The sequence below is a fragment of the Molothrus ater genome, chromosome 1 (genome assembly GCF_012460135.2).
Source record: "Molothrus ater isolate BHLD 08-10-18 breed brown headed cowbird chromosome 1, BPBGC_Mater_1.1, whole genome shotgun sequence".
Classification (NCBI taxonomy): Eukaryota; Metazoa; Chordata; class Aves; order Passeriformes; family Icteridae; genus Molothrus; species Molothrus ater.
In genome coordinates, this window is record NC_050478.2 from 23,692,600 (window position 1) to 23,938,254 (window position 245,655).

The 245,655-nt window shown below is 37.4% G+C and overlaps 4 protein-coding genes across 9 annotated transcripts; 2 read left to right on the plus strand and 2 right to left on the minus strand.

The window, feature by feature from the left end:
- Positions 1-9,849: 9,849 nt before the first annotated feature.
- AKAP9 (A-kinase anchoring protein 9) lies at positions 9,850-115,601 on the plus strand. Of its 3 annotated transcripts, XM_036406398.2 has the most exons (50): positions 9,850-10,093; positions 34,789-35,043; positions 42,679-42,723; positions 49,315-49,485; positions 51,901-52,056; positions 52,977-53,174; positions 53,857-56,301; positions 57,871-58,084; positions 58,842-58,921; positions 60,553-60,688; positions 61,122-61,243; positions 61,763-61,856; positions 63,173-63,371; positions 63,904-64,000; positions 64,854-64,946; positions 66,316-66,687; positions 67,133-67,363; positions 68,893-69,033; positions 69,564-69,667; positions 70,376-70,581; positions 77,217-77,425; positions 81,507-81,669; positions 84,437-84,649; positions 85,864-85,902; positions 87,096-87,328; positions 87,968-88,087; positions 91,084-91,260; positions 91,367-91,471; positions 91,875-92,027; positions 92,286-92,465; positions 95,429-96,517; positions 97,480-97,620; positions 97,985-98,470; positions 98,879-98,942; positions 99,645-99,763; positions 100,529-100,720; positions 101,516-101,704; positions 102,340-102,484; positions 103,242-103,461; positions 104,437-104,587; positions 105,465-106,133; positions 107,855-108,054; positions 108,945-109,053; positions 109,959-110,144; positions 110,703-110,903; positions 111,304-111,536; positions 112,524-112,609; positions 113,313-113,388; positions 114,237-114,376; positions 115,014-115,601. In XM_036406398.2, exons 1-50 carry the CDS (start codon positions 10,046-10,048, stop codon positions 115,055-115,057), a joined length of 11,739 nt encoding a protein of 3,912 aa, XP_036262291.1. In that variant the 5' UTR covers positions 9,850-10,045; the 3' UTR covers positions 115,058-115,601. The 3 variants fall into 3 exon arrangements, with proteins under 3 accessions (XP_036262291.1, XP_036262292.1, XP_036262293.1); XM_036406399.2 differs by lacking the exon at positions 85,864-85,902; XM_036406400.2 differs by lacking the exon at positions 49,315-49,485.
- A 395-nt stretch (positions 115,602-115,996) lies between these two features.
- Positions 115,997-127,542, minus strand: LOC118701657 (lanosterol 14-alpha demethylase). The gene is made up of 10 exons (XM_036406401.2): positions 127,298-127,542; positions 126,243-126,341; positions 125,099-125,275; positions 121,531-121,657; positions 120,414-120,588; positions 120,115-120,234; positions 119,447-119,642; positions 118,775-118,870; positions 117,720-117,888; positions 115,997-117,058 (listed from the first exon to the last, which is right to left on the minus strand). The coding sequence occupies exons 1-10, from the start codon at positions 127,469-127,471 to the stop codon at positions 116,880-116,882; spliced, it is 1,512 nt and encodes a 503-aa protein (XP_036262294.1). The 5' UTR covers positions 127,472-127,542; the 3' UTR covers positions 115,997-116,879.
- Positions 127,543-129,909: 2,367 nt separating this feature from the next.
- Positions 129,910-150,019, minus strand: KRIT1 (KRIT1 ankyrin repeat containing). Of its 2 annotated transcripts, none has more exons than XM_036406972.2 (17): positions 149,741-150,019; positions 148,704-148,825; positions 148,256-148,415; positions 147,072-147,164; positions 146,165-146,294; positions 143,822-144,065; positions 143,426-143,541; positions 142,857-143,000; positions 141,573-141,729; positions 141,199-141,306; positions 139,401-139,557; positions 137,120-137,271; positions 136,325-136,491; positions 134,386-134,473; positions 132,496-132,702; positions 132,076-132,192; positions 129,910-131,635 (listed from the first exon to the last, which is right to left on the minus strand). In XM_036406972.2, exons 2-17 carry the CDS (start codon positions 148,803-148,805, stop codon positions 131,567-131,569), a joined length of 2,211 nt encoding a protein of 736 aa, XP_036262865.1. In that variant the 5' UTR covers positions 148,806-148,825; positions 149,741-150,019; the 3' UTR covers positions 129,910-131,566. The 2 variants fall into 2 exon arrangements, with proteins under 2 accessions (XP_036262865.1, XP_036262864.1); XM_036406971.2 differs by having other exon boundaries at positions 149,496-150,019.
- A 1,100-nt stretch (positions 150,020-151,119) lies between these two features.
- On the plus strand, positions 151,120-241,321 carry ANKIB1 (ankyrin repeat and IBR domain containing 1). Of its 3 annotated transcripts, none has more exons than XM_036406967.2 (20): positions 151,120-151,526; positions 183,750-184,015; positions 196,599-196,899; positions 203,072-203,254; positions 209,687-209,804; positions 213,235-213,443; positions 215,660-215,748; positions 217,430-217,574; positions 218,868-219,034; positions 224,563-224,651; positions 225,667-225,797; positions 230,205-230,339; positions 230,894-230,980; positions 231,074-231,140; positions 231,508-231,653; positions 232,243-232,421; positions 232,978-233,029; positions 235,973-236,084; positions 237,666-237,799; positions 238,148-241,321. In XM_036406967.2, exons 2-20 carry the CDS (start codon positions 183,828-183,830, stop codon positions 238,898-238,900), a joined length of 3,285 nt encoding a protein of 1,094 aa, XP_036262860.1. In that variant the 5' UTR covers positions 151,120-151,526; positions 183,750-183,827; the 3' UTR covers positions 238,901-241,321. The 3 variants fall into 3 exon arrangements, with proteins under 3 accessions (XP_036262860.1, XP_036262863.1, XP_036262862.1); XM_036406970.2 differs by having other exon boundaries at positions 237,666-237,709; XM_036406969.2 differs by having other exon boundaries at positions 235,991-236,084.
- Positions 241,322-245,655: the final 4,334 nt, after the last annotated feature.

Here is a 245,655-nt window from a genome sequence, read left to right on the forward strand (position 1 = left end):
CCACTGCAGTAACACCAAAAAGAACACCAAGAAGCCACTTCTTTCCCCAGGTGTTATATCAACAATTAAGGAAACGCTTTAGCCGAAGATCAACACACCCCAGCACAATAATCTGAATGTATATATTATTAACCTATATATTAATATAGTTAACAGAGATCAAAATTATGGTCCAATCCAGGTGACTATCCAGTATATGTTACTTTAGGGTAAGCTGATTCACTTTCCAGTCTCTGTTCACTGTTTTGCAACTCAGGCATGACACGAGGAGAGGCCTTAAGCTACAATCTCACCAAAACAGTACCTGATACCATCTGTTTCTTCTTTCATTTCTTCCACAAGTCTTTTTCTTTTTTTCTTTTTTTTTTTTCCTTTTTTTGTTTCCCCAAATGGCATAAAGCCAAGTAATAAATAATACTCATGACACTGAATTCTCCCACTGTTAAGCAGGCCAGTGAATTTAGACTAAAAAGCATAAAAAGCCCAGTGGTAATACCTCAAGAGCATAGAATCAGCCTGTTAATTTTCTTGAAGTAGCAGATATATACATCTATCAATCTTTGTCTTTCCCCTACAAGGGCATTAAAAACTTAATTCACAACACCTCAAGCACATCAAATAGGATACTGATGAAAATCACCCCAATTTTTTAGTCAACAGTGAGTGCTATGAGGTCTCCTCATGTTTGTAAATGTTCAGTGTGTTTCAGCAATACAATGTCAGTCTTTACAAGAGCTAAACTTGTGGCATTACAGGAATCTGAAGTACCATGCATCACTTCCAGCTCCACAGCAGTTGAAGATCTTGTGGAGAACCACTTCAGAGCTTAGATACTGCCATTTCTTGGAACATACAGTAAACATGAGGTCATGCAATATTCTGGAACAATATGATTGAGACTACTCCTTTAGCAAATATAAATCAAGTTCTGGCACTGCTTTGTTCTCTTCCTTCAGCTCTAATGTCCTGCAGAGAAGTTTACTAGTTAAGCAGTATTGCTTATTTCTCTACACCAGGAACTCTTCTTTTTTCTGTCTTGGCATCAGAACCTGTTCATGACAACCCAGCTACACATCAGCCACACTTCTACAGAACTGTTGCAACTTACACCTCCAAAGGAAGAGTAAAGTGAGTGGAAAATTACCCAAGATCCCTTCACTGGGGCCAGTGAAAGAAGCAGTTTCTCTAATGACTAGCTGGTTTTTTCCTCCCCTAAAGCAAACTTCCCAGGCTTTAAATTCACCTGTGCAAATGGTCCAGTAAGTGCTTTATTTTGTTTACACTTTATTATAACCCTAACAAAGAGATAAACAATACAGATTGGTCCTGGATAAGCATGGATCTGTCATTTCCAGTGCTGATCAGACACGTGGGGGTCACAGCAGCTGTGTCACAATTCTATTCACCTCTATCATAAAAATACACAACTGGCTCATGTCAATGGAGGAGAGAAGTTAGGAACTGTATAGAATTGCAAGGGTAAATATTGATTAATGCACATGAGGTGTACCAGCCAACATGGGGCATCATGAATGTGGCTTTACACCGTTTCTTTTAGCCATCATACATACAGGTACAACACAATTTGACTAATCACTGACACCCACGCTGCTGATTAGCAATCATAGTAAAACTTTGCAAAGCAGCTATATTTTCCCAGGATTCTTGCTGCTTGTCTGCTGACCCAGATGTCCCTGGAGCCAGTCTTGCCAGTTATCTATGATACAAGATGACACTGAGAGGGTTTCACAGATGTGTCAGAGAGGCTGGGATGCTGGTGGTTATCTCAGTTGTCCAGGCATATCTTTTATCCTTCACAGACAGCTCTAAGCTTCCCAGAAGCAAAGGCATTTACTTCTAGGGCCAGGTAGTGCTTTAGTTGGTTTTACTGAAGCATGAACAATACTACAGTGTCCAGTAAAACAACATTATTCCATTGCATTACAGTATATCATGTATACATTAACTAACATATATATTAACTAAATTCCACACTAGAAAGACTGATGTACAATTATTAGGGAAAGGAATTTTTCTAACAGTTCCCCGATGTGTTGCAGCTGCAGACAGGCAGTGGAAAAGCACTTGGGCTCCTCGCTGTCCCTCTTGCAGAGAGATTGTCTGGTTTGTCCTCTTCCCTTGTGCCAGCACAGAAGAGAGGCCCCGTGTGTCACCCTTTTGCCCGGTTAGACTGTCCTGCTGAAGCAGCACACACCTTTACACGAGCCCATCAAACCCCATGGAGGATCTGCTTTCACCTCACGAACTACGAGCAATGACCATAAATCTCTTCAGAGCCTCTGAATCTAAAATCAGTCCGACATTCGCGGCAGGAGCAGGCCCGGCCCTTGCCCTCGGGCCGCCTCAGGCGGGACTCGCCGAGAGGCGCGCCCGCATTTCCAGAGCCGTTTTACCCAGCAGTTGTTTTGTAGCGCAGCCAGTAGCCAGAAGATGGCAGCAGACGATAAAATATTTATGAATTTTGGTTCCCAGCTATTGCCCGCAAAGATTTGTTCCCCCGAAAGCCTTTTTCAGAAAGGCTTCGATTCGCTGCAGCAAGCGATGGGCTTCAAACCGCTTGTGCTCAACTCGCGTAGTTTTTAAACCGTCGGGTTAATAGCAGCAGGTAGAAAACAAGTTGTGCTTTAAAGAATGTTCAAGTTTGGTGACAACAAAAGCTGGAGTCATGCAAGGGAGCAGGAGCCAGGAACACAGGCTGGCCCGCTCCAGGGCGTGGGGAATTGAAATTCCCGAATTGTTTGGGCTGGAAGGGACCTTTTAAATGTCATCCAGCTCCAACCCGTCCACCATGGCCAGGGGCACCTTCCACTAGAACAGGCTGCTCAAAGCCCCATCCACCCCAGACTTGAGCATCTGCTGGCATAGGACCTGGCAGCACTCAGCTCTGTCTTCACAGAAGGGCTAACAAGAAAAACAATAAATCTCTCTCAACAGGTAAACGACTGGATCTGCTGTAAAGTCCTCACAGTTACATCTGCAGTGCCCAGCCAGATGCTGATGCACAATATTTTGTGGGTAAAGCAGGAGCAGCATGTGGCTCCATGGGAAAACGACCATACCACATTCCTACCTCCTGATGCATGCCCCAGTGGGTTAAGTCTGGCTGGATTTGCAGTGCACACAGCATATTTTCACAGTAGTTCAGTCATAATAGAATCACAGAATCATACAATGGCCTGAGTTGGAAGGGACCTCAGAGATCACCTATTTGCAACCCCACAACCATGGGCAGGTTGCTCAGAGCCCCATCCAACCTGGCCTTGAATACTTCCATGGATGGGGCATCCACAACTTTCTGTAGGCAGCCTGTTCCAGTGCCTCACTACTCTCCAAGTAAAGATTTTTTCCTAGTGTCTAATCTAACTCTGCTGTCTTTCAGTTTGAGGGCATGCCTCCTTGTCCTGTCACTACATGCTCTTGTGAAAAGTCCCTTTCCATCTCTCTTGTAGGCTTCCTTCAGGTACTGTAAAGCTGCAATAAGATCATCCCAAAGCCTTTTCTTCTCCAGGCTGAAATAAATCCTTTTTCCAGGGTGTTAGTGAGGTCTTTGGACATCCTAAGTACTTCTCCCAGCTCTGCTGTGTCTGTGTAAGTCTTTATTTGCGGTGGCAGAAGATTTTCCTATGACTACTAAAGTCTAGGAAATTCTTTGTTCTTACTAGTACTTATGGGATTACTTGACCTGAAATACCAGCTCTTTTTTCCCCATAAATAATACTCAAAAAGACATGAGTTCCAGGGTGGTACAATGATTTAGAAGTAATCCTTATTGAGTAATGATGCTTTTAATGTATTTTGAGACTTGCTGAAATATGAAAAAAAGTATTTTCCATTTTAGCACCAAAATACATTAAAATAGTTAAAGTTTGAGGAAGCTATAGCTTCTTCAGATTTTGTAATTGTTGCCTGGAGCACTTCATCTCAGATACTGTCAGAAATTCTGGAATTTCTAAAAGTACACTGGGGATGCTGATCTGTCAGGTGAACATTCTGGACAAATTTGAAGAGAAACTGGTATACTCATTGGTGAGTGGTACTGTGCTGAAATGTGGACATTCTATTAAATGATTAATTTATCCCATTCTCTAAATGGAGTTTCATTAATTACACTTGACCATGTAAAATAGCAGAATAGGAGGAAAATAACTTGCTTTTATACCTTCCTATGCAATAGACTGAAGAGATTCTTATTCTGAACCTTCATGTAAATTTGGACAGTTGTGACCAATCATAAAGAAATATGTACTATAATAGTTCTACAGACATAACATACATATAGCTGATTTTTGCTAGAAATTAATCTTTGTTGGTACCTGAAATATCAAGTGCCTATTTGAAGCTTCAGGGTCACTTAACTAATTAGCTGTATTAGTTGCAATCTTACTTAAATTACCTTCCTTGATATATTATACCTGCAGAATAAATTATTCATCTCACAAAACTTCTTAGCTAGTCTTGCCTCTTCCTAGTTACAGTCTCTTCATCAAAGCAACAAACAAATACCAGAGTATTTACCTTAATTAATTAAATTATAAGGGCTAGACTCAAATATGCATCCAAAAAGATATGTGGAGATTACAATTAGTCAAACTAGAAGCTCTACAATTCCAGCATTCAGAAAAGAAAGACACATCTCTGGAAGGTCTGTGTTACTGTAATTGTGCAAGAGGTCTGTGTTTCAACACTTTTATCTGAGTTATTTTACTGTATTTTCAGCAAGATGAAAAATGTTTGGTGTTGGAAACAAACATTTTGCTGTGCTCAACTTGATTTTGTCTGATTGAAGCATACTAGCAAGCCCACAATTATTCAAGTATTAAGTGAATGCCTGGATCATATACATGGAAAGCTTTAGTGTCTGATTTCTTCTGTTACTTCTTATAACAAAATTTACTTTCATTTTGAAAAAAAAAGCTTGCTGTACAGACATTTGGGGGGACACTGGTTGCAATGGTTAATATAGATTTGTCTAACTTCACAGCTGCAGAGAGGGGTTAAAATTACAATTTTTTCTAATTGTTTTTTCTTGTGTGGGAACATTTTATTTTCATCCTCAGAGACTGTTTTTTCATAGGATTTGGTACTTTCATTTAGAAATACATATAAGAGAACAGAAATTTTTGCTGTTACAGAGGAACTTGATTCAAAAATATTCATCAGTTACCTCATTTAATGATTTTTCATAATGCTATGCCTCACCAGTGATTTCCAAAAGAAAACAGATGCAAAGAAACAGAAAAAAACCCAACAAAAACACCCATGCTTTTAAAAGCATGTCTTCCTTACACCTCCAGCTCACCTACTTTTTAGCCACCAAGCCTCACTGTTTGTTCTGTAATGGTATCTGTTCTGCTCTGCTTTGAAGGAGAGAACTTTCATCTCTTTCTGAAACACAAGCTGGTCCTAACATAAATAACACACCTAAATGTCCCTGTGGCAAAAGTTTTTATAACATGCAGTCAGACTAGCTGAATACAATAAATCAAGTTCTACCTGAAATTTGAGTTGACTTCCACTTGCTAACAGCTAATTAAAATAAATAGGTAATCACTAATCAGCAGTACCTACAATGGGTCTGTGAAATTGGAACTTTACATATTTCACCTGAACCACCTGCCTGGTTCAAGCAATCCAAGCAAGCAGTACTTAGGGAGACTCCAGTGCCAAGGCTCAGTGCAACCGAAGAGCAGATGGTAGGGGACAGACTGTGACAAAGGCACAGGTAAGATAGTCATTAAGTCAACTTCATATTCTTCATGCAAGCTCACACTGAGGTGGAGCTAAATCTGTTTGGTTACCATGCACTATCACAGGTATGCACTAAGGCATTTCTGTACTGGCAGTACCATCTGCTATAGAACTCCCACTAGGTTCAGTGGAAGCAGGTGCATGTCCTGGTCAAATAAAACCTTCACCATGGTCATCTCTCAGAGGTGTCTCTTATTTTCACACTTCATCCCTTTAATATTCACTATAATAGAAAGTGTTATCCCACCAGGTGGGTTTTGAACAGTTGGTCAAGAGCCACAGAAGAACTGTTGGACATACTGTGATGGTGATGAAAGACATCCCCCTCTCCCTTGCTGTTGTCTCTGATGGGCAATATGATCTGTCTTAAGGTGAGAACACCAGGTGGGAATTGCAGGAGGAATGATTTGCATGCTCACATAATCAATCCATTCGAGAGATGGGGGAGTTGTGGTGATTACTATTGACTTTGGTATGCATCAGCCTGCAAAATCTATAAAATGCTCCTGCAGGCTGGGCCAGCTGCGTAAACTGGTATCTTGAGGTTGCAGGCAGCTATCTGGTGAATTCCCAGCCCCAGAGGGACACCTGCAGGGTATGTCCAGCCCTAAGACAGGGAACACTCACTTTTGGGTGGGTGAGTAAAGCTGCTAAGATCTGGTAAAACACAAAGATAAAATCCTCAAGTAGCTACATAGGTGCTTTGTAATTCTGAATTCTGCAAGGCCAAAGACTGTAAACCTGTTCATTTGTAGCCAAACCTGCTTATACTATAACCTTTTATATCTGCTTATATTATATACTGCATTGATAACATTTAAATGCTGTATTAGCAACAAATCTAATTATAATAATCTACATAATCACAGTCATATTTCTTGTGCCTGACCAAAAGTCTTCTATCACTCTGCTACACATACATATAAGAAGGTCATATACATTAACAGGAGGATTACTCCTTTGTGAATTATATTGACCAAATACAGACATTCAAAACTGAAAAAAAAACCCAAACCCAAACAAACAAAAACAACAGCAAAAAAAAAAAAAAAAAAAAACCACAAAAAATCCCCACAACAACAAAAAAAATCCACAAAAAAACCCAAAGCTAAAAAAATGTTTTCATTTAAGAATTTAAGTTAAAATTAAAATCTAGAAATTGGCATCATCATTGTATTGCTGCTAGGAAAACATCTGAGTGCTGTCAGGTATTTTTTTCTTACAAGATGGATCAGGGAATCTTATGTGATCCATATAGAAATCTTTCATTCTGATATGTATTTTTGTCGAAGAAAATAGATTAAACAGTATTGTTATTAAGAGTATTGCTGAAGTTATAACACCTGAGAATACACACGCTGTGCTCCTTACATGTTGGAAGAGGTTGTATATGCCTATGGTGTTTTTTTTAATTTTTTCACATTATTTGTGAATTACCAGCAGCATGTTGTGATCTGACAGCCCTCTGATTCTGGCTTCAGTCGACTGTGACAGAATTTGAATCTCCTAATCAGAACTTTGTGATGATCACACACGGTCTTTAGGCTTCATCTTTTGGCTTCATAGTCCACTAAAGTGCCACAATGAAAGTCACCAGGAATACATTCTCTAAACAGTGAATAAAGGAAACAGAAGATGTAGGAAGAATGTGGAGTTTCATTGTTAGAGAAAATGCTGTAGATGAAGAAGCCTTTGTCCTTTTCCACAGACAGACACAACTAAAAGTTAGGTTTGATAATCTGTTTCACTTTGCATATGCTGTCAAAAGCAGTTTAAATGTTTAACTTAAGTGAATTTAATGAGTGTTAGAGTTATTCGGCACTTTCTTACATTCTTGGGCAAGTGAACATTATTAGTCAATTCTGAGAATTAAGCAAACAAGATGAATGTCCTTCTGTAACTGAAAGTTTAATTGGCTAACCAAGTTGTGAATTCCAGACAGCTTGCCCTGCATGAAGTAAGAAATCATATTGTATGGATTTGGGTTTTTTTCCCTAGGAGAGAAAGTCCTGTTCTTCCAATGCTGAGAGGATATGGAAATATAATTCCTTGAGCTATTCTATCTAGTAGTAGTTTCCACAGTATTCTATTATAGTTTGTCAGAATGGTTATCATGACTTTCATAGTCATGAATTAGGTGTTAAGCTAAAATCCATTAGAATTACATGGATATAAGTCTGTAAGTAAAAGGAAAATTAGGCCCATCAATTCTTAGCATTAACTCAAGAACCCATTTAATTATAGGATTTGGAAAGTTTGTAATTATGTTCTAAATAGGATATTTACTGATAAATTATTATGTAAATGTCATGTGTGTGTGAAATTTTACTGACATCTGATTGCTAGTTCTACTACAGGGGCCTCTAACAGTCAAGAGGAATGTCACTGACACAAAAATGGTGATTTATTTTTCCCTCAGGGGTCTCTGGGCCTTTGTAGTTGCTGGGGAAAAAAAATCTATTTGTACAGGCTTTGAGGAGGTACTTCAATTTATTGACTTAAGAACGTATTTTTAAGAAATGAACTCAAATTTATGTTCCTATAAAAATCTTTCCTCTTTAATTAATTCTTCTCATTTTCATTTGCTGCTTTCCTCTATAACATGATTTTCCAGTAGTGAAATGGCAAAGTCTGAGAACTTTAACTGAAACAAATGTCTTGCTTCAAATATGAAACAACATATAATGCAGACATTTTTCATTCCCTATGATGGATGGTGTTTTCTTTTTACATAAATGGTACACATTCATTTTTGACTAAAGGTTGAGAACATTGTTTTGTAAACACGGGAATGCACATGACCTGTACCTATTAACTAATTATTTCAGACTTTTCCATGAAATGTAATGGAGGAGGAAAGGAAAATCCTTTGAAATGTCAGATTGCAGGTTTAGTTTACTTTGGTAGTAATATGGGTGTTTTGTTGCTAGGACACCTAATTGACTTTTAAAAAAACCTTGTTCCTGGTCAGTAATACTGTGCAAATACTGTTTTCTTTTGTATTTTTGTTGGTTTTTTGGGCGTATCCTGTCTTTGCTGGAAAATTCAGGCAAGGAAAGAATGTATACTAAAGGAACCACACTCAAATGACCAGCAAAGCTGAGATCTAAGTTAATTCCGAAAGATTTTGAGTTTTGCATTTAGTAAAGCAGCATGGTTCCAAATGCAGAATAAGGAATCCGTTCCCACTGCAGCTGGTACACGTTCCAGGGAAGCCTTTTTCCTTCCTTTGTATGTAAGCCTGTGCCATCCATCGCACCATCACAATCGGAACCCACCTCAGGGGGAACTGAAAGAAAAAGCACAATAGGAGCACGTGATACAAAAGTGCTATTAGCCTTTCAAGGCGCACATTAAGTAGACTATTAAATTATCTCAGAATATTGCTCTGTATTTGCTGAAGTATAGAAATTGCACGAGCATTTAATTGCCACGTGCCATATTCCCCATTGTGCTTTTAACACACTTCTTCCACCCCGTCTGGCACGACGAGTGCATGGTAAGTAATTTGAACGGCGGGGGCGGGGGGGCTACCCATCCTTTGTTGTCATCCTTACACAGTCTGCGGCACACGCTCGGGAAGCTCGTTGTATTGCCATGCCTTTGATCGAGCTGTAGGATCCCTGCAATTGTGTGAGCCGCGCGCCGGAGCAGGACAGCACCTGGAAAACCAGAACTCTCAGAATTAGCCTTCAATCCCCTAACACGGGATTTGGGGGGGGCAGCACAACTCGGGTGCTGCCCGTTCAGAGCCCGTGTCGCAGTCCAGCGAGCGCCGGGCCCCTCAGCAGCGCTGTTCTTTTGTGGGCAGCAGGAGGCCCCGCCTCTGCCCGCAGGGCGCGGGGGTGTGGAGGGGGGTGTGGAGGGGGGGTGTGCCCACCGGTGCCGTCCGCGCCCGCTGCCCCGGGCGCCGCCACCGCCCTGCAGGCAGGGGTCAAACGCGCTCCTCCCGGGGTGGCTCCGGCGGGACTCGGCGGCTGCCGGGCGGGCGGGGGTCGCTGGCGGGCAGAGGCGTCGGGAGCGGCCAGGACTCGGGAAGGAGGGGCCGGCGGCGGCGGGAGGAGGAGCGGGCGGCCACACGTCACTTTCCCCGGCCGCGTGTTTACGTGGAGCTGAAGATGGCGGCGCCGGTGGCCCCGCCACGGCAGCTGTTGTCTCTGTGAGGCGGGACCGGACCGGACCGGACAGCGAGCGTGTGCGCCCCGGCTGAGGGGAGGCCGCGGGGCGAGCCCCTCCTCCTGCTGCTGGTAACACCCTGCTCTCCCGCACAGACACCATGGAGGACGAGGAGCGGCTGAAGAAGCTGGAGGCTGGGAAAGCCAAGGTAGGAGGAGGAGGCGGTGGCGTGGCGGGGAGACAGCGGGGTCAGGGCGGGGGAGGTTGTCAGCGGGGCCGGGCCGAGCCGCGCCGTGCGGCGGCGGAGCGGGGCTGCGGCAGGGGCTTGGCGCGAGGCCCCGCCGCGAACAAAGCCGCGGGCGGAGGAGGCGCTTTGTGCCGCCCGCCCCGCGCTCCCCCGCCCGCCGCGGGGCCGGGCTGCGCTCCTGGCCGGGCGGTGGGTGCTGGTGCCCGGCGACACCGGCCCCTGACACCTGGCATGCCACAGGTGCCAGTCACGGGGCCGGACGGTGACAGCCCGGACAGCCTCCGCTGCGGCGCCGGGCGGAGGAAGAGGAGAAGGAGCCTCATAAACCTCATTGCCCTTCGCAGCCAGGGCGCGAATCCCGTTTACCTCATAAGCCTGGGAAACCCTGTGAACCTTTAAGGAAGTTTATGAAACCGACAGCTGTTCTCAGTGTAGAACTAATGCCGTGAGAGAGCCTTAGGAGGCCGGGGATTAGCGGTGCCTCCAGCGGTGCGGCGCGGTGCCCGTGCCGGGGGCTGGGAACGCCGTGACTCAGCCGCGGGACCCCGCCGTGTGCGCCCGCAGCCCCGGTGCCCGCAGAGCTGCGCGCAGCCGTCACCGCCTCGGGGCTCCCAGGCGGCTCAGACGCTGCTCTGCGGGCTCGCCCAAGGGTTAGTCGGGGAGCTTAGCATTTTATTCTAAGCATGGCTCAGTATACACCGGCTGCCAGCATTTCGCCTTCTGGGCAGCAGACTAGACTACACTTCAGGAGGACCTCTTTTTAACTTCAAAGAAAGCTTTGGTGTGGTTAACGAGATAAGCTAATTAATGGCATTCTAGATGAAATTAGTGTTTTGACGTTAGGTATCATCTATTTCCTTCCTGTAGTCATAGCTAAATGATAAGAGTTCAGAAGTTGGTCAGTCATTTATGCTAAAGATATGCGTGTAATTTGGCGGGAAGTAATAGTAGAGGCAAAATGAAGACAAGCTAAAGATGAAGCTATGAAACATCATTTTCACATTTTATTTATGCGGGCTATAGAAAAAATATCGTTCATCTGCGAAGTATTGAATAGGTATTTTGCTATACTAGTAAAAAAACGTAGTGTGTTTCTGTTTGGGTTCAAAATGTCTGTTGGGAAAATCTCCGAGATGGAGTTGTATGCTTATATAGAAAAACTTGTTCCTTAAATGCTTAGTGCAAGAGTGGTGTTTGCACAATATTATATGGTACTCATAAAAGGCACTGGGACAAATTAGATCCTGGTGGCAGTACATTCTGTCACAGACTGGTTAATTCTTTTGCAGAAAATTAGAAAGTAGTTCATAAAGAAAATGGTTGAAGTAGATTTGCCAGTATTATAAAGCACAATGAAGAATTTAGTTTTTTCTGCCCATTTTGGCCTGGGGTTAACACAGAAAATTAATGACAGGTTACTGAAAATTGAACCAAAAGACAGGACTCTAGCAGGAACTCAGTGGCTTCCTTAAAACTTTGAGAAAAGACATGTACAGTTTACTAATTTATTCTGTACTTTAAGAGTACTGTCATAACTTTCACTATTGTTCTAGTCTTTTCTGTCTAAAACCTAATGCTGTTCTTGTAAGTTTTTGCCTGAAGACTTTAGTATTCTATGCTTTTAAATGTCCCCTGTGATTTAAGTCATTATCACTCTTTAAAGTTATACATGGTTTATGTGAAAAGGGACTGTAAAAGCAGTGTGAGTTTTTTCAGATTTTTTGTTTGTGTTCTGTGTTACATTTACCGCCTTTTTAAATGTGAATGTAAAAATGTGTTGTATAGCAGAGATTAGGTCACAATCTTTCAGTGACAAATGCCAGTGATAAAAGCAGAAAAGAAGGAATTCTGTTAGTAGAGAATGAAAGCAGGAGTTGCTCCTGTAGTTGCTTTTCTCGTTTTCAAGCAGATTCACAGTAGTGTAATAAGTGCATCTCCTAAAATTGCTTGGCTCCAGTGGATATCTTCTGCAAACCACAGCAACCAAAAAAACATCCAGAAAACCTTTGAGCTTTATCACTTGAGAGTTATTTAAATAAAGTAACTGAGAAAATGTGTTTAAGTATATGTTGTTATTATGCCAAAAAGTGCAGGTATTGCTATACTGCAGACACCTTAAACCATGCACCTGAAATGACAAACTTTAAATAAGATGTTCCATAAACTGCAGGATGAATGCAGGTAATTGGCAATCTGGTAAAAGAGCCTAGTGGATGCCATGAAGGTGGCTGGTGCATTGCTAACAGCAGAGTTACTATTCACAATTGAGACCTGGACTGTGGTTTTGTTTGGTTTTTTTCCTTGTAAAGTTGGCACTGCTAAATCTCAGTGTCTGCATGCATATTAAACCATATGAACTCTCTTGTAAAGCAACCATGTGGTTGTTTTTTAATATCAAGTGGTAAATGTGGTATTTGGTTTTGTGTGAATTTATCTGCAATGGAACTTCTTCTTGATGACTTCTATGACGCTGTCCCCCCACACAGATCTTTTACAGAGAAGTGTATTAAAAGTGGATTTTCTGCAAATTAATTTTCTTCTGAGTCCTCTTTTATTGTTACTGGAAATTGTGAATCTTACCTTGCTTGAATGGTGCTAAGTGTACTCAAGCCTGCAGAAAAGGTCTCAGTGTGAACACACGGCCTTTGCCAGTACATAATTTGAAAATTGGAATAAAAAGTCTTGATGGAGGCTCACCAATATTCATGTGTACGTGCTATCTTTGGAGGCTACACCCAAGTCTGCATTATGAAGCAGTTTGCACAATATGTTGTTGTTCTGTCTGTTACAAGTCTGCAAAAGCAGGGGAGGCACACAGTTAAATCCAGTAAATTACATGCTCCTTTTCCCAGACCTGTAGTCATTCATTTTCTTTTGCCGTGAGTAAATCTACTGATATTAACCTAGCCTCTATAAATGTCTGTCTCCCTTCCATTGAAAATGATCTTTCATTTCCTCTAAAGAACTCCCTTCTCCCTCAAACAGGTTGTTTTTTTTATCTTATCTTGTGATGTCAATATGGAAGCAAGAACAGTGTGTGTTAGAAAGGCCAGTTAAGGCACACCATGTTGGCTGTGATGGAAAGTGAAAGGGAGAAGATGTGTGCCAGCAACAGAAATATAGATGCATGCTGTGAGGTTGATCATTGCCCTAAAACACAGTGACATTAGAAATGCATCAGATGTGTTTTGTGCCTTGCTGAGGATATTTGGAATATTGTTGGTGGCCTGAGATAGTGAATGTGTATCTGGTCTTAAAAAAAGACTATGGAGCGTGGTGGTTGAAGATCTTGACATGGCATACTACGTGTGGATTCCTGTGTGCATCAGTTTGCTTGGAAAGCTCATCTCACATTAAAGAGGGTACTATTTGTGGTAGTTGGGTTGGGTATTTCAATTTCATGTATGTATTTAGCAGCTTAGTAACTGGCTTTTCTTACTAGGGTGTGGGACTGTCTTGATCACCTTTCAGAACTACAAAGAGTAATTTGCTAGCTTCAGAATAAAACCACATTGATTGGATTCCCTTGTCAGAAAGTGGGTGAGGGTATTTTGGTGTAAAGCTTTTGAAATTTATAAAAATATTTTAATTTCTATGCACATGGACACACGTGAAAGGCACAGCTATTATAACTGGCAAAATTGAGATGAAGCTATCAATAGCAAGTTTTATGGAATGATCCATTTTACAGTACTGAAGTTTAGTTAGCAAAGTATTTAAAAAGTGTTTAAATTTCTAGTGAGCAAAGGGCATTCCTTAGCTGTATGCTTGTTTTTCCTATGGGAGGGGCGAACAAGGGAACTACACTAATACACTTTGTAAGTTCTCTCGGGTTGGCCTAGGATTTCAGGTCTAATGTTAGAAATACATAATTTAGTGTTTTGTTTTTCAAAGCTTTTATGAATGTTTGAAATACATTGTGCAGTGTTCTAAGAAACTGTGTAATTATTGGATAACCTGAAGAAATTAGTGAGTTGAGAACACTTGAGAACAGAGGCTGTTACTGCTTTTCATCTGTCCCAGAAAATCACTGAGCAGATGGAGCAATGATGTCGGCTGGGGAAGCTCTAATGGCTCTCAGTGGACAAGTATTACAGGTTGTATAACTAATTTGGCAAGTTGTCTTCACAAATTGAATAGTCAAAAGAAATAATTGCATATTTTGTCATCTGGTCATGTATGTAAATATTTCAGATGACTGAAGATGAAAATGATATGTATTATTAAAATAGCATTGTCCAAGAGTCTGGGAATGTTTGCTGTTTGCATTGCTATGTCTTTCTTTTTTGAGTGGAGAAAAATCCTCACTCATCTCTAACCTCTTTGGACTGAGTAGTTTCAGAAGTCTGAAGGAAAGGTGTTGATATGTTGAGTTTTTTTAAATAAAACACTCAAGCAAACATTGAATAATTATGTGACTCAGTGATTAAAGCTCTAATTTAAATCCCCCAGAAGAACTCAAAGTAGAGATTGAGTCTAAAACACAGTGTAAAACACAGTCTTTTTGAACTCCCTGTAATTTACCTGAAGAGGAAAAAAGGCAGTATCTCAGTAGTTATTAAAGAGTTTTTCATCACTGAAGTCACAGATCACAGAATATAGAATATTCTGGGTTGAAAGGGACCTACAAGGATCATCACGTTCAACTCTTAAGTGATTTAAGACAGTTACATACGGGAATTGAACGCACAGCCTTGGTGCTGTCAGTACCATGCTCTAACCAATGGAGCTAATTTAAGGGTCAGTCAAATTAAATAGATTTAAAACTTACATGTCATTAAATAGTTGGTCTATTAACACATCATCTTTTCCTTTAAAGTGTAGACTGTTCATTTTGTTTATCCTGTCAGCCTCAAATAACTTGAGCAAAAATAAACGGAATTGTGGAAGGAAGAATTTACTTTTCAGTCTGCATTTTCCTACTCTGCTTTTCTCTTAAAAGAAGTTGTATTTGCCATATCATGAAGTGCTGATATCATCATAAAACCCTAGACATTGTGGTCATTCTTCATAAATTACGGACAGAAGAAGCTTTTTGAGTTAAAAGTTCACAGCATGGCAGTGGTGCTTTGCCTATATCTGAAGATGCTGGTATGTATTAATGGACAAGGCAGGAGGCAAGTAGATCTTTCAACAGTTGCCTGGAAAGGTGTGGGAAGGCTTTGGCTTGAGAGTGCAGTGAAACTGAAAAATACTTTAATGAACAGTTTATTTTAAGGAACTCTTTTTTCTTGCACATGGAGATCCTCAGAAATCTGTATCAAATCTGTATCTAGTTCCTAGGCACTCTTTTGTTGTGCTGCAAAGCTTTTTTTCCCTAGGTCCTTCTGAAATTGTGGGGATTGACTTCTTTTAATTTACAGGCTTCAATTTGCTCGCTCCAATCTGCATCTCTGTCAATTTTAAATGCAAATAATAGAAGGTATGTGGAATTGCATGTGTATATTTTGATTGTAAACATGATATTATATCTGTGATTTTCTCTGCAACACAGAGAAAATCACAAATATAAAGACTGAATATTGCCCTGGAGAGAGCACATGTGGTTTTAAAACTTTTTTGAGTAAAAGAAGATACGACAGAAATTGAGTAGAGGTGAGAAAAGAGCAAAATGTGAGGTGTTCAGCTTGTTGTGCATGCATTTATTTTTGTTCAAAACAGTGGATATCTATGTTGTATTGTAGAGAAAAAGATTTCATATACATTTGAGATATAAATATATTCAGTCTAGATAATTGATTGCTACTGGGGTGGTACATAAGCTTGGGTGAGAGATCAGTGGAAATCTGTGGTAGCATTTTCAAGACACATTATATGCCTAATAGCTGAAAAATTGGTATGACTAGTTTAATTTTTCTTTTGAGGATAATAAGACTATAAGCTCATTACAGTTTACTCAGTGTTCTTTTTTTGCTTTGAAAAAATAAAAAGAAATTGTAATTTTTTTCTCACATGTTCAAATTTTTTATCGACTCTATTGGGTATTTGTTAAAAAATATATATTTCAACTGAAATCTGAGATTTCAACTCTCTTTCAAATTGAAACTACTAGAAGTATTCCTGTTTCTGAGTGTGGGTTTTTTTCATATTGTTGTTTTCATGTCTCTTTCCTTCATTCCAGAAATCTGTTCTTGCTTTTGATACAGGGCTTGATTATTGGTTTTAGATGTTGTTTATCAATGTACTTTTATTCAAGTCTTTAAAGTAGCTCTCTAGTTTCCAATGGTGGTGCAAGGTAGAACGAGCTGTAATTTATACTAGTTTTCTTCTGTGAATGCAGAGAAATAACACTTCAAAATAATCTTTGTTCTTTTGCCAGTGTAGAGAGAATTGTTCTTTAATCCAAAGTGCTAGTGAATTTCACAAAAATAGAGAAAATCAACACAGTATTGTTAGTAGCCCAGTGAAGGCAAGAAATGGTATTGTAAACCTGCAGTTTAAAATGTTTAAAATGTTTTCCTGTTCCATGTGCAAGGAGAAGGAATTATAGAAAAGAAAGCACAAAGTTGCTCTTTGCCTACTTTCAAGACTTTCTTTGTTTTAGTGCGAGTCTCTCCCTCATTTCTGTGGTCTTCTTTCTCACTGCTTATTTTCTTAGTATGTGTGTTGCAATAGGAAAACAGAGATGACTGCAACATTTCTTTCCCTGTTATAGCTAGGATCTAGAAAAGTTTGTTTGTTGGTACTTACTTGGAAATAAGCTTGGTCACCACCACAAATTCATTCTAAAGGACTTTCAGTAAAGTGTATCTGATACTCCAAGAAAATTGGACTTTTTGGCATATGTAGGTGTTGCCAGAAAATCTTGTGTTTTTTTCCTGACAGGGAATAACCAAACAACTAGGTGCTTTTAAATACTGATATAGAAAGATATTAACTGTAGAATAATACATGGTTACTCTAGCATCTTAGAGTTTGGAATAGTGAAAAATCTGATGAAAATGAGGACAAAAGAAAATAAGGTTGCTGAAGTAGGTCCAACTTTGTTGAACTACTGTATATTGCAGCATAAGATTATATACTAGTAGCACAATCCTAATTTAGGGTCTGAAAGCTCCGTCCTAAATATCTGCCCCACAGAGAGAGATTTCAAGGTATTTCTATGTATTTGTTTCAAAATAATTTTGTTGCAGATACATGCTAGCGTGTGACTTTGAATTTGGAATGATATATGTACCACAGTTCAACATAACATAATTGATAATTGCAGTCTTTTAACTGCTATGCTGAAACATAAATCGTTCTTGAAATTTATGTTGATGAGATGCTTGTCTGTTGACTGCAGAGTTGGCACACCCTATTGTGTTGATGGTTCTGATGTTCCTATTTATTGAAGGAAATATTTGAGAATCTTTATTTTCCTGTGATTTCTTGAGAAGCCAACAGTTTATTACTACCTTTCCTACAACCAGTGGAGAAAAGATTGAACAATTAATAAAAATGTTCCAATTTCTTAGAATTCTTAGTTTCTTGGAAGTATGGATGAGTTCTCCTGCTTCTCTCCTCTTCTAAAAAGGAGCCCCAGCAAGCTTCCAGATGGAAGCAAAGGAATGTGAGACTCTAGATACCATACACTACGTTGAAGGTAGTGAGGGAGTGATCAAATCCCAGTTATAACAACACTGAGTTGTAACATCATGGCAAAACGAAGAAGAGGTGGTCTATTGGACTATGCTTCTAAATCTCAAAACATGAAGAAATTTTAAAATTCTTGACAATGTGACATAATAATGGTAAAGAGAATATATACCATTTTTGTGATATTTTTAGAGGAAAGCCTAGGTTTGATGAAAACTGTGCTGCCGTGGCAAAATTACAGGATATCACTAAAACTACAATAGCAAGCAAGACCCAAGAAGATTGGTGGAGTTAAAGAGATGGAGTAGATGGGATTGTTCTGGCACTGGACATGTTTCTGTGCAAATATTGATAAAACAGGTTGTCCAGAGAATAAGCAGAGTAAGTTACATAACATTTTATTCAAATCTGTGTTCAGTGGTAGGCTGTGATTTGATAGAAGAGGTTATCCCTTAATCCTGGCTTTGTTTGCTGACCTTTTTACTTGCCATTAAACTCTTCTCTCTGAAGAAACCTCCAGTATCCAACCACAAAACAAGGGGAAAAATATTTAATTATTTCTAAATCCATTTTGATGCTCTAAGGGAGGTAACCGGTTTAACATAAAACCTATATATTTACATTCAGAATATGTATTTTCAATTAAAAGGTATATAGGAGAAATATCTTACTATAACAGGTAATGCTCAATAACAGTGATAAGAAAACCCTGTCTGGGTCTGTTCAGTTGTATGCTGTGTTAGCTAGCCTAATTTGCTGTGTTAAAAGAAGTAAAGGATGTCCTGATGCAAGACTCCTTGAAAATGGTTGTGTGTTAGATTTTCTTCATTATTTGGAATATATTTTAGGAATTCAATTTAGCTTTCTTAAAAAGAAAAACAACCAACAAAAAAAACAAACAAAAAACAAAACCAAGACTCCACAGACAAGTGCAGTTTTGTGAGCAGTATCAATATCTTTGTGAGCTTGCTTTTCTCATAATTCAGCAGAGTGTAAAAAGTGATAAAAGCCTGTCAAAATAGTACATGCTTGTCAAGCCTTGCACACTGAGCATGAAATTCATGTAGTTGGTTCTTCCCTTATGTCTGCCCAGCTCCTCGCAGAGCTGTCTCTCTCTCACAAGCTGCAGTTTGTGGGCTTTATTCTCACTCTGTCCATTCAGTACCAGACGTGCCACATGGCGGGAATTAATGTAAAAGTGATATAAACTAGGTGGGAAAATGGTGAAGCACAACTGAGTTTCACTTGCTCTAAAATATTTGCAATTTACTAAAAAAATAAAAGAATTGAAACCATAAACATTTCTTAATATGAAAATTTAAGTTTTGTTCAGTTTCTACACAGAGTTGAAGCACAGAGGTGGCCAAAAATCCCTGTGAATAATTGCTTAAAAATGTATTGAAATTCTCCAGAATTTCTGCTTTTGACAACTGAACACAATGTTCCTGAAAAGATTGCATTGACAACTGGATGAAAGTCATCACATCACTTGTTTTTATTAACAAGGAATGGCTGTCAGTTCCTGCTTAGCATGAACTGAATTTAAACAATTGATCTGTACCTGAAAAGTTGACTGTCTTGTTGACAAAGCTGTAACCTCTCAGATTCTGTGCCAGTTGGCGTTTGTCAAGTTGAAAAAATTTATAATCTTGTGCTGGTTATTAATAAAGCCTTATTTAGACATAGTCTGTTCATTCTAAATGTGCCTCCTTCTTTCAGACTTCTTGGTTAATAAGAAATTAGATGCAAACACAACTCTTGAGATCTTGCTGTGGCTTTACATCTTTTCTCTACCTGTTGGGTTTTATTTCTCTCAGTTTTTGATCTTTAAATATCTCTGTCGCAGCTACATTTTTACTAAAGAGGACACTGTGGAGAGGAAAAATGTAGATGTATTCTACATAAATGCAACTAAATTGTTTCCTCTTAGGATGAAAAAGTTAAATTTACATGAATCAGGATAATGTAAACAGTGCATAGAGACTTAAAGTAAATCAATAGTTTATGCTTTTTCTAACATCCAAAAATACTGTCATCGGCCCTTCTCGGCCAATATCTAATAAACTCTTCTTCCTAATTTAGTATAATGACTAAATGTTGCCATGCAGGAGGAAGGCAAAATATGCATTGTTGGGCAGTGCAGGACTTCTGCTGATCAGAAAAAACATGCAGTGGGCTGCAACCCCTTTCTTGAAGCATCAGCCCAAATGACAAACGCTTTTGTCATTCAAGTTTTCTTGCAGTAGCTACCTAAAGAAGTCTGGGCAAAGCTCTTCAGATACTGATTCTCTCCATGCAGTTCTTTACATGTTGCAGTATTTTTGCATCTTTAAAACCCTGTGCTCTAGAAATGGTAGTTTTTTAAAGTTAAGTGATTAGAATTTGCAGCTGAATAATTGTAGTGTGTTGAGGAAGGAGGAACTATGGGAGCTGGAATGGAGTATTGATTAGTGTCCCACAGGATGTAGTAGTTGCCTGACTACAATTTTCTGTAGATATTTCAAGATTTTTGTGGGATTCTAATCGGTATTCATGATTTTTGAGAAACAGTTGATTATCCCCAACCTTGCACCCTGGAAGCCACATTGCTGCTTGATAATACACTGTAACCATGGCTGCAATCTCAAAAGATTGGCAAAGACTGCTCTTTAAATGAAACAGACTTCTCTGAATGAGTTATCAACATTCAGGTCCTTGGATCTGCACAACTGTTAATAGGAGACCCCTTTTACGTAACTAGGGCTGATCTGACTGAACTTGCTGAAAACGTTAAAGATTTTTGACACTGTGTGACATCATCTTATAAGCAAACTAAAGACTTGGTTAGGGTGCAATCATCATTTCATGTTACAAATGAATAGAAAATTTGACTTAGCGTTGTTTGTTTTAATGGCTTACTCTCAAAGTAGGTGGTCGTTCAGTCTTCCACAAAGCCTGTGTCACTCAGTATTTACATTATTAGCTGTGGAAAGAATGTGTGTTTGTATGTACACAGTACTAAACTGAAGTGGGTGGCAAACATGGTGAAGAGGCTTAGACTTCAAAATAATCTGGTGCAAAAGGATGTGGAAGCAACACTCAAGGCTTTTTTTGCTTCTTCGTGGTAAGGACTGTCCTTGGGCTTTCCAAGTCCCTGAGTTTAATGGCAGAAATGGAAGCCTAATGTATTATCCTCTGTACAAACTGGGGACCGCTTAAGCAATTTTGATGTAAAAACATTTATGGGACTGAGTACAGTGTGTCCCAGCATCCTGCATAAGCTGGGTGCTATTGTTACAAGGCTGTTTCTTTGCTCATCTTTGAAAGGTCATTGCCTTCAGAGATTTCAAATGAAGCAGGAGGAAAAAAGCAAACATCAGCTCCATATTCAAGGACAGTGAGAAAGAGTATCAGGATCTGTAGGAAGGTCAGCCTGGCTATGGTATCTGGGAAGATGATGGACCAGATCTTCCTGGAACCCATGTTCAGGCACAGAAAGGCCAAGAGCATGATTGGAATTTATCAAGGGCAAGTTAATTGTCCTCTGTGATAAACTGAATGTCTCTGTAGATGGAGAGAGAATGGTGGATGTTGCTTACCTTGACTTTAGGAAGTCATTTGATGTGATCTCTTAGAGGCTGTGTGTACAAACTGGAGATAGGTGGCTTGGATACATGCTCTGCAAGGTGGGCAGAAAATTACCTGGACTGCTCTGCTCAGATTGCTGCAGCAAAGTCCAGCTGGTGGTAAGTAGTGTCCTTCAGGTGTACAGTTGGGTATTCTGTAAATGACCTGCACTGGAGGGAGTGTGCCTGCTGTGTGCTCGTGCATGATACTGCCTTAGGGAGGTTAATGAATTGAGGTATAGGGCTTCTTATCAAAGACACTTTGACAGTCTGAAAGAACAGACTGGCAGAAAACTCAGGAAGTCTTAGCAGCATGAAAGATGGTAGAGGAAAGTTCACACACTATCCTATTGGCAGAAAGGAGGAATTTTTGATTCCATTTCATTACAGGACTGTAAAAGTAGCCTACAGAATGTTCCAGTGACTAAAAAAAAGAGGTGATGCTGTGTGATCCACTTTGAAGTCAGGAAGGGATCCTGCATTTCTCAGTAGTGGCCAGCAATGTTGTTTTCATATCCTGAAACAGGAGGAGGACCCCCAAAATTGATTTCTGCTTACAATCCCAATTTTGGAATATTTTTGTTTTCTCGAGTTCTTTAGGCCAAGTTGTACTTTTCTAATGTGGTCAGCTTGGGTATGTAATATTCTTCGGTTTTACCTGAAAGAGGTAAGAATTGAGGAACAGAATTATGTTATTTAATAGCATCATAGCTGTTATCTGGATGATAATGGGCTGGTGTGATCAAATACTGACTGAGAAATTATGGGGTTCTGTTTTATCTCTCTCCTGCTCCTCCCCATGTAATTTCATTGCAGCATATGTTGGGGTGCTGGGAGAATGGAGGAATAGATAGATACAAATTTATTCTTCCCAAGCAACTGCAATAAGATAATCCTTTGTGTTGGGAGAATCACATTCAAATACTTGATTTCACAGTGCCAGATTAGACACAATATAAAGCTAATTTAAGAAAATACAAATAAATAGGCATATACTCAGTAGTTCAGTACTATACTGTATCCTGGGAGCTGGATTAATCTGTGCAACAAAAGGATTATATAAAAACTGCATTTTTGTGATGTAATGTAGTAAGATGACTAGCAATTATGATAATTTATTATACTATTTCACTATTTCCATACTCCCTAAAATAAGTCTGTATTTTTAGGTGTAATCTTCATCGATTTAGGTTGAGGAAGAACACCTCTTTAACTTAGACCACAATGTCCATGTAACTAGTTGTGTCAGGAAAAAATGCATTTCAAGTGTTTTACTAGAAACCCACTTGAAGTAATGTACAGAATGCTATAAAACAAGTGAAAGTGAATTTATTCTGGGGATTTTTCTTCAGTTGAAAACATATAGATTTTGCTTATAGTTATTTCTTACATAAATGCATGTAAGCAAAAACATAAATGAGTCTGATAATGCTCAAAATCAGCTATAGTATAAGTAGTTTGTATTTAAGATACCATTATTATAAATATGAGAATCATTACTTGTCAAAGCTTTTTATTTTCTTGTTTGGTAGTTTTAGTGTTAATAGTTCAATCTTTATAAAAATGAAAAATGTCAACCTTAACTTTTAAACATGTAAGAATTAATAAGTAGAATAAAGTGTCTGTGTCACATACAAAGTTGCAGGTTGCCAGTAATTTGATTGACAAGCACTGTGTGGAGTTACTGGCAACTGATGCTTCTGCATACTTTTTGTATTTTTAGAGTTGCCTTCTAACTGGCATGCACAGATGGCCATAGGTAATGATTTTTGTGTATTTCTGAATTAAATATAACATTTATATGGTACTTTAAATTTCATTGTCTCAATATCCTGTGTTAATTACTCTATATGGGTTTTGATATTAATTGGGAAGTTAGAGTGTGGGATTTTTAGAACTAATAAGAAGAACACTTGTTCTCATTAAGCAGTCAGTGTTATTTTGTGGTAGTAGAAGTTGTTTAAAGTTTTCTTGAAAAAAATACTCTGATTTGACACCTTTATCGTGCTGATAATAAAGAATGTTCTGCCACAAAGTGAGTAAGTTGTTTCAGGGGTATTAAAGTCAAAAGACCATAAAGTATTTAGGACTGCTCTTACCTAGAGTTTAAAATGATTTTAGAGAAACCCTGTGAACTTCTGTTTGAAATACCAGGCTTGTTCTGCTTGTCTGTGAAGTTCAGTGTGGTATATAACTTCTTTCCCCTCTCAGATTCCTGTTAAAAATGAGGGCTAAAGTCTGTATTCTAGGACGTGATAAATTGCAGGTATGTGTTTTTAATACAAAGAAAATTATAATTTAGAAGAAAAATTAGCACATAGGATATATGAAAGTAACTTCTCTTTTACCAGCCAGAATCAGAGTCGCCTCTTTCCTCCATTATTACCAAAATTTAGATTGAATTTTAGCCTTGCTTTGGACTCAAGGAAAAGGTAGACTCACTTTTCCACTGCCTTACAGTCCCAGGAATGTTTTCCTTAAGGTTATTTTTTGGGGAAGAAGAGCAGCATAGGAAGAAAGTGACAGAACAAGGCAGAAATTTGCTAACCACCTGGCTGCTTCTGGTATTTAATTACATAGTTTCTTTGCTTTTTAGGCTGTACCTATTCTGTAAGACATTTCTTCTGAATTGAGTATTTTTTAAGACCTAAATATAGTGGAATTAATATGCTTATATGCTTAACTGTGTTACTGTATTGCAGTTGTTTTCTTAAAATAGTTACCCTGTAAGAACTCCAAGGGATTAATTAAAGGCGTCTCCAGCTGTTGATTTAACTATATTTAGTCACACAGCTGATACAACTATATAGTTATTAAAGAACAGGTGTTAGACCAGTAGCTTTAAGAAGAAATAAATTGAAGCTACTACATAAGCAATGCTCAGATTGTTGGTAAATTTATTTTGGTGATACATATCGATATATGTCTGATGACTCTGCTGCTTTCCAGAAATTGAAATTCTGAAGAGATTAATGTTTTAATGCTTACATTTAGTCTCTAAGTTGCTACTATGCTGTAAAATAAGTGTTTGGGGTTTATTTTTTTCATAAGCCTAACTGAAACTTGCTATCAGTGAAAATCCATTACTTCTTTTTATATTTCTTATGGTCTGTGGTATATTCATCTCTATGGTTTATTTAAATATTTAATTGTGAGCAGTTCATGAAGTATGATACTGCAGCTAAGAATGAGAGAAGTTGATCCTATTTGTAACTCACTGGACATTTCTGGATCTGTAGAAATCAACTGCCATAAATGTAAAGCCTAACCATACAATTTTATTGAATCAAACACAATATTGAAAGAAATAGCAGATATAAAATTGCAGCCTAGTACATAGTTTTAATGCTTAAGTGCTCTTTGCCTTCTGCTCAGGAAGAGAGTATCTGCCTTTTAATTACAGAAGATAACTGTTTTCACAAGGCTGAATTCATCAAGAATGGAGTGGGAGAAAAGTACTTAAAATCTTAAACATATTTGTAATTGTACAACCTTAAGAAAAATGTCAATGCAGAAACTTGCTGAAGAGTTCACCTTTATGAAATATTGTACTAATTATGGCTTCTGTCAAATGATTTTTCTATCAAGTGTGTTTTGTAGGCAATTATTAATCTGTTCCACAGGCTTTAAGATGTGATACCTTTTGCATGTTCCAGGCTTTTTTTGATTGTTTGTTAGTTGTTTGCTTTTGTTTTACCTGTGTCTTCATCTGATCAGATTTATTGAGCACAAGCTTTGTCTTGATTGCTGTGTATGCCTTAAGGCAGTAGAAACACACAGCAATCTAACTTCTATTTGGTTGGTGTCGTGTATCATGTGTACTCTACCTAATTTAGTCTAATACATGCCACCAGTGGCTTAGTTTTATTAGTTTTTCTTAAGTTTTAACACAATATCTGACAACTTTGAATTTTGACAACTTTTCATTAAGATGAAGGGATATCATGTTGTTACACATCAAGACCATAATGGGTAGGGTTGTGTCTCCTTTTGGAACTCAAAAATTTTATGTATTATTCTGCCTGTCACAGCCTCTACCACTTACTGTTCAGCTGTTAAGTGTTACTAAGATATGATCATTTGATAGCTTGACTTAAAACACCAGAGATCAAATTTTCTGTGCACTTCCTAAAGTCTGTCTTTTGTTTGTGTCAGCAAAACATATTGCATCCTGTGCTTTCATTCATAGGAAACTGATACTAAAATCATAGTGTAGACTTACATACACCTTTATAATAGCAGCTGTTTCAGTTAATAGAATCTCATCTACATTTACATCTTGTTTAGGGTCCTGCACTTCTTTGAGATTACTGTTCTTAAATGGATGCCACAGCTGAAGTCACCCATAGCATTATGTGGATACCAAAACACCCCAGAAAAGTGCCTGAAGATAAATATTGATACTTTTGTTTCAAAAGGATGGTAGGATAACCTGTTCATACATTCCAATGAAGAGTGTTGTAACTGTATGGAAAACAACTAATGCTTTCAGAGTATCTTAATCTCATATTAGGATGAGTTTTTAAGAATGAATTAATATATAAAGCCGTCTTCTGGGTATAAATTTTGAAAAGCTCTTGTGAGGTGTGAAGGATGACATGGCAAAGCAGAGAAGTTTTCTAGTTCAAAAATTAGTGGAAAACATCACATAACTTATTATAAACTTGCAATTTAGCAAAGTAGTAAAACCTTTCTTCCCTAATTCTTTTATAAAAGTTACAATTAATTGTAACATTTGTATCACCATTATTAAAATTTATTTCGGCAAAACTTTAGCCGTCACCTGGAATTTACTTACTATGGCAAGTTGGATTATTTTAGAAAAGCTTAGGGAGCACAGGAAGAAACATTTTTCTTTAACATGTTTGTAAATCCATTTGTTAACATTGTGATAAGTCCTCCTACTTCCCCACCTCCCCTCCAAAAGTTGTTTCAAAAGGTTTTAGGACATTGAAGACTTGACTTTGTGCCATTTGGGGTTTTTTCAGCCTAGCTGGAGAATATTTCAGGATCCAGTTTTTAAAAACAGAAACCTGGTGGAGCAAGAGTGTGTTTCTGTTGGTGCAAAACTCTTTTGCCTTCTTATTGTTACTGAGCCTCTGAAACCTGGCAAAAGTGTCTGATAGACAGTGCCTTTTGAGACAGCACCCAACTGGTGACCCTCATCCCTAATGTCGGTGCCTTTAGCCTGGATGACCAAAGATCCTAATGTTTCAGGCTTCATGTATGGATGACCTGTGGTTTTTCTAGAAAGCAGCACAAAACAAGCTTCTGTTGGCCTCTCATTTTTGTCACTAACAGCTTGTTCAATCAGTTATTCCCTCTTGGCTTTGGGGCCTTCAGTACCAATGTGGGTCAGATGATTTTTTGACCCTCAATATCACCAGAGGGAGGCAGCATTTAATATGAGAAGAGTAAAATTACAAAGTAGTTAGGATCAGTCTATAAATCATTTAAGTAGAAGCAGTTTAGTTAAGACCAGTTGAGCAACTTTTTTAGAAGTTAGTTTGAGGCATTGCTTTTGTTGAAGCAGTCCAGCATTGAAATGTGCTTGGTATACTTGTGTCAGTCATTGTAAACTGATTTAGAGTGAATTTTCATACACTTAACTTCCATTCTGTGTCCAGAAAATAACCCAGCTGTAATGAACTTAGCTGGTCCTAGATCTGTTCCTATTTAAACTCTTGGGATGGGGAAGAGCAGACCAGATCAGAACCCCACTAATTCTGAGGCTTTCCAGCTCACAGTGCCATCTGGCGGGGTTCATTCCAGTTCAGCGCCCTGGGTAATTAGCACTGCCAGCAGTACTCTTAACTTGATAAAGACTGGCTGAAAAGAATTGCCCGAGGTGCTGTTCCTCTCATTATCCTGTGTTGTCCTTCAAGATACCATAGCTATCTATAATTGTAAATTCTGGTGATCCCATTGGTTTTCTTCAGAGGACTCCAAATGAATGGCTGTCTCTGAAGCAGAAAGACTCTCAGGCTTTTATTTAGAATTTCTTCTTTAGAAATTTTCTTATTCCTATTATCACCAACTAATACTCATGAGACACTTAAGTTTCCATAAGGGAGACATTCTAAGGTCTTGTTCAAGCTATTTGGGAAAACCTGGTTGTGAGTGCAACATAAAAATCAGTAGATTGAAAATTCTTAATTTATGGGTGATTATTTCATGTTCATTCAGCCTAATGTTTCCCGTTTACTAAATTCAGCATCTGTTGAATAGAACAAATAACCTAAAGCTCTGTTTGGTTCAACAGATAAGCAGATTGAAACTTGCAAAGAACATTAATTCTTTACTTACAGGTTGGCTTTTCAGCTATGTGACATAATATGTTTAAAGTATTTACAGGTTGGTTGCTCATTTATCTTCTTTTAGTGGGTTTTTATCTCAGGATTTGAAAAGAGTTGTGATAACTCTCTTATTTGTTGATTAGCAGAATACAATCAGTAGACTTCACTAGGAAGACATCTCTTTATTCTCTGTGTTGGCAATTTTTCATCCACCTTACTTTCAGTTATCCTTTGCCTAGTATAGACATAGGAACGCAGAAGAAGCAGGCACTATGACCTTGCCTATACTTCAGGCTGTTAGTGCTTTGCCAAGACAACCCTTAGTGCTTAGACCTTCTGAGAATGTGACAAAAGTGACAAAGTGACACTTTCTTCTCTAATACCAGTTAACTGTTCAACATCTCTTTGGGGGACAGACTAGCTTTTACAAAACTTGATAGCCTAACAGCAGATGAGTTTTAAACAGCTCAAGTGAGATTTACTGCCTAAATCTCAGTGTTGCTGTCTCCATGACTCTCTCGTGGGTGAGAGAGGGATTATGGCAGATATTTTTTCAGTTGTCCAGGGTAAGGTGGGATGGATAAGCTTAAACCACAGCAAATGTGCAACTTCTAAACGATGCCAAAATTTCAGATTCAGGTTGGCTTTTTTATTTGGTCACTATTGACTCGCCGGACACCCCAGTCAAGAATTCTTGGGACGTATATGTACTTAATAAATGATCAAAACAAATCCCACTTCAGGGCTCTGCTTTTTGTTCTTTTTGTGTTACTGAAATCTTCTGTAGGAATAATTACTTACCCGTGGTCAAAGGGAGTAGGCACTTGCTGTATCATTACTAGGGCAGATGATTCTTAAATTAGTCCCTCACCTTTTAAGACAGGTGGCAGTCTGTCTCAGTCTACATATTTTGGTTTCACTTTCACTCTCAGTAATCTTTCAGAGTTTATGTGTTATTATCATTCAGTGATGGGGGATTAGGAGCAATATCATTGGAAAAGCCTGAGCCTTTCTATCACAGGACTGGTTATGGTCTGTCATGATGAGTTTCATGATATATCCAAGTGTTACTAGGTACTTGCAGCCAGAGTCTGTCTGGGTCTGGGATATATTGTAGTTACCACTTACAATACAGTTTGCCACAATGCATGTTATACATTCAGGTGCAGCTCAAAGTGGATTTTGTAGCATTTGTTCTATGCAGAATAACTATACCTTTCTGAGGCAAATTTGTGGCTTTTATGTTGGTGGAAAGTTTCAGGCAGCACCTGACAAAAAATTCTATTTCACTTTTTCTTACCCTCATTATGCTCAGTTGCAGATACTGTTCCTGTGGAGACTTTAGTCTGCTAAATAGAAAATTTAAAATATGCTTTCTACACTTAAATAAAGTGTTTGCATTGAAGCACTGAAGCCAGGATTTGTATGTTAGGCTTATTGGGCTTTTTCTGCTGTATTGTGAGGCAGTCATAACAAATGGTATTATTGTTGTCAAATTCTGTTCTACAAAACGGGATTGCCTGGGGGGTTTTCAGCCATACCATAAGTATTTAATCACCAAACTGATGTTTTAGTCATTTACTGTGGTAGGCATTGAGAGTAATTTCAAAGTTTAATGGTTTCTCTTCATTGCTGCTAGGGCATGCTGCTTGCTCTGGGGTAGCTTGCTAGGTTAGCTCTCTGGTCCTCTTCAGCAGAGCTACACACCACCTCTCTCAGTCCCCAGCTGCTCTGTGATGTGGGATAATTCCATCCCTGGTGCAGGACATGAGGTTTATTTTTAGTATCTCGCATGCAGTTCTTGTTGGCTTCCAGCAAGTTGAGGTCTCACTATATGGTAGTTCTTCCTTCTGCTGTACCTGGCTTTCCACCATTTGTTGTGATCCATGAGCTTGCTTAAGATGTATTCAATTTTATCATCCAGATTATCTATAAAGAATATTACAGGGCTGTCAGTTTGTCTTTCAGGCATTAACTACTGTTTTTAGATAGAGATCAGAAGATTCAGAAGTCTTTGCCTTCTTACATTGGATGAGTGATCTAAATATGACCTGGGCCAGCACAGAACATTTCTCATTGGACACCAGACTGTTTGAGAACTTCTGACAAAGAATAAGTCTGTGAGGACATGTTAATCTGAAGTTTAAGCAGTGTCTGGAACATCTTTTGAAGTTATAGTAGTTGAGAAATGCAAAATCATGATGTGGATCTCCATTCATGCTCTTTTTGTACTGTGTAAAAGTAAAAAAGTGTAATTACTTGCTTGTAGCAGCTTGTCTGAGGTTCCTTTTTGTTGTCAGTTTGTAAGTTGGTGACTCATCCTTTTAAACTTTTTCCTTAAATGAATATAAAAAAAGAAATAGGGGTTTGTACTCGAGAAGCTGTGAGAGATGAACAGACCCTTCTCTTTCTGTAGCTGTGAGTTGGAGATGAGTTTGATTTTAGGAGGTTGAAGTTTGAATATAATAATGTTTGTGTACAGGTACATGAAGTGTGGACTGTACAGCTGTACTTGTACAGGATGCGCTATGTCTATGAATTTCTTCACAATTAGAAGGGTTTTTTTTGACAGTAACAACAGCAAACATGTTTTATAGTATTTCCTAACATCCTTCCTTGGAAGCACTGAGCACTTTCAATTTCTGTTAACTGTAATACCTCTGAAAATGAGGCTGTCCAGATCTGTTACATTTTCTGAGAATGTTAAGGAATAACAAGCATTCATAAAGCAACATCCATTTTTAAATGGTGTAGAATGTATTTCTGTTCTAAAAAGTATTTTATGCATGTGAACTAAAAATATAGCTATTGATGCTTTACAAATGTAGCTTCATTGATTTTCAAGGATGTTTTTCAGTATTGTCCTCTACTGGTGTATAGGCAGTGATTAAATGTTGCAGCTTTTGATCAGACTTTTTTTAAAGTGCTTAAGAGATTAATTTTCACATTATGTTGGAGCCAAATTTTATTTTACCATGGAGTTTTACTCTAGAAATAGTTCAATCAGACCATATTTGAAACTAATCAATGGACAGTGTTACCCAGCAGTCCACATTACTGGCACAAGTGCCAAAGGTCAGAATCTGCTGAAGGTAGCTGAATAAATAAATAATGCTGCTGTTGTAATTATAGCAGTACATTAACTGTCATAACTTACATGATTTACACAAGTAATCCCCTCCACTCTGCAAGTTAGTTCTCTTCTGTCTCAAGAGTAAGTATTTAGTTCCTAACAGCGATTGATTCTTCTCTGCATTTCTGACTTTCTGCCAGTTGGAGCATACTGGCATTTAAAAGTGAAGATAATGTTGTACCAGGGTGTTGGTAATTTTGGTGCAGTCTGTGATGTGGGAATTGGTGCTAGTATATTGGTTTGGGATTAAGGAAGTTATAATTAGAACTAGGTAAATGCGTATATCATCTATTCAATTGTTCTGTTGCTGTGGGAAATTATTTTGAAAAGTATACCTATTGTCAGTCTGCATGCTGCTCTCTTGTGACTACAAGAGAGTAAAAAAAACACTGGTGACTCTCAGTGTTTTTCTGTTTATAAGAAACAACATCTTGTGGCAGAATTTAGTCTTAATATCCATTTCCCATTTTTCAAACTGGTGGAAAGCTGAGTAGCTGCTGTAAATGACACTTCTGAAAATCTGGAAATAAACAAGTAATTTTTCCTGCACCATTTTATTGTCCCTTTTAATGCATTAAAAAGAAACATATTTTCATTATTGTTTCATTGTAGACTGGAGATTTGATAGGATATTTCAGACAATAATTTTTTTTTCTAAATGCTATGAAGTGAAGATGCCTGTTTCCAAGAGTATTGGGCTTTTGCCCAGAAGCAGGACTTGAAAAACCTGTGAGCTGCGAATTGCAAGTTGTTAGTTTATTTAGCTACTAAAGCTGAGAGTCAAGGAGCGAAATCGATTGTTCTTCACTACTGAAGAATACAGATGAAATTTTTAACAGAATTCAGTACTGCTTGCAGGATCCAAGCAAGGTCTTATCAGCATGATGGGAGAAGCTGAAGGCAATGTCCTGACAGATAGGTGAATAGTGTTAAAAAAATGCTCTGGGTTGGCTTTCATATGTGCTAAAAACGTGTCAAGTGGATCATGGTTGACTGTGTTCCCGATGCTTTCCCAGGGTAAGATGCTCATTCTCTGTTGATTCTCAGAGGTGTATCAATGTAGAGAGCCTGTTCTAAATGTCCTTCAGCTTCTGTTTCCTTGTATCCTTCCTCCTCCATGAGTAGCTCCTGCATTTACGTACTTGGCTCGTGCTTGCAATTTCTGTAACTCAGCAGAGACTTGACATTGAATTGTTTCAAAACTGCAGATTCAGAACTGATGGAAGCAGCATTAAGTTCTCCACAGGCTTAGTTGTGGCATAATTAAGCTGGTGTGTCTGAAGACAGGATAAGACATTGTATCAGTGTGTATTTGTTTCACATTTTGTTCACACCAGCAAAATCTATTTTTCTAGAAATACAAAATCTGGAAGTATTTTTAATCGAAAATTTTAGTTCTAAAGAATTTGTTTTCCTTGGCTCCCATAACTGCTGGTGGACTTTTCCCTACTTGTCACTGGAACGATAATAGATCCTCGACTGTAGTTCATGAGAAATAATTTGGTATCTGAGGCTCCCTTGTGATATGAGCATCACAGAATGTGTTTTGGTCAGCAGTAGCTTTTTGCTGTGCTGCTTCTCTAATTTATAGCTTTTAAAATTTGATTAAAAATATGAATTTAAAGTTATGTTGCAATAGTAGCTGGACAGTTCTTTGTGTACCTGAATGTGTGGGGTTAAAAGTGCTATGATTTGTGCATGCATCCGTCACTACTAGTGAGGTTATTTCCAAAGTCTAGATCCTCATATGGAATTTGTCAGTTAAGAACTTGTGTAATACAAGAATGTAACATTTTCATTTTCACATGTATTTAGCTTTCATATGTGCTCATATTCATCAGTGTTTAAACAGAAAAAAAAATAGGATCTGCTTATAACTGCCATGGTAGGTTTTAATCTGTTAATTCTGAAGAAGTGAAAGTCGACAACTTTGAAAGGAGGGAAATCTGGCATGCCCAGATGCTTCTGTTAAAATATGCGAAATACTCGAGGAGAGACAAGGAGTAATTAATTTGTCCTTGAGCTACACATCTAATTTTGTAGACAAATAAAGACTGTAAAGCTGCTTTTAAAAAGCCAACTTAACTTTCCATTACAGAAGATTTCAATCAAGTTGGAGAAGAGAGTTCTTGACCAGTGGCACCACATGTCGTTTATTACTTAGAAAAAAAACATTAAAAAAGCAAAATCTCTCTGTAGTTACTCTTGAAGTCAGGTTGTTTGCTTTATGTCATTGGAACATTTGAACAAATTCTGCTTTTCTTTTGGAAAAACTGAAAGTATTTTATTGAGATAAACTTACAGTTTTAGTAGAATGTAGTAATATCCTAAGGGAACAACTGAAAACTTTATCCTTCCCATTTTTGAGAAACTAAATCATTTTGAGAAACTAAATGTCTCTTTAGTTGGGTTTAGGGATGGTTGACTGGCTGTTTTGGGTTTTTTTTTTCTCTTAAACTTTGAAGTAGAAGGAGACCTTTCTTTTCTTGTTTAGAATTTTTAAATTTACTGGATTTTTTGGGAAATAACAAAAGATACATATTTTTAAAATAGAAAAAAATCACAAAGTTGAACTAATTAGAAAAGTAGTAGGGAGGAGGTAAGTATTAAGTACTTAGGTGAGCATATTTGGCTCAGCACATGTTCAGGTCCTTCTCCTCTAAACAGAGCAGGAGCCATATGCCAAGCTGTCATCCTAAGAAAGGAGAGGAGGCTGAAGAAACCCACAAAGAAATACAAATAAAAGGACAAAAGCATAAACCAGCCACAAATCAGAGCTGATCTCTCAGTGATGCATTTAGACTGGGGCTTCTCAGCTCTCTTGGGGCCAGATGAGAACTAGAAAGCTCTTCAGGTGACATCTTGCGCTGTAACCAAACGGTGACGGGGAGAGGGGATCTGTGTGTCCTGTTCAGTTTGGATGTTCCTGAAGAAGTTGGATGGAAGCCTGGCTTTCTCGACTGGTGAATATCACAAGCAAATATGCTGTCTTTTCTATATTTGTTTTCTTACAATTGCAGCGTATTTATTAAAAAAACTCATGGTATTTGAGTAGTTATTAGTCAATGTTGAAAGTTTAAAGTTTTAGGGTCTTTATTTGTGTGCTGGAGCTACATTTATGAAATGTATTGTAGTACATAATGCTGGATGCTTCAATTGGAAAGTAATGATTCTTGTTTTCAGATTTTATTGATAAGATCTTTTACATTTTGAATTTTAATTGGTAAACCCCAATGTGCTTGTTTTACTTATTTGAACAAAACTTCTGTTCTTGTTAAGAAAAAAAAAATTAAATGGATTTTCTTGTGTAAACCACTGTAAAGTGATTAAAAGTGATAAGCTCTTCAAAAGGCAGTGTCTTACTGTATTTGAATAGCTTACATACTAATTGGTTTTTAAACTGTGTGCCTGGCTCACCTGTGACTTTTTGTTCATCAGCATGTTTTGCTACAAGGTAGTGTGTCTTGTAATCTGCTCACCTTCTGGTCTTAGAGTATTCTCTTAATAAGTATTTTGCTACTTTGATATTTCTTTGTGTTTTCAGTAACTTGATCAGCTTTTTGTGTTATAGCAAACTTTTTTAAAAGCTTCATATGATACTTGCTTGAAGAGAAGTTTGCTTTTATCTGTCTCTGAAATAAAAATTAAAAGGAATTTCTGTAAATTATTTTAAAATTCCTATGAAATTGAAAAATGAGATCAGGTTATTTCATTGCATTTGTCCTTTATAATGACATTTGTACCTTTACCTTTGAATGTCTTGATTTTTAGGTATCAGTCTATGGAACAGTAACTTGGGGGTATGAAACTGAAAAGGAATTAATTAACTGGGTGTTGGTTTACATTTAAGATTTTGGTTAAGCAAAGTATGTAAATGGAAAAATAATCTGGGTCTGTCTCACATATGCAATATTAACTTCCACCTTGTTTTCACTAGTGATTAATTGGAAGCTTTCTGTAGAATAGTGGGTAAGGCTTTGTAGAGGATGTCATTAGTTAAAGAGGAAAACTTTCACCTTTAACAAGATTTTGTCTTCTCTACAGCTTGCCCAATTTAGGCAGCGGAAGGCACAAACTGATGGTCAAAATGGATCAAAGAAGCAGAAAAAGAAGAAGAAAACAGCAAACATCAAAGATGAAGAATCAATACAAGATGGGATTGAAAGTGATCGATCTCGAAGTGATGAAATATCCACATGCAGCAGTCGAAGGGGAGGAGCTGCTACTGCTGACTTTGCTATTATCAGGACTTTGCATAGTGGAGAAATTATCAAACACACCCCAGCTTACACCATTGAGGTAAGTTTGTCTCAGGCTACAGTCACTTTTGGGGGTGAGTGGGCATAAAATAATCCATTCATTTTGAGAGTGGAAATAAAGGAATTGGATGAGATTTTGCACACTATTTCCTTTCTTCTTCTGTCTGACTTAGTATGTCCAGAGAAGACACTTTCTACTTGCCTGCTGGCATAATTTTTTTATTGTAGTCAGTTCCCTGTGGGGTATGGAAAGTGTGTTTGTATTGCTTTACTCCTTAAATGTGCATAAATTAATTTTGTTTTATTAGAAGTTGTGGATTGAAGTGTATTTTTGATTTCTGCACTTATGGCTACACCAAAATGTGAAACTAAACATCTTTCTTGTATTCATGATTTAATTTGAGTTGCTCTGGTTAATGAGGACAAGGAGTGAATTTAGAAATCACTACTGAGACTTGAGTGGCTTAAGAGATTGGTGAACAGTTACTCTACTTTTACTACTTAAAGAAATATAATTCTAATTGCCATTTGCTGAAAGGACTTGCTCTGGGAAGTTTGGAAGATGCTGTGTGATATACACTGGCAGTCCAGTTTAGTTCTGAGTGGACGTGAATTCATGTAATGTCATTACAGATAGAAGGGACAAGAAAGGCTAATACAATTTACAAAATAACTTATTCCATTTTTGAAACCAGTGATTCTGCAATGACATGAGTGGCATTCTGAGGAAGCATCTCAATGCAAATTCCCAGCTCTGTGCAGGTGAATATAGTAATTTTTGAGAGATGTGATACAGATGAATGCTCTGCATTTTGACTTGCCAGTCCTGTGCTGGGATAGTCCATTTGTAACAATTTTGGCTCCATTATTGAATTTCCAGCAACTGAGGACTAACTGAGAAATTACACTTTTTGAAATGTTTTTGCATTTTTGTTAACAAAACCCCCAAACTTACCATGGTGGAGAGGCAGATGGACTAAATGATACATGCAAATGAAAACATGTAAAGTAATTGATCCATTTATTTTACAGTTTTAAGCCTATAATACACTGGATTATATATATAAGTAATAGATATATCTATATATTAATACACTAGGCATTTTGAACCTTGTACCTTGTAGGTATGTGCCTTTAAAACGTAGCTTTTAATTCTTAGAAAGCTCATGTTAAGACTTCAAAACTGTAGTAACTCAATAAAACTGTCTGTTCAACTCAGATTTTCTTGGAGGAGGTAAGAAATTTGATAACAAAATAACTGTTTTCTTAGATGAAGATATGACTTCTTTGACTTCTAGGAAAAGAGAAAGATGTATTTTATTAAATGAATCAGATTATCTGCAGCTAATGAGAGAGGACTGCTAGGGAAGAGAGGTGTTTAGAGAGAATAATTTAAATTGTTGTTTTAATAATGCAACAGTCTGCATAAATATGACAACTGTATGAAGTAATTTCCTTGATCAAATATATTTTGAAGTTGCAGATGGACTCTGCTAATGTATTTCCTTTGTTAGGATGAATATTTCTAGTACAGTGGGAGGAACAGGGTAAAGTACAGAGTCACAGAATAACTTGGGTTAAAAGGGACCTTTGAGGTCGTCTGGTCCGATCCTGTGCTCAGAGTGGGTCTAATTAGATCAGGTTGGTCCTAGTGGCCTGTGTTGGCCTCTAAATGCACACAGTACAAGACAGAGATGATTTTAGAATTGGAAAAAATATCTGCATTTCAGTTGCTAAAGACTGTATGTATGATACATCTTTAGATGGGGTATGATTTTTCTGAGGTCTGTCTTACTTCCAAAGCAACTTGTCTTTTGTTTAAATAAATAAATATGGAGATGCACTGGGGTTTCTGGTTTGCTGGTGGAGGTGGTTTGTTTCTTTTTTAAAATGTAGCTTTAAAAGAGTAAGCACTAGAATCATGTGAATTTGTAATTTGACTCTGTTGAGTAACTTAGTGACTTTTATACCAGTATTCATTTCCACAAAAAAGTAAAAACACCCTGCTCCCAATTAGGAGAGCATTTTTCTTTGTTAAATGTGGTCTGTAGCTTCCTTACTCATATTACTTAAGTAAATAATTGGTAATTTGTAGTTGGAAGGTGATGGCTAAAGTCTTTGCAATATTAATAGAAGAGGAAAAACTCTGAAAGTGTTTCAGTGAATCTCATAATTTACTGGTTTTAGTTTTGCAAGTGCAATGATTTGGACCCAGAGCCTGTATTACAGTAATTGGATTGGAGCTTGCTGAGTTGAAGTGGCAGCCACTGTAATAGGCAGTTTCAGGCTAATCTCTGCCATGGAGAATTACAGCTTTGAGCTGTTTGCTTTTTCACCCAACATTAAGTTGTTGTAGGTTGCTGTGTCAGAAGAGTGAGACAGGATTACTGGAAGGATTATGCAGGATCATTTTCTAGCTAAACTTTGATTCTACTTATTTATTTCATCTTTTACTGGAACTGATATTTAGAATTGTTCTTTCTGTACCACAAAATACAGACTCAGAACATCTGACTATACTGCCTGTCTATCTAAAAATCTTGGCTGGGCTTCTCTGTGGTAGTTTTGTGGGTAGAAGTTTATTCTCCCTGCAGTTCTTCTGGTATGATTTTAAGTCCCCAGGGGAATTAGCATCTCCAAATACAAGTAAAAAAGGGTTCTCTTACTCAATATCAGAAAGTGAAAGAGAGATACTCCTCTGAGAGCTTATTTCCCTTGTGAAGGCAGAAGAGTTTCTTTTCAGAAAGGACAAAAGTGTTTAGAGTACAAAGTGGGTTTTTTTTCAGTCATCCAATTCCTTTTTTTTTCTTTTGTATTCCTAAGGGTGGGTTCCTCTATCCCCCTGTGTTCTCTTCAGTTGCAGAAACTAATTGGAAGAACTATCATTGTTTAGCCATTACATTTTACATTCCATCTGAACTCATTTGTAATCTCTAAGGTTTCCATCCACTGTTGAGGAACAATTTACAAGATTTCTTAGAGAAGTGCTAGTTGGTATTTATTGGGTGTCTTGTTTCATGAATGCTTTTTGTCTTTTTTTCACAAAGAGAATATTTTTGTCTTTATTCTGTTGCACCCCGATATCTTTAGATGTTGATATCCATAGTGTCCTTTAGGTATTGACATTCATAGTGTCCTTTTCCATATAGAAGTAAAAATAACCTAGACCACATAATAAAATGAACTGGAATCAATTAAACTCTTGGGTTTAGGATTGCTTCTTTTTGTGACTTCTGCAGCTAAAAATGGAAGAAAACAGAAGTCACTTCTAAGGTAGATAATTGCTGAGATCATCTTTTCTGGGAGTCTGGAAACGATGGATTGGAGCACGCTGCTTTGCAAGAATGTCTTAATGCCAGAAAAGCAAAAGAAATTAACCTGTGTCACAGTAAAATTGTCCTTGAGTCACCTGAGTAGTAAAAGCTATTATACAAAGCTTCTTAGAAAAGAAAAGTTCAAAGTTCTGTGATGAAGAATACCTGCTAATTGACTAAGGTTGGATTAGTAACTCGTCTTTTGGTTTTTAAAAGTCCTTTTGGTAATAGTTTTAGAATAGCTTAACTGCTAGCAGTTAACAGTTAACAGTTGTAAAGTGGTAAAGTTAACAGTTTTAAAGTGGTAAAGCTCCATGTTCTTGTTTCATTTCTCTAAGGTATTCCAGTTGTTAGTGTCTGAGATTTTGACAGACAAGGATCAGCAAGTGATTAAGAAGAAGACTCTGGGTAGGATTCTTGAGAACTGATGAAGAAAAGTGAGAGAAATCAGAAAGTATGTAAGCAGTATGGAGAAACAGTGAGGATGCCTCAGTGAGAAAAGGCATAAGTGGTGAATGTGGTAAGACATTCCTCTGATGGAAGTATGAAAGCAAAGAGCAACTAAGGACTTTGACTAGAGAAGAGTTATTCTGGGATGTACAGCAAGGTGGAGGAATTGAAAAAAAAAATGGATAAATAAAATGTAGCAAAATTAGCCCAGTCTCTTCAGATAATACAGCATCCATTGAAACATGTTTTGAAATTGAAGAATGAAGAAAAGCAAATGTTTGGAAATATTCTGTTCAGTAGTAAAGGCAGTGCCACAAGAGAAGGTAGGAAATTCTCAGCAGCATATGGTTCTGTTTGAAGCCAGTCATTCTTTCTATTCACCATCTGGCCAGAAAATTGCCAGGATAACTTGTCAATTTTATTTGATTCATAAGACAACCTCTGGTATTACACCTTCCTTTATCTCTGTAAATACTCATATATAATAGATTTACTGGCACAGAAATTACCTGTATTGGAGGATGGTCTCTGCAATTACAGGGTATCTCACTTTAGATTAAACATTTATAAAGCCATGGTACCAGAGAATAGAAACCTAATTGAATGCATAGGTTACCACTGTTGATGGTGTTTTCTGATACCATCAGAGGTTTACACACTGCAGAGCTCAGTACCTCGCTGCAGGTTATATTCAGCTTTGGCAGAGGTTTATCTCCACTAAAATGCACTCAGTTTCAATTTGATCATAGTAAATTGGTTTGGATCATAAATTACTAGAGAATTTGAGTTGAATGTTTTTTGATATTAGGAGCTAAGAAGGACATGATTAGGCAATATAAAAGAATAGCCCTTCATATTCAGAATGTTCTACAAGTATTAAAGGCCCATAAGGTACAGGATTACTAAAGAGAGAGTTTTATGTCTGGGATATTCTATTTACATTCTCTTTGCCTCACTTCTAGTCTGTTTACATTCTCTTTGCCTCACTTCTAGTCCTTAGTTAGACATACTTGTGATCCTCTATGAATTGCTAGAAACCCATCTGAAAATGGCCGAGTCAAAATAACTTGGTCTATAATTAATCCAGCCTTTTGTAGTTACATTTTAGTGACAGTTTTCACTGAGGTCGTAAAAAACTCAGTAGTTTCCTTCAGATAGAATTCTGTTCGATGAATATTCAGGCTATGCCTTCATCCATTGCAATTCAAGTAGTTGAGAACCAACTGTATGTTGGTTCTTGCAAAACGTTTTATTGTCACCTATGGGAGTTTTCCAAAGAAATATGAAAATCACTTTGCAGTTGTTGTGGCAAATTTTGTATATGAGTTCTTTTGTGAATCCTGGGATATAGTTGGGTGCCCAGTGTCCAAGAACATGACTTCTGAGCAGTGTTTAACTGCATACAGAAACAAGTTACTCTAAAATGAGCCTGCTGTATTCCACAGGCTGATACTTTTTTTTTTGTATCATCTTGCAGTATTTCCTCTGAAGTATATAGACAGAACTTCTAAAAATTTTCTGAATACTGTTATCATTAAAGGTACCATCTGCAAAATTGATGGAAATAGTTGCCTGTAAAGTCTTCGAGACGTCTCTTCAATGTATTTTAGCAATCAATTACATTGTCAGTGAAGAAAATACTAAATAAGGTGTAAAGTATTTTGCCAGAAGAGAGTAACTGTTTGCAGCAAGAAAATACTGTGGGACACAGTTAATAGAATATGTGCAAAACAGCTGTGAGGGTGTAACAAATACCTGCTTCAAATTCCATGAAGCATTGAGTGACCTGATAAATAGCCTTCTTGGCATTATCCTGTCAAAGATTTTGTGTTGCTAAGAGTGTGTAGTAAGAATTTTTTGAAATTATTTCCATTGAGACTGGACCCCTGGGGCTCAAATGAGCTATGTAAAACCTAATTACTTTTGTTCACCAAAGAAGATTTGAAGCATACAGAACAGGTAGCTTGATACTGGAAGGAACTATATTTGAAATAAACTTGGTCAGGTCTTAGGAGGTAACATAGATGCTTGGAGGTCAAGATGAATGCCTGTAAAATGTTGACTATTTGTTATAGATTCTGATAGCAAAAGAATATAATGAAGTCTTACAGTCTGGGGTGTAATGTGTGAGCTCATAGGATTTAATTCTCTTTAACTGGTTTTTAGCAGGGTTTGCATGATCCCCTTAGCACAGGAGACAGTGCATTTAACTGGAGTTCATTTGGCCATCTTTCTGTCCTAAAAATCATAGAATCCCTTGGCAAAATGAATTTGTTTTAACATGCAAATAACTATCTAGATCCAGGACTGAAGTTGGCAGTTTGAAAAGGTTACTTATGCTGCTAACAGATATTGTACACCTAAACTGATGGAGCACTATGTGGTTTTGATGATTTTGTAAAAAAATATTTTAGGCTTTTTTTTATATTATAGATTGGTATTCAGAAAGGACCAGCAATATATTAACTTTTTAAAAAATATAACTTCTGGCCAAATTGCCATAACAAAACAAGAGAATTATTTTCAATAATCAACTTGCTATGAGAATTAATATCTTCTCACTCCAGCCTAAGCTTCAACCTACAAATTATTTTCCTTTTTCTATAATTATCTACTGGGTTTATCTATCTATAGTTTATCTGAGGATGTACAAATTCATTTTTCATCTCTATTATAAACAAGAGACTGTGTTTATAATTGAAAAAGGAATTTTTACAAGGAAAAACTATTGAAGAAGTGGGACTACTTGTTCCTGTTTTTTGTATGTTGGAGAAGTGCCTATATTTCATGCTGTATATAAAGATTTCTTGAAGAGTTCTTAGATCTAGCTATATATATACACATTTATAGTAACTCTTCTGATCTTCTATAGGAATGCTTCTAATTATTCTTTGTGAAGACTCCTGAATTGGAACAAACCATGAAAAATTGTAAGAAGATAACAACCATATTTGTTATCTCTGTTATGAAAAAAAATAACATGGCTTTCTCTGATTTCATATCTTCCAGAGGATTTTGTCCTAGACCAAGGACATAGACTAAAAACAAGATGTAATTTTTTTGAATGAATGTATATATACACAAATATTGATATAAATATAAATAATATTAATAAAATATATTTGTGTGAAAATGAAATATTTTAAAATACTAATTTTGTATTTTGTAGCAGAAACACTTTTGTCACCCTAGAGTTTTCTTTCAAGTGCACTTATTCCATGATCATGCACCTTATATACATAATTTGCATCTTTTCCCATGAACATTTTGATTCTCAAACTTCATACAGTTTATGTAGTTCATCAGGATACACTGTGTTTCATTCAGGCATCTGCCATGGCACATCTGTGCACAGTTTGTTAAGGCTTTGTTCCCTTCATTCCTCTACTACATTAGATCACAAGATTTGAGTCTTTGTCTTATTTTCCCTTGGTTTCCATGGAAGCTGAAGGATGAGTGTTTGTTTTAGAATTGTAGTTAGCATCAAAAGTCTTGCATATATGAAAATTATGTTCTAAACAAGATTGTGTTCTTAAGCCAGCAAAGTTTCTAATTAGGTAAAATTGATATAGCAGAAACAATTTATTTACATTATACTTCTGAGTTCTTTTTAAAAAAACGAAAATAAATCCCAGGAAAGTAAGTTTAATTTTCAAAATATTATTTTGTACCTGTAGTTGTGTGAAGATTTTATCAGGTAATTATAGTGTTTCTGTGATCATAGTTCAACAGCAAAATGTCTTTGTTAAAGCTGGTATTTCAAGGAAGTAAGTGAAGGTGACCCTTGCTGTACATATACTCTTATTAAATTCACATACACCTTTGTGTTTTCAAATACTGTTAAATGGAAAATGTCTTGTTTAGTATTTTTAGAGTGCCATCATTGTAAATATTTTAATATTTTATTTTAGCCGGAAAGTGAAATTTCCACCACAGTAGAAGATTACAGTTCTGAGGTAAGACTGAAGTAATGCTTTCCCAGCTTTTCTTTCAACCTTTTCTGTTACATGTTTACTGCAATGCTGTGGATAGTTTTTCAAAAGGAGAAGGAAAGAAAGAGCAGATGTGATATTATGGACAAATCTGTTGCATGTTATTACTGGTATGATCAATGTACCATTAAAGCAAGCATTATGTCAACTCCATAGTGGGATGGCTACTATAATAAATAATGCAGTAAATACATAAACTGTTGTAGCAGTGTCATCCTTAAGGTCATATTAATGCTTTGTATAGCCATGGGACTATTGGCTGTGCATAATCTCTACTAATTTTCTGTGAGAGACTATTTAACAAGTCGATTACATTTTAATGAGTTTCAAAGCAGCCTCAGTGACTGGCTGAGTGTCAGTCTGCTGGTGGGAGATGATGATGAGATGATGAGATGATGAGCCTGTGCATCATTTGTTGTTTGGTTGGTTTGTTTTCTTTCACAGAGATACAGCTGACTGTATCTCAGCCCATGAATTTCAGTTGCTTTTGCCCTTCAGTTCTTCTCTCTTCCACCCTGCTGGCACAGGGGCTTAGCTGCTAGCCAGAGTCAGCCCACACATTGACATCTATAAGTCATCTCTGTCACATGGAAGGGTAGTTGTGTATGTGGAACTTGGGTCCTGTCAGATAAAACAGTTATGTTTGTAAGGAGTAAACTGCCTCATGCATAAATGCTGGTCAAGAACATGCCAGCAAGAAACAGCCATGGAACATCTGAATACAGTGGGAATTGGTTTTAGTTTGAAAATCTAATTTTTCATGTCTCAAACAATCACTTTGTGTAGGGACAGTCTGGGTATTATTTTGCAGTTCTCTGTGCTAAACAGTTTAGAGCAAACGCACCCAGAATCTTAAGCTTGGCAACAAGGAAGAGGGGATGAAGTAAATCAAATTAATCTCATTGCTGTTTGCCATCAAGAGTGTAGCAGACATACTTTTGAAGAACTGCCATGACTGTAGTGTAGCTTTTTAGAGTATGCATCACCATGGTATATGATTACTTTTAAATGGAATTTGCTGTATGTGAAGAATGAACCCTTGAAAGCAGTTGACAATGTCATTGATATTCATGTATTTTGACAAGTGAGACATATTACATATATAATGAAGTATGGATGAAATTCTGATCACTTCTAAGGTGGTAGGAAGCAGTGCTGGAGACTGATTGCAAAAGCTGAAGAAAACATGTCATTGCACAGGGCAACAAGATACAGAAAACATGTGGTATAATGCCTCATGGTAATTGTGGATGTGTTCTGATTTTAGTGTTTGGGGCTTCAGTTTCAGTTGAATTTAAAGCTCTCATTTTAACATGAAGTTTCACATCTACACGCTTCATTCTTCAAAGATTTCCATAGATAACCTGCAGAGGATATTAGGGAGCAAATTTTCAGATACTGAAGACATAGAAGAGTAGAACTGCTGAATAGGAAGAATAGGAATAGGAAGAACAAAGATATCTGAATATTCCTTACAAAAATTACCAATTTCCTAAAAAATGTAGTGGCAGATGCATTACTAGGCAGTTCTTACTCCTGCAAAAAGACTTTTTACCTTGCTGGGAGTTATTTTCTAAGACATAAACAGGCAACACAAAACTTATGAATAGTAGCATGATACTGGCTCTCATAAAGAGCATGCTCAAGCTGTCAGATTTTCCATCTTTTCTAATAAACTCTTTTTAATTCCAGTTCATTACAGTTAGTTGGTATCTGAAATGGGGAGACATCGCATTTAGGAATGCAAATATTTTAGGAGCTGATTTTTCAATACGTTTCACATCAGCTGTTATGTTATTTTTATAATTAAAAGCTCTGCTTCCATTCATGGACACACTGTAAATAAAATTATCTGAAGCCTTTTCAGTTGAAGATGAGAATAAATTAATTTTTTTCTGTAGCAGCATAATTATGCAGATATATAAATTATTGAGCTTATGGTTTTTTTCAAGTACATTATTTCCTTTTCATAATGCTAAGAAAACCCATATTTGAGGAGACATTGGCCTGTTGACCCTTCTTTTTCCTTATAGATTAGGACATCTGTATTATTTTTAGTGGTTTTGCCAGAAATTAAGCTGAATTGAGGTTGTCATGCTTCGAATTCAAATAGGTTGTAAATAGTTTGTTTTGTTGTTGTTGTTGATAAATCAGATGGTGCTAATTCTTCAGCCCCTTATCCTAAGGAATTGATAAAACTAAGTGATAAGGTATTTCCCTCTTTAGGAGACTTACCAGACACAAAATTAAAAGGCAATACAGTTACCTAAGCAAAACTGAAGGTATGTTTATATAAGAATTCTTGTATTAAAGGAAATTTATTTTAAATACAGTGTTTTCTTCAATTTTGCTCAGCCACCTTTCTAATACCTACACTATCAAGGTGGTAGCTGACTGAAGACTGGTAAATCCTTCCTATGTCCAGCTTGTCTTTGGGACAAGTTCCTCCATGTGAGCAGCAATGACACCTACCTGCATAGTCTTAAATGATAATGGTGGTTAGCTATTTAAGGTTATGGTTTAAACTCAGAACTAAGGGAAGTTAGGCTTTTCCTAACAGTTGAAATTTTGAGGGATTTTATAACTGTGTAAGGTAAAGTTGCCCCCATACATTTTCTATATGCCTCAGTTTTATGGTATAACTGAAAAGCTGTTCCATCTGATTTTTTTCTCTTCTTGATTCTCTTTCCAAAATGCAAAGTATATCTCTGAAAAGATGGCTAATACAAAGTGTAGAAAGTTGTTTGTTTTTATAAATTTTAATGAAATTCTATACCTCAACCTTAACTACTGCATAAATAGAAATCAGTTGCTATTCTGTTACTGTATAGAAAAATGTATTAAGCCATGATATTTTAAAAAGACATCAGTGGTTCTCCTTTAGAAGTTACTAACCTTAGTTACAGGATTGTAACTAATTTCGCTACAATCTAAAAATGACCTTTGTTTATGGAGTATAAACCCTCCCCACCAAAACCTCCAAAATATGCTGAAATTCATTTTCCCAAGGTAACCTAATTGCTAATTTTAGCTAAGTTTCATATAGTCAGTTGTGACATAACTAGAAAATTCAGGAGAGGCTAAGAACATTGACAAGCAGTGATCAAGGTCTAAATATTAATTTTTAGGAAGGAATCAGGAGTCCAAAATGTACAATAATGGGTGAAGGGGGAAAGAAAACATGAGGTAAAATTGTTAATATGTTCCAGATACTTCTGTATGTTTCTACTACCAAATCAAATAAGTCTTTTAAGCAGAACAGTATATATTGATTTATGCTGAGCATGAATTTATTATTTATAGAGGGAAATCTCTGTAGCAATGGTATTAATGTTGTAAGTAGTTACACATTATATATTATTACTGCTATTTTTGAGATACAATTTCAAGTCTTCCAAGGTCTAAGGAACATTAGATAGCATAGAGTGATTTCATAAATGTAATCCTGACCTCTGGTGGCATTTGTCATGAATCACTACCTTAATCCGGTGGCGGAGGTTGGTTTTCCTTGTGTTTCTCAGAAAGATTATTTTCTTTTGCCTTAAGCATATGTATTAACTGATGCAGTAGAAATGAAACCTTTATTTTTAGCCATTAGACTACAGATTATATTTTACTTTATAATACTAAATAACATCTCTGTGAATTATTTTGAAAATGCAAGGAAGGAAGAACAATCGGATATAATGTCCTTTGAAACTTCCATAACCTTCACTTGTTTCATATTGTTTGTTCACCAAAACTGTGACTGCTGAGTAATGTATTGTAAAATTTAATCTATTCTTATTTTGTGATTATTTGCTCATGCAATTTTATCCAGTAGCTCTTGTTACTTCTTGGTTCCATTATGTTAAAATGGTATGTGGTTTGATTCTTTCAATGTTTAATTGTTTCCTGGGGTATGTAACTAAGCACATCATAAGCAATTAAGGTATAAGAATGTTTCAGGTTTAAAGGTGAACTGCAAAGCTTTTAAAGAAGAAATTATAAGAATCTACATGAAGAGCATTTATAGACTTGCAGAAGATCTTTAAATGGGTAAATCACTGGGACCATAAGTCAAAACACAAGAGTCCTGCAGGCCTTGTTTAGCCATCTACTGACACTCAAGTTGGCATCTGAACTACTGAATTTGTGTATTTCAGATGAGTGGAAAATTATTTTTTATTTAAGATATTTTGAAGCTAGTAACTCACTACCAACTGTTTATCTGCTCTTACACAGCAGAATTTGTCATACTAGAGGTTGCCAGGCTACTCCCAAGGTTTCCCTCAACACAGCACCCTGCTGTGGTTGTGGGGCTGGGGTATTTTTCACAGATTGCAGTGCAATTTGTTGCCTTGTCATGTTTCCACTTACGCTTTGCCGGGAGACATTTGAAAGAAGGTATCAGATGAGAAGAGCATGGACTATCATGTTACTGTGTGGATCACTTGTGTGATGTTGAAGAGTTACACTCCCATGAAATGGAGCAGGATTTCTGACGTTCCACACGGTTGATTTGAATATGTGTAGCAAAATCTCTTCTCAAGGTTAAAGGTCTTTTGTAGAATTTTCAGCTGCTGAGCAGTCTGGAACAGCTAATGAAATAAGACTTTTGTGCCTTTCCTGTTAGCTGTTGTTATAAAGTGTCTTTGATAGTCTCACATAGCCATGATTCATAGGAAGAGAAGTGTATCCACTGTGGTAGATTACAGTGATTGTACACTGCATCTTTATCAATTAAGCCTAAGTAAAATGGGAGTTGCAAAGGGGAAAGGAAGGATTTCATAGTAGTTTATATTAAACTACTAGTGTTGTTAATCTGGGACATGTGCCAAAGTCTGAATAAAGAAAGATGTTGGTGCCAGGCGCTGCGAAGACATTTGCGTGTCTGAAAGTAGATCAAACATCTGGCAATATACAAATGATACACAGTGCCTCTATGAGTTGCCTGGACTGCTGTTTGATGCAATTTTCTTTATTCCTTCTAAAGTAAAGTAGTAATCTCTGTGGTGTCTTTTTTTTACTGGGAAAATGAGAAATTGAAAGGGCGCTGTATCAGCTCTGCAGATTCTCTAATGCAGATTTGTCCATTTGCCTAATAGAAATTCAATGACTGTATTGATCCCATTTATAACAGTGCACTTATTGATTTGCTCAGGCATGGTAGTTATTTGTAAGTAAGTCCTGATCCAGGCTATGCAGACATCTGAGCAGTACAGCTTCTTTTTTGATTTAAACATAGTATTTGGATCTGAAATACTACGCCGCCTTTCCATTTCTAGTACCATTATTTTTGTTTCAGACTCTGATGCAATAATGAGCTCTGAGGAGAAATGCAGCTTTTCTTGCTCTCTCATTTTTGAACATTGGTCTGCTGCTTTAAGAGCCTGCCTGTCTGTTTGACCGCTACTCGTGTGTACCCAGCATGCTCTTTTCATTTGGATTTTTTTTTACCTATAACTGCTACTTTGGCTTGTGCTTGCCTTTTGGAGGTTTGCTGGTTTTGGTTTGTACAGTCAGTAGAACCAAAATTCTCATAGAAGCTGAAAGGCCTTGCAGTGTTAGGTGAGTGAAAGAGGATTTATTTTATGTCAAATGTATAATTTCTTTTTTTTTCAATTTCATGAAATTCCTTCAAATTGAGAATGAAAATCTATGATACTGCCTTTCATCCCCTATCAAGAGATAGGTGACTTTCAGAAAGACTAATCTTGTGGTGTATAGAAATCTTTCAGAAAGCATAACTATGTTTAATAATATGTAAAAATATTAAACATGTAATTTAAAATGCAATAGTGCTGTATTTTAATCATTTAAAAGATAAAGCTTTGCATTGACCTTTAAATCTGAATTCCTTTGTTTTCTCTAGATGTTGATTGGTAATAACGTTTTTGTTCTTAGACAGTAGTATTTATTTTTGAACTTGTGGGTGTTTTACTTGTTATCTATGCTTACTTTGATGCAATTTGCTATATGGAAAGCTATTTTGTATTTCAAATGAAATAAATTTTTGTAGCATAACAATTCCCGTGGGTCTGCAGAAATTGCCACATAAGACTCAAGTAAGGGGAAATAAAAATCAAGCATTATTTCAAATAATGTATTTAGAAATTGTCTTTATACAGGTAAATGGTTGCAGTTTTGTGACAAGAACAGCTATACCTGCAGACTTAATCAGGGTACAGTATTGCAAATTGAATTGGAATACTAATGGAGAATACTAAACACCTCAATTTTGAACAAAAACTGTGTTGTTGACTAATACTTTGCATGCTGTGCTCTATATCTGCATTGTTTGCTATATTAATATAGTGTATCCTTAAACTTGAGATGCAAACCAGTTTAGTCCATCTATTAAGGCTAAAGTTACAGAGCACAACTCACAGAAACGTTTTGTGTCAGTGCTTTTGAGATGTGAATTATACTAACAAAGGAGGTTACCATGGCAATAAGATCTTTGATGCTCTATTGTATGTTAATGTTCTAAGGTGGTACAGAATTTGATGCTTGACTTTATTTACTGTGATAAAACATAAAAATTGGCATGTAAAGGAACTTGGATTGATTTAGGAAGAAGAATTTGGAGTTGGAGACATTCATTCAGAGCATGGAATGCAGCACTCACACACACAGCTAGAGGTGATGGAGAATCAATTGGCTGGAAAACAACAAGAGATTGAAGAACTAAGCAGAGAGATAGAAGAAATGAGGGCAGCCTATGGTACAGAAGGATTGCAACAGGTATAATTACCTTATGTTGCTTTCTACTTGCTATTTGGTTACATGCAAAAATGCAGAGCCTCGCTGGAAAGAGTTCACACTAATGGTAGCTGTTCAGAATGCACTCAGTGTGTGATATAGAATTAATTACATGTAATTTCTTTCAGTCATATGCCATGTGTTCTGTTGCTTTGAATGGCATTTCCATTGTGTGTCCTTTTTTCTCTGTATTTTGTGACTAAAATTCGAATTGTGTTTACAGTGAGATTCTTCAAATTAGGAATGGAAACACAGTTTTCTTCAAGAAAAGCACTAATTCTTCTCTACTTATGCAAAGACTTTAATGTCTTCCTGCTCCTCCAAGACCAAAATAACCTCAGGTTTTACTCCCTAAGGAATAATATAGCTGAACCAAAATGTATTTGTATGTCAGACTTCACAGTGTGAAATGCAAAAACAACAGTGTCAGAATGTTTTAATCTAAAACACCTCATAACTTGAGTTTACAGGAAAGCATTTCTTACTTTAAAAATACCATTGGAATATAAACTTAAGTTCTAAAGTAAAGAATATTCTTCCAGTTTAAGTCAGTGGTGCAGTGCACTCAAGTCAGTGCTTTGTTGTGCTTTATGTCTTACTTGTCTGTCTCCTATTTGGAGAAATCCTGAATTTGGATTCAGGTCATGTCATTGTATTTTGCTATTTTTTTGCAAAGTGCTATAAATTTAAAAAATCTAATGTTCAGTTATTTTTGCTGTTGCATTATTATTATTATTATTATTATTATTATTATTATTATTATTATTATTATTATTATTATTATTATTATTATATCTGTGATAATAGATGTCATTTTATCCACCATAGCACCAGTTAAGTGGTTGCCCCAGAAGAGGTGGTTTATTATTTCTTTGTCTGGTGTTGAATTTTAATTACTGTGTCTTGTATCTGTTTTGCTAAACATAATAGTCATAATCATAGCATAATAAAGAAAATAAGTATTTCTAATGATTGTAACTACTTGTTAATCTTTCCTGAAAGAGTAGAAAGTGAAAATGTTTTTTAAAACTGCATTTTTAAAATGGCTATAATTACAATTTTAAAAATACAATAAAAATGTACTGAAACAAAATTGAGTGTTTTCGGGTTTGGGGCTGTGGTACAATAATATTTTAATTGTTGAAGTGTATTTTTGTTTATAATGGTACAGTGAGTAATATCTCAGTTGAGAAACGCATATGGTTTATTTTTCAGAAGAAACAAAAGAATTGTAAAAGGGGAGTGGAGAAGATAACTGTGTGCTTTAGTTCTGCCTTTGTCAAGAACAGAGATTGAATTTAAAAAGTTGAAAATTATATAACATCATGTGCTTTGGAACTAACATATTTACATTTTCAATTTCATTGAACAGATGCTAAAGCAAAGGTGTAGCACTCTTAAGTTCCTGATCTCTTCCTGGTTTTCTCTACTATAACAAACATTTAGTATTTTCATTAGGCCTGTGCACTTTTTTTTGGAGTTAATTCCAGTGTTCTAAAAAGAATTTTATCTGGAATCATTACCATGTTAAAAACCAAGATTCAGCATATAACTTGGAGAAGGTTTTTTGGGGGAATATTGTAAACAAAGCACTTGGAGAATATTACTAATGGTTTAAGAAATTTGCAACGTGTAGAGAGGAGGCTTCCACTAGCCTTAAGTGAGTTCAAATTGAGAAAGAAACTTTATACTGATACTTGATTATGTAAATGCACACAAAAATACTGCAAATCCATATTGTAGAATTTCTGACTGCTTGAATGTAATAATCCTACAAAAGATTAAAACAGTTGGCAAAGAATTTTTTTGTGCTCTTACAATTTTTTCATCATTACAAATTACAAAAGATTAATCTGTTAAATATTCTGCATCCATTTTGCAGCTTGAACTGATTTTCTTGTGTAGTTATGAATTATTTCCCTGGGTTCACAGTGTAGGATACCCTTCTTTAGTAAAATGAATGCTGTTTGTTGCACTTCAAGTGAGAGATGATGTAACTTGCATTTATTGTGGGAAAAGTGTGTGAACATGAGTAGTTGTACAAACACCATTAGTAGATATTCTGACTTCCTTTATGATGGTTTGTTTATGTGGCCACACTTTTTATTTTAAAAGCAAGTTATATATTTAACTAATTAACCTTCTTAGAAGTTCAGATTTTGTTATTTGTTAACTATATTTTATGGAGAAATCATGTATTGTTCAATGAGGGTGAAATTTCCTTCTGAAATTCTGAAATTTTACAAATAAAGCTTGTTAAAATATAAAAACTATACTAGTGAGACACCTTTTAAACAGAGAGGTTAGGGATGACTTATTCCTACCTAACTAAAATTTGCTAGTATTTTTGACTGTAGTTTTCATGTGCATTAATAGTTTAAATTTTATCTTTTACAGCTGCAAGAATTTGAAGCTGCTATCAAAAAAAGAGATGACATTATCACTCAGCTCACTACTAACCTGCAGCAGGCACGGAAAGAGAAGGATGAAACCATGAGGGAGTTCTTGGAGCTTACTGAGCAAAGTCAAAAACTGCAAATTCAGTTTCAGCATGTAAGTTATACAGCTGCCAACATTTATTTGGGTTTGACAATAGTTGTCACTTTGGAGGTTCCATAAATAGCTACTTCCTGCAGAAGATTTTTTTGTGCATTTTTCAAGGATCAGCCTCTTAGCATAGATCAGCAGTCATTTTCCTGGTCCAGTAAAATGTTTACAGTTGTTGTCACAGTATAGAATAATTAACTGTAAAATTATACATATTAGTCTGTTTTCTTTCCCATTATGTGGTAACAGCTTCTGATAAATACTTAATTGTGGCAGTTATCCTGGGGAAAAATACTTGGGTAGTTAGTTCTCAGAGCTTTGGGCAGAAATGTTCCCCTTTGAAATCAAAATACCCAGCCATCAGCTTCCATGGGCCACAGCTTCACACTCCAGTCCTTATATTTTTGAATAAAAGCTTCCTTTGTGGTGTTATTAAAAGATAGTTTAAGTAACAAAGTGAAGCTTCAGAAAGACATTTCTTCTAAGAAGCATGGTGATTGAGGTGCCACATGCACACAGACTACACTTTACAGTGTTGCAGTTCAATATTGTAGTATTTCATGCTGTTTAAGCATATTATATTGCTTATTTTGAGCTTCAACTGGATTATATTCTGAAGCCTGGGATTTTATTATTAAAAATCTGATTATGGGCTCCATAGCTTCAAGTAGTTGGTGTTACAACACAATGATGTATCTGAGACACTGGTGTCCTATGTTAGCTCACCATGAATATTTAATTAATATTAAATAATTATTGGCTGGCCATCCCAAATGAATAAGGATGTTTGACTTCCTCTAAAAGAACTTAGAAATCTTTGACTTATGATGTTGAAGAAGAAAGTAAAGATCTACTATTTCTGTATGTAGCATAAGCATTTTCTGAAAAACCTGATGTATTTTAGGTTTTATGTCTTTAAATTCAAGTTGCAGGCAAGTGAAGCCCTAAGGAACAGCAGCCATAGTTGCACAGCTGCTGATTTACTGCAAGCCAAGCAACAGATACTTTCACATCAGCAACAACTAGAAGAACAAGGAAGTCTGCTTAAGAATTACCAAAAGAAGAATGAAGAATTTGAAGAGCAGATTACACATCTTCAAGAGAAAATAGTGACATATGAAGTGGTATGTTCCTTACTCTTAAGATCTCTTTTCCTAAACACTTTTTAGGATTTTGTAATTCCTTTGAAATAAAAAAGCCAAAGCACAGGTAATGAGTTTGCTGCATAGAATGCATACAACAATTTTAAATTTTTGACACTGTTTCTGTTAACTAACACATAATATGTATATAATTTTAAAGTGAAAATTTTATGTCAGTATTATGTATTATTTTGATTAAAGTTGTTGAAATATTTAGAGCAAATTATGAAACTATATTTCATGTGTTAAAACACCTTCAATAAATAACATTACTTTAGAAAAAAATTACTTTATCTGCTTGAACATTCTTCTCTGCATTAAGCAAAGAATGAATTTTTTCCTTTGTGTACTTTTTTATTATCCTTCATGGAAAACATTTTGAAGCCACCTAAAAAAATCAAATATTACTAAAAGCGATAGAGACAGTGGGGGTTGGAAAGAACAGGGGAGAGACATGATGACATGGATAGGGTAGGGATTCTCAGTATTCCAAGGATACAGGAAACCTCCAAATGAGGTCAACAGATTATTTATATTTATGTTTTATAACTAACTTAGCCTCTCTAGCCTTCTAAGAAAGACTAAATAGCTAATCTGTAAATGTTCTTACATGTTCAGATAGTTAGCTAAAAATAAGTACATGGTTTTTGTCTTCTTTTTTAAGGAAAAACAGAGAAAAGAGGGGGAAGATTTGAGTAAATTAAAAGAAAAAGAAGCATTAATTGAAGAGCTGGAAGCAAAACTTGGAGAAGAGGAAAAAAATTCATTTCAGCTAAAGGAAAAATTATCAGATGTCAGCAAATTACTTGAAGAATTGAAAGAAGAGGTTTCCCTAAGGAACCAGCAGATAAGTAATATGAAAGTTGAACTTAACACCTACAAACAGAAAGAAAGACAATGTTCTGATGAAATAAAACAATTAATGGGAACTGTGGAAGATCTGCAGAAACGATGTTATAAAGACAGCCAGTCTGAAGCTGACATTGTGCAAAGAATTGAATTAGAAACACAAAGGAGACTGGCACAACTTCAGGCTGAACTAGATGAAATGCACGGCCAGCAGATTGTACAGATGAAGCAAGAATTAATTAAACAGCATGCAGCAGAAATAGAGCAGCGTCTTTTGCAACAAAAAGTAGAATTGGAGCAAACTTCAAGTCTGTGTTTTAATGAGAATATTAATAAAGATCAAATGCATTTAATGAATATCAAAATTAATGAATTGAATGCAAAATTGCAGGATGCTGATAAGGAAAGGGAAAAGATAAAGCAAGAATTGTCACAACAGATGGAAGTTATTGCAACAGAGAAATCTCTTCAACAAACTAGAATTGAAGATCTTCTACAAGAACTGAATTTTTCAAGAGAGCAGGTTCAAAGAGCCAAGCAAACTATAGTGGATATGGAATGTAGATTAAATGAAGCTGAAAAATTCCGGTTTGTGATTGAAGATTTAAAAACTCAGCTGGCTTCTGCCTCTGAATTTAGGAAAGACTTGGAAGTAAAACATGAGGCAGAAATCACAAATTACAAAATAAAACTTGAAATGCTGGAAAGGGAGAAGGATGCAGTTTTGGACAGGATGGCAGAATCTCAAGAAGCAGAATTAGAGAGACTGAGGACAAATCTTCTGTTTAGTCATGAAGAGGAACTTTCCAGGCTTAAAGAAGACTTAGAAAAGGAGCACATGGTGAACATGGAAAGCCTTAAACACAACTTGAATATATACCATAAGCAGCAATTAGATGAAATGCAAAATGAAATGAGTCAAAAGATACAAGCCATGCAATATGAAAAGGACAACTTAATCACAAAGCAAAATCAGTTGATTTTGGAGATTACAAACCTGAAAGATATGCAGCAGTCTATTGTAAATTCTAAATCTGAAGAAATGACACTTCAGATCCATGAACTAGAGAAGGAGATTGAAGTGCTTAGGCAAGAGGAAAAAGAGAAGGGTACCCTTGAGCAAGAAATACAAGAGCTGCAGCTTAAAACTGAGTTGATGCAGGAACAAATGAGGGAGAGAGAAGCTACCCTTCAAAAAAAATGTTCAGAACTAGAAACACAAAATAATGTCCTTAAGGGGGAAAATGAAGCTCTGGAAGAGAAATTAAAAAATATGTCGCTATGCTCTGAAGAAAACTTACTTTGTAACAGTAGTGTTACCTCTAAGACAGAAATTTTGGACTTGCAAAAAAGAATAGAAAAGCTGATTACTGAAAATGAGCAACTTAAAAACCAAAACGGTATCCTCCAAGAGGATACTGAAAGGCAGAAGAGTGCCTTTTCATTGACTGAGAAAAAACTTGAAGCTAGTTATAAGGAACTACAGAAAGAATGTGCAAGTCTTCTGAAGGCAAAAACTGAGTTAGAAGAGAACAAGAAAAAGCAGGAAGCCGAATATAAAAGCAAACTTAAAGCTTTGAATGAAAAGGTATGCCACTTACAAAGCAATAGACCAGTTTTATTTAAAACTAAACCCTCTGGTTTTGAAGGGAGTAAAGAAATAAAGGTGTCCAGGGAAGACATATTTGAGGCTGGAGAAGTTGTTGAGAAAGATGCAACAGAACTTATGGAAAAGCTCCAGGTTACTCAGCGTGAGAAAGTGGAATTATCTCTGAGACTTGCTGATCTCTCTGAACAGTTAAAGTCAAAGGATAGTGAAATCTGTCATTTAAATGAAAAAGTCAAATCCTTAAAAGATGAGAAAGAGCAAATTCTAGTAAAATGCAAAGAACTAGAAGTCACAGTTAGTCATGTTCAGAGAAGAAATAGTAGTAGTAATGACTCTAAGAAAAAATGCTCCAAAGGAAAATCTCTAAAGACTGCTACTCCTGCATGTGAAAGTAGGAATAAACCCCCTGGTTCAAGGAGTAAAGCTGATAAAGGAATACATTCAAGAGGTAATCTAAGTTCTGGTAAAGACTGCAGCCATGAGGTAACAAAAAGGAAGGAGGTCCAGCAAATGCTGAAACCAGAACAGCAGTCTGTTGTGGAACATTTGCGTGGGATGCCAGACAGGCTGACAGAGGAAACATCATTACCAGCCATTACACAGAGTGAAAATAACCTTCAGCAGCAAGTGGATGCCTTAAAATCAGAACAGGTATGTGACATTAAACAGTATAAAAAATACTTTAACTAAGAAAATTGGTAGGAGCTTACACTTGAAAATTTGCATCATATTTTTTCCAGTTGGATGCTTTGAAGTATAGGTGTGTGTGTCACTGGGGGAAAGGGTGTGGCCAGTGGTTGAAAGGGGTTACATGAATGACCAGAATTACAAGCACAGGCAGTGTGTATGAGGATGGATTTTGAATGAAAACAAAGAAAACCTCTTCCCTTGTGTTTAATTAAGTCAACAGCAACAACAAAACCGTAAGAAGACTACCAGAGCACTTCATATTTTGATGCAGCTTTTCACTTTCTTAAGGGAAAAACTTAGTTTGGACATAAGTTTTTATTCTGTGATTAGTTTTTCAGTTCTCTCTCTATTCAAACAGGATAAAGAATAATGAAGCTTCATCAGTCATCATTGACCAAACTTTTGAAATATCAAACTTGTGAAATACCAAAATTATATTATCAAATATTTTGTTTTAAGAAATGTATCTGGATGTGATAATGAGAATGTGTATCGTGTGATTCTAACTATTGTCTTCAGTTTTGTTGGCACAATTTTGCTTTTATTTCTCAGAATTGTAAATTAATTGTAGGTAACATGGAAAGGATTCTTATGTGTCAATATAAATTGCTAAGTACTGAGTTACCAGTATTTAATTAGGTGGTGGAATCATAAATCTACATATAAATATAAATTTATATATAGAAGTTCAATACCATGCTGCAAGGTGTATGCAACTAAGTGCTCTGTGGAAATTGATGTTAAGCAGACTTCTACTATTTTTAAGCTTTTTTTTTTTTTGTTTTATGGAAGTCAACCTAACAGTGAACTAATACCACCAACTGCCTAACATTGCATTCATTCATTTCCTAAGAAATAAAATCACAAGCAAAGCCACATTGGAAACAGTTGTGAGATTACAAAAAAGAGCTTTAGCTTTGTGATGGTTCGGTTTAGGCTTTTTTGTGTGCTTGATTGATTGGTTGATTTGTTTTTTATAAGGCTGTGATAAGGGTCTTACAATTTCCTGCCATACAACTAAAACTCGTTGTGGTCCAGAGGTGTCTAAAAACCTTTCAAACTCCAGCTCTAAGTAGGTCCCTGCTGGCATATCCCAAACAGCTTTTTTCTTCGGCAGTAACATCCCCAAAGTGCAGTCTGTAACTACAAGCCTTGAAAATCAATGTTTTTAACGCCTGCTAGTAATGCAATCTTTTCTCTGTGTTTAGAGTACACTTTCTTAACTACTCTGTTAATAATGATATTGCTCTTGCTTCACTGGGTTAAAATTCATTGGGATTTTATTGCTGCAAAACAGGAATTGAAGCGTATTGAGTTTTGTTGATTTTAATTTGATTTTTATTCTAAGTTGAAGAAGTGTCTTACTATTTTGTTAAAACTCAATTTTCCAAACTATTTATGTTTAAATTTACTTTATGCATACCATATGTGCAGCATTGCATTCAGCACATTATTAATGTCAGAAATTTCCAAAGATGTGTCCTCCTATTTTCTTGTTTCTCACTCTTTTAATTGTCTTTATATTCAAAGACTGATTTACAGCTGCAAATGGAAGCACAGCGGATTTGTCTGTCCCTGGTTTATTCAGCTCATGTAGACCAGGTTTGTGAGTCCTTGAAGGCAGAAAAAGAGAGTGCACTTTGCAGTCTTAAAGAGGAACTTGTTCATAATCATATACAAGAGATGACTGATCTTAAAAGAATGCATCAGCTGGAGCTCCAGACCCTGAAATTTCAGCAAGCAGGTAACTTGACCAGAATTATGAGAGTGAAGCTCTTTATGAAAAGCTGTCTTAAAAAACCCCAACTAAAGAAGCACAAGAGTTTGTGCATCTAGCTGTCCAATAAATTGTTTATATAGCATATTTTAAAGGGGTTTTTTTCAACAAATTGTTTGCTCAGTACATGCAGTCTATTGCTGAGGTAACTTGAAAAAAAAGTATATAAAAATAAGGAATCAAAAGTATTACAGCTCATTGTTTGCTGTTTATATTAGCTCAATTAATTGTAAAGAACAATATAGTAGATTCACCTATAAGGTAAAATAATAAGCAGATTCACCAGCAAAGTATTTTTGGACGTGTTCTTTTCTCTTTTCTTTGCATTGCTGCACACTTTAAGTAAACTTTGGTACTAATTTTTGCCTCAGTGAGCTTTTATGTTATCATGATGGTTTTCTATCTCACGTTTTCTGTTATACCATGTTTTGCCCTTGTTTAATTTTTTTGCACAAGTTCTTCTCCCTCCACTAGGTATCTGTATGCTTTTATCTTTCTGGAGGTCAGTAATACACAAAGCTATTTCTTATCTCTTTCTCCCCTGGAACATGCAGCTCAACTGTGATAATTGAAACTGTCCATGTGTTGTAACAATAAAGGGGGGGACAAAAAAGTGTCCTTCCTCAAGCTGAAGAGGCAGCCTCACTGAGGCAGGAAATTAGACCTTTGAAAAGTTGTCATGCATCTAGTTTTTAAAAATAATGTGAATGATTTGTATTCATAGATGATGAAGAGAAATCTACACAAAGACTCATAGAAAAGCTGAATGAAGCTGTCACTGAGGAATGTTCCAGGCTGGCTCAGGTAAGGCTTAACAAAAAGCCTTTTTCAAAATGAAAATTTGGAAAACAAAAAATGATGGTTAGTGAGTCATCATATTTTTCTACATTATTTTTGCAGGTTGTCTTTGCAGCTTTTCTCTTTGCATTATTCTCAAAACAGAGACTGCTAAACCTGAGCTTCCAAAATATACTGCAAATGGTTTTGTTTTTTTTTCTCCCCCCCCTAAACTTATGTCCTTGTCCAGACAAGTCTTTTGTATTACACATAGTCCTAATCTTCTAGCTAATGTTGATCTCATCTCTCCTAGTTTGGAAGTACATTTTTTCTTTCTCTTTGTTTCTGGATGTACGGTTTGGATTCAAGAGTCTGATATCACAAGCATCTTGATAAACAGGACATCACCTCTCATAAGATAGTAATTTCTTTCTCAGCTGCAGCTTATCTTTCAAAGACTTAAAAGTGTCAAACAATCTAAAAAATTTACTGTCTGTATTTTTTTTCTAGTAAATAAATATCATAGTCAAAAATTGAACCTTATATTTAGTCTTCATTCTAATATCAGCCACCTATAATAATATTTTGCCATATCTTTTTTCCTAGAGTAACAGTAATTGATGGCCCTTACGGGTACTTTTTGACCATCAATCGAGTTATTTGTTAGACTTATTTCTAGATAAATTAAGCTGCTTTTGTCACTCATTGTAAGTTTTCAAGTCTAAAATACTTTGAATGGATGGGGTTTGTGGTTTGGGGTTTTTTTTCCTTCTTTGCTGGACTTTTTTCAATACCTTTTTGGGAAAGTGAGTAGCAGAATTTTAACTTGAGATCTACCATAGGAGAGATTAGGCAGGACTCCGTGATTGCTCACAGAAAGTGGCAGCTAAATGAGAGTGCTTGGCATAAGTTATTTCACAGTGTGAAAAATGCTGCCTGTTTGTATGATCCTTCTGTAGAGCTGTTGGAGAAATTATGTACTTTGTACAACCTATGTAAGTTGAATTTGGTTTTTGTTGAGTACAAATACTTTAAATAAAGAATCCCACTGTGATTTGAGCAAGCGGTTTCTTTTCCAGTATCAGAAATCATATGGATAAATCTTCTGTTTGCCTGCCCCTTGTGAATATTGCAGTGTTCTGCTGACCACATAGCACCAACAAACAATAGGGTATTCTGTTCATTGCTTGCTTTTTTATGCCATACTCTTTTGTCTGATTTGTTCAGCACTTCAAGAACAAGATGAGCTGTAATCCCTAAAAAGATACAAATTTCTGCTTTAAGGAATTCCTCTTTTAAGTAAAATTGCAGCTTTTGAGAATGAGACATGTAAAATGTAAAGTTGCTTTCCACATTACTAAAGAAGGCTTTTCTCTACAAGATTTTACTACTTGGCAGTTCCAAATTAAATACTGATTTGGAAACATATGCATTTATGCTTTAGCTGAAAAGTCTTCACATAACTTTTTCTTTTATCAGGAGTTTTAAAGATTGTCTACATTCTTAGGATTCAACAGAACATTTATGCCATCATTTTCACAGAAGTTAATGTTCACAAAATACTACTTTTCCCTGTTTTTCTTGTTTTCTTTGTGAATTGTGACTGATAAAATAATAATAAATTGTTTACTTTTCACTTTATTTGATTTGTTGTGCAGGTTTTGTGTGGCAGTCAGAATGAGCATTCTTCAGCTACTGTAGAAGCTGTTAATAGGGAACAGGAAATTTTCTGTAAACCTGCTGGGAAAGAAAAACTGAGCGTAGAATTACCAGTTCACAGAGATCAAGCTCAAGGTAATGACTTCGTACTATCATGCTGGTTAAAAGTACCTATTTAAAGTATTTGAGACTGGCAGTTATGCCATTACTTTTTTCAAGTACTAATGCATGTGCTTAAATAGCTGTTTTAGACATTTCCTCATGATTCTGAAGCACTTTATTTTTGTTATGGATATTTTCTTATGCTATTTTCATTTTCATGGATATTGGTGGGAAAAAATTGGGGGGTTTTCTCTTCCTCTTCCTCCTTTTGTAGAAGAAGGTAGCAGTCCTACCAAAAAAAAATGCATGTGTTATCAATACATATAAAAATGCATTCAAAATCTGGAAGAACTTCACTTGTTTCAGTATTTTGTAATGTTTATCAGACAATTCTTCAGGGCAGAACTTGTGAACAAATCACTTGTGTTAAAATTTATGGTAAAATGTTCATTCTCTTTTTTAAAAGTCCCTGGTTCTTTGTGTAATTTAACTGTGCAAGAAGGTATGGATGCACTTCTCCAGAAGATAATGGAAGAGTACAGCAGGCTGAAAGCACTTCAAACACAGCTGATGGCAGAGTGTAAACAGGTAAACTTTTATAGCATAGAGTATATGAGCATTTGAATTTTCTCTCTTGCATGAATTCCTTCTGAGGAAGGAAGTGTTTGAAAAGTGTTTGAAAATGTGTGTATCCTGGTTGAGTGGCAGAGCAAGGCAGTGATTTGAGAAAATGGAGAAAGCTGCTGTCCACGTCACAGAATTGTGGGCTGATTGAGTTCAGAGGCACCTGTGGAGTTCATGTAACCCAGCCCCTCACCCAAAGCAGTGTCAGCTAGGAAGGATTGCCAAGGACTGTGTCCAGCTGAATTTTGATACTTTAGGAGCCCAGTGGGCAGCTTTGCCTTCTTCAGGTTATACATGCCCAGCTCTTCACCTCTCCTAGTACAACAAATGCTCCAAGCCTCCCAACTCCTTTGTTACTCTCTGCTGGACTCCTGCCAGTATGTCCATTTCCCTTTCATACTGGGAGCACAGCACTGGATATAATACTTTTGTGCTACTACTAGACAAATTGTTGTTAATTGCGTTTACTTGGTTATTATTTAGGTCAAGGAACCAAAGGTGTCTTCTTCAGAAAGGAGGAAAGAAGAGGAACCTATAGGAAAGGAAAGTCTGCAGACTCCTTCACAGAATCTAATGGGTAAAAAGATGTATATGCTGTTTTTAATGTATGTATGTATGTATATTCAGAGAGAAAGAAAAGACAATGACTTCTAATTTTAACTGATTTATATCTTACTACAGCTAGAACATAAGAGATTTTTTCTGATTTTGCAGTACAATACTCTGATTTTCTTAATTCTGTAAATTCTTTCAGAAGTATATTCTGTGATACATTTTTAATTTAGTATTTTTTTAGTTTTCCACAGTAATAATTTGTTACCCATATCAAATATTATTTTGTAGAATAGAAGATTAGGTTATCATTCTTCATTACAGAAAAGTAGTTGACAGGATGTCAGAAATTTTTTTAACTACATTAATTGTTCAGTCCATCATTGCTAAATATTTGTGAAGAAGTTAATATAGTTTCTTTCTTTCATTCTTTTATTCTTTCGTACTTTTGTTTGTTCTTTCTTCCATTCTTTCTTTGTCTTCCTTCCTTCCTTCCTTCCTTCCTTCCTTCCTTCCTTCCTTCCTTCCTTCCTTCCTTCCTTCCTTCCTTCCTTCCTTCCTTCCTTCCTTCCTTCCTTCCTTCCTTCCTTCCTTCCTTCCTTCCTTCCTTCCTTCCTTCCGCCCCTTCCGCCCCTTCCGCCCCTTCCGCCCCTTCCGCCCCTTCCGCCCCTTCCGCCCCTTCCTTCCTTCCTTCCTTCCTTCCTTCCTTCCTTCCTTCCTTCCTTCCTTCCTTCCTTCCTTCCTTCCTTCCTTCCTTCCTTCCTTCCTTCCTTCCTTCCTTCCTTCCTTCCTTCCTTCCTTCCTTCCTTCCTTCCTTCCTTCCTTCCTTCCTTCCTTCCTTCCTTCCTTCCTTCCTTCCTTCCTTCCTTCCTTCCTTCCTTCCTTCCTTCCTTCCTTCCTTCCTTCCTTCCTTCCTTCCTTCCTTCCTTCCTTCCTTCCTTCCTTCCTTCCTTCCTTCCTTCCTTCCTTCCTTCCTTCCTTCCTTCCTTCCTTCCTTCCTTCCTTCCTTCCTTCCTTCCTTCCTTCCTTCCTTCCTTCCCTCCCTCCCTCCCTCCCTCCCTCCCTCCCTCCCTCCCTCCCTCCCTCCCTCCCTTCCTTCCGCCCCTTCCTTCCTTCCGCCCCTTCCTTCCTTCCGCCCCTTCCTTCCTTCCGCCCCTTCCTTCCTTCCGCCATTTCCTTCCGCCACTTCCTTCCTTCCTTCCTTCCTTCCTTCCGCCACTTCCGCCACTTCCATCCTTCCACCATTTCCCCCTTCCCTTCCCTTCCCTCTCCTTTCCTTTCCTTTCTTTCTTTTTCTTTTCTTTCTGTCCTCACCCCCTGCTTCACACAACCTATGTACAGATCCTACAATTCAAGAATACTGTTCAAAGGAGATAGGGAATCTTAAAAAACAACTTGAGGAGCAGCATGCTCAAGAACTGGAACACCTCCGGTCCTATTTCCAGCAGCAGCTGAGAGAAAGTCAAGAGAGGTACACTACAGAGCTTGTCCATCTGCGGGAGAAGCTTCAGATGGCTGAGGTGTCCTCTGACCACACAAGGTATTCATCAGTTTTTCAATGCTTAAAACTTCGTGCTCGTTCAAGAAGTGTTTCAAATAACCATTTGTGTAAAGCTCTGTGTTCTGCTTCAGAACTGGAGCAATTCTTTATAAACATACTGCTCTGCTGTAGTTTTGTTCCTTCAAGAGCTGTTAAGAGTCTTATAAAGAAATGACATAAACATTGCAAATTAAGTAGCGCAGCATTTATAGTTACTAGAGGAAGATTTGATAAATGGAATAATGTATCAAGTAATTTCATATATATGAGAATTATAGCAGCAATTTCAAAACTTCAACTCAGTAGACCACGTTTAGTCTTCAAAACTCCAGGCACTATCCTTTACATCTAAAGACATCTTGCATGGATGTAGTTGCCTCAAATTAATTATTTTCTAGAATGATAGATAATACTAAAGTTTGTGGTGAAGTTTAGGTCCAGTTAACACATTCTGGTTTTCACCAAGTCATGGGTAAAATACTGACTTTTTAAATATTGTTATTTCCCCTCTCTGCTTTTTGTACTTTTTTAGTGTATCCACAGATTCAGAAAAAAAGTTAAAAGAAGTCTTCAGGAAAGTAAAGTGCACAGAAAATCTTCATCAGAAAAAAACAGATAAAGCATTAGAGGTATGATGTAACTCAGTTGATAGCTAATATATATATGAGTGACATAATTTATATCCTTTGGCTTCTTAGATTAAAGTGAAATATGGACTAATATTTAGTAGATTAAGGTAGTTATCGTCCTAGTACTGTACTATACTATTAGACAGTCCATGTTAGGGGCCAAATATTTAAATTTTTCTGAAAAACATATCTGGGAATTATGATCAAGAAAACTTTCTTTATTGATGCTAGGTTTAAATTTATTTTCTTTATTTTATCTCTGAAACAAGATGTTTCAGTTTGCTGCTTCTTACTAAAGTGGGAGAGAATTAATGTTCAAATTCTGAGATTTCTTCAGGAATCTTTAAAATATTGTGACTTCTCTTTAAACACGAGTTATGAAAGGAACAATTTAAGTCAAATACCAGGACTTCTGTCATACATGCTGCACAGTTTAGGAAAAAATTTGGAAAATGACCCCAAAGATTTTAAGAGACCAAGTGCAAACGGGAAAGACCCCATGGATTCCTCCCCTAGGAGTGCTGGCAACCTGGCTCAAAAATTCTGCATTTTTCAAAATAGTAACATTGTTTTGTACTGTGGATTCTGTTCTTATTGACCTGGTTTCACTGCATTTAACATCTCAAATAGTGCTGGAAGGAGAGTTGTTGCAAACTCAGCTTTTAAAATTCATTTTGAAGCAGAAACAAGGCAAAGTTTTCTACCTAGTTCTGTGTTGTGGTACAAAATTATGTGATTTGTGTGAGATGAAGAAAAGCTAATTGAGGGAAAAAATCTCTTGCTGGATTTAAACTTGAAACTAATGAAGTAAAATCACAAATACATGATCTGAGATTTCATGTTTTTCTTACAGCTTGGTAGGGAGATGGAAATGCAGAATGATCTGGATGTTGTTCAGTTGCTCCAAAAGCAGTACCAAGAAAGATTAGAAGAAGAAGTAGCAAAGGTATTACTTTTATTTCATTACTTTAAAATATGTTTAAAAACTGTGCTGTTTTTATTTGCCATTTTCAACTGTTTAGGCAATTTCTGTAGCATATGCTAACTTTTATATGATTTATTTACCAGAAATAGTTTCATTTGACTTCTGAATGGAAAAGTCTTAAGAAATTCTGGAACATTTTGGGGTTTCTTAGCTATCTGTCCTATTCCTAACTCATAATTTCTCTTTATATGGGTTCATATGGGTAGTGGTAATGTTTAAAACTTTTAAGGAAATAGACAACATTCTACCATATTCTGCACTAGAATTTATTTTCAAAATCCAGAGACTTAGAGTGTATTTCTTGCTACCATAGACTTATCAGCGGGTCAGTTCAAAAGACTTTTGCACTTAATAGTTTAATATTATTTTCTCATCATATTTTATTGTACATTTTAATATATTGTGTAAAATGCATTCTTTTTCTTTGGATCTGGTGACTAAAACATGAAGACTAAAAGTAAGATTTTATAGATTATATATGTTTCTGGATTTACTTACTTCCTCATTTTCAAAAAAGTTTCCACTTTTTTGCAGAGTAAAAAAAAAATTCTCTTATCTGCTACCAAGAAAACCCTTCTTTATGAGGAAACAAATGTTGCGTTGGTTAAGATCAGTTTAAGTTCAAAAGACAAACTCACTTTTTCTGGAAAGGGAAAGTTTGGTGTTTTCAAGTGTAACAATTCTGTATTCATTATACTATTTTTTCACACTTTTTGTAGCTTATGCTCTAAATCATTGTATTCTAAATCTAGAATAGAATTACTCAAACGAGTTGAAAAGAGATTTATTTGTATTAGAGGTACTTAGCAACAGAGAAGTTACCAGCCTGTTGTAACTGCAACTGCAGCTAGTTAGTGCCAGTAATTTCTTTCTGGTTAAGTAAAAAAACTGTTCTAAGTATCAAGCACATGGCACTGCTTTCTTTATACAGCCCAAAATTCCATGTCAGTCAAACTTTTGCATAGGATGCTTGGCTAGATAGAGAAAGCTTAGCATGGCTGCTCTTAAGCTTGTTTGCCAGAACTTTTTGAAATAATCTAATAGGATCTTAAAAAAAACCACAACTTGATATTTCCATGCTAAATAATCTATTGTAATGGAAAACAGCATTGTAGTTCATTAAACCTACCTTAAGTACAGCATATCTGCATTTTAGGATGTGACCATTTTCAAGATTAACAAGATATCTTTGTCCTTTTATCTTTTTTTGCTTCCCTCTGGGAACTTCTGGTACTTACATTTTTATTGTTGATGGTCATGTGTGAGATTTCTTCAGTAACAGGAGATGCTGTGAAGCATAAACTAATGCAGACTTTTCTTATTTTTTCAGGTTATTGTGTCAATGAGTGTAGCATTTGCCAAACAGACTGAATTGTCAGGAATTGCTAGGCAGAAGGAAGAAGAAGCACCAAGGCAGATTGTACATCCAGAGAGAATGCATTTTGGAATTAAGAAGCAGCCCAGTGAGGAAGAGATTGACAGCCTTCTTAGGAAAGCAACTGGAAAAGGCAGTAAGAATGAAGAAGGATTGAAATCACTTTGTAAGGAACTCAGTGAGGAGTCTGGAGAGATCAACTCACTTGGAGAACAACTTCATTCTAATAGCAGCCCTGATTGCATATTAGGACAGACAACACATGAGTCAGTGATTTCTGAAGAACTTTTTTCCCATAACAAAGGTCTTACAGCGGAAGAAACACCAGTAAGTGTTAAAAAAACCAGCAAAGAAAAAATTAAGATGAAAATTCCATTTAAATATTTCCTTTTCCCTTTCAAAGAGTTGACAACTTCAGACCAGAATTATCTACCCTTCTTTCCTGTGTGCTATGCCTGAGGAAGGGATAACGCATATAGTAAAGCTTATAGTTAGCATTTCACAAACATGGGGTGGGGCCAAGCCAAAATAAATACAAGTAAAAAGGAGTCGTAAAAAGCACGAAAGTTAATACTGTTGAAAGTTATTGGAAAAAAAATGATCTTTTTAAATGGAGAATAATTCTAAGCCTGGACTGTTCGAGAAGCAGGCAACACAATAATGCTTTCATTCCAGCTACTTTCATGTATGAAAGCATTTTCTGAAATGTATTTAAATATATCCTAGGAGCAGTTGTTGAGAATAAGGTGCTAAAGTAGTTGCACTGTTTCAGCACTCCGGGGAGGTGGTGGTCATGGACAGAGACACAGCCACATCCAGCCAGCTGCTGCTGTACGAGGAGCGCTTGGAGGACATGCGGCAGGAGCTCGTGCGGCAGTACCAGGAGCACCAGCAGGCAACCGAGTTACTGAGGCAGGGCCACATGCAGCAAATGGAGCGCCAGAGGGAGAATCAAGATCAACTCCTCGCTGAGCTGGAGAGTCTTAAGGTGCAATTGGCTGAGGTAATACAGAATTCAACCAGTGAGTTAACAAAGAAACACGACCAGAGAGATTCATATTGCTGCATTTATATCTATTTAGAGGGAGAGAGAGGCATGCATGTATTTATCATGTGCATGCATACATACACACCTTTGTGTGTGTGTGTGTACATACAAATGCATATATGCATATATTTATAGAAGACATATTTCTTTAATCAAAGCTCAGGCTGTGATAGATTGATTTAAAAATCTGTAAACATGGAGCAAATCTGCAGTGCTGCACAGCAGCCAGAAGAGAGTGATTGTGGATGCACTTCCATTCGTGCCACCTTCCAGATGCATGGCCCTGTGTAGGATGCAGGCTAGCAGCCATTTACATCAATGAAGCCACCAGCCATGACTAGAAATACTATAAAAGTCTTCATTTTTCATCATTCTTATTTTAACAGTATCAGTGGCTTCCTGCAACAATCTGTTTTGGCATTTTGGGATTTTTTTCCCCAGGTCTGGGAGATAGATCCTTGCCAACTTTTAGAATGAAACAATATCTGTAGGGTTTGGTGGGAAACATCAATGTTTCTTTGCCTTTTCAAACTTAACTTGCTGTCACTCCGTATCTATTCAAAGCCTACAATAGGTGTGTTAATGAATCTCATTAGTTTATCTTAGTTAATAATTATTCAAAAATAATGTCATTTATAGACATGTCTTTCTAGGATTCCTTCCACTGAAAGAGAAAGTAAAAAGAATCCAAAACAATATATCTTACTCTGATTTAATTTCAACAGTGTAGCATTACCAATAATCTGTGAATTCTAGAATTCTTTGCTGTCACTGTGGAGTGGAGCTTCAGACCTTTTCCAAACCTAGTTGTGCTCTGTTTAAGTTTGTGCTCAAGGAGTTCTGGAATCTAGAAAGCCAGTCACTTGTACCTTAGGAATCCTTTCCAGCAGCATCAGCTGTCTCTCCTAGCTGCTTTGAAGGTGTCCTAGAATAATTTATCCTGATAATCTTTCCTTTTGATACATGCATACTTTCTCCTTTTATTTTTTTTTTCAGTTTGTAGCTGCATCTTTGTCAGGGTTGCAAATTTCCTGTAACTAATAAAAATCACTAAGTAAAACTTAGGCTGCTGGGTTTTTAGTATGTAGATTCATAAGAACTAGATACTAATGTATGCACGGTGTTTAAGCCATGAACGCTTCTAGCTCTTCTAAAAGAGAATGTGTGTAGGATTTTTATAAAAATAAGTTATTATCTTTTTGTGCAAAACATGTTATAGCATGTAAAATTCAGAAATTCCCTCCAGTTTGCATTGTGACCATTTTATTTCCTAAAGAGCATAAAAATGGTATGAAGATCTTAAGGAGAGTTTAAATATTTTTAGTTGTATTCCATTCTAGAGAGCTTTCAGTGTTTTTGTAATGATTTAACAAGATGGACTGAAATTTCATTGTTCAGCGTCTGTAAAGAATTAGAAGTGACAGGACTCACTTGACTCAGAAGCTTAAAAAACTGTGTGAGCCTCTACAACACTTCTTTCTTAGCGTGTCTCAATGGAGAATGAGAGCCTGGTTGCAGAGAGAGAGAGAATGCTTTTAGAAGAACTGGAATCATTAAAACAACATTCCGGACCCGGAAAAGAGAGGCTGTTTTGTGAGTTACAGAACAACAGCACACAGACAGAGGTAAATATGGACTTTGACTTTCTGGGCAACTGTGGCATGTAAAAGCAGTAAAAGATTCCTGTTCGCTGTTACTCATTCTGTGTAATATATTTTCCTAAAAGATGTTGGGTGTTGCTGGAACAAAGCAGCTGTAAGATTCAAGAGGTGCTAGTGGTAAACATAGCTTTTTGACTTCAGGTAAGCAGAAGCTGGTTGAATAGCTCGAAGGTGGGGATTATTACTACAGCTATTTCCTTAAGTAAACTCACTTTTTCATATTGCTATAGCAACACAAACAGAAAGTACAACAGCTGCTTAATCAGTGTAACAAAGTTCCTTCTAATTGGTCCTGCCTTGGATTTCCGGGTTTGTTTTTGTTAATGTTTTTTTCCACATAGTAAGAGTATTACTTTATTTGTAATTTGGTGCAGAAGTATTAAAAAGGAAATGACAATTTCATATCCTGCCATATATAAGAAGAGTATGTTGATTCTGACATGACAGGATTCCTGTCCTTTTTGTTTTCTCTCCCTCTGCCAAAACTTAATCAGAATGAAAATGAAAACCCAAACGATGCGAGAGAGCAGATCTTTGAGCATGAAGATGGGGGAAGAAAGCCTGATGAAAAACCTTCAGCTCTTCTTTCTAAAGAAAGGTGCTTAGGACTGTTAAGAAAATATTTTTCTTAAATTTTGATAATCTTGTTCTTGCTGTTAGATTATTCTTATTCTGACTGATGATAATGTTTTGTTCTAGAAAACCATATTTGTAAGTTTATGTACTTTAGGTTAAATAGTATCATATTTTTCTAAAGCCTAACAATGTAGTGTTATAGAGGATGAGACAAATTGCAGCCTATTTTACTATATATTTTGCATTACACACGTTGAATCATAAGCATTATTTATATACATATATTTATATACATATTGTATGTACATATGGGAATTAAGTTTATTTTAGTACAGTTGTTTTATTTTATTATACCAGTTGACTGTTCTGTAAAGTTTTTGATCTGTGTAGAGGAGCAATTTTCTTAACTGTCATTTGAGAAAGGATTAATTTTTTAATGAATACCAGGTGAAAGCAGACCTCTGCTTTAAAAGAATAACTAGATAAAATGCCAAGATAAAAGTAGAAATAGTGATAAATACTTTGACTTTTTACATATTTTGTAAAAATAACTGACGTTTAACAGAAATGTGTATTTAGTATTTATATGATGTAGGGTTTAGCCTTAAAAAAGAAATCTTAATTTTGTTATTTCAGTTGCAAACTTCTTTGGTTGCAAAAGTGTATAAAAGGTAAAACCCACTTGGAAACAAGGGAAAGATCAGAGGATTGATTAGTTTCTGTCCTGCAGGCATGTTTTTCAGAAGGCTAATGAAAAACTCATGAAGATTCTTTTAGAAGTTGTAAAGACAACTGTAGCAATGGAGGAGACAATTGGTCAGCATGTTCTTGGGTTACTGGATCGGTCTGGGAAAGTCCAGGCTTCCAAACAAGCTGCTTGGGACACTGAGACAGAGGAGTCAATAAAACCCTGCATCCGTGTGGGGTATGAAAAAGGTACTGACTGTATGGTTTTATATTTCATAAGTATCATTTGCATCCTTTAATGATATATTTAGGTACTCTTAGTTTTGATATTTTAAATTGAACTTTTTTAAGAAATAAAACCCCACAACCTGTTTTTCATTTGAATACATATGACATCTCTGTTTAAGAGACAACATTTCAGGAGTTGTTTGGGTCATGCCCCACACCAGTTACAACTCACATCTAGGATCCTGTTGCAAAGCCTGCAACAGAATGGGAAAGTGATTGAGAAGTCAAGAAGAATATGTTTCTGTTGATGGAGGCAAAAAGAGTGAAACATAGCTCCATAGCATATTGCACCACTTACACCATCCTCTGTATGTGTGGGGAATGGGAATTTGTGTCAAGGCCTGTATCTCCACCTCTGCACTAAAAGATCAGAGGTATGCTGCTGGTCACTGAGGCCAAGCTGGCAGGGGACAGCCTGTATATGTGTGCTTATGGACTTCATTAGCTTCCTAAAGAATTGTTTGCATGCAAATCCAGTTCTGGACACAATTCCAAGAAATTCTCAGCTTCCAAAACTTGCCCATCAGCTGTTTCCAGGAGTGCTAGCTGGCACAAGACTGAAGGAGCATTTTGACGTTAGAGTTAGTTGCATACCAGTGTCAAAGAACTCTACTGGGCTCTGTTTATTTTCTTGTGACTGCACTAGGATAGTGTCTGTCCATTTCTCTTTTGGGCAGCAGTAGGTGCTTGATTGTACTGCCATTTCAGTACATTAAGGTTGTGCACATGCATCCTGGATCTTGTGGGGAGCTAATGAGCAGCAGATCAGTTCAACCTCAGGCGCATTATACATCTGGATTTGGCTGGAATTTTAACTACTAGGAATGAGAAAAAGAACTGGAAATCAAATGCTACATTTCAGTATTAAGAAAGTGTCTATTATAGGATAATAATACAACTGGTAAATGCAAGTGAACTTTACCTCTTTCTAAATGTAGATTATTGCATGTTATTGATTCCATCTGGCTTTAAATATAGGTCACATTAAGCCTTGGGGCAAGTTAAGAAAGGTTGCATGAATTTGTAGCACAGACACATCTTCAGTTGATCACTCAAAAGGTTATCTGCAATGACATGTATAAAGTTGTAGTCTAACAATTTCTGAAGTTTTCAAGTTAACAGCATTTTTTTCTTGTACTTCTGTTTCATTTTTAAAGAAAGTAACTTTTATTTTCTATACATATTTCTGTATTTAGTTGTGGGAAAAATTATCCTTTCAAACTTCAGGCTTTTGAGGCTTTGCCTTTTCCCTAAATAGCAGATTGGATAACTAAGCTTCTGATCTTATTTTTTGGTACATTCACTTTTTGCCTGCTCCTGCTTATCAGTGTGTATACTTGTACGTGTCACTAATTATTGTCATTAACAATTTTTAATGCATTACATATATGTAGCAAAACACAGTTTAAAAATATCTTTTTTTGTCATTTTTACTTATTTGGCTTTCATAATGCTACTGTCTAAACACACAACATGCCCTGTGATTGGAATGATTTGCTAATTTCTTGTGAAGTCTTCTGATGAAAGAGGAGTCTCTTCAGGTAGAAAAAAAAGCTCAATTCCATTCTGTTAGTGGCAGAATGTGTTTGCTATTAGTGTATTTTGAAGAGTTATGTAAGGTTTCACTCTCCTATAAGAAAGCAGGTGTCTGTTCTTGCAATGCTCCTCCTTGGTACAGAGAAGCATTCGAGCTGCCCTGCCTACCAGTTTGTTTATTCCTTTATTCTTTTTGCATGTTTCCTTACATTCAGAAATAACAATGAAGGAAGGAGTAACCAAAGTAAAAAGTGAAAATTAAAGAAGAGCTAAGCTTACAGTAGCTATAATGGCTGAATGTATGTTTGTAATGTATCTCTGGGGCTGTATTCCAAGTTCTCCTTTTTTGCTCTGACAATGATACTGGAGTGTCCTTTCTGCCACTGGGGTCATGCAGCCATAATAATAGTTGTACTGTTTCATCAGCTAAAGTATTTAGTCTTTCTTCAAATGGAATTAGATGACCAATTCTGTTAGTGTTTTCAGCCATAACGAGGGATTCTCGTTACTCATATTCTATACTAACAGTTAAATGGCTTGAGAGGACAAATTTTAAATTTTTTTCCCCATTATTTTATGGAAGAAATATTTTATTTAGAAATATGTAGACACTGTTGGGTTATTTTTAAACTATGCATGTTATTGTTTTTTCTAGTACCCAGCCAAATAGATCTCCCTTTTTAATTAGTTAGGAAATCTGTAGGAATAAATTTATACCAATAAAAATCTAATCTAATAATAAAGTAGTAAAGTAATGTGTTTCTTGAAGGGAATTCTGTCTGACCTTCTGAACATAATCCATATGTTTTGACAAGCAAAACTCAGCTTACTGTTTTTGCTGAGTTCCAGCATTTTTAAAAGCTGAATCGTTAAGATCATATGCTTATAACCACACCTGATTTATAGAGTGCATTTATGGAGGGACATTGACTAGGTTATCTGCAAGCACAGGATTTTATTTCTAGAAGAGTGAGTAAAGTTCAAATTTCAGTCATAAAACATATCATTGGAGTGGCATTTGTGCTCAGTAATCTGGTGAGTTTGCTTGGGTAAAGGGACTGCAGTAATGCAGGTTGCTCTGGAGAAGCCAGCAAGGTTACGGCATTCCTTGACTATTGAACCCTCTTTCTTTCTGAGCTTCTGACCTCCTTGTTTCTGAGCAGTGTACCAGGGAAAAAGGTAGTAAATAGCTAAACAGTGTGCTGCCACAAGACTGATTTATTGTTTTCAGCTTGTAACCCCTAAGCTCAATTCCTAAGTGGAATCCCAGGAGTAAACTGAGATACTGGCTCTACATGATGCAAAATATGTATTGCTTCAGTTGGCAGCCCATAAACAGCTTCTGTATCTGAAACTTCTGAGCAAGCACTCTATAATTGAGCACTTTTCTTAAGATTTAGTGGGCCATGACATCTGCTGTGCTGAACTGCATGCTCCATGGCAAAGGAAACAATATAAACCTTTGTTTCTTTGGTTGATTTTTTTTTCATTACTAGGAGAGAGTTTACACAGAGAGTTGATAGTTTTACTTAAGTCAGTTATATTATATTTGTTATTTTGTATTGACTGAAAAACAAAATTGCAGGACAGAGGAATTTGATTTAATTCTGTTAGGGTGGGAGACTGAACAGCCATATAAGGATTAACAAAATGGGGATTAGACATTGAGCTGCCAGGGGTGATTAATGAGACTGGACAATGTTTCTGTTTCTTATTTCCACTACTGAAAATTGTGTGGAAAGATGCTGTACGGAGCTGCTGTGTACGAAGACCATTTTGAGGGGAAGAAGATAGAGAGAATTTTACTATGCACTTACGGAGACATTTAATGTGAACTTGTGGTCTTAAGTTCCACTTTGTAGAAGTCATAATATGGTTGTCTACTGTTATCAATTAGGTTGCCAATGCCATTTTATAAACAGAATTATTACAAGTTTTTTGTGCATTTGGTACTTATTGGGGTTTTTTGATATCTTTGAGACTACTAAAGTTTCCATGTGCCAAATTATACTTTTGGTAACAGCTCACTCTTTCTTTCCTCATTTTTTATAGTTATGTTTCAGGCCAATTATGATGTTTTGTTTTGAGATATTTCATACAACAAAATGAAGTTTTTAATGTGTTTTAATAATGATTTTTTTGGTATTTATCAAGAAGAAATGGAAGCGAATTACAAAATAATTGTCATAAACAAAACAGGAGTCTTAAGCCTTGTTACGAGTTTGTGGAGGCCCATTGGTACTGTTCTGGTCACTGGCAAGAAGAAATAATAATATTAGTGACATTATTAATGTAAAAGACATATTCTGAACCTGGCTTTACATTTACATTCTGAGCTGCCATCAGTGTTTTTAACTTTTTCTTCAGAAGTTTCCAGACAGACAGTTCAGATGATTTTGCAACCAATTGCACATTTCTGCAGTCATTTTGTATAACCTTTATTTTTGTATTTTACACACAGTCATCATTGCACAATTCAGATGTACCTCTCAAGCAAATCATTTTCTGAAATGGAAGGGTGACAGGACATGAATTATGGGTTACACCTGAGAAGGAAAACAGGAACATTGCCGAGATTATTTGTACTCCATCAGGAAAGAATTAGATTGTGCAATAACTAATATGTCATTGTTTTATCTTGTTTATAGCTGTGCTACTGTACTGTGGGCTTTTATTTTGTGAGATCTCTGAAGCTAAGCAGGGTCTTACCTGGTCAGTTCTTAAGATGGGTGGCCTCCAAAGAGCATCAGGTGCTGCAGTAAGTGTGTTGGTGGCTCAGTAGGGAGTATATTTTCCTTCAACTCAGTCTTTAACCAATACTTTGGCACAGCATTTGGAAATATTTATGCTGCTCGATATCCATCTCAAATGAAGGTCCTTTCTGCTCTGAGGATATTAAAGCGTCTGCATCTCTATTGATATATTTTGAAACACCCAAATGCAGCCCAAATTTGGGTGGTAAGATCTCAAAATGCTATCAAATATAAAAAGTGAAATTGTTAATTTTGCGGCGTTCCTTATACTGCAGGGGGTTGGAATATTAGGGTGTTGTGGGAAAGCTTTTATGGTCTATAAACCCACTGCAAATATTTAGTGTGCTGGCAGAAAATGACTGCCAGCCACTGCTAGGGTGATTCCACTGCAGGGGTTTGACTGCCATTCCTAAGTGCAGTACTCAAAAGTGCTTTGAAATCCTGTGTAGATGAAAGGTGCCATGTGAATGTAGCTTCTGTTCATCTGGTTATTTGTTCTGTTCATGCATATAGTGTGCTTCTGTTTTTTCCCTTTGGAGTGTGAAAACAGTTTGTAACATTATATCCCTCATATCTAAAAGGAGATATGAAACAGTAATAATACAACTAGAAGAAAAAAAATACTAAATGCATCTGCATTTGAAAAATCTTAGCAATTTTAAGAGAAAAGTAAACCAAATGAAACCTTCCTCAATTAAAATCACTACAGATTAGTTTGTTGTGTATGGGTCATATATATGGCTGCAGATATTATTGTCAGAATACCTGAAGGTAGGAATGTATATTAAGTACACCAGGTGGTTAATCATGTTGCAGCTTGTTACAAAAAAGTTTAAAACAAACCTCAAGCTAGAATCTGACTCATTTGATAGGTTCAAACAACATCAACAAGAGTGCTCATATTATTATATGCCTGCCAATATTATTTGCCTGCCTGGTTAAGAGGTAAAAACAACAAGACCTAACTACATTTTTAAAGGCAATTTGTGAGATTGACCTGTTGTAATTTTAATTCAATTTCTGTAGCTTAACAAACTGTTCTAGTTCAGCAGTCACAATTCGTGGAGTAACCAGGAACTTGAATTCAAAGATAACCCAGTATTGAAACTTCATTGCTAAACAGGCACTGAGTATTCTTATTTCATTTAGTTATAATGCTTTTCCTGAAAAATAAGATATTTTTGAGAAAATCCTAAGCAAAAACATCTAATTGTTAAAAATGCACTATACCAAAATATTTACTTTAAATATATTCCAGAAATACACTTCATTTAAATAAATTGTCATTTAAAAAACTCTCCACAGTATCATTTATTTCTGACATTTCAGATCTGTCAGTCTAAGGGCATAACACTTCTTTATTTTTAAAAAGCTATCAACAATAGTTTCAACTGTCATGATATACCTACTGTATTGTTCTTTCATACCAAAAGTGTGATTTTAAAACATCTCAAGACTTTGCTTTCACTTGCATTGCCTAAATACAGCCTTGAATTCTAAATATGAAAATTTGCTGTTTTCTAGAGGGCTTGCTGTCAGCCTAATACCATAGGCAAACCTTGTGTGTCTGGCTTTTCAGTAAGAAGGGCATCAGACCTCAAATGGCATCAGACCTCAGGAATATTGAGAATCAGGCAGGTGCCAGGTGGCCCAGCAGCAGGAACAGTTGCAGTCCTGCTGCACTGTACTTGATTTGTTCAGCTACCCATTTTAGTAAATTTTCAGTTCACTAATAGCCATGCTGAATATTGTTGTTCTGTATTCCAGTCTGTTTGTCCTAAGAAGGTGTCTGATTGCATGCATGCCTTTCCTTTTACTCACTTGAGTTTGATTCACTGACTTGAACAGTTTTGTGTTAATGCATAGTAACATAATTGGATGTTGGTGAAACAGGGACTGACAGTCTGGTGTTGGTTTTGTTTGGAGTTTTTTATCTGATTTGTATTTTAAAGACAAGCTTGCCAATATTATTGCAAGTTATTCTAAGTAGTAAGGGTTACTGATTTTAACAAAGGTTCAAAGATGAGCATCAGAGCCCCTCAAGCATACTGAAAGTATGTCTAAAATATTTTCTGTTAATATCTCCTTTTCTCTTGCACTTCTGCTTCTTTTTAATTAACACATTGTTTATCTTGTTTGTGTGAATTTTAGTATGCAGTATTTCCCTTTCTGTTTTTGTGACTACGATGAATATTTTAATAATTTTTGGACTTGTCTTTCTTATTGTAACTGAGTTGCACAGCTTTTCATGTTTGCAATTGCTAAGAGTCTGTGTGAAAAGGTAACTTTTTTTTTTTTTTTCCTCAGAGTCCTGCTCCTTATGTCATGGTAGTAGGATGGGAGATGATATTAACATGTGGTCAGGAGCAGCAGGTGAAGGACTACTGAGCCAACATTTTGCAGAAAGTGGGATGGAAATAGATCCTGAAAATGAAGAGCTCATTCTGAATATTAGTTCTCGACTGCAGGCGGCTGTTGAAAAGCTTCTGGAAGCTATCAATGAAACTTCAGATCAGGTGGGTTGATTTAATAGAGATGCACTTGAAATTCTGTGTCTCGGTTGGGCTTTTTTCTTTATTTTTCTTGTGATTGTGTTTTCATAAGCCTAAAACCCCTAAGTTCATTTTGACAGCTGTAACAATGCTTCAGGTACCTCCACCCAAAAAAAGGCTGCTCCAGTAGGTCTTTACTGGTGAGTTTACTTTCCTGCTAGAAATCTGCTTTGGTCTGCAGAGGAAGCCTGAATTTGGAGCATTCTTACCAATGTAGGGCAATCTTTCATTGCTCATATGGATCATCTGCATTCTGCTACAGCTGAGAGATGAGACAGGAGATGTCAGAGCACATAGAGCTTGTGAAGAGGAGGATTAAGGGGAACTGTGTCTGGTTCTCTTGACAAACATTTTAGTCAGTTGACTAAAAAGGTGGAACTCTCCTGCTGTCTCTTCCAACTGTGATTTAAATATGGCCAGTTAAGCACATATCCACCTTGCTATCAGAAAAGGAGTCTACACTCCAGCATTTATGTGAAGTCTGTGATTCAGGAATAGTATCCAGAAAAGAGACAGTTTGCTATCGGAGTACTTTCTATGGTGGGATGCTAGTTGCTGTCTGGAGTACTTCCTTGTTAACTGAAATAGGAACTATATACCTTGGTCAGTTCAAATCACACTGCTTTTATCATGTGCTTTACTTTTAGATTGTGTACACTGCAATTTGAAGGTGTCAAAGTATTTTCCTTCATAGCTTTGTAGCTGAGACTTTGCCAATGCCAGCAAGAGTTATGGCTCAAACACATACAGACACATTTTCTTCATTAATACCTATTATACAAGGATGGATTTATCCCTGATGATCACATCTGTTTGGCTTTTTTTTTATTTTTCTTAAGTTAATAAAAAATCCTTCTGTTTACACATTTTCTCACAATATAAATATTGACACCTCTCTGGCTGTTCTGTAGAGGGTCTTCTCAAGTTTGTCTGCTTTGCAATGTCTGCTTATTGGATTATATACAGTTCTTGTATATGCCATGGATATAAAGGTGACTTGAAAATTATTTTTAAATATTCAGAAACGGAATCCTTTATTTTTTTTCCATTCTGCAATATTTTATAATCTAAAACTGGTTACGGGCAGAAAAGATTTTAACCTTTCCTCTAATCAGTTGTGTTTTGCATACAGACATGTGCCCATTTCTTCAAATTAACTTTAAAGAGTCAGAGAAAACCTGGCAAAATCTTCAAAGTAACTGTATGAGACCTGTCTGAACACACACTTTCAGACCTGAAGTGGAGTTTGAAACTTGAGGCAAGGCATATAGTGGGTGTATTAATTCAAATTCCACCTGCTGGTGTTATGTATAGGTAAATAAACTGGGCCACTCCCCTGAACTCTTTCAGTTGGGAGATCCTAGCAGGAAGCCTTTAAACTAGCAGAGCTTGAGAAAGTTCTTCCTGTTGAATTAGCTCCAGCAGCAAGGATGCCTGCAAATAATGACATAGCTGTATTTTTCTTTCATTTGCTGTAGTGGAGTTGGAAAATTTTTAGTTTCAGTTTTGTTAGCTTGCTTGTCTGCTGCAGCGTTCCTGTGCAGGTAGAAGAGAATTCTGCTTCCTTGCCTTGGGAATTACTTGCCAGTTGCTATTGGAAGATTTCTGTTGCTTTTTGATGTGAAACTTCTCTAAGAAGGACTTTTTTAGGAGTGACCATATGAAGTTTTCCTGTACCTCTTTGTTTGGGATTAATCCACCCCTGACTTACTCAGCTTGAAAAGTGATCTGAGGCTTCCTACCGATTCTGAGCAGGTTTGTCACCGACTGTGCTGGGATGTGTCTTCAGACTGTTAAACCTATGTGTTCTGTTACAAATTCCTGTCAGAAATTCCTAAAGCCAGCCTAGCTAGTGCAAGATACCCAGAAGAAAGCAAAAGCAATATTTTTTGGAATGGATTCTTACCGCACCTACTGGGCATCTAATCTGTTTAATGGTTTGTGGACTGAAGGCCAGGAAGAAGATACATATGAGGTTGAATCTCGTGTGCCTTTGCCATTTCCTTTTCCTTTCACCGAACACTTGGATGAGAATAATTCTGTAGTTGTAAATACTTCAATTTTTCACTTCAGCCACAAAAAAAATGGGCACATTTTGAAAGTTGTCTCTAAAATATCATTGCCTACACCTCCCTATTCAGTAAGTATACAAGTTTTTAAAAGAAATTAAGCTTAAATAGAAGAGAATGCAGTGAAAAATTATATAAACTTGTCTCTATTGTTAAAATTGTACTGCTGAGAGGCCCTTTTCCTAAGCAGTTTTCACTGGGCACTGAAGTGGGCACTTAATTATACAATTCTCTGGTCATTTCTAACACATGAAATTTATTAGACACAGAAATATGTTAAATTCCAGATATTTGAGATCTCATTTTAAAGCACTTCGGTGTTACATTTATTACATTTCATTTTTCTCACTGAGTAATTCAAAGTGGGGGAGAGGCTGCAGTCAAAGCTGTTCGTGTTAACTTCAGTGCACTGACTAGTAACAGTAACTAGCACAAGCTGGCAGCTTGCTTTCAGTGATCCCATGGAGAAATTGTTGATCTTAAAAAATCATGTTTGTGTTTGTACTTCTTTTTGGTTTTGCCCTGTGATATTTTTAACAATACTTTGTGTTGTTATTACTGAAAAAAGCTGGAGAATAGTTTTTGTGGTGAGTTTTAACTGAAAAATTTCATGCGTTTCAGGAAGCCACTTTTAGAGTTGTCTATCTACAGTAAATCTTAAAAAATCCTTTTATCAAAGGTGGGTCTTTCATTAAGCACTTGAAAATACAAGGATAAAGGAAGGGTGTGCTGTGATTTTTAAAAATATCTCAAACGAGTGCAGATTGTTGCGGTATTTAGATCTTTCTTAAACTCTTGTCAGAATAAATAATTAACATGAACATGTTAATGATGCCCGTCTGAAAATGAATGCTTTAGAAAAGAAATTGAGTATTTAAATTCAGTGCATTATAAAAGGGAATGTATTGATTATTCAGATTTTCTTTTCAAAGTGTAAGTGGATAATTTTGTGTGCACGGTTCTGTTTAATGTTCCTTAACCCATTTTTCTGAGCTTTTAAAGCAAACTCCTTATATTCATGATCTTAGCGGGACTTAGTGAGAAAGCTTTTATATTTTAAGAAATCAAGAGACAGAATAATTTATAGAAACTGTAGATATTACTATCTTTGAAATATCTGCCAATAACCAGAATATTAAAAAGTAAAGAAAAAAACCAAAACACTAAAAAACCAAAGGAACGGAAAATACATTTTGTGTAATCAAAACTTCTAACAATGTGTAATCTTTATGCATTATTTTTCTTTTGTAATTCTAATTTTAGTTAGTTTTGAAATTATCATTTTGGATATGTCTAAACTTTAAATATGCAATTTCACATGACATGGTTTTCCAGTACTTCAGGATAGTGGTACAGTGAAACTGTGCTGTGTCCGTGTCAGTACATGTTAAATATTAACCCACCAGACAAGTGGAGACGAATTAAAAAAGATCATTAAAAATTCTGCTAGGTTGACACCGTTGGAAGAAGCATTGCTTTACTCCCTTGTTGGTTGAAATGTGCAATACTGTGAAAATTCACATTTTCCTGGTGTTCTCATCGATCTTCATGTTAAAGAGAAAAAAAAGGAGAAGCACCATTTCAGTCAATTTATAATAAGGTTTCTGCCAGTTTTATACAATGTTTTTTGGCCATTCTAAGTGTATGGTGAGTGGTAGCTTCCTCGTATTTAGTGCAAAACGCGTGTAAACAAAGGTGAATCTAGTGTAAACTCATAAATCAGGAATTACCGGAACAAAGACACGGATTTAGCCAGGTGGCTCATGGAGTTCACTGTACTGACAAAACCTGTTTGCTTAGACTTTTATAAGTCAGTCTTCATTTTGTACTCTGCAAATGAGTGTTCAATAAAGATTTTCTCTAATGTTTACTGAAGTTATGCGAGGCTTCCCATCACACTGTAAAGAAACTGTGAATTAAATAGGAGTCATAGAGTAGGTGTTTATCTAATTTCTGCAATTTTTTTCCTGTGATAGCTTGAACATGCTAAAATTACTCAGACAGAACTCATGCGAGAGTCCTTCAAGAAGCAACAAGAGGCCACAGAATTTATCAGGTATCAGGAAGAGCTACAAGAACGTCTCAATGAGGAAACCAAAGCCAGAGAGCAGTTGGCTTTGGAGCTTAGTAAAGCTGAAGGTGAGTAGCTCTTTTTATGAGTTGTTGGACTTGCATCTACTTACTTATGAATTGGGTAAAGAAATTGCAAATTTGATCAATTTCTTTGTAAATTTTAGAATGTTTTCAGCCTTCTGGATAGTTATGGACGTGATGACCTCTGGAGGTCCCTACCAACATCAACCAACACTGTGATTCTGTTTTCCGATTTTGACTCACTTACTGTCTGAAAACATACATGACAATATTAAAATAATATGTTGTGTATGTGTTTGGATCCTCAAAATTAATTTATTTCATCATAACATGTTTGTGCTGACAAGCTTAAATGTTAACAGCTTAAAATCATAAATAGTTGTGGCTGGAAGGCACCTCTGGAGATCAACTCTTCCCACCCCTTGCTCAAAGCAAGATGAGGTAGAGCAGCTTGCCTAGGACCTTGTTCAGTTAGATTTTGAATATCCACAGCCTCCCTGAGTGGCTGTTCCAGTGTCCAGCTAACATCAGTGAGGGGAAAGGAAAAAATTCCAAACTTATTTTCATATGTTGAAGTGCACTTTCCCGTATTTCAGTTTGTGTCTGCTGCCTTTTGACATTGGCACAGAATCTTTATTCTGGACGTGATTATATGATGGTAATATGTTTCAATTTGCACTGTTTGAAGTGATCTTTTAAAAAGTATATTTGCAACTGCATTAAGGAAGCAATTAAAAATTATAGCGTCTTACAGCAGCGGAAATCTAATAATCTCTTCTGGCATCAGGAAAATATGTTGAAATCTGATGGACACCTAATCTCTTGTTTTGATAGCTCAATGTTTTGTAGCCACTCAACATTGCTGTCATTATATCTGATTAGCATCTGGAAAATATGCAAAAAACACTTGTTCTATAGATAGGATCTCCATAGTAGTAAGCAGAAAGATATTTTTGATAATTTTAAAGCTCAGCAGACTTCTCTGTTTCAAAGTGGGAGCATAGAGTGAAGTTTGGTAGTCAAATGTTACTCCTGGAGAATGCTAACCCTGCCAGGCTTCCTCTTCTTTTTACACAGACAGATAATCCATCATGATTTCAAATGCTATTAATAGCTGGGACACACATAAGCGGAAAAGCAGTGCAGGTTTCTAAGCCATGTGTCTAAAATGTGGTGTGAGGGATAGTTGATGGCCTGTCAGTTCATACACCATAAATGTTGTGTATCAGCAACAGCAGTACTGGCTGCAACAATTCAGTAGCTTTAGCAAAACCAGAAAGGATGAAAATTGATTTCTGAGGGAATGGATTAAAATATGAAATAGGCATTACTATTTTTTTTTCCAAGATTAAATTAAGAGTAAGAAAAAATTGTTTAGAACGCGTCTTAACATGCAAAAATATGAAGAACTCTTCCACAAGATATAAATAATCCAAGAATTTATATTCTGACACAGATGGAGTTACAAAATGTTTAATATTGAAGAATTTCAGAATGTAGGCAGCTATATGCTGCTGCTTTCTTTGGAGGATAATATTTTGTCTTGATAGAAATTTTATTCACAAATCTTCAGTAAAATAAAGTAAAAATGCCTAATATCTTAGGACAGAATGGCTTTGTTGATTTGGTTCATGAACAGTTCTAGAATATAAGAGAGCATTAGATGTTAGTGTTAGCCTTTGATAAATATATTGCACAGTTGTAAGTTAGGTGCATTTGAAATTAATGCACTTCTAAATGACTGGCAACTTTTTTTGTTGATATAACAAAACAAAGATGTCATAGAACTCTTTTTATTTGATTTGTGCCCATTGAACTGAGTTGTGAGCATACTCTGACAAACCACATTCTTTTATTGAGTTCCTTAGGTAGGTATGGAGAGCAATGTCTTAGTTCATTATACATCTGATGGTACTCTGTCTTCTCTTGAGATTAAATGTGTCATTTGTGATTATTTCTTTCTTATCACAAAAACTGCTGCAGCTGAGACATTTTCTAACCTCTTGTGTTTTAGTGGTGTCAGATATGACTTATCTGATGTGATGAAAAAGCTAATGCAAATTTGTTCACTGAACTCTGACAATTTTCATTACATCTCAAAAAAAGAAAAAAAAACCCTGGCAGAAGTAAATACCACAGCATGTGATTTTAGCAGACTTCATAATTTTTTGTGGGAGTGTGGCTTCCATTTAACCGGGAAATAGCCTCTCAACTTAAATCTGTTAGGTATTCATTGTGAACAGCATCTGATATGGTGGGAATAACCACTGGAGTTTGTATTTTCTCAAAGTTTTGAAATGTTGTAAGTGATGTTACTCATTCAGTATTTTCTGTTTCAATATCCAGTCCTATACATCCAGTCCTGTGTGTTTTCTGTGAATTCAAATATGGAAAGAAAAGATGGGTCTACATGGTTAACAAATGTAAATACTTTTAGTTTTTCTACGTTCTCAAGACAGGGTAAAATCCATTTTAATACTGATTCAAGACTGGATTTATAGTGATTTATACTGAATTTATTTCAATTTCTTATTTCTCCTGTGTTTATTACATACATATTTTTCCCTGGCTTTGGAGTTCCTTTGCTCCAGAGGTTTTGTGCTGAGTAAAAATTAAGAGCTCTGTTTGGTGTTCTGGTATCTTTCCTGTAATTTGTTCATGATGAAAGGATAGCAAGGATAGGAGTAGAAATTGTCAGGTGTTTGAGTATCTAACAGACATGTGCATGCATGTCAGAATACAATAGTGACTTCAACAAGAAAAAATTGGTTTTGATTGTCTATTACATCTGCCTCCAAACTGATGTTTACAGGCCTCATTGATGGTTATGCAGATGAGAAAGCATTTCTGGAAAAACAACTCCAGGAAAAGATAGATGTAATTGACCATCTAGAGCAAGAGCTGCTGTGTACAGGTAACAAATTGCAGGAGTTAGAGGCTGAACAGCAGCAGGTCCAGGAAGAAAAGGAATTACTCTCCAGACAGAAGGATGCCATGAGAGCAGAGGCGGGGCCAGTAGAGCAGCGTATGTATTCATCACAATCTTTCTATGACATTTGCTTATACTTCCTAAAAAACAACAAGTGGTCTTGGCAAAGGCTTCTCCCCATTGCCTTTGAGATCATTAGTAAAAATGTGAAAATGTGATAGGGCCAACTGTGATATTTTCACACCTGTTGCCTAATGTTAGCATGATAACTTGTCTTGATTTTTAAACCCAAAATGTCTGAGTTTTTAGGAGTGTTGAGAAATTACACTTGTTCTTTAAGCCAGAAAAAGCTTTATCTCCAAAAATCTGCTTTCATTTAGATTACCACTGGAGATGGAATATCAACAGTGGATAAAAATACTGTCTAAATACTTTCCAAACAGACTTAAAGGCAGACTAGGAAGCATACCTACTTGAACATGATTGCACTACATGTGACAGCTGTATTTATTTAGTCATGGAAGATACATTTTTCTAACAAATTCCTCTTTCAGGGAAGAATAGCACAACAGTTCCATGATAAGGAAAGCCTTTTATCTACCAGTAATGAAAGCTTTCAGCCCTGATGGTGAAAATTTCAAATATATACCATGTCAGTATAATCTAACTAACTGCTTACTCAAAAAAGCATTTACCCTCATGAAGTAAAAGTGTCTTTTAATTCTTCCTTTAACTAATAACTGAAATTAATATTTCATGTTTGAGAGGGGAAGAAAATTAGAACTCTAGTGTTTTAAGAAGTACTGATTTTTCAAGGATTGCAGTGCTTATATTGTAAATAGCAGGATGAAGTAAGAATTTTATCTAATTTCTAGAAGTTTATTCCAATTTATAATGTTGCCATTTTTGTAGATCGCACATCTTGTGTATTTGCAATTTCCTGCAATTTTCTGTAACAATGAAATTTTAAGAACAACCTGCTGCTTCCTACTCTGTAATAAGGAAGATCCTTGTCTATGATGCCACTTTAGTTATTTTTTGTATAGTTTAGGCTTCTAAATATATTAAAGTTATTTTCATGTTTAAGAGCTGTAAGGACAAACAATTCTATAAATATGTGTAGGTACTTATATCATGCATACCAGAATAACTTGTCACATTCCTTAAGTTATCTCAACAACTTTGTCATTAAATGCCACATCTATCTTTGGCTTCATTTTCTCTTACATTGTTGCACCACAAGAAAACTATAGCTGGCATGTGAATTACTTTGCTTCTTTTTTTTGTTTTCTCTCTCTCTATTCTCCTAGGCCTAGTAGATGCTGCAATCGATGCAGCTTCCCAAGCAGGTGTGTTTGTATGTTGCATGGCCAATCTGTAACTGGGTGGAAGACTGACACGTACTGACACTGTTAATCAGGATTATTGGGCTTTTGGCTTACTGACGTTACTTGTCATTCTTACTGGCCTGCAGCTTTGATGTTGTATTTCATACTCAGTTCTACATTTTGCTAACAACATTTCTTATAATTTCTAAACATAATAAGCAAATTCATCAATAACCATCATCTTATTCACCTATGAATTACAGTTACTTAGATGGTATTTGAGAGATATTTTTGTAGTCTTTTATTTTTTTTATTTCCAAATACAGCTGAGTCATTCACTGTGATAATTAAACATCTTATTATATTGATATATAATGGTTACCTAGAAGTGAGAATTGGTTAAATACGATGTAAGATGATGGTGCCTGAAGGATCTTTCTTCTGTAGTGAAAGTAAAATTTATTGTTTCTGTCTAAATATCAATCCTGTTTTTAAGATTCTCCAAAAGTAAGTGCACTTTGTTTGGGTTTTACCTCAAGGGGTTCATGTGGTTATTTAATAGGCACTTCAGTGGGCTGTGGCTTAAGAATCTTAGAGTGGTTTGGGGCTTTCCTGTATATGTGCTTGCTGGCTTTTTCATGATGACTCAAAATTGGGCATTCATGCAGTCACTGATTTTGCAAGCTCCAGTTGCAGGTCAGTAATTTTCCTCTCTGTCTGCCCAGCAACCTCGCTAAGTCTTTCAGTATTTCCCTCAAATTATTTATATGTATCACATTAAATAATGAAATCTGGGAGTGGATTGATTGTACTGGCAATGGGGATGAGAAGAGGGTTGGGTTTTCTGTACATCACTGTTAACTCCTGTGCTGACTCTAGCTGTGGTTTGACCCCATACATTTTCTTTTCTTTCTAATTGTACTAAGGCCTTTTAATTGATATGAAATTTAAACAGAGGAGTGCTCTGGTACAACTTCAATAACAGTCCTTTGAACACTACCTAAAGGATAGTAATTTTAATATGAATTTTCTTCAGTCCGTATCAGGATTATTTCTCAGAAGAAAATATATTTTCAAAAAAGAAAAATAGTAAAAACCCAAGCCAGTTCACATCCTTCTGCAGATTACAGCATGGATACCTTGGGGAGTGGTTTTGCTTCATAATATTGCTTACTATTTGTATCTAAAATTAGTGATGCTTTTATTATACTCAGAATTACTGGAGGAAACAGAAAAGCTAATGAAGGAAAAAATTGAAGTACAGCGTCAAGCTGAGAAAGAGTATGATGACCTTCAGAAGCAAGTGAAAGTCTTGGAAATAGACTTGGAAGAACAAGTCAGTCGTTTCATAGAGCTAGAACAAGAGAAAAATGCAGAACTAATGGACTTAAGGCAGCAAAACCAGGCCTTGGAGAAGCAGCTGGAGAAAACAAGAAAATTTCTAGATGTAAGTATGGTAAAAGGCAGATATCATGAAGATGTGGGGGGTGGGTAGCACTGCTACTGAAGTTTGGTTCAGGGAGAAATGCTAATTTTTTTCAGATTTTGAGCAAACATAGGTAGATGATAGCAAACATCAGCCATGTTGTAGGTTCCAGCCCAATAATTTAATAACATTTTAAAAGTTGAAAATTAATTGGAAGTGCTTGCTTAGGACAGCTCTGTATTTCAAGCAATTTATAGTTCTTTTTTTCTGATGGCTTTTCATATATTAACCCATAGGTAATTTCTGGTTTTAATTTCTATTTATTATTTATTTATTTATTAAAGACAAATCATAGGGAAGAAATCATAAAATATTTGCTTGCTGTCATTTGTGTGGTGTACCTGGAACAGAAGAAACAAAACCTTCCATTTTTGTGAAATGTTACTTGATGTGTCTGTGCTGTGCTAATTTTTTGATTAAAAATATGAAATTTACTGCCCCAAGTGATTATGTTAATGGTATCTGCAATAGGTTCTGCTACCTTATAAATTCTGATATTACGGTTACCAGCCTCACATGAATGCAAGTTAGAAGTGATGACACTTAACTTGGATAGTTTTTAAATCAAATGGTGTATCCACATAATATCTTAAATTTCAGGAGCAAGCAATTGACCGAGAGCACGAGAGAGACGTATTCCAGCAAGAGATACAGAAGCTGGAACAGCAGCTTAAGATTCCACAAAGGACTCAGCCTGTCAATGAACATCAAACCAGAGAGGTAACACATTTTGTTACTTGTACTCAATGAATATAAATGACAAGTTGACAGCTTTTAAGATACTATAATGAAGCTATTTTATGGTGTACCGACTCTGCATCCATTTGCAAGGCAGGAATGTAAATGCCCTGAGATTGAAGGTGTTGCTGGAAAGTGGTGGAATGGTGTTTTGGGGTTTTTTTAGGCTGTTTGGTTTTAGTAGCAGACATACAGAAACTTCTTGACTTTCAATAAGGCTTTCTCCTGTAACTTAACTTAGAAAAACCACTGTTCTCAAGAGTTCGTGGAAACATTCAAGCCTATTTTAGCAATTTTGCGTGTTCTTACAGGTTTTTTTTGACATCCTGTTTTTATAGCACATGTATACCACTGAGGGAATCGAGTTACTGAGGTTTAACACCTGTTGGCACTGAAACAAATGTAGCGACTGTAGAACAGCAGCTCAAGGGAATTACAGAAAGCTCTTAGACTCAGCAAAATTAAGAAGTGTCAGCAGTGTAAATGCTATCTATTATAATGTTTTTGCAGATATTTTTGATGAACTGTTAGTCAATTAAATTACATTTTATTTTTTGTGAGTTTTCTTGTGTGCTGCTTTTTGATCAAGGCTGGTACTTCTGCATGATTTTCTTGCTTGATTTTCAGCATTAAAATGCCCTCTTTTAATTAGATTATCATTTTTAAATCAAAGGTCTTACTGGAGTAGTTCAGTTGCTGTCATTCAATTCTTAAATATTAGCAGTATTTACTATTCTGTATTATATGAAATAGTGGAAGGTGTCCCTGCCTGTGGCAGGTGTGTTGGAACTAGGTGACCTTTAAGGTCCCTTCCAACCAAAACCATTTTATGATTCTAGGGCTATGGTTTAGGACCTCAGACAGTAATAGTACATACATTTCTATATGTGAGATGAGTGTGTCAAAATACTTACTTATTTGGAATTTGCAGGTTTAGAACTGTGTTTCATTGGGTTTCTAAACATTTTTTAGTACAAAGGTTTGTATGAAATATGACAGTGTTAATTTAGTACTATGGGATATGATTGTCATCAACCTCTGTGAACAATGAATCATCTGGAATTAGCTGAGTATGTGTTAAACAGAATATACAGAGCAATTCTACATCTGTTTCCTTCTGCTGCCAAGAGTGTGCACATTCCTCTCCTGCTGACATTTTACACAGATGGAGGTGGCTCTAGCATAATTAATTTTCCTGAATCCAGGATGTTCATTTTCAGTTCATTTTGTTATATGTCTGTTTATTATTTTTGGCATGGGTAGCATAGCCATGGAATTCCTGGTTAAAATTCTCACATTAAAAAATTCTCCCAAGAAGAGTTCAAATTTGATAGCATAATAAAAATTGTCCTATTTGTTCAGAATCTAGATATAAAAATCATCCTGATTTATATGTACATGTACACATACGTGTGCACTGTTAAGGTGGCAGATATGCTACAATGGAAACTGAAAACATGCTGTAAAGACAGGCTTTAACTGAGATTAAAATTTTGAGATTTTTACTTGATTTTTAAATTAGAATTTTTTAGTAGGTAGAAAGACAGTAAGGTAATGTCTGCAAACACCACAGACGTAGGAGCTGGTTTAGATATAGGTGATGTTAAATGTGACATGCTAGAAATTAGAGATGGGATTTTCAATACTGTATTAGATTTACATTTATCTTATCAAATGCAGTACATATTCTTACTATGTCGTGTATTTTGATGTCACAAGGTTCCTTGAAATATTTTGTAAATATACATATTTTCATTATTTATCATGCTTTTGAGAGAGCTGTTTTATTTTTCGTATTTGCATTTTTTTTTTAATCCTCTTCTGCTTTGAGGGAATGCCATGACCATTTTTGGTTGATAACTAAATTTGTTTCTTACTGTTGTTTCAGCTTTATCAACTTATTCCACGAAGGGTTGTCATAGAGTCTGCTCCAGACTTGATTTTTATTTTTCCATTTCTCTCTCAGGACTTTTCTGAGGTCACTTCAGACTGTGATGTTACTCATGGATGGATAACGTCAATAATACCATCCTGTCAGCTTTATGTTCTGGTCCTCTTCTCTCCTATCTCTTGAAATGCTTTGAGTCTTCTACCTTTTGGCTACATCGTAACTTCCTAATTGTAAATACTGAAATCAGTTTCTTGACTGGGACAAAGATTACTTTCCCTGTCTCTTGCTCAATTACTCAGGTCTTATCTCTATACATCATACTATGGATTTGTTATGCGTCTTTCTTATCTGTAATTTCAATTAATAATTTCTGAAATGCAGCTAGAAGTGGATAGATATTACTGTCTCTGCTACTTTAGTTAATCTTTTAATATGTTGCTTCTGAGATACGTACATCTGACCTACTGAGATTCAGAATGTTCAATTCCCCATAGAAAGTGAATTTATTACATCCATGACATCTCTTTGGTCCCGTTTAAGGAACACAGCAAAAAAACAAAACTTCCTGTCTTTTGTGATTTAAGAATAGCTGTTCTCTTCAGTGTTAAAGATCCTTTGAGTTTTAGGATATTCCTGTATGTCACTAATCAGCTCCTTCTTTTGAATAATTTTGTCACAGATTTTTAGAACTATGATTTTCCTCTGAGGCAAATAGCTTCTTGACCATAGGGTCAAGACATTCCATCCATAGATGTTAAAGGCATCATTTTAGTGGGCTGCATAGGGATGTTGTGCTGCTTGCTTTTAACTGACTGCAGAGTCTGAAGGCTTCAGAAGACCAAGAGCAGATCTAGAGAGTAGGCGGTGTGGCACAGAACATACCACTTCTTAAATAATGCTGTTTGTATTTGTTGGATGTAGTACCACAGTATTCTCACTGTATGTTCTGTTTCACCTAAGGAGTAGGAGTTTTGTTATGGTAGAAAAAGAGGAATATTTTCTTCCTGTCAGAAATGCATGGTGTTGCTATTGCTAGCTAACCCTTCCAGTGCAGTACAATATAATAATCTTGCCATCTTGTCATCAGGTTGAACAGTTAACAAATCACCTCAAAGAAAAAACAGACAAATGCAGTGAGCTTTTGCTCTCTAAGGAGCAGCTTCAGAGAGATGTACAAGAACGAAATGAAGAAATTGAGAAGTTAGAATGCAGGATAAGAGAACTGGAACAAGCCTTAATCATCAGTGCAGACCACTTGCAAAAGGTATTTCTTGTTTGAAATTTATCAAGGATTTGCTGCTTTCTTATTTTCTTGAGACCAAAATAGTATGTTTTTTTAATCTGATAACTATTAGTATTTCTATTTATAGGTGGAGGAAAGGAAACAGTTTGGCACCATCATAGTAAAGGGAGAGTTACCTCTTGAAGTACAACTGCAAGCTGAACGAGAAGCTGTGGACAGAAAGGAAAAGGAGGTAAAATGCCTGTGAAAATGTCTATCTTTCCACTAAGATCTTTGTTTGTCAGTTTTTGCCTTTTGTTGAGCTTAGTGAACTATACAGATGAGATTTTTTACAGTTAGAGAGACAGCACTCCAAATCCCTTTGAAATTCTCTCATGATCCATGATAGTTGTTGTTCTGTGTTAATATTTATGACTTGCATGAGTGTTTCTGAAATAGAAATTCAGCCCAAGTAAGGAAAGCTGATTTTTTTAGTGGTGTTTAAAATTCCATTCAGTTTAAGGACTCAGAATATCACCAAGTACCCATTCTTTTGTTTGTACATAGCGAACCAGTTTACTGTAGAGAAATTTATAGCATTTAATTTTTGGTATGGCTTCCTACTCCTTTTCCTGCTCCTTTTGTTGGAAACATAGGTCACAAACCTTGAGGAACAATTGGAGCAGTTTCGAGAGGAGCTGGAAAATAAGAATGAAGAAGTTCAGCAATTGCACATGCAGCTGGAAATTCAGCGGAAGGAGTCCACTACACACCTGCAGGAACTTGAACAAGAGAACAAATTATTTAAGGTAACTGTGCAACAGAGAAGCCTAAAGATTTAGTCCCCTTCCTTCACAGAAATAAGTTCTTTGAAAATGCCAAGACATCAAATTCTTTCTCAAGTATTCCACCATTCAACTTGCCAAAATACTAAAAGGCTCATATGGTTACTTGTCATTCCATGAAATTTGTGTATTTTAATTCCTACACTTGAAATACTCATACAAAAATATGCTGAAAATGCTATATACAACTGTAACATGTTTTTTGGGGGGGCTTTTGGGCAGGATGAAATGGAAATACTAGGACTAGCTATCCAGAAATCTGAAGATGCTGCCATAAAGGACCATCACTTAGTGGCTGGGAGGCTCGCTCACATCATGCAAGAAAAGGATCAGGAAATATATCATCTTCATGAACAAATAGCAAAACTGCAACAGCAACTTGAAGTCACAACTGACAACAAGGTACATACTTCTGAAATCTATTTCAGAGTCCTATTTTCACAATGCTGCTAGTTTGAAGGAAAAAAAAAACCTCTGTCCCCCACCAGTTGCATTATCTTCTATTGCCACCTTAATTTAAAAATGCAAATGCTTCTATTCCAAGCAATGCTTTAAATCTAATCTCTTTATCCTTTTTAGTCTCATTTATGACAACTGCTCTTTTGCTTGCTTTTCTTTTTATTTATTCTCTTTTATTTCTGCTTGAGTTCTTGTCTTAAATTATTCTTCATTCCATGTTCCAATACTTCTGAATATTTAATAGTATTTAGGTAGCTGAATTCAATCTCCACATTCATTTTAGCATCCTCCCTCACATGACTTACATTCAGTGTTGCACTCCAGTGACATCTGCTGGATCATGTGAGATTTTAATGCATTTTTAGCAGTTACTTTTGAGCACCATGAGCTTGTGTGAATGCTTTGTTCTCATAGTGGTGTTGGCAACATTTTTTATCCAATTTCAAGCATGGAGGTGCAAACAAAATGCTATGTTTTATTAGAAGTAGAGAGAAAGAAAAAAAGAAGCAGATTTATCTTTTATTTACTGAGCTTTAACACCTGTAGCTTTCTGTTATTTTTCAACTATGTGGTTTTTTGATTATCAGCTTCGTCTTTTTATGGCTTGCTTTAATTTTATACAGATAAAACACACTGACTTTTTCAGTGGCTAAATTTTACATTCTGACTATTTTGAATCTTATTCATAACTCATAAGCTTTCACTCAAAAGCAAGTAAAGAACAGGATTTCTGTTATCCCTTCGTAGCTGACTGAATATTTAGGCCAACATTCTACTACAACATATTGAATCCACTAAAATAGAGCTCTGAGTGAGCTGGATAATTTCACTGAGTCTTTAGTTCAAAATTCAGTTATAGTGAAACTCAGTGAATAATGATGAAACTTTGAATTGGATTTAGGAAATATCCAGAATCCAAGAATCCAGAACAGTTCTGCTCTATACAATGACCCCAGTAATAGACTTACAGTTCTCGCCTTGAGAAAAATACCTTGATTCAGTTATAATTCATTTTGATGAATTGGTTCTTCTCCTCTTACATGAAGCTTAATTTTCTTAATTTCATCCCCTGACTTGCTTTTATTTTCCAGGACATGAAATAATTACTCTGCTTGGTTATGAGAGCATTATTAAATATTAATAGATTATTCTTAGGGTAATCCCTTTTCTAAGTCCCTTAGACATCTTCATTCCACTAAGTGCTTTTCTTTTAATTACTGTATCTGCATTCTATGGGCCTTTATTCCATTATGTTATCAAGAGCAGAAACCGTTATGCTGAGTTGATAACAATCACCAGGATCACTGTGGGGGCAGTGGGGTTGAAGCTATATGATGTTTAAGGTCCCTTCCAACCCAAGCCATTTTATGATTTTATGACTCATTCTGATTTTATTTAGTCTTTCTGAGCTTTTTCTAGTCTGAGGATTTTTAAAATTAAGTTCTTGGTTGGCAAACCAGCCTTTCTAATTTGTATGGTCACATTTATTTTTGTACATATTATACTTATTAAAGAGTCATCTTATTATTGTATTTAATTACTAAGCATAGTGACGTATTAAGTCATAAAGGAAAAAACATGGCTATTTGAGTAATGAATTTAGTCATCTTTCATTTTTTCTGCATGTTTTTTCATATTTGAAAAGACTCTATAATAGAGTTCCTACCTATTTCAGATACCATAACTGATTTGATTTTATTTTATTATATGTTATATGTTTTCCGGCATATTTTCGACATATCTTCTTCTGCCTATTGCATTTCCACTGTAGAAGCACTGTTCACTTCAGATCTCCAAACATTCACTTTAAAAAAAATAATTTTTGTTTCTTAGCCTTACTACTTACAATCTTGTCTGCCTTTATTTTGTCTTCATAAACAAAAATTTTTTATCATTCTTCTACAATAAAATGAAATTTTCTTCCACTGCAATTTAAAAAGAAGGTTTTTTAACAAATTTTTATTCCTTTTGCTGACACTTTTTTGTTTATTGAATTTAGACTTCATCAACACCAGTCATTCCATTTTTTGTTTCTACTCATTTATTAGGCACCAATATAAGATGTCTTCTCTTTTCTTTTTTCTTTTCTTTCTCTTCTTCTTCTCTTTTTTCTGCAACATAAAGTCATCACCTTCGTATTTGATCAGTTACATAATTTTATTAATTTCTTAGAATTTTGATCCCCTTACACAGTGTCTAATTTCAAGTGTCTGTAGAAGTAACCTAGGAAAGTATTATTCTTACTTTCTTCATGTTTTCATGAGTCTGTGATTTTTGTTTGGGTAGTCATATGCATTATCAAATAAATACTTCTGTAACTTTGTCTCTTTTTACTTTGATTTAAACTATGGCACAAAGGAATTATTTTGCTCTGGGTCTGTGTGTACTATCTGCCCTGCATGTTTGTGTGCACATTTGCATACATGTGTGCATGCACACATAAACACACAAACACATATTTGGGATTGTGACAGAAAACGTCACAGTCAACTGATAGGTGTTTTCAATGGTCTAAGATTAAAAAGCATGTTACATTGGTATTTTTCAACACAATTAGTAAAAGGTCTATTTGTATTTAAAGTACATATTCATCTAAATTGGGTGTGTCTTATATAAGGAAGTGTTTGCTTAAAATTCAGTGTTCCCTAGCTCTATGAATGTTACAAATGCTTTCAATTCATCTGATGCTTTAATACCTATTTTTCAGTTCTTTAAGGTCTTGGGCTACTTTCTCAGTCCTATTTGAAGATGTCTCAATTCTCATTAAAGCTTTAGAAGAGACATCATGTTAAGAAATTCATTGAGAACTTTCTTTTACAAGAACTTTCAAAGTTTGATTAAACTGTTTCTGGGAAGTCCCGGACAAACATGATCTCGGTGGTTTTGTTTGGCTTTTTTCCCCACAGGTTATTGAAGAGCAAAATGAGCATATACGGGAGCTTGAAGCCCAGGTTGAATGTCTGAAAAGTGATCAAGAACGTGTGAAGAAGAAAAACGATGAGGAAGTAGAGCAGTTGCATGATGTAATTGATAAGCTTCAGCAGGAGCTGGCAATTATTGAACAAAAGACACCAACAGATATTGCTGGTTTTCAAGAAGATGCTGACAGTCCAAAACACATACTTGAAGCAGTTCTGGCAGAAAAGGAAGCTTTGGAAAAGCAAGTAGAAAACATAAATGCAGAGGCATCTCAAACAAAGAATGAGCTTGAGGAAACAAAGTTAAAAATGAGCCAGTTAAAGCAAGAAATAAGTATATTAAAAAAAGAGCATGCAAGTATAACAGAGAAATATAAGTCTGCGCTGGTCCAAGGTGATAAGTCAAAACCAGAAGACAGGGGCAATGGAAAAACAGAACAAATGGAAGGAGACTTATGTCAGGAGATAGACTTGCCAGATCAGTCCCAGCTTAGGACTTCAGATGAGAATACAAAAGTCACCATTAGCAAGATGGAGATAAAACTGCAGCAACTTCAGGCATGCATTAAGCAAAAAGATTCAGAACTGTGCCAGTGCTACAATGAAATAAAAGACATGAAAGAGCAAAGCAAGGCTGAAAAAGAAACACTTAAAAAGAGGATATTAGAATTGGAAAAGACACTAATGGAGAAAGTTGCTGCTGCTCTTGTGAGTCAGGTTCAGCTAAATGCCGTTCAAGAGCAGAGAAGATTCATGCAGGACATTCAGGAAGCTTCAGAGTGTGTGGATGAAGCAAGCAAGAATACCCAAACAGAGGGTTCGAGTGATAGAACTGAAAATGAGACAGAATCAAAATTATCACTCTTAACACAGAGGCTTAATGAGATGGAAGACCAACTGGCAATGGTAAATCGTAGCTTGGAGCTAGAAAAAGAAAATGTAAAAGTTGCACAAAGGGAAGCTACAGTGAAAGAAGAGAGGTTCTTAGAGCTTCAGCAATTGCTAGAAGAGGTTAAAGAAAAACATAAAGGAGAGATTCAGAAATATATTACGCAAGAAGAAATGCAGACCTATCTGGTAAATAGATGCCATTTTCTTTTCTCTCGTTTTCACTAAAACCTGTTCTTCTATGTAAGTATAATAAATGAAATGGTTCTTAAGGAGAATAACTACAGGCATATTCTGCTCTGTGTAGCACTTTCATTTCTATATAACTCCTACAGTTACAAAGAAGAGAAGGATGTTATTTTAGGGGAACCCCACTATCAGTTTCCATTGTTTAATAAAAATACCTTACTTTTTCATAATAGTGAAGTGGTTTTGAATTTTGGACATAAAATTTCTTATTCTTAATTTGACTTGACATAGAATGGAATGTAGTACACTTTTACATGGTGTGCAGGTAGAGACATAAAAATTAAAATTATGAAGTGTCTGAGACACACACAGGACTCAGAATGATAAGAGAAATTATACCGATTTTCTATACAGGTGTTTTTGGGATGGGAGTTGTTTATTTATATATGTTTTGATCTTGATTTGTTTTCTTGTTTTCCCACCGCAATTCCAAAGATATTTCCCTTCAGTGGCTTTTCCAATATTCATTTGTCCAGATTTCCATGCACTGGTGGTTTATTGCCTCTCAATTTAGAACCATCAGTCAAAATTGACTATGTTTGATAGTCCAAAAATGGGCTTGATGTCTCTGAATGTGAGAGATTCTAAGATCTTTCATCCAAATACAAATTTAATGAATGTCATAAATGTCTTATAAGTTAAATAATATTATAATTTCCTACTCTCTGTTGACCTTCCTCCCTGTGCGGTGTGGTGTATCCAATTTATGCTTGAGTTCAGTGAACTGTAAGATAGTCTTTCCTCCCATGGTCTTAGTCTTATTTTTTTGAAGCTATGTTAACCCAAGTTACATATATTTGTTTTCCCCTTTGGTCTTTTCACTTTGTAAGTTGGTGTGAATGTGATCAGTGCTATTAAAACTTGAATTTTTACCATTTTCCATGTTTTGTGTTGCCATATAGGTAGAAGCGCAGCTCATGGAAAGTCAAAAAGAAAAAGTGCTTATTACTGAACTTGAACAAGTGAAAGAAGAGGCAGCTGCTGCTAAGGAAGAACTAAACAGTTACAGAGAAAAGGCAGAAAAACTTCAGCAAGAACTAGCAGTAAGAACCAGAGTGTTCCATATTGTATTTAAATCAAATAGTTGTACAGGACTTACTGTTTGAATATGCATGCTATAGTTTGGGATTTTTTTATCTTTTACTGAGAATGCCAGCAAGAAAAGCAGCCCCTCAGTGCCTACTGCAAGTGGAACAGAGCTGAGGCTGTAGATCAAATCTTCACTCATTGCCAAAGTACTTGGTTTTACTGCAGTGCAACAGTGGATCTAGAGCTGTATTTCTTAGGAGATAATATGTGCTACCATGTGTCATAACTGCTTTAAAATAGAACTAAACTGAGCTGTAATTAGATTTTAGCTGTTTAAGTATTTGGAAGGATTGCAGTTGAGATTCTCCATATTTACAGGTAAAAGAGGAAAGTCTGATACATCTTCAGGAAGACCTGTGCAAAGTCAAAGAGAACCTGGTTCAAGCAGAGGAGAAGCTTGCAAGTTACCTGAGAAAGAACAAAGAAATGGTGACAACTGAAGGCAAGAAGGATGCAGAAATGTCGTGTGATTTGTCAGCCAATGAGTCTACTCTAACTGGAAACAGCTCCTCATCAAAAACAGACAAGACTGTGGAAGTCTCACCAGTCCTTGTTAAAAATGCAGAAATCCAAATTGATTTGCAAAATGGATGCTCTTCAGAAGAGATTGCAGAGATTGTAAGAGAATTTACTGAAAAAATTGACCAAATGCAGGAACTCCATGCTGCTGAAATCATGGACATGGAGACAAGGCATATCTCTGAATCTGAAGCATTAAAGAGAGAGAAGTTTGTTGCAGTACAAGTATTGACTGAAGAATGTAATACTTTAAAGGAAGTCATAGAAACTCTACAAGCCAAAGAAGTATGTATTTTTTTTTGTAATTGCTGAAATATTTCAGTTCAAGCTTTTGCTCTTGCTACAGAAATTCCCATTTAAAATCTGCAAAGTGTGAACCACCACATGCTCAGTAAAAAGCTTTAAAGTGTTCTAATGTTTCCATGGCCCTGGGAGAGATTGTGAACCCCTTTCTCAGCACTGAAGTTTGCAAGTGTGCTCAGCTACCAGGTGTTTCCTTGTGCTTCTGCCTTAAACCTGCCCTGCTGTGGGCAATGTAGGTCACCCTGTGAAATGCCGTCTCTCTCATATTTAGTTTTATTACTCTGATTGCAGGGGAATTGGTTCACATTATTTCCTGCTCCTTAAAAGTTTCTCCCTTACTGAGAGTGGGTGAGGGGTTAAAGACTTGATTGTTTTCTTTTCTAAATACAGAGAATCCCAGTTTCTGGATTAGCACGTTCTCCACCACATCAAGCTAGAGATGGAGGTTCTAGTGGTAAGAAATTTGTTTGTACAGATTTCAAACAGTATTATAAATTAAATCTGCTTTTTTGATATTCAGTTTACCGTTAAAGAATTTGTGTTCTAAGGAATCAAAACAGCTACTGCCCAGATTGAAGCAGAAGCCTGCTGCACCAGCAAAAGGCTCTGGGCATGCCATGTCTGTTAATTTGGTGCCAAAGGGAAATGTCCAGAGCAGAGATGGGTTTTAGTTGAGGCATCAGATACTAATTATTTTCCTTTCCATAGGAGTTTCTGTATCCTTCTTAGCTCTTACATGATCTCTTCAGCATAGCTTCATCATCTCCTGATAGTATTTAAAGCTACAGCTCCCTAGCAGTGGGAGATGATGACAGGGATTGACTTCTCCAAGTGTAATAAAATTATTCAAGTGATCCTGGACATAGGCAAGGCAAAGCATATTAAGAGGGGTCATTTGGCACAAGTGTTAATGCAAGTAGTTGTTTGTCTTGTAAAACTAAATAAGGATTTTTCAGTTTGGTTGTGGTTTTATTTTTTAGTTTTGTTTTGCTGTTACTTCTGTGAAACTGAAAAAACTATAAAACAGGTAGTCTCCAGGCTTAGAATGAACCCTTAGTGACATGCAGCTACCTGTTAAAACAACAGGTTTTTGATGCCTGTTCTTCAAAGCTTCACAGTAATCCAGCTTTCATGTTTTTCTCTCCTTTTATTTTAGACTCCAGTTCAGACTGGAGTCAAGGAATGTATCTTGCTCAGACCCAGGGATCTGACACGATATCTGAAGGAATAGATGAAGGTGAAACTTCAACAGATTTACTCCCCAAAAAAATTAAGGTAAAATAGACTCAATCTTTTTTTTAAGGAAAAAGAGTGATACTACTGAAAGTTGAGATTACCTTCTGCTTGATCATTGATAACAGAGCCATTTAGATAAGTTTTAGTGTTTACTATTTTAATACATTTTCTCACAGTGATGTGCATTTTTGCATTTTAAATTAGGCTAAATATGAGTTTTATATCTGTAGGCTTGTTCTCAGCTTTGATTATGAGAAATAAAAATAGTCATAATTTATTGCAATTTCATTGTATTAACAATAATATCATGATCACATATTACGCAATTGTATGGATTCTATTTTTATGACTGTTATGAAAGCAAATTGTTTATTATAAACAGTAAGGGTATCATGTTTTAATTACCTTTTTTAAAAGTATTTTGTGACAAAGCCCTAACTTCATAGTAATTTCAAAAAGTGAATTGCAAAGCTCCCCTGGAATCCTCCCCAGGACTGTTTTGATGATGTCAGCTTCCATTAGTAGCTATTTTAAAAATAAAAAATTGATTTGACAGATGTACACTGGAAAATTTTATTTGAAACTGAGGAAAACTACAACGGTTTAGTAAATTTCTGTGCGACACATATAAAGGACTGGGTGACTCTTCTGTCCTTGATATGAGGAAGCATAGTTTCTTTATGCTGATCAAATTAGAAGTACCAGTTTTCCAATACATATTAAATAAGATTGCAGTTACTATTGCTGTTACTGTTATATGTTGGTATTACTGGCATTACTGATTTCTTTTTGCTTTTATTGTAGGGTTTGCTGCGAGCAGTCCATCATGAAGGTATACAGGTGCTGTCTCTCACTGAATTTCCATATAGTGAAAAAGATCTGTCACCTCATAAGCAAGAGCCGGAATCTTGGCTAGAAGAAAGAAAAGCTTTCCTAAGCACCATCTCATCTTTGAAAGACCTAATTGCAAAAATGGAAGTTCATAGAGAAGCTGAGGTATAAAAAATATCATAAGATTCTATCTGAATAAAAAATAATTTATTATAGCCTTCTAAGGCACATCCACTGTTCAGGTTTAAATGCTTAAATATCTTATTACAAGGTCAATTTTTTTTAATGTGCCATAAAACTCCATATTGCACTTCATGGTATTACAGCTTATATTTGTTCTTCTGGGCATTGATAACTTTTGACTGTATAGGTCCACCTTCTAAGAAGAATTTTATTTTGAAACATGTTCCAGTAGCAGTTTAAATAGAATTTTTAATGCTGTTATTTATTGGCTCATTAATCAGTAATCTGTTAAAACTTTGCCTTGTTAAATTACCCCAGTTAGACTCTTGGATATATGCATGTACTTTCTATTACTTCAGCATTTTCTTTAGCATGCAAAGTGGGCAGATGAACTTTGTGTCATTTAAAATTAAATCTTTTTCACGCACAGTGTCTGCACAATACCACATAGCTTTGTGAGAGCCTAGGGAGAGACACGTAATATAAGAAAAATTAAAGAGTAGTGTGATATAGTAACCTCAGTAGTAACTACACAGGGCTAAGTTTTCAGTTACAAAAAGCTACGCTGCCTCCATTGAAAGCAAAGCTAAAAGTTTATGATTTGTGAATGCAGAAAAATTTGTAATGTGTACAGTAAACACATCCATTTGGATGGATGAAATTTACCCAATTATTAAGAAAAGCTAAACATTCCACTGAAAACACACACTATACATAGAAATTATAATGATGTAATCTTTCCATTTGGCTCTTTAAATTGTTTTTATACCACTGCAGATCTATGCAAGTACTGAATCTCCTGAAGGTGTGTCAGACTGGCGAGGAGAACTTCTGCATGCCATTCAACAGCTTTTTGTGAGAGAACAAAATGTTCTCCTTGCTGCATTTCAAACTGAACTTGCAGAAATGGGCACAAGAGATGCAGTGATGTTGATGAATCAGTTAGAGCACAGACTACAAGAGCAGGTAATATAAACTGTACTGTAGTCAAACTGTTTGTCTACATTATTTTAATTTTAAATTTATAAATCCATTATAAATATATGTATTAATGGTAGTTTTGACAGTCTAAGGATGAAAACAAAGTCAGACTTGCAGGAAGAACTGGTGTCTTTTAAAAGAAAAATAATGTGGCGTGGGAAAGAAACTTTTGGGTGCACAAGTTACATAATATATACAGCCTGCAGAGATCAATTTGCATTGAAAACAGTTGTCCTGAGCTTGATGTCATTAAGTTGATTAGAATTATGTTACACTGTCTAAGAGAAAAGGTAGCTTGTTTATACAAAATAATTTGCAAGAAGAGAAAGTGTTAAGGCTGCTATGGGACAGAGGGAAGTCAGTTATCTCCTCTGGAACATGGAGGGATTAATGAGAAAATTGCAGTTTTCCAGAAAAGTAATAGCAATTTCCAGTCTGTAATTTTGATGCCTAGAAGAGAGCTAAAAAATAACAAGTAGTTTTCCCAAATACTGTAATACTGACTTCACTGAAGATGTTTTGAATATATGTGGACTATAAATAATGAATAAATGTGATGTCAGCATAGTTATTCTCATAAAATCTGGGGGTTTACTTTGAAATGTTTCTAATGCTAATAGGCTACTATCCAGAGAGCAGCAATGGACAGTCTTCAGAATGCAGACAGAAGAAGTTTGCTGATGGAGATTCAAGTATTACATGCTCAGATGAACAGTAAGAAAAGTAACCCCAAGAGAGAACAAGAAATTGATTCAAAAAGCCAAGGTGACTTCTGTGGTAATATATGTCTTTTTCCAAATGCTTTCAGGGCAGTGATCATAATGTTGGAAGTGACAAAAATGGTGACTTTCTTCGATCTCTGATTTTGATGTGCGTGTTCTGAACATGCATACTTTTCATCTTCTTCAATCTTATTTAACTACTTTTGCAAAAATTAAGATAGTCTGTGTTCCTATGACTTGTATTAAACTGAAAGTGATACAAAGTTATGTTCAATTGCTATAAAAATGGAGCTTGAATTTTAAGGCCATTTTCCATGTATATGCTTCACTGTTTAGGTTCAGCAGCTTTGAAATAATCTAAGTTGGATAGTCAGTCATAATGCAGAAACTAAGAAGGAATTAGAATGAAGAACAAAAGGTTCAGAGAACAGGTATAGTTTAAAACTAAGTAAAGCTCACTGTCAGTGTTTAGTTACAAATATTAGGTCACAAGTATACATATGTAATATAACTAACTTAAATTGTGTTAATCATTATCCAAATGATGCATATTGAGATAGTTGCACACATCTTAGAGCCTTTAAGAAATAAAGAAGTTGAAGTGATTTCTTCAAAGTATGAAAGATATTCAAGTATAAAAGTCATGGGTTTGCTTTTATTGCGCTACTGAAAGAAAATACTATTTTAAAATATCACTCTTAATAATAGCCTAATAGTGGTCATGCTCTGGCTAGGAGAAGCTTTACCCAAACACAGTGTTTTTCATGAAGTAATTTCTATGTGAATGGTGCTCTCATTAGAAATGCTGGAGTATAATATGCAGCAGAAGCAGTTGCAGCTTCTGGAGATGCAAGTGGAGCTCCGGAGTATGAAGGACCGAGCAGCAGAGCTTCAGGAGCAGCTGAATTCAGAGAGGATGATGGGCGCAGAGATGAAGAATGAACTTGCACAGGCCAAACTAGAGCTTGAAGCAACCCTTAAAGCACAGCACAAGCACTTCAAGGACCTAGAAACTATCAGGTGTGGCTTTCAGTGCCAAGCTATCTGTGTTGGCTGTGAAGATTATCTTTCCTAATCTGAAACCATAATTCTGATTTTCTTAAGGGGCTGGATCTCATGTAGTACAATTGCTTCTCAGTATTTCTGTAAAACCTACCTGACAAAAATAGGCTTTTTACATTTGACAAAGAATATATTTCAATTATTAAGTAACTCTATTAGTTATCAAGTTCCTTTTTAAAATTTGTTGCATTAGGCTACTCTATACAAGCTAATAAATAGACCATATTTATTAAAGGTTTTTAATCTCTGAACATGGAGAAAAAAATTGCAAAGTTAAGATGACTTTGCAAGTACTTCCATGTGAAATAGTCTTAAATGTTGTTTGGACATGGTTGATAGCAAAAACCACAGATTTGGCACTTAAGAAAGCCATTATTATTTATGCCTGAACCAGAGGGATGCACCCATGAACAGAATTTTAATGTTCAGCTCAGAGATAACAAATTAGGCTGGAACTTAAATTTGGGTAACTTTAAAGATTACTTTATACCTTTTACAGACCATCAGGAGAAGTTTCTTTTTCAAAACAGATACAAAATTGATTTGCAAAAAAATGCAAATTTAGGTCATAGATGTTTCCTTTTCCCCCAGTATATTTTTTCCCTTGAGAAACATGGCAGCAAGATGCACTTCCATGGCATTCTTTAAGATTTTGGCCTGTGACTGGATAAGGTTGAACACCCACTGCCTCTGAGCCCCCACAAGAGGCAGCTACAAAGGTAGCAGGGTGGACACACTTGTTGTAGTTCTTGAACTGTGCAACTCTTTTGGGTTTGAGTTAGCCTTGTCTTTCTAAATAGGCTTTTCACTGTTACTCTACTAGACTAACAGTGTTTTCAGTGCACAGGATGGAATAAATACCAAGTAACTGACTGCATCATGATAGGATTAGAGTCACTGCCTGATGTAAAGTTTGCTCCATTTTTCTTTTAGGACTGAAGTTAAAGAAAAAGCAGCTGAGCTAGATATTCTCAAGGATACAATGGCCAATGAACAGAAGAGATCAAGAGAGCTACAGTGGGCTTTGGAAAAAGAAAAAGCTAAAATGGAACGCAGTGAGGAAAGAGGAAGAGAAGAGCTTGAGGTATTCCATAATCCCAAGTGGCCTGGGACATCAAGGAGCATGAAAATATTCTTTTGGTTAACATTTCATCTCAGTCCACATTTTTTGTCCAATGCATGCTTCATTGTTCTGTCTTCAACTGTAGTATTATATCATCTAGACCTGAAGAAAAATTTATAGAAGCTATGTGGCAAAGTATGAAAAAGGCCTGATGCACATTCCATTTAAATCAATAGGAATTTTACTGTGCTTTTCAGGCTTGAGATTAAAAAATTCTATAATGGCTCTCAGTTATTCAAGGGGACAGGACACTGCTGATGGCTACCCTCAGCCCCCACCACAGCCTGACTCATAAAATACAGTATTTAAGAATATGATTTAAGGAGACACATTGTTTTTCACAGTTTAAAAACTCTACAGTTTCACCTCATGAAATCAAACTAGGGAGTTTATTGTAGGAGAAAATGCTTCATTGGTACCTCTGCAGATATAGTGGAGAGTAGGTATCCTGGTACAAGACAAAAGACAAAAAAGCAATAACTTCAACAGCATCAATTTATTTACATCTTGAAATCCAAAGCTGAAAAATCATTTTCACAATTTTAGAAAGTAAAAGCAGCTGGCTGTCTTCAACTTCAGAACTACAGTTGTTTGTATCCCACTATAAAGCATGTGTTAAAAATATTCTTTTATGAAATAATCTGATTTTAGAATAAAGACATCTGTAATGTATTTTAGTATCAGATGTAACTGCAGCATTCAGAGTATTGTCACATTACTTGGGAATAGTAAAACCTGTCAAAAGCAGCATGTGTAGAGGCAGCATATTTGCAATTTGCAGAATTTAATGGAAAGTATGCACAAATGGCTTTGATCAATTCTTGTTTTCTTTTGAAAGGACTTAAAGTTTTCTCTTGAAGATCAAAAACAAAAGAACTTGGAGTTAAGTAAACTTCTGGAGCAAGAGAAACAGCTGTCAAGTGATCTGCAGCAGAGGATTGAATCCCAAGAAGCACTGAGTGCTGCCCAGCTGTCACGTGAGCGAGGCCGTAACTCTGAGTTGCAGGTGCTTCTTGAATCAGAGAAGGTTCGAGCTCTCGAAATAAGCAGTGCCCTAGAAAGGGAAAAAGAGCTGTGTGCTCAGCTTCAAAGTGCTGAAGATAAGGGGCAAGCTGGAGCACCTAATCCATCTGAGGAATTGCTTAAAGAGCTACAGAAGCAAATGGATGAAAAGCATGACCGTATAGTGGAGTTAGTAAGTGAGATGGAGAAGTACAAACTGGAATCTGTGCAAGTGAGACAGCAAATGGAGAAAGAAAGGCAGATTCAGAGACAAGCACTACAAGCAGAACAAGATGCTAACATAATAGTACAAAAGAAACTCCATGAACTAGAGTCCAAAGTAGAAGACCTTCAGTGGCAACTTGGAGAAAAGAAGCAAGAAGTTCATAAATTAGGGAATGAAACAAAGAGGTTGCAGGAAATAATCCAAGATCTACAGAAAAAAGAGCAGGAGGATGAAGGAAGAAAGGAAGCCAAAAGGACACCAAGCCACAACCCAAATGAGGTACAGTAGGATTGAAAGTAATGTGTAATATTGAAATATACAATTTAGCTTTAATTATTTTGCTCAATTATGTGTCACTGTGCCTTGACACAATCTATGAAATAGCCTGCAGATTACAGAACATGGGCACCAGAGAATGGAAAAGGGAAAGCATTCCAGTTTGCTTCCTGAAACTATTCACATGCTTCCTCCTGAGAGTGAAGTTATAGGAGTACATAAGGAGGAGCACAGAAGTGTATAAGAAGGAGCACGAGCAGGAGAAATGCATCTGGGTCTATACACACACTTTGTGTCTCAGTACAGGAGAATGTTCCTTGCAACCAGTTGCAGGAATGAGCTATTCCTACTCAGGAATGCCCCAGGTCACTGCCCTTAATCTTTAGTTCATAAACTGCAAGGGATCTTTGAAACATCATAAGGGATCTTCCAACAGCTTCAGTAAAGAAATGAGTAAGCAATCAAACAAACATATGTATGAATATGTGTATGTTAGCAAACAAAATAGAAGGAAGAAATCAAGGTAAAAAATCAATTTAGGAATTATCCTAATTTTTAGATGAGTGAAAGTGCTGTCTCTATTGTCTCTAAGTTTTTCACTGTCATAAAAAGTTAGGTGAGTTTTAAAATTATTTTTAAATTACTTTTAGAAACTTGCTTGTAAGAGATAAGTGTTGCTGGGTGAGTGATTTGTGGGTAATCGCAGAGAGGACTGACAGGAGACTTGCTTGCCTCTTTGCTCACCATGGTTTTGCCCATCCTGTCATCATTTGTTTTACCAGTTGCTTGTATGTGGAGCCAAGAAGGAAATTTTTCTTTTCTACTTTGGCTACTGGTTTTTATCTTCTGAAGCATTGGAAACTACCCACATCTAGAGGCAGGCTGTTGAGTGTATTGGTAACTGTGACAGCAGCAGCCTTCCTGCCATGCTCTTTTGTGCACCTTGTTCTTCTGCACACAGGGAACTGCCAGCACTGTGATCAGCAGAGTCTTCTCTTGGATCAGGTTAGCAGCAGCCGTTGGGGTTTTTTCCCTCCTCATCAGCAGTTAGTCTGATCTGCTTGGCAGGACTTTCCTGGAATTTCAAATAATTAATCTCCTGCTGTTTCCTGTGACATTTGAAACACTCTTGATTATCTTCTTTGGTACTATCCTGTAGAGGAAACAGCCAGAGGCAGAGCCACAGGCTCAGGTTTCTTTCTGAGGGATAGCAGTTCTTCCATGGCAGTGTTGGGAGGCTGTTACCTGGGAACATCTCTTCAGTGCTTGTGGTAGCATCAGTGGTGTGGTTGCCTGGGACTGGACTGACCTCCATGACCATGGCGGTCTCTTTCAGCCCCTGTTATTATGACTATAAATTTGTTACCAAAACACATAGGCCAAGTTGCCCAGATTCCTTGCACAACTGGTAAAGGAGCTGCTGATGGAAGAAACAGAAAGGCTTAGTGACATCCTGCTGAGTTTTTTGACTGGATTCACACTGTAGCTCCGTGATTGCTAGTTCTTAGTCAAGAAAGACACTAGACCTAGACTAGAATGATACTTTAGTGCTTCATTACAGCGGTGTTGTAGTCACACTAAATTTCTTTCTCTGCTAGAATTATCTGTTCTTCAGTTTCTGAGTGTGTTTCAGAGTCATCTGTTTTCATTTTACAGCACTGGATCACATACATTTTTATATATATATATATATATATATATTGAAAATACGTATTTCTTTCCAGACTACCTGGGATACACCCAATGACAGAACAAGAAATTGGGTTCTCCAGCAAAAAATGGAAGGAGCTGAGACAAATGAGTTGACTTATCGCACACTGACAGGAGATCTCTCTGCTGCTACTGAAATTCTGGAAAAAGTCAGACAAAAGCTGCAAAATGCATCTCCAAAGCTGAAGCAGTTGGCTCGGAAAGCTGCTAGCAGGTTAGACCAGTCTTCAGCAATTTGGTTTAGTAAATAGCAGCCAGCAAGCTAATATATTGGGTTTGAATCCTGATTCACAGACTGCAGGATTTAACTGAGTTTGGGGTTGTTAGTTTTATTGTGTACAATACATACACAATTTTATTGTATATGCTGTTACTTGAGATATACTGGTGGAAGAACAGTCACAGAGTATCAAGTGCTGCTGTAAATCCTATATTTTTTAATAGGGTCCTTTCTAAGGCACAGCAAAATAGTCTTTTTTCCTCTGAAAAGTGATAAGGTTTATCTGGGTATGGTATAGGTAGATGAATTTTAAATAGTAATTAAATAATTCATCATGCATAAGGGAATGAATATAGGGATTATTGTTCTGCATCGTCTTCCTTGGGGAAAAATTATTATGGTCTAGTGAAACTGATCTTGATTCTTATTTTTGGAAGGTTACTATCTCCATAAGATTTAAAAATAACATGGTACTAGGTCCATGGGAGGTTTGAATCTGTTTTTATTTTGCTGTGATGGTCGTTTAATATTAAACATTCCTTCTGAAACATTTGGGCAAAGCAGAATGCAGTATATCTGGGAAGTACCCTAGGATTTTGATCACACAGATTCAACAGATTTGTGGGAAGCAGAACCACTATTTTAAATATGCTTCATGTAGAATATCCCTGTCTGCAAGTGAGTGAAAACTGTTCTATATACTTACTTTTCAAATCAAGACAATTTTGTTCAGGGTCACTTAGCAGTCTGGAAAATGTTGCCCTGTCTCCGGTACTGCTGAAGTGACTTGCTATAGATCCAGTGCATAGGAATCCATGGAAAGTCCTTTTAGTCTGGCTTGTGATATCAGAGTTGATCTGCTGTTGAAACCCCTTTTGTTTCAGATTGCAGTTTGAAACAGCAGATGATCAGGACTTCATTTTACTACAAAATGCTATTGAAGAAGTTATTTCAGAACTGAAAATACTGCCTGGATTGCCCGGTCTGGAAGAGGTGAGAGTCAATGCTGTAACTTTGATGGGAGAGTTAGGATGAAGAGCTGTGAGCAGAAACTGCAAGGAGTTTGTCAGCCTGTACTTATTCAGGTCTTTATAGGAGAAAATTCCAGTGAGTGTTCTGAATGGAATTTGTAAAGTGTAAAAACCCCTTTCCATTTTTTTTTTTTTTAATTTTTAATACTTTAAAAGTAATTTTTCAACTTTCAAATCAAAACTTTTTCAGTTTCATTTTAAATTTCTGCATCTCATGGCTTTTTCTTTAGAATATTTTCTTTTCAGCAGTAATCCTATAACTGAGGAAACTTTTCTCAGTGCTTCCTGATGTTAAAATCAACATTCAGTATTTACTGTATTATGCTGACACAACACATTTACTTAAACTGCCCTATATTTACCAAATGAAAGGCCACTGAAGATTGAGTGGCATGCACTTATGTAAAAAAATGAAGTGAGGTAATCTGTTGCAAAGAATTCAGCAATATTTGATTTTTAAGTGAGCTTGATTTGGTCCCTAGATTTGGTCCTATATTTTAAGCAAGGATTTTCAATGTAACTTGAAAAAAGCTTTGAGGCTTTTCTTTTCCTCTGGGTTAGATAAACATTAACATGGTAGAAAACTTTGCAAATTGTTATAGCTGGTACAATTGAGGTTGTACGAAAATACTCTGTTGTAATGTATAGGGTAAGTATAGACACCATGATTTGTAGTTTACATGTACACTGAAACTTTTTATATGAAGTTGATACAAAGCTATTATCATTATCTCTAAACGATTTTCACTGTAAGCTAGTTATTTTCAAGCTGGCAATTTGGATCTAAGAGAAGTTGAGTTTGGTTTTCTTTCTATTGGCAATTTGGATCTAAGAGAAGTTGAGTTTGGTTTTCTTTCTTCCTCGTAGCTGAAGATGGTGCTGCCGCCAGGGACTCCATCCAGCTCTCTGACTGAGAGGCTGCTCCGGCAAAATGCTGAGCTGACAGGCTTTGTCAGCAGACTGAGTGAAGAGAAGAATAATTTGAGGAATGCTGTTATGAAACTGGAGGAAGAACTGAGAAGATACCAGCACAGACAGCCTTCTGCAGACTATGTATGTCCTTGGTGGTGCTGATCTAATGAGTTATGTATACAGACATAAAAGCCTAATTTTTTGTCTTGGTCACCCAGTTGAGAGTGATCAAGCTATCTGTCTTTCTTGGCTTCCCTCTACAGAGGGAATTGATGTGATTTATTCTTGTTCAGTGGCCAGTATGCCTCAACTCTGTTGAGTGTAAAACTTTGTGATTTTACCTGCTTCTTTTTGTTAACTACTCCTTTATTTTAAATGCTTTGTGCCTTTCTTTTTTATCTCTATCTCATTGCCATGATAAGCAGATCCAGATAGACCCAGACAGCCTTCAAGATCAAGAAGCTAGTATGATCAGTTGAGGGGACTTTTTTTTAGAGAAGCTGTATTTTTCTGGGACATTGATTGGGCTCCTTAAGTCACTGTTTTTGAGGTGTCAGAGTGCAAGGGTGGCCTCAGATCCAAGCACTGAATAGTTTTTCTCATTAATTTTATGAGCTCTCCATCAAACCAATGAATAGAACGACATAGCTTAAGCTTCTCCAAATTATGTCATTCAAATTCGGTTTCCTTTGTCTTCAGTCTTCTAGGCACTCATCAGATGTTGGAGTTAATATTGATACTCTTGTTGCTTCTGAGAAGGAGATTTGGAACAGAGAAAGGCTGTCACTGCAGAAATCTTTGAAACAAGCTGATGCAGAACTCTCCAAGCTGAGAGCAGAGCTCAGGAGTGAGGCTTTCCTCAGAGAACTGGGATCAGATACTGAAAATGCTGTTCTAAGGGTAAGAAGATTTTTTTCCCCCACATACTAACTAGAGCTGCTTTAAAAATTTTGATTAGGGCTTATTTTTCATTGTGTTCACTCTGCTTTATTCTGAGGAAAAAGACGCTAATTCAGTTTTAAAATTTTCATATTCAGGTACCTGACTATTCTTTTTTCTCTCCAAGAATGACATGTAAGCACCTAAGTTGTCCTTTTGTGTGTGCTCTATTTCTTGCTGTTTCGGTGATCCTCAATATATGAAGTTGCATTTAACAAGTGTGAGCAGTAGCACAGTCTTCTCCATGGAACTGAAAAATGCATAATCACAGAAATGTTGTAGAAGTAACAATGTTAAAGGTCTTGGGACTGTTGTGATTCTTGGAGCTTATGGAGCTTTTTGTCTTTTTCTCTTGTTGCAGAGGATTTATGGCAAATACCTACGGGCAGAGAGCTTCCGGAAAGCTCTGATATATCAGAAAAAATATTTGCTGCTGTTACTTGGAGGATTCCAGGAGTGTGAAGAAGCCACACTGGCCCTCATAGCACGGATGGGGGGACAGCCTTCCTACACAGACCTTGAAATCATCACACAGCATTCAAAGGGTTTCACACGATTTCGCTCTGCAGTCAGAGTGTCCATTGCAATTTCAAGGTAACCTGCAGGAAGTTACATTTCAAACAGATATGGCTGTGCTGTTTCATATATACTTTTCTAGCTCTCCAGTGAAATCTAGAAATTTTCATATTCCATCCTGTTTAAATGGCATATTTTTGGTAGCCATGAATATAGTAGATACTTCCTGGCTGACAAGGTGAGCAGAATGTTGGTGATTTTGTAATAGGAATAAGCAGTCTGATTGTAGCTGAAAAGGGCTCAGTATCTGATAATCTCAGATGGAGTGTACTGGGTAAAGTCATATTATTAAAAAACATTATTACAATTCTAAGGATTGCACTTACTTACAAGGGTTTTTTCTGCAACTAAATTTCCTTTAAAGATTCAAGTCTTACATGTAAGTATAATATAGATTTAGGAATTAATTTTCTTAATCTAGGTAGTCCTTTGAATTTCACAAGACTAAGGGTGAGCAGGAATTGGTGAGGAAGAAAAAGTAAAGTTTATTACTGCATAGTACTGCCATGTTGCTAACAAACCTTCTTCACAAAGGTGTGAATCCCCAGGCACTTCTGCTTGCTATTGTTCTGAGCCTTGTGTGTTGTATAAATTGAAGGAAGTGTTCACATACCTGTTGTGAGGATTTTACTCATAATGCTCTGCAGTTGCAGTTTTGGGGCTGCAACAGAGCAAAAAAGTATATTTAGTATGATTTTTAAATACTGGTGTGCTGTATCTTTGGTGTTTGAGCCATTTACTGTCCACTTGGACCTATACAGCACCTCTGGAATTGTACAGGGGGAACTGAAAACAGGTTTGGACAAAAGATAGTCTTACTTAGGGATATGCAAAAGGATGTTTTGTACTTGATACTCAGGTTTTAGTTGCCCATCTGTTAAATTTGCTTGCTGGTCAAGAAATTCTTCTACTTTTTAGAATACAAGAAGCAGCTTACTTTAATCAGAATATTTCTTTTATCCTGAAGCTGTTTGTTTTTTTGTTTTTTGAAAATTTGAAATGCAGAATGAAATTCCTGGTTCGTCGATGGCATAGAGTTACAGGTTCTGGAATTCCAACTATCAATAGGGATGTCTTTAGCCAGAACGCAGGTAAGTCACAGTCCAGTAATGACTGAAAAAGTGGTATTCACAAGTCACACCACTGCTTAATGGAGATGAGTTTTGATTTGTGTTGTCCTCATGTGGAATGAATGGGGGCTGTTCCCTCTTTCTTTTGCTATAATTGTTTGGATTAACCTATTTCTCAGTTTTCATGCTCAGCACAGACACTAACCTATTTGCTTTCTCTTCAGTTTTGTTTTGCTCCATCGTGGGTGGGATTAAAAAAAATATGGAAGGTTTCCCTATGGAGCATGTTCATGAAAGCAGTTTTAGCTGAGTCATTGGAGTTTTTGTAGGAGATCTGCTCCACGGGGTCCTTAGAACAAAAGCTTATCATTCTTTTGTTACAGGTTTAAGTCTGGGAAATAACAGTTTTCTGTTTGCTTTTTGGAAGAGTCTAAGGAGAATCAGAAGCTTCTTTATTTTATTTACTGTCTGTTTAGGTCTGCACTAAAATCTTTACTCAGTCTGTGAGAGTTTTCTCATTGACGTTAGTGAGGCCAGGATTTCACCTCTGCTTTTGCTTGAGGGAGTCTGAAAGTGGCCTCCACTTGTTAAATGCCATTTCTGTGATATGCAAACAGAAAACTCATATCTGAGATTCCCAGTAAAGTGCAAAAGGTCTTACTTTTTTATTTTTCAAGACACTGTTTTTTGTATTTCTAATATTCTGTATATTTTGTATTTCTAGGTAATGAATTACGGCCTGATTCATTTTCTGGTGGCATGGATCTTTATGGAGAACAGAGGCATTCTTCTAGATCCAGGTCAGGCATGGAATCTCCTAGATCTCCTACAAACGTTCAACATATTTGGGGTTTTTTTATTATTATTCTCTATCAGGCACTGTTTAAATAACTGAAAGCCTCAATGTTTACTGCTAAGGTTTGTAACCTTTGATGCTGCAAGATCTAACTTTTTTGTAAGAATATGTCAAAAATGTCTCAGGCATTCAGTGTGTGATTACTCATCACATGATTTGAGGCTAAAGCTTGCACATCCCTACCAGTGAAACTGGGTATTTTTCATCAAGGGCAACATTTTTATGAGTTCCATCATACTTTGATGAGCTTATATGAAGTTGTGAGTTCAGGTCTTCACTGAATATCAAATTCTAGCCATTTTTGGGTTTCATTTTAATGTAAACCACCTCAGTATTTGTATTGTCTTAGTTTGTCATAACCATAACAGTTTACATGGTAAAAACCTTTAATCTGTGTTAGCCACTATTGACTTTTACTTACAGAGGGTAATGACAAGAGGCAGAATCCTGTAAAGATGGCCTTGTCCTTGTTGACACAAGCTTCTTAGTAGAAAACTAAACTTCAATCTACCATGGATTCTGCTGCAGTCTCATTAGGAATTTGCTGGTCAGTCTTTGTCTCAAAAAAATGCAGCAACAAATCCTGTGCAGCAGAAAGAAAATGCCAGAAACAAAGGAATGGTTTCTCTGGCTTGGGCAGTAAGTGTCGGGGAGGTTAAATGGGTTTGATGTGCTGGCTGCTACATGGATATGCAGCCATAAGAGATCCCTGCCTACAGTATTTTGCTGTGTTGCTGCTATCTTGACTCAAAATGTCCCTTTTTGAAACGGTGTGTGTTGTTGTGCCCCTAGGCTGCAGGGGATGCATGCTGATTTAAACCCAGTGTCCTTCGCCTGTCCCCAGCTGCAGAACTACGACCCCGAAAGGGCTCTGACAGATTACATCCATCGCCTGGAGGCGCTGCAGAAGCGGCTCGGCAGCGTGCAGTCAGGTGGGGCTCGGGCACCCTGCCAGCACCTCTGGGCAGCACAGGGCCCACTGCCACCTGGGTGCTGGTTCTCTGAGATACATAACAACTTCCATTTCAATTTCCAGCCTTAAACAAGAGGCATTTCTGAGCTGTGGCAAAAAGCTCACTGAAAAGATTGTAAAATTCTTTGAAAAGTGATACAAACACACTTTCATTATAGATTTTGAGATTATTGGTAACACTTGACTTCCCTGGTCTCTAATAAATGCACAGCAAGGATTCAGTTGGCATCTTGCTAAGAGTTTCGGTTATATAGAGAAAAAGATTAAGACATGGAAGAGGAATTTTTTTCTCCTACCAGTTTGATTACAGAAGTTACAGTCAATTTGCCCCATAGATGATGACAATTTTTGTACTGAAAGAGGAATACATCAAGAAAATTGTCAGAACAATGGGATGAAATTTATCAAACTTGAGTTTTGAAGTTCTTGTGTTTGTCTTCCCCATCATTTGGGAAAGTTTTGTTCTTAAAAGACTTGATCTTTAAAAGTCCCAATTCTATGATTTCCTGTGTAAAATCTTTCATGATTATTCAGCTGAATGAATGTATGTACTTGTTCCAAGTAATCCTGATGACATTTTTTTCTCCATCTTACAGGTTCGACTTCATACACTCAGTTGCACATGGGTATAAGAAGATAATAATACCCTTCAACATCTCCATCACTGGCAGTGATGCTAACAGATTGCCTTCTGTAAATCTGTGCTCTTTCTGTGCTTTTGTATAATGTGTATATTGTGGGACCAATATGAACACAGCTATACGATTGTATACAGTTCCATCCTGGCACACCCACAGAGACTGGGATTTATGGATGTTGGCACTTTGTGTTCATGGGAAAAAAAAAATCTGAACAAAAAAAAATCCCCAAACAAACCCCCCAGCCATTAAATTACATGTATATTTGTGGAATGCTAATTTAAATGATTAACTTATGAAGTGTGTATTTATCAAAAGGGTGCGAAGATGAAACTTGTGTATTAATTAAATTGAGCTACATTCAGCAAAGTTTACTTGCACTTTTTCTGGCAAGGCTACTGAAGTTACATTGACTCTCGTAATATTTGCTACTGGCAGTGCAGACAGAATATCACTTGTAGAGACCTATTTTTGTAATGGTAGAAGTTTTGAATTTTATGGGTATTTTGTCAAAGTACTGAAATAAACATGACTTCATGCTTCTAAGTGTGTTGAAGAACCGCTCCCTTATTCACATGGAACAGGTTGCTCCTGCCTGAGTTCCTCCTGCTTGTAGTGACTGCAGCTAGACTTTCTACAGAGTCCAAAGTGCTGCTGTCAGAGAGAGGGACAGGGACAAGCCTGGCTTCTGCAGACCCTGGTCACATCTGACAGGGCTGGGAAGGAAGAGCCTGTGCTCCCTCACCTGCCATGACTGATACAAACACAAGATTTTACAACAGTTACACTGACTTTAGACCAGGAATGACAAGACAAAACCCTGGTTACATGGAGCACTGCTGAAGGGGGCACTGCCCACTCCAAGAGAGAGTTACAAATTTACTGATGAAACCTTTTCAAAAAGAAGTAAAGAATTGAGCATGGAAAACTTCCCCAAGAGGTTTGTTTACAAATTTAATTCAAAATTCCCATGAGCCAGAGCTCATTACCATTTATCATAAGCATTCTTGAACCAAACACCATTTAGCAATCCTGCATGAGTCATTACAAACCCAGACAACATTCAGCTATTTCACCTTTTTACACACAAACATATTATTTACAAAATTCATGTTGTTCATATCTTCATATTGTTACTCTTACACTTGACATCAAGCTTCCAGAGATCACCACTTTCAATTTTTTTTTGAGAATTACGTTTCTTTCTGAACATAAGCATTTTACAACTACTTCAAGTTAGACAGTTAAATGGCTCATTCTTGAAATGACTTACCTGTGAACACTTTGAACTCTGCCTACCACTTAGCTGCACAGTAATGTTTTCTTAAATCAGCCAAGACCATAATTCACTTGGAACAGGATCATAAATGTCAAAGGAAGGGCACCAGCAAGTACAGTCCCCTGTGGTGCCTGTTCCCAGATGGGTTTGCTGAAATTGGGTACAGAGGCAAGCCTTGCCCCTTGGTTGTCTGGGGAAAGTAATCTTCAATTATTTTTCAATAGGAAGGAGTTCCAGTTGTAGAAATTACTTTATCCTTCATTAGGAGGATCTGGCATGCACCTTAAAAGTGTTACATCAATAGAAAAGACGCTTTTGCTTTAAAAATGCAATGAGAAAATTGTAGAACAAGCAGTTATACACAGCAGCAGTAAACAGTGTGGGCAAACAAAACAAATGCAAAACTTCAATTGCAGAAGTTTTGCTACTGTTGCTTTCCTAACAGTAGATTCATCAGCTTTCATCTGCCACTTATCCTGTCACAATTTTATTCAGAAGTCTGTTAGTTCACACAACTTTAAAAAGTAAGGTTTTAGCGCCAGAGTTTACAGTGACCGCCTCTTGTATCTGATAACAGGGTTGTTAGGTGTGTGTATCATTGTTGTATAATTTATAGTTGGAAAATAGTCATTGATGAGATCAAATTCATACAAACGAAGCAAAGTAGACCAAATAGTCTTAATTTGAACATAAGCGAAGTTTTCTCCAATGCAGCGATGACGGCCTAAAAAGAGAGCCATAAAATGCAGTTAGAATATTTTACTGGATCACCTCTGACAATCAGAAAACTTCAGAAGTTTTATGCAGACAGTAGTTGCCCCTTTCTCAATAATCTGAGGCTCTGATGTTTCGCATACCGCATTATATAATTCCACCCAGGTCTTATTTTTCCAAGTTGTCACTGCATTAAGCAGAGGAGTAAGTGGAATGAGGGTGTGCTGTTCTGTCCCCACTAGACAGCATTAATTTATGTATCAGGAAAGAAGCATTTGCAACACAGAAATGAGATCAGCTCTAACTCCATCACAGCAGTATTTGCAAACTGTTCTGAAAGTTGGGACTCTGCAGACTTTTTCTCTGCCTTCAACTGAACTTGTGTTACCAGGTTTGTCCTTGACTTGAAAAGATGTGAGTCAAGCATCACTCATGCTAACCTGAAGGTGTTTTGATAACTGCTGTGAGAGATACATACACCTATGACAAATGCAGAACTATTAACTTTTTTCTTTTAATAGCACCTTCAGAGTAAGAAAACTTTCAGGCAAAAACAGGGAAAAAACCAAATCTATCCTCAGATGCTGCAGTGTGGAGAGGTGCTGTAGGAGGTAGTTGGTGTGAGCCACCTCAGCACAACCTCACACAAGGCGCTGCATTCTCTTACTCACCAGCACCAAATGGAATGTATGTAAACTTCTCTCCAGCTGCTGGGTTATCTTGGAGGTATCTGTCAGGCTTGAAGTCCAGAGCATCATTCCAGGAGTCTCTGAGTCTGTGATTAACGGTGGGAGATACACACACTTGATGGCCGGGGGGAATATTGTATCCAGCAATAGTCTACAAGAGAAGAGACAAGACCCCACATGACAAAATGTCTCCATTTTTCTTTTTAAAATGTCACCTGAAGTGTTATATCATGACGCTTTTAATTTCAAGAGTTTTTGGCCAAGTGCATTTAAAATTAGCGCAACCCAATACTTCCTCTCATACTTGAACAGGACACAGTGCTCAAGTAGTTGCAGGACCTTCCTGCTATTTTAGTAAGGCTGACAGTTTTACAGAAGGAGGTTTTTAAAAAAAAAAGAATGAAATTAAAATTTATTGAAAGCCTTTGACATTGAAGGCACATGGTTAAAAAAATACTTGAATTTTTGACATGGTATCGTACTTGTACAAAGAAACAGCAAGTTTTCTTTCAGATTTACCTAGCTTGTATTAAAAGCAAGCCAAATTTTTCTATTACAGCAATTAAAAGTACCTGGCAAACAAAAAAATGGTGGCACCAAACTAAGCTCAAGTAAGACTGGTAACTACAAAACTACTGGCTTTGCTGAAAGAAAACAGCACATGGCTGTTGCTAGATCCCAGAGCTGCTCTTCTCCAGGTGGAACAATCCCTGTTCCCTCAGCCTCTCACCACCAGTGCTGCAGCCCCCTCCCAGCCAGGTGGCCCTCTGCTTGTTTCACTTCATCAGTCTTTTGCTTGCTGGGGGCTGCAGGGGTCTGAAACTGGACACAATTCAACATGAAGGTAAAAAAAATACCAAGTTCAAGCTATTAATTGCTTTCCTAACTCGACATTGGCTTTGCTACCGTGGACAGAACCACAGAATGCCATCAGCTTTCCTCCCTGCCAACAAACACAGCTCACTTCTGTTTCCTTCTGCCAGCTGAGACCTAGTCTGTGCTGCTGCAGTGAAATAAGCTCCAAGAAGTGTCCTCACCTGAGGAGTTCTGGCCATTCTCATCATGGTCATTATAGGAGGTCTAAGCCTTAAAGTTTCTTTTAGACAGCGATCCAACAAACTGAGATCCTTGAGCTGAAAATAGAGAGAAAATGATGTACCAAAATTTAGCCAAGTTTATTCAACTCAAACAAAATGCTATTTTATACCATTCAAAAAACATAAAATAGTGAAGAGTTAGCAGTTTATATTTACATGTGCTTCATTAGCTACACTGATTATTTCTTTTCCATTTGATTCAATTAAGAAGGAAAAAAATCACTGACCAGTGCAAATACAACTACTGTCTTAGTGATTTGTCTCTTTAGTATTTTCTGTTGCCTAATTAAAGAACAAAGTCACACTGCATTGCTTTCCTCAGTGAAAGTATGAGGATCTTCTACAGAACTGTCATTTATTAAATAAACATAGGAATGACAATTTCCCTAATGAACACTGATTAAAACAACAGTATCAAGCTGAAAATTTACTTGGACAGGAAGAGAAGAGGAAATGAACTAGCAAACAGCATTATCAGAGAATGACTGTGCCAATTATTATTTTAACACAAAAGCATATGACTGTATTTCAGGTCCAATGAGCTTTTAATTTTTTTTAAATAAGCATCTAAAAGTATGAAAATACCCCTCAGGACTTACGTAACATACAGACCTGATCATAAGTTAAGGGTGGCAAGTCCTCTCCACACACTGCTTTCTGTTCTGCATAGCACTGCTCCTGCAGGGCTCTGTCCCTGGCGAGGAAGAAGCCGAGCCAGGCGCTGGTGGTGGAGGAGGTGTGCTGCCCTGCCAGCAGCAGCCCAATCAGCATCCCCGCGATTTCATCGTCCGTCAGCGCGCGCCCGTCCCTGCAGAGAACGGAACCACGCCGGAGCTTCATCTGGTCACATTCCACTATTTAGCATTGCTATTTATACAGTAGCAGTTACAATGTCTTCTAACTGACTCCTTACTCCTACTCTTTTATTGCCTACCCTAAACAAAGAGGCAAAAGATCTAAGAGTAAGGAGAAGGGAGAACAAAGGGAGAGAGACTCTTTAGGAGCCTTGAAGAAAATCATTCACCTCAACAGCCAGCAAAGAGAAAGGAAGCAACCTCAGTCATCACCTCATGACCATCGATGTAAATCTCAGAAATCTGAATAACCATTGACAACTGAAGTTTTAAACCTGTTTTTAAGAATACAACTAGGACACACTGCATGCAACGAAACCAATTCAGAACACGTGGGAGTGTTTCTTGGGTTGTGGTAGATAGTTCTAACTAAAGAGCTCAAAGTTAAAGTAAGTCTTCAAACAAGTCTTTAAACTCTTGGCTTACTTGTATGAAGCATCAAGTAGAGTTTGGAGCATGTCATCCTCCTTTTTCTCAGACTTTCGACGTTTCTGGATAACCTTGTAGAAAATATTCTTTATTTCTCTGTGTGCTCGATCTCGTCGTCTGCGATTCAAAACACTTCCATTAGCAACTTTACACAACGTAACACAAAATGCTTATGAGCATTTATTGGGATGTCTAGAATAGCTTACAAAGAAGAAGTGGTGGGGATGGGGGGCAATCCAAACAACAATGATGTTTAGATAAAATGCTTAAGTTGTTTCCTCTGTCAGCGCTGGTACCTGAAGCTCGGCAGAGGCAGCCAGCCTGGCAGGAGCCAGGCAGCGTGAGTGAAACCCCCGTCCAGGTCGGCGTACAGCTGAGCCACCTTCTCGTCCAGCAAGCCTCGGATCTCCTTCCCGTGTAAGCAATGACTTGCTGTCAGAATGATCAGTTCTGAAAGGGCTTCAAACAGGTCTGAGGAAAGGTTTGAAAAACATTACTGAAATGTGGCTGATCAGATGTCTCTTTGAACAACTCTTTAATTAGATCATGGATACCTTTTTTCTAAGGTATGTCTTTCTAGAATTTTTTCTAGCAGAGTTAGTAATCTTCCAAAGCAAGCCATGCATCACAAGCTCAATCCTTAATAAATACAAGTGAAGTCATACAAAGATTTAACCTTGAACTCCAAATCCATAGGAAACCAGTTAATTTTGCTGCCCACTGAATTATTTTTATATAGTAGTCCTTAGACACTTAAATATCAATTTATATATTACCATATTATGAACTACGGTTACATATAAATCATATACATTCAAAATAATTCAATATATTAAAATGTGAAATTATTATATATTATTTATGCATTTAAATATAAGTATGTATGTTTAAAGAATATTTGACACTCTTATGCAACCGTGAGCTTGCAATGATGATGACGGGCAAGTTGGGAATGAGGGAAAATAACAATTTCACTTCAGTCACTTAATGTAACCACATCAGCTTCTAAGATGCAGTTTTTCACTGCACAAACTCCCAGAGCCAAGACCTTCAGCACAGACTCTCTAGGAAGTCAGAGCTGCAGCTTTTCCCAGGGACTAGGAAGTGGTTACACTGAGCTGATTGATACCATCCAAAACGAGCAAAACGGGTGCACTGTGAGCTGACTAGGAAAGCAAAAGTAACATAGTCCTTTCATCCCTTTCAGTGATTTTCTGAGCAGCTTTATTCTCCAACAGTCTTACATTTGATTTTTAAAAATCTGTATTTTCTTTCTTCTGATATTCACTATCCTTTTACCTTTGTAATATTTAATTTCTTTTATATTGCAGTACATCTTTTACAAAAATATACCGCATTGGCCTTAAGTACTTCCCAGAAAACTGGAGGAAAAATGCATTTGATCCTGCTTACTTTTCTCTCCACATTCTCCCCATGCTTTGAAGTACTCCTTTGTTTCTTCTTCAATCACAGATACATGCTGTCTAAACTGGGCAATGTTTAGCCCAGTTTTGAGCATCTTCTTCTGTTCCAAAAATATCTAAAAGAACCAAGACGGAAAAAGCAATCAGTACAAGGATCATCATATTAATGTGATTAAAACTTATTAGAATTTCTACTTAAGAACATCCAAAAGTAAATAGGGATTATGATTAGGATTGCAGGGTACAGCAGATACTCAGTTTTTACTAATAGGTAATACTCTGTTTTTCACTTCTTTTTCTTTGAAGCAATAGTTCAGAAACATTCAAGTAAAGTAATAGTTCAAAGAAGCTATTCTTTTCTTCCTGCAAAAGAAGTTCTCTCTTTGCAGTAGCCAAACAAAAAAATTATTTTAGTATCTTAATTAAGCTTTATCCCTGAAGATACTAAATGCATGCAAAGTTGAACTATGAAATGCCCTTTAGATATATAATCACAAATATAACCAGCCCCATCTTTGCAAAGTCTGGATTTAGCCTGTGTCCCCTGATATTTGGCCTCCTCACCTTCTCTCCCTCTCCTGTGTTCTCTCAGGCAGAAGGTCCCTGAACTAGAGATGACCCTTTCTTTTACAGAGCCCTCTCATCTCACTGCCCAGGAAGTCAGACAGGCAGGAGGCAAACTGCTTCCTAGGAAAATAGTGAGCTTCACACCATTCTCACCTCTTCCTCTTTTTCTATGTATAGGTTCACAGCTAACAAACCTACCAGTGAAAAACCCTTTGTTACATGAGAACCATTCAATGTCATGGAGATGACATTGACTCAAAAAATTATTTATTTGATTTTTATGCCCTAATTATGAATGAGGCATCTGCCCTATAGCTCTTCACTGTACCATGAGTAATACACCAAAAACTGTCTTCCCACCAAGGGCTCTGCATGTATGATACAGAACAAAAGGCATTAAGAGAAAAGCTACTTCCCAGAAGCTTCTGTTTTGAGAATGCAGTGAGGACCCCAGCAGTGTGTCAGAGGGCACACATGCCATAGAGCAAAGAGACAAGCACATTTTCCCTTGCAGCATGGTAGCCACTCTCCAGCTTGATGGAGACAGGAATAGCACATAGGAGTGAACACATCCTGTGCAATTTCAGCGCCTCCCAACAAAAAACTATCTGCAAGAGGCTTGGAGGGAGGAGACAGTGAATATGAGTTGATGTATTGACTATGGATATTAACAATTACCAGAATGACTGGTAAGTAAGCAAGTTGCTCATTCTGAAAAATAAGGGATGGTTCTTCCAAACACATGACTGAAAGTCCCAGGATTAATAGATAGCAGCTTAAGCAGAGAAAAAGGGGTCTCAAAAGAAACTTCAGGATGACCCATCAATTGTAGAATGTCAACAAAATTTTCTATGGCTCTCTAAATGCCTTCCTATTAGATGCCTGAAATGAAATTGTGGTGGTAACACTGTGCAAAAAAAAAAACAAAACAGCTTACCTCTAGCAGAATGCATTCTGGCCACAACTGGCTGTGCTACCTCCAGCTTCATAGAGGGAAACTAGAGATAATCAGTGCCAGAGATAATTTAAAGGTCAATAGCAAACTCCCTGCATCTCTTCACTGTGGAAAAGGAGTAATTTTTGTGGGGAAAAATGATTTTTTTGAGGAACCTGAATCTGCAGAGATAATAGGAAAGAAGTCCTTCTGGTATAAAAGTATGAATTAAGGAGACCATATCCACAGATACCCAAGGCTTACTGAGTAATATGGTTCATCTCTTGACTAAAGCAGAAATCAAGTGCACTCTAGCGAAAAAGAAAGCCTAGGGTGACGTAGAAAAATACCTAATTTCAGAAAAAAGCAACAAAAAGCTGTGTATGGTGGGCCAATGAGGTAGGCCTTAATTGTCCCTAGGTGCCTGAAGTACATGATGGTAGAGAAATGCCCATTTCCAAGAAGCTTACAGAAAATTCTATAAAACTGATGGATGAGATTAGATCACATCAAAGAACTAGCTCTTGCATGAAGACAGACATTCAAATCCATCCACAAATGAAGAGCATGAAAGCAGAAGTCAAACCATCAACCACCAGAATTAAGGACAAACCATGACCTTTAAGTTTCAAGCAGACATCCCATGACAGTCAGAATCCACAAAACAAGAACAACACAGTGAAAATCTGGCTAGCTTAGCAGCCTGATTCACAGATACTCTTCTGAAACAAGTATATACCAGAGAAGAACATGAGAATTGTGCATCCTCCACACTCCAGCAGCTGCAAAAGTGATTCACAACTCCATCCCTGACTTTTTGAGGAAGACCTCTGACTATGTAAACTGGTAGAAACAAGTCTGTTAGAATGGCCCCACTCAAGGAAGAGATCTCCTAGGACACAAGAAATGATCTCCTTGTTATCCAGGCTGCAGTCCTGCTGGCTCTCATAGGGACGAGGAGCTATGCAAATCCATCAAGTGGCAAAGAACCTACCACCTAACCAACCAATTCCTTTCAAACTGCTATCCACAATTTAGTACTTCTGACAAAGGAGGAGACAACCAATTTCTCCTTTACCTACTTAGAAAGTAGCAAGTTGCAGGTAGTTAGCTGTGTATGAGATTTCCAAAAGAACAGGGCATGGACAACGTGCTTATTCTGTGGATCGTGGCAAAATGCCAGTGCAGAGGCACACAGAGTAGTGATTACTGCCCCTAAGCCACATCATTAATAGGGCAACAATCACAGCACGTAGGCAGGGATGAAAGAAGAGATATGCTAAGGAGGAAAATAAATTGATGGTCACAGAAACTAGTCAAATGACTGGCATTCATACTAACAAAATGAGGCCAGAATTGAAGATCCAAAAATAAAGTAGTATATCACAGTGCTATTTCTTCCACCCAACTACTCTGCTATACAACATGCACTGAACAGAGTGGAGCAAGTGTGGCCACAGAAAAGTTGGCTTCTGCAGTCTGAGAGTCTGACATGACAGGCCCCCCTCACAAACAAGAGAGCAGCCAATGCTTAGCTCAGATACAATGCCACGTGGTACAGCCCCTGTGCTCCCATGCAGACTGCATTCTGCAAACATACACAGAATGAGTTCTGTCTGAGCAAAACAAAGCTTGTGCTTCAAACTGTTAAATTATTATTCCCATGTCTAGATGATTTGGCATGGCATAAATATAAAGTTATCACTCTTAGGGCTTTCTCAGAAGAAAGACCTGAAGTTGCTTGGAAGGAAAATGAGCTGCAGGCAGTGGCATGCTGCAAGGGAAGAAATAAGTGACTGACTGGTTTTTCCTCTGTGGTGAGATTAGATGGTGTCAAAAACAAAAGATAACATCCAGAGTGACAAACAGCCAGGTGGTAAACAAAGCAATCTGAACATACCAGATTATCCACACCAGATTATCCTGCTTACCTACTGCAATATGTACAGATCATACAAACAAACACAACCCCAGCACACAGAACCAAGAGCTCAGGGCTGCCTACTCAGCACTGAAGCTGCCCTGCTTTTCTCCTGATGGAACTGAAAATACAAACCGCGTTGGGGACGTCGTAGGCGACGCCCCTGCCGAAGACGGGTGTGGTGAGCCGCGAGTACACATCCTCCGCGTTCAGATCCTCGTTCTTGCTGTTGAAGAGCAGCGCAGCAGCATCACTGCCCAGCAGGTATGTGAATGTCTTGCCAACCATAGTGAAACTGAACACGGGTCCATACTAAGAGAGAGAATAAACAAAAAAACCAATTTATTTGAAATAAGAACAAAAATCATTAAATCCCTATCCGTATAATCTTTCATAAATTAATTTTTCTCCTAAGAAGTATCCAGACATTTAATAAAGATAAATATATTTTGAACCACATTTAAATTCGTTCTCTATGTACACGCTAGTGATATCTAATGTTATGATGAACACACGCGAGCATGCACATTTTAAAACCATTTATTTTAGAAAACATTAATAAAAGATCAGTCACACAAAAAAAAAACCTAGCAGAGATATTGCAGCATATATTGACCCTAGTAATCTACAAACACTGTCTCAAAAAATTATGGATTTATGGATAGATAATTAGGGGCAAATATGATTTTGAAGTTTAAAAGTCATCTCTAGCAGACCTTCATGCACCATATTCAGTTTTCTCTAAACTAACCAAGCTAAGGTTTAAGCTTATAACTCTAGTTTTAGACAATGTGAAACAGCTTGATAAATTTAATTTAATTGAAATTAAGGCTCTACTGATTTAGTTAATTCCTTCTGGGCTGTTACAGTATAAAAACTACTGAGGTTTTATGCACCAGCTCTTTTAACATCAGAGAGGCCCACAGAGGTAGTCAGCTACATTCCAACTCGGTCACAGATTGTTAAAGAATATGAGTAAAGGTTACCAATTATAGTAAGAAATAATTTCATGCAAATGACTTTTTAATTAACTTGTGATTCAGCTATGAGTATTACCCAAATGTACAAGCATATTTGTGATGTGAATCACGAGAGGTCAGAAAACACTACTGCTACATAAAGAGATCTGAAGATCACAGAGCCTACTGTGCACACTCCATTCTATATTTGAGATGGTAAATGAGAATAAATTGATTTTAAACAGGCTCCAGACAGAGAACTTAATAGATACACAAAACTATGTTTGTATATGCTCAGCCAATCCTGTGGGAAAACGTACCTTGTCATAAGCGTTTTCCAAAAATTCAATGGGACTCTTTCCGAATGCAATTGCATGACCAAGGAAAGGGATGCCTGATGAAATATAAGGTGGGTAGTTCTGTAGAAGAAAGAGAAAAATAAGCACTGAATTTTCTTCAGAGATCCTCACAGACTCATGAACTAACAGAATATCCTGAGCTGGAAGGGACTCACAAAGATCGAACTCCAAATCCTGGCACTGCACGGACCATCCACAAGGGTGACAGAATGTCCGTGACAGTTGTCCAAACGCTTCTCGAACTCTGCCAGGCTTGGTGCTCTGACCACTCTTCTGGCATGCGCCAGTGCCCAAGACTAATCAAATCATGTCCATTTACATAAAAACTAACCACAGAGGAAGTTTTACATATATTTGTTTAAAGTCTTTTGTGAAAAGGGCAACTTTAAAAAAATATTCAGTTGTTTACATAGAGCTATATTTTAAAGCAGCAAAGGTTAAAATAAAGTTAATATGATTACGATTCTTCCTACACTGCCTCTGAATGTGAAGCACAAAGATACTGCAACAAAAAAGAAGGCAGCCAGAAACGAAACAGTGCTGGAGGATTTGCTAAACAGCCCCTCAAAAGCACCTTCATACATTAGCGCTGTGTTTCACGCCTCAGCGGGCACTTTCTCTTAAGCTCCACCGATGAAACAGCACCGGGAACGCCCCAGGGTTCCGCCAGCCGCGAGTGTCTCTGCCCCACGCGGTACCGAGCAGCCCGGTGAGAGCGAAGCGGGCCGGCTGCCCACGGCGCGGCTGCTGGGAACGCCGCCCGCCCGCCCGCCGGACCCAGCCCTCAGGCCGGGCTTTCAGCGCCGCTTGTCCCGCGCTCCCGAGGGCTGTCCCGGGGCTGCTCCCGAGGGCTGTCCCGAGGCTGCTCCCGAGGGCTGTCCCGAGGCTGCTCCCGAGGGCTGTCCCGAGGCTGCTCCCGAGGGCTGTCCCGAGGCTGCTCCCGAGGCTGCAGCGGCCGCCCGGCTCCCCCAGCCCGCGGGCACCGTCCCTGCTGCGCCGCCGCCCGCCGCACTCACCTTCTGGTCGGAGCTGAGGTGTCGCCGGTAGCCGAGCTGGAACAGGTAGCCGAGGCTGAGCGCGAAGGCGGAGGCGGCCAGCACCAGGGAGAGGGGGTTGCCGACGGCCACCCGCTCCAGCAGGGACCCGCCGACCTCCATGAGGTTCAGCATCTTCTCGGCGCCCGCCGCCATCGGCCGTGGCTCCGCGGGGCAGGGCAGGGCGGCGCGGTGGGCCGGGCTGGTGCGAGCCCGTGCGGCGGCTCCCGGCGCTGGGCTGATCTCTGCCCATGTGACGATTGCCGGCGCCGCAGCCAATCCGCGGCCGCGCCGCGCGGCGTGACGGCATCGCCCGGGCTGCGGCGCGCGCCATTGGCGGGCGGCGAGCGGGGACCGGACCGGGCCGGGCCGGGCGCCTCAGGGCTCGGCCCCCTCAGGGCTTCGGCCCCGCGGCGCTTGGCGTCTGGGTGTTCGAAACGCTGGGTGTCTTCGAACACCCGGACAACGCGGTTCTCCTGTGGGAAATTATGCCTATGACGGTGAGCCGTGCCTCGGGCATCACTGCCGGCGCCCCCGCTGACAGCCCAGGACGCTGGTTTGTAAAACTGCACAGCGCCCGGAGAACGAGGACCGCTTATTTGTGTTTAATTCCGGATGCGCCAAATGTTTGATGTCAGAAAACCCGCGTGTTGTTTTTGAAATGAGTTTCCACTGAGATGTGAGGGATTAAGATCAAATAGTGCACAAAGCTGCGTTTGGAAACGGAGACCTCATCACAGCTGAGGTCAGCTTGTTGTCCACGTACAGTTTTTGTATTAAACGGGAATGTATCTTAATGCATTTCCGGAAAATTCTGGTTTGGGTAGGTCTTTTCGAGGCAGTATTTTTTCATACACTGAGTCCAGTCAGTTTCTAAAGTTTAAATGTGTACATCTGGGAAATCTAGCAGGAATTACATACAATGAGACATTTCAACAGGGTACAGTTGCAAAGATTATCTATAATGCTTTTAAATAAATTTTTGCAAAGTTCAGATACATAAATTCCCTACTAAATCTGAAAGAAACTATTTGTTGTCATCAGTTCTGAGTACTTTTATCAACTGGAAAAGGTGCACAGGCAGAAGCATAAGCTTGTTACTGAATGAATATTCTTGTAGGTTTTTAAAACGTGTAATATCCTGTGGTAAACCCTGTATCAACGTCTCACATGTGCTGAGTATTACTACGTGAGTGGAGGTAGCAGTGAATGTTTGTGAATGCTGAGAAGTGCATGGAATCAATGTTGAGTATCTTCAAACTCTTCATATCACCTATGGGATCTAGTAAAGTTTTCAGTTTGTCGCCTGCAGTCTCTGAAGTTTCAACACTTTTCAGGGCCAAAGGAAATTCTTCAGTGCTGTAGTGATTGAGAAAGAGTTCCTTCATATTTACAAGCCTTGACAATTCTTCCAGGGAACATAAGAGCTATCACTCGTTGTTACTGACATTCTGCTCTGTCAATTTATGAAGTAAGGACATTTTTGGTGGAATAGTGTCAGTCTATTTCTTCCAAGGAGGAGGATTTCCAGAATAATTACCTATATATGAATATAGGTTTTACTTAATTTTTATGTAATTACTAATTATATTTAAATTTATATAGAATAGTTATTTTGTACATTATTTTTATATCTTTACCCTATAGTAGTAACAATTAAGGTAAAGCAGAGCTTTGCAAACATTTTTGCAAACAAAAATGTACGTTGTTGCTGTTGAACCTGTATTTCTTTTTTCAGTCAACAGCCCAGCTTCAAACTGCATCCAGCTGTAAGCTGACAATGGTTGGGAAACTCCCACCTCCCTGGAGCAATTGTTCCCTGCCCCAAGCAGCAGCAGGACATCACCCCAGGACCAAAGGCTTCCCTCTTGAACAAGTTGCTCACTGGGGTCAGTTATTCCACTTGATAAAATCCTGCCTATTTTTCATAGTTTTCTCAGTTACTCTCTTGCCTTACAGGGCCTGGCTGAGTGTTCTACTCAAATCTTTGCTTTTGGCAAAGCTGTACAGGTTCTTGCTTTTTAAGAATGTGCTTGTTAGATGGACTGTAGGTGGTGAGCTGGGCATCTCATGTTTAGAAGAGGCACAAGTGTCAGCTTTGCCCATCTTGCAGCTCATTTTCATTGGTTTTTTTTTGGTAGTGATATGAGGGCTCTTACTAATGGTCTGTCTCAGTGGTGTTGAATTTCTCTCTGTTCCCATTTTTTGTTTCCCTGCTTCCAGATGAAAGGAGAGCACACACCTGCCTTGCCCCAGCAGGGCAGTGCACGCTCCTGTGTAACCAGGTGCCAGAAGCCTCTGGACTGCAGAGTTGGGCTCTTGCTGCTCAGTGGCTCCACTGATGTGCAACATCTGCAAACCTCTGTCCTGCCAAAATGAAGAGTTTCCAGTTTACCTGGTAAATTCCTGAGCAGTTTCCAAAGTGTTCTACCTTAATTTAGAGTCATGGGACTCTTCTCTGGTCCTCTCTGATGCTCTTACATACCTTACAAAGATGAGCCTGTTACAAACTACTGCCCTTTGGTAATAACACCTGCTTGGTGTAACATTTGATGGCACCTTCATGCTGGCTATAAAAATAGAAACACCAAGTATGACTTGTTGCAAACAATTTATTAGGTAGTAATAAATAAGAATTTAGCAGAAAGGACTATACAGCAGTAAGGCATATTGACAATATAGTTATATAGGCAACTGACACACCTTCCTAACATCTTCCTCTAGTTTTCTTAGAAAAGTGCTATGTAGAGAAATGTATTTCTGATACCAGTGCCAAGTGATAGCAGGGATGCACGATGAAGGACCTGACTGTTGCATTATTTACCTTAAATACAGCATAACAATCCATGAAAATTTAGGCCTGTGAAGTTTAAGTAGAAAAGTACAGCTTGCTAAGAAGAATACAAAATACAAGTCTCCTGTTCATGTTTTTAACAGCTTACTACTTTAATTTCTTAAACCGCAGTTACTAGTAAGGTATGAGTAAAGTTTCTATACAACAGCACAGTTCTTCACATTCATTTTAGCTTTTATTTGAAAACTTAGAGGCAAGTGCTAATTTTTATTTTTTATAAAAGCTTTTCTTTACAAAATATTGCACACTGTTTTTAGCATGCAGTTTACACGGAAGAAATAGTCAAGTGCACTTATAACCCTGAAATACAACCAGAAACTTCAAAGATTTGTGTTACAGATTCTATTTTAATGTACAAGGATATGTTTCAGACTGCATAGAATCCCACCTTACACTTGGGACCCAACTTGTGGGGGCCCAACCCTGACTCTACAAAGAGCAGGCAGAATGCTTACAAACAGTTTCTTCCTTGTCATCTTCATTCCTGCATCCTGCACTGCTTTTAGCCTGAAGAAACTGAATTAATTAGTGAGAAAATTAATTTAAGAGAAATAACTTAGTACCTCCTGTATGAGCTTTTGTTACTGCATATGTGTTGCAATCCAGGGTACGATTTATAAAACTTTCTGAAGTCCTCTGAGTAAGGTTCATCTGTAAATCCCTGTCTCCCTCTCCTCCATACATACATTTTATATTGCACAGCAAAAGTAAAAATCCATTTTACAAAACATGCATGCTAAACATTCAATATGGCTTCTGAATGATTTAAAGTATTTCCCTTTTGGCATCCTCATGCAGTATTTTAGAATAAATATGAATACAAAGTATGAGAAAGTTAAGAGTAAAAATAACGTGAGCTAAAATGTTTGTCAGAAACCAAATAAAAACAAGAGTTTATCAAAAGTAGTTGCTCAAAGGTCTAACTGGTCTTTTAAGCATATTTATCAATAGTATCTTAAAAATAGAGGGTGTCTACAAAATACTGCAACATATACCACCTCCTTGACGTTCCACGCAATGACACGAAAGGTAAATAGGTTAACTGAGACTTGCTTAATGGCACTGGTAGTCCCATATTTCTCTGGGAACAACAGCTTTACTGGATTCATGCTTGTCAAACTTGGTAAACCATTTAGATTTCATCAGCTTTATTGGTTAAGCTCAAGCCCTACAATAGTTAATATATGAAACACAAAAATACTTATAAAAATAATAGATATGTTGTATAGTTTTTTTAAAAAAATAAACCATGCAGCTTCTGTACAAAGTTAAAAAACTGTACAAATTGACTTTTCTATTGTGTAAAATTCATATACATGGAAGTCCTGTTACGAGGAGGAACAAGTTGTTTTTTGCTCAGCCATTGGATGCCATCTCGTAACTCTTGTTCACTTCCATCACTCATTTCTTTCAGTTGGCATTAGCTGGCCATTTAATTTCATCAGGAGTTTTACAACGAGTCCTGCCTATGTAAAGGGATGCAATTCAATTCTATCAATATTTCAGAACTATGACAATCAAGCACATGACAAAAGCAATTCTCAGCTTTGTCCAATCTCAAACTCCATTACTTCTGATCACAAAGTTAGTGGCTCCAGCTCTCTGAATCTCATTGTATTTGGAATCAATCTAAGACAATGAGGGATTGGGCATATGCAAGAAACAGTTTCAATTAAACAAAAGGTTTACCCTAATGATTATAGATGCATTTTATGTATTTTGAATTCTGAAGGTGTCACATGCTAAGAAAACAAGCAAACATTTTTTAAAATCATTTTTGTGGGGGCTGGGCTTAGAGTTCTTTTATACTGTGCAAGGGTGGTTAATCTCAAGAGAAAAGAGGCTTGTGTATCTAATTTAGGAAAAAAAGAATTGAACATAAAGGATGTAAAGTGATAGTGCTTACCTGTTTGGTATGTACAATAAAGCTCATTTTGTTTTCCAGACTGTGGATTTGAAAACACGTATCTCCATCTCCCAACTGCCACATAAAGCAACCGTACTTTAGGCTGAGGAGTAAAGCCTATGACCAAATGTAGGAAACTGTCACTCAGAAAATATCCTCCATACTTGCACACTGAACTTCCCTTCATTCACAAAGACAGAATTCAGACTTAAACCACTATGTTCCACAACACAGTTGTAGCTCAAAGTAATAAAATGAAAAAATACAAGACTTTGTTGGTGACTTATAAAGACCTTAAAATCTTGGAAATTTTCAGTCAAGTTTAATTAAACAGTTGTATGGGAAATCGCTTCTAGTACAAAGATTTAAGAGAAGAGAGCGAAGTTTTATAGTTATCACTGGCAGTTCACTTAAGCTAACCTTTGTTTCCATGTTGAGGAGGTGCAGCCCTTTTACGTTTACTCCTACGTACACTTTGATGACTTTATGGCTACTTGAACTTGCTTTGGTGAATATCTGTCCTGTGAAAAAAGCTGCTCCATAAGTAGGAATTTCCCAGCAATTCTGCAAGAACATGCGCTGAAGGTGATGCATCTCCTTACTGACACCTTCACTGGTGCTGAGATTCTAAAAATAAAGAAACAATGGCAATCAACAAGTCCTTCCAAACAGTTGTGATTGATTGAAGAAAATCCACTGTTCAGTGCAATCCTTACTAAATGCTTATTTCCAAAGTGCCTTCCCATCAACTATCTTCCTACAGCTAAATTAAATCTTAGAGCCATGGAAAGGCTCTAGTGCTAGAAGAGACTGAGGCAAAACCCAGATACCTATAAGAGCCTTGGAAATCTGAGCACAGACACAACCTCTGAAGGGCCCCACAGCTTTGCCTCTCCCAGAAGCAACTGGGACTTGGGATCAGCAGCTATGCACCCATCTGACACCAAATGCATCACAATCCTTAAAAGTAAGTATTCTTCCTTCTTTTAAGGAGTCCAGTCCAGTGAGACATGGTAAGATGAGCAAATACGTCCTTCCAAAAACATGGATTGTTTTTTCTTTTCTAAGCAAAAGAGAGGTGCAGATCTCTTTTCATTAGTGGAGCCTTCATTCAGAACGAGACAGGCTTCTGTTCCTTCCTCTTCAGTAGAGTGCAGCAGTCAGAACAAACTATTGCTGGAGTGCTCCTCAAACCAGAATGATAACAACCGCTCTAACAAATAAAAAATTGGTTGGGCCATGGACAAGATCAGAAGGCATGGACACGAGGGAGAACACAAACCTTCAACAGTTAGGGGGCCATGACTGTGGGTGTGGTAGACAGGATCAGCCTCTCTGGATCCATACCCTGCCTTACAGCTTGTTTGAATTCTACACAGCCATTTCTAACATGTAAAATCTTCAGAACAGAAGACTGCAACTTCTTTCCCCTTCCCCCCATGCCCCACACCCCAAAATATCTCAAAAGCAGAAGGCAAGAAAGCTATGCTCATCCTTACATATGATTTGATGACAGAGTAGATGACTTTGCTACAGCATAGTCTTAGAGCACCATCACCCCCTCCTTCATCTCTATTAGAAAGAATAGGAATGATCTGCTAATTTGTGACAAAAAAGGTGTGAGCACCAAAAGAAGATGTATGACTGAGTAATCTCATCTCAAAAAGAGGAGCAAGGTTTGAAAACATTCACTAGGTGCCTCTGCAATGTTTCCTGGCAGCTACGTTTAGTGATGCACATCAGCTGGTACAGTTCCCTTCTGACACACCTCACTTTCTCCACAATTACTTGTGAAGACCACAAATTTAATCTGACCTCATTTGGAACCCACAGCCCTCGGTTAGATGCATTTTTACACAAGCAGCCCAAGTAAAAAATTAAATTTTTGCTCAATTAACTGCTCTAAACAAAGGAGCTTGCGCGTGTGTGTGTGTGCGCGCACATGCACATCAGCAGCACTACCAGGTCCCTAAGATACAAGTTACACTGACAAAAAGAACTTTGGGGATCTATTGCTACGAGCAGACATGGAATTTAAATCAGAGTAGATTTTTTCACACCTATGACCAAATTGTAATTGTGCCCAATACAGGGCTAACATTGAAGGTAAGTGAACAGATAACAAACACATTTACTTCTAACAAAGAGATCTGTATCTGTACAGGAAATAGATTCTGACAACCCATCCCAAAAATTCAGAACATACACATTTTTAGCTTTTTTTACCAGTATTTCTGTTCATTAATTGACAACCAAACAGTCAAAAATGGTAAAGAACAGGATTTTCTACTACCTGCTTATTTATCTTACCTTGTATTCATGAAGTATCCTGTTTGTCCAGTGAGGAGCTTTGCTTTTCAGTTTAGTTATTGGTACAATAGATTTAAGATTTTCTTCGCTAAGAGAAAAACAAAGAGGAACAAAGTTTTTCTTCACTAAACAAAGTAAGAAAAAAGAACAATGTCTGCCACAGTGTACCTTCAAGTCACATACTGAGCTAGACAGTCAGCCCCTACTCCATCTTGCCTCTCAATGAGATGGTTTCCTAAGATACACTGCAACTCTCAGTTAATGAAGATCCAGTTTTACATTATATACTCTGTGTCAAGCATCATGGACATGGCATGGAGAGGAAATGCCAGCAGAACACACAACACACACTTGGCTAAAGAGCAGTTTGGTGAATTCCAGGTTGGAAGCCAAAATTATATACAAAATGCCATTTACATCAGCATATCACATACTCAGAAAATATGACAGACTATAGATACTCTTCCTTCCACTCCTGCAGTCAGCACTACCAAGGACTCAGCCCAATTAATTTCCACGTTGAAGCTATATATTACATGGCATGAAAGAGAAGCTACTTACATCAACTGCCTTTTTTAAAAACCCAAAGTGCAGGGAAAAAAAGAAAAACTAAAAGGAAGAATGCAAGCCTTTACCAGTTTGCTTTTATGTACAATTAAGACAGTCTCAAGACCTAGTGATGTAACCTATTTAAACTGTATTTGGCAGTATATATGCTCTGCCAAGCAAAAACCCTGCACAGGACAGTGCATCAGATCTTTAAGTCAAGGATACTCTCATACAAACAACAAATAGGGATATATTTCTGGAATTACCAGTCTTTTAATGAACATTTATGTCAACTACAAAAAGAAAAACAGATTATGAAACTCCTCGTCTATATGAAGAAGAACTATGTAAATGTGGATGGAAAGCATGTCCAAATGGCTTTTTATCTAGCCCAACCTATCTTTGCAGGTAGTCCTGTCTGTAGAGCCAAACACTTCCACTGAGCAGAATGAACTTGGAACCACAGGACTGATAGGCCTCAGTGTGGAGAAGAACACCACCCTGCAGCTGCTGGGAGCCAGCAGGGAGTAGTTTATACAAAATTCAGCCATACTATAGGCATATAGGAGGGCAGTCCCACTTAAATCCTGTTCCCCTCATGCTCCCTTGACTGGCTGTGCAACTGCAGGAAAATACATGCAAAAACCCATCAGGCCAAGGCAGCTCAGCTGATCCTGAAAAAAAGAGAAGATGAGAAGCACAGCAGCACTCCAGAACAGCACAGCTGCTGTTCCATGAATGAAGTGAGGTGGAGACAGCAGGGGTGAAGGTGCACACAGCAGAGAACTGGGATCCTCATGGCTCAGATACTGCTGCAGAAATGTATGTGGGAAGAACAAGCCATCCCAAAATAGCTCAGCTACTGTTCTGCTGGCATGCAGGGAGAAGGGGAGAGAAAAATACCATCTGGCTGAGCCCTACTGGTGCTATGGGTTTGACTAATTTAGTCCAGCATTTCTCCTACAGATGACAGAAGAGACACAATATCACTACATGGTCTGTCCAAAGAGGGAAAATCAATCCCAGACATTAGTCCAATGCCAGAGGAAGATGTTTCTTCAACATTGCTCAAGGCCTCATTCCTGTCAGAACCCTTCAATAAATACTGTTGCTTATTTGGTATTACTGTATCTCAGGACAGATTTCACACGCTACAGAACATCCACCCCTCTGTCTAGGACTGCAATAATTAAGATTAATACATCTTCACACACACACAATGCCCAACTTCTATTAATGTAACAAGGGTTACATGATTACTCTGCACCATAGCTCAGTGATGAAGAAAGCCAACAAATATATCAGACCTAAAGTTTGAGGGTTCCATAGGAAGTGCTATCTAAAAATACTTAATCTAACCCATAATTTTAAATTTTAAACACATACTTACTTTAGAAAGCCCTGTTTATGTTTCTTGCTCTCATAATTTCCATAGACTATTTGGAGAAGCAGACTTGCCAGTGTAATCAGCTTTGCATCAGGTGATGTATAAAAACCTTTCAGTAAATTATATCTGGCCTCATCAAAAAGTATAAGAATAGCCAAGGGGTCCTCAATCTGTTAAAAATATTTAAATATTATTTCTTTGTAAAAAGAAAAGTAAGCTTAGAAACTATGAATAGCATTTCTCACTGATTCAGAGACAGAAGACAAAGGTGTGATCCTGACTGAAGTGTACATTTTAGTGGTGCTTTGTAATAGAAGCATTGTTTTTCATTGACTTACTTCAACACTTCACTAATCTAACACACAAATGAAAGCCAACTAGCACACCATGCCAAATCAAAAATTCAATACAGAAATATTGGTATCTGCGGATTTCTTCTGCCATAAATTCATTTCTGGTAATATGTTTGAATAATCCCATTGAAATCAACCAATAAATAACTGAAAAACAACAGCAGAAGGAATAAAATCAGGCAGGTTGTTTTTAGCTGTATGACAGACAGAGACTGACACATGGAGACATTGGATAAACCCAACTGAGAGGGTGAGAGAGAGAACAAAGAGATGGCAGGAAGGCAAGAGAGAGGAAGGGAAGAATGTGAAGACTCAAACCATTACAGAAAAGGAGATGCCAGGTTTAAATAAGTTTGGAAATTACTACAGTCACTATACACACTGAGTGTTGATGGTTCAAGTGTTCTGAGTCTGACCATAATTTCATTCACTTCCAAGTCCTGACCTTTTTTTCTATTTCCAGTGGAAGTCTCACATCCCTTCTCAGGAAAAGCTGTGAAGTTTCCCTTTGAGGATCCAAGTTTGTCAGTTCAGTGAATATTTCAGGCCAGTCTCGAATATGCTGTAAAGGTTTGTGATATGGCTTCAGCTGGAGACCTGAAAAATAACAGGTTTGTTTCCAAATAAACAAACAGAATAACCCAACACATACACACACACACACATAAATAATTAAATGCTGCACCAAACTCAGAGTACCTGAAATTGAGGACTCATTAACAAGCATTTTCCTATGTTTTCTAAACTGCTATATAGAAAATGTTTTGAAAATACGGATTTATTGACAAAACTCTTAGCATCAATTCACTAAATGCAATAGTGTTGAAACTTTCATATTTTCAGTTTCTCGGGAGTGAAGTGCTATTTAAAAATTTAATGGAGTACCAAGACTGGCCTTAAAAGCACAACAATAAAACATGAGAGACTTTTGTCTCAATTATTGTAGAGAAATGCAGAAAAATATAAAATCCAATAATCTTATTTCTGACAGAAAAATACAGATATAATTCATCTTATAAATGTATTTGCCCTTTTTGTATATATATAAAAACCATAAACTTTTCAGAACAGACATTCCTCTTTTCAGAAGACATTCTTCTTTTTAATCTGTAAAATGTCTTGATTCTTAACAGGCTAAAGTCAGTCAATGTTTCACGTTCTCTTGTGTATATGAGAGCTGAGAAATTGATACAGAGCTTTCAGCTGCAGTCCTATTATCTACTAGAATCTGTATCTTTGGCTTAGTCACTCACCCTGCCTGTCCTTGGGTTATCACTTGCCTTTTCCTAGAAGTGAGGCTCTAGGAGGCTCTATCTGCCTCACCCTCACTGCTCTGCCTTTCACACTGTGGCATTTCCCACCATAGGAAAAGTGTAAATGGGTACATTATAGCACGGTATCTTTCACTGGGAACAATCTGTTCATTTAACTTATCCATCTTACATTCAAACACAGAAAAGCATCATCTGTTCCACAAGCAAGAAACCTACTGTCCTTACAGTTGTACACAAACTGCAACATACTTTAAAATGAAACTTGTCCATTAGTAGTTTGAAGCCATAAACCAGGAGCTCATTTTCAAATCTAGGCTAAATATCTAGAGAATTACTTGCTGTTACACAAACAATTTATCAGTGAGCTCTTCCCCTCAAATGCAAGGGTAATACCTCAATGATTCTAGGAAAACATGACATACATATTTAGAAAAGGCAAAAGCAGCAAGACTTTAACCCTCAAACACTTCCTTTTCTTCACATTATCATCTATGCTTAGCTGGGGGTTACAGTAGTCATGTGGCAATACAGCAAAATAAAAAGGCCTTGGTATGACACTGGAAGAAAAAGACTAAAGAAAAATAAAGAAAAGATTTCCTGCAATAACTACAGCTACTTAAAAAAAAAGTAAAAATACCACTGTAGTGGAGCATTGGCAAGGGTAAATAAAATTTTAAATGCAAGGCTTCTGTGTTAATGACACTCTCAACACAGTATTCTACCAGACCACACCTGAGCTTTGTAATCCACAAGGTGTCCCATAGCTATCCTGTTGCAGCAGTACTGTTGACCACATTAGCTGAAAATACCCAACCACACTTGTTGACTCTTGGACTTCTACTTATCTTCTAGTATATATCTCAAATTAAAACTATAATATCTTTTCTATTTAGATCAAAAATACCAAAAAATACCATAAATATAAACATGACATTTTACATCAGAATTCTCTCCCATCAAATATATTTGAAAACTTGTTTATCAAAATTATTTTGGTGCGCAAAACACAGGAAAATTCATGAGTAAAGGACCTAATGAAAAAAACATTAATCATCTTACTTTAATTAGTAGTTTTAAAAAGACTAGACATTGGTAAAAACAACTACATGCATCCAAATTCAGATAGTCTGGGAAGAAAAATATGGATAAATCCAGAATAAGCTACTAGTAAGGCCTATGACAGACAAGGTGCCCTATAACAGCCTCATCTTCCTGGATGAAATAAATGATAGGTGCCAGAGTGATACAGTCAGACCTACTGAGGGTACCCAAAGTAAAAGCTAAAACAGAGAATCTCTCCATAGCCCTGAAAGCAGTTTGGAGACATCAAGGTGTGAAGCCTGTCAGAGAGCATGTCTCCTACCCTCCTAAGACAGCATTACTTTTTCCTAAAAGCAAACAGAAATAAACTATGATAAAGCCTCAGGTATAACCATTGTCCCTTTTACTTACTGAGGTTCTCAGAACAGATCCAGATAGTGAAATACTGCTGAGTTTCTTGAGACAGGCGCATGCCCTCCATTATCTGCTGGACAGTTGTGTTGTTTCCGTGCTTCAGCTCCACAGAGCGGTATGAGCCATCCATACGATAAATCCGTGCCTTCTCATACTACATAAAAACAGGAATATATTACACAAACAATTTGTTAAAATCCTTTCTGTTTGTGTTTTTATCAGCAACATCTGTAATGTTGGGAAAAAGAACATTGCACAATTCGTATGTATTTATTATTTACCCAAATTGCTTGCTTCATGTTCTGTGCAAGTTCTTATACTGTGTTTTTTATAACAGTAACTCCAAGAAAGATCTTGATGGTATTCTGAGGACTTCTGTTGAACTCAAAGGCAAGTAGGTATTTAAAAGTTCCCTGAGGGATCTGGGCTCAGCTGCCTATGCATATCCCAAAACGTTCGCTTTGCTATTACTGGTAGGTTATGAATTTTTCCACCCTTTACTAAAAAGACTTATTTTTAGAGGGAAGCACCACCCTTTACTCAGAACTCACTACAAGAATACAATCTCACTAAATCTTATAGTGCTCCTGTAATAGAATCTAAATAAATCTTATAAATAATAAATCATTTTCCCCTTCAGAACTCTCATAGCTTTCACTGAATTGCATGTGAGCCCACAGCATGCCTCCTGAAAGACATATATAAATCAGGTGCTTAAAGCATACATGCACAAGTCATAAATCAATGAACTGTCTTGTTTTCACTTCTGTAACAGATTAGATGTTTCAGCTGCTTGAATAAAAATATTTCAGGAATTTGTTATTTCTCTTCCTCAAATCTACTAAGTCATCAAGAACTGAGTTCCTAAAAACTTCTGGAAAAAAAAAGATGGATGGCTTGGAAAATGACAACTGATTGAAAATGAGGTCGGAATGGAAAACATCAGTCTATTTTTGCTGCAGTAGTCACTGTCATTCCTATTGCAGTAGTTTATAGGGGGAGTTTATATATTGGATTAATTAAATAGTAATAAGTGACAACATAACATCATGCAATACGCTCTGAAATCTACTTAAAACATGTCCATTAGTCTTTAGAGTCATTAGACACACCATCACATGATCTACTGCACAATAAGATCCTTAAAATGAAGGTCAGTTCCTTCCTTAATTATTTTGGAAATCATTCATGCAGAGTGAAATGAAGATAATTTAAAACATCTTGAAAAACTGACAGGTTTAGTACCACCTACTTACAGGGATATAGGTTGCATCTGAAGTCAAAGAAAAGAAACAAGTAGGTTTATATCATTTGACTAATTTTAAATCTAGTTCAGGATAAGAGGAATTGCATTGTAAATTTTGTTCCCTATCCTGGCTAAATCCCCACTGGCTGCCAAGGAAGCCTGCACTGAGGCTTTAACTGATGAAAAGCCTATTTCATAGAAGCCTACATTTAGCCAGGTGAATGCTCCTGCTTATCAACATATAAGGTAAGAATGCATAAAGAAAGCTGATGATTGCATGATCAAAAAAAGGACATAAAATCAGTACCTGATGTGATGCTCCTACAAATAAATTGGAGCATCATGTTTACATGTCTTTCATGTATTTCTTGAGCCATGAAACAGAGCAGAAATATTTAAAGAGACAAAATGCCAGTTTGCCAATATTTACACTAACAATTTCAATGTTCTGCACATTTCCAGTAACAGCCAGAAGTGACTCTAGCTCTTCTAAAAGATTAAGAGTAAATTAACTACAAACTTTAAAATATTTACAAAATTAACTCATACAGGTTTATTTATGGCTTCCTTCAGTAGTTTTGCAGCTTCTTCCCATTCATTTTGTTTGTTCTCTTCACAGACATTCAGTGGAGATCTTCCTTGTTGATCAGTGATGTGCTACAAACAAACAGAAACACCAATTCTACATTGATTTCACTGGAGACAGGTAAATATTTACACATTTTTGAGATAATTAAAATCCTTGACACCAGAGTTCAAACATTAAATTGATACACAATAGGAAAAGCAGAGGTAATCAAAAACATTTAACCATTTTTCAGTAATTGCTAAACAAGATCATTGATCTGACACCAAAATATTTCTCATACACAAGCTAGAAACTGTTGCTAGATCTGCTATTTCTGTACACAAACAGGACTTACTCTGTCAATTTCGGGATGATTGAGTAGAATTTGCACTATTTCAGCATGCCCACCTCCAGCAGCAAAATGAAGAGGAGAGCTAAGTTGACCATTCAAAAGATTTGGATTGCATTTCCCTTTCTCCAATAGCATTCGAGTGGCTTCAACTTTTCCATACCTACAGACATATGTAAATCAGAACAGACACAGCGAATACATAATAATTTTTTTTCAGATGGTCCTAATTATGAAAAAGAGTTTTTTCAGATGGACCTATTTATGAAAAAGTGTGGGTTTTTTCCACACTGAAAAGTTTTTTAGCTTTCAAATTACACCAGATACAATGGAACATAATTAAGTTTGTAGAAATTAATATCAGTTCTACACTTCTTTGATAATTACTGGTCTAGTTACCATTTATTGGATTCATGATAGACAAACAGAACCTTGCTTTAAGCTAGCTAAGTTTGGGTAGTTGCAGCAATTCAGTCATGGCAGAACAGAGTCCAGCTTTGTCTGGAAAAAAATAATTAGTGTGAGAATCAGAGTTCAGCTTCTGCTTGTCACACAGATGGATCCTGAGGATTCTTAACTCCCATGCTTATAACTGGTAACTCTTGTGTATATTTAATGTATAAAGTATTTATAAACTTTCTGACAAACACTAAAAAGCAAGTAAGAATGTGGGCTTTTTGTAATCAAGTTTGATTTTCATGTTATTCCTATCATCAGACGTACTGACCACTATATGTACAAAAGACTAACTTCCATAAAGATAAAACAAAAATATTTTTATGACTGAGAAAAGCTTTCAAGGACTTACTGATTAAATCAGAGTTATAGTCAGACATGTTGACCTCTGTAAATCACCTAATCCAGCTTCCCACTTAAAGTGTGTCCAGCACCAAAACATGCTCAGCTCAGCTACTGCTGAGCTGTAAAACTGCTCCCAGGCTTAAACCAACACAGACTGTGAAAGTTACCATGCTAAAGTAGACCCAGTGCCTCCAGCAGGAATTAGAATAGTCAGGAGAGATACAAGAGGCAATAAGTAAGTGATGACATGATCTCCACAACTGATCTCCCCAAAAACCATTCAAATTAAAATAATCTCAAAACCTGAAGCAATGTTTCTCTTCAGAAGGTTAACATTAGCATATATTAAAATGAAAGCATAAAAAGTCTAGAGGTTTTTGTTTTGTTTTTTTTTTTTTCTTTTGGAGGCTGATAAATTACATAAATGATAGTGCTAAAGAATCACGACAGCTAGAATGCACTTGACTGGCAAAACTATGCTTGACTCACCAGCATGCATAATGGATTGGTGCCCAGTGGTCACTATCCAACTGATTAACAGAAAACTTTTTATCCAGAAGGTGGCTTAGTAAATCAGAGTCTCCTTCACAAGCACTGCGGTGAAGAGGGAAATCATCTACCCACTGGTGTTCCCTAGGAATTAAAAGGGGAAGCAGGAAAAACACCATTCAGATATATTACAATTGTTGAGAACATCAACTGATTAAAAGTTACTAACATAGCACTAACCATAGATCTACATGAAGAATAAAAGTTAATGCAGCTAAAATGTGCCAGTATTCATACAAATAGGTTTTTTGTCATGCAGAAATCAAGCCACAGCTCTATTTATCAGAGTAAGAAATGTTTATCTAATGTTTATAATTTACTCCTTTCTTGATTCATCCTTTAACTGTTGTGTTTCAATACTTTAAGATTTCAAATAGAATTTCATTTAAAATATGTACTTCTACAGTGAAGCATAAAGTAATAGGAGTCTCCTTTTAAGTCTACCAAGTGCTACAGTAATAAAACAGAACAAAATTATCCATTAATGAAAAAAGAATGCAACATAATACTTGTCCTCTGTGACACTGCTCATGCTACGTTGCCACTTTTCTCTTTTAGGAATCTGAATCTTTGAATAGTCTGGGGCTCCAAGGCCAAAGTATGGATTTATTACCACCTTGTCAACCTGTGGAGACATAATTTAAACACAACTGAAAAAATATCTTACTGAGATTTGGCTACACAATCCCCCATTCCAGTCAGGTGTTCTCTTAAAACCAAAGTTATGATAGTAACATTTTATAATGGAAGAGAATTATGATCAAATATCAGGATTTGAAAAACTAGTGCACACTTACGGCTAAATAAACAACTCTGATGTGAGCACACACTCAAATAAATGAATGAACTCTAAAATGGAAATGTATGTCTGTTTCACAAATACAAAATGAAAATATAGTTCTTACCCTATTGGTATACTGAAGGTCAGATCCAAACAAAGGATTATAGATACACATATCTGCTTTCTCCAGTGCCAGCATTTTACTCTTTATTTCCAGGGCAGTATAACCCATGTGCAATGAGCTCTCTGTTTGACCAGGTTCTATAGCATACGCAGGGTTTATTACATTTGTTTTAATTCTTTCAAGAGGAGATGGTCTGAATAAAGCTGGGATGGAATGAGACTGGGTGTGCCGTTCATCCAACCACCTGCAGGAGAGAATGGGCAAGTAATTAATTTTCAGGTAGAAAAGGATCATTTTGGTCATGCTGTCCATTATTTTCTTTGATTAGGGATGGCATATATGATAATCACACATTTGAATATAAAAAAATTATTATAATTTTCACAGCCAATTTTATAAGACTAAATTACTCCTGAATGTGAAATTTGTTAACCACACTCAGTTTCAGTTGTATTTGCTCAATTCTGTGTGCATGCAAACCCTTAGAGAAGGAAATTATACACTAACAGTAACACGGGTTATAACCACAAAACCACACCAACATTTCATTTACTTTCAGTTTATTAACAGTACCATTCTGAACAAATTCTGAAACTTAAAGCAGTTTTTTTAAGGGTGAGTTTCAATATCTGTACTGACTTAAGCTTTTCAACTCATGTGTTTCATTAGGGAGAGACAGGAAAAGGCAGCAAATAGAAGGTCCAGTTTTTAAACTGCCAAGTCTCTTTCACATAGGCTACCACCTGCCTTTTTATAAAGCTCTGCTGAAGTTTATTCTCTTCTCAGTGCACTCCTACTGACAGTACTGAAGAGCTTTAGAGCTCTTATTCAGTGCTACCAGGGGAAGTCAGTACTGTACACCTGCTGCATTTTTCCCACCACATATGCAATATAACACAGGACTCAGGACAAGTTATTAATCTCAAGTTTTGGATAAATATATTTTTACCAAATTTTTAAATTGTTTTAGTGTTATATTAAGTGGTGCATTAAAGGTCTAAAGGCAGGTTTGTATTTTGGTTTCTGCACACGCTTTCTCACAAGCTTGAGGTAAAAATGTGCTTTGCTGGAATACAATAAATTCTGTTTAGTGATTGAGCCTGGAAATAGAAGAAAGAGAAGTAAGTACATGCTTTGGACATCCACTGACAGACCACTTGGATTTTGTCTGTCCCAGAAGCATATGCAAGGATGGCAGAAGATAATCTGCAGTTCAGTGCATTTGCTTAGACCTCTTTTTAAGTCCTAAATCCAAGCTATAATGTCCTGCAAAAGCAGCATTCTCTTCACTTACTTATGGTCCTGGCAGAAAGAACAGTAAAATCATAGTAATTGTGCTATAAACACCCTCTGAGGTATTTTCAGGCATTTTTTCTAAATATTTGGTAGATAAATTAGTTATGGCAGTTTGAATCTTTGAGAAGGATTGTTTCAGATTATGTACATAGAGAATAAAAAAATATAAACTATTTTCTATTCTACCTCCAAGGCTTCTTGTGAAGCTTGAAACACTTTTAAGCAGAACTTAAAGCCTGAAGGCATTCAGCAAGCAGCAAATAAATTTAACTGATATGATGGTATATACGGAAATACTACAACTCTACTAATAAACTGTAAAAACCCTAAACACAGAACCTTTTAGGTAATAGCCTGTAGCATGATTTTTTACATTAGCCAGAGGTTTCAGCTAACTTTATTACTGCAAATAAGTTCCTACACAAGTGTGTCTCGTAATTCTTGGTTAAGGGTACATTAAAAAAAAAAACCAACAAAAAAACCCAAAACCACAACAAAAAAAAACCCCACCAAAACAACAAAAAACCTGTTCATGTATTCAACTACTATAAATCTGGCTAAACAACTAATCACCTTTCTGAAAGTTAATTCCCTACTGCAAATAAATTTGTGTGTCTGGGGAAGATGCACTCCCTTTCTACAGGGAGATTTAATTTAAATGCAAATCTTAATGGTATACAATTACAGGATATTTTTACTTCACTCTGGCAAATGTTCTTACTCAAATGACAATTATGTTATTTACAGAAGATTAAACATTATGATTTTACAAAACATTCACTGTGAGCATGAACTTCCAAAAAGCTACTTGATTTAGATACACACAACATTATTGAGTTTGCAAAAAGAATTTTAGAAATATGTTGTCAAGGTTTCAATTTCTGATAAACATGAAGAAAATACCATGATGTTTTCTTTCTTAACCACAAGAATGCTATAAAAACTATGTGTTACATTGACAAATTATCTTTTCAATATATATTTATATTTTGATATAAAATATCAAAGTTTTCATTTTAATGTATTTTTACTGATGGTGTCTCTTACTTATCCAAGGCAATTAACATTTTTGCAGTAAGTGTAGCAAAGTGTGTGCTGGATTCACTGCAGACTCTCATGATGTCTTGTAAACAGTAGAACACAGGGCATCCAGGACTGTATGTATATTTCGTATTATCTAAAAAAGAAACATTCTCTGAAGACACATCCATGAGAAGAATCTTATTTTCCCTTCTGCATCTTTTGTAGTTACAATCCTTAATTAAGACTATAACTTTAGACTAGAGTGACCTAATTTTCTCAAATAATAATTGATAGCAATTACATACAATCCTTACATAGCAATACACAATGGTATCTAGTTGATAGATTTTATCAAGTCTTATAAGTAAGGCAAAAATGAAGAAGTTTCCCCAAAAGGACACATTTTACTTCAGTATTTTTTAGAAATGCTTTCTTGACAAGTAATTTACTTGGCTTTCTAAAGAATCTGCTTACTGTTTAGAGACTTATTTATTCTTCTCTGAGTACAGAACACTGAACTGAGTAGGATGTCTTAGAGTTGCATTCAGCAAATTCTACACAAGGCCTGTGTTTTGAAATATAACCAAATGTACAAATACTGCTTGAACCAGAAGTGTGCTATTCTTACAGAAACAAAGGCAGTACATTAAACCAAAGTTTTCTTCCTTGATTTTAAGTAACTTCTTCAAAGTTTAAAATATTCAGAGTTTTGCACCTGCCTGCACCTGCAACTTTTAATGTTTAAATATAGAAAAAGCTATATATCTTATTAAAATATATCAATATCTCGTATATTATATATATAATTATAAATTTAATCATATAGCCATGAGATAGATATATACAACTTAAATATGTCATATAAAAAAATGAACCCTCAAGTGAACTTTGCTAAAATGGGTGCAGCTTCACAAATCAAGCCCAGTGTTACCTTTCACAACAGTTGGAACAATGTAAAGAGATGCCTCCTGGCCTGCTTTCTCTCCATCTAGAGGAAACTTCTTCATTAACACCACACGCTTTCCTAGCACATTATTTAAAAACAAAAAATAGACAAAGCCACAAAACAATTAATTAATCATCAAAACAAAGAAAAAAGTCTAGAGTTGGCTATCTGAAAGCTTACCAGACTCAATCTTCCTACTTTCTAGGAAGAAAAAAATATGACTATGAGCTATAATCTAAGGAAAGCGAAGAAAATTTAAATACATATGAAAAATTAAGAACATAAACATGTATATGCCTATTAACATGAAAAAATTATATGACTATAGTCCTTTCTAACTTTTCCAACCTCAGCTGCATATTTTAGCAGTATACAAACTAAGCTTGGAATTAATGCCTGGGCCATCTGAATGAGTCAAATTAAAACTCTCCAAACTATGTAAGGAACAGAGTATTTGCTTTTAGAAGGCATTCCTCTATGTGTATTAATTCTCTTATTCTGTGTTTGGTGCATTATTAGCTCTGTTACATCCACTCAGCTGCAGTTATTGCCACCTGCAACATTTTACCATGTAAACAACAGAGTGAAGTCCACAGCAAAGACCAGAAGTCCTTTAGTCATTATACTTTATACCAACCTGGAATGTAATAGGCTGGCTAAAACAAATTTGTCAGCACAAGTGTGATGTTCTTTGCTAGATCGGCTATGTAACAACAAGGGAAAAAAATTTACTCATCAAATTCCATCTGTTAGCGACACAGTTTTGCTGGAAATATTTTCATATAGATACTGTCCCCTGAACAACTGACTTTATAATCTATCAATTCTCTAGTCCAAGTCAAGTTTTAGCTGAAGTTATGGATACAAAAGCCACTTTGATCTGGTTTACTGGAAGTTTAGCTATAAATCTAAACTTGAGGTGAAGAAGCAGCACAAAGATTCATTTATTAACAATCACTTAGTAAACATTTTATAGAGTTGGAAGGAAAAGAAAAACACAGGTACATGAAAGGTTTTAGCTGTATAGTTGGCTTAGGTTTTTTTGATTAACCTCAAAATATATCTTCTTTCTTAATACTAATTTCATGCTTTTGCACAACTTTGCCATGCCAATTTAAAAAACATTTTGTTAATGCTATCAACAGTATATTAGATTAAAATGGTTTTACCTTTAATACCCTGATTGGCTGGTGAAATTGGTTTGGTGGCTTCTAATACATAATCCAAGATGCTCTGGGTTATCTCAGTGCCTCCTTGAAGTTTAGTTTCTAGCAAAACTTTCTTTCTTTTTTTCTTTTGGCCTTCAATGGGAACTTCAAGCAGCAAAATCTTTCAAACAATAATGAAACCAAAGAAGTTTAAGCACAGCTGAAAGAAGCACAGAACTTTAAAAAAAATATTATTTATTATGTAATATTATTATTTATTATGTACACTGTAAAAGCAGTAACAAAATTCAAGAAGTACTAAACGTTGAGGAGCAGAATGGTCAAGTCAGAATGACCTCTGCAGCAGATAAAAAGACAAGGCTACATTCTCTTCTGTTTATTATTACTTATTTACTATACTATTTAAAAAGCCAAATAACTAATACATAAAGAAAATAAATAGTTTTACTTCATAGGATTTAGCTCGATATTCCCGAGAATTGAGGCTAGCAGTATTTTTTGGACGAATCACAGCAACGTATGCATCTCCAATGTTTTCTGGGTTTCCCATCTCTCCTTCTTACTTTATCACTGGAAATAATGAATAAACAGGAAGAAAAGGTTCAGCTGAAAAAAACACAACACAATCCAACACAACACTAAACTTCAGGATGCAGTGCTCATATCCACTGATGCTTTGCATTATTCATTTATTGTTTTTTAGCTGGAGAAATGCCAATGGCTGATATAATTCTGCTTCCTTTTCATGAAAGGGGAAAATAGGACATCATTTTGATACAAATAAGCTTGTTCTCTAACTGATCTTTAAAATAAAAGCAATGTATTATTTTTTCTACTTTGAAACTATCTTCCCCATTTTGCAAACCAGACAAAAGGCCAAAGAAATTCTGAACTCTGGAAAAGATGTGAAATTGAAAAAGAAAGCCATTTCAAAGTGACAAGCACTGTGATTTATAAATTGTGCTGTAACAAGTATTGCACTTCTATTAGTTCTGTGTGGATTTCAAGAAAATACCTGCTTTTCATCTCCCCATGCAAAGTAGAACACAGTCTTGCCTACAGCCAACTAACCAAGCTGATAAAAATAAACTATAATATGGATTCATTTGCTTAGTTTTATTTCAGTGAGGCTGCAAACTGGTGCACAATTCATTCAAATCAAGTTTCTGAAAGGAATAAATCTTTAGTTTCTAAAAAAAGTGAATAGAAGCATTTAGATTTAAGAAAAAGCTTTGCTTACCCTTCTGTTAAACCAAGGTGACAATTCCTAAAATCACAAAATTGTATGGAAATTATATGGAAAACCTCATAAAGCAAAATCACATATCAACTTCCAGAAAGAAGGTTATGTCTGACCATTTCCACCTGATCATTTTCTTCATCTGCAAATGAACACTCTTTCATTGCATAGCATCAGTAAGCACATGCTTTTTGCAGATTAATTCCTCCACATATTTTAAATTTTAGTGTTTCTAGCTTCTCCACCTCTTCTAGAAGAAACAGAGGTCTTCAGATTCCTATGCCCTTAGTCCAGTATTTTTCCTGGGATCAAGACTACCTGAAAAGATATCAAAAAAACCTCAATATAAATAACAATAATAAGCATGGATATTTTCACTGTCAGTTAAGATAAATACATTAGTTAGAGGATTCAATGATGGTATGTGAACAGTATAATATCTGAAGAGAAACAGCTAATGATTTGCAGTAGCAAATTTACAGTATTTACATTAGTATTTAGAATGCCATTTACAGTAGCATCTAAAAACATGAAAGAAGCAACATGCTGACTTACAAGAACTGCTACTTTAGGATATTAAGAATTTTAAACGGAAAAAGAAACAACCATCCCTTATGCACAGCTGGGAATGGTCTGCTCCTTGGGTTTCCTTACACGTGCTTGGATACACAGGGTTTGGGTTATAGGCTTGTGTGGAAGGAACCTGCACTGGTACGGCCGGGTCACCTGGATGACAGGTGGCGGGACAGGTGAGTAAGCAGTGGGGGAACTCCCTCTGCCACTGCTCTGCACTAAATCCAGTGCAGAATGAGCATGTCTGTGAAACCGACAGCGCTGAGACTTGCAATATGACTCCAGAAATCAAAAAGTGAAGATGAAGGGGGCGGGGAGGGAGGGGTGTGCTGTAAGGATGTGACAATGAACACAAGCAGTTTCAGAAAACACCACCACGAACTGATTCTGACCGAACCCAGGTGCTAACAACGCGGCCCCATTCCAAAAGCTGCCGGTCTGAGGCAGACACCTCACCCAGGCTTCTCCCAGCACCGCCGACCCTTCCCGCCTCCCGCAGGACCCGCCGGGAGGAGGCGAAGGGCGGCTCCCTCCGGGACTCCCGGCCGCGCCACCCCGGCGAGGGAGGAGGGAGGCCGAGGGCATCGGAAGCCCTGCAGCGCTGCCTCGGCTCGGCACGGCCGGAGGGCGACGGGCGGGAGACGGCCCCGCGCCCCAGCATCTCCCGCTCCGCACCGCCCGGCCGGGAAACGCCCCCGAACTTCCCCGGCCGTGCCCAGAAGCCGCCGGGCAGCGGCCCCCGAGGGGCGCTCCCGCTGAATCCCCGCGGGGCGGGAGCGGCTCCGCCGCGCTCAGGACCGCCCCGGGACCGGGGTGAGGGAGGTCGCCCCGGCCCCGCTCCCTGCCTGCCTGCCTGCCTTGCCTTCCTCGGTGGCGCCTGCCGCCGCCTGCCCGCCGCATCCTCCCGCCGCGCCCGCCGCCCAGGCCCCACGTCCCGGCCTGCTCCGCCCCGTCCCCGCCCCGCTCCCTCCCACGGCGCGGTGGATCCGCTTCCCGTCGGAGCCCCGCGGGCCTCGGCTGCCGATGAGTTTCCGGGTCGGCGGCCTGAACTTGTGTTGCCGCCGCTGGTTGTTGACCGCGGGCGGAGAAGGAGGGAGCAAGCCGGGGCCGCGGGCCGGGCCGGGCTGGCAGCAGGAGGCGCGGCTGGCGGGCGGGGAGGCGCCGAGGCGGAGCGGCCGCCCGGGCCCACGGAGCGCCGCCGGCAGCAGCTGTCAGCGCCGCCGCCGAACAAAGGGGTTGCGAGCAGGCGGCAGCCGCAGCGCCGTGCCCGCGCCGGGGGCCCCGGCGAGCTGAGTGACAACCCCGGCTGCCCGTGAGGCTCCCGCTGGAGCGGGCACTCCAGAGGGCGCCGTACCCGGCGTGGAGCGGGAGAGAGAGCGGCCGCTGGGCACATGGAAGCTCTGAGTGGCGGGCGCGGAGGCGCCGAGAAGGGCCGGGGAGAGCCCCTGTGAGGAGCCAGTGAGTGCCCGCGGCGCTGGGCGAGGTTCGGGCGGGGGCTGCGGGAAGGCTCGGCGAGCCGAGCCCGCTCACGGCTGGAGCCTGGAGGCTCCGCACATCGGGGCGTCGGCAGCGCCGCGCATCGCGGGGGGGCCGGGCCGGGAGGCGGCTCCGGGGGCGCCTCGGTGCCGTCGGCAGGCGAGGGGAGCGGGAGGAGGGAGCTGCCGGAGTGCGGAGGTGAACAAGCGGCAGGTTACCGAGGTTACTGCGCACGGGGCTGGCTGTGGGGAAAGGATGGCGGGAGCCGCGGGCCGCCGGGCCGGGGCATAAGCGCGGAGAGAGGCCGCCTCCGGGCCGGGCTCTCGGCCGGCGGAGGGCGGGGGGCTCGCCCGGGACCTCGCTGGGTGGGTGAGGGTATCGGTGGCAGCTGCCCCGGGGCGGCCGGGACCGCCGTAAAGTTTGGAGCTGCCCGATGGCCTGGCTTCAGCCAGGTCCCGCTGCTGGGCTCATGCCCGCCTTGTTCGAAGCCGGGAAATCCTGCCTGGAAGGCAGAAGCGAAGAAGTGTCAGTGGTCAGAGTGGGAGCGTGTTCTGCGGGGCGAGCTGTGACAGAGTGACCTGGCTTCTTGCCTCGGTAACGCCGTCAGAGCAGCCCTTGAATGAATTTAAACGTTCGCGATCTCGGGGGTGTGGGGTTTTTTTGGTTTTGGGGTTTTTTTCCTTTTTTTTTTTTTTCTTTCTTTTTTAACCCAGTGGAAAAAAATTAGTCTAGGTATCGTACCAGTATCCTTCTCCCAGGCATGTCTGAGCACATACTGGAAATTGGGCAACTTTTAAAAATTAATCCTTTTATTTCATGACTAGTCAGTCTGCCTCTTATTTACAGTTCATATAGTATGCAGAGGATATACAGAGTCACGAAAACATTCTTGGCAGAATAAAGAGCTAATACTACAGCTTAAATTGCTTGCATGGATCCCTCCATTATGACTAACCGTCCTTGATTGCACCTTCTTTGAGTGCATTTCTGTGCTTACCAGTTCCAGAAATGGAGCTTTAGTTGTAGACATAACATCAATAATGTGCTGTAATTTAAGTACATTCACTAAAGAGAGAGACAGCTTTTGAGAGGATTTTGGCTGCAGAGGTTAGCAACGAGAAGAGACTGTGTCTTCCTTACATGTATGGCTGTTTTATCCTTACTTTCATCTTTTTGATTTTTGGTGTGAAGTGTGGTGGATTAATTTCTCTTTAATCTCTTTTGTGTACAGAGGAAAATTCCTCTTCTTCCTTGGGGGAGAAAACAGGCTTTAGTCATAAGGAAAGCAACAGCGTTTTTCAACTACTTAGAACATGTGACTTGTTTCTACATAGAAGCAAATTGGTAGAATTTATAGCAACCTTTTTTTCTTTTTTTTTGTGCATGTGGAAAGAGTAAATGGAAGTAAATGGAGTAAATCACAGAAGAGGCTTCTGAAAAGTTTAATTCCAGGCTTTTCTGTGATCCTGTATTCTGTCAGTTCCTTCTTCAACAAATTTTACTTCAGTCCTTAATCAAAAGAATAAGATATTTTAATAATACAGTCTATTATTCCTGAATTACAGCATTGCTATAAATCTACTAAAAAGCTAAACAATGTTGGTGGTGCTCTGTATTCACGTATATATGCATCAGCAGAGTATTATGAATCAAGATTAATTTTAAAAGAAGGGTTACAAGAGTGGCACTATAATAATAATAATATCAATAGCCAATACCCAAAAGTTAGGCAAGTAAGTTTTATGCAGTCCCTTTTATTTTTGCTCATGCCATACACATCTAGATAGGACTAGGTATGTATGTATGTATGTAAGTACATGATTGGGCTTATTGCACAAAACATGTTTACATGTATCTCTTATGTGCTCCTATCTGGCCTACACACTTCAGAAAATTAAAGAAAACTAAGCATGTAAATATGAAAAGGAATGCCTTCTAAAGCTGTCAGCTTTTATTCAATGGAATAACTATGAAAATGGTTTTAGAAAAAGTCATTATGTTTTTATTCACTGTATAAAACCTTGTTAACGCTATGGTTGTTTTATTCTGTCCTGAACAGTTTATCACCCTGGTCTGTGACATCTCTGCTGTGATTGCTTATCACCATGTTTCTTTTTGTTTCAGTAGTAGGGCTTTGTTTATTAATCATTAACTAGTTTGGCTAGCAAGCTTTGTGATTTTTTTTAAATTATTTTTGTTTATTTGTGTTTTTTAAGACCCTTTTTGTTTTGTGTATTGGGGGGGTATTTTTGTTGGGTTTTTTTTTTGCATTGGGGGATTTGCTCATTTGCTTTTGAGGGGTTTTGTTTGTTGAATTTATTTTTGCTGTTCAGATGTCATGTAGTTACCGTTACCTGAGTAGTTCATTAACTTCTCCTTGGAATCTGATAACTAGAGGTTGCTGTGGGCAGTTGTCACTGTTGAAGTTTTGTCAGCTTTGCTAAGGTGACTCATGCCAGTAAGAAGGAAAATTGAGAAGCTGGAGGTTACTGATACGTGTGCTGAACCAGTTACGTTTCTAATCATATTACTGTGTTTGCTTAATTGGTAATGACACATAGCAAAGACAGATCTGTTTTACTTGAAGAGCAGCCCTGTGGAAATTCTGAAATGTTCAAAAAGACACGGAAAATTCTGTTTTCAACATCATTATCATCAGGCAAGACTTTTATTGCTTTTGCTTCCTCATCCCAAAATACAATACCAAGTAGTTTTCCGTGGAGCATTATAGAAATCACACTTATGTGTAAATTTTAGGGGGAAAGATTATTTCATGCACGATTATATTACATTTTACATTGAAAGTTCAAGCCAGAGATGTCTAGCTAATGTAACAACTGCTGTTTTCTTCATAACTGCTAAATGTCTTCCAGAATTACTGGAAACAAACATATTAGTCTTTGTTTGTGACAGTGGAAGGCCAACTGCAAGGTCTCCACCTGGGTCAGGGCAACTCCTGGTATTGCTAGAGGCTGGGGGGTGAAGGGGTTGAGAGCAGCCCTGCCAAGAACTCGAGAGTACTTTTGGATGAAAAACTGGACATAGCTGGCAGTCTGCACTTGCAGCCCAGAAAGCCAGTTCTATCCTGGGCTGCATCAAAAGCAGCATGGCCAGCAGGACTGGGGAAGGGATTCTGCTGCTCTGCTCTGCTCTGCCCTGGTGGGAGAGACCCCGCCTGGGATGCTGCATCCAGGTGCAGCATCTGGGGCCCCTCAAACAGCCAAGACATGAACCTGTGGGAGCGGGTCTGGGGGAGGGACGCAAACACAGAGCAGCTCTCCTGTTGCTGTTGACCTCATTTCAGAGAGACAAGGCACAGTCTTTTATGGAGCAGAAAAATCTAGAACTTTATTTTATATATCCCTTTATATAGAGTTTTATAAACCCTCCTGTGTCTATGGTAACAAACTGTCATCTCATAGTAATTGGTCAGTCTTGGACAAGGTGTTTATGTGTAAGAAAGGGTTGTTTGTGAGATACTGTTTTCATTCTTAAAGCTGAGACAGTTGGAATTGTTGAAACAGGTGGAGGAAAACAGTCTTTATCTGTAGAGTTCTTTTGCAGGGAAGCAAGTTGTTTTTTCTGTTGCAGGCTGTTGTTTTCATGAAGAGCTGTTAGCTTTCCCCCAGCTGTGTTGGACTAGGATTTCGTTTGTGAGGCCTTCTACAGGCCTGCTGTTTACAGCACACTCTCCTGTGAAGAAAGGCTGAGAGGGTTGGGTTGCTCACCTTGGATCAGAAAAGGCTCTGAGGAGATGCTGTTGCAACCTTTGGGTGTCTAAAGGAAGCCCACAAGAAGGAGTTTTTACTGGGGCCTGGTTTTACAGGAAAAGGAATGAGAGTTTTTAACTGTTTTAGATAAGGCAAACACTTATTTTGACCTAAAGCTTATTTGTAGTAGTACTAATATTCTTGAATTTTCTTTTCGGGGTTTTGTTGAAGTTGCTCAAGAGAGATTTTCACTTGATGGTTTCCTTAGATTTGTATTTTAAACAGGGTAAATTCTGAACTCTTCCTGTTGGAGGATAATTGCAGTTAAAATATGGGATGGGTGGGGATTTATCGAGCAGCTGTGTTATAGTGTTGCAAAGAAAGTTACTCTTGTAACTTCTCCCATTTAATTCTGTACTGTCAAGGAAGACCAGGGGACAAAATTAATCCTCTAAAAGCAAGGTATATATTTGTGCATAAACTTACACCTAGAAATCAATGTTTGCACACAGCCTTCAGTATAGTAACATTATTCTTTGGCAATAACTTAGTGTGGTTTATATATTACATAGTCATAACTGAGGCATTATATTACTAATTCTGTATAAAAATAGTTTTTATGTGCAGGCTTCTATGTTGGAAAAAATTCATTAAATTTCTTGGGGATTTTCCCTACTTAAAGGAGTTTCCCAGTGGCTTGTGATTACCATTTTGACACACCTGAAGGACTTGCAGTAGACATGATATGGAAGACTCCCTATGCTCTCCCTGCCCAGCTGAGTGCAGTGACTTTAAGGGGTATGGTGCAATGGTGACAAGTTCCTGCCCAGTGCCGTAGAGGTGTGGCTCTTCTGTGACTGCCTTACCTTCCCAAATGCCCTTGCATAATCCTTAGGATCCTTAGGAGCCTCTGCAGATGAAACCAGTAACAAGGATGATGGTTCATCTAGCTGTTGCTGCCAAAGTTAAGTTGACCTGTACCCTGCATCAAATCTGCTCCCACAAAGCAAAAGCTCACTGTCACAGGAGACTCTCTTCTGAAAGGAGCAGAAGACTCAAAGACAAGGACCCACTTCTCAGGGAAGTCTCTTGCTTCCCTGAGGCCTGGGTTAAAGATGTGGGAAGAAAGTGTCCTATCCTGGTATGGCACTCAGACTAATATCCATTATTGATTTTATTTTTTTTTTTCAGGTAGTCAGCTGTGAAGTTGTAACAAGAAGTATGAGGGCTATGAAGAGAAACTTCAGGGCCTTAGTTAAGGAATCAGGAGCACAAATAGTGTGCTTCTCTGTCCTTCCAGTTGCAAGGAATGATGCTGGTGTTGCCAGGCCTTCCAGCAACAGACGCTGTACACATATCTCAAAGGGAGAAAAATATCTTTGCACAGAAGTTAGAAGGGCTTGTTAGAAAAGCTTAAACTAGACTTGAAGGGGGAAACTGATAAAACCAGGCTCACTAGAGATAAGCCTGGGGGCAGCACACCCATGTTTGAGGGACAGTGTGCTAGTGATGTCCTTTGATCTTCCATTTCAGTGAAAACAGAGGATAAAGATCCATGTGGCAGCAAAGACCAGTAGTTATCCATGTGTTAGAAACCACAGAAGCATCTGAGATTGGTCATACAGGAATTAGGACTTCTTTCCCAAAAAAGGTGGAGGTATAAATAGGCTGACTGAAGTGCTTCTGCTCCAGTGCACGCAGCACAGGCAACAAACAGGAGGAGCTGGAAGTATTGTGCAGCAGGAAAATTATGGTATAATTGTCATTACGGAAACTGGTCATTGTGTGATGACTCACAACTGGAGGGCTGCTGTGGATGGCTGTAAACTCTTCAGAAGGGATAGGCGAGGGAGGAGAAGCAGTGGAATAGCCCTGTGTTTTAGGGAGTGCTGGGATTCTCTAGAGCTTAATTATGGTGCCAATAGGGTTGTTGATGGGTGAGAATCAGTGGTAAGGCCAGCAGTGCAGATATCCTGGTTGGGAGTCTCTTACATCTAGCCAGCTTTCAGAGGCAGACAAAATATTCTCTGAGCAGCTGTGAGAAGTTTTACTATCCCTAGCCCTTGTTCTCCTGGGGAACTTCAAATCTCCAGATGTCTCCTGGAAATACAATGCAGTGGAGAGGAAACAGTCTAGAGGAAGCAGGTCCCTGAGTGTCTGGAAGAGAACTTCCTGACACAGTTGCCGAGTAAGCCAGCGAGGGAAGGTGTCCTGCTGGACTCACTGTTCGCAAACAGAGAAGCACTTGTGGGTGATGTGATGATTGGAGGCTGTCTTGGGCACAGTGATTGTGAAATTACAGAGTCTTCAGTTCTTGGAGAAGTAAGGAGGGAGTCAGCAGAGCTGTTACCTTGGACTTCTGGAAGGCAGACCAGTGTGTTGAGGGGACCAGTGTATTGAGGAGTTGAAAAAATTTCTGGGAGGCATTCCTAAAAGGGAGAGAAGTCCAGGGAGGATAGACATTTTTGAAGAAAGAAATCCTAGAAGTGCAGAAATGGGCTGTCCCCATTTGCCTAAAGAGGAGCTGTTGGGGAAGAAGACCAGCCTGACTGAACAGAGTGTTCTGGTTTGAGATCAGGAGAAACAGGAGAGTCTATGGCCTCTGGAAGAATGGGCCAGCACCTCAGGAGGACTACAAGGATATCATGAGGTTATCCAGGGAGAAAATTAGAAGAGCCAATTAGAACTTAATCTGGCTACTGCTGTGAAAGTTGATAAAAAGTGTTTCTATTAATGTACCAATAACAAAAGGAAGGCCTAAGAGAATCATCATCCTTTATTGGATGAGACGGCAAAGTGACAAAAGATAAGAAAAGAGGCTGAGGTACTTAATGCTTTCTTTTCCTCACTTTTTAATAGCACGACCAGCTGTTCTCTGGGTACCCAGTGCCTTGAGCTGGAATAAAGAGACAAGGAGCAGAATAAAGGCCCTGTAATCCAAAGAGAAAGGGTCAGAGATCTTCTATGCCATTGGCACACTCAAGTCTGTGAGGCTGGGTGGGATCCACCCAAGGGTACTGATGGCACTGGCAGAAGTGCTCACTGAACCACTTTCCCTCATTTACCAGCAATCCTGGTTAACAGTGGAGGTCCCAAGTGACTGGAGGTTAGCAAATGTGACACTCCTGTACAGCAAGGGTTGGAAGGAGGATCTGGGGAGCTACAGGCCTGTCAGTCTGATCTCAGGGCCAGGGAATGTCATGGAGCAGATCATCTTGAGAGCCATCCCATGGCACATATAGGACAGCCAGGGTGTTTTGAAAGCCAGGTCCTGCTAAACCAAGCTTATCTTCTAGGACAGACTAACCTGCTTAGTGGATGAGTAAAAGGCTGCAGAAGTTGTCTACCTAGACATCAGTAAAGCCTTTGACACCATTTCTGATAGCATTCTCCTGGAAAAACTGTTTCCACTGGCATACTCTTCTCTGGGCAAAAAAAGTGTCTGGATGTCCAGGCTCACAGAGTGATGGTGAAGAGAGTTACATCCAGTTGGTGGCTGTCACTAGTGTTCCCCAAGGCTCACTGTTGGGTCTGTCTTGTTAAATGTCTTCACTGGTGATCTGGAAGAGAGGATCCAGTGCACCCTCAGTCAGTTTGCAGACAGCACCAAGCTGTGTGAAAGCGTTGATGTGCTGGAGGGTAGGAAGGCTCTGCAGCAGGATCTGGACGAGCTGGATCGATGGCTGAGGCCAGTGGTATGAGGTTCAACAAGGGTGAGAGCTGGATCCTGCCCTTGGGTCACAACAGCCCGATGGAGCACTACAGGCATGGCATGAGTGGCTGGAAAGCTGCCTGCCAGAAAAGAACCTGGGGCTTTGGTCAGCATGATGTCAGCTAGGGGTAGCCTGTGATACAACTTAGTGGAAAAGTGGTAAAAATGATTGTGAAAATTCTTACACAATTTAATTTTCATGGTAATTGTCTTAATTAAAATAATTACTTTTGTAAAATGTCCTATAGGGATGTTAGTAATCTCTCACTTCACCCCTCCTATGCCCAACTTCCTTGAGGAAAGATGTAGTTCTGGAGGTTTCAAAGCTTTTTTAGGGAAAATACACTTAATGTATAATGCTGATTATATATGTTTTAATGGCATATTTCTTGACTGGTTTATATAGTCTCTGATCAATTGTGATTAAATGGACATAAGTTGGAAACTGATCCTCTGCCACAAGTACTTCACCTGATGATCACTTTTCCTGGAATTTAGCATAGAGAAAATAATTTGATTTTTCTAGTTTATAATTCTGCTTTTTAAACAAGCCCTGCTTGTTCTTACAGCAGGTACTTTAAGAGATGGTAGGAACATTGTGTCCTGGTTTTGACCTTGATTGTAAATTACTACAAATGAAATAACTTTGAGGAGAAAATTCTATTTGATATATTTATTACTTTTAGTCCACTTAAAATTTTTGCTTTAGGGAAGTTCCATAGATGTTAGTTTGGATAAGCAATGCCCCCCCTGCCCTTCTATTTCAAATGGATTTCTAAGAGGAATTTTTGATGACAAAGTTATAAATGGTATATTTGGTACAAATGTTGTGGTACAAAATGGTACAAAAATGTTGTGTTGAAACTCAAAACTGACTGTATTAAAAACAACAATAGTATATTTTTTAGGATGCTCAGATGAAGCACTGATGATGATAATTGAAATATTATGAACCAGCCTTTGGAGAAATAGCTAAAAAACTATGAGAAAATGTCATGATACATACTTGTCAATGTTTTTGCAAATAAAATACATCAAATACTGGTACTATTCAAATTTACTGTGGCCTTAAGAATAGGAATTGTAGGACAGTTGTAGTTTATTAATGAACTCTTCTCTCTACTAAGGGTTTGACTGTTACTGTTGTGATATGCAGTTGTGTGTTTTTCTTTGTATTTGTTAGCTACTATGTGTGTAAGATGTGCAAGGCTGGATGCACACATCAGGACTAATTTTTGACAGTGGTAACTTGTAACTGCTGTTGCAATAGAATTTTCCCCATAAGTATTTTTTTTTCTCATTAACGAAAAAAAATATTATTTCTTATTTCTTGCCTCTGTAAATTACTTGCAGAATTGTCATTTTTTTAGCATTTTTTTATTTTTTAATCCAGGTGGCTCAGTTGTGTTTTAGATCTCTAAGCAGCTGAGGGACGAGCGAATGTGTTCATCTCTGTTTATCTCTACGATGTTGAAAGGCTACAGATAGACATGTAGAAATGTTCTGGCAGAGTAGAGCCCAGAAAATAAATTGTTAATTTCTTGAATGAAAAATGGTGAATTTCATCAATGTTGTGAAGAAACTGCAGAAGTATGTACCTACTGAACTATGAAGACCAAAGTTCCAGCTGCACTAATAATGCAGGTTATACATTTTAAAATTCTTCATAGACTGATGGAGTTATCTATATATCCATAGGTTGGGGATTTTGATATTTTAAAGCTCAAATCTTGAGACCCAGCTGTATAGCAGATTTCATCAGAGCAAAACACAATTCTTCAGCAATGATCTGGCACATTTATTCTATAGAAATAGATCTACTGCAAAATTGTACTAGCAAATAATCTAGGTCCGTGAAGCATTGTGAGTTAAATATTCTAAGACAAAGCATTTGTTCTTTCTGAAAGAATTCCTGTTACTTGCATTCTCTGAAAGTTTGTGTATGGAAGTACACAGCCTGCAGTACTGAGACATTGCTAATAGCTCTGTAGCTTATTGCAGTATAAATATACAATGGCTGTTAATTTAGGCCCTTTTCCCAGACTTCTTGAAAGTCACTGACACAGATACTTTGTGTATCTAGTTCTCCATATTTAGAAGGATGTGTTGGAAAGAAATCTTTCGTTGGAGCTATTTCAGTGAGTCACCAAGTGCAAACTGCCCATTAAAAAAAATACTGAAGAGGTTTTATTTGGTGACTTGTGTGTTGAAGTACAAGTTCTTTGTAACATCCCATTTACCAACCTGTTAATTAGTTAAAATTAAACTGCATGGAAGTCCTTTATCCTTTTCAGGACATGGTAATTAGTATTCAGTAAAATTAAGTCGTGCAGCTTTGCGTTTATGATATTAATTAACTACCTGGATGAGGTGATGGAGTGCACTGTCAGCAAGCTTGTGGATGACACCAAGGTTGTGTGGGCTGGAGGGCAGGGCGTCTCCTCTGAGAGACCTTGGCAGGCTGGAGAAAGGGGCTGACAAGAACCCTGTGGTTGGTGTTCAGCAGAATCTGAACATAGGAACAGAGTAACTCTGCACAGTAGTTCAGGCTGGGAACCGATGGCTGGAGAGCAGCATCGCAGCAAATGATGTCGCTTTGGGTTGAATGTGAGTCAGCAAGGTACCTTTGAGCAAGAATGAAGCCAGTCTCTGAGAGAAGTGAGTATTTCTGCCAGCTTGACATTTGTGTGACGGCATCAACAACAGTGCCTGGTTTTGTGCTTCTTGGTGTAGGAGAGGAGCTGACGTTCTGAAGCAGGCCTAGAGGAAGACTGCCAGGATAATTAGGGTACAGAAGCACATAATGTAAAAAGAAAAGCTGGAAGAGCTGAGTGTCCTCTGTTCAAAGGAGACTAGGGCAGTGGATGTTGTTTTCAGTTACTGGGAGGGTACAGAAAAGACAGAACCAGACTCTTCTTGGAGGAGCTGGGTGATAGGGCTAGAGACAACAAAAAAAGTTGAACCAAGGGATGTTTCAATTAGACATTAGGAAAAATTACCATTAGTGAGGTGGTCAAATGTTGGGATAAATAGTCTGAAGAGGCTGTGGGCTCTCCACACTTGGAGAAACTCTGAACTGCAGTGAGAATGGTGTTGAGGAGCCTTTGAAGCTCTGAGGATTACCTTGAGTAAAGGATAGAAACTGTTGACCTCCAGAGGTTCCTTTAATGTAAATAAGTGCTTGCTCCATATCTCATGGTAGGATTGCCCAACTGTTTTCTCTCTCCTCTGCATACAACTGGTTCTGACCCAGCTGATGTGTTTGGCCCAGAGAGCTATGGAGTTCTGCAGAAGAGAGCAATGTTGTCATCTTAAATAAACCGTACTATATGGCTCAAACCCTGATTTTTAACCTGACTTCTGTGTAGTCAAAGATTTTAAGTGATCAGTTTAATGTTTTCAATTTTCACATTTCTGTCATGAAATAGACTAATCCTTAATGAGATATTTTTCCAGAGTGTTGGATGTTAGGAATTTTTTTCTGTAATATGGCTTACTATTAGTAGAAGTAGAGCAATTACTGATGCATTCTTTCAGGCAATGAAATAAATTAATAATTGTAATTGGAATACTGGCTTATTCTGGGTTTTATTTGTTTGTTGAAGTTGGGTATTTTTTGTGTGGTTGGTTGGTTTGGGTTTTTTTTTCCCCCCAAAATTCATTAATTCAGACTTTCTCAATAAGCAAGCTGCTTTAAGTTTATAATTACTCGCTTAATAAAGAAAGTTTATTATTACTTAAATAGAAAGTTAAATTCACTTGTCTGGAATAGGATTTAGACAGGCATGTTCTAGTATAAAATACTTTGTTGTAATCTTTAATTAAAAAGGGATGATTTGGTTTAGTCTTTGTTACTCTGGATGTATTTGCAATGTAAAGTGTGCAAAGCTTAATAAAACAGTCACAGTATTTTACTATAAATGTGATGTAAGTTGCCTCTTGATTTGTCTTTATTTCATAGTAATACCTTTTAAGTTCATTCAGAAATCCTGGGGTTTTTTTTGCTTCATGTATATATGAGTAAGAAATCAATACAGATTACCAGAGTTTTGAAATAAGTCTTAAGAAGATGATTAGTTAACTTTTTTTATCCCTCCCCCCTTCTTCTAGCTATGTGTATAATTTTCTACTATATAAATAGATGATGAAGACAATGAGTCAAATTTCTGTTTAATTAGTCACAAGCCTGAAAAGTATACTGAATAAATTTCAGTTTTGTTAAGTTGTGGTATTAGGGTAGCTGTGAAGAGTTACTGATAATTATGTCCTTCAGTATTTCGAAATATACAAATGTTCTCAATTTTAGAATCTACTCATGAGTGCAAGGGAAGAAATCCTACAACCCAAACCCATGTATTTTTTGGGAATAACTTCTGTATGACTAATATAATTTCTAGGAAAACCAAACAGATTTCCATGAAACTTCAGCATGTTTTAGCTTCTTCAAAGGAATGATGACATTCAGATCAAAGCACACTGGGTTATTGCTAAATGGAGGTGTTCAAAAAAGTTTTTTGAAACATAAAACCTCAGTATGAACTTTGAACAGAAAACATATTCTTGAAACAGTCTGCCCATGGCTTACTGTGAAACTAAATCCTTTCACATTCCTAAAAGCCAGACAGTCCACCCTAATCATGCCTTGTTTTAGTTACTGTATACTTTTATTTTCCCCAGTACTGCCTGAGCCTGCTTACTGTAACTCTGATGATTCCTGTTCTCTTTCTAAACTGCCCACACTGCTGCTGTATCCAAACAGCTGAGGGCACACAAGAAATGTTCTGATGCAATAATTGTGGCCCCTGTTCCCTACAGTTGAGGGATAACAAATCATTTTTATTTAAATCTGCTACATTCTATGAAATGAAAGTGGCTTTAAAATCTATCCACTCAGAGCTGAAGATATGAGAGCAGTATTCTGTTTTCAAAATAGATTCAGTGAGATATAAGGCTGCAAAATGCAAAGTTTTGATATTTTTAAAATAGTTTGCCATTCTAATTGATTAGGAAATAAGATTTCCATGTCACTCAGACACTTGATTACATCCTGAAAAAGTGAGCAAGCTTTTGCATAGGTGGAGTATATGCCTTTTAGAGTAGCTGGTTCCATCCTCCCTGTTTCCTGGAACATTCCAGCCTCATGCCTTTCTGTTGCAACACAATAGGTTTTCATGCAAACCACTCAAACCTTTGAAAAGGGAGTCTCTTTTATTTATTTCCTCTCTTTATAGAGGTATATTTTGATTACTGTATATTGTTAGTCAAGGCTGGTTTTTAAGCTGTTAGATGCTTGCTTCAGAGATACTTCTTACTTTACTTTACAACAAATAGTCTTCCATTTGTCTCATTTGCTGTCTATTGCTTTTTTGCCTTCTGTATTTTCTAGAGAGTAGTTTACTGCAATTGGAACATCCTTCTTGCTGTGCAGTATGCTGTATGAATACACAGAGTGATACCAGAGTAGATTTTTAAAGCTGTTTGTGCCTGTTGAAATTTTCAGAAGACCTTAAAACTTAATCCTCTAATGAATATTTCAACCCTACTGATAAAGTATTGTTTCTTCATGTCTAGCAGCAACTGAAAAATCCGCTCCATGGATTTTTTCCCCCCAGAAGCTTTGAGTATATTATGAAATATAGTGCAACAGGATTAACATTATAGGGGGGAAGGAAGATACTGTTCTTAAACATCTCTCTTTCCCAAAGTGCAGGTGAAGAGGGACTAAATTAGATATATTTCTCATCTCTCTGCCCTTCAAGACTGTATTTGTTCAAAAAGCTTTGTGCTAGTTTAGTAGACTTTGTTCTCACTGGAGTCCTGCTGAGCCCCTGCAGCTACACTAAACCTTTTTCACCAATACCTGCTTTTTTACTGTCAGGGCTTGAATTTTTCCCTTTAATAAATGCAAGCTCACCTTTGTCCTTTCACAGCCTGTTTGAGAGGGATTTTAGTTGTCTTTCCACACAGGTCTTGCTTGCCTAGTGTCAGACACCTGAACAGCATCAGCTGCTGCTATTAACAATCGTGAGGTTTTGCTTTGTGAAATTAAAACTGGACTCAGACAGGGTACCTGTTTTGCTGACATTTTTGTAAAGGGCTGAGGTGAAGTCACTATATCAGTTACTTGTTGTGAGTTTGTATCCTATATGATTTGATACTCTTGTACACTGCCCAGCATGGGTTATTGCAGTCTTAGGTGCAGTTTGCAGGAGCCAGTGCTGCCTTTGGTACTGTGATGCCTGCTCTGCTGTCTCCCACTCCACCCAGAAACATCTTCTAGTTCATGCTCCATCCACTATTCCTTTCTGAGTGTATGGCTGCTGTCAGAGTAACAGCTGATAAAATAATGCTGGACTACAAAAGAAATTTCATGAAAACTGTTTTGACTTTAGCTAATGCAGTGGTACTGCCTTGCCTCTAGCACCCAACTGTGGGCTTTGCACAGTTTGCACATTGGTGATGTTTCTGCCTCTGTCTGCACTTCAGTATGAATAAACACTGTTTTGAAAGTATTTCCACTCCATACAGTATGCAGGCTACAAATAGTCCTGCCTTCCTATCACTGCTGCCATGCTCTGGCTGTTTGGACCATCAGTATCCAGAAAGAAAACCCAGAAGAGGTAATTAATCTGAGTTAGATCTATTCTGCTTCTCAGTCACCAAAATAAACCAACAAGGGAAATTGTGGAAATATGGATGAACCGAGGGGGGTGGATCAGAAACAAAAAGGGCAGTATCAGCTCTGGTGTCAATTAAAACCACTTAAGAAACTACAGTGTAAGTTTCTCAAGCAACATTTGTGTCATTAAAAGATACTGGAGGCAGATTTCCAGCTTGCTAAGTGCATGCTTCATAGAAACTATAAAAATTACTTATAAATTCTGAAGCTTTCAGGGAAGTCTGATAGAGGTCTCACACTGGTCTGGGCAGGGAAGTGAGTCCCAGGGAGGAGAACAACCCAAGAAAAGAAGTAGTATAGAGGAAAAAGAAATGCACTTTTTTGTGGCTTTTTTCTGGTGGAGTGTGGGGGTTGGGAATGTTCTCTTGTAGTGCCTTTTACTTTACAAGCAGAAAGAACTATTCTTAAATAAGTGCCTGTGTGTTACATTGGCACTGGAGCAGGTTTTTCATAAGGCAGTCACCAAGGGGTTCCTGAGCATCCCAGCTCTGCAAGCTGCTGAGACTAATACAGCTGGTTCCCCCAGCTTCTGTCTCGTCTGCCACTGCTTGTCTTTCCTCCTGCAAATCTCTGTAACTGGCAGTGGGATTTTTCTTTTAACAAACTGTGTATTCTTGGACATCACCCCAGTGGATTTCTGTCTCATTTTCAGACAGCCAAATATAAGTTTGCTAGTACTAGTAAATGCTGGATTGATGATTGAACTTTTCCTAAGCATAGGTCAGGCTGTGCAAGAACTGCTTCATGAGTCATGGTAGAGGAGGCTGAATGGGCTTGTCAAGCTGAAAAAGAGACGCGGTGACTTTACAGACAGCAGTAAACTCGCTCTTCTACATCAGCAGGCTGGATTCCATAGTCTCAGGTAGCCATGCACCATCTTGGGCTGGATATCTGCTGTCACTGCTTTGCAGCCAGGTTTGGTAGACTTTAAAGTCTTCCCTTCTGTGAGGAGGCATGCCTAGCTGTGGAGGCAGCAGGAAGGGAATGCTGTCCCAGTCCCAGCAGCACCACCACAGCAGGGAAAGCCCATGTGCAGATGTCCTCTGTGACTTTGTGAGCGGCATTCGGAAATAGCGCTGGCTGAGAGCCTCCTGTGCAGTGTCACTGACACCTCCCGTCTCAGGAGGGTGACCTGGATCTTTCTGTTCTGCAGGACCTCCCTGTCTAATGTAGCAGGAAATAAGGGACACAGAGGTCCTAAAAGTCACCTTACCTAACCAGAAGTACCAGATCCACGGGTGAGGTAGCTGTGCTTCAGCACTCTCAGTCATTCTTGTCTTATGACTCTGGGAACTCTGTGAAGCAGATGTGGATGGACCAGAGGCAGTCATGAACATAAACTGTGTGAACTCCCCATTATGTATTTTGATAGTAGCTGGTGGTGTTAAGCAAGCAGTGTTAGAAACAAAGGGAATGTAAGTCTAGTGAATGCTGCTTTTCAGAATGTTTGCTTGCTGGCACAGTAGCCATCCGTAAAAAAAGGTAAGGCAGCAGTTTTCCATGAAAAACCCCAGAATCATCCTACCAAAATCTGGGCAATACACAAGGGTCAATGCGTGGGCAAGGTATCAGAGAATCTTGGGTACTGGATACCAAGCCAAAGGCTTTTGCTTAGGAGGGGAGTATTACCATGTGACCATTAGCAATCCGAGATTGAACAGGTTTGAATCTGGTACCTCAGGTGATCTGGTTCTGTGACAGTCCAGCATAACTGTCAATTACAATCTAAATATTTTTATAATTATTCCCTTTTTTTAGGTTGCAGTGTTCTGGTTCAAAATATAAAAGTAAAATATTTTCTGACTGTGTAAGTAGTATTGAATGCTTAAATCTGTTTCTGAATAGAGAAATTTTCTTCATATTGGGAAAATTGATGAAATTTTTCAGGTATGCTTCAGCTATGCAAGGGTTTTCTGTGAGGTGTCTCCTTGTTCTTTCCCAGGAAACATGAAGTGAAGAGCAGTAAAGAGGGTGACAAGCTTTACAGACTACAGAAGCACTTGGGAACAATAAAATTGGTGGAAGAGAGACAGTTTTGGGAGGAAGTTTCATTTTATTTGTTGTTGCAGTGAAGTAGAGAGGAGTAAAAAGAAGCAAGGTCTGCATATGTGATACTTTGAACATTGCCAGAGTAAGAGGAAGGACTCATAAGACTGGTTATGCTTTCCTCTCCCCTTCATAGCATCCAGCTATAGTCTTTCCTTGATAATTAATTCAGCATTTCTCAGAGAAAGAGGTCATTCATGAGAAAATGGGGAGGGAAGTCTAAAATAATTCAGCGTTCTTAAATGACAGAATATCACTATTCCATCTCAATGTAAAAAATATTTTGAATGCACTTTAGAGGTTTCCTGCATTCTGGCTGGAAACCTCTAGCAAGGTAAAAGGAGATTAGCAGACATCATCCCATAATCAAGGATCATTTGCCAAAGTACTTGGTGATGAGAGCCAGAGTCTGATTTTGTAGGTCTAATCTCATAACTGACAGTCTGTGTTGAATCTTGGGGAGAAACTGTGAAAATTCTGTTTTGGGTTATTTTTTCAGTGCGAATATTATTTTCTTTGTTAATTAAAACTGTGCAGCCCCCTGCATTTTGTCATATTTAGCCTCTCTCTTAAGAACTTAACTTTGTGACTGATTACTGGAGAGGTGTTAACATGATGCAATTTTTAAAAGATTCCAAGACAGGCTTGTTGGACAACAGATGCCTTAAGCTGTTCCTGGAATATTAGTAGAAATGATGTAATATGATGTAACAATTAGCAGACATGTCAATAAATGTGGTGTCCTGAGGATGTGTCAATCTAATATCATAATGGAAAGTCTGATCTCACAAACTTACTTAAATTCTTTAAAGAAGTTGGCAAAATACATTTATATAACCTGGTGGAATTTTCAAGTGTTGTATCCCGTGATCCCTTACTTAGAAGTCTTAAACAATCCAAACAGCTTTGGGAAAGAGCAAGGGTCCATTGCATGCAGAAGTGACTGGTTTAAAGATGGTTATGGATATGGACAGAAATGAAGAGACAGCTTTCACAGTGGTTGAAGGTTACTGATAGAGTCCCAGATAGATCAGTGCTAGAACCTCTGCTGTTGCATGTGAGGATAAATAATATAGAAAAGATGTAATTAGTGATTACTACAAACAGGGCTCACTGCAAAAGTATTTTATGAGACACAGTGGTGGATATAAAACTCAATATAGCTGAAGCTGAAAGATTCATGTGGTTGGGGGGAAAAAAGGGTCCTAAATTTATATAGAGTATTATCCTCTTAATTATTTCAGTTCATAAACAAGATCTCGAGGTTATATTAAAAACTCTGAAGAAAATTAGCTTAGTCTTTAGTACCACTCCAAAAAAGTAAATGAAGTGTCAAAATAGAAGCTATGCTGCCGTGATGTGAATCCGTTCATTTTGCATGTCCTAAATTAAAAAGGTGTTAGTGGCATTGGAAATACATCTGAAAAAGCAGAAATAATCCTAAAAATGGCACAGAATCCACTTCTTCAGAATTAGGGCTAATCAATCTGTAAAAGAGCAAAAGATTGGTATGATGTAAGGGTGATCACCTACAGAAGGTGAAAATCTCTAAAATCGCAAGTGGAATGGAGAGAGCAAATACGGAAAGTTTCTTTGCTGTCTGCCTCTCAGTTCTTGTAGACAGTTAAAATGAAATAACAAATTGCCAGTTAAAACCAGATATTTCTTCACAATGAATAATTAAGCTGTGAAATTTCAGGATGCTCTGTCTGTTAAAATTTTCCATAGATTTGGAGAGGTTTCGAACAACATAGTGGAAGAAAAATGCAATACAGGTTATTAATATAAACCTAGCATATCTACCTCAAAAATTTGTCAAGTGGTAAATTACTGGAGACTGGGAGAGTGTTGTGTAGAAGTGTCCCTCTGTTCTTGCCCAGTTTTTGTACTTTTCATTGGTACACTCTGCTATTAGCTCTGGACAAGGAATGAGATGAGAAGACATGGAATTATCTGATCCAGTATAGCCATTATTATGTTTACAATACTTTAAAACAAAATGGGAAATAAAAATGCATATATTAGTAACGACGAACTTTTAAAAGAACTGCAGTTAAATATTGTCTGTTTGATTTTTTATTTGTGAGGTCTAAAACAATTAGAAATTTGGCTCCAAACCAGATATTAAGCTGTTTTGTGAAAGTGCACAATAAATTGTATTAATTATTAAAATGTTGACGTATAAATAGTAGAAGCGGTAAATGAGATAATTAGATTATCTAGTTATCATTACTAACATTTGAGTATGTATATAATGAAAGTAATTTTCAGCTTGCATTATCTAATGTCTTGAAACAGCATTGCTGTTAGGAATCAAATTCTTTCAAAGTAGGAATAAACTAGCTTTTTCCTCATTTAGAGTCACAGATATTTATTCCTAAGCAAAATTCAGATTTATTTTGGAGGATTAACACTTATTTTTACAAGTCAGTCTGAAATAACTTCCAAAACAGCAGAGGATTCTTACCAGTCTTTGTCAGAGCTAATTTTTAATTTATGCCACAGCCCTTCTAAATCTACAGAGCTGAAAAAAACCTGTTTGTTTTGCTTTTTTAGTTTTGTAAAGGCTTGTTTCATACTTTTGTAATTCCTTCTTTTTTTAATTTGTGTCATGGAGCTATAAAAGGTTAAAGGTTTTACTTTTGTAGGTTGTTTTTTTTTTTTTCTGCCAGGTAACTTTTCAAATTTCCAAACTGAAAATCAATTGAACTCAGAATCTCAAGAACACATTGGCTCCAAGAATCTATTACAATTTTTTAAGCATTGGACACTGTGGATGCAAACAGTAAGAAGACTTATGAGTAAATAAAAGTGTTGAATGGAGAATTTTGATTTCAGGACAAGATCAATCACTAAGTTGCTGGTCTAAAGAAATTTCTTCCCTTAGAAAATTGTAAGGGGATAGGAGTCCTTACTGCCATCAAGGATTCTTTATTTCTCAGTACCTAAAAACTTGCTCTCTTTCTTCTCTGGAAAATCATGGACAGTTTCACAAATCTGGGCACTAGTTTTCATCTAGAATCTGCTGGTCTACATCTTTATCTTTTGCTGTATCAAGTAGCCATTTACCTAGGTCAGACATTGCTTTGACATAATAGTTTCGGATCATCAAGTCTGGCTGAGATTGTATCTTGCCTCAGATTCCTTTGAACAGCCTTGTCTACCTGCCTTTATCTTTTAGCATAACCACAGGATGATGTCCAAAGAGATGTCTGGATCTGGTTTAATTCACTCTTTTGAAAATTGCTGGTAAAGTGGAAAACTGTTGAAATACTTTGAAGAATTAATAATTTGATTATATAGACTGATTGTGTGAAGTATGATGTAGTCTGTGTGCTAAACCAGTAAAACAAAACCATTCCTAGCTTTCTACAATTGTATTGCAATAATTTAAGATGAAAATTTACTGCAAACTGGTTAGCCTTAGCCAGTACAAATGCCACTGGATTTGTTGGAGCACAGATGCTCTTTTATTGTTATGACACATTTCTGCATGAACAGAGAGTTTTTTGTTTTCAGGCATAATAAGAAATTGAAACAGTGGATGCAATAGTGAAATGTTCCAGCAGACACAAGATGTAAGAATCTGGTGACCTGGATGTTGTGGTTCTGAATATAAAGTATGGGGTTTATATCAAAGTTTTGCTATTTAAGAAGACTGTAAGAGATAAGCGAACAAGACTTCTAAAAGAATGATTAAAAAAAAAATACTGCATCTGTGATTCTGTAATATTCTTTGGGCATGTGAGCTGAAGTTTATGCCAGCCAGGAGTGAGCAGAAAACTTCCCAGCTGATGCTCCCAAACTTCTCAGCAATATTAGCTGTGAAAAGAATGAAGAAAAATTAAAATTAAAAAAATCTTTTATTTCTATCATGGAGCATCTACTTTCTTTGCTTATGGCTTAGATTTTTCATATGAATACTAACTTTAAAGCACATTGTAAGATTTGTTTTTCCTTAAGCTTGTATGTCAGGAAGGGTTATAATATTAATTGTTAATTTATATTTCTGTTTGTTTCTGAAGGAGACTTCGTTGTCCTGACTGGAGGGGGCATTGTATTGATAAGCCTCAATCTTAGAAAGATTCAGCAGAAAAAAAATATTCATAAGAGACTTATGCAGCCTCAGCTCTTTCCTAGAAATAAAAACCAAGCCAGAATCAGGAATGTTTGGTCAGGATAATCACAATTCACCTACTTGTGTGGGCCCATTATTAATATGTCCTTTAGTTAAAATAAACACCGACTAGTTCTGCCTTATTTGTCTCACATGACAATGGCCCATGGATGAGGAAAGTTGTGTAGAGTCCTTTTCTCCTTTCAACCTATTGCTGTTTTCCTTTGTTTCCTGCATTTTTCTTGCTCCTGGCAGTTCAGCCAGGCTTGTTACTTCTGCTGCTTTTTCCACTGTCTTATCTGGTTGCCAGCAGGAATAGTGAGAGCATAGGAGAAATGGCATGAGTGCTGTTACTGTCTTCTCTGGCTTCAGCGTGACCCCTGGATGTGATCACAGGGAAAGTTCCACTAAGCATCAGGCACCGTGTCTGTACAGTTATTTATGATCCCAGTGTCTGTACAGTTACTTCAGGTGAAAGCTTCATGGAAATAGTTGAAGAACTTCTCTACTAAAATGATGAATATTTTACCACTTGAGTAAAACTACTTTGGTTCTTGAAAATCTTTCTAATATTAAGCCTGTATAATATTCTGTTTCATGTAATTCTGATGCCAAGTAGGTAAGATTTTGAAAAGTGACTCTGGTACCTTGCATTTCTCCTTCTTCCGTTCCTTGCCTTACATGGGAAAGGTCAGTAACAGTTCTACACTGAACAGCAGTCATTTGTATTGTAATAGTGTCTGCATCAGTCCCTAGGTATGCTGATTATGTTAGGAGGAGAACTGATAAAAGAAGTAATAGAACTGCATGGCCAGCAGGTCAGGGGAGGTTACCCCCCTCTGTTCAGCTCTGCTCTTTTGAGATGCCACTTGGAGCACTGTGTCCAGCTCTGGGGTCCCCAGTACAAGAATGGGCCTGTTGGAGGGAGTCCAGAGGACTGTCACAAAAATGGTCAGAGGCCTGAAATACCTCTCCTATGAAGAAATGCTGGAAGGCTTGGGATTGTTCAGCCCAGAAGCAGAGTAGAGAAGGCTCTGGGGAGACCTTCTTGCAGCATTTCAATAATTAAAGGGGGTTCTGTGAAAAGATAGAGGCTTTTTACCAAGGCCAGTTTTGGCAAGGCAAGAGGCATTGACTTTAAATAGAAAGAAGTAGGTGTGGATTGGACATAAGAAATATTTTATGATGGGGGTGGCAAGGCACTGAAGCAGGTTCTTCGAAGTTGGGGATGCCCCATGATTGGACAGGGCTTTGAGCTGCCTGGTCTACTGAAAGATGTCCCTGCCCAGGACAGAAGGGTTGGATATTTTGATCTCTAAAGATTCTTTCCAGTACAAACCCTTCTGTGATTAAAGCTAAGGTAATATTGGATTTCTTTAAAATCTTTATTCTCTTTCTGTTTTCTTTGGCTTGATACTCATCCTAAAGCCAAAAATCGTTATACAACAAGGTTGTGTTTCATTGTAATTACACTGGTGTCAAGAATAATCTTCCTTAATACAGACTGTATGTGACATACTATAATTAAATTTTGTTATCCATAGCCTTTATGTAAATTGTTAAACTGTTTGTATGCACTGGAAAAAACAGCCAAATATTTCAGCAGAGGTGTTCTGGCAAAAGTTAAAAATACTTCTTCAAGTTATATGTTTGTTTAAATTAATTTTAGATTAGATCCAATATGTCTTTTGCCATTTCCCTGCCAAAGTCAGAATTTTGCTAGTGAGTATATTAGACATTTTATCAGAAGTTCAGCAGTTGCAGTTCTAATTTTCTGGTGTACATAAGATGCAAGTGACAATCCTTGTCACTGCAGTTACCTGAATGGCTCATTCTTAGTTAGCAGGGATGACTCTTGGGATTGTGGGGAGTCAGCACCATGATAAGCAGGGTGCTTGGACTAAAAAGAGTTAAATTGTTCCTGAAGTTGTCTCTCAGAAATGTTGTAAAATGCTTCTTAAATGCTGTGTAGAAAACATACTTTGTTACAGGAATCCATCTCATTTTAGACACACAATGATCTCCCAGATTCTGTGTTTAGACCTTAAATGAATGTATTGCTTTGAAGGAGTGCTGACGAGTTAAATTACCTCTTTGTTAAAAGGAAATTGATTTGTTCATTCATCTGAAAAAAAATCAAGATCTCTTTGAAAGATCAGCAGGGTCACATTGTCATTTAGCTTTACAAGGAACAAAACCAGCACGTAAGAATGCCTCCAGGAAACAATGAAAGTACGTGCGTGTTTCTTTCTGGTCCAGTACATCTGTGAACAATGCTCATCAAATGTCTCAGACAGTTGAATGTGCTTTCTTCACCTTCACTTGAAAACATGGAAACAGATAGTCCTTTCATGTAATCAGAGTATATTTTACAAAATTTCATCCATAGATATTAATGCTATTAATATACTGTGCTAAATAGAGATTTAGTCTAGTCTTCAAAGTGTAGCTTGCTTAAGTGTAAGTAGGGAACGCTGACAAAATTGCATATTCCTTGAAATGGTGTGCAGTCTTCTTTTCAGTGCTTTAAGTCACCTGGGTAATAATAGAGGAAATACAGTAAGTGTTGGTTATTTTATTCAGAACATGCAACCTGTGGAACTATCACAAATAGAATCTACATAAAAAATACCGGTCCTCCCAGTAGTATTCTTATGAGCCAAAAGGCAGTGGTTGTATAGGTGATTGTTGCTTTCCTCTGACATTCTCAAATACAGCATGTTTTCTGAGACTGGACATTGAAAAATCTAGATTTATTTGTTTCTTTACCTTTTTATTTTATTTGAAACACATTACTGATTATAAAAGCAGTAGGTTTTATGTGGAAACATATTAACTTTAGATAGTCATTATTTCCAAATGAGACTGCATGCTTTTAGGAAGGAATGATGTTTGTGTGTGCAGTCTTATTGCAGGTGCCTGACCTTGTGTAGCTATCCTTGCATTTGATGATTTACCATACAGGCCTCTTTCATATTTACAAGATCCGGTATGACCCTACAAACTGATACTCTTGCATATGAAACAGCTTCCTCAAATTGAGAAACTTCTGCTTCAGGAAGATGCCAAGGATTCTAAATGTATAAGGGGTTTTCAGATTTTAATGTGGAGTGTCCTCATGAGCATCCCTATGTTGCCATCCTGTTTAGTTTCACTTTCTGTGGATGTGCCTTGCAGACAGTAAATTTTGTTTTCAATTCTCAGTTAAACACCACTGAAAATGAAGTTGGTATTAAAGCTTTTGGCTGGCCATATTCTACCAGAGGTTCTCCAGAAGGTTGGCTTTGAGTCCTCATGCAGTTTCAAACTTGTTTACCTGTGCTAAGGTGAGCAAACGAACTTGAAAAATACATCCTGGACCCAGTCAAGGCCAGGGTCCAGGCACATTGCACCCTAGAGAGATTGATCAGTCAAGTTCCCATGAGGTTTTCTGTCGTTCTTTATGTTGCCACCTTCATTCCTCCTTTCATGTTCTGGCTGTGCTCTGTACCAGGACTGGTTGTCTTTACTCTCACTTTTTCTAGGCATATCAATCTGACAGAAATACACAAATTTCTTCAGACTTTCTGCCCCATACAGCATCAGTCTGTGAGTCCCATCTGTCCCCAGCTCTATGAACTGTTGCCTTGTAACTCTTGTGGGTGGTTTCTCTGTAGTTTTTGGCTATTGAATCTGATTTCAGAGAGAACACACATTTGTCTTCAGCAGCAACTCAGCTCAGTTCAGCTCATCTCACAGCTAAGCAAAGTGTGTTTGGATGTTTTTTGCAGAGAGGTTCCCATCCTCTGGGCATGATGTGTGTGTGAGGGTAGGGAGAAACCAGAGAAGCACTACGGTGACTGGAGTGTGTTCACATGCTGCCAGCATGGGAGGTGCTGCACTGCTTAAGAACATTACCAGTCTCTGGTTCATATTCTTTAGTTTCTCACTGATGCTAAGTGTCCTGTGAGTCATCAGCTGCTGCTGCTTCTTTATACAGGTGCTGGGTGCCACTTGTTCACTTCTTTGTGATGAAAAGTGATGCTATCAGCATTGGCCTGTAACACAAAAGTCACTTTTGTAGATCCTTAATAAACTGACAGGTTTTTTTATGCACTTTACCTAAAGTGTACTGTTACTTTAGTTAGTGGAACAGTCTATAGTGAGCTTTTTATACTAAAACAGTGTGCTTGGGATTGAAATGCCAGAACTGTCTGTAGCCTGACTTAATCTAATAAAACAACAAACATTTCTTTTTCTGCTTCTTCACCTTTTGATCTAGATAGAGAAGGGCTTAGGGTCCTAGTGTTGGTAGACTAGGTACAATTCTTTAAGATTTTAGATTTGAGTAGTCTACATAACCTAAAGATTGAAGAGCTAGCCCTAAAAAAGTTCTGCTGTATTTTATGCCTGGAACCTAAAAATACCATTAAGAATATCTTCACCTGGAGGGTGGTTGAGCACTGGAACACACTCCCAGGGAGTGGTCATGGCACCAAGCCTGACAGAGTCAAGAAACTTTTGGACAACACTCTTAGGTACATGGTATGAGTCCTTAGATTGTCCTGTGCAGGCCTGGGAATTGGACCTCGATGATCCTTGTGGGTCCTTTCCAACTCAAAATGTTCTATGATTCTGATTTCTCTCATATCACTGACTAAAGTACAGCAAATTAAATTACTAAGATTATTAAGGCCGTGACAGACACTTGCATTGGGAACAACTCCAAAGTGTTACCTGAATTTCATGGAACTTTGAGGGTTTTGTTGTTATTTTTTAAAAAAATTTCTACAGACATGAGACCCTGGAAAGAATTTTGAAATTAATTCACAATTACAGGTGAGGCCAATGGATGTTCCAGAGCATAATTATAGAATGATGATTCTTTTGTTCCATCCTACTGAATTGCTGTTCACTAAAGGGGAAAAAAAAGTATACACCACAACAGATTGCTCCTTTTAACTTGTGCTTCTGGATTTTTTCTCCCTGACTACCTGCAGGAATGCAGTCTTTGTCCAGCTATCAAAATGTACCTTTGGTTTGGCTGCATAGTATCTTATCTCTCCTGACATGTATGTTTTTACCTAAAACACAATGGATTTACCACATTTCATTAAAATGATGAATGCAAGTATTGTAGACAGCACAGTTAAAATTAATGTAGCTATTACTTCAGCTACATCTAAACAGTTTTTTCTTAAACTGCTTCTAGTCAATGCTGCAGCTGGCCCAGTTGCATCCCTTTAAATGCAACAGTGCAAAGAAAACCAAAGCCATTCTTAAAATCCTTTTTACTCCACAAACTACAGTTGTGAAAGAAGCGTGTCTGAAAGAAAATACTCCACCTGGATGAAAGTCTTTATGGCTGAGTCAGTAAGCCAGAGTCTCAAATTACTAAATTGAGCAATAATTTTAACCTTCAACTTGTGGGTACATATGCTAGCATAAAGAGATTGTAACCTAAGTTGCTAGACTCTCTATCCCACAAGCATATAAATGAGGAAATAATTAATTCTCTCACTAGCCCACACTATGTTTTATTCAAGTCAACTCTCAACATTTTTGCCACTTTTCAACCTTGGTATTTAAAGCATAGAGAATGTTATATTGGTGATCATTGTATGAAGGGTGAGATGTTGGCATAGCATTTTTTTTTTCTGCATTTTGATGTGTAAAATGTAACAAGAGTTTGATAATGTTAAGTCCTATTCACAGAGGTTTAAAGTGGCAGAGACACTTTCATTATTTCCTGTTGATGACTTAGAACTTTTGGCACAAACCTTAGCATATTTCAGTGTGTGAAAAAAAAACCCTAAACACCACCAGTCTTTTATATAACCAGTTCTCAAGCTTTACAAGTGCATTTGTTACCAGACTTCGCAGAAAAGTTGTCCCAGATACAGGTATCCAGAGAGAACAATTTGTAATTAATTAAAATTTGACAAATCTTAAATCTTGACTATAAACATGTAAAAATTAGATTTAGCCTTTTCTGCTGCATCTTAATTACAGGCATCTGTGCCATCCATATGTAAAATAGGCATGCACATTTGAGTGCTTCGTTCTTAGTTTTGTCTTCTTGGTAAAGTGAGATTTCTTTTTTTCTTTTTAAAACTTTGTGTAGAGGGGAAGTTTTTTTAAACTTTTTAAGAGAGGAAGAAGAGCTCTACTGAGGGCTTTCTCTGCTGTTTCTGGGCAACAGCCTGGTACTCTGGCAGTTCTTGAACATAACTTTTGACTTGCTTTATTTGTGTTAGTCTGTCCCAGAAGTGAGGATTAAAATTATCAACATCATAATGTGACACTCATCCTAAGCATACAGGTCATGAGGCTTTCTCCTAAACCATGAAGTTGTTTGTGGTTCCCTTCTGCAAAAAATATTATTTATAATGTAGGACAGACTCTGCAGTAAACAGTTTAGAAACTCAGCTTTTAAAAATGAGCTGTTTAACTGTGTATCCAAAGCAAATAAAATAGCTACCTTTTGAGCTAACTGTGCTTGAAACAGAAGATGCTTTTAGAATACAATTTCAAAGTATTTCATAGTTTCATCAAAAGCCAGGTAAAAACAAGTATGTTTGATATCTTTTTATCCTTTTTCAAATTTTTACTAATTTGTTATCACTTGTCTTTTGAAGGGTTTAGAAGCCATGTAATATACACTAATTTTATTTAACATATTTTATTTTAATAATATTAAGATTTAAGTATGAGGAGCTACGTAGTCTTTGATCTTGGCACACTTAGCTTTTCCAGAAGAATATTCTTTTAGTTTACATGACAAACTACTAAAGAAGTAGTTTTTAAGGTTTTAAATCTGCAAATTGTTCTTAAACTTTTTAAGGTTAAGCTGTGTAATTATGAAGTGTTACATGTAAAAAAAAAAAAAGTTGCACATGATTATTCGCTTCAATCCTGATCGTTGCTCATTATATAAACACTAGGTTTTTTTGGTGCAAGAAATATATAGAATTTTCTTCTCATTGTTAAACCTGAGTATTTTGTTACTGGTTTTGATAGATTTTCTAAGTAGTGTGATGCAGTACAGTCTGTCTCCCTTTTTTTCATTTCCTAAGGTTTAGAACAGCTGCTGTATCAACACGTGCCAGTCCTCCATTCAGTAAGAAATTCTGTTTTAGTATTAAAGCAATTAAAATGTAAATTGAGAAAAGATATGCCGTGTCATGAAAGACTTTTGTGTTCAATATGTGGTTCCTAAATGAGTGCTAGATGTATGATGTTTCCAAAATAATTACCTGATCCCCCTTGTACAATATTTTACTATTTTTGACAAATTTCTAGCAAGCACCTAGAAAGGAAGAACTCCTTCTAAAATCCTATGATGTCATTGCTGTTCTTCTTCAGACTCACTTCTATGATGATGCCCATGGAAAAATCAATAGTAACTGGGCAGCTGCCCTCAGAATCTCATTGCTTCCTTGCTCTACTCATGTCTTTCTTTATCCACTTTTATCATCTTGTACTCAATTGTCAAGCTCCTATAAGAGTGGCTGTCTCTTTGTTAATTTTTATAGAGCTGTGACACCAAGTGTTGCTAATAAGCCATAGAAATTACTGTTCTTTGCTAAGGCAGAGAAATGTGATGGCCCTGATGGAGTTTATATGAATCTTCCCTAACACTTTAGGGTGGTTTTTGGGTTTTGTTAGGCTGGAACTTCTATTTGGCAATACAGTAATAAATATACTCTCAAAATTAGAACTTGATGTTTGGAATTCAGAACTAATATGCGAAATATTTTTCAAACATTACATTTAGTTTTTCCTGAGTTCTTTGGTGTAAAATGATGTTTGTGGTTATGATAAATGATAGAAGGTTATGCTAAAGGCCATGATAGAGTCTTTCTGTTAGCACAGAGCTTGACAATTCAGTGAATAGATCTCCCTACCGAAAATATAATCTTGTATTTGTCCTGTAAAATTCTATTCAAGTCTCATTTTATTTAGATAAAATATTAGAAAATTTTCTTTTTTGTGTGGTCATTTTTTCCCACTGTGATGTGGACACTAAAAAATAGCCTAAGAATTTTAAATGCAGGGTTTATACAAAGAGGGAAGCAAGACCAGTGACACTGATACTGCACACTACCCATGTGAGCCCAGGAGCTGCTGAAACTGCTTTAACAACACCTTAGTTCAGCTCTCCAGGTCTCTGAGGCTGACTGGCTGATAACCTTCCAGACACTTCCCTGCCACCTGTGTCAGAGGCAATGTATGTGTTATATGCCCTTCACCTCTAAAACCACAAAATGACAGACTGAAAACGTGAACCAAGTTTCCTTTCCTGAATGTCTGGTTCCATCTTTGCTCATTAACTTTCTGTTCTCTGAGAATGTAACAGGTTGGAACCTCTTCATGAAAGCTAGATAACTACACTAAAAGGCATCAGACAGGGCCCCTTTCAGCCATTCTCAGGTCAGAATTTTGTTGCATCAGCTGACATTTTGTCCTTTTTCTCCTTCAGTTGAGGCAGAGGCTGCTTTGGTGGTGGATGCAGGGGGGCTGTTTGCTGAAAGATGAACTGATGACTGTAAATGGGCAGATCTTGAATATTTTACAGAAGGGCACTCATCAACTACAGCAGCTTGAGAGAGGCAGCAGCTGTCACATCTTTCTTCTGGACTTCCAAGCGTGCTGGGAGCCAACTGTTAGAGCCAGGGTACAGAGACAGCTTCTCCCTTGTCTTTCTGTGTTTCTGCTGACCTGTTTAATCGCAGTTCAGAACACAAAAAATACTACTGTGTGCCCCACCAAATTTCCAAAGCATAAAAGGCTAATAGTGCCTATTGTAGTGTTAAAAATTAAAAATTTTGTGGATACGGTATGAAGGTGACAGACATTTATGTAGTTTATCACATCATGTGTTTTAAGTAGAGAATCGTTTTCTGGATTAATTTTGACCTGTCACTTCTCTCCTTCCATTCTTCCAGAGATCAGTTTCTTGCTATCACATTAAATATAAACTGTTTGCCATCACCTGAAGGGCCTTCATTGACTATCCCCATTCTATCATCTTTCATTTTATTTTGATAATGTGATGGCTATATTTACATTAGCCTTTGCTAAATTTTCAATACCTCTGCATTCATTCTTGGTTTTGTGTTGGAGTTCACTTGTGTCTTTTCAAAGCCATATCATAGCTCTGTCTCATAATCCTTCTTAAAATTCTCCCTTTCCTTTGGCTGAGATTCAGTTCCCTTGGAGTCTGATCCTTTTATACAAACAAGTTTTTTACTCTTTCAATTTCATTCACCTTTCTGTATTATGTCTTTGTCATATTTAGCCCTTTATTGGACACATAGGCTGTCAGCTTTTTTAAAGAAAGCAGATGTCAGTGCTGTTTTCAGTGACTTACATGGTGCAGTCTGCAAATTCCTAAAATTTCTGGATGACATGATAATGTACATAATAGTCCAAGCAATGTGCCTACATCTTTTATATTAGTAGTCACTGATGACAGTCCAACATGCTAATATATCCATACTGCATCAAAAGTAAATAAAGTTTATTCAGTGTACAAAAGAATGAATAATTTTTGCCTTTTATGCACAAAAATGACTTGAGCTTTTTAGCTCACCCCATAGAGACCCTCACTTCTCCCATGCATTTCCATACCCCTGCCTAAATCCATTCAGATCTCATCTTCACATCTCAACAGAACCACCCTGTCCCAGATTTCTCTCAGGTGCCTGGAGGCACCATCTTATCTCCTTCCACTCTCAGTGTTCTCATTTATCCCTACCCAGGTTTGTTTAATGTTCCAGTTTGGGCAAGAAGCAGCATGTTATGCAGCTGATGCAAGTTATCTGTGTGCTAATTTCCAGAAATAAATGCATGGAAATCAGTGTCGTTACGTTCTAATTTCAAATGATTTTTGCTTTTCTTAGTGTTACAGCCATTAGTGGGATCTTCATTATTGATTTCCATGGTGATTCTGATATCTTTTAGGCCTTTGTTCTCATTAATTTAGTTTATAGTCTTGAGAGCTACTGGTGGTAGATAGGGATTGACAGATAATACAGTACCACAAACTAATCTTGTTAAACTTAAGTGAAATCATTCTTTCAAGTTATTCCTGTGATCCTGACTGTTGAATGTTATAAAAATAAAAGTGTAGAACTTTTCTTCATAGACTAAAGGGTTTATAGACTAAAGCCTGAAACTACCCAGTATGTAGAGTAATGCATCTAGTTTTGCATCTGAAAGCACATTAATTTATGGCACTGAGAGTTGTGACATAGTAATGTCAACATGCAGTGACTTTCTTGAAGAATATAAATATTATATCTGCATAGTACCTGCATGTTTGTATTTTAAAATAAGTCAATGACAGGATACTGCAGAATCTGTAGTGTGATTGAATAATCTAGGTTTTGGTTTGTGGATATAACTAGAAATATGAAGGATGTCCATTTGCATTTGGATGAGTGCCTACTTGGTTAGGTGACTCTGGTCTCAGACAACATGTTTAGTACATGGAGACAGCTGCTACAGCAGAGTCATTGCTACCTCACAACAGCTCAAATAAGGGTTGCCTTACCAAAATGTTGTAGGACAAAGGATTAAAATGAAGGCCACCAAGGCCACCTCCCTCCTTCTTGAACAGACCTGACCATGCTGATGAGGCGACTGGTGACAACAGCTCTGGGGAAACAAAGTGTCACTGCAGCTGTTCATCAGGCTTCCTCAACTGCTTTTAGTGTAAATTTTATCAGCATCCTGATTCCCTTGGATTCTCTGCAGCTCTAGATCCCTTGGATTCCTCTGTTTTGTCTGTCTACGAGGCTGGAGAGGCACCAGTAACTGTGTTGGAAAGCCAGTGTAGAAATAGTAGCTCTGAGATAGTCCCAGCAAGTTGAATTTAAGGTACTGGGCAGCTCCTCCCTGTCTGATTTTATGTGCACAACATAGTCTCAATCCCCTAACCTGCTATGCCTGGCATATTTGGATCCCTGTGTGTGCTTTGTGGGGTGAAAGGTCTGGCATGGAGCAGTGTGGATGGGATGACTCATGCTCAAAAGGGACCTCCTAGAAGGTTCACTGTGCTACCAGCTGCAGCCGGTGCTGACTCCCCTGTCTGTGCCCAGACATAAACCAACATGTGCTCTCTGCAGCTGCACATCCAGATAAGCTCCTGCTGTCCTGTGTCATGAGCAGAGATGCTCTCTCTGCCCTGTCTTTTTGCAGCTTGATCTGCTTGGTGCTTCCATCAGGTAAAGGTGAGAGGCTGGGGAGCACAGCAGCTGGAAAGTACTTCAGAGTACTGTAGGGTGCAGTTGGTTTGTGCCAGTACAAATGCCAGATGTTGTGTGGACCCATTCATTGTAGATCTAAGTGTAAGGGGCTAGGTGTTTAAAAGAGTCTGCTTAGCAGAGCTGTTAAGATGAGGCCATGGTAATTCCTGAGTTCATGGGCATTCATCTTACTGGCACAGAAGGGTGCTGTGTACATCCACCTATACAAGCTCAGGTGCTTCAAGCATATTTTAATATGATTTTCCTTAATTAAAAGTTAAACTAATGTCTGCTTTATTGCATATTTTTGAAGAATTTTTCTTCCTTGTGTAAGAATTTTGCTTTAGATTTATTCTGTTTTTGAAGTAACATCTAATTTTTAATTCATTTCTCATTCATGGAAATTCAGTGTTCATGCCAGTCTTCTAATACAGGTCAATATCAGCCATTTCTTTTCCATAGGTTTAAAGAGTGTAGGTAGTGAAGATATTTGCAGAGGGAGGGAGATCCACAATTTATCAGGGAAATGATCTGTGAAGAATTGGGAATTGGTGTGCATTACCTAGAAAGATTTTAGCCATTCATGACGAGAAGTACATAGGCCCTATGTACTTCTTCTTCACCTGTCTATTTGCAGTGCTCTGCATCTTTCTTTTCATCTAGGAAAAAGTATTTTACAGAATAACTGGAATGTTTTTTGTCTTTTTTAGGCTGTGAAGCATGTTACAGAACCGTACAACAAGTGGATGAAGGGGAAAGGAAGTGCCATTGATAGCTAGGACAGCACCATGGGAAATACAACCACCAAATTCCGCAAAGCTCTTATAAATGGAGATGAAAACTTGGCCTGCCAAATCTATGAGAGCAACCCTCAACTCAAAGAAACTCTTGACCCAAATACTTCTTATGGAGAAACGTATCAGCACAATACTCCGCTCCATTATGCTGCTAGGCATGGAATGAATCGTATCCTGGGGTAAGCAGCATTTGAAATTTGGCTTGGCTGTGAAAAACTGACCTGAAAATGCAAGAGTGTCAGCCAGGTTATAAACACCTGGTGTGTGTGTGCATAGGTGTACACATGTATGTGCATGTGTGTGTTGCACAGACAGAATTTGTAACAAGTTCGAGTAGTAATAGAAAACAGGCAAATTATTCTGTAATCACAGGCTGATAAACAGTCTTTAATTTTATTTCAATATCTGTTCCTTTCTTGTAAAATTAGTCTTGGGCAGTTTTAGCTTGTTTCCTTAAGACTCCTATATTATTGTTCTTTGAAAATAGTGACTGTTCCACCATTCTTGATGTGTTTTCCTGTCTTTAAATAATCTGTTTGCAAAGCTTTGTGGATATTACACTGAGTGTAACTACTTCTAGATAGTACAATATAGATTTATTCTTGTGTTATTCAGGCAGCTTTTATTTTTTGAGTTGAATAATAATAGTGAACATTAATATCTTGATAATGAGTAAGTTTATTGTTGCTGCAGTCAACATGAACAGCAATCCCTTATATTAGCTATTTCCATTATTTTGTATTTTTGTCAGTGCTCTAAGATCAATTAAAGATTAACATCTTACCCATGTCCAGAGATTGCAGACACAAGCTATTCTCATCTAGTATTTTGTGAAGGTAGTACCAGGCAGACATTGCTAAACCTGCTCTTCAGTAAGCACTATTAGAGAGAATTTCATAAATATCCTATTCTTCATATTAGGAAACAGAACCAAAAGAAATACTAAACTGTGTTATTGGTAATATTCTTTTCATTTTTGTGTTTATGTCTAAATGGGCCTGTAGTATTCATAAGCCTTGTTTTGTACCTTGTATGCTGTAACTTTACTAGCTTTCTGGCCTCTCACCATAAATTTTTCCTCAGTGTTCTACATTCATCAGATTTTTATTTTATAATTTCTAATTTACTTCAATTTTGGCTAAATATTTTTCTCTTCTTCCCTATGTATTCTGTATTTCTATTTTTAATTTGTTTTCATTTCATCACTGAAACTTTTTTGTTTATTTTTCCTCTCATTCCTTATTCCTGAATTATAGAAAAGAGTTAACTAACATGAATTTTTTTTTAATAGTGCCCAGTTTTTACTTACACTTTCCATATGATTTTTTTCCTCTGAGATTTTCAGATTTCTCTCAAGAAAATAGGTCTTAAGAAATTATAGCCTCATTGAGACAACAAGGACACATGAAATTGCTCATATGAAAAGAAATAGTCATAATTACTGACTTCTGAGCAGTGCGTCAGTTAATTCACATTGCATCATTATGATGGAGTCTCAAATAACTGCTTTGTATTTTTTTTAATTTTTAAATTTTTTTTAAGACTCTAAAAAGTCTTTTAGAAATGCCATTGTGCTACTAGCTACATAGGACCTTCAACATCTAAGTCTCACAGGAGAACTTTTTTTTTTTCACACTTTGCAAACTAATTATCAAAAGAATCATTCTTTTACCTTGTTTGAATCAAGGGTTTGTAATACATTTTTTGTCCCCTAAACATGAGGTAGGTGCCTTTATCTGCTGGAGTCTGGTTCTGTAAACCCAGACTGTTAGAATTGTAGCACTTGTGAGGAACAATTTACTGAAGTTTTTTTATTTTTAATTTTTCTGATGTCTTTCTAAGGGCTTCTCTTTAAGATGTGCTACACATAAATGTTTATCTTTTTATCTAAATAAAGTAGTAAAAGTGAATAAATATAAGCCTTACAGTGTGTCTGTTTGCTAAGTTGATAGCAGAAAGGGCACAAGTGCTTTGGAGTTAAGCTGCTTCTTTTTGATGCAGAAAGTCCTGCATATGTCAGGGGTTAAATGAGCTGATTTTTGAAAGGAGTGCTTTGGTGTACTGATAAAGTTCAGTGCCTAAATATAAATTAATTCTAATTTCTTTGTATTTTGAGAGAAATTTACAATTATGAGACGTCCATAGTAGTATAATATTTTATGTTTATCTTTTCATAAAACATTTTAAATACTGGGAAATCTGTAGCACCACAACCTGCAAGCTGTAGCATTTACTTGCATGCACACCATATAATTCAGTTTTTCATTATAGGCAATAGTATTATTGTGGGTGGATATGAACTGACGTGTTTACAGTTTACTGTGTGAGATTATCTCAAAATAGAGTAGTGTGATGCAGTTGCTGGTACACCTTTTGCATTACAGAATGCATTGAGAGAGATATTTTGGGATGTTTAGAAATACCCTATCTGGCAGTGCTGAGGGTGGTGTGACTGGCCAAAGGCACAGTGAAAGCAGAGGCACCAAGTTTGCAGTGAAAGGGACTTGGGGACATCCTGCTGCTGTGATCTCAGAAGGAAAGAACCAAGAAGCTGGAGAAGAGGTGAAAGGGTCACAAAGCAAAACTGCCAACCTGCACAAACTTGACTTAATCCAGCATGAAGTCTACTGGCAGAAACTTAAGCCAACAAAAATTTCTCAATGGTTTCGAGCTGCTCAGTTATTATGCAGCAAGTATCTGAGTCATCTGGCTGCTGCACTTTTCATCCAATATTTACAGCCCAGAAACAGGATCAAGATGTAAAAATTTGAAAATTTGCTGTTAATTTCTTTTCACAAGATCCAGCAAGATTTTGTTAAAATGCTAGGATCATTTCTTGATCATTTTAATGAGTATCATAGGAAACCTTAGTATACTAGGAATGTTGAAATAAAAACCAAAACATAGTCAACATTCCATTAATGTATAACTTGGTCTGCAGCCCTGAATAATGTTTACCTGACATACCAGTTTGTTTTAACATAGCATTTAATGTTTAAAACCCAAAAGTTGCTGACCACAGCTAATTAGCTCAAACAAGAATTTTCGAAGACTTGATCTCAGGCCAGTAAGCTCATCAGCAGGGAGGAGCCCCAAGGCTGGCACAGGCTAACCCTCAGCCCCCATCTGTGGCACCTGTCAGAGGAGCTGGCAGAAGGGCATTGTCCTGGGTTCATGGGGCAAGGTTTTGGTAGCAGGGGGCTGTGAGGATGGCATCTGTGAGAAGAGAACAGAGTGCCCCACACCAGGCACAGTTGGTGTCTGCCAGCTCCAAACCTGCCCCACCACTGGCCAAAGCTGAGACTGGTGATGCTGGTGGTACCTCTGCATACTTAGGAAAGGATGAAAAATGCTGCACAGCTCCTGTGAGAGAGGAGTGAAAAAAATGTGAGGGAAACAGCCCTGCAGAGAGCCCAGGCCAGAGAAGGAGGGGTAGGAGGTGCTCCAGGCACTGGAGCAGATTCCCCTGCAGCCCGTGGTGCAGGCTGTGCTGAGGCTGGATGTCCTCCCACAGCCCCTGCACATCCATGGGGAGCAGAGAGGCACCCACAGCCCCTGGAGGACCCCACAGCAGAACAGGTGGATGTGCCCTGAAGGAGCCTGCAGCCCATGGAGAGCCCATGCTGGATCAGGCTCCAGGCAGGAGCTGCACAGCCTGTGGAGAGCAGCCCACACAAATGCAGGATTTCTGGCAGGACCTGTGACCCTGTGGGGACCCACACTGCTGCTGTGTGTTTCTGAAGGACTGCACCCTGTGGAGGAACCCACACTGGAGCAGTTCATGAAGCACCCCACACAGGAATCCTGAGAGCTTTATACAACATCCACACTGGTCTCATCCCACTACAAACATTTATCCTGTTTCCCTATGAATTAAGGTCTTGACAGAAGATTCATATTTCAGAAGATAGTTTAAATTTCACTCCCCAAATGTGTATAAAAATATTACAGGCAAAGCACACTGGAAACATGTTTTCTTTAGAAAAGGCAGTCTTCAGATGATCAAGCACATCCAATGCCCTCAGGCTTTCTGTTTTTCTTTTTTGCCTAAGGGACGTTTTAGACCATCTGACTGCTTAGTTTGAAAGAATTGCTATCAATGTGGAAAGTTACTCACTAGAGTCTGGCTTTTGGTGAAGCACTCTGAGCTATGACAAGAGAACAGACTTTTCAGAGGCTGCTTGAGATGGAGTGACTGGAAATCACGAGGACTTGCTTGACGTTGAAAGGAAAAAAAACCCCTTAGATAAACTGTCATTTTGCAATATATGTGGTGTGACTTTCAGTTTTGCAGCTTTGCTGGGAAGCTTTTTGGACCAGTGACAGATTTTCCTCATTGTGTGTTTCATAGTGCTATATCTGAGCACTTTGTGGGTATTCAAGCCAAAAGTGGATTGTTGTAGCAGTTGCTGCTGGTCCTGGCCTGAAGAGGAGGGAGGAGGAGATGACAGAAACATGGAACTCTGGGGAGACAGGACAGGTTTACAAAGCTGATTTTTTCCTAGAACAAGAAAAACAAGACTTTCTTGTTACAGAGATTCTGGAAATTGAGGTGATTCTGAAACTAAAGAAAAAAAAATCAAACCCAAACCCACTTCTCTTAACATTCTTGATGTCTGCCATTCAGTAATAGTGGTCAAGCAACTCTGGCAATGAAGGCATAGCTAAGCCAGTCAGAGAGAAATGTTGGTAAATGTGCCTGGGATTTGTTCATAGGCAATATCTCTTGTTTCACTGCTATAATTTGGGAAGTAAGTTTCACTTCAGAAGAATGACAGAACATCAAAATAGTGGTGGTTTCCTCTAGGCTATGCATATCTTGCAATTTCAGCTACAGTCCCCCCTCTGTTCTGCCTGTTAAAGAGGTTTCAGTGAAGACTGGTCCAAGCAATTGTAATGCAATCAAAAAATGTATGCTGATATTTCCAGCATGTTATGAAGGATGAATTTGCCAGAAAACTTGTTGACCCCATAGGGAATGCTGCATTCGTCAGAGCACATTCAGGAATGTCTCTTCCCATGCCAGGTTTTGTTGGCTTTTCATCCATTTGCAGTCTTGTTGAAAATTAGTTTTGGATGATTTTGAGGGACATGTGTGTAGACTGTTTTCAGAACAAGATTTCTCTGAAGTTTAGAGGATTTTTATGCTGCAAAAATAGATGTTAAGGAAAAGTATTGATGAAAACCCCGTTCTTTGCCGGTCATCTGGCTTTAGAGAAGTGCTGTAGTTGCTTGTTTTCTGATAAGGTTGAAGCTGCTCTGAATTTTTGATATTGTTTTTTTTCTGGAGATGGAAATTGAAAAGAGGCTACTTCACTGTTTTGATAGACAGAAGTTCTGTAAATATTTAAACTTTGAGATGCAAATAGATCTAAATGATTCATGCTGAAATCTTCAGAAAGATGCTAAAATTCATCTTTTTTCTTTATTAAATTTCTGAACATCTATTCAATGCTTTGACAGTAAGTCTAGTGTTCCTTTTTAAATTGCTTTCCTAACAGTACTTCTGATATAAATGTGAGCAAAAGAAAACTAATAAGGATGATAGCAACTCTTTGTCCAATAAGGGCAAATGGGGAAAATGTAGGGTTATTAACCAAAACAACAGGATCCAGTGTAAGGAAATTTGTATTGAGTGTATGGATGTTTTCAAGTAGGTGGCTCAGAAAACAACTGCAGGAGTCTTTTTTTTTTCCTCCTTTTTTTTTTTTTGTTTGTCATGGTAATTCTTTGAATTATTACATTTGCTTGGTGTTTTCCAATTTTAAAGCTCATTTGGAAGAAAAATCATGAAGGCATAATATTTGCCTAAGCTAGTGTCCTAAAAGTAGTTTTTTTAAGTTTTGGCATCTGATTTTAATATAAAAGAAAACCACCCAACTATATTCCCTTTCTCCCACATAACAAAATAATTCTGTTCTGGTTTAATAACTTAAAGTGTATGATACACTACTTCATCTGAATAATTTATGATATACAAAGGGAATGATCTGGACAATGTCATTGTCCAGATCATTCACTTTGAGTAACAGAAAGCAAGCTTGTTTTTAATTATCAACAATTATATGGATAACCATTTCAATCATACTTCTGTTTAAATTAATTTTATTCAGAAAAGTAAGTATGTCTCCACTGGAATTATTCATACTAGGTTACTAGGTCTCCTTTATAGTCAATATAGACATAGGTAATAAATCTAGTCAGAATAATTATTGAAGGCAACAGCACAATTCATGTATTGTGAAGGTGACCATAAAGTGTTCTAAATTAAGGGTGTGCCAGCAGTGCCTGTTTCTTCCCATTGATTCAAAGGGAATTTAGAGAACTGGATCAGCTGTAGTTGTCTGCACTGTAAGTCACCAGAGCTAAGATGAATCTCATCCTACATTATACTAAATATGTAAAATTGAATAGTAAGCACCTGCAAAGTTGTAAATTGAAAACTTTTATGATTTTACAATATGAGACATGAATGCTTCTTGTGGGAGATACTGCTTGTGGTATAGTGTTAAATGTTTTCCTTTGGTGGTGTGTGGTGACTGATCTGTGCAGTGTTTGGATCTGTCCAAGTGGGAGCATAGGTGTTTATCAAATTGCTTTGTTGTCATTGCACTCAGCTGCCAAATTGGTTCTGTAAGGTCCTTTTTAGATTAGTCATTTTGTGTTGTTGTGAGTCTTGGTCACCTTTCAAATTCATTGGAATATGAACTACTGAAGGGAGCTCTCGATTAGATGAAGGAGAATAATAAATTAAGAATATGATCTCACAGGGCTTTGTCGGCATGTTTATTAAGAACCAGGAGGACCAAGTGAATTGAAGTGCCCCTGATTTCAGTAGCAGAGCATCTGACAGGGTGGTAGAAAATAGTAATTTATAAGGTCATTTTCATCATAGTCAGTCTAAAAAGAAGTCAAGATGATGTACAAAGTATAAATAGGAAGCCTTAAAAAGTTTTTACTGTGACTAAATCCTGGAGAAAACTGCCAAAGACAGAAAAAACCAGAGGAGACACTTAGAGGAGCAGCCACAGATGTGAAGTAGCAGCAGTAGCACTTGCTTTGTTCCTCAAAGGCTGCCACCCAGTTGGGCACTGTCTTCTAAAGTACAGTAAGGCAGGCTGAAAAACTCAGATGTTTATCTGACTGACTGTTGTTTTCCTTTCCCTAAAGCTGAAAATCTCAGTTATGAGCAGTTCTCACTGAGCAGACGTGCGTGGCCTCCCAAGGTATCTTCCCTGGTGTTCCTCATGACTTCCTCACAAACCGCAAAACAGAAAGTAGACTTTATTCTAATCACAATCTGACCTACAAACAGAGATCAAAAGCGAGTCAGCTGCTGTGTTTTTAGGTCTTAAAGCTGACTCTTTTCTGTCTGACTTTGATTATTTTAACCTTAGTAGGTTAAAGAGACATGATGCTTGTGAGTTTGTTGCTCACAGCGCAGCCTTTGCTCTCCAGCTACAGCTGCCACTCTTGAGTGTGTTATTGCTTCTTCTTGCTGCTAGGGTTTTTTTGCACCCAGAGGAAACTGTTCTAATTTTACTTTCCTTGGTGGAAATCACACATTGCAGTGTAAGACTGCTTTGTTAGTGATTGGTGAAATGAGATCTATTAATTCAGTACACTCTTAAAGGTTTCTTATTCTGTGTTGTCTGTTCTCCTTAGAGCCATTGTGAACATTTTACCACAGGCAAAGTAAAATTTTCTTTGGTTTATAGAGGAGTACAGCTTTGGTCCTTGCCAACCAGAATGACCACATCTTTATTTCAACTAATTTTGTTGCCAGGTAGAGTTTGTGACTCTGTTGAGTTGATTGGTAAATACTGAATCATTGTGTCAAATGGCTTCACTGCACCCTGGGGTTAGAGGCACATGTGCCTTCCTTACCAGAGAGATCTGTTGGCTCAAAAATTTCAGAAATAACTCATTAATTTTTATATCTAATTGCAAAATTCAAGCAAAATATTCAGTGACATTGTATATAGACACACCTTTCCTTTTGGCCAAGGTACAGATCATGGATGATTTGATTTTTTTTAATTCACACCTTTTTTTTTCTATTTAGTGTAATAAAGTTACATCATTGGGACATGTAAGGAAAATAATCAGTGTCATTAAAGATAAAGTGACATACAAACTGAAAACCATTTTTATGGTGGGACATACAAACTGAAAATATTTTTATGGTGGGAGATGAGATGAGATGAGATAATTTCTGTAATACATTTATGGTTTTTAAGAAATATAAATGATGCAAAGCTTATAGTATTCACTGTGTAATTTCTTCATTATTGCTATGTAAATAATATCAACACTAGATAGCATATTCTGCCAGGTCATTTACAAACATACAAAGATAGTTGTCCTGTGCAGAAATACAAATCTGTGTGTTTAAAAGGTGACAATGAGAACACTTGGTTGTAATTTCATGTTTATTATTTCATCTCACATTTGTTTGAGACCAATATAAAACTAAAAGTCAACATTTATGTGGGAAGAGAATTCAGACTGGATGGTCTCAGAAAAAATCTGTGTTCAAAGGAAGGATTTGGAGGCAAGGCTGGAAGGATGGCACCTAGGATTAATTCTAGCCATCAAGAGATGTATATAAGAAAGGGCCAGAGACAGAGATGCAAATCACACAGATTTTGCTTTACAAGGACTGTCACAAAGCTGCTGGTAAGCAGCCAGCTTCAGTGGAAGCCACTTCTGATTTGGCATTCAGCTCTATTTCTTTTGAAATCCCACTCAGAATATTGAAATAAAAGCCAGAAGAGGCATGAGATCTTGTAAACAGTATTACTGACTGTCCAAGGGAATGCTAAACTTAAGTAACTCATAAATAAAAACAATAGTGTTCTGGTTACAAGAAACTTACAGAGGTAATTGATACATTTTTGCATTAGGAATTGTTTAATCTCTGTTTTGGTGCTGCTGTTCCTCCTAACAGTCATAGGAACCATAAATAAAGCAGAATTTTTCTTTGGCCTGCAGTATAACAAATGTAAGGATTAATGTAAGAAATGCTTAAGAATCTTAGTGAAACGGAGAAGAACTTTGAAGTACTAATAAATAACTTTCTAGCACTATATAATGAATAACAGTAATTATATTTACTGGATGTGGCATTCAACATCAGGTAAAAACCAGTACTCTTCCCAAAATTATTTAAAACAGTAATGACTAAAAAGACTTATTCAAGTGGTTACTGGTACGCTGTGGTTGTTTTTCTTCAGTATATTTAGGAGAAAAGTACTTTTAGTGAAATAATCATAGTTATTCAAGGTTGAATACCTCAGTATTGACCTACTGTGTTGAAAGCTGAATCATTCAATAATTGTATGAATTAGTTCATTGCAAATGAGTTTAAATTACTGGATAACATGACTTGGCTCTTCTATATGTTGTTGTAACTCATGGTTTACCCATACTTCTCTTAATGCTCTTAAAATTCTTCTGTTAATATTAATATTTCGCTTAAAGCTGTGAGCTTTAGGTTCATGCCTGCACTGGAGTTTGCAGTGTAACTTTGTTTAGCAAGCTGTACTTAAAAGAACTGTCTACTTTATACAGTATATGTCAGTGTTTTGCTTTCAAAAATTGTTAGTTTCACTGTCTTTCAGCATATTCAGACATGCTTTAGCCTCCAGCTTTAGCCTCCAACTAGTTTTATAATTTCATTTTACATCGGTTTTTAATTTTTATTTTTCTACACTTGGGTATATTTTTGTATGTTTTTTTATGCATACAAATAGAGCATAGAATCACATAATGGTTTGGATTGTAAGAGACCTTAAAGATCATCTAGTTCCAGCAATGTGTATCTATATCTAGCTAAAAATATATATAGCATTTGTTTAGAGAGAGAAATGAACTGTAAATATGGTGGTTTTCATGCCCCAAACATCAAAGATTTTATCCAACCCTGAAGAAATAGTTGTGTTGTTAGTTTCCCCAAGTGAGGACATGTCCCAGTTGTTTATTATTCAAGTTCCCAGCCTTGTGATCTTGAGTTTCTTGCTGGTTTTTTGCAAATACAGATAGTAGTAGGTGTGAGTCTTACAGCCCTTTCCTTTTTGTCACTTTTTCAACACTTTTATGATACTTTTGTCACCTCAAGTTTGGATTCTGCAAAGTGCTACAGATTGCAGCAAAATCTGGAAACTGCAACTAGAGTAAAGTCTGTCTGCCTTGTGGTTAAGTGATATTTCCCATAGGCAATGCATATTTTCACTCTTTCAGTACATTTCCAGGCAAAATTTAGCTTCTCATGCCTCTGAAGTTGTGAGCCAAATTGCAGGGATCTACAGCACTGCTCTGTGAAAGTCTTATGCACCAAATACCACTGTTAAAAATGGAGCCTTGTTGAGTAATGAATCTGTGGATGTAAAATGTATTATTTGCCCATTTTTGAATACTAGTCATTTCTGAACTTTTAAGTCATGGGTTTGGCTGGGCTCTTCAGGATTGACTTGACTTCCCCTTATGCTGAAATGATGATATCCAAGTGCCTCTATAGAATCTTCTTGTCCCCATCTTCTTCTCTCTCTCCTTCCCATTTCTCTCTTTTTGTTTTTGACTTTCCCACCTTCCTTCCCCTCCTTTCTTTCTGTCTCTAGTTTAATACCCTGTAAAGCTAATTCAAACAAATAAGTGCACTTTGGATAGTGTTTGATACTGGTTAGTCTTACCGTGTCATGTAATTGGCTCTGAAGTATTTTGCCTGTCTAGCTTAATTCCTTCCCTCTGAAAACAAACAAAAAACCTCAAGGAAACAAAATATGCTGTTACTTTTTTTGACAAGATCTTTAATCTCAAGTTTGGTGTATTCATGTTTCTAAACAAATGCATCTATCATGTCAGTTATCATGTAATGAAAGAGAGATTTCTCTTAGAAACATTTTTGCTGTCAAAATAGGGCAACATAGAGGAGACTGTTTTCCTCTGAATACTTTGTTGCCATATATTTAAAAGAATAGTGTTTTAATAATAAGCTTTCTTTTAAATTCAAACCACTCAGAGATTTTCAGGGGGAAGAAAGGACAGAAATCCAACTGATCAAACAGCTGTCAAGACATTCTTCCATTGCAGGACCAGATCATCTGTGTCTAGTTTTTTCTACTGAAATACTTGTCCAGACTATTTTCAATAATATCTGAAAGGGAAATTCCCATATACCCTGTATAGCCTCTTCCTTTATTAATAAAATAGTTTCAGGATTATTCTTTGTCCTGAACAAAGTATGAGTGAGCTCTGTCTGAGAGAGAGAAAGGTGGTATGTATGCAGGGACAACAGAAAGAGGAGATGGCATTTAGACTTGTAGCTATCGCATAAGGCAATAACTGAGGTAAATAACGGGATTTTTTTGGTCAAATTGGGTACATTTGTCAAGTTCTTCTCACCACTGTTCACCAGGAGTAATAGTGTCTGATTTTGTATGTAGCCAGCACCTGCTTTCAGGTGGCCGAGCTCCCTGAAAATGGTTGAAACTGGTTTTCATTAGTCTTAGGGTGTAGTCAGGGAGGGTGGAACCTGATCCCCTGCACTAACTTAGTGGGGTTCCAGAATAACTCGTTTTTTTTCATATTTGCAAACTGTTGGAGTCAGGGAACAGCCTGGAGAGGAGACATCCAGTGACTTCTGTGGGCTTTGTGTGTGAGGGGGTTTATGGGAACAATGCAGGCATTTTTGCAGTGACTTCTTGAATGCATGTGCCATGCTTCAGATTTAGCTTGGTATTACCTTCTGGGAACCTGAGGGAACAATACCTGGTATTCTCCCTTCACATGGAGTTCTTTTACCATTGCATGTCTCTCTGACCCCAGTCCTTCAAAGAGGTGATCTTTCCTCTCTGTCATTGCCTACCATTTACTCTCCCTTAAAAAAAATATTTTTAGTATACCTCAAAAGGCTAAAGCACGTTTGGATGCACGGGGCTTGTGTGATTTGTCTCGGTTTTTCCATTTCAGATCTGGATTGTAATTTCTATAATACTTGCTGGCAAGAAGCAGCAAGGGAGCTGTATTGTGTCAGGTGTTGTTAGGATTCAGAGATTGTTATGATTCTAAGAATCAGCCTGTTGTTCCCCTTTCATTCCTAAGGTGATTCTTTTTGCTGGTAATATTGTCCACTTTGAGCTGGCTCTAAAGTATTCGAGAGAACACTTAAATTCTTGCCAGCTTCTGTCACCTATATAGGGGAGAGTTTGCATTATGTTGTACTTCCATACTGAAAAAGTCAATAGTCATTCCTCAATGCATGCAGTGCTGGGAGGAATAGTGTTTATAATATTTTAAGAAGTAGTAAGTGCTGCATTTACATCTGACTAAAGATATGGCAAAGGAGAATGAATTTTTAACAAATTGCTCTGTCATTATCTATTTGCAAACTACCAAATGCACTACTATTCAGGACATAGCAGAAGAAATAAAGTAGCTATTTCATCAATCTTGTGCCTTTAAAACATTTATCACAATGCAACACACAATTGGAGAATAAACTTTCTCATATCCTGACAAAGTAGTTGTATATGGTACTTAGTGATATTTCAATAATTTGTCCAGATCTTTGCTTTCGACTCCGAAGAGAAATGGAGCAGAGCTGTCCAGTAGTATTTCTCTGTTAAAGAACATTTGTCACTAGCATGGGTGATCAGAATCTTTGCAAGAAGGAGAGCTATCATAATCCACTGTTCCCACTTCAAGGAAGTGAATGGAATTGTGTGCTAATTAGTTTCCTTCAATTTCTTTCCCTTGTTGCAGAACTTTCCTTTTTGTTCGAGATGGAAACCCAAACAAAAGGAACGTGCACAATGAGACATCTATGCACTTACTGTGTATGGGACCTCAGATCATGATCTCAGAGGGAGCTCTTCATCCTCGCCTGACACGACCCTCAGAAGACGACTGCAGAAGAGCTGACTGTCTGCAGATGATCCTGAAGTGGAAGGGAGCAAAGCTGGATGAAGGACAATATGAACGAGCAGCCATTGATGCTGTTGATAACAAAAAAAATACACCTTTGCACTATGCTGCTGCCTCAGGGATGAAAACCTGTGTTGAGGTAAAAGTTCATTTATAAGTTTATATATGTTATGAGTAATTGACCTGCACAATGTTTCACAAAGCTTTTTTTCTTGGGGGAGGGAATCTGTTATGTTATACTGAATTAACTTTTAATTCTATTTTTCGTTAATTGGAAAAAATTGCAAACATAAACAGCCCAAAACATACACTGTAGAGAAAAATTAAAGAAATTGATTACCTATATGAAGAAGACTCGTGTAGGCATATAAAAATTGGAATTTATTACAAGACTGTAACAGTGGAGAAAAAGCTTTAAAGGTAGGCAAAGAATCCTATATGTGTAAAGAGAAGTGAAATAACTTGAGAGAAAATTAGAGCTCTTTTTATTTAGTTTTGCAGATGAGACTGGAAATACTGTCCATGTTTCAAGAACAGATTTGATGTCTTTAATTTACAGTGTCCAGCTTTTTTAATGTTTGTGAAAGTAGGGGATAGTAATGAGTAATTGGGAATTACTTTTAAAGACCTTGCCTCAGATTTATTTTTAAACTATATCAAGTAATGAGAAATAGTATTTAATTGTGCTGGTAATTTAATATAAAGAACATGAGCAGACATCTAAAATTTTCAAAAACAGCTAACATCTTCATAAGTCTGTCTATTTTAACATCAAGATTTGTATTTTCAATGGCAACAATTACTTCACAGTTCAGCATTTGCGTGTGAAATTTACTTTTTTTTTTCTTCTGTTCATAATTTCATGTTTATTCAAACTGTGCTCCATAACTCATTATCATCAGCAAAGTTTAGCACCTCTTTTTTTACTTTCTCTTCTAGATAACAACTTCATATCTTAAACAGTCAGGTCCCAGAACCTCTGGGACTTCACTGGTGACCTCTCTCTGAAGTAAAAACCTGATGATCTTTCCTAACATTCTCCAGAGCTGGTTTTAGTACCTTTACTACCTTCTAATGTTGTACCATCACAGATTTAATCAATAAGCTGCATATAATAATAAATAGTTCAGAAGTTTCATATTTAAGTTTCATTAGGGCCATTAGAAGTACCATATGATGCTGGGTATTTGTATTAGTATTTGGTTTATTGATTTTTCTAGAACCTCTTGTGCTGAGACTTCAATTTGAAAGCCTTTCTTTTGTGTCCTTCATAAAGTATGTGTGGTACATCCACAGAGAATCCAACAGTTCATACCAATTTTCTGCTATATGTAATATGAGATTGCTTTTACACTTTGTCCAGCAACCAACTTTACGAAAACATTGAAAGATTTACTGTGTGATGTTTTAAAATTATTTATGCTGGGTTTTTATGCCCATGTATACAACTCACAAAACTGTCAGTCTTGTTTATTATGATTTTGCATTTACCTTTCCCAGACTTTGCTCTTTACATATTCTTCACAAGGAGACAACTTCAGCTTCTTATTTTCCATATGACTCTGTCCTATTTTTCTCTCTTCACAGATTCTTCTGATGTTTCTGGAATTTTTTCCACACTTACTTAGTGCCACTTTTTGAAAGTAGGCAGTGGATTTCTTGACTTACTTAGTACTGATTTTTGAAAGTGGGCAGTGGATTTCTTGTTTTTTTACGGCTTCTGCAAGTTTAATGAATCCTTGAGAATTGTTAGTGAGTGGTTGTTTGATAGCAACATTTTGAATTAGGTCTTACAGACTACTCTGGACAAAGTCAGGACTTGCTTCTCCTCTCATGTGTTTGCTGACTTTTGTCTATTACCTAGTCACCTATGTAGTCTGAAATTTTAATTTCAGAGTAATTTATTAGCTTATATATTTTCTAAATATACTTGGGAGATGCAGTGACAGAAGTTCCCTTTATTTTTGTGTTTTCTTCCTTACAGCACTTTTATTCTTAGTAGCCATGTTACCTTTAGCAATAGATTGCTATGGTTTTAGTCAGGTCATTCACCAAAGATTTTTTTTTTTTTTGTTAATTACAGAATTGTATTCCACTGGTATTTCTTGACAGAGTTAGTTTGTTTATTTATCAATTTGTTTGGGGTTTATTAAAAGAAGGTATATAGCATCACCTTCTCTATGATTCTCGCTTTATGTTTGCTGATTGTATTCCACCAAGTTTCCAGATATTGTCTGGAAATATTAAAGTTTGTAATTTCAGTTCCCCAGCCTCAGCTGTGCACACCTTGAACTGAATATTCTTCTTTACCTTCTGGTTTTTCATTAGTCTTTTCTACAGAAGTTCAGACAGTGTGTTTTTATTTCCAATATCCAACCCTTCTTTCATTTCTGTTGGTATACATATCATTCTTAGGTTTTTGAGCTTCTAATGAATGAAAACTCAGCTTCCTGATGCCATTTTTTATGCTATTATTTAAGCTTCTGCCTCTCTGGTTCTCTGCTCAGTACTGAGAGGAGTTAATAGGATGCTGCTGTTGGACGCTGATACTTAACCTCCAGTAACACAGACTGAACCTTGCCCCTGGACCTTCTCTTTTCCCTGTACCTTTTCATGTGTTATTACAGCTCCTCAAGCTCCACACCAGCAGTTTGCCTTCAACATGTGCTTAGAAATTATTTACATACTTACTGATTTTCACCAGGGAGGCAATTCATCCTGCAGTCTGTGCTAGCTGAAGTCTACAGTAGACCCAGCTAACTATATACATGGTAACTGAATGACATAGAGGTGTTGTCTGGCTCTTTCAAACAAAATAAGTCATAATTATAAGACTGATTTAGAGCCTCTTGTGATGTGATTTATTTGTAAACAAATATCAGGCTGTCTCCAAGGTCTGTGTTACTACTGCTTTTATGTTGATTGTCAAATTTTTATTCTTTCAGAGTTGATAAAGAAGCTAATTGCAAAGGACTGTATAAGTTCTTCTTGTTCTCTTGTTTTAGTGCCACTTATTTGATCCAACTCCCTGATAAATTCTGCCTATAGGCATTTCACTCATAGGTCTTCTATCTATCCTTCCTCAAGATGAGACATTTGCTTTTAAACATATTTTTATTTACATTATTATATAATAGAGGACAAATGTGCATGTCATATGGGAAAAATGGGAGATAGCAATTAGCATTGAAGGACCTCTGAAAAATGTTGATGAAAAACACACACATAAAATGATTTGACGTAAGAAAGTTTGTTTCTGGTAGAGAAATGGTAAACGGAAGAAAACTTTTGTAACAAGTTTCCAACGCATTTCAATATCTAGTATTTGCAAACTTAGGCTTCAGATTTACAAGGGATTTGAGGAAGGAGTCTTCTGCCTGTTTCTGCCTTCATATCCCTACATGGGGCTATACAGTGGTGTTAGAGATAGACACAGCAGTTAAAAAGTTTCAATTTCAAGAGAGTGAAGCAAAGGGTTCATGCAGTAAAACCCAGGCAGACTGTAATGTCAGAAAGAATCGCAGCTCCTGCAGAGTGAATTGTGGTTCTGGAGCTGGGCTGCAGCTTTTAACTGCAGACTAAAGTCAATTTGCTTTTAACTCATCATAAAAGTTCATGGTTTGTGCTTCTTTACAAATTATGGTTGTATTTCTCAGTGTCTGTAATGTGATTCATTTGATAAATCCAGGCACTAGTCTGCTAGTTCCCCATTTAATTATATAAACTGGGTTAGGTTATCTTAGCAATACCTATTGTAATTGAGTAAACCATTTCTGACTTAATTTGCTTTCAGTTTGTCTTTGAAGAAGAATTTACAGTCTGATCCACATGGATTGCTGTTGGCCAGAGTTATGTAGTCCTAACTAGTCATGGTTTCTGCATTAGAAACACAGAGTACACCCCCAAGTTCAAACTTCTTTATTTGCCCTACCATGGGATAGAAGACCTTGGATCTGAGATATCCTAAATTCTCCAGTCTGTTCTCTGTAGTCCTTCTAACTCCTTCAACAGGAACAGGTTTATGTACAGGAGCACTACATGCCTTCAGCAAGCCTGAAACCAAGAGATCGGTGAAGGAATTTAACAATTATCTCTTTGTTCCTAGAAGTATTTGAGGATTAAAATTCTTAACAAAAAAAAAAAAAAAAAAAAAAAAAAAAAAAAAACAAAAAAAAAAACTGGTCCTAATCCTCAAGTTGTCCTCCCCTCCCTCTCTCCAGAAACTGAAGGTCTCTTAGAACCCCAGAAGTGCCTTTTTCCCATTTTTTGTGGTGGTTACTCTCACTTCAGAGCAGCATTCCTTTTTATTGTTTCCTTCACTTTCCACCTCTTTTTAGAAAAAACCCAGTTCTGTATCTTTGCCTATCCCCACCACACCCAAAGAAGAAAAGGAAACCCCAAATACAGATCCTCTTGGGTGAAGTACCTACAAGTTGATAGTCAAATGTGCTTCATTCACATGTGTTAGATTTTTCCTCCAAGCAGAACAGCTATGTGGACCCCATTGCTAAAGATAGTTTGGGTAAAATTATGTGCTTACCTCAAACTACTGAATAGCCAATAATAAATTCATGCTGAACAGATTTGGTTTTATGCAGATACATTCCACACTATCACAGTATATTTACCATATTAAACGGTATTTTTACAATTGTTTAAATGACTAATATGATTGTTTAGATTATTAATCTCAATTAATCAAGCAACACAAGACTTTTTAACAGTGCTTTGGATAATGATGCCATATTCTAGAGAAATATGGCATCATTATTAAAAACATGTTGCTTTGCAAATTCCTCATCTTGCAGATTTGATTTTGAGCTGCATAAGTCTATGGAATGTTCTTTCAAATGTATTTATCATTCTTTTTCCTCAGAAGGTGTCTTAGTTGCCTCAGTTAAATTTCTCTTGGAAGTTAAAATGAACAGACAGAGTGTGATACTCAGGTTAACAAAGTTTTGGCAATGTTAAGAAGTTTAGATAGAACAAAGGTTAACTGTTGGCTGTGTATCTTGGTAATTATCCCAGTATCATCTGTATTTCTGCCTGATACTCTGCTATGAAGATCAAATACAGAATGACACTAATATCTTCTCAACTAAATCTTGTTGTTGCACTGGTTTGTGGTATTTTTGGATTTGTATTTTTTTCATTTTAGAGAATGTGGGAAAGGTTTCCCAATCTACAAGAATGAATCCAGGTTTGCAAAACACATTCTGTATTCTGCAGTGAGATATGAAGGAAATTTTCTCTTCTACTGAAGAAGAAATTAAGGAGTGTCTAATCATGATTTAAAAGGCATATCTGAAAACCAGATAATTTTAGAGAAGTTTAGGGATTTATAGAAGTACTAAAAAATTAGAACCTGAGTTTTGAAATACCCTGGATAGTGTAGTTACAGACATCATGCTCTGAAGGGAAGATAATGTTTATAGACTTTATTTAGAAACAAGATGAATCATTTTAGTAATGATATAAAGGTGTCATAATAAATCAGCAGAATGGTCCACCTGGGCCTTTAAAATCTCTGGCATATGCTGTCCTTGCATATGCTGTCCTTGCATATGCTGTCCTTGCTTCTGTCAGGTCAGTTTATAGCAGGAAACCAAGTTAGCAAGTTAAGGAGAGCAGCACAAAGGTTTAGTAGTTAGAGACTGCATTTTGGGATGGTTACTGCAAGACACAAGTCTGTTGAAATGGCACAATACTGCACTGTATTAGAATTGCTAGAATTAGCATTATTTCATTTCACTTTTTTCATGTCCTCAAAAACCAAGTAGAGCTGCCAGTAGTGTTTTGTGCTCCCTGTGAATCAGTATCCTCTGATCTGTCCTACCCAAGGAATCTCTTCTTTTCTGTCAGCACAAGTGTACAAATGGTGGAGTTGTACCTGTGTAGAAAGAATATTTGAAGGTGTTTTTAGCTCCATCTTGATACATGCTTGAGGGCCTCAGACCCCTCATTCTCTGTGGGGCACTGACCATATCAGTAAAGAGAATTTTAGTCTTTAAAACCTAACTTATATATTGTAAAAAATTACCTTGTAATGTGTTCCTTAAATTTTGTGGTTCTGTGGAATTACTGTAGATATAGGTATAATTATGTGTGAAAGCAAGCAGTAATTTATTTAATAACAATAGATAATCCTTGTTTCTAAATACCATTATTATTATTATTATTGTAATAATTGTTCTGTTCTTGATTTGTTGGGTTTTGTTTTTTTTTTTTGTTCTTAACTCACATGCCTTTTCTTTAGGGTGATATTAGAGTTGCTAATAAATAACTGCTTACTTTGCCATTTTACTTTTCAGCTTCTAGTAAAACATGGTGGAGATTTGTTTGCAGAAAATGAAAATAAAGATACCCCATGTGACTGTGCAGAGAAACAGCACCACAAAGAGCTGGCTCTTAACCTGGAATCTCGAATGGTATTTTCACGTGATCCTGAAGCTGAAAGCATTGAAGCTGAGTATGCTGCTTTAGACAAAAAAGAGGTCAGAGGATACTTTAAATCTGAAGTATTTTGCACATTTATACTTGCAGCAGTTACACTGTGACACAAGTCTGCAAGTATTTCAGTAGGTACTGTACTTTGTACTTTGTATTTGTAAACAGTTTTAGCACAGCTCTGTATAATTTTCAGGTTAAGCTCTGAGAACATAACAAGTGCATTGTCAAAAGTAAACAGAAATTTTATTCATATCTTATTATGTGGACTGTCTTGTGGGCTGTGGGGCTGGAAGAGATACAGTGAGGCCAGTAAGCTTGGAAACAGTTTCTCTAAACCAAACTTTTTTTTTTTTTTAATTTCTTAAGATGCCTTTTTGTCTCAAAAATTAGGACAAAAGAAATTCTGAAAAGGAGAAGATCTGTGGAATAGAGTAGGGAAACTTTTCCTGGATCTTCCTGGACTGAGACTGGGTTAAATGTTACAAAAAACACTCAAAACTGACTAATGCAGGACTTCAACATAGTGCATTTACTTTCTTGTTTTATAACATGATGCCTGAAGCTACTGCATACCAGAGTTTGTATGAAAAACAGGTAATAACAAGTGGGGTTACTTCCAAGTAAACTTTTGAAAGAGGGAGACAATTCACTGACAAAAAATTGGCTTGAATTTTGTTATGCCTTAAAGGCAACTGTGATTCCATAAAGATAATTTAAAAGACCATACATGATCAGATTTTAGTTTTCTAAAATTCCAAATAAGAATACATATATAAATTATATCATTCAGTAAATATTACAAATTAATTCTGTTTAAATTAAAGGACAATAGATTTCTCTGTGATTACTCCCTTCAGAAATAGCATGGCCTGGCCTTTTACTAGCTGGGCCCACTTATGACCTAATAATGTTTAAAAGAAAATACATGAATAGGCTTAGATCACATTAACTGTTCCCCTGAAAAATGCCACTCATTGTCACTTTTATTTGAAAGTAAGCAAGTCCTTGTAGTGTCCATTTAATTTTTTGACCATTTTTACTTGGATAAATTCAAATATAAACAGCCTTAATTAGATAGTTTATTCCTAGATGAGACATTTAGAGATGAGATTTAATGTACTTAGTATGTTGAAATAGCAAATGTAATTAACTCATTTTAATTTCTCTAAATATTTCCATGTAGAGGCATCTAGATTGTACGAAGATAGTTTGAACTTACATTCTCTCTTGGCAGAAACACTTCAAAAGTCTGCAGCAGTTTCTTGACACAATTACAGTTTACCACTCCTTTGGTTATGCAAGTAGAACTATTTGGAAGGTTATGTTTTCAGCTGGATCATAGCAATGTTTTGGTTTAAAAGAAGAAAAAAAATTAAAGAGTGGTAATATGTAACTGTATTATTTAAGTTGAATAATTGTTATCATATTTATACCGGGGGTTTGCTGGCATAAACACCAGCACAGGTAAGAAGACAAGGAACTTACAGATGTGGGTGGGACAAATTAAGAGTCACTTGAATAGGCTTTTCTGCAAGAGAAGATGTTGTCTTATGCCTGTTTAAGGTAGATGCTGAGCAAAACCAGCTGCAAGACTTCAAAGGCCTGTACAATTGTCCATTTCACATACCAGGGCAGCTTTCCCATGTGCTCTAAATGTTCACAAGCCAAAAAATGTCAGCCTGGAATTTGGTACACCAATTGATAACCTTGGGGATTTACATAGAGCAGTTCTGTCTTCACATTCTCCCTGCTGATTTTTCCCCCTTTCTTTATGACTTTCCAGTGGGATGATTTCTCTAACTTTTTTTTTTATCTCTAAGAGAGCAAGTGCTGGCACAAGGTAGATGCCAAGAGCATTCTAGTTTTCTTTCAATCCTAGCCCTCAGAATGGCTCAAACCATTTGAAAGAACAGCCTTAGGAAGAGTAGCACTGAGCTGCAATCCAAATGACTGCGTTTCCTCATCCTCCAGGTTGGCATACAAATGTCAGGGATGGGCAGTGCCAGCTGCACTTACCACTGCCTATGGTGATGCCCCTGTAAAAAGCCCCAGAGCACAGATGCTTCACCAAAATTGCCTCTCAAGAATGATCCTCTACTTTTTTTCTCTCAGTTTTATTTTTATATATTATTAAACACTGAGGGATGGAGTGTACAAAATGCTTGTTTAGCATAGTATTCAGCTTGTAATTGTTGCCATTCAGCATCCTTCCAAAACAGAAAATATTCATTCATGAATAATTAAAAAACTTTGAACAGTAAGAAATACATTTTTCAAAGGAACTGAATTTTTGAATGAAGGTGACAGGAAAAGATAAAACATTTGAAAACCATGAGTAGGATTTCTTCCCAGGCAGAACAGCTAAATGGGCTTAACTGCAGTGTTTAAGATCTGCACAGTAGTATCTGGAATTATAGTACCCAATAGCTTCCCTTCAGAGCCTGCCATGTTTACAGGAGAACACAATAATCCTTCTTTACTTGATTCTTTGCACTTACTCTGTTGAATAATCTCAGAAAAAATCTTTGATATGTAAAATCTAAATCTATCTTTTAAATCTAATTGAAGATACACTAAATAATATGACATGAAGTGATTGTTCTTAAGCTGGTTTTATAGATTTTGGTTGTTCTTTTGCACAGTCTTTTACATTGTGATGTGTTGCAGCATGAGAATGTATTTGTCTTGGTGCTGTATCCCTGGGAATGCTCAGCCTGAAAGGGTCCTTCCTTTCAATCAAATCATGTAATGTTTTAAATTTATGTAAGAAACACCATGAAGGAGCAGTACCTCAGAGCAGATCATCCAGAACTGTTTTGGCTCTCAGTCAGACACAGTGAATTACTTATGCAATAGCAAAATATATAATTTCTTCATTGCTTCATTCATATGTCCCACTGACTACTGAAGAAATACACTGCTAGTGAGTGTATCACAGATTTATTGAGTGTATAAAATTGGAATGATTTTTTCAATTCCTAAATTGATGTCATATAAATATATAAGTAATATAAATACCATTAGTACAAAGAGTTATTTTAAATTATTTGAATTTATTTTGTCTCTAGAGATAGAGAATGGTTTATTAAGTGAAAGAAGAGGACTACATTTACTTAAGATATATGTAGTCTCAGTATACATATAATGCATATAATTTTCCTTGAATGAGTTAAATGGAGTATAAGTAATTTTTTAATATATTACTCCATTAACTGCAGAACTCCATCCACCCATAAGAAAGGATATTTACATGAAGTGGTTTGTCACCATTTAATTATATATTCATTCCTGTAGCAAAGAGTTACTTTGCCCCTGTCTATTTTAATGGTGGTTTAAAAGTGAAGAAAGTAATAATAGTTTGAAATGAAGTGTTAAAAATAATCAGCTTACATACTAAAAGTACTTTCAGGAGAAAAAAAAGTATAATTTGTGATATCTAAGAATTGGAGAAGAAAAGAATTTCAAAGAAGGGCTTTTGAAAATACGGAAGTGTTGGAATCTGTAGTGAGAAGCTCAGCAATGCATTAAAGTAGTAACTCTTCTAGTATATTTCAAAATCATTATATAGTTAAATAATGCTAATATTGAACAACGTATTTTTCACAGCCAATGTCAATAAAGAGTTCCTCCATAAATGACCATTAAGGGAGGTCACCAAACATCATAAACTGTAATCAAAATCCTTTACATGGATACAATCCTTTATGGCCTTGCAGAGATAAGTAATTTAGTGTTCAAAGTAGTTAAAAACAAATCTCTGTGATATTACATCCTGGATGTACATCCTCATAGCTAAAGACTGTATCTTCACAAATCTCTACAAGACTGTCTTGTACACATTAAATTTTTAAGGTTCCCATTGTATAAAGTCTTCACTCTGGAGTTTCCAGATTAACCTCCTTAATAGTGCCAGTCTAAAATTTCTTTTCTTTCAGCTTCTTCTGTGGGCTCATATGTTATTTTATGATACAAATGTCTGATGTTTCAAACACATTCTTAGAGAATATTTCCCTCATTACTTAAAAAGATAAAATTAGGATTCTTAGAAATTGAAGATCCAAAACTCCCTCCTAGGTTGTATGGAATGCTCCAGCTGAGGTAATATAGTAGTCTGTTACTCAAGGGGGGATACTTGGCAGTGTTTGACCTAGAACCAATCAGTTAAATATAATTCTGAACATATCTGCATTTCAGGATAAAATACCAGGTCCTAAAATATGCTTATATGTTGCAAATTTAACAGAAAAAATATTTTTTCTTATGATGTGTATGGTCTTCAAGAATTGAGTATGGTTGTGCTGATGCAGCTGATTGCTTTACAATTGCAATTCAAAATGGAGTTCAGATTCAGTCATGACCATTCTGCTTCTATTTTTTTGCTGTAATGCAGCACAATTATAATCATTCTGGCACACAGTTGTTTCTATCCCTGTCTCTCTGAAATGTTTTTTAAAAATTATCTCTTTTGTAATAAGTTAAGAAGGTCACTCAAATTCCAGCATGCTGTTAATCCAAGTGGCCCAGATTTATTTCAGTGCAAGCCATTAACGTTCAGATTGTCCTTTACTGAGTCATGCATGATCAGCACTGGAAGGACACAGAGAAACTGCCTGAACTTGAGCAATCAAGAAAAGGTCAGGACACTCACAGGTCATTTCTCTTCTGCTTTGCTTGCTTTCTCGACAAGAGCGGAGACCCACTGCAGGTCTGTGGAGCATTACTCTTGCTGATGACAAAGTTTCTAGTATGGAGAAGCACCTGTTTATTTCACTGATTAGCTAACAGGAAATATCTTTGTATGAGTCAGTCATAAGTTTTAGATGCATTGTGGAGTTAATTATGATGTCTGGAATACAGGAAGCAAGTTACATTTTTAGGGTAGGTGTCTCAAAAGAACAAAATCATTTCGAAACTCAGGGTATCCATTCTCCCCATCACTTCTGCCTTCTGCATGTTATCCTTAAAGGGGACAGCAGACTTTTACTTAGATTGTAACCTTTCAGGACAGAACCAGTCTTTTGCTTTCTGCTTATTGTATGCATGCATACATTTGTGTCCTTACAATCTAGCACTGGTGAGTCCTAGACTATGGTCTACATAAAACCAAAATATAAACAGTAAATAATAATGCACAGTCTTAACTGTCATTATTTGTCACTACTGCTGCTGTGTCCTTCTGGCTCCAATTGCTGGAGACAACTGCCATTTGGTGCCCAGGCTCCTGATTAGTTCTGAGCATGTAACACTTTATGTCAAATGCTTTAACTATTTTGTTAGCTACCCTTTAAATAAATAAAACCAGTTCATGTAAGAGTAGTGTTTTTTACATATCCTTTCTCTATCCATTCTCTTTACAGACACTCCCACTTTTTTTTTCCTCTTCCTACCTTTGGGGCATTTTCTCTGTGCAACACTAACATACATTATTTGTTTCATAGTCTTCTTTCTTAGTTTTAAAAATGAGTCTGTAAACATATGTGAGTATCTCTGCTCTCTTGGTTGGAGCTAATTCAGAATCCTAAAATTACTTCTTTTTGACTTTCTGATTTGACCTTTTTTAATGCTGTAATAAGGGGATGGATCTCCAGACCAGGAAGGCAGCTGGATGATCTGCTCTCTGTAGGGCTATGTGAGTTGGCCATTGTTTCTCAAAAAGAGTTTTGATATCTCCATGTACAATATATCCCCAGCCTTGGAGATATCCAAAAGCCATCTGGGCACCATCCTAGCTAAGTGACTCTGATTGAGGAGGAAGGCTGAAGCAAATGACATTTGAAGGTTCCTTCCAACCTCAACCCTCATAGTGTTTCTATGAACAACTAATTGCATGTCTCATCTGTCCCATTCAGGACTGACTTTTCTTCTGAAAGGGTGGATATTGCCTCAGAAGATCCAGATACTGTACTCTGCTCACAAACTTCTCACTGTCTAATGTCTCAATGTATCCTCCTTCAGACCAATTCAGAATTAACAGGTCTCCATTAATCTATAGTCAGAGAATCTATTTGCACCTGTCCTTTGTCTAGTTCTTCTCTAAATCCTTAGTTCAAATCTAGTAATGCATTCTCATATCTATTCCACAATACCTGAAACTTAATGACTGAATCAAAGTTCATCTAGATTATATGAAAATCTCACTTTTTCTTGTGGGGGAGAGACAGAGTGTCAGTGTTAGGGTAGCTTATCATTTGAAGATGGCTTCCTGCTATAATGGAGAACTTTAGAGAGTTCTCCATTATACCTGGAAGAAATGCTTTTAGATTTTGAAGTTTACAAAAATCATACTATAAATATTACAAAATGACAGTGTTTTCATGTAGCTTTGCATGGTCAGTGTGCACGGTGAACAAATTTTGTCCCATACTGCCTCACTGAGATGGTGATCAGTAACAGTGCTTTGAATGCTTTCTTTTTAATATTGTATTAGAGACTAACTTGAAAACATTACACATAAATTATCTTTTTTCTTCTTCAAGCCATATGAGGGGCTAAGACTTCAAGACCTGCGAAGGCTTAAGGACATGCTGATCGTGGAATCTGCTGACATGCTTCAAGCCCCACTCTTCACTGCAGAAGCTCTACTTCGGGCACATGGTAATCCCAAACCTTAAAGGCTAAAAAACTGCTTTCAGCAAATTCAAACCCACAGTTTTATGTTTGCACTTTATTTCCAGGGAAAAGAGAAGTAATGGTTAGTAGCAGGAAACAGACCACATAGTATTTCAGAAAGAAATACAGCTGCAGTAGACAAAAAATACTGAGGCAGACAGGGAAGCTGATAGAAAAGTGATTCAAACTAGGAATTATAATTGAGGACAGACTAACTTAAAAGTGTGGAAAACAGAACCACCCTATTTTGGTGAGAGACATAGGAGTAAAACTTACATGGTTTTCTATGTCAAAAAAATCAAATTCATCAAACTTGTTTTTGGCTGACCATTGGTTTTCTGCCACTATGTATTTGTGTATAAAACCAGATCAACATTTTTAAATTTATTTTTTCTTGCAATAAAAGCAGTCTGACCATTGTAATATGTGGTTGGAAATTGCCTTGGAGTTTAAATTATATGAGTGTATGTCTTTGGAGGATTTTTTATAGTTACAATTTTCATACAGGGTATGCTTTTCCATGTGCATATCTGTAACTCATTTATTTTCACTGAAATAACCCTGTATTCTTGTTCAAGTTAAACTGGGGTTGTCAGAAAGGGGATATACTGGATTCAGTGTGTTTTCTCCAAACAAAAGTATCTCTAAAACTTGCTGTAAGCTTTAGGCTTTGATTCAATGATTCAAAACTTATGCTTATTGAAGCATCTTCATTGTTACTTTATGCCAAAGGAACTACTCAGGCAGTTAATGGTTTGCGTGCTCATCACTGTGTTGCTGGATTAAGCTTTCATACCCTATTATTTCTGTGGGCTCCTTGTTAAAGTCACTGGGAGAGGGAAAAATGAAATATAAAGACATTATTTTAAACCCACAGGTTTTGGTACACTTCTATGAGGAGTTGTGGTACCTGAAACTCATCTCTTTTACGTTATTTTCTGTAGCTGGTATTTGTGTTCCTTTTAACATTGAATTAAGCAAACATGAACTTGTGCCAGTATGATAATATTTAAGGCATAGTCCTTAAATATTTATGTTGATTCTTTGTTTAATTCTTATATTGTATTTAAAATATGTGCAATATTTGAATGCTATGTTGTATTGCCAGAATAGTCTCAGTAAGGCTAAAAATTATAAATACTTGACTGAGTAGGCTCCATAACCTGTGCAGATATTTTGAAGAGGAAAATTGTGGCAGTACTGTTCAAGCTCTCAGCTCAGTCTGCAATTAGTTGAAAATCAGTGAGGTTGATGTAAATGGTGGAGAAATGTCTGCCAGCATCGAGCAAGCAGGAATTGAAAATTGAGAAGAAATCAGTCTGTGTTGGAAAGGTCATTCTACTGATGTTGCCTTAGTGATGTTCTGGTAACTTAATGCAATTGGCCAGTGTACAATTAGCAAGTCATGAGAAAGTCAACTATTTTGTCTGTAGCTGTATTGATTCAGCTTAGTAAAGGAAATAACTCAGGTATTTGCAGAGGTTTAGAGAATTAACATCAAATGACAAAGTGTAACTTTTTTTCATTAAATCTTGAAATTCACAAAAGAATAACGTGAAATCTTGGTTTAATTCACACAAGGTGTGAAAAGCATGTTTTAAAATCTTGGTAAGGTCATACATATGTACTAAGTTTAATTGTTTACAGGCATATAATATTTAATCCACCAGACTTTGCTTTCTTTCATTTTATCAATTTATTGACACAGACATTAAGAGTGTATTTTCCTTTTTTTTTTTTTTACTTGAGGGACAGAAGTATGTAGAATTAAAGCCAAGATTAAAAAAATGTTATTGTGGCAGTCACAAAGGCAGATAACTTTACAGTTTTTCTACAAGTGTTTTTCAACATTGGTTCTCTTTTAATTCAGTATACAGCAATGGATTTCTGGAAAAAAAATAGGCAATTCAACAAATATACCTTGTGTTTTACTGAAATTCATAAGTTAGTGAAGAGAACAAGGTAGATCCATTTAGTGACCTGCCTTAGCCCTTGCCTATTTTAAAGATACAGTGCAACAAAGAAGGTCAAGAAAATGTCTAGCAAACTTTATCTGTATCTTAACATCAGTCAGCCCCTCTCTGAAAGGTTATAAACTCAGGGTAGTATGAAAAAATGCTGATAAAATTTGGAAATTTTGACATGCAAGTGTGTGGGTCCATATCTTTAAACAAATGAAATTAAACAAACCTGTGATATATTTTAGCTTAGATGAGTAAGGATCTGATCAATAAACCATCTGCAGTTCAAAGAGTTTTTTTTACAGAGGCAATACTTTTACTAAGTTCGATGCTTAGAACACATATATTTTTTCCCAGCACTAATATAGGATAAGAGAACTATCTTTTCCTTATAAAAATAAAACTAAATAAAAATAAAACACCTTTTGGTTAATAACATTGATGTTTCTTTGGGAGGACCCAGCACTTTAAAAAATCCTCAAACTTTAAAATAGTTATTTAAAGCAGTAGGAAAAACTGGGAAATTTCTAATAGTTTATGAAAATCAAGTTTGTCTGATCTGCATGAAGTGTTCATGAGTTTAGATTCAAATCTGTATAGAAATTTGATAGATTTATACTTAAATGAGAACTTTTAAGTATTTTTGGTAGAAAAAACTGCTATTCTGAAGATATCTTTAGTATTAATCTTAGGAATCAGAAACAGAATGTATTTCAAACAATTGTGAAGAAAGATTTTATTTAGCTTTAAGATATTATATTTTGTATCACTAGTTGTTTTTTGTATATAAATGGGCATTGTTAATTATGAATAAAAGTAAAACGTTCACTAACAATTATAGAATAAAATGTAGTGAGAATATATGAAATTTTCTTTGCACTCAGGTGGATTTTTTCCCCCCTTAGAAACACATAATTTAGATGCATATATATAAAGACTGGAAACTCATTAAGTCACAAATCTTCTTGTAATTAGTCTTCTTCCTGTATTTCCTGGCTTCATTAAAAAATACACAAACAAAAACAAAAACACAACAGATAAAATGGAATCCATATTAAATAATTATGTTTTAATAGAATGAAAAAATAATGAAAATTCTTTGGTGTGGGGGCTGCTATATTTTCATCTGTCTGTGATAGTCAATACAGTTCTGGTTTTCAACCGAGTCTTCTAGCTACTACAACTGCTGTAAATAAATAACACAACTAATGTTAAGACATATTACAGGGAAAGGAGATGCTTGTCATGCAGTTATTTACAAAAATGCATTGCATTACATATTATCTTGGAGTGTGTTCTCTGAAATGTAATGGCTAAAGTTCCATTCAATCACACTTCATTATAGTTATTTATTTTAATTGGTTTTGTTTAGTGTTCTTTTGAGGGTATAGTTACAAACTATATTTGAAGCATTGTCAGGTGCATAACTTCCTGTATCTCTGTATTTCTTGAAGACTGGGACAGGGAGAAGTTGCTTGAAGCCTGGATGTGTAACCCAGAGAGCTGCTGCCAGCGTTCAGGGGTTCAGATGCCAACGCCCCCTCCGAGCGGATACAACGCGTGGGACACGCTCCCCTCCCCGCGAACCCCGCGCACCACTCGCTCCTCTGTCACCTCCCCCGATGAAATCAGCCCCTCACCAGGAGACATGGACACAGCTGTGGTAAATTCATAAATAGAGCTTCAACCAGCAGGGCTAAACAGCTGATTTCCAAACACAGTGCACCTGTGTAGACAGGGGAGCTGCCAAAAATACCTTTGTGGAAGTCTGAAGTGTTTCTCTTTCCAGAAGTGGTGAACGGGGAAGTTGACACCTTAAACATTCTATATGATAAAACACTTGAGCATTTGGCAAATACAGACCATTCTGTTTTTACCTTGGCTGTCATTCACAAACTCTCATTTTAGACAGCTGCAGTCACATCAGTGCATTTGGCTCTTTTGAACTTCTCATCTCATCCCTATCAAGATGTTCACTTTCATTGTATCCATTTCCCCGAATGTACGCGGTTCTGTGAACCCTGCCTTTTGAAAATTTTTTCTTTAGAAAACAAAATTGTCTTTGTCTGCATTTTGAAATGTCAGCCCACTAGTGTACTGTAAGCTTATAATTACTTTTACTATGTGTGGGCTGCTTCAAGCAGTTTACAAAGCTATTGCAAATTTGAAATATGAAAGCGCCTTTCATTAAAATCAGTGTGGCTCTTTTGGAAGACAGAGTTCTCTTTTTAATAATCCACAGCTGCAGCATTATAAAACTATTGCTCCATGATCTAAGCATTTTTTTTAGAATATTACATGCAGTCTTTCAGATGGATCATCCCTAAATCTCTTATAAAAATTAAGATCTCACATCCCTGCATAGAAATATTTTATTTGTTTAATTGTAAAATGCTGTAAAAGAAGCTCTACAGAAAGTATATTGTTATTGTACATTAATTTCCATTAGCAATTAAATACTGTCCGTGAATAATTCCTAATTAAAATGTTGAACAGGAGATTATATATCCTCAGTTTTACATTGTGTGTTTTGTTTTCCATTGATGGTCCATAAGCCAGGAATGCAGGTGTGGATAATGACTGCCATTATAGATCTAGTGGGTCTCACTCCAAGTCCAGAGTTACACGTTTAATGTTCCTGTTTGTTTAAGAATCTTATCTGAGCTATCAAATCTCATTTTGCCAGGAAAATGAAAACTAAAATGAATAGAGAAAATAAAGCCACAAGGTATAAAGCTCCTTTACATGTTTTGAATTTGCATCCTACTTTATAAACAGTTCTAGTAAATGTTTTTATTTGATGTTTTGAACTCAGGGCTCCATCAAATTCCTTACTTTAAAGATACATTTTAAACAAAATTTACAGCTCATATAAATTTAATAGAGATTATTTTTTAATGCATTGTCAACTTGTAAAATATTTAATTTTTGCAAGAAATAAGGTTAAATGAATGAAGAAACAATACATATCTTCACTGAGTTTTACACTTTAAAGGCCTTTTTTTTTGTTTGATTTTGTTTTGGCTGTAATGTAAGTGCCTTTAAAGTGGCATACCACAGGCTAACTTTCTGAAAATGTCCTATGATACCTAATGCATTGAAAGTTGAAATACATTTTCATGGTGTCAACATTGGTTTCAATGAAAAGAAATTCCTTCTACATTTCTTGAAGAACATTAGTATTTATTTCTACACATAACCATAAGCAGTGAGTATTTTCATCCTTACTCTAACTCTTTCAGAGTAAGGGTCTCAGTATTCAGTGTTATTTTTTCTTTAGTACCTACTTCTGTAAAATTCAGCAATTATATCTTATGTTGGAGTATTTGTAGTGTAACTTATTCTTCATTATGGTCAAAAACCTCAAAGTCTTAAAAAACTTATATATATGTAGGTTTCTTAAAGTATTTGCTGTATTTAAATTACTTAAAGTATTTGCTGCTGCTCCTGCTGCACACTCAAACTGCTCCACCTTGATTTAGACCTGACTGTGTGAGATGCTAAACATTTCCTGTAGCCTCTATCATCTCCAAACTCATTCTACCTGTGTGTGAACCTGATGAAAAACACAGCTCCATTTGCACCTAGAACTCTGAGATTCCAACACTCTGCAGGGTGAAGCACTTCCTGAGCTCAAGGACACTGCAAAAAGCAGCCCAAATTATGCTCTCTGCATAGGGAGTTACAGAAACAGAGATACCAAATCTTTCCCATTCCTATAGCTTAAATAACTTTTTTTTTTTGGATACAGCTTGATTTTTTCCCCCTGCTGAGCACTGCTTTAAATTTTTGCTGAGATTTTCCAACATAACTCATTCTGCTAACAATACAAAAAGCTTTAGAGTATTTCTTAATCAGAAGCATTTTTGTCATTTACAGTGTGACATTTGCATGTGTAATATTTCTGTGTTTGAAGACCCAGTGGATATGCCTTGTGGACATGACTTCTGCAGAGCTTGCTGGGAGGCGTGAGTATCTGTACTTCTCTATCATCTGAGAAACTTTCATACTTGCTGTGTTGAAGAGGAAGGGACAGAGACCATAAACAGCAAATGCTAAACTACTGTTTGGGTTTCAAAGAGTTGCTGGTTTGAACCTGTGGAACATTTTAGTTGTCACTAAAACAACTGTTACCAACTGGTTTAGGCTTATGTAATGTTTGTTTAGGCTCTGACTAAGCAAAATTCTTAATGAAATGTTTTAAGCTTGTGTGTAAATAGATAAGCCTACTCTTGATTCGTTCAGTGTGTGTGTGTGTGTGGTGTTGGCAGCATTGGGGTTTACAGTTTCTAAATTAAGCACATGCTTAATTCCATCTCTGAGTTTAGCACACTAAACTTAGGCATTGTGAATCCATTTCCAATCAGAAAAGCAATTAAAATTATTTCTTTATGTTGAAGGGTAATAACTGAGGGGTAGATTTCACTTAGAAGTTCTATTAATCTAATGCTCTTGTTTTACTGCATAGGTCAGAGTAGTCATGCTAGTGAAAAACTCAGACATGGATAATTATGGTAGTATAAATATTAATCATATTTCCCAGCAATAATTATATCTGTATGCAGTGCTTTGTATTCATCTGTGTCCCCATTCAGGAGATTGTACTACTTGATCTCTACCCCTGCAGTGTCTTGTTACAGCACCATTTCTGCACAGCTAATCCTACTGCAGATCAGCCCCATTCCTATGAACCTTAGCCTGGTGCTAAGGAAGAGAACTTTCTTTTCCATATGAGCTTTCCAAAGGCAGTTCTTTTCAGTGGCAAGAAAATTGTTAGTCGTGCTTCTCTTGCCTTGCAAATCCCTAGGCAGGATGTAGGAGTTACCAGAGATCACTGGTTTGACGTGGTGCTTCTAATTTGGCTGCTGGACTGTGTGTCCTTTGTGCAGGACACAGGGGCCAGCTCAGAGCCACAGTTCAATGGCAAGTGTTTGTGGTGGCACACTGAGGGTGGAATTCAGCTTTGAGCCAGTCATTCCTAAGTCACTTGGAGCATATCCAGGACTGAACTACCCAACTCTAAGATACAAATCTAAGAGGGGATGAATTGACAGGTATCTCTATCTTAACTATTAAAGGATCTCAGGTGACTTCCTTGGAATAACTGCCTGTGCTTTAAATGATTAAAGTTAGAATGGTATCATCCTTGTAGTCAGATTAATAAACCTGTTACAGCTTTGAAATGAAACAACTGTTAAAATCTAGCTTTTAGCAGATTTTTGAGCTTGTTCTGTATTCAGACATTCATGTCCAAAACCAGGCCTAGTTTTATTAGCACAGTTGTAGAAAATAATTCCATATTAAACCAATTCTTTCCTAGATTAATTACACTTACATATTCTGATTTAAGGTAGAAATGATGCTCAATTTAATTAAACAATACAGAGCTGTGTGATAAATGGCCAGGATGGAAACCACAAACGTAGGGCTAAATATTGCTGATGATGCTCACATTTGAACCATGACAGTGTTATTTTTTTTAATTAGGCTGTTCATCAAATTTGTAGCTCCTTTAAGCAGAAAAGGACACTTCTATTTCTCTATTTGAAAAGTAATCATTGTGAATACCTGTGAACATAGTGTAAAGTACTCAACAGCTTTTTAACTTTTACTTTTTATTCACAAATACTGACTGGCAAATTCTGGCAGATTTTTGAATCTGAAAATTCAGGAGGGTGAAGCTCACAACATTTTTTGCCCAGCATATGATTGTTTCCAGCTTGTGCCTGTAGACATCATAGAAAGTGTGGTTTCCAAGGAGATGGACAAGCGATACCTTCAATTTGACATTAAGGTAAATTATCAATCTGTTCTTGTACTCTTGAACTCTATTCCATTTTATAAAAAGTAACTTAAAGCTTCTGTATGAAATGCTACAATGTATCTGTAACTTTCCAAGTAGAAATTCATAAACAAATATGTGCAAATATGTATTGGCTCTTATATAGCATAATATCCATGTTTGCTGTACCACAGAGAAAAAAAGAAAGAACATTTCATGTATTCCTTAAAAAGAAATGCCATATTTCCATTGTCTGTTGCCTAATGCAGTATTAATAAAATAATTTGATCAAACTCATTTTTGTAACAATTGATATGACGGTTTCAATCAGTCAGAGTTTTTGTGTTTGCAATCTGAAATTTTAAAAGTTTTCAGATTGTTTTTACTGCATTCAGAGATAGCACCTGTTTCCTTTTAAAAATCTTCCTAGTACAATGCTTGATATGATTGCTGTATATGGGTAGAGGAGTGGGAAAAGCTTGATTTGGTTTTCCTGGGTTTTTTAAGTATTTGTTTTCATCATTGTAATTTGTTTTTAAAAGCAATTTTTAAATTCAGCTTTTTTCTTTTATACTAGTGTAGTGATGAACTGGGCTTGAGAAATGTGCTACTTTATCAGTGGTGGCAGGGCAGAGGTTGAGAAATATTTTTTCATTTACAGTACAGTACTTTCTCTGCAACAAGTCTCTTTATTGCACAGTGAGATGCAAATTAAATTACCAGTTCTGACTCATCTTTTGCATATTTTATTTTAAGTGACTGTTGATCAGAATAGGTTTGAAGCAAAGTAGTGGAAGTTCCTTTTTTCTCCTCATTCGATACAGTTTTTACAAAAGGCCTGTTACATTAACCAAAAAAGATGGGAAATAAATTACTGAGTTAGTCTAGTTCTGATTTCTGGTTTACCATGGGATTTTTGTTTAATCAGTAAGGTTTTCATTCTTTCCAACTGAAAGAATCAGTTCTGCTAATGAGTGTATTACCAGTGTATATATAGTAGTTTACTGTAAGCCACATAACAAAGGAATTAACTTGCAGAGATTGAACATTTGTGTAAGTCTGAAGAGATTGAACATCTTAGTGTAAGTCTGAAGTTCTGTTGTTACTAAAAAGAAATGGAAATTCAATTATTCCCTTTCTATAACTATATTTAAAAATCTATCCTTGTAGCTACAAGACTGTCCTTATAGTTTTTTTGCTTTGTTCCTCCAAAGGAGAACTGTGAATACAGATTGTTTTACATCAAGGATGAAATCTGATCTTATGTAGTAAAATATTTTCTTTTTTTCTTTTTTGTCCCCACAGGCCTTTGTTGAAAATAATCCTGCTATTAAATGGTGTCCTATACCTGGCTGTGAAAGAGCAGTAAGGCTGACAAGACAAGGGTCAAATTCAACAGGATCAGATACTCTTAGCTTCCCTATGCTGAAAGCCCCTGCAGTAGATTGTGGGAAAGGACATCTTTTCTGCTGGTCAGTACTGGAAACTTACCTGCCCCTCCATAAACTCACAGTCACTGCTATTCCAGGGACTAATTAAAAAGTCCCACATGGTACCAAGAGTGCAACAGAAGTTGGTATGGGATGGTAAATGACTGTTCTATCCTCTATCCATGCACTACACAAATATTGTAGTATTTTGGGGCACTGCAAAGATTTATAACCCAGTAGTCATTATTGTCTCAGTTAGGTGCAAAACAACAGCATGGAGTGTTGTGATCTTCTGTTCTGAGGGAACAGAGGAAAAGTGGGATACTGGAACAGGGATTTTTGTGTCTGGATAGTTGTAAAATCAAAACATGGCACATTCTCTATTGTAGTGTAGAAAACCAGCAATGTTTAGCTCTTCCTGAATTTTGCTAGAATCAAATCAAAGAAGCTGGAGTTGAAATGGGGCCATGAAGGACCATTTCCTTCACACATAGCTATTCTGTTTACAAGATCACTCCAACCTTTATTTCACTTGAGGTTCAGCACTTTTTCTTTGTTATGTTTTCCTGGGTTTTAAGATGAATACAAGCTCAAAAAGGAACAAAAAGCCAGATCTTTTTTAAAACATCCCTCAGATTGCTGATCTTCAGCACTTCCTAGAAAAGGATATAAGAGCATCAACAAAAGTAAAAAAAAAATTGACATATTTTTCTTTGACATTATCAGACTGACAATTTATGACTATTGTAGTGGGACATCTTTATGTTCTTGGAAAATGGAAAATGGTCAACCAAAGTACAAACATTCAGACAATGTTCAGCAATTCTTTGCATTTTTCAATTGAAACCATTATATAATGGTTGATTCCAAGTATCATCATTCTTAATGAAAGATGCTTCTGATTTTAGTTCTTTTCCCATATGAATGAAAGGAAGAAGGGGAAAAAAAGAAAACAGACCTAATGAAACAACAGCAAAAGCCAGAAAACATGACTTCCTGGGAAGAGGTTATTTACAATGGACAGAGAACTCAGAAAGAAGCAAATCCCATGGAAACAAACCAGAATATGTTTTCAACCAATGACCATACAGTAAAAATTAATGCTATTCCACAAGCATGTACCATCCTCTCAGCCTACTTCTGATGGTAAAGAAACAATTTTTCCATTAACCTGGAGGAACCTGACACCACTTCAGTGTCATATTGACATGAACCTTCAGACAACGGCAGCTTCTGCTGCCTTTATGTGGACTGAATGTACTAGCTCCCTAGAATGTTCTCTGAGAGTGAAAATGTCCTCTGAATGACTATTTTTTAGGAGAAATGGGGTTTTTATGTTTCCTGATAATATTTCTGTAAATTCTTTTTACATTAATACTTTGAAATACTGCACAAGCAAATATAGTTAAGGTCTTGAAAAATACTTCAAGTTAGCAACAAAATGTCCAAGAAGGCCTTTCCAAGGCCTTTTTTTCATCCCCACAAAAGTGAATAGAGAGTTTCAGCAATGGTAAGAAAGTTCTGCTAGCAATGAAAGCATCCTGCAGTACCTCAAATCAGAACCATTTGCTAAGGACACCTCACTAGTCTTACAGTACAAAAACTCTATGCATGAATGTGTTCCTCTGGAGAAAAAATGTATTCTCAATTCATGAGTTTTCATCATTATTGTGTGTTCAAAGGGAGCTTGCTTTGTCTCTTTAAATTTCAATCAGCACATCTCACAGTCCCATATTTCTGTCAGTTCTGCAAGTTTTACCCCAGTAATCTACAACTTGGACATTGTAGTAGCAATTGATGCTGCATTTACTATGAGATTCTTCTGAATTTAGGTATTAGAAAACTAGCCCCTAGATAATCACTTACTTTTTTTCATATCTATAGCTTTCCTGCTTGTGGTGGTTTGACAGGAAATGTGTTTTTTGGGATGCTGTGTTTTTGGCCAATGGATATTCAGACTTTAATATTGGCATTTAACCTGACCATTGAGACATGGACACGCCTCTGAGAACACGGGGTTAAAAGCAGAGCTCTCCCCTGGGAGGGTCCTCTTGGGTTTCCAGCAGGAAAGAGTTCGGGTCTCTCCCCCGGTGCAGCTGCTGGCTGGGCAGGGGGAGGGGAAAGCCATGAGGCCAAGAGAGGTAGGCCTGAGCCCGGGGGTGGAAGGGTGGAAGAGAGAGAGAGAGAGAGAGACACCGGGAGCCATCGGGCAGCCCCCCCCGAGAGACACAGAGAGAGAGAGAAAAAGAGAGCTGCTGCCTGAGACTGTAACCTTGAAACTGGATAAACATGGGCCTGTGCCGGCAGCACGGCTGGGACGGAGAAGAAGGAGGGGGGAGTGCAGCCGGCCGCTTGTAGGAGCTTTTAACCCCTTTTTGGAGAATGAGAACTTTACAGAACATTGACCTTTCCTAGAAGATAGAGTAGAAGATGAAGAAGAAATGGGCCAGTGTGAGAGAAGTCTGGGCGAGTGAGAGATAGTAGAAGAATAGAGAAGAATCCTAGTATTTGGGAAGAGATGATGGAGTAGCTTTTGCTGGACTCTTTTTTTATAGCCATAGACAGTACCATGTTCCTTGTGACACAGAGACTGCATTCTAGGGGGAGGCAATGGCCTCAGAACCAAGAGAGTTCAGTGTTGATGCCCCTCGGCCCCAGGGGGTGAAAAAATATGGGGGGGACAGGTGTCCCAAAAGAGAGATTGTGGGGACAGGTGTCCCAAAAGAGAGACTGTGCCTTTTTTAGATCGGGACAGAGCATCCTTAAAAGACAACCCTAGAAGCAGCTCTGGTCCGTGTTCAGTGGTGAGAGCACTGGACATGAAAAGGAAGAGGTCACGACGGCAGATGTACTCCGGGCGGTGCCACGAGTGACACAGAAACACACGAGGCTTCGACTGTGTTTCCAGGGGAAGCCCATGGCACAAAAAAGACTCCTCTCCTCTTGATGAACTGAGGATTGATTGTCTAAAAAGTGATGCTAGACCGAAAGTTGGTGATTTGAGGAACCAAATGTATTGTGTTAGAAATTTGGTGGGGGGAGGAGGAAATGCACTTGTGAAGTTTTCATTTTCCCTGTGTGTGTGTTCCTTTTTATCTGTAGTTGTAGAGTAGTTAATAAAGTTCTGGTTCTTTTTCCCTAAGTAAGAGCCTGCTTTGCTTATTCCTGGTCACATCTCACAGCAGAAACCAAGGAAAAAGTATCTTCATGGAGGCACTGGCATTGTGCCAGTGTCAAACCATGACACTGCTCATAGAAGCAAGAAAATTCTCTGAGTCTATTGAGCAATTTTTTTTCTCTTTTTGATGTAGGAGTAGGAATGTTCCTCTTCAGTGCAGAGTATCCTGGAATTTACTCGGTTTTCATTATGCACCACTAACAATACCTTCAACAAAATGTAATCAATTGTGGCAAATACAAAATTCTATTCCCTTTCAGAAAAAGTATTCTGAATTATTTAAATGTAGCATACATTAAAACTGTGCACAAATCCTACATCATTTTATTATCAGTTCCATTCAACATGTTAGAACCCTCTTCATGCAGTTTCAGAAGCACAAGGAATTGTAGCAAGCAGACACTTGTGGAAAATAGTCTTAGCAGGCAGTGCACACTTAGTTTTGTACCATCAGTCCTCACTCCTTTCACCCTAGATAAGGGGAGGGGACAGAGTCTCATTCTGCAGGAGCCACAACTCCTCAGGTGCACTTGGGACACCAGTTTTAAGTTGCAACAGTGTTTTGCTGTTTTAGTTCAAAGTGTATGATCATGAGAGGAAAAAAATCCAGAATTACATTCTTCTTTTAGCCCTTCCATGAATTTTAACTTGTTGTGTTGAAACTTGCTATGATTTTAATAAGTATGTACTGTGCCTTCATATAAATCCTCCTGCTGAGCATTGAGCGAGGCGTCTGGGGAGGTTCCTGCTGTTCATTGGCACAGCTGCTCCTGTGTGTTCCTTTCATCCACTGCTGTCAGGAAGTCTATCCAAAATACAACTTTCATAAAAACTTTCATGAACAGTAGGCTCAATGCTCTTACTCCAGTAAAATGACATCCCAGCATACAAATGATCTTGTTTTGGGCTGGGCTGAGGAAAGAGCTTCTTCCATGAGAAGTTGTTTTCGAACAACTGTTGTAACTGTCTTATATAGATAGATACAGATATAAAGGTTTAGATACAGATATGACTGAACTTCATTAAAAATCCACACATCTACAAACTTGAAAGTGTCAAGAAGACACATGACCCTCCTCCCACCCCCCATAAAAGATTGACTAATCAATCAGCTTTTAACTTAAAACTGAGCTTGTCAATGTTAAATCTTTGCTAATTCCATCCTTTCTGGCAACAAATACTATATACTGTGAGAGGGTCTTGGCACTGTTTAAGTCAATGATTTAAGTGTCTTACTGTCCCACAGATGTGAAAGGTGTTAACTTTCAACCAAGGCTGAAGTCACCTTCTTACAGACCAATTATTCATTCTAGTACAATCTTTCCCAGCTAAGATCTTAAGTCCAAACCAGAGATGCATGTGTGCTGAATTTAAGCTTTTTTGTTTGCAGACTAGCTAAGGGTAAAAAAAGTTCAAAACTGTTCCCACAACCTTTTCTTTCTTCCTGAATTCCTGCTTAAAATGTGGACAAGGGCAATCAGAAGAGTATCGATGTAGCTTCTGAACCTGCACTGCAAGAGAGCAGTTCACCACTGGGTCTGCAGCAAACTTGTGTATGCTCTGATGCAGCTGGTGCCCATCTGAAATTATTTGCTTTGATATGGCAGATGTTTGAGGCTATTTGCTGCCATTCCAGTAGAAAAAAAGGAGCTATTACAAATCCAGAGTGCATATTGACACATTCACACTGCAGCACCATCTGGAAGCCATATATCTGCTGCCACTGTGTAGCAGTGATTGCCATCCTTAATCCTAGTAGGAACTTCAGGAGAAGCTCAAGAGACTCATTACTCCACTATGTCCATGTAAATAAGTTCAAGGCCCCATTTAAGAGGCTCTTGGAAGGAGTAAATATCCATAAATACTTAGTGCTGGTGTTGAAGGGCTTCGATCTTCTTCTAGATTAAAAGCTTGAATCTAGTTAAATGTTGATTATTGCAACTGAGCAGATGGAAGTAATTCCACATAAAATACATTTCTGTTACAGCAAACTACCTACTTTTGGATAAACTCTGTAATCTGATCTACCTTTATCACAGAAACTATACGAGCACTTTTGTGGCACTAAAATAATAGCCAGGTATAAGAACAAACTGCAAGCCAGCTGATTTATTCCAGTTGGTAATTTTAAGAAGCTTCTTTCCTTTCCTGTCTCATTTAAATTCTTTATCAATAATAGTCATCTATGCTTGTGAGCAAGTAGTCTAAGTGTATTTTAAAACAATGTTGTTTAGTTGGCTTTTGGTTTCCTGGCTTAATTAAATTCTGGGCATGTTTGGTTTTGATTTTTTTTTTTCGGGGGGTTGGTTTTTTCCTTTTAACTTGAACCAATTTTCATTTTAATTCTAAATCTCTGAGTTATAAGTAATTGTGTATGCACCTTCTTTTTCAGGGAATGTCTTGGTGAAGCACATGAACCCTGTGACTGCCAGACCTGGAAGGACTGGCTACAGAAAATATCTGAAATGAAACCAGAAGAACGTAAGAGCCATGCAGGGCCAACAGGGAGGGCATGGGTGTTTTGATGCCATTTTGATCTTTCGGTTTTAGACAGATGTTTTTAGTTGCATAAAGTAAAAACTGGTTTCAACATTGGTTGAAAAATAGGGTAAAAGGGGAAGAAAATTATACTCCTGAATGAGAGGCTGCTTACACTTTAACTGCAGCACTATGGTAGACTGTTCTTTGTAGACCATTCCCCACAAATACATGTGTGGTTCAGTCAGGGTTTGCAAAACTCCTTCCCTTCCTTTTAAAGCTTTTTTTCATTAATTAGTCAATTTATTCCTACATATAACTTCATTTGCCCTGTCCAATTTTGATTTTTAGCCCAGTCTGCTCCTGTGATTGAGTAGTGTTCCGTGAAGATTTTTAATGCTTTAAAACTAGTTCAAGGCAATAGGTGATAATAATAGTAAGGTTGAGGGGGAACTGCAAGGGAGTTGTAGGGAATGGTTTAATGATAGGTAACATTTACTAAAAAAAACTAATAAAGGTTGGGTTTACACAGGACAGATATTTTCTTAGTCAACATTAACAAATAAAACAAAGATGACAGCAATTTGAATACATACTAACTTGGTTACCACAGCTCAGAGCCTTTCCATAGTATGTTATAAATATTTTGGAAAGCATAGAAAATTTTATAAAGAGGCAAAATACACCCTGCTTTTTGAAACTATATCTGTTGCTTTCATATATGAATTTGCCCTTTTATATATTGTAATTGTCACATATACTGTATATAAATTTGTATTAAAATAGATGTTGGAAATACATTGAAATAATAAGTGTATTCATATTATATATGTATAAACTAGAAAGTGTAATAATAAAATATATATGAGAAATATGTATAGTGAGAGACTTCAATATTTTATCAAGAAACAGGGAAATATGCATCATTCCTAATCCGATTCTCACAAAAGATTACTCAAGTACAATTTCAACCTCTCTCTTTTTGCATGCTCCATACCCTCCTGTCACCTTCAAAAAGTTGTGGGAGTGAGTGAGGCCTATGAGGACGCTGCCAACTGCCTGTGGTTACTGACCAACTCCAAACCTTGCGCCAACTGCAAGTCCCCAATCCAGAAGAACGAGGGCTGCAACCACATGCAGTGTGCAAAGGTAACAAGGAGCCATCGTGGGATTTCTTGAGGAATCAGAATTTAGCTTTGTATGTCCTGTATATATTTTAGGATCACAGAGGTCCAGAACCTCTGAAGGGTCATGCCTGATAGTTAGTGGAACCTGTTGCAAGAATTAGATAATGAGCAAATGGCAGGTTACATGTATTTAGAAAATGTTTTAATGTTTACTGAAATCTGTTTGGCTGACAGGTCTACGTTAAAGTGATTGAAATTTCATAAACACCTAAGAATAATTACCAGTACAGTATGAAACAAATAATTGATGGTTATATTGTCATTAATAATGTAGAAGAGAAAGAACAGTTTTAATTGGCAGATGAAAAATATTAAGGAAGGCTTAGGTCTAGTGAAGGTTTTGCCTTAATATATTTTTCTTTTGCATTATTTCTCTAACATAGCAACAAAGCAGAGAAGTTTAGGTGGAAAACTGTAAACAGGAATTAATCAGTAGGAATGAAAAGACAGCAAAGAGTGATTCCAAAGAAAATTTATTGATGACAGCAGCCAGAGAATTAGTCACAAGTTTGCACTGTGCTACCAAAATAGAAAAAATATTTTTGCCTTGAGTTCAGTATCATTTGAAAATGCTTTTTCACTCAAGTTAGTTAAAAGCAGCATATTTAGACATTTCTTTGTGTCAGAAATATCTTCTATAACTACAACTATTGCCTCTTTGAGGAGCATCATTAAAAATAAGAAAGTAGTAAACACTTCACATAGTTGGCCTACAATAAAAGCCTAACAGATTTAGAAAGTAATTCTCTTTATTTTTCTGAAAATGTGCAGGTCTCTCTATTGCTACACAAATCCCATTTTCTTCATATTGTCACATATTCTCTCTCTGTGATACAAATTGAAGATCAGGGCTTTTCTTGGTATCATTGGCAGCAGAGAAAATTCTCCTACACTTTGATTTATGCCACGTTTGCTGGTTTCGGGGTTTTTTTGTCTTAAATTATTTTAAAAAGAGCTCATAAATTCTGTACTTCTAAAAATTCTATAAGGTATGTTTGTTGCAGCTGTTGCCCGTGAGCTCAGTTGTGGCTTCTGGCTGGAGAAGGATTTGGCCAATAAACACTGATGAATGTAGATAATTTGCCATTCTAAGGCACTAGCTGACAACCAGAGGTCTCTTTTCCTTTTTGATGGTTATAGGCAGCTTGAAGTGTCCTTAAAACAGTCAGATTCTTTTGTCATGGAGTAATCTCTGCACAGACAGCAGCTGCCTCCCCTCACCCTGGTGAGGAAGGTGAGGAAGGGTGTCCTCAAGATCATTGAGGGCTTGGACACAAGGAATAGTGGTCACCTCACTTGTTGCTTCCTCTGCTGAAGTTACAATCCCTCATGATGGAGCTTCTGCCTTTTTTTGCAGTGAGGTCAAGCTCACTACCTGATGGGCTATGGCCGCTTTGTAGCATCTAGCTTGCACCTTGGTGTAGAGAATACTCCTTACTCATGAAACCCTGGTTTCTGTACTTAAGCAGGCATTTTCTTGTTGTTCTATGAGTGCAGCTTCTAATGAGACAGGGCTTACACAGTCCTGCTCTCTCACTCCACTGTCTATAGTCACTTTTTAAGCTTATGGGTACTTTGATTTCAAGGAACAGGAGGAGGTTCATAGATAATAAATTGCTGCAAGTTTCATGAAACTTGGTAACTGGATGGTGCAGAGACTTCATTTGTACTGCCACCAAGAGAGAGGCTGAAATACCTACCCAGCTGTTGCCTGCTCAGCAATGACCTGTTCTGCTTGGCTCAGACCATTGCCAGGCAGCTGATGGGATTTGTTATGCCCAGGTGGTGGTGATACAAGGCTCAGTGATCATAAAGACACATACAACAGAGCTCAGGAGTTAATCATAGATAGTTAATCATAATTAATCATATGCTGAGTTGGAAGGGATCCACCAGGGTGAGCTAGTCCAACTCCTGGCCCTGTGCAGGACACCCCAAGAGTCACATCATGTGCCTCAAACACTTCTTGAACTCTCAGGCCTGCTGCAGTGACACTTCCCTGGGGAGCCTGTTCCAGGGCCAAGCACCCTGTGGGTGAAGAACCTTTCCCTGCCTTCGAGGGAGTGGACAGCTCCTCCCCATTTAGTGCAAACTCAGTTTTGAGTCCTGTGTCCAGGGAAGCCATCGTGTAACACGGTTATCCACACTGTGCTGGATGTTTGGTCCAGAAGGAGGCTGTGTGAGTTTATCAGAAGTTCTGCTGAAGTCCAGAAAGGTTCTGTCACCTGGCTCCCCTTGTTCAGCTGGGTCACCCTGTCACAGAAGGGGATCAGGTTTGACAAGCCAGACTTCCCTCAGGAAGCTGTGCTGGCTGTGACCAATGACTGCATTGTCCTCTGGGTGTTTCTCAGTACCTCCCAGAGTAATCTTTTCCGTGGCTTTACCGTGCACTGAAGTGAGCCTGACATGCAGTAGTTTTCAGGGTTGTCCTTCTTACCCTTCTTGAAAATGATTTTGGGTTTGAGAGGTGTGTAGAAACAGCTGATGTGGTTTTGAATGTCTCATGAGACTGAGACACTGGAAGGAGGATCTAGGAACACTCTGTGATTCTTGGGTTTTGAGGAGGCTTCTGGAGATATGAGAGATTGATTAAAAGGTAAATATAATAGAGTGGTCAGATAGGAGATAATTTGGGAGAGCTGAGATTGTCGCAGTAGGAGCATATATACATAAATTAATAGGAAGTTGAGCTTTATTAGTTCAGTTGCTTGTGAAATATCTTGTTTCATATGATCTTTTAAATATTTTGTAAAGATTCTTTTTTTTATAATGAATATGAATGGGTTTGAATGGTAGGCAAATGATGCAGTGATACTTAACACATTATACACAGTTCTTGTACTTCTTTCTCAGCACTTCTCACCATTTTTTATAAGCCAGCAGCTTTAAAAAATGTTTGAAAACAAGAAGGAACAGCACAATTAATGTAGCAGACCCCTGATGGGGGAGTAATGTGCATTGACTCCATGATTTCAGAAGGCTGAACAAATGCTTTATTCAGCTGTTCTATATGATATTACACTACATACTAATACTGTACTATATTAACACTAAGCTAAAAACCTGTGACCTTTTCAGACAGTCACAACACAGCTTTGACCTAATTGGTCAGTCAATCAAAACCACCATCACCAGTGTGCAATTAAGAAATCCCTTTTGGTAAACAGTCTCCATAACACATTCCACATGTGCACAACAACAGATGCAGCAAGTGAAGATAAGAATTATTTTTTTTCTTCTGTGAGCTTTCTCACAGCATCTCACAGCTTCCCAGGAAAATCCTGGGAGAGAGAATTATGTATCTCTCTGTTCAGAGAATTATGTGAATACCACACACAATAATAAGATGAAATATTCTAGTCTTCATTTCTTTTTAGAAGGAAGTCAGCACTACTGATTTTTGAGACAAAATTAGCAAAAGTACCGTCCAAGAATTAGATTTCATTCCTTCTGTAATACATCTAAGTGATTGTATGAAATAACTACAGACAAACACATCTGGTATGAAGTAGGTATTCCTGGAAAGGTTAAACTTACCAAAGAGAGAATAAATGCAATTTAATTTATCAAATGCCACTAATAATACTCAAGGCTTAATATTAATTAATGTAAATTTTCTCTCCTCATCTATAACAGATAAACATGGTTCACCAAATCGTGAAGTCTTTTGCTTATCCGTCCAAAAATAGCTTCCAGTTATTTTGAAATTAACTAGCTGAACACTCACTGCTGAATTGAGAATATTTACACAGTTTGATCTTCTCTGATGCAAAGAAGCCTGAATAAGTCACCTTACACTTCCTTGTAAGGTTTTACCTATTTTGAAAGCACTTTACTCAGTCAGTGCAGAAAAGGCTTACCTGAAAGTAATCACTCATCAAAGTTTATATTCAGACTTCTTCTCTCTTGTTTTAACAGCTGTTATTTATATTTTGTGTCAGGAACACCACATGACAAAAATACCAGTAATCATGGTTTTTTAATTAATATTAGGGAAAATTTTTCATTCTTTCTCATGAATAGTTTCTGTGTTATTTAAAGAAATGGGACTGATTTTCTAACAATAACAAAAAACAGGCCTGATCAGCTGTATTTACCATTTGGTTCATTTCCTCTGCTTAAAACTTAACATGTAAATCCAACACAGTCTAATGATCCAAGGAACAAAAATGATGACTGACATGGTTTGATATGGTTTGATAAACAGATCTCCTGACTAAGTAAAATAGGAAGGAGGTTCCTCAAAATTTTTTTACACTCAGAATGTGGTTAATTAAGTTGTCCATAGAGGAATGACGATGCCTAACTACAAATCTGACATTTCAACTTCTTTTTTTTTTTCTTTCCTTTTTCCTGTTTTGTTCTGAAGTGCAAATATGACTTTTGCTGGATATGCTTAGAAGAGTGGAAGAAGCACAGCTCTTCCACTGGGGGCTACTACAGATGCACTCGCTATGAGGTTATTCAGCATGTGGAGGAGCAGTCCAAGGAGATGACAGTAGAGGTAACAAATGAATGTGTGCATTTGAAAAATAGCACTAAGGTTGCAGTTCTCCATTCAGGATAAGTGTAATCAAAATTCTTCCACACCAGAGTTCCAAATGGAAAAATACAACCTTAAACATATCAAAGAGATAGAAAGAAAGCAGTACTTATTGGTGGATTCATAAGATTCCTGCTTTTGGCTTACTTAACAACCACTGGTGGCTTTACTCGATTTATTTTACTTCTCTGTGACATGGTTTCCTTTTGTGAAATGAGCATACTGGTCCTGCAATTAGGTGCTATGCACTACAGAAGACATACCTTAATTTTGGCTTTTGGAAAGTTGCTTTAAATAGCAGGGACTGTCAGTGCATCAATTCTTTGGCTGCAGTATTTGCAGCGTTGTGAATTTCAAAAATTAACGTTATCTCTTTACTTACAGGGCACTACACACTGTGCAGAATATTTTATATGTAGTCTGAATAGAAACAGTTCACTATTTAATTATATTTGATTGTTGTATTAAATGATAAGATTTATTTTAGTTTCTTTTGTCTCTCCATTGTTTTCCAGGCTGAAAAGAAGCATAGAAGATTTCAAGAGCTTGATAGGTTTATGCACTATTATACAAGATTTAAGAACCATGAACTTAGCTACCAGGTTTGGGTCAAGCCATTTTTACTGATGTTTGTTTCTGTTTTATTAATCCAAAAATAATTATCTTATTTTATTTTATTTATTTTCTTTTTCTAGTTAGAACAGCGCCTTCTAAAAACAGCCAAAGAAAAGATGGAGCAGTTGAGTAGAGCTCTGAGTGGAAGTAAGTATTTGCTGTGATCTGTGCCTTTGAATTGAAATCACATCAACACAGTTATGGCTAAACTGTTCTTTGTTGGACAGTGCTCACATCAAGTCTGCTGTGTGATGTCATCCCTCCAGTACTAGAATTTGTAAACATTGGATGAAAGTTAAATGTAGAGTAAATCTTACCTATTCCAAAGCCTCAAGGAGGAAGTAGCATTAGTAAGGTAGAAGCTAATGTTCTGTGCTTATTTCTTTTCCTAAGAACACTGTGCAGAGTTTGAGAACTTGCTGCTCTTTACTTGCAAAATATTTAACTGATATGCACAAAAGTAATGCTGACATCAGCAGGAAAATACTTTCCCAATGCTTGTTTCATGTTGCAGCTGAGGGAGGCTGTCCTGATACCACATTCATTGAAGATGCAGTGCAAGAGCTTCTAAAAACTCGCCGCATTCTTAAGTGTTCTTATCCATATGGATTCTTTTTGGAGCCTAAAAGCACAAAGAAAGAAATATTTGAACTTATGCAGGTAATATATGGATATATTTTACTTTCCTAATGGCACTTTATTTTTTTTATATTAGTTATCAGTGTCTTTTTGCCATTTTTGTAGTATAAAACTGACATGCCTGTTTTATATTTGTAACCAAGTTAGAAAAAGTAGCATATATTTTATATCACTTTGCAAAGGAAAAGGATAAGGACAGATGGAAGGGGAAAGTAAGAAAATTTCCTGTTAATTTGAGGGTAACATTTTAGCTTCAGTCTTCATCTCCTTCTCTAGCTTGTCTTTTCTTTCTTTCTCTTCTGATGTGCTTGACATCTGGGAGGAGGCAAAACTGGGGAAGTACCTGGGACTGCTGCCTCCTTTCCTGTCCCTTGGGTCCCTTGAAGATACTCAGTATTTCAGAGTGCAGGGAAATCCTGCTCCAAGCTGGAGGACAGAATGTAGGTCAGTAAAAGAGTAGGCATGGGGACAGATATTTTGGGGTATTTTGGTGTTTCATAAGGTGTTTTCAGGAAAATGGTATCATTCCCCTCAATATTCATGGAGAAGAGTTCTTCCTGATTTGCATTTCCCTGTAAAACTGTTTTTTCTGTATCATTAACTCTTGCAGACAGACCTAGAAATGGTCACTGAAGACCTTGCACAGAAAGTGAACCGGCCTTACCTTCGGACACCCCGCCATAAAATCATCCGAGCCGCGTGCCTCGTGCAGCAGAAGCGCCAGGAGTTCCTGGCCTCTGTGGCCCGCGGCGTTGCTCCTGCAGACTCCCCAGAGGCACCCAGGCGCAGGTAATCCACCCAGAACGCTGCACAAGGCAGAAAATGTTCCTTTGGTAGCTGCCAAAGAGGGGGAATCCACTGCTGTTCTCTGACTATGAGGTAGATGCTGAGTGTGGTGGTTACAAATCACTGTGATAGCGATAATTTCTTGGGCATCTCATCCTTGTGGAATTACAGCCTTTGGGGAAAAGCATATTTTTCTTTTTGAGGATCACTGCTATGTGTGTTGCAACCTAAACTGCTTCCCCATTTGTGATATATTAATGATTAGATGTCATGGCTTCCATTTTACTTTTTTCCATCAAGATTGTCACTTAATCTCTGGTACGCTTCAAAAATCTCTTAAGTATTTTCTAAACATATCAGGCAGTTTTGGAATAGTCAACAACTTAACTCTGTAAGGTTTTCAAAATTAATTTTGAATTAAGAATTAAGGGGGAAGACTTGTTAAGTTTAGAGAGCTACATTTGCCCTAGTTTTCAGATTTCAATAGGTTTTGAAGCTCTGGAGGTTTTTCATATTTGTTCTATTTCTAAATTTGATGGTGTATCTTTCCATTTTATAGCTTTGCTGGTGGAACATGGGATTGGGAGTATTTAGGATTTGCATCCCCCGAGGTAAACTATTTCTTTTTAATTTTTTAACTTAGTTCTGCATTTGCTAGAAACACAGGTATGATCACAATCTGCATGAAGAGCTTCCTTATCTTGAGTCAAAGCATTTCAAGTTGGTTAAGCTTTCCATTTCATTTATTTCACAATAGAAGGAAATATATATGAAGTTAATTGTGCAATGACTATAAATAATGCCTCTCACATGGATATAGTTATCTAAGGTGGCATTAGGCAACCTTAGATATTTCACATTCATTTTTCAAGTACAAAAGCAGTTTTAAAATTGAATATAAACTGCTGTCTGTGTGTTGGAGAGCCTTAAAGTAATAAATGTATGAAATTATGTAGATTACTTTTGAATGCAGTATCAGTTCAGCAGAATTTGACAAAAAGTTTATGAAATTTCCATCCTCTGTCAAAATCCCAACAAAAACATGCAGTTGTACTCCTAAATATTGTTAAATATTTCAAATATTTATTTTTATTGTTAGGTATTAAAGCAGGATGGAAATTGCATACTCAAGTGACATTAATTTCTGCTACTTTACCAAGAATGAAAATTATATTTTTTAATTCATATTCTATGATCTGTATATGGGAAAGAGTAAGTAGTTTTTGAGACTCTGCTCTAAAATATGAGAAGCTTCCTATAAAGATTTCCTTTATCATCTTAATTTTTAGTTAATGTTTTGAGAACATTAGATTAAAGCATTCAGTCAGGAAGGAAACTTCATTTCAACATTTCCTTGTTTGCTGTTTTCTTTCTAGCTAGTCATTGTTAAACATCCTAGAAAACTCCATGTACTTTTTTCCATATATTTCCTTTGCTATTGTTGGTGAGCATCACACTGGTGAGAACATGGCTCGCTTCTCTACAAAAAATCAGCTGCTTCTCCTATCCAGTTCCTTCCTTTAGTCTTTTTGAAATAATCTCACATCTGACAACATCAAACTCATTGTGATGTTACTGTATGATTGATTGTGATGTTACTGATGACAGTGGAACTGGCTATGAGAAGAAGCTGGTAAGAAATGTGTTGAAAAGCTGTTTAGCAGGAGGTGCAATTGCAGCTGTGCTTAGATGATCTGCTTATGAGTGTCCATGATTTGCCTAAATGTGGCACTGTGTGATGCAAGTTGGTTTCTTTGCTATGTAGCTATCACGAATACTTGCAACCACCTATGCTAAAGGAATTTTATAGAATTAATAATGGTCATCTTTGTTTATTTTAGTGAATTTCACTGCAAAGTATTTTACATAGAGCTGTATTTATTGCAAACAAATGAGAGCTAAGATTTGGTGTGATGAATAAATCTTAGTGTTCAATGATCACTTCCCATGATTCCTTTTCTGATTCAGAGTGATACAATTATATCTATTTTTTAATAATTCAGTTATATTATTCTATATCAAGGTTTAATTTTCTGTTGTTTGAGGCTCTGCCTTGCATTTAGAAAATCCCTGAGATCCCTAAAAGCTGGAAGAACATTTTAAGAAGAATCACTTCATGTTTTCTTTGTTTCTTTATGGTGTTCCATTAGACTAACAAACATATACTACTAACTGCTGTTGAAGACAGAATATTGGGCTAAATGGACCTTTTGTCTGGTCCAATAAAGCTACTTTTTGATGTTCTCACAACTTCCATGGATAAAAATCTGCCCACACCCATGATTTTGTGACTATTTCTTTTGTCTTGCATATGTCATTATGAGTAAGCACTTGGTCTGAGAAAGTTCATGGAAGAAAACATACTCTCCTAATACCATCTACATTAATAAGGTCATTGTGTAAGACAAACAGCACTTCTGGATTTAAGTTTTAGGTACTTTAGATGTTGAAGAGTTAATATAGGAAAGGAAAACTAACGATACTGTTATCTTTACCAATTCATTTGGCCAAATGAATCCTTTGGATTACAGATTTCCCAACTTGGAGCTCACAGTAATAAAGAACAATATTCTTTTGAAGAGGAGAGCGAGTACCTGTGTGCACAGTTTTATTGCCTTGTGTGTAGGAATAACTGAAATTACACAAAGTGCTGCCTACACAGGTTTAATGTCAGCTGGACATACCAGAAAAGATATCTGGAAATTTCCTTTCAAGCATAGAACTAGTTCCTTCATATTAGGAAAGATATGCAAATTGATCCAAGTATTAAGATAATTAGCCCTTGGGATGTTGCTTGATGTGGTCAAATGTAAATGCTATATGAAATGTCTAAGCACACACAATATGAGAAAATACAGGCTGTGGGAGTTCAGATCCATATGGTATGGCTCATTAGCAGCTCAAGTTAAGCAAAAGTAGAGGAGATCTGAAGTAAAAATAAAAAAATCCATGGAATAAAAATCCATTATAGACTTTCCAGTAGAAGAGTGTCAGAAGTGGCTTTAGACGTTCTGGAGCCATAGTGTCCTGGGGGCTCAGAGAAATATATCAAGTTGCAGTGTATGTCTAACAGTTTTCTGTTGTCTTTTCAAGGTTCTTTTCTACTGCCAAATGCTGGCAGCAGAGATTCTGAGATAATCTATTGGTCTAATTCACATCAGTTGTTTTTATGTTCTAAAATCAGTGAGTATGCATTTATTAAAAAGTGTGTCAATAGGTGCATATATAAAGTTCGGCATCAGAGATTTAAACAAGAAATGTGTTCCTGGAATTGGTAAAAAAAGGAGATTGCAAGTATTAAAATTTTGGTAGTACATCTAATTTTTTTTTTTTTTTTTGCTAATTCGTTGTTTTATAGATCTAGGATTACCTTGGATTTTTTTGTTATTTATGTTAAGCGTCGCATGATACAACTTGCAATTCATTTTTCTGAAAGCGGGTGATTTTATAATAAGCATATAAAATCACACATTTTTTATAAAAATGTGGTGCTTGTTACTCAGAAAAATAGTGCTGCATGCTGCCCTGTGTTTTGTAACCTTTGGTTTATGCAGGAATATGCTGAATTTCAGTATCGGAGGAGGCACAGACAGCGCCGGCGCGGAGACATGCACAGTCTGCTGAGTAACACTCCCGACCCCGAGGACCCCAGTGAGAGTACATTAGGTACGGGCCTCTCTGGGCTGGCTCCTTGCTCTTCCTGCTTCAGAAATCACTGGTAGTGACCACAGGGCCTGGTCTTCTGTGGATACACTTTAAAGAAGTTTCAAATACATTGCTGTATTTTCCAGGGTACAACATAAAGGCTTGTCTCTGCAGTTTTTTTATGTGATCTTAGAAGTGTTGTTGACTTCACTGTGGCTGCTGCTGTTCTAAAAGAGAATTTCATTGATCTCCCCACTAACAACTTCTCAGCTGTCCAGCGCAGGTTTGCTTTTCTGAAGAAATTCTAAAGGTCATTCATTCATACACAAGTCCTCTATACCAATGAAAAGAACCAGTTGTGCATAGAATGTAGAGGCTCCAGGCCTGTGGAAGAGCATCCTAAGGTTGGATTCCAAAACTCTGCCCAGAAGCTGTATTGGCAAAGGCAGCCAGGAAAGAAATTGGCTTGAGCTGTGACTTCCAGAGTGCTGCTCTTCTGAGGGCTGGTAGTGCAGTCCTTTAAGGTCTCTCTGTGACTTGGCTGTCTGGGCTGGCTCAGTTCTGCCAGAACCTTAGCACAGGTACAGAAATATCTTGAACCCAAATCATACTGTGGCACTGTTTCTGCAGAGCTGCCAGTCTGTGTGCTCAGTCTCTCTGCCATGCTGCACAAACTCTCATTGCTGTGTCTCAGGAACTTAAAAACTTAGCTTGTTCTTTAAAACTAAGAGGAGAGATCCTTTTTTGAGGAGAAAGGATCACATGCATCCTTTATTTTAGAAAAAGTAATCAACATTTTGGTGAACTTTGGTTCTTCCCTATTATAAATAAAATGCAAAGCTATTTTGTTAGCTGAAGGAATAGATTTTGACTGAACTCTTGGATATAGTACTGATGGCCAAGTGCACACTGTTAAAGCATGCAAGAGATTATTTTATTTCAGTCTATCACATTTTGAGTTTTGGAGTGGAAAATTCCATTTTCCAAAGTCAAAAGATTTACATTTATTTTCATTACAGAGCAGTTTTTTTCTGGAAGTACCATCTTACTTCTATTTTTTGTGGCTTTTAAGAAAACAGCAATGTCAGTAATTGCTGAAGTATTCCCTAACAACTCTACTCTTAATTGTGCTGCAATGTTACAGCAAAGATTATTATAATGTTAACATTATAGCTGAGGTTTTGTCTTTGAACAGAGAAACGGGCAAACGTGATTTGTAATCCACCTATAAATGCATCCTGTATTTGTGTCCACATGCAGTAGTTTTCAGGGCTTTCCATAAATCGGGTATGTGCCTTAGAAGCACTTTGCCCCTTCTGCCCCTGCTCCCAGTGGCATAGCCCATGCTTTCAGAGAAGGGTATTGAGGGCAGAAAGGACAAATGAGCCAGGGAGTCACTCCTAAAACAGTGGGATTGGTGTTTCACCACTGTGTAAGAGCTGATGGGAAGGAGTGGTTTGGATTCTTTCATTCAGAGTGAATAAAGGAGTAAAATTGCACAACTGGAATCCAAAGGGAAGTAAGACATTCTGTCAGTAAATCATAGCAGAGGAGGCTTCCTCACTGGTTCTTCAACCACTTTTGTTTTGGTTGCCCAAACAGACACTCAGGAAGGTGGCAGCAGTAGAAGACATGGCACCTCCATGGTGAGTTCAGCTTCTATGGGTATTCTGCACAGCTCTTCGCTTCATGACTATACCCCTGTCAGTCGCTCTGAAAACCAGGATTCTCTTCAGGTATCTCCCCCAATCTCTTTTCCATTCTCTCTGCTTTGCTTGCTCTCCTCTGCTCTGCCTTTCTGTGTCACTTTGTCTCTGCAAATTTTCTTAATTCTTCAAGGAGAAAGGGAGAATCTAGGACAACAAATTATACATTCACAATGGTAAGAACTGCTAAACAATCACTGACATAACAATAGTTAACTTTTAAATTGTGTTGTCAGCTCTATTGGTAAAAATTGATTCTGATAAAGGACATGTAGGAATAATGAATGAATTTCAGATTTGAGACAAAATTGCTATTCATCCAAAATATGTAACAAGATGCAAGTTTTATTCTGAGAGCATCCTTATGTATTTCCACAGGCTCTGAGTTCTCTGGATGAAGATGACCCAAACATCCTGCTAGCTATTCAGCTGTCCTTACAAGAATCTGGCTTGGCCATTGATGAAGAAACTAGAGACTTTCTAAATAATGAGGCATCTTTAGGAGCAATAGGTACCTCTTTGCCTACAAGACTGGACTCTGCTCCCGTCAGTATAGACAACCCAAGGGGTGCTTTGAGCAGCTCTGAGCTGCTAGAACTTGGTGACAGTCTGATGAGACTGGGTGCAGGCAATGATCCCTTCTCAGCCAATCGTCTTCACTCCCACCCCTGCAGCGAGACAAGAAGTGGATTATACTCAACTTCAAGTGATGCTGATTCCAGCAGTCAAGATCCCAATACCAATGAAAATCTGCTTGGAAATATTATGGCCTGGTTTCATGACATGAACCCACAGAGTATTGCCCTGATTCCTTCAACAAGTACAGAAACAGATGAGGAGTCACAGCAGCCCAGCACTGAAGATGGGTCAGCAGGGCAACCAAATCTTACAGACACAGGGCTGGAGCCTCAGGAAGAGCATGCACTGTTTGAGGATGCACTCAAAAATGAAGGCAGAGGAACCCAAACAGAGGAAAGCACTTCTGAAGAAAACATTATTCCAAGAGAAACAGTATCACAAATTGGTGATAGTAACAGGGAGATAACAAGCACCCTAGATAATTCAGGAGATAGTTCAAGTCAGACTCCTCAAACCTCAAGTGAATGGACTGAACACGTGCATCTGGTATGAATAAAAACTAAATCTGGAGTAAAAGAATGGCAGTGACAGATGGTACAGTATGTGGAGTAAGCATTATGGAGGCTTTGATCCACATAATTGCAGCTCAGTTGTAACCACTGACGTAACAACGGATATTTAGGAGTTCCTCTTGAATTGCAGTTCTTCATAATGATGTGAACCTTTCAAGGAATATCCTTTGCATTTAATTAGGTAGTATTTGCCTTTTGCTCTCAAGAGAAAGGAATAAGTAGGTTGTATTCCACATTCCTAATACAATGCAGCATCTGTTTAGCCTTAGGTTGATGATCCTTAACTTGAAAGTATGGATTAAAGGCTTACACTGATTATTTTGTTTGGTTTTCCTAAGAAATAGTTTATTCCATTTTTTAGAACTCATAATTTCACCAAAACAACATCTAGCAGTTCATTTGCATTTTGGTTTTGTTTTCCATAACTTTTCCTTAGTAATTTTTCATTTTTGTTAGCAGTGTGAACGGAGGTATTTAATGCTTCTCTGTAGTACTGCTCCAGGAACAAGTTTTAGGGGATATTCTCTCCCTTTAAAATCAAAGATTTTTTCATGTCTATTTACAGTCCAAATGTGCCAAACTGTGAAAAGTTAACTGGCAGTAGCCTAATGAAACAGTGCAGTGTTACCCTATCCAACTAATCCCACAATTCTTAGCAATGGAAGAAACCACTGGGTAGCATTGCATCTCCAAATTTAACTGGCATATGTTGCCATGGTGACTGCATTTAATTAAATGTAGCCTGTATCTTAAGTTAATAAAACCTAATGCTGCTGTTAAACAGTTATTTTAAATATTAAAATACAGTGAGTTAGCAACAGCTATGCTGTATTTTAAGAGACACTTTAATGGAAGTGCAATCATAGTTCTTTGTTTTCATAATTCTACAAAGCATTTTATGCACTAATAGTGCAATTACTTTTAATGATAACATTTTATAAAAATATAGGAATACAGAATTTTCATATATTAGTCAGTCCCACAATTAAAAGATAACACATCCTGCTCAACATGTTACGGTGCCTTTGCCTAACCCAACTGGATAGTTGCCACAGTTAAACAAGTAATTCAAATTCAGTGTTTGTTCTGGAGTAACTATGCTATTAATTGCAAAGACCTCCATAAAACCACCCATGGCCTTGCCTTTACAGTAAATAACTAAACGTTCAGTCAGTGTTTTTGCATATACAAAACACTACTAGGTATTTGTTCAATTGCACAATATTCATTTGCTGTGTGATTACTGTTTAGTGTAAGAAAAAAAATAAAATTTAAAAAAATACAAAAAAACCTTTTCCTAGTTGTTGTACCGTGAAAAACAAAAATACTGGTTTTAGATTTGCTTAAAAGCATCAATCTACAGTTAGTGAGATACAATGGTACAGTATGTAATTACAACTAGAATAAGTTGTTCAAATGGCTGTTTTAATTACATATAATCAAAACTTTTCATAACATGAGCAAATTACATACACTCCATTTTAAGTTTTGCTTAACTGTTACCAGGGATTTGTTGATATGATATAAAAGTTTATTACTACTGAGTGTGTATAGGCAAGTGTCATGATAGCAAAGTTTATGTATTGATTACTGTGAGTTCAAGTGAGTGTTTTGGTAACTAATTCATGCAAATCCAGCTTTGGAACCTTGCAGTTACAAGGTTCAGAGTAGTAAAAAATGAAATAAGAGTATTTTACCCTTACCCCATAAAAAACCTTGTCCATTTTCAAGCATCTTTAGAGAGAATGAATTAGAATAGTCTAAATAATTTTCCAACTTTTCCTCTAGCCACCCTACTACTCACATAATATTGAGCCTTTGAAAAATACCTGTAGGTATAAAGTCCTTCAACTGAAGTGGTCCTTCATGAACTGTCATCATGAATTGGTCTGAAAGTTGTTTAACTCACATAGCTTCCTTGAATGGTAATTTCTGAATAGAAAGATTCTCACAAAAAGATTGTGTATTGCATTGAGATGTCTTGCAAAGTTGCAGTAAGATATGTAAGAGTGCTCTCTGTGAAGATAGTGAAGTTTGTGGGTTCTGGTTTTACGTAATTTGGTTAGGTTGTGCAGTATATCCATTGTTTCCGTGTTACTCTTATGAGCATGAAATTAGACTATTAAATTTGTATTTTCTTGGTACTTATTTTAACACCATAGTCATTGAATTTACAATTCAAAAATAAAAGTTTGGCAAGACTATTTTGTAAACCTGTTAATTTTATAATGTAAAAAAATTACTCTAACCTTGAATTGTTATTTGCACTTTCATAGTCTATACTTGATACATTCCCACTTTATATACAGGTAGGATACTACAACCATGTAGATGTTTGGCCAAATGAATGCTGTTAATAATATGTAAAATTCTTTGATTAAACATTTATTACTTAAACTAATTCCGTTCTGTCTCATTACATCTTAGACTTACTGTAGCAGGTCCTTGAGACTGCTGACAGACATTTGTAGGGTATGTTCAGCACTGTGCCAGATTAGTTGGACACCATATAGTAAGCTGAATGTTTTGATTTGTAAATATAAAGTACCATCATTAAGCTTTGAAAAAAATCTAAAATAGATTTCATCTTAATTGCTACAGCCATGTTTGCATTTGTTCTTTGTAGAGTAATGCCTTGTCACTACGAGTACTGGTGGGAGTAATTTTTGTGAAAGATTCTGTTAAGCAGTGTTACTTAAGTGCCACTTAATATCCACTCTCCATTGTCACCTGGAAATTCCAGAGTGCCTCTGTTACATTAATAGCACTAAACTATTTTGTTCATTGTTACAGTAATATCATCAACCTCCTCCACCAAACATGCCAAGATCATGGAATTGCAGACTGGTTTGGGTTGGAAGGGACGTTGAAGACCCTGTTGTTCCAATCTTCCTTCCATGCACAGGGACACCTTTCATTAGAGCAAGCTGCTCAGAGCTCCATCCCCCCCAGCCTTGAATACTTCCAGTGATGGAGCATTCCCAGCTTCTCTGGGCAACCTGTTCCAGTGCCTCAGCACCCTCCCTGAAGGCATCCCACTGGACTACTCAGGGAGGGTGGTGACAGTGGAAGCCAAAACATGGACACAAAGATAGCCATGGACACAAAGATAGCCATGGACACAAAGATAGCCAGTTTGTTTACAAGCAATTGTCTGGCTCAAGAGACAGCTTTAACGTGCCTTGAAAGAACCAAGTGCTCATGGTCATTTTATGTCATCTCTGCCATTCCTTTACCTACCCACGTCCATCATGAGGCCCAAAAACCAAAGACCTCACAAAATCCAGGGTGAATTCCTGGCTCTACTACAAGCTCGAATGAGTAATAAGACCCAAAAGCAGCAAAGACAGATGCATGTTACTTATGCAATAACTGTGCAACACATCTCAAGAACAGCATCAGCTGTGGCTCTGGGAATTAAGGGAATACAAGCTGCTTTTCTCACAAGAGAGCTGTTAAGTACAGAACCTTAGAACAGAACCATGTGGAAATGCAGCGTGCACTAGTCCATTTATACCCAATTTCATGCATTTACAACACAAATATTTCTGGAGAAGCAGTCCATGTGCATCCTCTGCAGCTGAATCTGGAACAGTGACACACACATAATAAGAATAAAGGATTCTTCAGCTGTGAGCCAGCTGTCTGCAGGGTAGCAGTAAAAAGCTAGGAGGAAGCAATGCAATTAAATCCACTGCAGAACAATTCAACTGCTGAAGCAGGAAATGAGCAGTGTGTGCAGATTTGCATCACTTCCAATAAAAACCACTCTCACTGAGAGCTCCTGAGGAGAAATGGTTCTGTACTGACAGCCAGTGTGTCTAACACAGTCCCCCTCCACAAGTGGAGCCAACATTTTATTTCCTCCACTTCTTTGTGGAGTCTACATTGGAGGTTTCACAGAGCAGGGATGGGTTCTGGTAACTCCCAAGGGCAGTCCTTTCTCTTATTGGGGTAAAAATAAACTGAAAATACACATTAATTGGAAGAAAACATTTACTCTGCAACTTTAGCTGAGCTTACACAGTACAAAATGCCTCAGCTGCATCAAGCCCTTCCAGTCAGGCCTCAGACTGAGTCAACCCACTCCAGCTCCAAGGACAGGCTAGTTCTGTTAAGGAGAATCGGGAAACTGAAGAGGATGCTCAAAATTCGGGATTGACATTTTAAGGCTTGAGGTCCTCTGGAAAGAGGGTACTTTACTTAAAAGTCCTGAGCCCCACCTCTCCTTCTACCCATAACTACCAGGAATTCAGCAACTCTCAGAACATTTCAGCTGTTGCCAAGATAAAAGACATGCTGGGTGTAATTTCTGACAAAACATCCTAACCACTGTTCTTTGTGTCACCTTCCAGGTGAGGGAGGGATGATCAGACTGCACTGACAGCAATCCGTGCCTCTCTCTGGTCTTACACAAGGCCAACAGAATAATCATACCAAGAACACTGTAATCTCAAGGTGTTGTTTTACTGTGGTTCCATTGAAATCACAGAACCACACTTGTCAAGAAATACTAAACTAAAACTTTTTGACAACATAAAAATGGTTGTCTAAACCATTTTTTAATTATCTTAAACTACCACCTCAGATTAGGTTTCTTAAAGCTTAAGCTTTATTCATTTGGGGTTTTTTTAATTCTATTTATAATTTAAAAGAAAGAATAAGCACAGTGGGTAAGTTATCAACAATATACAGTAGCATATTTAATTAAGAGTATACACGTATATGTAATCCACACACATTCTATATTTGTGACAGAAAAGACCCTGCACATGGTTTCAGAAAGACCAAGGGGTTAGAAACCAGGAAGATGGTAGAACTGGCATTGAAAAAAACAACCATTGCAATTTTTATTTGCTATCCATTAACAGTAAATCTTATTAAAATTCACAAAATAAAAACCTTCACAAAGTATTAGATACTTATCTGGACAGAAATGGACATTGTCACTCATTTCTAGCCTGTTTCTAGGCAGACTAGTGAAGCTGTACCAACGTGATGGCAGTGAGAGGGGCCCAGCAGTGGAGGACTGCTGAGGTGGGTGCTTGGGAACAAAGGCAGGCAGAAGCTGTAAAAGAAAAAAGTGGTGGGAAGAGCTTAAGGGCTCTGAGAGATCACTGATCTGCAAAATACAACTACAGGGAGATGCATTAAAGAAAGAGTAAACAAGAAAAAATGAACCTGATAAGTATAAACAGCTTGAAAAGAGATGAGGGTAAATCAGTATTTAAATCAAAATTGAGGAATAAATTTGGCATCTGAGACAAGAAAGTCAAATCTGGTGTGAAAGAGGAATGCAAGAGGTGAAACATAGCTGTCCATGAGCCAGTAGCAACCCAGGCACACTGCATCAACAGCACACTGCACGAGGGGAGCATCTATTAATAGATCCCTGCAAATTTGTGTCCACTGAGGACAAGACAAAAATCAATTTCATTTGCACCAAAGAAGCTTTAAATAAGCCTTAAGAAGAGAAACTGAATATGGGAACTAAGAGACTGCAAATCCTCATGCATGACTGGGCATTTCTTTCCTATCATCCAACTAGAAAAACATCTCCATGGGATGGCCCAGGGCCACGTGAGTGGCAGTAGGTGAGGAAGCACTGTTAGATCCATGGTTCCTACATCTGGTTCTCAAAGCTTCACAAAGGCACAAGTTCACTCCGTGGCTTTTTGAACTACTTGATACATGACTGAGGCTTCATGCAAGAGGGGCAGAGAATCATGGAGTGGTTTGTGATTGAAGGGGACCTTTAAGATCATCTAGTTTTAACCACCCATGCCATGGGCAGGGTCACCTTCCATTAGACCAGGCTGTTCAGGGCCCCACCCAACCTGGCCTTGAACACTTCCAGGGATGGGGCACATCCACAACTTCTCTGGGCAGCCTGTTCCAGTGCCTCACCACCTTCAAAGCAGAGGATTTTTTCCAAATATTTAATCTAAATGAAGGCCCAAACTGGCATATGTTGATAGTAATATCCACCAACACTTTCTCCTAAATCAGAACAATCATTGCAATCCATCTCCTGTCCCCTGATTTTCTGTTGAGCTGAAGAGTGACAGCTATAAATCCTTGAATGACAGCACCTGGTGTGGTGGTGTTCACAGGGGTCCCAGGACAAGAGAAGAGATGAGAATCTTGACTCCATGTTTCAGAAGACTGATTTATTATATTATTATATATATTAGATTGAAAGAAAGTTATATATTAAAACTATACTAAAAGAACAGAAGAAAGGATTTCATCAGAAGGCTAGCAAGCAATAGAAAGGAATGGAATGATAATAAAATCATGTGACTGACCAGAGAGTCCAAGACAGCTGGACTGTGACTGGCCATTAATTAAAAACAACCACATGAGACCAATCAAAGAGGCACCTGTTGCATTCTACAGCAGCAGATAATTATTGTTTTTCTTTTCTTCTGAGGCCTCTCAGCTTCTCAGGAGAAAAAATCCTAATGAAAGGATTTTTCATAAAATATGTCTGTGACAACCTGGCATGCCCTGCAAACAGGAACAGCACCAGAGACGGCTTCTACCGTACAGAATCACAAAATGTTATGGGTCGGAAGCTGCCTTAAAGATCGTCTAGTCCCAGCCCCTCTGCCATGAGCAGGGACACCTCCCACTAGACCAGGTCCTACCCAGCACAGGCCTTACCCAGCACAGTTTTGAACACTGCCAGGCTTGAGGCATCCACAGCCTGCCTGGGCAACCAGCTGCAGCATC

Bases quoted from the DNA above. Each gene is read 5' to 3' on its own strand.
- AKAP9 (XM_036406398.2), top strand. From the start codon at position 10,046: ATGGAGGACGAGGAGCGGCTGAAGAAGCTGGAGGCTGGGAAAGCCAAG. The intron at 87,329-87,967 runs GTAAGTATGGTA...CTTAAATTTCAG, and splicing joins AAACAAGAAAATTTCTAGAT to GAGCAAGCAATTGACCGAGA. The intron at 110,145-110,702 runs GTATGTCCTTGG...CTTTGTCTTCAG, and splicing joins GACAGCCTTCTGCAGACTAT to TCTTCTAGGCACTCATCAGA.
- LOC118701657 (XM_036406401.2), bottom strand. From the start codon at position 127,471: ATGGCGGCGGGCGCCGAGAAGATGCTGAACCTCATGGAGGTCGGCGGG. The intron at 121,658-125,098 runs GTTTGTATTTTC...TGGTTCTTTTAG, and splicing joins CCTACGACGTCCCCAACGCG to ATATTTTTGGAACAGAAGAA. The intron at 118,871-119,446 runs GTCTGTATGTTA...CTCTATTTTCAG, and splicing joins CACCCTTAACTTATGATCAG to CTCAAGGATCTCAGTTTGTT.
- KRIT1 (XM_036406972.2), bottom strand. From the start codon at position 148,805: ATGGGAAACCCAGAAAACATTGGAGATGCATACGTTGCTGTGATTCGT. The intron at 148,416-148,703 runs GTAAAACTATTT...ATTGTTTGAAAG, and splicing joins ATCGAGCTAAATCCTATGAA to ATTTTGCTGCTTGAAGTTCC. The intron at 146,295-147,071 runs GTAACACTGGGC...TTTCTTTTTTAG, and splicing joins TGTTCCAACTGTTGTGAAAG to ATAATACGAAATATACATAC.
- ANKIB1 (XM_036406967.2), top strand. From the start codon at position 183,828: ATGGGAAATACAACCACCAAATTCCGCAAAGCTCTTATAAATGGAGAT. The intron at 196,900-203,071 runs GTAAAAGTTCAT...TTTACTTTTCAG, and splicing joins GGATGAAAACCTGTGTTGAG to CTTCTAGTAAAACATGGTGG. The intron at 203,255-209,686 runs GTCAGAGGATAC...TTCTTCTTCAAG, and splicing joins CTGCTTTAGACAAAAAAGAG to CCATATGAGGGGCTAAGACT.